The sequence below is a fragment of the Hypanus sabinus genome, chromosome 20 (genome assembly GCF_030144855.1).
Source record: "Hypanus sabinus isolate sHypSab1 chromosome 20, sHypSab1.hap1, whole genome shotgun sequence".
NCBI lineage: Eukaryota > Metazoa > Chordata > Chondrichthyes > Myliobatiformes > Dasyatidae > Hypanus > Hypanus sabinus.
The window spans coordinates 6796162-7084519 of NC_082725.1; the positions used below are offsets into that span (position 1 = coordinate 6796162).

The 288358-nt window shown below is 40.8% G+C and overlaps 3 protein-coding genes and 1 long non-coding RNA gene across 9 annotated transcripts; 2 read left to right on the forward strand and 2 right to left on the reverse strand.

The window, feature by feature from the left end:
• The first annotated feature begins 25970 nt into the window (after nt 1-25970).
• On the forward strand, nt 25971-99204 carry cmc1 (C-x(9)-C motif containing 1). The gene is made up of 4 exons (XM_059945019.1): nt 25971-26127; nt 53540-53632; nt 82829-82919; nt 98679-99204. Exons 1-4 carry the CDS (start codon nt 26109-26111, stop codon nt 98797-98799), a joined length of 324 nt encoding a protein of 107 aa, XP_059801002.1. The 5' UTR covers nt 25971-26108; the 3' UTR covers nt 98800-99204.
• LOC132378257 (uncharacterized) lies at nt 65026-93038 on the reverse strand. 2 transcript variants are annotated; one of them, XR_009506949.1, is made up of 3 exons: nt 83322-93038; nt 68557-68712; nt 65026-65465 (listed from the first exon to the last, which is right to left on the reverse strand). It is a non-coding gene; the product is annotated as an uncharacterized LOC132378257 (long non-coding RNA). The 2 variants fall into 2 exon arrangements; XR_009506950.1 differs by having other exon boundaries at nt 83309-93038.
• A 16613-nt stretch (nt 99205-115817) lies between the features above and the next one.
• azi2 (5-azacytidine induced 2) lies at nt 115818-199003 on the reverse strand. Of its 2 annotated transcripts, XM_059945018.1 has the most exons (9): nt 198863-198955; nt 191573-191629; nt 189572-189851; nt 186192-186317; nt 184573-184672; nt 182360-182508; nt 159893-159954; nt 137098-137222; nt 115818-119612 (listed from the first exon to the last, which is right to left on the reverse strand). In XM_059945018.1, the coding sequence occupies exons 3-9, from the start codon at nt 189797-189799 to the stop codon at nt 119221-119223; spliced, it is 1182 nt and encodes a 393-aa protein (XP_059801001.1). In that variant the 5' UTR covers nt 189800-189851; nt 191573-191629; nt 198863-198955; the 3' UTR covers nt 115818-119220. The 2 variants fall into 2 exon arrangements, with proteins under 2 accessions (XP_059801001.1, XP_059801000.1); XM_059945017.1 differs by lacking the exon at nt 191573-191629 and having other exon boundaries at nt 198863-199003.
• A 28675-nt stretch (nt 199004-227678) lies between these two features.
• Nucleotides 227679-285152, forward strand: LOC132378258 (zinc finger CW-type PWWP domain protein 2-like). Of its 4 annotated transcripts, none has more exons than XM_059945021.1 (9): nt 227679-227851; nt 239670-239993; nt 247673-247835; nt 254427-254541; nt 256710-256786; nt 257613-257674; nt 260183-260256; nt 269585-269718; nt 284879-285152. In XM_059945021.1, exons 2-9 carry the CDS (start codon nt 239710-239712, stop codon nt 285053-285055), a joined length of 1086 nt encoding a protein of 361 aa, XP_059801004.1. In that variant the 5' UTR covers nt 227679-227851; nt 239670-239709; the 3' UTR covers nt 285056-285152. The 4 variants fall into 4 exon arrangements, 3 of the variants coding, with proteins under 3 accessions (XP_059801004.1, XP_059801005.1, XP_059801006.1); XM_059945022.1 differs by lacking the exon at nt 284879-285152 and adding an exon at nt 270540-270868; XM_059945023.1 differs by lacking the exon at nt 227679-227851 and having other exon boundaries at nt 239852-240019.
• The last annotated feature ends 3206 nt before the right edge of the window (nt 285153-288358 follow it).

Consider the following 288358-nt stretch of genomic DNA (forward strand, 5'->3'; position numbering starts at 1 on the left):
TTTATTAGAGAGCCAAGTCAAAAACATAGAGGTAACATAGAACATAGAACAGTACAGCACTAGAACGGAATGGGCCCTTCGGCCCACAATGTTGTGCCACACCAAATACAGTTGTAATAGCACAATATACTGGAGGAACTCAGCAGGGCAGACCGCATCTATGGAAAAGAGTATCATCGATGTTTCGGCTGAGACCTTTCATCAGGCACCCTTCAATTAGTAACCAAATGGCCCACAAGATTAATCTCTTCTGGCTGCTCAATGTCTGTATCCTTCCAATCTCCTCACATCCATATACCAATCTAAACATCTCATAAAAGTCCATAATATATCTACCTCTACCAGTACCCTTGGCAGTGTATTTTAGGCATGCACAAATCTCTGTGTAAAAACAATTTGCCACTTACATCTCCTTTAAAATTACACCCTCTCGCCTTAAGCAGGTAATAGCTAACATCTAATGAGTGAATGAACGAACTGCACAGTTGTAAATTCCTGGAAAAAGAAACACAGCTAGCACCTCAAAGGCAATTAAGGATGGGTGGTAGAGCCCAGCTCACAAGAATTGATGAAATGATAAAAAGGAATCTGGTCTCCCACATTCCAGGGTTTTGAAGAAGACAGCTCTGACAATGGTGGTTGCATCAATGAGCATCTGGCAAAGGCCATGGCATCTTGGAATAGTTCTCACAGACAGGCAAGTAGCAAACACGGTCCCACCATTAAAGGAAGGAAAGAGAGAGAAATCCGGGAGATATAGTTCTGTTAGACTGACATCCGTATCAGGGATAATTCTGAAATCAATTACTAAGGAAGTTGAAAGACTCTCTTCAAGAAGTTTCAGTACATTTGAGAGGGTCAACTTAGATTTATGAAAGTGAAATAATTTTTGAAAAAATCTGTTGGAAGTTTTAAATGTTGCAACCAGCAGAATAGCTAAGTGTGAAACGATTAATGTGATGTATGTTGAAGTTCAAAAGGATCTTAATTAAGGTATAACACGAGAGATTAGACAAAATCAGAGCGCAGAGTTTTGGGGCAATATCTTGTCATGAGTCGAAGATTTGTTCTGGGACAACAAACAGATATGAATCAGGAAATAGAAGGTGAATGTTACAAAGAAATTCAATAATCATGAAAGGTCTTAATCTGCTAATTAAAAAGGGCATGTCCCAGATAGTGAGGGTTGTTAATGATAGATGGATGGGCAAAGTAAATGAACAGTAACAGTGCTTAAGATCAATTCATGGAGTGTACAGGAGAGTGATTACTGTGTCAATATGTTGAGGAACTGATGAGGGTACAGGCTATTTGGAATTCTAGAATTGTGTAATAAGGAAGGAATGATGTGGGAATGATATTTTTCTTCTTTAGGATATCTTGAGTCATAAAATAAGTCTGGTCAGGATATGGATTTGAAGAAATCTCCTCAGCCAGCATGTGATGATTCAATGAGATTCATAACCCAAGAGGAATTTTATTTAAAAATACAGCACGGAAACAGACCCATCCCTTCAATGAACCCACACCACCCAATTAATCCATACATTTCTGGAAAGTGGGAGGAAACCAGAGTATGTGGGGGAAACCAACATAGTCATGAGAAGAACATACAAACTCCTTGCAGACAGCAGTGGCAATGAACCCAGGTTGCTGCTGCTGTAACAGTGTTACTCTAACCGTTATATATTTAATCAGAGATTGATAATGTTATGAATTTAAAATTATGCAAATATTAAAACAGTCACTTTGAGAGTTGCCTACATTATGAAACTTGCAGTGAACATTTAAACTCAAAGGATTTGTGGCTCACTGTGAAGATTCTGAATCTACTTTAACTGCAGTGTGATTACATTAACAGCAACAAAAAAAACAGATTTAACCAGGTGTAGGCCATTTAGCCCTTCATGATGACCCTTCTTTTCAATAAGATCCTCGGTCTCAGTGACACTTTCTTGAGTGACACTTAGCTCAATTCCCTTGATTCCCAGAACATAGTTCTACACTTTGTGGCCACTTTATTAGATATCTTCTGTACCTAATAAAGTGGCCGATGTATGTTTTGTAACTTAAAAACATTAAACTAATTGAAAGGAAGACACAGAGTCTGAAAATACGGGTGTAGTTCAAGTTACTTTAAGCAAAGCGTCCACCTATCACATGGTAGAGCAATGACATTTGCAATTAATGTATTTTTCCATATTATTTAAATATTAAATACACTGAGTGTATGTCTATGGTCTTCTGCTGCTGTAAACCATCAACTTGTTTGATGTGTTGTACATTCATAGATACTCTTTTACACACTACCATTGTAACACCTGGTTATTTGAGTTACTGTCACCTTCCTGTCAGCTTAGAACAGTCTGTATATTCTCCTCTGAACTCTCTCATAAACAAAGCGTTTCTGTTTGCAGAACTGCCGATCACTGGATATTTCTTTCATTTATCATACCATTCTCAGTAAACTCTCGAGCAGGGGTTCCCAACCTGGGGTCCATGGACCCTTTGCTCAATGGTATTGGTCTATGGCATAAAAACAGTTGGGAATGCCTACTCTAGAGACTGTTGTGCATGAAAATCCGAGGAAATCAGCAGTTTTTGAGAAACTCAAACCACCTCATCTAGCACCAACAATTATTCCATATTCAAAGTCCCTTAGATCACATTTCTTCCCCATCCTGATGTCTGGTCTGAACAACTGAAGCTCTTGACCATGTCTGCATGCTTTGAGTTGCTGCCACATGATTGGCTGATTAGATACTTGCATTAATGAACAGGTGTACAGGTGCACCCAATAAAGTGGCCACTGAGTGTAAATTAACTTGTAATTAATGCTCAAGCTTTCCTCAAATTGGTGAAGAAATTACTGTATTAGCAAAATGTAAATAAATGTTTTCACTCCCTTTTCTTGCAGTAATCTCTGGAATTCTCTGGATTGTCCACTGTCTCACAGTAGCTACCATAGGAAATTGACAGAATGAAGCCTTAGGTGAGACATCCGGAGACCAGGCTCTGTTGAATGGGTATTAGCACAGTTGCATAAGTGGGGGAAAAAACTCTTCTATTCCCATTCTAACTTCTTCTCACCCTGTGTGAAAAGTGGTGGATGAAGAGCAGAGGACTGGAGGAAAGAGAGAGGTAAGAACTCCAGCAAAGAAGATAGAGAGTGGCAGAAATGTTGTGAACATAAGCTTTGGAAGGGCGGTGCCATATCTTCATCCCACTGGCAAACTGTGCCTTAGTGATCAAGGACAATGTATTCATGTAACACACACAAAATACTGGAGGAACTCACCAGGTCAGACAGCATCTATGCCAAACAGTATAGTCGATGTTTCAGGCCGAAACCCTTTGGCAGGACTGGAGAGAAAAAGCTGAGTAGTAGATTTTAAAGGTGCGGGGAGGGGAGAGAGAGTCACCAGGTGATAGGTGAAACGTGGAGCATGAAGGGATGAAGTAAAGTGCTGGGAAGTTGATTGGTGAGATGAGGTGAGAGAGGGAAAAGGGATGGGAAATGTAGAACTGGGGTGAGGTGGGGGGAAGTTTGACCGGAAGTATACTTTACTGGAAATTTGACTAATCAATGTTCATGCCATCAGGTTGGAGGCTACCCAAACGGAATGTAAGGACAATGTACATATTACTGTTCTACAGCCAAACAAAAGTCAAAGCTATACTTGCAAGCTCAGAATATTTACCTAATTGCCCAAAATACCGTATGTACAAAGATAAAATGTGGTGATGAATAATGAAGAATCAATAAGGGTGGTCTACGTGATTATTTGTAATTTTCAAGTCTGGTTAACATCACGCTCTCTAAATGGTTCTATAGATGGAAACTGCAATCCATGTGGTTCTTCTCTCTCCAGCTCACTCCCTTTCCTCCCCTCTATAATACAAGTGAAATGACATTGATTACTCAAGTGCTGTCCCCTATGAAGAAGTTTGGAGTCCATTACAAAAACAGCTCATTAGCTTTTCCTGGAATTTATTTTATTTTATTGGATACAGTGTGGAATAGACCATTCCAGCTCTTCAAGCCCGGCTGCCTAGCAATCCCTAAATTAATCCTAGCCTAATCACAGGTCAATTTACAATGACCAAGTAACCTACCAAATGGTATGCCTCTGGATTGTGGGAGAAAACTGGAGCACTTGGAGGAAACCCATGTGGTCATGGGGAGAATGTACAAAACTCCCCATTAAATTAAAGGATAAATATTTGGAAAAGCTGAGTAACTTCTTTCTTTTGAGCTGCAAAGTATTTCAAAGTATGTAAGCTTTGATTTTGTGTCTAAACACAGATCAACTGAAACATATGAAATTTGAATTTCTGTTAGCTTGTGGTAAATGCTAGTTAAAATTAATTGAGTGGAAAATGTAATTATTTTTTATAAAGGGATTCAGTCTTCATTCTGCTTTTTAATTTATTTGTATTTAATTAATTAGATGTTTGATAACTTAATGGATGGATTTACTTCAACCCATCAAAAGTTCTGGCCCTGTAGATGTGAATCATTGTGGAGCAACGCCTCTGAGACCCCACTTCCTGATGAGACAGCATGGAAGTGTGCTAAATCTGAAAACCTTCAGTAGATAATATGTTGAAACTAAATGCTTCTCTTCTGACTTTGTCAGCTTTGTGGGTTTTCTCACTTAGTTTCTGAGTTGTCAGTACAGACTGCACTCCAGAAAATCATTGATTCTAAAAGCATTATCCAGCAAGTTATTTAAGGCCAGAGAAATTGAAGAATTGTGTGAGTTTTATCCTCAAAAGTGTGAGGTGAAGCATTTCCACAGGACTTCCGATGTACAGAAGCCTTAAGTCCCAGAACTAATAGGTTCAGGAATAGTTATTACCCTATAATCATCTTTCTCTTGAACTGGCATGGATAAATTCAATCACCACTAATCTGAACTGAATCCACAACCTATAGACTCACTTTTGAGGACTCATTACAACTCTTGTTCTCATGTATTAAAGTTAAAAATACATTTATTATCAAAACATGTATACATTATGAAACCTTGAGATTCGTCTCCTTACAGGCTGCCACAAAACAATTGAAACCAAAGGAGCCCATTAAAAAAAGACCATCAAACACCCAAAGTACAGCAAAAAAGAAAACAAGTTATGCAAACAACAAAAGCAAGTCAGAAAATAGCATTCAGAATTTTTTATTTGGACAATTTTGCAGGTTTTCACATTTTGGATATGGACTTGGTCTGTAGACTTTTTTCAGTTTTATAGTTTTTATATTCTGTGTTTTTCTCCTGATCTTTCTCATTTTTGGGTGTGGGGAAGGGGGATTGTAGGGGGTCAATGTGTTCAGCTTTTGTGCAGGGAGGAGGGATTTGGGGGTTGATGATCGTGCTGCTATTCAGAGTTGTATATTTTGATAATAAATCAACCTTTGAATCTTTGGACCTTTTACACATTGTTTGTCAGTCTTTGTTTATGCATATTTTATGTAAATTCTATTGTATTTATTTTTTTCTCTTTAAATGCTTGGAAGAAAATGAATCTTAAGGTGGTATATGGTAATATATACATACTGTACTTTGAAATCAATTTACTTTGAAATTTGAACAAGGTGTCGGCCATTTAGCCCTTCATGATGACCCTTCTTTACAATAAGATCCTCAGTCTGAAATTTGAACTTTGAACTAGCATATAAACAATAAACTCACATTGAGTAATTGACCAGAGGAAGCACAGATGGACTTTGGTTCTGACAAAGGGCCTTTGACCTGCCACATTATTAACTTTTATTTTATTTAGCAATAGAATGCAGAGTAGGCCCTCCAGCCTTTTGAACCACAGTAGCTCAACAACCCCCAAAAAACCCAATTAACCCTAACTTAATCATGAAGCAATTTACAATGACCAACTAATCTACCCAGTACATCTTTAGACTGTGAGAGGAAACTGGAAAACGGAGAAAACACATCCATTCCACGGGAAGGACATACGGAGACACCTTACAGAATGGCATTGGAATTGAACTCCAAACACCGGAGTGTTCGGACTGTAGTAGCAGCACACTAATCACCACACTACCTTGGTACACATTAAGTGCTTTCTCTTTCCTCGGATGTAGTTTAACTTGCTGAATTCTTCCAATATTTCTCTGTTTTTGTTTCGTATACCAGCATCTGCAGTCCTATATATTTCCCAGATCTTTGTGTACTCGTCCAAGGGTTTCTGAAGGCAACAACAGAAGTAGATAAAGGGGATCAGAAGACAGATTCAGATTTAGGTTCATATTCAGATTTATTATATATTCAGTACATCAAATCATACAGTGAAATGCATCTTTTGCATTAACAATCAACACGCCCAAAGTTGTGCTGGGGACAGCCTGCAAGTGTCACCACCCATTCCAGTGCCAGCATAACATGCCCACAATGTTAAGTGGAACAATACAGAACACAACAAAGCAAAACATTATACGGGACCACCACACAGCCTCCAACCCCAGGGCAGGCTGTCTTCAGCCCCCAGTGGACTCAAACTCACAGACACTGGGCCTTCGACTTCCCCAGTGGACTCACATTTGGAATGAGATAATAACCTTCATCATCCAAGGCAAAAATATAGGAAGAATCATGTTATGATTCAAGTTCATAAAACATTCATTAAGTCACAGCTGGAGACCTGTGTGCACTTCTGGTCACCCCTGCAGAGGATAGAGAGGAGATTTTCTGGGATTTTGCTTAGTAGGAAATACTTCCATGACAAGGGGAGGCCTTGCACATTTTCCTTGGACTAGGAAAGTCTGGAGTGGGGGGACTGATCAAGGTATACAGAATGATGAGGGACATAGATAGCTATTAAGAAACTTACCCCTTTGCAGTGTTATAGGAGAGCTATAGGAAATCAGAGCATGGTTGAAACCAGAAACATGCTGCCCAGGGAGCGGTGGAGATGGATATTCCCACACTGTTTAAAATGTAATTCGAGAAGTTCTTCAAACACCATGGAATAGGAAGTCGTGAATGAGGACTAAACAATGAAATTAGTGTGGATAGATACTTAATAGCCAGCACAGATATTGTAGTGAACTACATCTACCTGTCTGGAAACGCTCCCCCCTGCTGACTGCTCCTGTGGCTCCTCCCACAGACCCCGGTATAAAGGCAATTGATGGCACAGCCCCGGCCTCAGTCTCCAGGATGTAGTGTGGTGGTCACTTGCTGCTTGTTCTTTCTTCCAGCCAATAAAAGCCTATATCTCGCTTCATGTCTCCAAGAGTTATTGATGATGCATCAGATATGGTGAGCCAAAATGTCTTTTGGAATTCATATTACTACAAGCTCCAAGTGACTCTGTCTCAATTTGCAGAGCTCCTTCTGTTGGCGGCATATCATAGATAGCAACGCCCCCTGTTGGTTTGTGCTGAACTGGTGCTGTTGTTCTGTCCTTGGGGTCTTTGTAATCTTCCCATCTTTCTTTTTATTTTTTCTTTTCAACATTGAGGAGGATCATAGAGATATCCATTTTGATTTCCATTCTTTAACTGGAAGTCAATGAGAGACAGATTTTGAATCAAAGCTGCCTTGCTGTTGAAGTAAGACTGGTGACTTCTTCATCATGGTCACTGTGCTCCTGACTGTACTGCTAGTGTAGCTGGTACAGATGTCTGTGGAAAGTGGAGTTCTTGGGTTTTTCTTGCATAACCTCTCTGGAGCTCACATGGATGCTGTTATGAGTTTCTCAAATTACATCAGGTAAGCATCTGAGTCCCTCAAAGACATTTGCGTACCCTTTCACAAGTGAAGTGTGGTCATCTTTGGTCTGTGAAGCCACTACAAAAATTCTTTTCACTAGGTTGAGCCTTTCTCATGCACTCAGGTCTAATATTTGTTGTACTCACTTTTTAACAATCAGTAGCAGTGCTTTTAGATGCTGTCCCTTGTGCTTGAAAGTCACCATACAGTCCCCTTTTACTGGAATGTTCTCTCCAGTATAGCCTGTCACTTTTAACTTCACTGGATAAATATTGCTCTTTACTTTGAGAGTCTTGAAGTCATCCATAGACAACAGATTCATCTGGGCTTCAGTGTCAAGCTTGAATGGAATTACTGTCTCATTCACAGTCACTAGTCAGTTTTACCAGCACCTGCAGTCTTCCTCCACTTCCTCAGCAACCATGTGTACCTTTCTTTTGGTAGGTCATGCTTTGCAACACTTTGCAAAATGATTCTTTTTCCCACAATTATTGCAGGACTTTCCATAAGCAGGACACATCTTTGGAATGTGCCTACCTCCACATTCGCTGTTTGGGCCTACTTCTGCTTTGCTTTGTGTTGCTTTGAGAAACGCCTTGTGCTCTGCCCCTCTGTTTTCACAGCATGCACTGTTTCTGCCCTTTGCAGCTCCGAAGCTTGAGATCGTGCGATCTCTGCCTGATCTGAGGAAAGACATTCTTGCCATGGAGGGAGTACAAAGAAGGTTCACCAGATTGATTCCTGGGATGGCAGGGCTTTCATATGAAGAAAGACTGGATCGACTAGGCTGATACTCGCTGGAATTTAGAAGATTGAGGGGGGATCTTATTGAAACGTATAAAATTCTAAAAGGATTGGACAGGCTAGATGCAGGAAGATTGTTTCCGATGTTGGGGAAGTCCAGAACGAGGGGTCACACTTTACTGATAAAGGGGAAGCCTTTTAGGACCGAGATGAGGAAAAACTTCTTCACATAGAGAGTGGTGAATCTGTGGAATTCTCTGCCACAGGAAACAGTTGAGGCCGGTTCATTGGCTATATTTAAGAGGAAGTTAGATATGGCCCTTGAAGCTAAAGGGATTAGGGGGGTATGGAGAGAAAGCAGGTACAGGGTACTGAGTTGGATGATCAGCCATGATCATACTGAATGGCGGTGCAGGCTTGAAGGGCCGAATGGCCTACTCCTGCACCTATTTTCTATGTTTCTATGCTGCAATACACACATTTACAGCCTTTTCCAGCATTAAATCTTTTCTGTGGAGTAATCTTTCTGTGAGCCCATTAGTTGAAGTTCTGTAAACTATTTTGTCTCTAACTAGTGAGTCTCTCAGATCTTCAAACTCACAGGATTTACTCAGTATGTGAAGCTCACCTAAGTACTGATCAAAGCTAACACTTTGTTTCTGGTCAAAGGAAAAGAACTCATGTCTTTCAAACGTGATGTTTTTCTTGGGACAATATACTCCTCAAGCCTTGTCATCAAAGTAATGTAAAGGCTGCTTCATCAATTTGAAAGCTGTTGTAGCTGTCCAAAGCAACTTCGTCAATTATCTGTAGAAAGATGGACACTTCCAGTTTTTCATCCTCCCCTCCAGCTCTACTTGCCGTTAAATGTGTATTGAATCATGCACGAAGTGTTCCTAGCTATCAGTTAGATTGTTGGTAAACTGCATAGGTGCAGCAGGATTTAGGTTATTCAGGACAAGCGTTTACCTGGATTTCTCTTGGTGAATCCAGAGAACTTCTGGATACAATGTGCTCTGTCACCTTGCAGGCTGACTCACTTGCTTCATCTTCTCTTTTCCCCATTGGACTAGCGCCTCTTCCTTAGTCACTCGTTATTCATTTACACTACGTGTTCAGACCTCACTCCAACCTCCAACACCATGTTATGTTCGTTCTTCACAAAAGACCAACTTAGTGTGGGTAAAACTAACACATTTTATTTACAGAAAGGCTTCAGCCCAACACGAGTGCATGCCACCATCTCACCAACATCACTGGGCAATGTGGGCCGTTTACCCCAGAACCGTAAGTGACATTGGTGAGCTGGTCGAACACACTCCTGTCGGGTTGAAGTAGTTTCCAGTAAATAAATATGTGCTAGCATTTTTACCCATGCTGTTTATCTTTATTAAGAACAAACATAACAGTAACTTGTAACTCCTCCAGAGCTGTCAGAGCTCTCTTGGTGGCCTCCCTCACTATTCCCCTTCCTGCATGGTCACTCAGTATTTGAGGATGACCTGCTCTAAGCAGATTCACAGATGAATCATATTCTTTCCATTTCTTGATAATTGACTTAACTGTAAGGGATATTCAGTGACTTGCAAATTTTCTTGCATCCATCTCCTGACTTGTGTTTCTCAATAACCTTTTTGTGGAGTTTCTGGGAGTGTTCTTTTCTCTTCATGGTGTCGCTTTTGGCAGCATACTGGCAGTTGGGCCTTCCAGATACAGGTGTATTTTTACTATAATCACTTCAAATGCCTTGACTGCACACAGTGATCTCTATTTAATTAATTATGTAACTTCTAAAACCAATTGGCTGCACCAGTGATGATTTGGTGTGTTATATTAAAGGAGGTAAATACTTAGGCAATTAACTATTTTGTGTTTTATATTTGTAATTAATTTAGATCACTTGTAGAGATCTGTTTTCACTTTGAAACGAACGAGTCTTTTTCTGTTGACCAGTGTTTAAAAAAGCCAGATTAAATCCACTGTAATTCAATGTTGTAAAACAATAAAACATGAAACCCTGGAGGAGAGGGGGGTGAATATTTTTATAGGCACTGTATATAGCCCAGGTCCCTGAGTGTCGAGGCCTCCAGATGGTGCAGCAGTCCTCAGTAAGTTACACCCATGTAACCAATTAACCTACTAACCCATACGTCTTTGGAATGTGGGAGGAAATCAGAGCACCCAGAGCAAACTAACAGAGAGAATGTACAAACTCCTCACAGACAGCAGTGAAAATTGAAATTGGGTCATTGGCTCTGTAATAGCATTATGACAACTGCTGCACTACCATGCTGTCCCATTCTCCTGCCTTCACACGAGCTCTTACCAATCAAGTACCTATCAACCTCTGTTTTAAATATACCCAGTGACTTGGCCTCCACAGCTGTCTGTGGCAACAGATTCACCACTCTATGGCTAATGAAATTCCTCCTCTAAACTGGTAATATGTTAATTAGTTTTGAAGGAGAAAAGCCTGAGGGAAAAATTTGGAGCTGAAGTTCCTAAGGCAGTCCTACTTTGAATTCAGTGGTGACAGGTAACTCTTGTGATGCTGCTGATGCCAGACTGTATAGGTCTCTGTTATTCCTTTGAGTTTATCTGATGTGTGAAGAGAGGAAACCTGCTCCTTGGGCAACAGCTTGCTCTCCAAATCTTACTGCCCTGGCTTGCATATGTGGGCAGCAAGGACACAAATCTATCGTTGACTTTGACCAATGGTAGCCTCAGTTTTGAAGCAACACACACAAAATGCTTCATCAGGGTCTTTGCCCGAAACGTCGACAGCACTTCTCCCTATAGATGCTGCCTGGCCTGCTGCCTTCCAGCAGCATTTTGTGCGTGTTGCTTGAATTTCCAGCATCTGCAGATTTCCTCCTGTTTGCCTGAGTTTTGAAGGATCACTTCAAGTAGTTTTGAGTCTAAATACTCTTCTACGCATTGCACCTTCTCAGTTACAGCAGTCAGCATGGGCTCCTGACAGACAACGCAGGAACACTGACCGTATGGGATGGCATGGACGGGTAAATGCCTCCTTCCTGAGTGACAGCATTGCAGGCTCTTGGAGTTGCTGTCACTTCTTCAAGGTAATGGTTCAGGAACTCAATAATTTGTTAGAGAATGGTTTACTCGATTATTGTGAGATTTGGAACCTTTTTAATCCCCAGCCATGATGCATCAGTCTGAATTCTTCTGAATCAGTCCAAGATTGCAGGAGGCAGAGGAGTAGCTACGTGATTGCTTCAAGTGGGTGGACTGGGCCGTGTTCAAGGACTCATCTGTTCGAGGATCTGAATGAGTATATCATGGTTGTCATGGACTTTATAAAAACAATTGTAGACAAGTGTGTCCCCCCAAAATCATTCAGAGTCTTCCCCAACCAGAAGCCCCAGATGAACCATGTGATCTGCAAACTGCTGAGGGTCAGATCATAGGCATTCAAGTCTGGTGACCAAAATAGTTACAAGAGGTCCAGGTACAATCTACAAAAAGACACATCACGGTGAAGTGACAATTCCGGACTGAACTTAAATTAATGAAGGATACCCAACAGCCATGGCAGGCGGATGCTCATCACGTCTTACAAACTGAAATCAAGCGACATAGGTGACAATAGGGCTTGGCTTCCACATGAGCTCAATGCCTTCTATGCTTGCTTTGACAGTCAAAGCATGAACGAACCATCACAAACTCCCACAGCCCCTGATGATCCTGTGATTTCAGTCTCTGAGGCTGACAGGAGAGCATCCCTCAGGAGGGTGAACCCATGGAAAGCATTCGGACCAGATGGGGTACCTGGCTGAGTACTAAAGACCTGTGCTGATCAACTGGCAGGAGTGTTCATTGAGATCTTTAACCTCCTGCTTCAGCAGTCTGAGGAACACACCTGCTTCAAACAGGCTTCAATTATACCGTTAACTAAGAATGTGGCAACCTGCCCAAATGACTATCGTCCAGTAACACTTATATCCACAGTGATGAATTGTTTTGAGAGGTTGGTGATGAAATATGTAAATTCCTGCCTGAGAAGCGACTTGGATCTACTCCAATTTGCCTACCAGCACAATACGTCCACAGAAGACGCCATCTCATTGGCTCTTCTTTCAACCTTAGAACATCTGGACAGCAAAGGTGCATACATCAGGATGCTCTTTATCAACTACAGCTCAGCATTCAATACTGTCATCCGCTCAAAACTAATCAATAAATTTTAAGACCTTGGCCTCAGCACCTCTGTGTGCAGTCGGATCCTCAATATTCTCACTTGCAAACTCCAGTTAATTCAGACTGGTAATAGTATCTGCTCCACAGTCTACACCAGTACAGGTGCACAACAGGCTGTGAGCTTAGCCCCCTACTCTACTCGCTTTACACTTATGACTGTGCCACTAAGCACAGCTCCAATGCCACATTTAAGTTAGCTTATGACACCTCTTTTGTAGGAGGAATCAAGAGATGTTACTGAATCATCATATAGGAAGGAGATTGGCAATCTGGTTGAGTGGTGCCACAAAAGCAACCTCTTACTCAACGTCAGCAAGACCAAGGAGCTGCATATCGACTTCAGGAGGAGGAAACTGGAGGTCCATGAGCAAGTTCTCATTGGAGGATAAGAGGTGGAGAGGGTTAGCAACTTTAAACTCTTCAATGCTATCATTTCACAGGACCTGTCCAGGGCACAGCATGTGATGCACCATCAATAACTCACTCTGAGACGTAAAGGCGAGATATCGGCTTTTATTGACTGGAAGAAGGAACAAGCAGTGAGTGACCACCATACTACATCCTGGAGACTGAGAGGCCGGGCTCAGGCCTTGATCGCCTTTATACAGGGGTCTGTGGGAGGAGCAGTCAGCAGGGGGCGTGTCCAGACAGGTATATGTAGTTCACCACAGCATGTAAGTATAATTGCGAAGCAAGCATGGCTGTGCCTCTGTTTCCTTAGGCATTTGCGAAGATTCGGCATGGTATCTAAAACTGTGGCAACCTTCTATAGATGTGTGTAGGAGAGTACATTGACTGGCTGCATCACAGCCTGGTGTGGAAATACCAATGCCATTGAACGGAAAATCCTACAGTGGATATAGCCCAGTCCATCACTGGTAAAGACCCCTCCCCATCACTGAGCACACCTACTGGGAGCATTGGCACAGGAAAGCACCACCCAGCATCAGTAATCCCTACCACCCAGTTCCTGCTCTCTCCTCGCTGCTGCCATCAGGAAGGTGATACAGGAGCCTTACCACCAGTTTCAGGAACAGTTATCACCCTTCAAACATCAGGCTTTAGAACCAGAAGGGAAACCTTCACTCAATTTCACTTGCCCCATCATTGACATGTTCCCACAACCTATGGACTCACTTTCAAGGACTCTTCATCTCATGTTCTTATAATTTATTGCTGATTTACTTATTAAAAGTAGTAGTAGTAGTAGCTGTATTTAATTTTTTTTCTGTTTGTACTTGCATAATTTGACGTACTTTGCACACTGGTTGTCTACCTGGTTGATGTGGTGTTTTATTGGTTCTATTATGGTTATTGGATTTATTGAGTATGCCTGCAAGAAAGTGAATTTCAGGTTTGTATGTGGTGACATATGCGTACTTGATAATAAAATTACTTTGATCTTTGAATTTCCATGAAAGCAGTCTCAGGTTTAAGACCCCACTGTTAAAAGACTACTGAATGGATCTCTCATATGATAAGATGGCCTCTTCACTTCAGAATATACCTCATGATCTTGCACTATACTTTCTCATGTTCTGCATTCTGTTGTTGTTTTATCTTAAACCACCTCAATGCACCATGTAATGACTTGATGTGTACAAACAATATGCAAGACAAGCTTTTCACTGTACCTGGGTACATGGGACATTTATAAACATTTTTAATTCCCCAGTCATTGCAACCTACAGATATTGTGTGACTTAGCTTGTGTTGCCATAGGACATAGGAGCATTAAATTTAAACCCTTGTCTGCACTGTGTATTTGAAATGACTGATAATTCTTGCTGAAGTGTGTCCATGAATTTGAATAATATTCACAGATTCAATTTGGCCAATTACTACCTTCTTGGGCAAAAACAAAGAGATAGTACAGGTTGTCAACACAGCTATGGAATAGCAATGCTCGCTGATGCTCTGACCATAAGACATACAGTAGCTGCAGAATTAAGCCATTCAGCCCATCTAGTCTGCTTTGCCATCTGTGGCAATGAATTGCTCAGATTCACCACTCTCTGGCTAAAGAAATTCCTCCTCTGCTCCCTTCTTAAAGGGATGTACTTGTATTCTGAAGCTGTGCCTTCTGTTCTTTGACTCGCCCACTACTGCAGTGGAATATTGGATATAATATGTATGGGACACAAATATTATGTCCAATACCTCTTCCTGTCCGACACATTTGTCATGAACTGTTGTCACTTTTCATTCCATCTGAATGGATTTTAGTAACGTGTTACAGAACTCCCAGCAGAAATCACTGATGACCCTCAATTTTGTGCCTGTCAGAATTCAACTTCATTCTGCAGTCATATGGTGGAGAGAGGTGTTACCGCTGGCCCTTGGCTGTACTTGTGACCATCTGGTTGCTGGATGGCAATTTTGAAGTGTTCCTTGCCACACAGACTGCGATTATCAGCACATTTGTCCCCAGTAGCAAACCTATCAAGCTTGAATTAGTCCATGTCTGTCAGCTACAGAGGATACCAGAAGAGAAGACTTTTTTTATATCATAGGTGCCAGGTAGCTTCTTCATCTTCTTTTAGGTTCACGAATAAACTGACTAGTTTTGGGTTTAGGTAAGCACTGCAGATTGTAGATCAATGCCCATGCCATTGTTAGCACTGTTAAATCTAAACTGACAGAGAGTCACAAGCATACTGCCTTAGGTAATAAGACCAAAAGACATTGAAGCAGAATTAGGCCATTCAGCCCAGCAAGTTTGCTTAACCATTCAATCACAGCTGAGTGTTTTTCCTCCTCAACTCCATTCTCTTGCCTTCATCCCATAACCTTTGATGCCCTAGTTGATCAAGAACCTATCAACCTTCATTTTAAACATACACAATGACTTGGCCTCCACAACAGTTTGTAGCAATTAATTCTACAGAGTCACCACCCTTTGGCTAAAGAAATTCATCCTCATCTGTTCTAAGGGGACGTCTCTCTGTTCTGAAGCTGTGCCCTCTGGTCTTAGACTTCCCCGTAACACGAAACATCCTCTCCATATCCATTCTATGTAGGTCTTTCAATATTCCATAGGATTCAACAGAATCCCCCCATTCTTCTAAACTCCAGAAAGGTTAGAATCCCCCCTCATTCTTCTAAACTCAGTCATCAAATGTTCTTCAAACATTAACCCTTCCATTCCTTGTGGAGATTTGTTCCGAGCAGTTGTGTAACAGAAGCCCCTCTGATCTGCAACTGCTTCCAGAGAAGTAGACTGAGGAAAATGTCAACTGCTGCTGGAAGGTCAACAAATTGGTGAATAATGCTCTTTGGTCTGTCTAAAACCTGTTGGTTACCAGTGCAACAAGATGTCCTTACACGAATGCTGCTGCCTGGCACATTTCTGGGTGCAGGTGTGTGTGCTACTTAGATACACTTAAGCTCAGTGTAACCTAGGGAAAAGCACAATCCAAAGCTCTACTATCATTGTTCACAGAGGGGTTGGGTTTTGTGTACCAGCTTCTCAAGCACTTGATTGTTGTTCAAAGAGACCACATGAGCAGTATCAGTCCTTTGTAAATACAATATATTGGATTACTGTCACAATGAAGGCATTGACTAGGTAATATAAAAGGAAGAAATATACCAAATGTATTTCTTGTATATATCTTAAATAAAGTTCATATATGTAAAATAAATTGCATACTAATATGTGTTGAAGCTCAGATTCATTGTGGTGAGTGAATTGGTAAGAATGGAGTTTCTGAGTCTACTTGCGTAGCTTGGGTTTGAGAGTCTAACTGCTGCACAGTAGGGTAACTGTTTGTGTAACATTATTGTAATGCCAGTGACCTAGGTTCAATTCACAGGAGAATTGGTGGTGAATCTGTGGAAATTATTGCTACAGGCAGCTGTGGAAGCCACGTCACTGGGTGTGTTTAAGGCAGTGGTTGGTAGGTTCTTGATTAGTCAGGGCATGAAAGGTTATTGGGAAAAGGCAGGAGAATGAGATTGAAAGGGAAATGGATAAGCCATGATGAAATGGCAGAACAGACTCAATGGCCTAGTTCTGCTCCTATGTCATATTCCACTGCTATCTGTAAGGTGCTTGTGTGTTCTCCCTGAGAATATGAGGGTTTCCTCTGAGTGCTCTGGTTTCCAACCATATTCCAAAGATGTATGGGTTAGGGTTAGTAAGTTGTGGGCATGGTATACTGGTGCCAGAAGCATGGCAACACTTGCAGGCTGCCCCCAACACATTCTCAGACTGTTTTGGTCTTTGATGTGCAAGATGTATTTCACTGTGTTTTGATGTTTCAATGTATGTGGGACAAATAATTATAATCTCTCTATTCTGAATGGAGGAGCCGGATGTCTTATCTACAGGTTCACTATGAATTATTTTTGTGCTAGTTCCCTCATTATGAGAGATGAGCCCTTACTTTTATGGAAAGTGAAGTTTGAGCTCAGGTTTAATTGTCATTCAACCATACACATGAATACTGGAAAATGAAAAAGCATTGAATCCAGATATTGAAGATTTGTCAAAATTGCTCAGGTGTGCACATCTCTAAATAATTTAGCCACATCAAAGTAAGGACTGAATATATTGGAATACCGAGCCTTTGCAAAAGGTTTGAATATTTTTAATGTAATGCCCTGGTTAAGATTTTTACTGCTATGCTGTGAGTAATTTCATTTTAGTAGTTTTCTGTAAAAGCAATGTGCCCTGCTGGTATAGCGTTTTGGTTTTGGCTAAAGATAAAGGGCTATGTTGTGTCAGCCAATTGGGATGGTGAGATCAGGAGAAAGTTCTAGAGAGAGTTGGGTGGAAAGAGATTTGTGATGGACACTGGTGGGGCTCTTGGTCTTTTGGCGGGAGATTCAGAAAAGATCAGGAGAGACACCCATAAGATTCAATCCACCGGGAAGCTGCAATGCAAGAATTGCTTCGTGACATGAAGAAGTCCAAGATGGGAAATTCTACCGGTGAGATGAACTCCAACGGTCATGTGCACATTTAGACCAGTCTAACTATAAAGGGCCCTTTTTTTTTCTTTCTTTTCTTTCTCTTAGCAACTGTTTGATAAAGCTGAAATTGGTAAATATACTGTCTTTATAATTTTACGGTGGTGTATGATGTCATTCCTCGGTGGCCGGTAATTCTGTATAGGCAGTACTTACACAGCACTCGCTCAAATCCAGGTCCCGTTAATTGGAACATCTCAACTTGGACTGTTTGGTTGAACCCCAAATCATACCGACTCTAGATGTATATTGTTATAAAAGTGGCCTCACCGCTGAGTTACAGGGCTGGTAGCTATCGAGCCAAGTTTGCATACGAGAGAGTTACATATATTATCTGCAAAGCTCCCCTCAGTCAAGTTACAATTTACAGTGGAATACTGATTGCCCAAGAAAGATCTCCAATCACGCCCTGCTCCTTCATTGTTATCAAGAGGATATGGCCACAATCATCATAAGGAAACGTTGAGATGCATTTGACACGTGATGAGAAGACAGGCCAGCTCCTTCATCAATACAGTACATGATTGGACTCCTGAAGGGTGGAGGAAATGGAAGAGACCAGCCCACTTGGCGCCATACCATAGAGGCAGAAATGAAGACCCTGAACCACAACTGGGGCACGATAGAGAAGATGTCCAAGGACGGACAGAGATGGAAGACCGTCATTGCTGTCCTAAACGTCAGCGGCATAACGGCTCGTAAGTAAGTAAGTCATGATTAAAAACTTGCCCTAATCCAATATCTTTAAAACATATATATAATTCAACTGTCAAGCTTGAAGCTTCTACGTTTCTGTGTTTTATTCCCTTTTCTGGCTTGCAGGTTAGCTGTTGCTGTGGCGTAGGTGCAAGGCATGCTCCGATGCAATGTCTTCCCTAGCAGACTGCAGAGACTTCCCACATATGGCTCTCTCGTCAAATAATCTCACTACTCCACATGCCAGAAGAATATTTAAATATATGTGAACATACCATCCTACAAATTACAACCAACTATTCAGTTGTCGAGTAAGCTCTTCTACCTAAGATCATGACTGATCTGACTGCAAGCTCAATTCCAATCCCGAATCACAACCACACAGTAACACAAATAAACACAACAAAACCAATAGCACAACCCTTATCAGTACCTCAGTATAGCAGCATTGTGCTACAATGAACTCTGTATTTTTTCTTCAAATCTGTTCTTCCCTGCATATTTTTGTATGATGTATATGTTATGTTTTTCTTGTGATTATTGTGCCTCTAATGCTGTATAATGCTGCTGGAGTTAAGTTTTTCATTGCACCTGCACATGTAATCAAAGGAAGCACAAGGGACAGTTGTTCAGCACGCCCAGAATTCAAGCCTGGAGTTTGGGGTCCCATCATCAGCTTGTCCGGAGGTCAATACTGAAGACCAAATCCCAAGGGTCGATCGGAAGGCTGGAAGTTGAAGCCGGATGGCCGAAGCCCAGAGACTGGAGGCTGGAGATTGAAGGCCTGACCTGGAGTTGGAGGACTATCTGTGTGTGTAGGTGAGTGGGAGGGAGGGGGCTTGTTTTACTGTTGTTCTGTTGCTTCTTGTGTTCTGTGTTGTTCTGCATAGCATGTGGGCATGCTATGCTGGCTCCAGAATGTATGGCGAACTTGTGGGCTGCCCTTGGCACATCCTTGGGTGTGATAGTTGTTAATGCAAACAATGCATTTGACTATACGTTTCTATGAACTTGATAAATAAATGAATCCGAATCTGACAATAAACCTGAGTTGGACTCTGATTCACATGAAGTCTTTCATTCCTTTGCTTGCCACATAAATATCTAACTCTGGTTGAAAATATTCAAGTACTCCAATGCCCTTTGAGGAAGTGGGCTCTATGACTCAGAGCCTTCTGACAAGAAAAAAACCCTAGTCTTAAATGAATAGCCCCTTATTTTTAAACATAACACTGAGTACAAGGTTCTTCAGTAGGCAAAAATACCCTCTGTAAAGGGAGTTTCTTCTTTTTTCTTTGTTACTGTTGGGAAAGGGTTTCTTTTTGTTAACTAGCAGGAATGCTAATTTACTGATACCGAGAATGGTATTCCTTTGTAAACCAAATGGGGATTAATGTTCTTTCTTCTGAGTCTGTAAGCTTTTGTTGACGGGCTTTTGGGCAGATCGGCCCGAGGGGGTCGAGAGAGAGGACGCAATGCTCTAAGCTGGGCGAGGATCGGACCCCAAAGGGGGTCCGAGGCCGGGAGATTCTCCGGGGGGGGGGGATGAAGCTAGATGTGCTTAGTTGACCACTCGGAGGGTCCTGAGCTGTTTGGAGAGTCCGAGGAGTTTGGAGGGTCCTGAGCTGCGAGTCGAGGAGTTCGGAGCGGATCGAATGGTGGCCAGAAGACTTCAGAAATTGAGTTCCAACGGCTGTGCACGAAGTGGTTTGGACTTTGATAAGTTTGGCACCTTTTCTTTAATTTTCTCTTCATATATACTGTATCGTTATTAATAACTTAGTTATAGTAACCTTTATAAATTGTACTCATTTAATCGCATATGGTGTACTGTCTGTTTTTGGGTGAGGCGGGGACATCACACAGCATCCACACCAGCTGATTACCCAGTTTGGCGGGGCCGAAGGCTGCTCCCCCTAGACGAAATGAGCTGAGCGAGCCTGAGGCGACCCAGGGGGTTACATTGTGGGGTCTCGTCCGGGATTGATTTCTGTGGAAGCTGTGTGATCACCCTCTTTAAATTGTGTCTGCGGCGAAGAGCTGGTGTGCCTTTGTGGGTGTGCGATTGCTGGTTATCGCTGCGTGTGTGTTGGGTGGGGTAGTTGCTGTTGTTAGCCTCGAGGTCGTTGTTCGAGTTCCAACTAGTGCTGACGAAATGGTGATGGGACCATGGGTTGTCCGTACTGTTTGGAGAGTGAAGAGTGACAGGTTGGGATGTTTCAGCAGTGGTGGGCGCCGCCCGGTTATTGGAATAATGTCCAGCCCTAAAGGGGCGGAAGCGTGGGCGGAGCGGACCTCTCAGTTGTTGGGTGAGTGGCAGTGCTTGGCTGAGGAAAAGCGACAGGGACGGGCTGGTGACTTTGTTAGAACTGTCGGGCGCAATTACCTCGAAGTGACCGCTGCCAGTTCTGGGAAAGTGTGGGAAAATGCGTGTGGTTTGACTGGAAGTCAAATGCCGCAGCTGGGGGGCTTATCATATCCGTGGCAGGAGATTGGTGGGAAGTTTTTAGGGTATCCCTTTTTGCCTAGGGGGGCAGATAAATTGCTTGTGGTGCAAAGGGAATCTGTCAAGGGGATCAGTTGTTCCGTTGATTCGAGAGGTGTCAGGAAACTTAGAGGAGGCCCAGTGGGGGAACGGCTTGGGGTCTCTGGGGGAGCACGTTCCCAGCAATGTACCAAGGAACTCCCGAAAGGAGCAGACTCTATTCCTGAAGGCTTAGAGGGGCCATGCGCACAGGTGTTGTTACGGATGGATGGAAGTCAAGTTAAAGCCATCCTCAGCACCGGGCGCCGGTTAAGTTGCTGTACAGTTTGTTTCATAACCGTTATTGGAAGCATTTACCCTTGGCGACATTGAGGACACTGGAGATTCGGGGTACCAGTGCCGGTGATTATCCAGACGACGGTTGTTGGTCAGTGAAAATGGAGTTCTTAGAGGCAAATGTGGAGGAGACTGAGGTTCATGAATCGTTAATGCTGATGTGTCCGGACACTGTTCAGACGGGCAGCGTTTCAGTTTTGGAGAGAACCAATATCCTGCTGGTGCGCATGGGGGCCTGCCCGGAGGAGGCGGGTGAGCGCTGTTTGGAGGCATTGTCGATGCACCCAGTTTCGAGCTGCTTGTGCGGACGTGTGCAGCAGCATTGGGCCGATACCGAATTCAAACAAGAGCCAGTGGTGGTACGGCCTGGGGGAAGTATCTGAGGGTGAGATCCTCTTAGTGGACGCTGCGAAATACCACGAGGGAGGGGAGTTGACTGCTGAAGACACCTCGGAGAGAGAGAGGTTGCGGCGACTGGCCCCTGAAGCCGTGGAAGACGTAGGCAGCGTGTGTGTGGATTGTATTGCGTTGAAGAGGCGCACTGTCAGTGACCAGAATATGGCCCTGAGGGCCAGAGAGGCGATGGCCTGTCTGAGTGGTGTGAAGTGGTTTAAGGTGCTGGATCTGAGGAGTGGATGTTGCCAGATCCCGATGAGTGGGGCCGACAAGGACAAGACGGCCGTTATAAATTCCCTAGGAGTCTTCGGGTCCGAAAAGATGCCACAGGGTATATATGGAGCCCTTGCAACCTTCCTGCGGGGCAGGTGGAAGACCATAGGGGATATGGAGGCGTTTGGAGTTTTGGTGTATGTGGATGATCTCTTGGTATTTGGATTTGCCTCAGGAGAATATGAAGTGAGGTCGTTGCAGGAGCAGCTGAGAACTACCGAGTTAAAGTGTTTTCTGGACAACGTGCCAGGGCTGGCGAAGGTCGCAGCTCGTGAGTGACTGTCTCTACGGAATCAAGTTTGAAATGAAGACAGAGAGACTGGAGAAAGCGATCTGGAACCAGTCGGAAGACTTACAAGTTGGAGAGAATGAAGAAAGTTGTCTGACTGAGGGTAATAGCAAACTGAGAACCCGGAGAGGGGAGTTTGCGGAGGTGAAGAAATTACAGACGAATCTCAGAAGAGAGAAGCGGAAGCTTGAAGGGAACCTGAAGATGACCATCGACAGTTCAAATGAAGTGCAAAACCTGAAAGTTGATCTGGAAGAAGTCATGAGGAAGAAAAAGCTGGAGAGAAGTGCAGTGAATACTGAACAGGAGGCTGAAGAGACTGCGGGAGCAGTGCAGGCCACGTGTTTCCGTTTGGAGAAGATCAAACAGCAGCTACCAATCACAGGAATGAGGAAGAATACAGATTCGATGGATGATGTGCTGGATGTGTGGTACATGCTGCCTTTTGCTGACTTTCCCTCGATTGAGGAAGAGACCTTTGGCCCTTCTCCCATTGAGTCAGGTGTAGTGGGGAGGGTTAGCTGTGTGCAGTGTGGGGCATGAGTGAGAGGTTGAGAGAGGAGTTGGTAGTGGGCCCAAGGTATCCCCAGTTGTGTCCGAGCCTGAAGGGTTTAGGTGAGGGGGTACGGAGGCCTCAGAAGGGTTAGGGAACTCCCAGATAGTTGGCCTAAGTAGCGCCTGAGGAACAGGGCGTGAGGGTTACTGTGTGGGGAGGAGATGTCACTGTTTGTGCTTGGATTACGGTGTGTTGGCAGGAAAGGTGGCGAGTTATTTAGTAGTCATGAGGACATGACTTATTTGGTGGAGGGAGAGTGTAAAGGGGGTTTCTTCTTTTTTCTTTGTTACTGTTGGGAAAGGGTTTCTTTTTGTTAACTAGCAGGAATGCTAATTTACTGATACCGAGAATGGTATTCCTTTGTAAACCAAATGGGGATTAATGTTCTTTCTTCTGAGTCTGTAAGCTTTTGTTGACTGGCTTTTGGGCAGATCGGCGCGAGGGGGTCGAGAGAGAGGACGCAATGCTCTAAGCTGGGCGAGGATCGGACCCCAAAGGGGAGTCCGAGGCCGGGAGATTCTCCGAGGGGGGGGGGGGGATGAAGCTAGATGTGCTTGGTTGACCACTCGGAGGGTCCTGAGCTGTTTGGAGAGTCCGAGGAGTTTGGAGGGTCCTGAGCTGCGAGTCGAGGAGTTCGGAGGGGATTGAATGGTGGCCAGAAGACTTCAGAAATTGAGCTCCGACGGCTGTGCACGAAGTGGTTTGGACTTTGATAAGTTTGACGCCTTTTCTTTAATTTTCTCTTCATATATACTGTATCGTTATTAATCACTTAGTTATAGTAACCTTTATAAATTGTACTCATTTAATCGCATATGGTGTACTGTCTGTTTTTGGGTGAGGCGGGGACATCACACAGCATCCACACCAGCTGATTACCCAGTTTGGTGGGGCCGAAGGCTGCTCCCCCTAGACGAAATGAGCTGAGCGAGCCTGAGGCGACCCAGGGGGTTACACCTCTTTACCACCAACCAGTTGAGAACCCTCAGGTTCCTATAAATTTTATTCTTTTGTTCTCCAGTGGATACAAGTCTAGCCTGACCAAAATTTTCTCTGTCTTGAAGACTCACTTTCAAGGACTCTTTGTAACTCATGTTCTCAGTATTTTTTTTTCATCTGCCGTCTGTCTTCTTTTGCACATTGGTTGCTTGTCAGCCTTTGCTTATGGATGGTTTGACACAGATTTTTTGGTATTGCTTTATTTTTCCTGTAAATGCCGAAAAGAAAATGAATTCCAAGGTAAGCCTATTCCTATATTGATAATAAATTGGACTTTGAACATTTAAGCTCCTGTTCTAGGATTGTGTGTATGCTCACAAATCATATCCCTAAGAATTCCCTCCAGTAACTTACCTATCACTAACTTGAGAATCACCGGTCTATAGTTTCCAGGATTATCCCTGGCTCTCTTCTTGAGTTATGGAACAACGCTAGCTACTTTCCAGTTCACTAGGATCTCACCTATGGCTAGCGAGGACACCAAGACATCAGTCAAGGCCCCAGCAATCTCAATCCCTACCTCTGAATAAACGGGGGTCTATCCAATCAGGCCCTGTAGACGTATCCACCTTAAAGCTCTTTGAGAGCCTCAACACCACCTTCTCTTTCACCTCAAAATGCCCTAGCATATTAATATCCCTATCCCCCCACAACCTTTTCCTTGATGTAGAGTACTCATGTAGGACATTGTGTAGATCCTCCACATCCAAGCCATACGTATTGTTTTGTTTTTGTAAAATTCTGTTATGTTTCCTTTTTTCCTGTAAGTCAAACACAGAACATTACAGCACAGTAAGGCCCTACAGCCCATAAAGTTGTGCCACTGAAAGGTTAGGGTTTATGAACATTTGGAAAACCATGGCCTAATTAGAGAGAGCCAACATGGCTTTGTGCCGGGCAAGTCTTATTTCACTAACTTGATTTAGTTTTTTGATGAGGTTATGGGGGTGACTGATGAAAGTGGAGTTGTGGATGTTGTCAATTTTAGTAAGGAATTTGGCAAAGTCCCTCATGGGAGGTTCATCCAGAAGATTAGTGAAATGGCCATTTAGATTCAGAACTGGCTTGCCCATAGAAGACAGGGGGCTGTTGTTGAAAGAACCTATTCTAGTTGGAGGTCTGTGACTAGTGATGTTCTGCAGGGATCTGTTACTGGTACCTCTGCTGTTTCTGATGTATATAAATAACCTCATGAAGTGTAGATGGGTGGGTTAGTAAGTTTGCAGATATTGCAGATTGGTGGTGTTGTGGATAGCATAGAAGATTTTCAAAGAATGCAACAGGATATAGATCAGTTGCAGATATGGGCAGAGAAAAGGCAGATGGAGTTTAACCTGGCCAAATATGAAGTGTTATACCTTGGTAAATAAAGTGCAAAGTCACATTGCAGAGGGATCTTGGGGTCCAAGTTCAGAGCTCCTTGAAAGTGACTACATAGGTTGACAGAGTAGTTAGGAAGACAAATGGCATGCCTGCCTGTATTAGTTGAGACATTTAATCAGTTTTATTGTCACTTATTTATATCATGCAAAGTTTGTTGTTTTGCAGCAACAGTAGTGCAGACATAAAATTACATTACAAAAGAAATAAATTGTGCAAAAAATGAGGTAGTGTTCAAGGTATTTCAAAGTAAATTAGTTACTTTGTTAACAAAGTACATACTGTACATGTCAAGGTATACTACCTGGCAATTCATTTTCTTGTGGGCATTCACAGTAAATGCAAAGAAACACAATAGAATCAATGAAAACCAACACACGTGACAGAGAACAAACTGCAAATACAAAAGAAAAAAAACCAAATTAATAATAATTATAGAAATAAATATCGAGAACATTAGATGGGAGTCCTTGAAAGCGATTCCACAGATTGTGGGAACAGATCAGCGATGGGGTGAGTTAAGTTCATGGAACATGAAAAGGCCGGACGGCAGAGGGGCACATGAAGAGAGACATTGCTACAAGCAAATGAATCTCAAGGTAGTATTTGTTACTATATATATGATGAGTACCTCCCTTGGCCACTACCTCACTTTTTTTAATGTATATTTTCTGGGTTTTTTTTTGCAGTATTTTAATCTATTCAATATACGTATATACTTACTGTAATTGGTTTATTTCTTCTTTCTATATTATCACGTATTGCATTGAACTGCTGCTGCTAAGTTAACAAAGTACACTGCCCATGCGGTGATAATAAATCTGGTTATGATTTGACATTAAATTTACTGTGACTTTGACACATAAGAAAGGACGAGTACTGATAAACAGGATTAGTAGAGGAGTTGCTCCGGCCGGAGAGGGGAAGCAGCGTCTGCCTGGGCGGGATCCCCACACCCGCCCCGGAAGTGGCGGCTCGTTACCAGGGTGAAAGGTCGCCGGCAGCCGACGCGTCTGCGGAGCTGCAATGGAGGTCGGCGGAAAAGGTAATTTGAAGGGCCTGGCACTGCAGCCGTGGGTGGATCAGGTCTCCTACTTCCTGTTATCACTGCTTTCACCGGCTTAGGGGAGGCGGTGACGTGGGCTGCCGGTGGTCTCACGTCGCCCATGTGGCCGTTTATCTTGCTGCTCCACTCCACTGCAACTGAAGGTTGGACCTTCAAAGCAGTCTCACAAAGTTTACTGCTGGGGGTCTGCACCCAACTTTGTTGTGAATGGTAGTAGGACACCAACACGGATCAAGAATTTAATTTTGATCAGAGCTGGTGTCACTTCTTTCTTCAGGAAGGGAGAGAGAAAAAAACAATTATAAGCCAGTTAGGCTGACATTAGTGGTCGGGAAGATGTTGAAGTCGATTGTTAAGGATGTGTTATGATGAAGGGTCTCTGCCTGAAACCTGGACAGTTTTCCACAGATTCTACCTGGCCTGCTGAGTTCACCCAGTATATTGTGTGTGTTGCTTGGATTTCCAGTATCTGTAGATTTTCCTCTTTTTTTTTGTTAAGGATGTGGTTTTGGGGTACTTGTGGGGTGGGCACATGAGAAAATAGGCCATAGTCAGCATGGTTTCTTTAAGGGCAAATTTTGCCTGACAAATTTGTTGGAATTGTTTGAGGAAGTTACAAGCAGGATAGACAAAGGAGAATCAGTGGGCCAAATAGCCTAATGATGCTCTTATATCCTATGGTCTTAGTTTACCTGGAGAAATCCTAAGGCCCCTGGTCTTACATAATTTGTAAGTTGTATCTTAAGATATCCAAAACACTTCTTTCACTCTACCACTACTGTGCAGAAGGAAAACCATTCACTGTGCCAAAGAATTCTGAACTTTTTGATCCTTTGCATGATGTTAGATCAGAATTGTACAAGATGTTGGATTTGGAGTATTATATGCAGTTCTTGTCACTTCCCTACAGGAGAAATATAAATAAGATTGAAGGAGTACAGAGAAATTTTACAAAGTTGTTGGCAAAGCTTGAGGACCAGGGATATAGGGAAAGAGTGAATAGGTTGGGACTTTATTTCCTAGAGTGCAGGAGAATGAGGTGAGATTTGATGGAGGGATACAAAATTATGGGGAGTGTAAATCAGGTAAGGTAAATCAAGTAGAGGTCATGGGTTAAAGGTGAAAGGTGAAGTGTTTAAAAGGAACAATGAGGGGTACTTGAAATATGATGTTGGAAAATGCATAGTCATGCACTTTGGTAGAAGAAGTAAATGTATGGACTATTTTCAAAACGGAGAGAAAATCCTGGAGTTTGAGACGTAGAGGGATTTGGGAGTCCTTGTGCAGAACACCCTGATGGTTAACTTGCAGGATGAGTCAGTGGTGAGGAAGGCAAATGTCATGTTAGCATTCATTTCAAGAGGTCTAGAGTACAAGAACAAGAATGCTGAGGCTTTATAAAGCACTGGTGAGGCCCCACCTTGAGTATTGTGAATAGTTTTAGGCCCCTCATAGAAAAGATATGCTGGCATTGGAGAAGGTCCTGAGGAAGTTCACACGAATGATTCCAGGAATGAAAGTTATCATACGTTTGATGTCTCTGGGTCTGTACTCACTGGATTTCAGGGGGGCGGAGGGAGAATCTCATTGAAACCTTTTGATTGTTGAAAAGCCTAGACAGAGTAGATGTGGAAAGGATGTTTCCCATGGTGTGAGCATCTCGGACAAGAGGGCACAGCCTCAGGATAGAGGGGCGTTCTTTCAAAACAGATGCACAGAAATTTCTATAGCCAAAGGGGGGTGAATTTGTGGCCACATGTAGCTGTGGCAGATAGGTTATTGGGTCTATTTAAGGCAAAGATGGATAGATTCTTGATTGGACACGGTATCAAAGGTTACAGGGAGAAGGCTGGTAACTGGGGTTGAGCAGATAACGAAAAAAGGATCAGCCATGATTGAATGGTGGAGCAGACTTGATGGGCCAGGTGGCCTAATTCTGCTTCTTTGTCTTTTGGCCTACTTCTTCACTCAGAGAGTGGTGAGAATATAGAATAAGATGCCAGAGAAATTTGGATAGGTACATGGAAGCAGTATGGAAGGCTATGGTGGGCGCATGTCAATGGGACTAGGCAGATTAATAGTTTGGCACATACTTGATGGGCCAAAGGGCCTATTTCTGTGCGCAGGACTGGTCAGCAACTATCAGCAGGCTGGATGGAGAGCGAGGTACCTCCAAAATGAGGTTGGATGTAGGGGATTCGCAGCCCGTTCCTTAGCCAGAGCTTTCAGCAATTTGGGGAGAGAGGAAGAGGAGAGCCATCCACAGTACCACCAATGTGGCAGAGAGGGCCTCAGGATGGCTGTGACTCATGGAGTCAGAAGTAGCTACAGACAGACATACTTTATTGATCCTGAGGGAAATTGGGTTTCGTTACAGCCACACCAACCAAGAATAGTGAAGAAATATAGCAATATAAAACCATAATTTTCGTGAACAGAAACACTGCGGATTCAGATCTCTGCCGCTGGGTCCTAATGTCTACCGCACTGAGACAGGTTGAATGAGGGACTTGAGCATCCGCGAATTTTGGTATCCGCGAGGGGTCCCACAACCAATCCCTCGTGGATAAGGAGGGCTGACTGTACATATATGTTACCAAGTACAACCCTGAGATTCATTTTCTTGTGGGCATACTCAATAATTCGATAATAGAATAATAACTATAATAGAATCAATGAAATACTGCATCAACTGGATGTTCAACCAGTGTGCAAAAGCATGTTGTATAATTAAATATATTTTTTGTCATTGGTGGTTGTATACTGGACACTGAACTGCAATTTGTTTTACTTGGGGCTGTTTCAAATATCTGTTTTTACACACATGCTTATAACCATTAAGAATGACATTATTGTGTTAGATTCCAGGAATCAAAGTTTTTTAATTATTTCATTTTATATCTCTGTTGTATAGATTAACACAGGTGAAAATTTCATGTGCTTCTGCAAACTACATTTAATGATTGTCACATTGCAGAGGAACAAAGATAAAAGAGATTCAACAGATTGATCAATAACAGGATTGAATAATGACCAAACTACTGTGTCAGATCAATTGTGAGAATGTGGCAAGTGCACATGAGGCCAATCACCATGTATTACAAGAAGATATTTTGAATTAAAAATGGCATACAGGTGATGCAGACACAGTATAGGGGGAAAACTGCAGAGAAATTGAGAATAAAGATGTTGGGAAAAGATACTTGTATGAACTAAGCAGTGAGAAAACTCAGATCAATAAAAAGAAAAATGAACAGCAGTTTTTCCATTCTGTTCTGAAAATGTAAATGATGCTGGGGAGGTTCCTTGGAATTAGTTTTTAATGTGTTAGTGCTTGCAGCTTGACTCAGGATAGGAATTCTAGACTATTGACTTTGTATTGGTGAAAGAATAGTGACAGATGTTCAAGTTGGAATACTCATACTGTCTTGTTCTCTGTATTTCATAAAATATTAAAGGAAGGAGGGTGCCTACTTAAAAACCCCTGTTTGTCAACCCTGTGCCACTCCCAACATTAAGGCAATCTCAAGCAAATGTTCATAACCCTTTGGCACGAGAGTTATAAACATCTTAGCCTGTGTTTTTTGATTTTGATTAACTGGACCTGTCCAGTGACTGCTGTGAAAGGGCAGCTGACGACAAGGGCAAGACCTTGTGACAGCGTGGGAAGACAGCTGACAGGAGGGAATCGACCCCAATGGGGCTGACATGGGCTAGCGACCCATGGTGGCAGTCCTCAACACTGTTTCAGCATGTTGGAGACAGCCATTAACAGCTATGAAAAAGGAAGATGCCCCTAGAGCCTGCAAGATATCTCAATGACTGATAACATGGCTACAGACTTCGGAACGGAATCTACTGTGAATAAAAAGAGTATTGCACAAGGGATCACCAAAACACCAACAGCAGTAGTGGGACACAGCGTCAGGTGTTCATGTGTGGGTGGGAGAAAGTAACATCAGAAAAGGGATTGAAGATCCATCAAGGGAGGAAAGGAAAGGGTGCTTGAGTGAGCAGCCTTGCATTGACCTGTACCTCTTGCAAAGTCAATCAACTAATTCAAGTGAAGCACAGTGGCCGGACACAAACCAAAGTTCACAGAGCATTAGCACTCCTGTCATTGAGGAGGTTAGCATAGAAATCCTAGCTTAGGGTCCCACCCAACCACCAACACCTCTAAGGAGAGAAAGATCAAAGGGCACAGACCACTTGAGAAGTAGCCCAAAGCTGCTGAAAAGAAACTTTGGGAAACCATCAACAAGTTTTGGAGCAATTAAATGGAAAAGAAATTGGATACAATGGGACACATCATCTATTGCCATGGGGAAGAGTATTTTGGAGTTAGCGCAAGGAAGAGTGAAAAGACATCATCACCACCAATAAAGTCCAGGAGGCAGCAGCAGATAGTGCGATTGGTTTGAGAAAGAAGACAGCTGAGGAAACAGTGGAAGAAAGCACCAGATAGTAAGGGGGAACACCTCAACCAAATTCAAGCAGACATTAAGAGCCAGCTGACACAGTTACGAAGAGCTGAGAACCTAAGGAAGCTGTGCAGAAAGAAAGGAAAAAAAAACAGTTCTATAGACTCTTTAAAATTCATTAAAGATCTTTCCACACTGGGGAAAAAAGTGAAACTGAAAATGTCAAAACAGGAACTGGAAGAGCACCTGGAAAAGATTCAAACTGACTTGAAAAGGCAAGAACATATGATAATTCGATCTGACATCCCGCCAATTTAGCCCCCCACCTACCACCTGGATTCTAACCCATCAAAATGAAGAGAAGTGGAGAAGGCAGTCTGACGGGCAAGAATGGCATCTGCTCCAGGCATTATGGAGTACCATCTAGGCTTTATAAGAACTCAAGGGACGTCTTGAGGTTTCTCTGGGGGCTCATGAGGGTGGTGTGGCAGAGGTGAATAATACCCAAAGCGTGGTGAAGGACTGGCGGTGTCCTGATTCCAAAAGATAAGGATGCAGAAAACATCAGTCTGTCTTAATCAATCTGCCTTCTAAACGTCAAAGGGAAAGTCTTCTTCACTGTAATAGCACAGAGGCTGGCCAGCTACCTGGAGAGAAACAAGTACATTGATGCATCTGTACAGAAAGCAGGAATTCCAGGGTTATTCAGGTGTTTGGAACATACAAGTATGAAATGGCACCAGATCCAAGCAGCTAGAAAGGACAAAAGAAATTTCTATGTGATCTTCCTGGATGTCGCCAATGCATTCAGCTCAATTCTCCATGCACTCCTCTGGGAAGCATTTGACTTCATCCAGATAGCAGAGCCCATCACAACACTGGTAAAGTTGTACTTTCATGACCTACAATTTTGCTTCACAACAGCAGATTTTACCTCAACAAGGCAGAGATTGGAAGTTCTTTATTATGTTACAAATGTGCCACAACTCTGAGGGGCCGAAGGGTACAAAGTCGCCCCCTCCTTTTTGAGAATCGCAAGATCGTTATTAATTCAGGTCTGGGAGCCAGGAAATGAGAGATAATCCACAAGGTTTGGAATGTGTCCTGGCCTCAGCGAAACAAAGCCACTGATAACGGCCATTGTCTTTTGGAGTCGGAATTGTGTATTGAGTACTGTACTACTCATTGAAACTCCTCAGGGGACAACCAGAGTGGGCTGGTTGAGGAATTGCATCATCCCAACCTGATTGACATCTGAAACCCCGTGAGTAAGGATAAAAGAGGGTCTGGGGAACAACCCCTTTAGACGCACCAGGAGAAATGCTGGAAATCCAGTGACAGCATTTTATAGCGAACGCCGGTGAGGGCTTGTGTGCGTCCTCCCTTGCCAGGGGGTGGGCTCATCATGGAAGAACGGCTTAGCTAAAGAAGAGGCCACAAGTGAATGGCCACACCAACGAGACTCCGACGGATCGAAATCATAAAAGGAATCGGCAAGTTTTTCTCCCAAAACTCACTCTCTCTCTCCAACCATTGAAAACCCAGCAGTCCCCAAAGGCTGCAGCCTGCATGAACTGAGTGACTTTTATATATTCATTGGACAATACATTATCCCCTAGACAACGATAGAGCTTATTTCTTATTGATTATTATTATACCCGCACTTTTAGATTTAGTATTGACGACATATATTATCTGTATATTTGCATTGACATTATTTTTGTGTATTTTTACTAATAAATACTGTTAAAAATAGTACCATCAGATTTCAACGGACCTCTCTATCTTTGCTGGTAAGTGACCCAGTTACAGGGTTCATAACAATTAGTGATGACTCAATTCCGATAGTGTCTGAAAAGCCTAGGTAGATGGTACAACACCAGCCTCACGGACAAAGAGCAAGTGCAGAAACTAAAGGAGCTCTTCACCAATGGCCTGGATAACATCAACAAGACCATGCTACCTGGAAAACTGAAGCTCTGCTGCTTACAGTTTGGACTCCTACCCCAGGTGATCTGGACACTCACTGTCTAAGAGGTTTCACTAGCAACTGTGAAGAAGTTCGAGCAAACCATCACCTTGTTCGTAAAGAAGTGGCTCAGTGTCCTGAGGTGTATCAGTAACATCAGTCTATGGTAAAGGAATCCTCAAACTACCTTTCACTGGCCTTACAGAGTAATTCAAGTGTTCTAAGGTGCCTCCACAGATGACACTCAAAGACTCTTGTGACAAGGCCGTCCGTAATGCTTTTTTTGAGACTTAGCAATGTTATCGAAGTGAGTATGGTCTTAGTACTTTTTGCGATTGTACCCATCCAGGCAAATGATCAAGATCCTTTCAGATGCTAACATAGGCATTGTAGTTCACAGATGGGTTGATGAATCAGATCTTCACCTTCTTCCTTAATGTTTGATACCAGATACCTTCAGTGCTACCACAATGCTAGATTGTGTTCATTCTCTCACACAGCCATAACCTGTATTCTTCACCTAATATCAAAATCAGAATCAGGTTTATTATCACTGGCATGTGATGTAAAATTTGTTAACGTAGCAGCAGCAGTTCAATGTAATACGTAATCTAGCAGAGAAAAGATAATAATAAATAAAATAAAAATAATAATAATAAATAAACAAGTAAATCGATTACAGTATATGTATATTGAAAAGATTTTTAAAAAACGTGCAAAAACAGAAGTACTGTATATTTTTTTTTAAAAGTGAGGTAGTGTCCAAAGATTCAATGTCCATTTAGGAATCGGATGGCAGAGGGGAAGAAGCTGTTCCTGAATCACTGAGTGTGCGCCTTCAGGCTTCTGTACCTCCTACCTGATGGTAGCAGTGTGAAAAGGGCATGACCTGGGTGTTGGAGATCCTTAATAATGGACACTGCCTTTCTGAGACTCCGTTCCTTGAAGATGTCCTGGATACTTTATAGGCTAGTACCCAAGATGGAGCTGACTAGATTTACAACCTTATGCAGCTTCTTTTGGTCTTGTGCAGTAGCCTCTCCATACCAGACAGTGATGCAGCTTGTCAGAATGCTCTCCGCGGTACAACTATAGAAGTGTTTGAGTGTATTTATTGACATGCCAAATCTCTTCAAACTCCTAATAAAGTATAACCGCTGTCTTGCCTACTTTATAACTGCATCGATATGTTAGGACCAGGTTAGGTCCTCAGAGATCTTGACACCAGGAACTTGAAACTGCTCACTCTCTTCACTTCTGATCCCTCTATGAAAGTTGGTATGTGTTCCTTCGTCTCACCCTCCCTGAAGTCCACAATCGGCTCTTTCGTCTTACTGACATTGAGTACCAGGTTATTGCTGTGGCACCACTCCACTAGTTGGCATATCTTGCTCTTGTATGCCCTCTCGTCACCATCTGAGATTCTACCAACAATGGTTGTATCATCAGCAAATTTATAGACGGTATTTGAGCTATGCCTAGCCACACAGTCTTGTGTATATAGAGAGTAGAGCAGTGGGCTAGGCACAAACCACTGAGGTGCACCAGTGTTGATACGTATATGTCATTATGTATATGTGACAAATAAAGCTAATCTTTAGATCTTGATTTAGTAAACCATGAACTTTGTGCTGGGTTTGAAGTTTTGATTTTGAATCAAGCAAACTCTAAACAGGGGTAGCTCAAGGTATTATAAATGTGACCATTCTTTGTTCATAAAGCATGGAAAAGTTAATTTAGTATGTTGCTTTGAATTGGTGGGCTGGACTGTGTTCAGGGAGTCATCTTTGCATCTGGATGAGTATACCATTGTTGTCACTGACTTCATGAAAATGTGTGGATGAGCGTGTGCCTACAAAAATTTACAGTACATCCCCAAAACAAAAGCCGTGGGCGAACCAGGAGGTTCATGGTCGGCTGAGGGCTGTGGCATTTAAGTCTGGCGATCCAAGCCTGTATAAGAAAACTAGGTCTGACTTGTGGAGGGCTATTTCAAGAACCCAGAAACAATTCCGGGAAAATAGAGGTGCACTGGATGCACGTCAACCCTGACAAGATTTGCAGGCCATTACTTCCTACAAAGTAAAACCCAACATCATGAATGACGGTGATGCTTCACTACCAGACAAGCTCAACACCTTTTACGCTCACTTTGAATGGGAGTGTAAAACCACAGCTATGAGGATCCCTGCAGCATCCAATGACCCTGTGCTCTCTGTCTTGGAAACCGAAGTCAGGCTGTCTTACAAGAGGGTGAAGCCTCTTTGGTAGCAGGGTCTGATGGAGTACCTGGTAAAGCTCTGAAACCCTGTGCCAACCAACTGGAGCGAGTATTCAAAGATATCTTCAGTCTCTGACTACTATAGTCAGAAGTTCCTATCAGCTTCAGAAGGGCAGCAATTATACCTGAGGAGCAGCCTCAATGACTTGTCCGGTAGCACTCTCATCTATGGTGATGAAATGCTTTGGACGTAGTTAGAATCAACACCTGTCTCAGGAAGGACATGGACCCACCTCAATTTGCCTATCGCCACAATAGGTCTACAGCAGACATGATCTGAATGGGTCTCCATGCAGTCTTGGATCACCCGAACAATACAAATACCTATAGCTCAGCAGTTAACACCATCGTTCCTACAGTCCTGATCGAAAAGCTACAGAATCTAGTCCTCTGTACCACCCTCTGCAACTGGATCCACTACTACTTAACTGGAAGACCATAATCTGTGCAGATTGGAAATAACATCTTCACCTCACTGACAATCAACACTGGTGCTCCACGGGGATGTGCGCTTAGCCTACTACTCTGTCTTTACATGTATGACTGCATGGCTATGCATAGCTCAAATACCATCTATAAATTTGCTGATACACCTGTTGTTAGTAGGATTTCAGGTGGTGACAAAAGGGTGTACAGGTGCAAGATATATCAGTTGAATGCTGTTGGAAGAACAACCTTGCACTCAGCATCAGCAAGACCAAAGAACTGATTGTGGACTTCAGAAAGGGTAAGACGAGAGAACACAAACCTAAGGGGATTAGAAGCGGAGAGAGTGAACAATTTCAAGTTCCTGAGTGTCAATATCTCTAAGGATCTAACTTGGATGATGCAACATATTGATGCCACCTAAACAAGGCAATACAGTGGCTATATTTCATTAGGAGTTTGAGAAGATTTGGTTTGTCAACTAAAGCACTTGAAAATGTCTACAAATGTACCATGAAGAGCATTTTGACTGGCTGCATCACTGTCTGATATTGGTGGTGGTGGGGGGGGGGGGGGGTCTGCTACAGCATAAGATCAATATAAGTTGCAGAAATGTGTAAAGTTAGTCAGCTCCATTATGGGTATTAGCCTCTTCAAGCAGTGGTGCTTTAGGAAGGCAGTGTTCATTATTAAGGATTCCCATCACCCAGGACATGCCCTCTTCACACTGTTACCTTCGGGAAAGAGGTATAGAAGCCTGAAGGCACACAGTTAGCAATTCAGGGACAGCTTCTTCCTCTCTGCCATCCAATTTCTAAATGGACATTGAACCATGAACACTAATGTAGCTCAGTTTCTTTCTCTATTTTTATTTATCATGTACTCCTGCCATAAAGTTAATAAATTTCATGACATATTCCTGTGATACTAAATCTGATACTAATTCTGTAAGGGTTTTCAGGTTTTGTAATAGCAAGTAGTAATAATCCATATATAATTACTGAAGTTGTTACAAAGCACCTTTCAACCTAGAGTTCAAATTCAGACCTTTTGATTGTTCAAATTTTGTTCTTGGCTTTAAGCCCTCATTATATTTCATTTTCTATCCTCATTCAATAATAGGCAGATAAAATATATTTTAATGGAGTTTGGAAAAGGCAACATGTCCTGTCATTTCCATTTCTATCCTTAGGCTTACAAATTATCCATATTCTATTGATAGTTTGCACCATTTAGGAACATTTGAAATGTTTAAAAACAAAGTATAAAGAACTTTTTAGTATCAACATGCTTGTCAGGTTTAACCAAGCACTGAATCCAAGTGCTAATGTTGAGAGCTTCAGCAAGGTCCAGTTTGATCTCTGGATTTCATGAGTCCATTGGTGAAGAATGTTGAAAGCTATGACACCAATTGTCAATGGGTAAACAGGGGTCTCCGCCCTCCCCCCCCCCGTCTTTCGAATGTTCGCTTTACGACACCTCGCTGTTACAAAAGACCTACATTGGTTACCTATTTTCACTAACAGATGGTGTTTTCACTGTTACGAAAAAAAGGCAGCGTGCATCCCGAGCAGCCAAGCTCCTCCCCCGAAACTGCATTCTAGCCGGCATTGCTTAAACATGTGCCTGTGAGCATCTGTGCTTAATGTCGATTTATTCTGTGCATCTGTTAACAAGATAAATTCTAAGGTATTGGAAAATTCTAAGGTATTGGTAAGCACGTAAGGGTATTACACATAGCGTAAAACTAGACATAATTAATCGTTTTGATTGTGTTGGAAGAAGTCAGGATATAGTGAATTTGGCTAAGGAGGCTGGGTTTGTGGAAGTTGACGAAGATGATGTTGAAGCGGTTTTGGCATCCCATGACCAAGAACTGACAGATGAAGAGCTGAGGAAGAGGAAAGGATAACAATTGAAACTGAACACAATAGCAAACAGCCTGAAAGTGAAGTAGTCCAGGAACTAAATGTGAAGCAATTGCATGAGATTTTCTCTGCGATTGACAACACTGCAATGATTTCAGAAAAGTATAACTTTAATTTTGAAAGGATACGTCGGTTTAGGGCATATTTGCAGGATGGTTTGAGTGCTTACAAAGAACTGTATGATAGAAAAATGAGTGAGGCCAATTTTCAAGCCTTCCACATCAGCCACAGCAGATGATGAACCTCGACCTTCGACATCGAGGCAGGTAGACTTAGAAGAAGGTGACCTGCCTGCCCTGATGGAAACAGCCGATGAAAGATGACACCCCAGTGTCCCACCACCCCAACCACCGACAACTCTGCCTAACATACCATCATCAGTGTGCTTGTTGTCTTCCGGATTCCAGTAAGCGAAACTACACTGTTTCTCCCGAGAGCGCTTGCGCCGAGTGTTTTTGCCGCGAGTGCTGCCGAGAGCGCTTGCGTGAGATTTTCGCTGCGGTGGACAGTGCTGCGATAATCGCAGAAAAGTATTCCTACTTTATATAGGCTGTGTATTTATCAGATCATTCCTGCTTTTACTATATATTACTATTAGGTTTTGTGTGTTATTTGGCATGACTTGGTAGGTTATTTTTTGGGTCTGCGAACGCTCACAAATTTTTCCCATATAAATAAATGGTAATTGCTTCTTCACTTTACGACATTCTGGCTTACGAACCATTTCATAGGAACGGTCTACCTTTGAATAGCGGAGTAAACCTGTATTTGGTTACTCTGTAGGACCACACGTGTATTGAAGGAGACAAGGAGCTTAATTATTACATTTCAATTAAGAATTGAAACTTCCTAGGTGTTATTGAGATCCATTCAACTTTTTATTATTTGCTGTTAGTAAATAAAATACAGAAATCTTATTGCACTTTAGAACCAGAGTCATGTTTGTTATTACTGACATGTCATGAAATCTGTTGTTTTGTAGCAGCAGTACGGTGCAAGACATAAAAATTACTATAAGTTACAATAAAAATAAATAGTGCAAAAAGAGGAATAGTGAGGTAGTATTCATGGACCATTCAGAAAATCTGATGGCAGCTGTTCCTGAAATATTGAATGTGCAAATTCAAGCTCCTATAACTCCCCCAGTCTTAAATATTTTCTTTTGAGACATTTAAAAAGAAGATAATAAATCTGAGGGATTTAAATGTGTTTTAGTTCATATGAGAAACATTCTTTAACTTCCCTTTGCTTTTAAGAGCAGGTTTACTATTGTTTTTAAAAACAAGTTTCCTCTGTTAGAAATTAGAGTTTCTAGTAAATGCTGAGAAATGGTTGAATAAATTATGAACATTTTGCATTTCTTCCTTTGCACTTTCTTTTCCAAGGAAGAGTGTTGCCGTGAAGATTCATAGAAAGCTAGTGTTTGATTAACTTAATGCAAGAGAAAGAATATTCTTCCTTCTGAAATCTGGTGTGCTGGGAAAGTGACAGTTTGATGCAAAGCCAGATAATTAAATGTCAAGAAAAGCCACAGGAAGCTGTCTATATTTAACAATATATTTTCTTGTGTGCAGGCTTACAAATGTGGTTAAATGACTTATTGTTGTGTTCCAAGTTTTTACTATGTTTGGTAGCATCTAGCACATTTGTGAGACACTCCCTTTATTTGATATGCTGGATGCTCTGACATTGATGGTTGCAATATTCGATTGACCATTGATCACTACTTCAGGATCATTAGATAATGTAGTGAGATTAAGATGTTCTTGTATGATACAGTATTTAACCTTTGTTGATTATTATATTTAAGGATTTAAGTGTTAAGTAGCATTACTGTATTTGAGGACTTAAATTTTGAGTAGCAAGGACTGACTTGTTTAATGTTAGCTGAGTGACTTGATACGAAGAATCAGAATGAAGTTCGTCATCACTGACATATAGAGTCATAGAACAATGCAGCATGTGTTGGGCCCTTCAGCCCACTGAGTCTGTGCTGACCATGATGCCCACATAGTTAGTCCCAATTTCCTGTGTTCAGCCCAAACTCTCCAAGTCCCACCCCTCCATGTACCTATCCAAGTGCATCTTAAATGATACTATTGTACCAGCATCAACTACCTCCTCTTGTAGCTTATTCCATATACTCACCATCCTCTGTGTGGAAAGTTGTCTCTCAGGTTCCTTTTAAATATTTCCCCTCTCATCCAAAATCTGTGGCCCTAGTTTTAGTCTCTCCTACCCCAGGAAAGAGACTGTACTACCCTCCTTATCTCTGCCTCTCATTTTAAACACTTCTATAAGGGTTCCAACACCCTCAACATGCTTTGAGTCAAAGTCAGTTTTAGAATCACATGTACTGTAAGCATAAATGCAATGAAAAACTTGCCTGAAGCAGCTTCTCAGGCACATAGCATCATATAAAGTTCATAGTAGATTTATTATTGATGTAGGTATATGATACCACATGTTTCTTGCAGGCATTCACAGTAGAACAAAGGAATACCATAGAATCAATGAAAAACTTCACAAACGGAAGTAAACAGTGTGCAAAAGATAAACTGTGCAAATAACAAAAATAAACAAACAAAAAAAAATATATATAAATAATATTGTGAGCATGAGTCGTAGAGTCCTTGAAAGAATCCATAGGTTGTGGAGAGTTCATTGTTGAGGCGAGTGAAGTTATCCACGCTGGTTCAGGAGCCTGATGGTTGTAGCCTGATAACTGCTCCGGAACCTGTTCATAGTGGGAAATAAGACTCCTGTACCTCCTTCCTGATTACAGCAGAGAGAAGAGAGTATGGCCTGGATGGAGGGGGCTCTTGATGATGGATGTTGCTTATGTCAGCTGTCCTTGTAGATGTCCTCAATGGCAGGGAGGGCTTTATCTCTAATGGATTGGGCTGGAGACATCACTTTTTGTAGGGTTTGCTGTTCTTGGGCTTTGGTATCTCCATACCAGGCCGTGATGCAACTGGTAACTCTCCACTTTCAAAGATGACATGCCAAATCTATGCAAACCTCTAAGAAAGTAGAGGTGCTGCCACTTGCATGCTGTTCCCAGGACAATGATGTGATAACACCAGGGAATTTAAAGTTACTGACCCTTGAGGGCTGGGCTCTTGGATCGCTGATTTCTTCCTCCTTAGGATACACAAGAAAAAAACCGCAAATTGCATAAAAATTAAAGTATTTACAAGAAAGAACAGAAGTAAGTGGTAGAAGGACCTCTGAAGTGTGTAGTTTATTAGATTTTCTTTGTTGAAGTGCAACTTTGAATGGGATCTTAACCCAACATTTTGACTGTGCTACCCATTATCCAAACCACTGTTAATTCCTTTTGTCTTGCAGAGTTGCTTGAGTTATCTGCTAACTTGCTCCAGGTTTGTGGGGTGGCATGGTAGTATAGTGGTTAGCACAATGCTTTACAATACCAGCAAAAGGGTGAACCCTGCTGCTGCCTGTAAGAGTTTGTACATTCTCCCCATGACTGCATGGGTTTCCTGCGGGTGTTCCAGTTTCCTTCCATAGTCCAAAGTCATACTGTTTGATTGTAAATTGTCCCATGATTAGGCTTAGGTTTAATTAGGGGTTGCTGGGCAGCACAGCTCAAAGGGCCAGAAGGACCTATTCTACGCTGAATCTCAATTAATCAATTAATTAATTAATTAATTCCAGCATCTGTAGTGTCTTGTGTCTCTGGCATTTTTTATCTTCTTTATGTTGCTCAAGAATAAATGTAGTTATTAGATCTTAAGCTTCCATTAAATTGCATTTGCCTTCCTTGGATCCAACAATGTTCTGCAGTCATGTTAAAAAGCAAACACAAGGAAATCTGCAGATGCTGGAAATTCAAGCAACACACACAAAATGCTGGTGGAACATCTTACTATCCTTCCTTTCAGTTAGTCTTGACGAAGGGTCTTGGCCCGAAACGCCGACATTCTCATATAGATGCTTCCTGGCCTGCTGCGTTCCACCAGCATTTTGTGTGTGTTTCTGCAGTCATGTTCTTCAGTTCAGAAACATGGACAAATAAAACAACCTCAGGGGTTGTTTTTTGGATCTTACAATTCAACAAATGGCCACTGCATTTGTCTCTGCAATACCAGTGATTACATTTGAAAAGGTATTTATTTAACTGCCTTCACAAGAATGTGACAAGCTCTATGTAAATATGAGTTTGTTATTTGCATTATCATTCATCAGAAGCTTTGTAATTCAGAATTTTGTGTGAGACGTGGTTTCACAGGAAAGCTCATTTTGTAATTTGCATTTAGTTCTACTCTAATGGGTACAGCTAGAATTTCCTTTGTTAATTGTGTAACACTTACTTTTGTTCCTTGGCCTAGTTGCCTTTTACTAGAAGAAATAGGAGCATGCTCTGGCACTCACTTACATTATGGCTGCAGTTCTTCTTTAGACATTCTTCCTTACATTTCTTCTTTAGACATTCTCAAGGGATTGAGGATGTCTTGCTTCCACTCAGTCCTGTAGGTTTGGAGTTGGCGGAAGTCTGCTATGTGAGAGCAGCAGACTGTGCCACAGTGAGTGATTGATATTGCAGGTGTTTGCAGTTTGGGATGTTCTGCACTCCTTCCACTGCTCTATGTGCGTAGTGACCTCCTGAGTGTTCTTTTTCTATTTTGAAGTTGTCATGGACCATCATTATTTTTTCAAAATAACGAAGAACCTACTTGTACACACAAGAAATTCTGCATATATTGGAAATCCAGAGCAACACACACGAAATGGCGAGGAATCAGAGATGGAAAAGAATAAACAGTTGGTATGTCATGCTGAGACCCTTCATCAGAATGTGTCTGGTGTTTTTATTTCTCTATACACCTGATAATCTCTTTCCTTGACAAATCTCTGAATAGAGCGCTTAAGTCAAGCATGTAGATAATATGATCCACCCATCAGAGTTGACTGAAGCTAACCTGTTGAGTGTTTCCATCATTTTAAGTTATTGCTTGAGTATTGAATGAGAAAAGGATGCTGAAATTATTTCTGTTGTGCATTTAATATTTCAGTAATATCTGAATATTGTAAATATATTGTTTGATTAAGCATTCTTTGTTGTTTATATAAAGCAAATGGAATAGCCAATGAGAAACAAGTACTAGTTTTGCTGAGTAATTTGATTTAAAGTTTGCTTAGAAATGTAACTGCTCCAACCAAACCAACTGAAATGAGCTTTGCTGATATTGTGAAAGTAATGCAAGAACGTTTAGAACTGAAATCATTGTTGATTTCAGATTGTTCTACAGAATCAAAAGGAAGGGGAGTTCATTTCAGCATAAGTGTCTTAAGTTGAAGGGATTGTCTGAGCATTGTCTGTTCAGTAAAGGGCTTAATGAGAGATCATTTAGTTTCTGGAATCTTACAAGAAAGCATTCAAAAATGGCTCCTAACCAAAGCACAAATTATATTTAAACGAGCAGCTAAAATAGCAGTAACAACAGAAACTGCAGATAAAGATGCAATTGAGTTGCAGTCAGGAATAAAAGTGAGTATGAACAAATGCAGTGTCTGAACAGAAACCTTCTTAGCTGAACAAATTATGTTAACATTGTGGCAGGGGCTCACATACACATGACCAATGCTAACTTAAAGGCAAAACTTGCAGAAAATGCAACTAAGTAGGACACATACAGGGAGCATGGTGGGCAGACAAAAATAAATGGACTGCATGGGGAACAGAATAAGATTAAACAGTCAGGTTACCTTTTCAAAAAGACCTCTACTCTGGATGCTGTTGATGAAAAACATGATAAAGATGAGACTCCATTTCCCCTGATCTTGTTGATTAAACAGTTGAGGAAGGTTGAAATCAACAAGGACGTGAGCAGGAGATAACTGGGTGTTTGGCATTGTCTGCTTGCAAGTGACCGGTGGTCTCTCTCTTGCTCTCGCTCACTGCTCCCAGAGGAAGGTGGCTGCATTTGATTGGTCCCTCTCTCCCAGAGGATGGTGCCAGAGTCGTGGGTCTTGAGCGAGGTTTAATCGATGCTGTTTGTGGACTGAACTCTGCAGTGCATGTTATGACGTGTTTCTAGTGTCTGCTTGCTCCTGTTTTATTGCTATTGTGTGCAATTTTGATCAGTCCAGACTGGCTCTGTGCCCTGCAGTCAATGAACAACTCAGAGCTAGATTGAACTGAATTGAGCTGAAAGTGAATATTCCTGGACCATTCTGTTGACTTGGTGGCTTGATGTTCTATATTCTGTGTTTTTCTCCCCCCCCCCTTTTATTTGACTGTTTGGATAATTTGTTCTTTTTTGCGCGTTTTGGGCTTGATATTTTTCTTTGAACACGTTCCATGTTTTTCTTTGTTTCATAGCTGTCTGTGGGAAGATGAATCTCAGGGCCGTATACTGCATACATACTTTGATAATAAATGTATTTTGAATCTTTGAACTTTGAGTGACATGGGACTGGGTAGCCTTGAGATTTACAAAGGGAAAACTAACAATAGAGAAGCTTACAAAGAAATTACAAAGAAACAACAAATTAATTAAACTGGAATTGGACATGGGTTGGTTGTTTCAGTCATTCCAGAAAATGAGTTTGAACAGCTTTTCGAAAATAGTGAACTGAAGCCTGCAGATATCCAACTAAGAATTTACACTGGAGAAGAGATAACTCCTATGGGTATGACATCTGTAACAGTGAAATACAGTAACCAGCAAGCTGCATTGGGCTTGTACTTGGTAAAACAGGAGAACCAGCATTGTGGGGATGTGAATGGCTGAGACAAGTGCAACTTGATTGGAGATCCATCCACAATTTGCATGCTACATCCCCTGTAATAGGGTCAATTGAAAGTGAATTCAGAGATGTACTAGATAATGCTACAACTGTCTCCATGGCATACATCATGAATCGTTGTCCAGCTGAGGGCAAACAAGTGTTGGTGCCAACCTCTCTGTCTCTGGTTCAAAACATATTGGACCAAGGAAGGACCATGCTGCTGAGAGGAACTGAAAGTGATGAAAGTAGTGGTCCGGTTACAACAGTTTTTGGAGGCAACATATTGAAGAAAGCTTCTAATATGTTTTTCATGGCAATTAGTTGCAAAATATGGCTTGGTTTTAAGCTGGACAAAAGATCAAGGAGCTTCAGGAAAGTTGCATTTGGTTTTTGTGAGTATAAAGAACCAGAATCTATGCTATGTACATTAAGATTATTGCATGAACTTCAAGTGAAAGACAAAGGGATGCTTGTAAAGGCAGATGCAAAGACCAAAGTCCAGCTGGAAAATTGAAGGCAAAATGAAAGGAGTCAATGGAGATACAAAAACAGAGTATTTATGAATGAGGAGACCAAGAGGAGAGATCAGATCGTGAAGGGAGCAAAAGAAGGATTAATAAGAGAATACTCCAGTGAACTAAATGCACCTTCCCAAGATCAAGGGAGAAGAAAAAAGTGAGAAAGAGGAGAATGCTGTAAGTTCTATGGAAATGGAAAATGGTAGACAAAACCTAATTTCTCATGAAATTAGCAAATTCAGAGATACAAGAAACAAAAAGAAGAAAAAGAAAGGTGAGAAATAGAAAGGCAAGAAGTTGAAAAGAAAAAAGATATATATATATATATAGAGAGAGAGAGAGAGAGAGAGAGAGAAAGGATGAGTGTGAAATAGAAAAAAAAGAGTGGGATAAAGAGAGAGAAAGAAATGGGGACTGGGGGAGGTGCAAGGATCAAACTAGATCCAGGGAGAAAAACATACAAAAGGAGAAGAAAGATGTCAGAACCACTTCCTGCAGGTTCAGAGTCAACTCCTATGACCACTACGGAGAATCTGAATCTAAGAAAGTTTTCAGTCACAAGTCTCACCTGTCAAGCAGAGTGACCTCCCTTAAGAAAAAGATGTGATCCCATAAGTAAGAAATCCTCCTTAGCAATTAAATCTTTAGGCCTGAATGGGACAATTTAAAATTTACTATGCTGTGGATGTCTTCATAGTTTTTTTATATAATTATATAATTAGGATGCATTCTATATTGGGTTACGTTTATAGATAAGTAGGTAGGAGTGTTGTGTATTTAATATTCCAGTAATATTTGAGTGATATTGTAAGTATATTGTTTACATTTTGTTATTTACATAATGCATTGTGGGTCTTCTGTAAAAGTACATAAATGGCACATCATCATGCCACCACATGATATATGTGTGGCTTGCTTACAGTAAAAACTAAGAATGACTAGAATTGTTTTTTTCCCCTTTCAAATAGCTTTATGTTTTAGAGATACAAAGCATAACAGTTTCCTTTTCCCTGCCAGTTGATTTGTAGGACTTTGCGAAGGCGATGTTCATGGTATTCCCTTAGTTTTTTGAGATTTTCAGTTGTAGATTGTCCGTGATTCCTTAGCATATGGCAGGGCAGGGATCATAGTAGCACAGAAGTCCATGAAACTTCTTTGAGGTCTTGTTCTTTGAATCCCCTTTCCCTCAGTAAATTGAAAACTGAATTGGTGCAGTGGAGTTGATAATGAATTTTTGCCTCTCGTATCTGCTGTCATTTGAAAGTGACTTCCAAGATAAGGAAAGGGATCACATCTTTTAGGTTCTCATGATGGATCTTGATCTTCGGGGACAATGTTGTGTAGCAGGGACAGATTGATAGAGGACTGCTGTATTCCAAATGTTTAGAATGCGACCACTCCTTTTGTACATTTTAGTGAAGCACTGAGCAGTGATTTAACACCTATCCAAGTGTTCACATACACAGGCATTGTCTGCATAGTGTAATTCAAAAGAATGAGATTGGGGTGTTGTTGGTTTTGAAGTGGACTAAATCAGGAATGAACAATGACATTCTTTGTGTAGACTAATTACATTCTAGCTGGAATCTTGTTGGAGATGAGATGTAATTATTACAGCATGCAAGGTCAAGAAGTGAGATGGAGTAATGACACAGCCCTATCTAGACTGGCATTGGGTCAGCAGAGAGCCCTTCATTTAGGGTCATAGCTTGTATAAAATCATGTAATAGTTCATAAATTTATGAAGGCAACTAAATTGAAGAAGTATTCTCCATTTTGGTTAACAAAATCAAAGGCTTTTGTGGGGTCAAGAAAGGCCATGAATGCTGCTGCTCTCTTGTGTTGTGTCATAGAACACAGAACAGTACAGCACAATACAAGTCCTTTAGCCCATTATGTTCTGCCGGCATTTAATTTTATTTTTTATTTTTATTCAGATACAGAGTGGAATAGGCCCTTCCAACCCTTCAAGCTATGCCACCCAGCAATCCCCCAATTCCCTAGGCTAATCACAGGACAATTTACAATGACCAATTAACCCACTGACCAGTATGTTTTTAGACTGTGCAAGAAAACTGGAGCACCTGGAAAAAACCTTGCATTCATAGGGAGAATGTACAAACTCCTTACAGGCAGCGCTGGGAATTGAACCCAGGTCGCCCGTACTGAAAAGCATTGTGCTAAATACTATGTTACTATGCTGCCTATCTTACTCCAAGATCAATCCTACCTTTCCCTTCCACATAGCCCTCCATTTTTTTAATAATCATCTGTGTACCTAATTAAGAGTCTCTTAAATGTCTCTGCCTCTACTATCACCCAGGGCCACTATACTCCATGCAGTAACCATTTTTTTTGTAAAATCCAACTGACACCCCCCTCATACTTTCCTCCGATTACCTTAAAAATATGATGAAAATCAGGTTCATACTAGCCTTTGATAGAAGGAGAACTTTCTTTATGAAGAAGGGAGTTATGAAGGATCCTTGCAAGGGCTTTCCCTGCACCAGATAGCAGAGAGACTGTTGGATCCTTATGTTTTTGGTCTGAGGTTCTTTGGAAGTCAAGGATGAGGCATAAAACTTGGAGGTTATGATTGTTTATTAAGCATTACAAGAATGAAGAAGATGTATGGGGAAAGAGCGAGAGAGAGAAAGAGTGACAGAGACGGGGGGAGTGGTGGGGAGACACGGTTGCAGAAGGGGTAGATGAAGAAACAGAGAAAGAACCAATGTGATCAGGTCCTCTTATACTAGATTGCAGATTGCTGATAACAGTAAATTTCATTCAAAGTAAATTTATTACCAAAGTACACATACGTCACCATATGCAACCCTGAGATTCGTTTTTTGTGGGCATACTCAATAAATCTATAAAACAATAACAATGACAGAATCAATGAAAGACTGCCCAACTAGAGCATTCATCGAACGTGCAGAAGACAACGTGCAAATTGTGCAAATACAAAAAGAAAGAAATAATAAATAAATAAACAATAAATATTGAGAAAATGAAAAGAATAATCCTTGAAAGTGAGTCTATTGGTTGTGGGAACATTTCAATGATTAGGCAAGTGAAGTTGAGTGAAGTTTCCCCTTTGGTTCAAGAGCCTGATGGTTGGAGGGTATTAACTGTTCCAGAACCTGGTGGTGTGAGTCCTGAGACTCCTGTATCTTTTTCCTGATGGCAGCAACAAGTCAAGAGCATAGCCTGGGTCGTGGCAGCACCTGGTGATAAATTCAAATTTCATTGCTTTAATTAACCAATAAGACAGCCCCTATTCAAGCGAAGCAATACCCACCACTGAAACCAGGTTGTTTCCAGAAAGATCCAGAAAAATTACACTCAACAATTACACATGTATGAGTTAAATTAGAAGGAAAATAACAATTATATATTCCAATCCAAGAGACCCCTCTGTAATTACCAGAGTTGGACTTCTCTCCTTTCTTGATGATGATGGCAAAATCTAGATCAGCCATGGTTGTGTTCAATAACTCAGTTGCCATGGCATTTTGCAGTAGAAAATTCATTCTGTTATTAAGGATTCCAGGTCAGTCATAATTTTAAATACCTTCAACAAATCTATTTCACTGTTAGTTGAATGTTACTTCCCATGCACATTTTACACAAAAGCTGAATATTTAGTTGGGCTGAGCATAGTCAGAATCTATTTTAACCAGATTACAGATCTTCAGAACAAAATGTGCAATAAATTCAGTACCAAGGGTGAAAATTTCATTAGAAGTGACGATTAAGTGTTGATAAATTTGAGTTCTATGAAATTTTCCATCAGGATTTGCAGTGCAAACTAATCCTAATATGGAAAAAAAGCACATACTTAAATAGATTTGTTCAATATAAATCAGTTGAAATACACCTTTTTTTTTCTTTCTGATGCTTCCCAGCTTCTCATGAAACTGAAGCATTTTCTGCTGTTTTTAAGAATTCAGTTTTTATTATTTTACTTTTGCCTTTTACTGAATTAATTTAAATCAGGTGTTCCCAACCTCGGGTCCATGGATTTAGATTAATGGTAAGAGTCTATGGCATAAAAACAGGTTGGGAACCCTTAATTTAAATGGTGAGTTTATGTTTCTTCATTGTTATCACTGAAGCCTCCAGTCTTAAAGTTCACTGAGGCCGATGTGCTAAATCACTCCTCTAAGTAAGATTGTGGCTGTGTCTGATTGACTTAGCTACTTTTATGTTTTAGGGTGTGTTCAGTTTCAGAACACTTAACTTGATCTCAAAGTGCTAAATGAAACAATTTAATGTTTGTGATCCTTCCTGGGCAGAGCTTTTTTTTTATAACTTTAGCAGTCTAAATTAAAAATACTGCTATCCTTGTTATGAGTATTAAAAATTCAACTGTGAACAGTATTGATGTAATCACAAATCTGGTCCTTCTGAAAACTTTCAGAGTAATTTTTGTCCATACAATTTCTGTTAATTTAAAGTTGAGCAATGTAAATGATACTCATTTTCATCGTGTAATGAACGGCTGTTTATTCTTATATCGCACTTTTTCGGTAGGACATTTTGTTTTTAATTCATTTTCTAGTTGTAGGCATTGTTCAGAAGGCCAGCCAATATTGTGGAGAACCTCTGTGTCTCTCTGATGAAAGTACTTCCATGATGCATTTAGGGGAGAAGTTCTAAGCTGTGGACCCAATGACTAGTAGACCAGTGCTATATAAGGATGTAAGGATTATGTGTGACTTAGAGGTGAAAATACTTACTGTCTGTTACAGCACTGGTGTCTAGGGTTCCAATAATCTCTGTGGCAGTGTTCAGGCTTTCCTTAATTGTGTAAGTAGCTTCCTCTCTTTTTTCACTATTGTCAGTCATGCAAATCGCAGGTGGAGTCTCAGGAATACCATCACACTCAAGTGTAGAAGGATTCTTTATCACTGTTTCCGTAACAGTTTTGTTTTACCATTTAGGGTTGTTAGCTCTGAGCTGAACCCCTGAACCTGGAGGACCTTTAACCTGTTCGTCATGGGTGACCCGACCAAGAGCCAAAGCACAAACCCCTGTCTCCAGCCAACATAGCTCTCCAGATCATTGAGGTATGCAAGCCTCCAAACCACAACAAAGTAGTGGTCCTCTTGGAGGGAGGTGAAGGTAATCCTTGTCACTGCTGCTCTTGGCCATCTTGGGGTGAAGATTGTACTTTTGGGAGGCATTGTCAAAATTGCCTTATTGAATAACCAACCACAGGGTATTTTATAGATGGTACACACTGCACCACAGTGAACCAATTGGGAAGGGAATCAGTGTTTCAAGTTGTTAAATGGATTGCTAATCAAGTGGACTTCTTTGCCCCTTGATGGCCTTGAGTTTCTCCATGTTGTTGCAGTTTTTTCATCCGGGTAAGGAGTCAGGCAGTGTGTCGCTCACCACAGTATATCCATAGTCATCGTCGTAGTCTGAGATTAATCTGCATATTATTTGTGCCTCTCTAGCCCATGCTTATATTATTTCAAATCTTATTGCTTGTAGCAATGGAAGGCTTCATTCTCTGAATAGTTGTGAATAGAATAAAACATTGTGCAGTTATGAACAAGGTATGTTTATTAGCTATTGATCTTTTGATGGAGGCATGGTAATTAACGAGGCAGATTAAGATGGTTGATCCTTTCACACTTCTCTGAGTCACTCCTGCACTGTTGTTCTGGAGCTGATTAACCTTCAGCTACTCCAAGCATCATCCTGGTGCTAAGTGTGACTCTAGCCATTGAATGCTTTTTATACTCATTGATGGCAGTTTTATCAAGGCCCTTTGATCGCACCTTCAGTGAAATGCTGTACTGATTAAAAGGAGGACTAACTCTTTGCCTCACATTTGGGCCAAGGTTATGTTTAAGTCTGGAGCTAAGTTGTTCTAATGAAATGCGTAGATAAGCAGGATTTTGTATTTGCATAGTTTGTTGTCTTTTACAAATTGTTTGTCCGCCCTGTTGAGTGTGGTCTTTCATAGATTCTGTTATGTTTCTTGGATTTTCTGAGTATGCCTGCAAGAAAACAAATTTCTTGATTGTATATGGCAACTTAGTAGGTACTTAGATAATAAATTTACTTTGAACTTTGAGGTTTAATTACGGTGCACATTAATAATTCCATTAACTGTATACCTTGACTTTCTTTGGCCATTTGCATTCCTTGTAGGTTGTTAAGTTTTTTGATTGAATGGTGGTGGGTTGGAAAAATTATTTAAGAAACTGTTGGCACAGTTAATGTTCAGATTAATTGAATGAACAATGTAAATATTAGGTTTATTTGTCATATGTACAATGAAATGCGTAGTTTCCATTAACAACCATCATAGTATGAGGATGTGCTGGGGGCTGTCTGCAGGTGCTGCCACGCCTCTAGCATGAACATAGCATGCCCACCACGCAGTAACCCCAACCTGTACATCATTGAAATGTGGGAGAAAACTGGAACACCCAAAGGTGGTGGGTGATTCATTTCCTAAGGACCCAAGTGACACTGACTTGGTGACACAGGACAAGATCGGACAGTGTCAGCATGGTTTCCTTAAGGAGAAATGTTGCCTGATGAACTTGTTGGAATTTGTTGAGGAGATTACAAATAGGATCGATAAAGGGGATGCAGTGAATGTTGTATATTTGGTTTTTCAGAGTCCTTTGATAAGGTACTGCACATGAGGCTACTTACCAAGTTAAGAGCCCATAGTATTACAGGAAAGTTAATGGCATGATTAGAAAATTAGCTGATTGGTAGGATGCGGCGAGCGGGAACAAAAGGATCCTTTTCTAGTTGGCTGCCAGTGACTAGAGGTGTTCCGCAGGGGTCGGTGTTGGAACCGCTTCTTTGTATGGTGTATATCAATGATTTAGATGATAGAATAGGTGGCTTTGTTACTAAGTTTGCAGTTGATATGAAAATTGGTGGAGGGGCGGATAGTTTTGAGGAAACAGGTAGGCTGCGGAAGGGCTGCATTAGGAGACTGGGCAAGAAAGTGGCAAATGAAATACAAAGTTGGAAAATGCGTAATCATGCTCTTTGGAAGTAGAAATAATTTTGCAGACTATTTTCTGAACAGGGAGAAAATCCAAAAATCAGACTTGGGAGTCCTTGTGTAGAACAGGTTGTATCTGTGGTGAGGAAGGCAAATGCAATGTTAGCATTCATCTTAAGACGTCTAGATTACAAGAGTGGGGGTATGATGCTGAGGATTTATAAGGCACCTGTGAGTCCTCACCTTGAGTATTCTGAACAGTTTTGGGCTCCTCATCTAAGAAAAGGTATGCTGGCATTAGAGAGCATTCAGAGGAGGTTCACAAGGATGAATTGAATTGACTTTATTACTTACATCCTTCATATACATGAGGAGTAAAGGTCTTTATGTTACGTCTCTGTCTAAATGTGCAATGTGCAATTTATAGTAATTTGTGAAAAATAGTATGTACCACAGGACAGTCAATATAATATAGGAATTGTATCAGCATGAATTAACTAGACTGTTGGCCTGGTGAAAGAAGCTGTCCCAGAACCTGTTCGTCCTGCAGTAGAGTTTCCCTGATGGTAGCAGCTGGAACAGTTTGTGGTTTGGGTGATTCGTATCCCCAATGGTCCTTTGGGCCCTTTTTGCACACTTGTCTTTGTAAATATCCTGAAAACAGCACAACACCACCAACAGTGGTAAGTTTACATCTACAGATATGCTGGGCTGTCTGCACCACTCCCTGCAGAGTCCTTCAATTGAGGGAAGTATAGTTCCCATACCAGGCAGTGAAGCAGCCAGTCAGGATGCCCTTTAGAAAGTTCTTGGGATTTGGGAGCTCATACCAAACTTCTTCAACTGTCTGAGGTGAAAGAGGTGGTGGTGTGCTGTTTTCACCACACACCTAGTATGTACAGACCACGTGAGATCCTTGGTGATGTGGATGCCGAGAAACTTAAAGTTGTTCACCCTCTCAACCCAGGTCCATTGATGTCAATAGGGGTTAGCCAGTCTCCATTCCTCCTGTAATCCACAACTAGCCGCTTTGTTTTTATGACATTGAGGGAGAGATTGTTTTCTTGACACCACTGTGCCAGGGAGATGACTTCTCCTCTGTAAACTGCCTCATTATGATTTGAGATTAGGCCAATCAATGTAGTATCATCTGCAAATTTATTTAGCAGATCGGAGCTGTGGGTGGTAATACAGTCATGGGTATACAGAGAGTAAAAGAGGGGGTGTAGTACATAGCCCTGAGGGGCACCTGTGTTGAAGGTCAGAGGGTCAGAAGTGAGGGAGCCCACTCTTACCACCTGCCGGCGATCTGACAGGAAGTCCAGGATCCAGTTGCACAAGGCTGAGGTCCCTGAGTTTCTTGTCAAGACTGCAGAGAATTATGCTGTTGAATACTAAACTGTAGTCCAAGAACAGCATTATCACATAAACATCCTTCTCCAGATGTGTCAGAACAGTGTGTAGAGCTGTGGCTATTCCAGGAATGAAAGGGGTATCAAACAAGGAATGTTTGATGGCTCTGGGTTTTTAACCTGCTGGAATTTAGAAGGATGAGGTGGGGGAATGTCATGGAAGCTTTTTGAATATTGAAAGACCAAAACAGAGTAGATGTGGAAAGGATGTTTCCCATGGTGGGGGAGTGGGCACATAAGAGGGCACAGCCTCAGGATCGAGGGACATCTATTTAAAATAGATGCAAAGAAATTTCTTTAGCCAAAGGATGGTCAAGTTATGGAATTTGTTACCACAGGCAGCTGTGGAGACCAGGTCGTTGGGTGTATTTAAGGCAGAGGTTGATGGGTTCTTGATTGGACACGGCATCAAAGGTTACAAGGATACAGGGAGAAAGCCGGGGAGTGGGGCTGAGAAGGGGATAAAAGGATCAGCCATGATTGAATGGCAGAGCAGACTCAATAGACCAATGGCCTAATTCTGTTCCTATGTCTTAAGGCCTTTGGGCACTAAATCAACATTACTAAATCAAAATTACTGAGTCACACAGTTGCTTAATCAGCAAATCTGATTGTTGGAGTAAAATCCCGGCATTCTTCTGCTGCCTACTTTCTGCACAGCAGCTGTTAATGTTTCCACTTTTATTTCTCAGAGACGCAATATTTGCGGCACGTGGAGAAGGATGTACTTATTCCTAAAATGGTGCGAGAGAAGTCCAAGGAACTTTGTTCAGATAAAGTGGAAGGTAACAATTTATTCTTTGAATTTATGAGTTTGAGTTGGATGTATGCAATGTATTCATACTGTAGTAGTTGTGAAAAAAGGTGTAATATATTACGGTTTAACAACACCACCTTCTTTAGCAGCAACATTTAAGAGTTGAATAAGCAAGTTTATATATAGATATTGTGAACCATACAGGTTAAATTGTTTCAGATTCTTCTGTGCTCGCTGGTATCAACCAGGCTGACAGATGGACATCCATACTTCAATTAGGCTAGTAAGCAATGAAAAGCAGTCAGGATTCCAATACCTGTAGTAATAACCTTTACTTAAATTTTACATGGAGTTAAAGAGATAGCTTTATTTGTTGTATTTACATTGAAACATATAATGAAATGCATCGTTTTGTATCAACAACCAATTCAGTCAGAGGATGTGTTGGGGCAGCCCACAAGTGTCACCATGCTTCTGGTGCTAACACAGCATGCCCACAACTTACTAATCCTTACTAACTTGTAGGTCTTTGGAATGTGGATGGAAACCAGAATACTCGGAGTAAACCCACTTGGTCATGAGGAAAATGTGTAAACTCCGTACAGACATCTGAGGGAGTCGAACTCCAATCAGTGATCACTAGCACTGTAATCTAACCGCTTTGCTACCATGCCATAACTATAATTCTATACTAATGAAAAAGCTTGGTGATCATTACAGTTATATGCAAAATAATACAGCATCTAACCATGAAACCATTTTTTTGGGTGATTATCAATTACAGAAAAGCTCACAGTACCCCTTAAGTGCAATTCCTTGACCTGGATGATAATGGGCATTACTGCAGAAAATGCAAATCATCAGAATGTCAATGCATTAACAAATTTAACAAATATCACATACATGCCAGTTATAATAAACCCAATTTTGATTCATTTTTAACATTTTCAGTGCTATCTTTCTGTGGGTGCAGAAGAGTTGCAGAGATGTTGGGTGGCTGCTGATTTTCTCCCACCTTCCATCATGAAACCTCTCATCCTAGAGTCTGGATGGTGTGGACATGGAGAGGATATTTCCTACAGTGTGGGACAGTCTCAGAATGCAAGGATGTCCCTTTACAACAGAGATGAGGAAGAATTGCTTTAGCCAGAGGGTGGTGAATCTGTGGAATTCACTGCCACAGGTGCCTATGGAGACCAAGTCATTGGGTATATTTAAAGCAGAGGTAGATAAGTTCTTGATTAGTAAGGGCATCAAAGCTTATGAGAAGGCAGGAGAGGGAATATAAATCAGCCATGCTAGAATGGTGGAGTAGACTTGATAAGCTGAATGGCCTAATTCTGCTCCCATGTCTTATGTTCTTTTGAGCTTTACAGTATTCTGGGTGGATATTACTTATAGGTAAGGTTATGTAATCCATGGTTTAATTTGCGCCTCTCCAATTACATCAAGCTCCTTAAAGAACCTAGTAGTAATAGCTTACCTTTGCTAAACACCCCCCTCCTTCTTTCATGCCTCACCCAAGCTGTCACATTGAGGCAGTAAAGTGCAAAGCTCTATTATAACAGTCTTCTTTCTCCTTCTTTTGTCCATTTCCTTTGGCTTTACTTTAAAATGTATATTCATTACTGAGCTTATTTTATGTTCCTATAAAACTTCTACCAAGTTTTATAGGAACTTCCCCCACCCAAGTCCAAGATAGAATAGTTCCGATGGGTCACAATGCACAAGTCCATGGATAACGGGGGAGAAAGTGAACCCAACAATGCCCCCTTACTAATGACCACCTTTGTATGTGGCTGCATCAGGCAGTGCGAGGAACCAAAGTGTGTGGGCAACAAGTGTCACTACAGGTTGATGCTCTACCTGGTGTTGCAGATGCTAAGAGGTGGTTTCCCGAGCAAATTGTCCAAATCATATGGCAGGATGTCACATTGCCAAAGTTCATCAAGACCTCATTTGGTTGGTAGTGAGAATGGTCCCATCTGGTCAGATCCTTCCCATATAGTCATACACAATGCATACTTCCCTTGGAACTAAAGTATTGTGGAGAAGTCACCCACCTCTTTGCAGACTGGATTTGTTACGAGGGTGTTAAGAAGGATGCAAAGCTCCTTGTCTTGGTTTGTCCCATAAAAGAGGATTCTCTGAACTACAGGCTGTTCCCAGGAACAGAGTGCTGCTGGAAGATCATCACCTCAGTGAAAGATACGCTTTGGTCTGACTGAAACCTGGTGTTCCAGTACAGTAAGTTTCTGTAAGGGAATGCTGCAGATTAACATATTCCAGACTGCAGGAGTATGTACCAAGGGATGCACTGAAGCTTGGGGAAGGCAATGCAAAGTATCTGTGAGGAAAGACCAGTATTGGATGCTTCTGCAACAGAACATGGAGTAGCTGCTTTGAGTGGGGAAACCCCTCAAACAGTGAAAGAGTGTATTGCCTCAAGTGGCCACTTGAGTGGCAATGCTACAATGATTTAAAACAAAACACTATTGAATGTATTGACTAAATGATACTAAGAATATAAGGAATTTTGTACTATTTTTTACTTTGTGTAATAAAGTTTCTTTTTTGAGTACAAGATTTCTCCAACCCAATTCCAGTTTTGAGATGCTTTCTTATCTCCATCCATTATTGCTTCTCACTCATTCCCTCTCCCTTTTTTTTTTGAACTATCATTCTCCACTCGCTCTCCCATCCAGCATTTCTCTTCCTCCTTCTCTACTTTTATTTTCCCACAAACTCCTTTTGTCTGATGTGTGATCTTCCAATGCACAGCAACCCCTAACTCTCATCTTTGCTCCCTTCTTTTTCTGGCTTGAGTGCCTCCATATCCACTTCATCTTCTATGCACCTAAAATAGACAATAGACGGTAGGTGCAGGAGTAGGCCATTTGGCCCTTCTAGCCAGCACTGCCATTCACTATGATCATGGCTGATCATACACAATCAGTACCCCATTCCTGCCCTCTCCCCATATCCCTTGGCCCCACTATCTATAAGAGCTCTATCTAACTCTCTCAAAAGCATCCAGAGACTTGGCCTCCACTGACTTCTGGGGCAGAGCATTTCACATATCCACCACTCTTTGGGTGAAAAAGTTTTTCCGCATCTCTGTTCTAAATGGCCTACCCCTTATTCTTAAACTGTGGCCTCTAGTTCTGGACTCACCCACCAGCAGGAACATGCTTCCTGCCTCCAGCGTGTCCAATCCCTTAATAATCTTATATGTTTCAATCAGATCCCCTCTCATCCTTCTAAATTCCAGTGTATACAAGCCCAGTCGCTCCAATCTTTCATATGACAGTCATATGTCATATGACAGTCCCGCCATTCCGGGAATTAATCTTGTGAACCTACGCTGCATTCCCTCAATAGCAAGAATGTCCTTCCTCAAATTTGGAGACCAAAACTGCACACAATACTCTAGGTGGGGTCTCACCAGGGCCCTGTACAGCTGCAAAAGGACCTCTTTACGACTGTACTCAATTCCTCTTGTTATAAAGGCCTGCATGCCATTTTCTTCACTGCCTGCTGTACCTGCATGCTTGCTTTCATTGACTGATGTACAAGAACACCTAGATCTCGTTGTACTTCCCCTTTTCCTAACTTGACTCCATTTAGATAGTAATCTGCCTTCCTGTTCCTGCCACTGAAGTGGATAACCTCACATTTATCCATATTAAACTGCATCTGCCATACATTCGCCCACTCACCTAGCCTGTCTTAGTCACCCTGCATTCTCATAACATCCTCCTGACATTTCATACTGTCACCCAGCTTTGTGTCATCAGCAAATTTGCTGATGTTACTTTTAATCCCTTCATCTAAATCATTAATGTGTATTGTAAACACCTGCGGTCCCAGCACTGAACCTTGCGGTACCCCACTAGTCACAGCCTGCCATTCCAAAATGGAGCAGTTAATCGCTACTCTTTGTTTCCTGTCAGCCAGCCAATTTTCAATCCATGTCAGTACTCTGCCCCCAATACCATGTGCCCTAATTTTGCCCACTAATCTCCTATGTGGGACTTTATCAAAGGCTTTCTGAAAGTTTATAGAAGTTTTATATTTGCTACTGCTGTCAAGCTGGACCCTTGGAAAATCCTGAAAATACTAGTTTTTCAATTATATTGTTAATGAAATCACAGTGAGTTTATTTGGGCTTCTATAAGGAAAGGTAGCTACAACGACTAATTCAAGGTGATGGTTCAGTAGACATTAGTTACCAAAGAACATTTAACCTGACCATTATTGATTTTGACTTGAAATAATGTGATAGCGTTAATTAGTTTCTTTGTAATCCAGACCATTGATGCTTAGTCCAAAATGGCTTGAGCTAATTAAGACACAAACGAGAAAATCTGCAGAAGCTGGAAATCCGAACAACACACACAAAATGCTGGAGGAACTCAGCAGCCCAGGCAGCATCGATGGACTGCTGAAGGGTTTTGGCCAGAAACATTGACAGTACTATTTTCCACCGATGCTGCCTAGCCTGCTGAGTTCCTCCAGTATTTTGTGTGGGTTGCCTGAACTAATTAAGATTTAGGATGGGGAACAAACCTAAGTAAAGTGTGAAGTGGATTAAACCCCTGATGGTAAAATACAAAATGATCAAATGCAAACCTTATCTAACTTTGTGTGTATCTTCATGAATACATGTTCACTCATTTTTGTTTCTATTTCAATAAAGTTTCTGCTATCTGAAGAAATTCATTCTGCCCATTATACCAATTTTTTGTTGAAGTCTAATTTTGCCTGTAAGATGTCTATATTTTTAGTGATAAAAATTTAAGTATAATATCCTTTAATACAATTATTCAATAAAGGCACCATCTAGCTTTTTGCTAAACAAAATTTGTAATCTTTAAATGGAGGCATAATTGTGAGTCAGAACATGTAACACTTCAGCACAGTACAGGCCTTTTGGCCCGTGACATGTAATCCACTCAAGGATTAGTCCAAACCTTCCCACCTACATGACCCTCTATTTTTATATCATTCATATGCCTATCTAAGATTTTTTTAAATACTCCAAATATATATGCTTCTACCACTAACCCTGACAGGGCTTTCGTTCCATGCACTCACCACTCTTTTTGTAAAGAATTAGCCTCGGACCTCTCCCCTGTACTTTCCTCTAATCACCTTAAAATTATGCCAGCTTGTATGAGCCATTTCTGCCCTGGGAATAAAAGTCTCATTATGCACTGGATCTATGCCTTTTATCATCTTGTACACCTCCATCATCATCTCTCATCCACCTTCACTCCAGAGAGAGTTGTTCTTGAGAGAAGGAAGGTAATCACACTGCCAATACCCTTCATAGGTACAGTATCTTTAAATTCTATGAAAGTTCTCTTCCTTACATAATTAGACCAAACTCTTTAGAACTTGTTGTGACTGACTTGGTTAGGAGTCTTAAGAATAGATTCTCCATTTGAACTTGTAGCTGTGGAAAGCGGAGAGTCTCCTTCAAACTCTTGGCATACTTTGTGTTTAGTATTCAGACTTTACAAAGTAAGTTTTACTCACAAAATCATTCATTAATTGCATTTTCTGGTCACTAGCAATTCTTAGGATACAGCAGTATTGCTACCAGGTGTCCTGGGAAAGTACAGTAGGTAGACCCATCATAAAGTAATAACATCCAAAAGTAGGTCTATCTTACTCAAAGAGTATTCTGAAATTAATTTCCCTTTTCTTTTCATTATTCCACTACTGTTAAGATATTGATCCTTGCATGTGACAGACATGTGAGTAACTAATGAAATAGTAAATATGCTATCATTCTGCTTCTGGATAAATGTGGCTATGAGTGGCAAGGGAATCTGCTGCATTCTCACTCTCTTTCACCTTCTAAAATACCAAGTTGGTCTAATTTCTTTAATGTACAGTGTGATAATGCATATTATGTGATGATTTTTAGAGCTTACACACTATATGATCACTATTTATTTGAACAAATCATGGCAGTTTTTAAGGTATAGCACTGTCTAGAATTAAAATTTGGGAAACTAAAAAATGCAAACAGCTGAAACATAGTTGCCCCCTAGGGGTGTACAGATGCCAAAGCATCCCTGAGTCGATGTGTAGCTGCAGACATATTTCAGATCATTGATAGCATTGTATTTGTTTATTTTAAACATATGTTCTTTTAAAACTAGCTGAAACCAAGCTTGGTTCAATGGTGCTAATTAATAGACCTGATATGATTATTTTCTGGTACCTATATTTATTGAGCTGTTATTCTGATAGGATCAAATAAATCGCCTTTACTCAGTAGCCACTTTGAGGTACAGGAATGTACCTAACAAAGTGGCCACTGAGTGTATATTTGTGGTCTTCTGCTGCTGTAGCCCATCCATTCAACTTTTGACTCGTGCGTTCAGAGATGCTCCTTGCAAACCACTGTTGTGTGGTTATTTGAGATACTGTCACCTTCCTGTCATTTTGAACCAGACTGACCATTCTCCACTGACCTTTCTCATTAACAAAGCATTTTTTCCTCACAGAACTGCCACTCAACTGGATGATTTTTTTTTTGTTTTTCACACCATTCTCTGTAAACTCTAGAGACTGTTGTGCATGAAAGTTTCAGGAAATCAGCAATTTCTGAGATTCTCAAATCACCCCTTCTGGCACCAACAATCATTCCACAGAGACAGTCACTTAAATCACATTTCTTCCCCATTCTGATGTTTGATCTGAACAACTAAACCTCTGACCATGTCTGCATGCATTTATGCATTGAGTTGCTGCCATATGATTAGCTGATTAGATATTTGCATTAACAAGCAGGTGTACCTAATAAAGTGGCCACGGAGTATATTATCTATTAAAGCACCATATCAAAAATCAACTTCAGCCAGGAAACCCAGTAATCTTTATCCAACACGTTGATTTGTGCTGGAATCGAAAAACTGCCTCGTACACTAAGTACAACTCTCTATTTTACATGTAGTTAACATCAAGAACTATGCTATCATTGATTTGAGATTGCTTTAATGCTTTGTAGAACAGGTTCACAAGAGCAAATAAAATATTGAAGGTTTGAATATTGGTAGTCACATTTTCCGAACTCACTCAACACTCCTGTCAGCATGTCCCAAATTTTACTACTCATCTCCAAATCTGTGATTTGCATTGGCCAATTGACCTACCAAACAGTTATTGGGATTGAGAGGAAACTAGAGCATGCAGGGAAAACCCATGTGTTCACGGTGAGTAAATTCAGAGTCTACTAGCACCACTGGAGGTTAGGACTGAACCTGGATGGCTGAAATTGTCTAGCAGCAACTTGCCATAGCACTGTGTTACTCAATGCAGAATATATTAATAGATAAACACGAGATTCTGCAGATGCTGGAAATCTAGAGTAACACACACAAAATGGTGCAGGAACTCAGCAGATCAGATGGCATCTGGAGTGGAATAAAGAGATTTCGGGCTGAAACCCTTTCCCAGTCCTACATAAAATGATGCAATGTTTGGGAAGGCATAAAAAATTGTTTTTTTTTTAAGTTCTAACTAAACGTAATAAATTCATTGTGGCAAACATGATTATAAATGCAATTCAAGCAGTTAAGAATTCAGAATGCTGCAATATTCTTTTGCAATCTTATGTGGTATAATCATTTGTTCTCAACCTTGAAGGTGTTACTTCTTCTCCCTTTTGTTACCAAACTCTAAACTATCCTTAAGCCCCTTCCAGTGGTAACCACATTAAATACTAGGGTTGGAACGACAGCTTCTCTGTCAGTGTAGATGAGAGTCTCTACTCGAAACGTCAACTGTTTATTCCTTCCCATAGATGCTGTCTGACCTGCTGAATCCCTCCAACATTTTGTGTCAGATAACAGTTTTACTTATTGGAAAAAATGTTGTATATTTGATTTCCCCCATTTGTTATTGTCCTTCAGCAGCTGAAAAAAATCATGGCTTCTCATCAAGGCTGATACTGTTTTTTTTTATCTTGATATTTTCATTTGGAGAAAGGAACGGTGTTCCAATAAGAAAAATCAATGCTTTTTCTGCTATTATACACAGAATTCTGATTAGGTATCACAATATTGCTTTATTTACATGAATTTTATTTCTCATAAGCACTGTGTTGAATTCATTATTAATTTTCTGCATTGGCTTATTGTATGATGAATATAATAACTTAATTCTGTTTTTGTGTTCAATCAAATTAATCTTTTCTTCTGGTCTTTCATTCTTTTTCAAATTAATCTTGAGTCTTGTAATAAGTAGCTTTATGCATGCTATGATAAGTTAGAATAGAAAACACTACTCAAGCCATACCAAACATGGAGATATTTTATTATTTTCTAATTTAAAAACAAGATAAGAAATATCCTTTTCTACTTGACTGGAGAGCTGATTTAGTTTGAATATCTTCTTCATCAGGTAAGAATTAATAGACTGAGGGTATTAGATATTCAGTGATGTTAAGTGAACCCTGATCAATCTAGAAGCTATGATTGTGGTGGCATTGAAAATGTCAAATAGTTTCTGCTGTGCAATATATAATAACCTTCCATATGTTACTACATTACCAGTAAGCAGTCATTCTTTTTCAGTAAATACAGTTAGTATTGTATTCATCATTAAAATATAATTTTTGTAGTTTTCTATTTTTATTTAGAAATGTTGCCCACACTACCCAGCAACCCACCTATTTAATCCTAGCCTAATCATATTACAATTTACAATCACCAATTAATCTACTAACCAATATGTCTTTGGGCTGTGGGAGGAAACCAGAGCACCTGGAGAAAACCCACATGGTCACAGAGAGAATGTACAGAATGTGTAAAGTAAAAACCATAGTGATTCAGAATATTGAATACTGTGGCGACCCACTTCCCAGCGCACTTGAACTGGCTCACAAAGTGGCGTGCGCCAGCATTGAGGCCGGTCCCAAAGAGGGTGCCAAGCCTTCTTCACCAGCAAGGGGAAAAGCCCGCGCGCGGGACGAGACTGTGAGTATGTGCCCCCTACGGCATTCCCGCCTGGGGAGGGCGGGAACAGGAAGGCTTTAAAGCGAGGCCGTGAAGTTTGAATAAACTCTCTTTGCAACTGCAGCTCATCGACTACGTGTCGTTATTTCAGCGCTGCGTGTTGCACACCACTACAATACAGTATTTATCTGGTTTAGCATTCAAATGTTTCCTTACTTGTAGTGACATTTGAATGCTTGCAAAGTGACAAATAAGCAAACCATGCATTCTTCCACTTAGTAATGTATTTGAAACTTTCCTTTCCTAAGTTTATTGTTCTAATTGAGTACAAGCAATAGCAGCAGAACAATAGTGTTATTGCTATATATAGTCTGAGTTTGGGAGTCACTTAATGAAGAATTGAACTCTGAACTCTGAACTCCGACTCCCCAAGCTGCACCATGCTAATTGCCTCTGTTACCGTGGCACCCAAATAACAACTTAATGTTATCTTCAACTTTTTTACCAATGTATCTTATATTTAAATAAGTATGAGTTCAACAACATCATTTGTTATGTTTGATCTTAAATATTTACAGTGGTAGTTACCAGATTGTTTCCTTTATAAATTATTTTTTACATTTTAAATGTTATCTTTGAAATATTATTTATTAATTTATTTATTTATTCAGTAAGTGACTCCCAAACTCAGAGTATATATAGTAATAGCATTATTGCTCTGCTGCTATTGTGTGTACCCAATTAGCACAGTAAACTTAGAAAAGGAAAGTTTCAAATACATCACTAAGTGGAAGAATGCATGAAGTTTGCTTATTTGTCACTTTGCATGCATTGAAATGTCACTACAAGTAAGGAAACATTTGAATGCTAAACCAGAAAAATACTGCATTCAATATTCCTGAATCACTATGTTTTTTACTTGATACAAAGTTTATCTTTTTCCTCTTGCATCATTAAAATTCTTGCATTGATTGAACAAAAAAAGATTTGGTAGTTTAAAATAGTGACAATTAAGACTTTATTTATGAATTTAAAACAAGAAAATCATAAGTTAAAACTCTGTGACCATATGATATTCCGACAAAATGGGCCCAGCTTCTTGTCTACTGATTATCATTTGTTAATGAGCTTGTTTTACGATGATTATTTGTGAATCATTATCTGATGGATTAAGCAACATAATAGAGAAGAAGTGAAATGAGTAATTAAAGCAGCATTGTGTTTATATGCTGCAGTGTGCATCCCTCTTCTTTTTTAGAATGCATTGATTATTATTTCCTTTCATAGCTTGGAGCTATTTCACCATGCTTAATGATTTAAGGCTTATTGGGAGACTAGCTTCCAAACGGTTTTGCTTATATACCAACAGACAGTGCCTTCTGGAGCTAAAGACAGAGGGTATTGTGTTCTGAGCCTTGTTTTTTGGAATCATACTTCCTCACCAATCAAATCTGGGGAGGTGGTCCATCTCCAATGAACAAGCAAAAGGGGCCTCCTGTCATGTGAAGGGTCTGCTAAAGGCAGGTTCATTAATGCAGGGCTTCACAACAACAATAAGCTGTTACTGATCAGAATGAGAATTAAAGTTCAAGAATAAACTATATTTTGGAAAAACAATTTTTGAATTAACTGTTAAAATGGATTTTAAAAGTTGTATACTTGTATAAAACATCACATGTCTAAGAAGAACAACGACTTTTTAAAAAATATGTTCTATTTGGGGCATCTTCTTTCTGACAAAACACCATTTATTGTGAATGCTTTAAACAGCAGGGCACAACAGAATAAAAAATGTAATCTGCCTGACTGATGGAGAAATACATCTTTCCATTTTCAGTAATAGAGCAGACATACTAATATATCCCAACTATGCTGTATACCTCCCTGTGTGAAGTTGGTAGCAGAGGCAGATTTTTTAAAAACTGCACCCAGAGTCTAGTCTTCATGATATAAGAGACATTTGACAATTGCCTAAGGGTGTTGGTCTACTAATTGAGGGTGTCAATGAATCATTGAAAAAAAACAAATACTTTGGCAATCTTAGGGTTTGTCATATTTGTCTGATTTGTAGCTGGCCCAAAGGAGAGGAGCGGTGGCTTGTCTCTTGTATGTTCTAATTATAACACTATGCATTTTTTAAAAAAAATCACCAATTTATTTGGCTCAGTTCCCTGTAATGATAAAACTTAATATAGGAAAGAGAAGAAATTATTCCTTGCATTTGTATCCACCTTTCTTAACCTCAGGGTGTCCTTGGCCACTTTGCTGCAGATGAAATATTTATTTAAGTATAAATATAAATATTTATAATGGACCAGTAAAAGTTTCAAAGGTTCATTTATTATCAAAGTATACAACTCTGAAATTCTTCTTCTCCAGATAGCCACGAAGCCAAGAGTAACAGGATGCAACATGATCATCAAACCCCCCCCCCCCCCCATCCCTCCTCCCTGCATAAAAAATGAACAAAACAGAACAGGCACATGGACCCCAAATTCCCCTCCCCTGCACACGAAAAGAAACGTGAAAGATCAAGTGAAAAACACAATTAAAAAACTATAAGACTGGAAAAAAAGCCCACAGTCCAAGTCCAGAAAAGCTGGGCAACATTCTCCCTCTCCATAGCAGAGCAATCTCACCAGCGATAAAATGGTAGGCTCCCCCTCTCCGGCAGCAGAGTGATCCTTCAGCGATTAAAAAGGCAGGCAGCCGATGCTTTAATCTCTCTCGTCGCTTTAATCGGTGAAATGGAGTCAAACATCAGCTTGCAGCCTTCTCACCACAAGGTTCCCACAAGCTGCCTCTACCTCTTGGAATTCCCTCAGAGACTGCAGAGCACTGAAACACACAAACCATCTCCGAACTGCAAATCACAGGCTCCCAACAGTTCTAGAATTGCATTCAAGACAAAAAACAAATTAAAAGACATAAAAGGAGTGAAATATATGGTTTCATGATCTATCCAAAAGATGTCAACTGAAGGAGTGTTGTATACAGGTGCCATCTTTACCAGAAATGTACATTTGGATAGTTTTAAGCCCATAATTTAAATAGTGTAATGTATTTCTATTATTGGACTATTTCACACGGTGTGATTTTAGGCCAATGAGACAGGAGGCTTAATTTTTCAATTTGCACTGAAATGTTGTTTTATAAAATATATGATTTAAAAAGTCCAAATATTATGTACTCAGTCTTTATGAAATTGTTTTTTTTGTGTAGAATTTAAATTACAATTGTAATTTGTCATTATATCAAGAATAGAACATTGAACATAGAACAATACAGCATAGTACAGGCCCTTCAGACTACAGTGTTGTGCCGACCCTTAAACCCTGCCTCCCATATAACCCTCCACCTTAAAGAATGAAATGCTTGAGGCTTTATAAGGCATTGGTCAGACCCCATTTGGAGTATTGTGAACAGTTTAGACCCCTCATCTAAAAAATGATGTGCTGGCATTAGAGGGGGTTCAGAGAAGGTTCATGAGAAAGGCCCAGATAGGGTGGATATGGAAAGATGTTTGCAGGAGTGGGGATGTCTAGGACAGAGGGCACAGCCTCCGAATAGAGGGATGTCCATTTAGAACAGAGACAAAGCAGAATTTCTTTAGTCTGCAAGTGATGAATGTGTGAAATACATTGTCACAGTTGGCTGTGGAGGCCAACAGACAGACAGACATACTTTATTGATCCTGAGGGAAATTGGGTTTCGTTACAGTCGCACCAACCAAGAATAGTGTAGAAATATAGCAATATAAAACCATAACTAATAAGTAAATTACGCCAAGTGGAAATCAGTCCGGAACCAGCCTATTGGCTCAGGGTGTCTGACACTCCGAGGGAGGAGTTGTAAAGTTCAATGGCCACAGGCAGGAATGACTTCCTATGACGCTCAGTGTTACATCTCGGTGGAATGAGTCTTTGGCTGAATGTACTCCTGTGCCTAACCAGTACATTATGGAGTGGATGGGAGCCATTGTCCAAGATGGCATGCAACTTGGACAGCATCCTCTTTTCAGACACCACTGTCAGAGAGTCTAGTTCCACCCCAACAACATTACTGGCCTTACGAATGAGTTTGTTGATTCTGTTGGTGTCTGCTACCCTCAGCCTGCTGCCCCAGCACACAACAGCAAACAAGATAGCACTGGCCACCACAGACTCATAGAACATCTTCAGCATCGTCCGGCAGATGTTAAAGGACCTCAGTCTCCTCAGGAAATAGAAACGGCTCTGACCCTTCTTGTAGACAGCCTCAGTCTTCTTTGACCTGTCCAGTTTATTGTCAGTTTGTATCCCCAGGTATTTGTAATCCTCCACCATGTCCACACTGACCCCTTGGATGGAAACAGGGGTCACTGGTGCCTTAGCCCCCCTCAGGTCCACCACCAGCTCCTTAGTCTTTTTCACATTAAGCTGCAGATGATTCTGCTCGCACCATGTGACAAAGTTTCCCACCGTAGCCCTGTACTCAGCCTCATCTCCTTGCTGATGCATCCAACTATGGCAGAGTCATCAGAAAAAAGTCATTGGATATACTTAAAGCAGAATTTACTGATGAGTTCCTGATTAGTAAAGGCATCAAAGGTTTAAGAAGGCAAGAGAATGAGGTAGTGAGGGATAATAAATCAGCTATGATGGAATGATTGTGCAGATTTGTTGGGCTGAATTGCTTAATTCTACTCCGATGTCTTATGGTCTTATTTTGTTCACCATACATTTGAAATATATTCATTTAAATGTTAAACACGAGATTCTACAGATGCTGTAAATCCAGAGCAACATACACACACATACACAATGCTGGAGGAACTCAGCACAATAGACAATAGGTGCAGAAGTAGACCATTCGGCCCTTTGAGCCTGCACCGCCATTTTGAGATCATGGCTGATCATCTACTATCAATACCTGGTTCCTGCCTTGTCCCCATATCCCTTGATTCCCCTATCCATAAGATACCTATCTAGCTCCTTCTTGAAAGCATCCAGAGAATTGGCCTCCACTGCCTTCCGAGGCAGTGCATTCCAGACCCCAACAACTCTCTGGGAGAAGAAGTTTTTCCTTAACTCTATCCTAAATGACCTACCCCTTATTCTCAAACCATGCCCCCTGGTACTGGACTCTCCCAGCATCTGGAACGTATTTCCTGCCTCTATCTTGTCCAATCCCTTAATAATCTTATATGTTTCAATCAGATCCCTTCTCAATCTCCTTAATTCCAGCGTGTACAAGCTCAGTCTCTCTTACCTCTCTGCGTAAGACAGGCTGGACATCCCAGGAATTAACCTAGTGAATCTACACTGCACTTCCTCTACAGCCAGGATGTCCTTCCTTAACCCCGGAGACCAAAACTGTACACAATACTCCAGGTGTTGTCTTGCCAGGGCTCTGTACAAATGCAAGAGGATTTCTCACTCTTGTACTCAATTCCCTTTGTAATAAAGGCCAACATTCCATTAGCCTTCTTCACTGCCTGCTGCACTTGCTCATTCACCTTCAGTGACTGATGAACAAGATCTCTTTGTATTTCTCCCTTACCTAACTCTACACTGTTCAGATAATAATCTGCCTTCCTGTTCTTACTCCCAAAGTGGATAACCTCACACTTATTCACATTAAACGTCATCTGCCAAGTATCTGCCCACTCACTCAGCCTATCCAAGTCACCCTGAATTCTCCTAACATCCCCATCACATGTCACACTGCCACCCAGCTTAGTATCGTCAGCAAACTTGCTGATGTTATTCTCAATGCCTTTATGTTAGGTCTTCTATCAGCCTCTGATATTTCAGAGAAAACAACCTTAGTTGTACCCATCTGTCCTTGTAGCTAATACTCTTTTAGCCAGGCATCATTGTGTGAACCTCTTCTGTACCCTCTTTAAAGTCTCACATTTTCCAAAGTCCAAAATTCCCCAAGTAGCATCAGTAATAGAATTATATTTGCAAGAAGAAGTTTGTGAACCCTTTGCAATTACCTAATTGTCTTCATTAGTTGCTCATAAAATGTGGTGTGATCTTCGTCTAAGTCACAATAATAGACAAACACAATCTGGGGTAATGCCTTCCACAAAAACTATTTGGAGTCAGGTGTGAGATGAGATTGGAGGTATGGGTTGTAGAAATGCCCTGCCCTATAAAAAAAGATACACAAAGTCAGGTTACTGACAGAGCCTGCTCTTCTCAAGGAAGATCTTTTCACATAGAACATAGAAATCTACAGTGCATTACAGGCCCTTCAGCCCACAATGTTGTACCAACCATGTAACCTACTCTAGAAACTGCCTCAAGTTTCCCTGCCACATAGCCCTCTATTTTTGTAAGCTCCATATATCTATTTAAGAGTCTCTTAAATGACCCTATTGTATCTGCCTCTACCACCATCGCTGGCAGTGCATTCCACCAGTCTCTGTGTGGAAAAACTTCCCTTTGACATCCCCGTTGTACCTACTTCCAAACACCTTAAAACTATCACCTTTCATGTTAGCTATTTCAGCCCTGGGAAAAAGCCTCTGGCTATTCCACGTTTATGTGCATCATGTCAAAACAATTTTCAGAGGACCCTAGAAGAAGAATTGTAGAGATGCATGAAGCTGGGAAGGCTACAAAAAATATTTCTAAAGACGTGTATTCATCCGTCCACCGTAAGGGAAACTTTTTACAAATGAAGGAGATTCAGTCCTGTTGTGACTCTCCCTGCAAAGATCACAAGAGCACAATATGCAATGCTGAAGGAGGTGAAAAGGAACCCAAGGATAAGAGCAAAGACCTGTAGAAATCTCTAGAACTTGCTAAAGTCTGTTCATGTGTCCACTGTAAGAAAGAATGGTGTTCATGGAAGGACCACTGCTCTCCAAACATAAACATTGCTGCACATCTCAAGTTTGCAAAAGACTACCTGGATATTCCACAACACTTCTGGGACAATGTTCTGTGGACAGTGGAGACATTTTGGCAGAATCTTTTTGACTCTATGTTTAGAGGACAAAGGGCACTGCACACCAACACCAAAACCACATCCCAGCTGTGAAGCATGGTGGAAGGAGCATCATAGTTTGGGGCTGTTTTGCTCCCTCAGGGCCTGGATGGCTTGTAATTATTGAGGGAACAACAAATTCTAATTGTATCAAATCATTTTACAGAGATTATCAGTGTAGCGGTCTGTCACCTCAAGCTTAATAGAAGTTGGATGATGCAACAAGGTAATGATCTAAAACAGAAGAGTAAATCAATGATAGAATGGTTTAAAGAGAAGAAAATTCATGTTTTGTAATGGTGAGGTTGGAGACCAGATCTCTTAACCCAATTGAGATGCTGCAGCATGACCTGAAGATGGCTGTTCATGTAATGAATCCCAGAAATATTGATGAACTGAAACAGTTTTGTATGGAGCAATTGTCTAATGTTCCTCCTCACCATCCTGTAAGTCTAATCAGCAGCTATAGGAAATGTTTGGTGGAGGTTATTGCTGTTCAAGGAGGTTCTACCAGTTATTAAACACAAGAGTTCACATACATTTTCCAGCCTGGACTGTGATTGATTAAACATGAAAAATGAATAAAGGCATGAAAATTACAATTGTTTGTGTGTTATTAGTTTAGGCAGATTGTATTTGTCTATTATTGTAACTTAGATGCAGATCAGACCATATTTTATGAGTAATTAATGCAGTAAACCAGGTCATTGCAAAGGATTCACAAACTTTTTCTTGCAACTGCACGTTCATAATTAATAAGCACTGTTTCTAAACCTCACTAGTCTCTTACCTTTTAGCCCAACTGTTGGAGTGGTTACTGGGATGTGGCTTTTGTTGCATGTGAACAGCTACTTGGAGCCACAGGTGAAAGCTGAGTGTCTGATGGGGTCCAAAGGTGAGGGAGCTACCCCAGAATAGAGTCAACAAACCCCTTCACCAGAGGTTCTACTCCTCCCTGGATATCCCAACTGTGGTACTTTATGGCCTTCTAAGAATAACTGTGTTTTGAGAAGTGTGAGAACTTGCAACACCTGACCATGGTAGAGAATGCTGAACCGAACTTCATTGTGGCATTGCTTAGGGACATTCAACAAAACTGTTGTTTGAACACTGCAGTTTAATTTCTCACACATAATGTGACTTTCACAAACAGCATCAAGGTAACAAAACACTGCTCAAATGCAAAGTACTGTAGCAGAGTAGTTTCTAGGCCACTTCCTGTACTATCTTTCAATATTTGTCTGTATGTCCAGCAAAAAAACATTAGACCATAAGATATAGGAACAGGATTAGGCAATTTAGCCCATTGAGACTGTTCTGCCATTCAATTATGACTGATTTTATTTTCAACCCCATTCTCAGAACCTGTCAATATTTGCTATGAACACACTCAATGACATAGCCTCTACAGCAGGGGTGTCAAACTCATTTTAGGTCACGGGCCGGATTGGGCAAAATGCAGCTTCATGTGGGCCGGATCCGTTGGGCGTGTGTGAACGCAGCTTTCATTGCCTCCGTTTTTTCAGCCTGTTCTCATGTGTCTCAGTCTCTGCTATAACTACAAAGTGTTTCACTTCACAAATTCCGTTTCTTATGAAGAAGACTGCTGAGCAAGCATTATTTTTATGATTGGTATTAACTTACAATAATAGGCTTCATATCACCGGGCCATTAATAATTAAATAGATCTATCTAAAATGATCTCGCTGGCCGGATATAATTGTACGCCGGGCCTTGAGTTTGACACCTATGCTCTACAACAATAAATTTGACAGATTCACTTGCCTCAAACTGAAGAAATTCAAAGTTCAAAGTGACAGTTCAGTGATGGGGTGATTGAAGTTATCCTCTCTAGTCCAAGAAGGGTAATAATTATTCTTGAACCTGGTGATGTGGGTCCTGAGGCTCCTGTACCACCTTCTTGATGGTAGCAGTGAGAAGAAAGCATGACCTGGGTGGTGAGGGTCCTTGATGACAGATGCTGTTTTCCTGTGACAGTGCTCTAGTGTAAATGTGCTCATTATGATGGACTGGGCTGTATTCACTACTACATATCCGTAGAAGTTATTCGAAGTTTTACATGTCATAATGAATTTTGTAAACTCCTAAGGAAGTAGAGGCACTGCTGGGCTTTCTTTGTAATTGCGCTTGTGTGTCAGACCCAGGACAGGTCCTCCAATATGATAACACTGAGGAACTTAAATGTGCTGACTCTCTCCACCTCTGATCCTCCATCAAGGACTGGCTCATGGACCTGCAGCTTCCTCCTTCTTGGTCTTGCTGACATTGAGTAACAAGTTGTTGTGGCACCACTCAGCCAGATTTTCATTCTCCTTCCTATATGCTATTTCGTCACCACCTTTGATTTAGTCAAAAACAGTGGAGTCATTGGCAGATTTAAATACGGCATTAGAACTGTGCTTAACCTTACAGTTATAAGTATAAAGTGAATAGAGCAGGGTGCTAAACACACAGCCTTGTCATGTATCCATGCACCATCTCATCTCAGTTTTTAGAGGGACGATTGTTGACCCTTCAAGCAACACAACTGCTTTGTCAATATCCAAAAATGTTTACAGTATTTAAAGATTACCTTACTTTGTCACATGTGCATCAAAACATTGAAACATACATCATTTGCATCAGTGACCAACATAGTCCAAGGATGTGCTGGGGGCAGGCTGCAAGTGCCCCCATGCTCCTGGCACCAACATAGCATGTTACTTACTAACTTTAGCTTGTACTGTATATCTTTGGAACCTGGGAGGAAACCTGAGCACCCAAAGGAAACCCACACAGTCATCGGGGAATGAGAGTCCTCTTTTCAGACAGCAGCGGAAATGATCCCAGGTTGTAGGCACTGCAATAGTGTTATGCTAACTTCTACACTACAATGCTGCCTTTAATTAACTTTTTTTAAGACCAAGTTGTTAAACTAGGTACAAATGAATTATGAGCATCAGTATATTACTGATATTATTCTGAGGCTATGTCTTTGGATCGTAGACTCTCCTACTCTTTACGTCCACTCTATCCAGGCCTTGCAGTATCTGGTAGATTTCAATGAGATCGACCCCACCCTCCCCATCCTTCTGAACTTCATCAAGTACAGGCCCAGAGATATCAAATGCTCTTTATAAGGCGAGGCTTCCATTCCAGGGGTCATCCTTGTATATCTGCTCTGGACTCTCCAGGTATAGCAGATTATTCCTTAGGTAGGAGCCCTAACATTGCTCACTGTTATCCAAGTGAGGTCTGACCAATGCCTTTTCAAGCTTCAGCTTCTTTGCTTTTATGCTCTAAACCTTTTACAATAAATGCCAACATTGCATGTGCCTTCTTTACTAATAACTCAACTGCAAGTTAACTTTAATGGAATCTTAAGTGAGAACTCTCAAATCCTTTTGCACATCTAATTTCTGAATTCTCTTCCCATTTAAAACAAAAACATTTTACACCTTTATTTTTACTACCAAGGTGCTTAACCTCGAAATTTCCTATGCTATATTCCACCAGTCAATTCATTGCTCAATCTTTCAAACTGTCCAAGTCATTGGGCAGACTTCCTTCCTCTATTACATTAGCTGTCCCTCCTTCTATCTTGGTATCCTCTGCAAACTTGGCTCCAATGGCATCAGTTCCTTCATCCAGATCATTGAAGAATGAGGTGAAAATCTGCAGCCATAACACTGACTCCTGTGGAACACCACTAGCCACAAGCAGCTATTCTGACAAGGACTCCTTTATCTCCATTCTCTGAATTCTGTCAGTCACCCAATCTCTACCTAATCTAGTACCTTGCCTTTAACTTGATGCCACAGGGGCTGTGGAGGCCAAGTCATTGGGTTTATTTAAAGGGTTCTTGATTAGTCAGGACATGGAAGGATATGGGGAGAAGACAGGAGATTGGAACTGAGTGGGAAAATGAATCAGTCATGATGAAATGGTGGAGCAGACTCAGTGGGCCAAATGGCTTAATTCTGCTCCTATATCTTACAAAGTACTTTGTGAGATGTGACCTGCATTAATAATTCAGTATAATTTTTTTTTGTTGCTTGTTGCAAGTCCTAACTCCTCCTCCTTTGGTTCCAAGTTTGACACTTATCCAGTTCTTCCAAATTTGTGCACCCACTCTTGGCTTGTTAAACTGAATTTTCACTAGAATATTCCTGTATGTTGTACATAATGCAAAAATACTGGCATGTATGAAAACTTGTTAGTTCATCTTGCTATGTTTAACCCTTTAAAATTTGTAAATCCCATGAGTGAAAACTGCAGCCATCAATGTGTAGTCTGCAAACTGAATACTTTACTCTTCTGTGGGTTGTGAAACCTCTCAACAAAACACAATCAAAGCTTGCCAGCCCTTTGATTTTATTATAATCATCCACAGTTTTTAATTACTCTCTTTATTAATTCCAAATATTCAACTATTTTTGATCTCTATTTACACAACCTATTTAATTTTTACATACCTTCCGGGCAAACCACTCCACAGAGGATGCAATCACAACAGCCCTCCATATTGCTCTGACTCACTCAGAGGAACCGAGCACTTATGTGAGGATGTTATTTGTGGACTACAGTTCTGCATTTAACACAGTCATCCCCCATAAACTGGTCAGCAAACTGAACACTCTTGACCTTGGTTCCTCCCTGTTCTCATGGGTCATGGACTTTCTCACAGACCGACCACAGCAAGTCAGAGTTGGTAAGCACACCTCCACCACCCTCATCTTAAAAATAGGCATCCCGCAGGGCTGTGTGCTGAGCCCTATGGTCTACACACTCTTCACACATGACTGCACCCCCATCTACACCTCCAACTCCATAATTAAATTTGCGGACGATACCACAGTGGTTGGCCTGATCTCGGACGAGGATGGATCAGCTTACAGGCTCGAGATGGATCATCTGACGGAGTGGTGTAAGCGCAACGACCTGGTCCTTAACACTTCTAAATCAAAAGAGACGATCATTGTCTTCGGGAGATCAAAAGACAGAGTACACACCTCCCTACATATACATGGAGAGGTAGTGTAAAGTGTGGAAAACCTAAAGTTCCTTGGAGTTATGTTGTCAAAGCAGCTGACATGGACCACCAACACCTCACTGCTTGTAAAAAAGTCATAACAAATACTGTTCTTCCTCAGAAAGCTGAAACAGGCCAAACTCCCACAAAAGCTGTTGCTTAACTTCTACAGAAGCACAATTGAAACCATCCTGACCAACAGCGCCACAGTGTGGTATGCTAGCTGCACAGCCGCTGAGCAACAAGACCTGCATCGCGAGGTGAAGGCGGCCCAGCGAATTGTCAGGATGAAGCTTCCAAGACTGGACACCATCTATTCCAGCAGACTCAGGAAGAAAGCATTTAGCATAACCAGAGACACCACACACCCCGGCCACTCCCTATTTGACCCACTGCCGCCCAGCAAAAGGTTCAGGACACTAAAAGCCAGAACAAATAGACTGAGGAACACCTTCTACCCCAGAGCTGTGGCCTCCATCACACCACTCTCACAGAACAATGACTGAAACTGTGAGCACACACATGCACACACAAGGACTCAAATACTTGCACTAACAGCACTTTGTGCACTACTGTGATATTCTGGTGCTGCTGCAACTTACTTTCTGCTGGTTATCTATTTAGTACTGTTTTTCTATTACTGTCTTGTTTTTATCTACCGCTTTGTTTGATTGCCTGAGAGGAAGCCAAACAGAGTTTCATTGTACCTATGTATAATGACAATAAAGATAATTCAATTCAATTAAATATATTTCTTATTGTAATTTATAGTATAATATTTGTGTATTGGACTGTACTGCTGCCACAAAACAGCAAGTTTCATGATGTACAGAATGTCAGTGATAATAAACCTGATTCTGATTCAAAAGTAGTTCAAGTCTGAATCAAATTTCAACTCACTTGTACAGTCCCTTTGAGCTGAGAAAGGTCTGCATAGAGTTGATGTGGAGAGGATGTTTCCAATAGTGAGAGTCTAGGATCAGAGGCCACTGCAGTCAGTGAATAATACTCGCTGGAGTTTAGAAGAATGAAGAGGGATCTCATTGAAACCTATTGAATGAGGCTTAGATGGAGTGAAGATGGAGAGGATAAAGCAGTGCTTGAAAGATTCGTGATTAGTCACACCGCCAAAGGTTACAGAGAGAAGGTAGGAGAACAGGGTTGAGAGCCTGGACTGACACCTTACTGCCCTTTTGTCTTGCTTATTATTTATTGTAATGCCTGCACTGTTTTGTGCACTTTATACAGTCCTGGGTAGGTCTTTAGTCTAGTGTAGTTTTTTATTCTGTGTTGTTTTTTTACGTAGTTCAGTCTAGTTTTTGTACTGTGTCATCTAGCACCATGGTCTTGAAAAAAGTCTCATTTTAACTATGTACTGTACCAGCAGTTATGGTCGAAATGACAATAAAAGTGACTTGACTTAAAGACTTGAAAGATGATAAATTAGTCATGATGGAATGGCAGAGCAGACCTGATGAATCGAATGGCATAATTCTACTCCTATGTCTTATGGTTTTATGTTCCCCGTGATAGGAAGTCTAGGACCAGAGGACACAGCCTCAGAATCCCTTCATAACAGAGATAATTAACTTCTTTAGTCAGAGGGTGGTGAATCAGTGAAATTCATATACACAGATGGCTGTGGAGAACAAGTCATTGGTATATTTAAAGTGGAGGTTGATATGCCCTTGATTAGTAAGAGCTTGAAATGTTACAGGGAGAAGGCAGGAGACTGAGATTGATAGGGAAAATAAATCAGCCATGATTGATGGCTTAATTCTGCTCCTATGTCTCATGGTCTAACTCTGTTTCCCTTACCACAGATGCAGCCTGACCTGCCAAATATTTCCAGCATTTATTGTTTAATTTTAAATTAGCTGATTTTCCTTTTTATTTTTCCATCTGGCAGTTTCAGTGTAAAACAATGTGAATAGGCTGTCTGTCATCTGGTTCAGGTTCAATTTGAATGTGGGTTGGAATTCTGTAGTAGATTGTGAAGGGAAGGAGGAAAGTAAATCAGGAATTTACATGGAGCAAGAGGGTTTGTTAAAATTCTTTATTAATCAGGTTTGACAGCAATTTGCTGAAATTTAAATTGGATTAGCATGCAGTGTGCGATCTTGGTAATTGGTCTGCAGTCTTGCTGCATCTTCCTGGCAAACAAATTATCAGATTACTGAGAAAAAACTAATTAAAACCTGGTTGTTAAATAAGTGACAAAACATTGATAATAGCTAATTTAAGGCTTAAGATCTACCACTGGCATATGTTAGATATTAAATAGGTCATAAAAAGTTTTGTCATGTAGTCTTTTTTGACGATGAAATTGAATCAGTTTGGTTAATCAACATTGGGTTCATGAGATTGCAGAACAAATATACAGAACATAAATTTCCTAAAGACTGACGACAGAGATGTTTAAAGTCATCTATTCCTGTTGAATCAGACCATTATTTTAATGAAAGTAATTTCAATTATTCATCAGTTCAGTTTTAAATTCTGAGGAAGTAACACAGGATGCATTTTCTTCTACCGAATCCAAAATAAGTAATTATAATTCAGTTACATAATTTCTGAATTTATGAGTTGTGAATGATAAGTTTTAAAGTCACTGTTATAAATTGATAATGCATTTTCCCAATAAAATGACCAAAAAGTATTTTTTGTATATTGTAAGAGAATCCTGCGCCATTCAGCCATTACTGTCTGGTTTGGTTCAGCATCTTCTCACAATATACAAAAACTTCAGCAAACTGTCAGATCAGCAGAAAAAGGTCATCGGCTGCAGCCTACCATCACTGCAGGACATGTACATGTCCAGGAGAAATCATTGAGGTCACTCCCTACCCAGCAAACTGCCTTTTCCAAAAGCTGTCTTCTGGAAAGCACTATAGGACTATTAAAACAAAAACTTCATGCCATCTTAAGAGTTTCTTTCCCCAAGCAGTTAATCATATCAACCACTTCTTTTTATAGCCTCTTCCCCATTATTAACCCAGTCAGTGCTCTGCGCTGTAAACACTTTAAACTACCTTTTATATTGATGTTTACATCGTAACTACATGCTGGTATTTATGTATTTATGCTCATTTCATTCCATAACTGTACCTTAACTTCTATCTTTATTTTTATTTTTTAAAATTTTGTCTAATTGTTGAATGTTTTTTTTGATGCATGTTGCACCGGCACATCACAACAAATTCCTAATACATGTAAATATATAGGGCAATAAAATTGATCCTTGATCCTTGAAATATCTAAATTGTAAAGTATCACATCAATTTATATGTGACAAGATTTGTGCATATCATAAAAATAAGTAATTTAGTACAATACAATACAATAATGGAATGGAGTTCTCAAAGTTTATCACTGTTTACGGCACGGTAGCATTGCGGTTAGTGCAGCTCTATTATGTCGTCAGAGACCTGAGTTCATTTCCACCTCTGTCTGTAAGGAGTCTATGGACTCTCCCTGTGACAGTATGGGTTACTGTTGGGTGCTCCAATTTCCTTCTACATTAATTGGTCATATGGGTGGAATTGGGTGGTGAAGGCTCGTTATCATGCTGCATCTCTAAATTTGAAAAATAGTAAATAAATTAGCCACAGACCTAGTTGAATTGTAACAAATCTGCAGTCAAGTTTAGTGTTGCCCTGATCAGCTGCTGAATACTATTGTGTTTTAACCCTTGTTAGTGTATCACTTGCATTTAAATTCTGTGTATTTTTAAAGTTAAAACATTTGTACTTAAAGCTGTGCTTTTATTTTACTTTCACTGTATTATTAAAAGTTGAAAGCTTATTTGCAGAGTTTTCTGAAGGATATTGAATTATTATTCCACTTGAATGTGCTGGTAAATCACTCATTGTTTACTAATGTCACTCATTAAAAATTGTCATCTCTGTACTCGAGATCACATGATTTCCAGTGACACTCTTATACATGATAAAACTCCGGAGTTTTTTTCTGCCTTGTGCTAAGTCAAATTTGTGACACGTTAAACATTTTCAAATTGTTAGTTAATGGCTATTACCATTGCATAATTCAAGCAAAATTTTGACAGTTTGTGGACATTGTAAATTTGAATTCATAAATTCAATTTTAGGAACCCATTGTATTCTATTTCAAAGTTATCGTCAGTGCTAAAAAAGTGTCATGGAAGGGAATATGTCTTTTCGATCACTTGCCCTTTCAAAATGCAGGGATATTTTGCTCTTCCTTTTGTGGTACAAAAAGGGCATTTAAAAATAATTTAAATGGTGTCAATAGATTTCCCCAAGCTTCAAAACATGCAAGCCTGGCAATCGAGATTGTTTTGGTTATTTTAAGAACTATAAAATTAGTATGGTAACCTATTTCATTGGGATGTTGCATTGTCACTCCATGAAATTTAGTACTAGTTCTTTTGTTAACTTTCAGTTGTAAAATGAAACCATAAGATCGATTGTTAACAGAAAAATTTTTACCAAGACAAATCTATTTCTGCAGTCTTTTAAATCATGTAAAAAAAAACATGCTGGAAATCTGAAACAAAAAAGAAAATGTCGAACACGCTCAGAAGGTCAAACATCATCTGTATGTAACGCCCTATGAAAGATTTTTACTGCTAATGTTGCAGGGTATTTCATGCAATCATTTTCTGTAGAAGCAGTGTCTTCTGCTGGTAGTGTTTGGGTTATCGTTAAGGATAAGGGATCCTTAGAAATGTTGTGTTATCCAAGCAGGAGGGTGGAACTAGGAGAAGGTTGTAGAGAACGCTGGAGAAGAGGTTTTCTGATGGACATTGAGGTGGGTCGAGGTCTTTTTCAGCGGGAGATGGAGAGGGAAGAAGCTCAAGAGAACTGGCCATGGGATTCCATCTGGTGGAAGGTGCGATCCGATGGAGCCCAAGAGGGGGAGTTCTGCCAGGGATTGGTAAATATGAGTTAGTGCCTGTGGACACATCTACCTGTCTGGACACGTCTCTCCCTGCTGACTGCTCCTGTGGCTCCTCCCACAGACCCCGGTATAAAGGCGATTGAGGCCTGAGCCCTGCCCTCAGTCTCCAGGATGTAGCATGGTGGTCAATTGCTGCTTGTTCTTTCTTCCAGTCAATAAAAGCCGATATCTCGTCTCACGTCTCAGAGAGTTATTGATGGTGCTCGAAATCCTGGGTGCATCGACAATGCCTCCAAACAGCGTTCACCTGCCTCCTCCGGGCAGGCTCCCAAGCGCACCAGCAGGATTTTGGTTGTCTCTAGAACAGAAACGCTGCCCGTCTCAACAGGGTCCGGACACATCAGCATTAACGATTCATGAACCTCAGTCTCCTCCACATTTGCCTCTAAGAACTCCATTTTCACTAACCAACAACCGTTGTCTGGATAATCACCGGCACTGGTACCCCGAATCTCCAGTGTCCTCAATGTTGTCAAGGGTAAATGCTTCCAATAACGTTTATGAAACAAACTGTACAGCAACTTAACCGGCGCCCCGGTGCCGAGGATGGCTTTAACTTGACTTCCATCCATCCGTAACAACACCTGTGCGCATGGCCCCTCTAAGCCTTCAGGAATAGGGTCTGTTCCTTTCGGGAGTTCCTTGGTACATTGCTGGGAACGTGCTCCCCCAGAGACCCCAAGCCGTTCCCCCACTGGGCCTCCTCTAAGTTTCCCGACATCTCTCGAATCAACGGAACAACTGATCCCCTTGACAGATCCCCTTGGCACCACAAGCAATTTATCTGCCCCCCCTAGGCAAAAAGGGATACCCTAAAAACTTCCCACCAATCTCCTGCCACGGATATGATAAGCCCCCCAGCTGCGGCATTTGACTTCCAGTCAAACCACACGCATTTTCCCACACTTTCCCAGAACTGGCAGCGGTCACTTCGAGGTAATTGCGCCCGACAGTTCTAACAAAGTCACCAGCCCGCCTACTCAAACTTTCAACCCGTCCCTGTCGCTTTTCCTCAGCCAAGCACTGCCACTCACCCAACAACTGAGAGGTCCGCTCCGCCTCACCCAACACACAAAGCAATCAGCAATCACACACCCACAAAGGCACACCAGCTCTTCGCCGCAGACACAATTTAAAGAAGGTGATCACACAGCTTCCACAGAAATCAATCCCGGACGAGCCCCCACAATGTAACCCCCTGGGTCGCCTCAGGCTCGCTCAGCTCGTTCTTGTCTAGGGGGAGCAGCCTTCAGCCCCGCCAAACTGGGTAATCAGCTGGTGTGGATGCTGTGTGATGTCCCCGCCTCACCCAAAAACAGACAGTACACCATATGCGATTAAATGAGTACAATTTATAAAGGTTACTATAACTAAGTGATTAATAACGATACAGTATATATGAAGAGAAAATTAAAGAAAAGGCGCCAAACTTATCAAAGTCCAAACCACTTCGTGCACAACCGTTGGAGCTCAATTTCTGAAGTCTTCTGGCCACCATTCGATCCCCTCCGAACTCCTCGACTCGCAGCTCAGGACCCTCCGAACTCCTCGGACTCTCCAAACAGCTCAGGACCCTCCGAGTGGTCAACCAAGCACATCTAGCTTCATCCCCCCCCCCCCATCCTCGGAGAATCTCCCGGCCTCGGACCCCCCTTTGGGGTCCGATCCTCGCCCAGCTTAGAGCATTGCGTCCTCTCTCTCGACCCCCTCGCGCCGATCTGCCCAAAAGCCCGTCAACAAAAGCTTACAGACTCAGAAGAAAGAACATTAATCCCCATTTGGTTTACAAAGGAATACCATTCTCGTTATCAGTAAATTAGCATTCCTGCTAGTTAACAAAAAAGAAGAAACCCTCTTTACACTACCCTCTTTACAACTAGATTTTCTATATGTTCTATTATATCGGGTGCTGCCTTATATTCCATAATATGCTTAATAATTATATTATTCCTCAGATTTTAACTATTTTTTTCTCCTCATCTTTTTCCTCCTGTGTGTGAGCACAGGACAATGTGGGTACAAGCTGAGTGCTCTGGATATGTTCCAGTTGCACTGCAGTGAAATGCATTTAGCCTGTGTTACAAGCAGTTAATAGTGTATTGCTGAGGTACGTTGGGTTGTGCGCCTGTATGTCTAGATTTTCTAATCTCATGACATTTGTTATTTGATAAGACAATATCTGTCTATGTTGGCTAAAGAATATAGCAGTTCTAGACGTAAGCCCAGTAGCGTAGCAGTTAATGCAATGCTTTACAGCCTCAGTTTTTAAAACATTGGGGATCAATTCCCACTGCTCTCTGTAAGGAGTTTGTATGTTCTCCCCATAACTGCATGGGTTTCCTTCAGGTACTCTGGTTTCCTCCACATTCCAAAGATGTATGGGTTTGGGTTAGTGATTTGTGGGCAAGCTATGTTGGTACTGGAAGCATGGCGACACTTTTGGGCTTTCCCCAGCACAATTCTTGCTGATTTGATATGACACATTTCACTGTGTTTCAATGTTTTGGATGTATCTGTGACAAATAAAGCCCTCGCCACCATTGAGCACATCTACATGAAATGCTGATGTAGGAAAGTAGCACCCATCATTAGAGATCCTGAACATCCAGGCCATGCTCTTTTCTCACTGCTGCCATCAGGTAGAAGGTATAAGAGCCTCAGGACTCTCACCCTCTCACCATCAGGTTCAAGAACAGTTACTACTGCACAACCATCAGGCTCCTGAACAAAACAGGATAGCTATACTCACTTGCCCATTCATTGAGATGTTCCCACAACCAATGATCTCACTTTAAGGATTCTTTTTCTCATTATCTCATGTTCTCATTATTTATTGCTAGTTATTTTTATTTGTATTTGCACAGTTTGTTGTCTTCTGTACTCTGGTTGATCTTTCATTGTTTTAGTTACTATTCTATAGATTTGCTGAGTATGCTGGCAGGAAAATGAATCTCAGGGTTGTATGTGGTGACGTATACGTACTCTGATAATAAAATTTACTCTGATCTGGTTTTAATCTTTTAATCTAAATCTTTAAGACAAGAAGTTTTATTAAGCAAATTTAATTATTTTTTTCAAACAGTTAAAGTAAATTCTTTAAATTTATTAAATATTGTAAGTGCTTAATTGCCTCCTGGTTTACTTTAGATGAAGACATTTTCCATGTGTTTTGTGTATGTGTTTGTGATGATTTTAAGAAATTCTACCACATTCATTATGAAGCACAGTCAAAATACTTAATTGGCTTTGTTTTGGTATTTATGAGAATCATGTACTTTTAATTTACACTGTCTCATTACAGATTTTACCCAATGCTGCCAGAAAAATGGGTTTTTAATGGTTGTAAAATGTCGAAAAGAAAATGCTGCACTAAAAGAATGTTTAACTGGCCAGTAAGTATTGTGATATATGATAAAAGTATTGACATTGAAATGTTTATCAAAGATTCAAAGTGCATTTACTTTCGAAGTATGTGTACCTTATACAACCTTGAGATTCGTCTTCCCCACAGACAGCCATGAAAAACCATGGATGCGTTCAAAGCAAAACATCAATCCTCCCTCCCCACATGCAAAAAAAATGCACAAACAGCAATTAAAAAAAAAGCACAGAATATAAAACACAAAATCGAAGTGGGAGTCGAGGCATATTCAGTTCAGTTCAGTGTTCATTATCTGCAGGCCACCCTGATACAAAACCACCCAAAATAGCAAAATAAAAAAAGAGCAACCAGAAACCAGAAGCACATCATAACGTGAACTACAGAGTCCAAACCACAAACCTCATCGATTTACCTTGCTCCAGCACCATCCTCTGAAAGCACCGAGGGAAAGAGAGATCATCGGAATGCAGAAACCTTCCTTGGGAGCAGCAACCGAGAGGAAGAGGGAGACCATCACATGCAGACACCTTCCTCTTGCAGCTGCAAGCAAGAGGCTGGTAGAGCAGCACTGAGCACCCGTTCGCCTTCCATTCACTCCTTGATGATTTCAGTCTTCCTCGGTGCTTTAAACGGCAAGAAATGGAGTCGATTATGGGTTCGCACTCTGTCTCTTCGCTTCTTGGCCTCAAGGTAGCATGCTTTGCTCGAAGCCTCATGGAACCAGATCACTCAATGACCCGAAAACATACCATCAGAGTGTAAATCTCAGGCATTGAACAGTAGGTCACAAGCTCCAATGGTAGTAGAACCACATTTGAAAGAAAATAAAGATATAAAATAAGTGATGTTTACTAGGTGTTTCATTGTAATAATCATCTTAATAAACATATCCTGTATTTCTCACTGTTGTCTCTCAGTATAGGTAGTTGGATTGTGAAGTTTATCTGATTTAATGTAATCTGTTAGAATTTCCTGCTTCCAATGTAAGAATAAGTGTGTAGCCTGCTAAAGTTCAACAATTTGGTGCCTGAGATAAAAAAGATTCAAGTTTTCCTAATTGTCTCATGCAGATTTTACTTAGCACATCACTGAGAAAGCCTTTAAGTCAAGGAGGCCTGCCCCTTTGGAAAATTATTAAGAGTGCTCAGTTGAAAGTGGACTAGCTTGCATCTGCTAGAGCAGGGGTCGGCAACGTTTACCACTGAAAGAGCCAATATGGACCCATTTCCCACAGAAAAGAAAACACTGGGAGCCACAAAATGAAATAACACTGCATACAACGGGTTTTTTTTGCCTTTATGCTATGTATAAACAAACTATAATGTGTTGCATTTATGAAATTGATGAACTCCTGCAGAGAAAACGAAATTACATTTCTGCATGCAACAAAAACATTTTGAACTCCGAGAAAAAGACGTTGGGTTGAAGGTTACTCCATAGTTAGCCTACCTTGGATCGAAGAATTAAAAGAATGCGCGCACTGGCGGGTGTCAGGCATTGGCAGTTGTGATGTATATTAATAGCGATAAAAAAACACGTTGTAGCGGTGTAGCGCTACACGCAGCGCTAAAATAAAGACTGCAGTCAAAGGTAGCTTTATTCGAGCTAAACAGCCTTGCTTTAAAGCCTCCCTCAACCCGTCCCCGTGGGCACGGATGTTCCAAAAGACACGTACTCACAAACCCCCGTAGGCTATCTCCCTTAGCCGGAACGGTGGCTAATTGTGAGCCGGTTCGGATGTGCCAGGAAACGGTGTCTCCACAAAGTTTTCAGATTGTACAAGATCACCATAATCTTCAAATTTCGAATTACATTTCAAAAGCTAACAAACCACGGGGAGCCGCATCACAGAGATCAAAGAGCCGCATGTGGCTCCGGAGCCGCAGGTTGCCGACCTCTGTGCTAGAGGAATCTAGCAGATCGAGTAGCATTTGATCAGATTATTAGTTTCAGAATTTCCACGGTCTCTTGTGTCACTCAAATTAGATCAACTTCCACATCTAAAAATGTTGCCTGTCCCAGCTTGTTGGTTTGTTTACACAAAAAATCCTGCAGATGTTGGAAATCTGCACACATAAAATACTTGATGAACTCAGCAGGTCAAGCGGCATCTGTGGGACTGGAATAAACATTTGAAGTTTTGGGACTGATACTCTTTATCAGGACTGGAAAGGAAGAGGGAGAAAACCAGAATAAGAAGTTGGTAGGGGGATGAGCACAAGTTAGCAGTGATAGGTGAGTCCATGTGAGAGGAAAGGAGGTTGTTGTTTACTTGTCTGGTTCCCACCAATATATTGCAGACTTTGCAATGAGATGATCTTAGTAGATCTAACTTACCCCACTATCTGGCTACAAAAGCTAGGTTAAGTGAAAATGGGATCCTTCAACACCACTACTGACCGTAGATTTGCAACTCATCACATAGCATTATGTGATGCTAATGTTAGTGCAAGTAAAATATTTCATACCTGTTTATACTAGACCACTGAGTATATGAGCTGCAACCTTATGTATATACTCTGGGATATGTGTGTGCAATCAGATATTTTAGGTGGAGATTTATTTACTTATTTACTTGCTTTATTTATTTAGAGATGTACCACGGAATAGGCACTGCTCAGCAGCCCCCATCAATCCCGACTTAATCCTAACATAATAATGGGACTGTTCACAATGACCAATTAACCTACCCAGTATGTCTTTGGATGGTGGGAGGACTCAGAGAAATCCCTTGCATTCCACAGTGAGGTCGTACAGAGACTCCTCACAAATGATGTCAGAAGTGAACTCTGAACTCTGATCCCCCAAGCTGTAGTACCACTGCACTAACCACTAATATCCATAGAACCTGATGTCCATAAATGTGAAGGAGGCAACAAGTTACTTAAGTTCTTCCTGAAGATTGGCCAAATTCCTGGATGCTCAGCTTTGATCTCCTGTTTCCAAATCTTCAAGATCAGTTTATTAAAAGGATTAGGTTATGACTGTTTGGAAGGACTTCCCTTTGTTGCTTGTACCTCAGAAAATGAGGGGATTTCCTCATTGTTCCTTGTGCGCGTAAGAACAGCCATGCTAAGAAATCTTTATGCATCAATGTATTCCCTTCATAATCATAAAGTAATCAAAATAAAACAAGCTTCATTAATTATACATTAAATAAATAGTATGCTAATCTCCAGTTCAAGATGGAGAAAAACGTTAATCCTTTCGATATGTCCCATGTTTACTTCAGCTTTGAAACTACTCTCCCTCAAAGATTAGCCTCCGCTTTGTTGCCACCTAACTGGAGAAACTTATTGCCATCTTCATGTTTCAATAGTAAGCCTCAGCTAATCAAATCAAAGTTAAATTTTAAAAATTCTTACCAAAAATACCATAAATTAGTTAGAAGTATTGTTGTGATTAAGAAGAGATAACAATAGAAGACAAGCACTTCAGATAGGAGAAATTATGAGATTTATTGTCCTGATGAAATTTCTCAGCCTGAAACACCAACTCTTTATTCCTCTCCATAGATGCTGCCTCCAGCATTTTCTAAGTGTTACTCTGGATTTCCGTATCTGCAGAATATCTTCTGTTTACAATAATGTTATTTGTTCTTTTCCTCTGAGCCTCCAACTGCATGAAGCAACAGAGGGAATTCCTACCAAATAGCCATAACCTCTCTCTTAGGTTTTACAAACCTAACTTTACTTTAAAAAACTCAATCTGTTTGTAAACAACACCAAACAATAAATTCTGTGAATGGAGAAAGTTATATTCTTGAGTTTGGAAAGGAGGGAGCAGGTGAAACAATGAAGGATCTGCCAAACCTTTGCAAGCACTATGTGACTTGTTAAGGGTTTCCAACTTTTTTCATTTTTATTTCAGATTTCCAGCATTGGCAACATTTTCCTTTTGGAGAATCATAGTTGGTGGCCCTCTGTATCCCCTCACATCTCTTTCAAACAAAATATTGGGTTTATGGAATACAAAAGTTGAAATGTAATAGTAAATCCAAACAAATTATTTTACAAGAATAGATTTGAGATTACAGAAGTCTTAGATCCCACATCACCAGATTCAGAAACAATTATTACCCCTATAACCCGGTTCCTGAATCAACGTAAATAACTTCACTCACTATAACTCTGAACTGATTCTACAACTTACAGACACACCTTCATGGACTCTTCACAACTCAAGTTCTCAAATTTTTTTCATTTGCACAATTTGTCTTTTGCACATTTAAACATTTATTTTGTTTATAGTTTTTCATAAATTCTATTGTATTTCTTTACTTTCCTATAAATGAGAAAATGAATCTCAAGGTAGTATATAGTAACATATATTTACTTTAATAATAAATTTGACTTTGACTTTGAATGTTTGGGCTGTGCCTTATAGGAATGGTGTGATGTGTTTGGAATATTGTGTCCAGTTACTGGGATAGGACCTGCGCCTTGAGTAAAGAGATAATAATCCCCACCAAAAATATGTGGACAGAATTAGAAGACACAGAATTATGGGTTTATTTCATGGAGCTGTTTAAAAGTTTCATGAGGCAACACAAATGGTAATAGTTGATTGGGACAAGATAGTGCATTTAAAATAAAAAGCACTATTTGGTACAACAGTTCTGCTAGAAGATCCTTTGCCTCTGTCTCACAGGTTCAGGCCTGACCTTAGGTTCTATCTATGTTGAGCTTGTGCACTCTTCCTGTGACCCCATAACTTTTGTCCAGGTGCTTCAACTTTCTCCCATGTTCTAATGGGCTGAACATTTGTTATAAACTTGGGGTACCAAGGTAGTGTAGCATTTAGCGCAATGCTATTTGAGCTTGGGGCATCAGAGTTCACAGTTCAATTCCGATGTCATCTGTAAGGAGTTTGTGCATTCCTCACTTTGAACACATGGGTTTTGCCTGGGTGTCTGGTTTCTTCTCAGTCCAAAGTCGTGCTGGTCACTGGTCTCTGTAAATTGTCTCGTGATTAGCTAGACTCAATAGGTGAATGGCTGGGTGATGTGGTTTATTGGGCCAGACTATAGATAGATAGAAAGATAGTCTGAATAGATGCTGAATGGTTGGCATGAACTCGTCTTATACGACATAAACATAACATCCCTTCTTCTGTACTCATTACATTGATTCATGGAGGCCAATGTGCCAGATGCTTTCTTTACGACCCTATCTACCTGTGACACCACTTTAAAAGAATTATGTTTCTGTATTCCCAGATCTCTGTTCTACCACACCCCTCAGTGCCCCTGCTGTTCACTGTGTAAAACCTACCCTAGTTGGTCCTACCAAAGTCCATCTGCCATTTTCCAACTGATCCAGATCCCTCTTGAAGCCATGAATGATATCCTTCCTTGCTGTCCATTGCACCCTTAATCTTGTTGTCATCCGCAAATTTGCTGATCCAGTTAACATATGATCTTCCAGGTCATTGACGTAGATGACAAATAACAAAGGATCCAGTACTGATCCCTGTGGCACACCACTAGTCACAGGCCTCCAGTCAGAGAGCCAACTCTCTACTACCATTCCCTGGCTTCTCCCACAAAGCCAATGTCTAATCCAATTTACTACCTCATGCTGAATGCTGAGTGACTGAACTTTCTTGACCTCTCTATATGTCCTATCTATCATTCCTTCAGCCTCCCAAATGATCCGGAGTTCGTCCAGTTTCAGCTCCAACTCCATTACGTAGTTTGTTAGAAGCTGCAGCTGGATGCACTTCTCACAGTTGTAGTCATCAGGGACACTGGAGGTCTCGCTGCCTTCCCGCATCCTGCAAGAGGAGCTTTCAACTATCCTGCCTGGCATCTCTACTGTCCTAGTTGTTCAGACTAACAGCAAAGTGGGTAGGGTGACCAAGGGTTTACAGGATACTTCACAGTCTAAGTACTTAACTCTGCAATAATCTTTCTCATGAATATTTTTTCTGTAACACCAAGATTTTTGACACCTTTTTCATGTTTCATTTTTGTGGTTGTCTCAGGATTACACAATTAATATCTAGCTTGCCTAATACCTTTTTTCTCTACATATTCAATTCTGCAGATTAAAGGTTAAAATAATAAGCATACTGGGTTGGTCAGAAATGTTACAAGATTTAAGGAATGCTACCACTTTCAATTATGTGAACTGTAACAGATGCTAGATAAGTTAACCAGGTGTGAGACGCAAAGTAAAAATGTATTAAATGTCTTATTGTCTGCAAATGGTCAAAAAATAAAAAAGTCTCATTTTGCATATAGACCATGGCAAATGAGCATTGCTAGTGTCAAACAGCAGCAGACTGCAATGCAGCTTTGAGAAGGGTGTGAAAGATTAAAAAAAATACTCTGATGATTGAATACTGGTGAATGTGCATGTTTTTTTGCCTTCATGTGATTTATATGACATTAAGCAAAATCTTTCAATAGAGTGGATGTGGAGAGGATGTCTCCTGTAGTGGGAGAGTCTAGGACCAGAGGACACACAGCCACATTGTCCACTTGAACAAAGATAAGGAGAAATTTCTTCAACCAGAGAATAGTGAATCTGTGGAATTAATTGGCACAGGGAGACCAAGTCATTAAGTCATTTAAAGCAGAGGTTGATAGGTTCTTCATTAGTCAGGGAGTCAAAGGTTACAAGGAGAAGACTGGAGAATGTGGTTGCGAGGGATAGTAAATGAACCATGATAGAATGGTGGAGCATACTCATTTGGCCAAATAGCCAAATTCTCCTTCATCTTATGATACAAACCTCTGATTTGAAAGTTTTTCCATGCTTTCCTTGAATCCTTTTTGGGTGAGTTTGCTCCCTTCTGTCCTCAATTCTTGGTTAGAGTTTTAAAAGTGAGAGATTGCATTGTTGGGATTAAAACACTTTTGCATTTTAATATCTCATATGAATCCCAATGATATATACACTTGGTGGCCATTTTATTAGGGACACCAGCTTGTTCATGCAAAAATGTCATCAGTCAATCATGTGGCAGCAACTCAATGCATAAAAACAAGCAGACATGGTCAAGAGTTTCAGATGAAGTTCAGACCAAACATCAGAATGGAGAAGAAATATGATCTAGGTGACTTTGACTGTGAAGTGATTGGTGCCAGATGGGGTGGTTTGAGTGTCTCAGAAACTGCTGATGTCCTGGGATTTTCATGCACCATTATCTCTAGAGTTTGCAGAAAATGGTGGAAAAAAACACAAAAAAAATCCAGTAAGTGGCAGTTCTGTGGGCAAAAACACCTTGTTAATGAGAGGTGTCTGAGGAGATTGGCCAGACTGGTTCAAGCTGACAAGAAGGCAACCAAAACTCAAATAACCACATGACACAACAGTGGTGTGCAGAAGAGCATCTCTGAAGTAGATCAGCTAGAGCAACAGAAGACCGCACCAGGTCCCACTCCTAGGGCCATGTCATTAGATACACTCCTGGACCTATTAAAGTTGCTACTGAGTGGAGAATAATCCTCCTCCTGTTTCACCCTACCGGACTGGGTCTTTAGAGGACCTTAACTTCTTCAGTTGTAATCACCAGCTAACATACTATGTGCCCTAGAACAATTTCCCTTCTTTCAAGTAGGAGTGGTGGATAATATTGTTGTTAAGTTAAGCCTATTCAATAACTCTATCATCTGGATGCAATTCAAATCCTGTTTTTGGGTTAATGAGGTTCTCTTAACCTTGCACTGTAAGTAAGTTGCATTTGACATTTGTCCCGGTAGACAGTTTTTAAAAATTTGCAGTTATTGTGGAAATTAAGGAAGTTTCTTCAAATGAATGTTGAGATTTATGTACACAGAGGTAGCTATTGAGATGGAGGACTGCTGGGAACCATTGTTCAGAGTTTGCAATTGTGTTTGCTATCATTACACTTTGAAACTCAGCATCATTTGAACAACCTCAGAACAGAAATACATATTTAAATACAGATAGGGTTGCTGGAAGTGATTCCTTCTGTTCAGAGTGTGCAGAGGAATGGCAGATGGAGTTTAACCTGAACAAATGGGAAGTGTTGCACCTTGGTAGGTCAAATGCAAAGAGAGCGTAGTACACTGTTAAGGGTAAGATCCTTAACAGGATGGTAATGAGCAGAGGGATCTTGGGTTCCAAGTTCAGAGCTCGCTGTATGTGGCTACAAAGGTTGATAGAGTGGCTAAGAAGGCATATGGCATGCTTGCCTTTATTAGTCAAGGCACAGAATTCAAAAGTCAGGAAGTTATGTGGCAGCTTTATAAAGCTTGAGTCAGGCCATATCTGTAATATTGCATACAGTTCTGCTCGCCCCATTATAGGAAGGATGTTGAGGCTCTGGAGAAGGTGCAGGTTTACCAGGATGCTGCATGGATGAGAGGGCATGTGCTATAATGCAAGGCTGGACAAACTTGGCGTGTGTTGCCTGGAGCAGCGGAGGCTGAGGAGAGATCTGATAAAACGTTATAAGATTATGAGAGGCGTAGAGTAGACAGTCAGTATCTTTTCCCAGGATTGAAGGGTCTAATACCAGAGGCCTGCATTTAAGGTGAGATGTGAGGGGCAAGTTTTTTTACACTGAGAGTGGTGGATGCCTAGAATGTGCTTCCTGGGGTGGTGGTAGAGGAAGATACATTAGAGACTTTAGAGATGCTTAGATAGGCACATGAATGTGAGGAAAATGGAAGGATATGGACATTGTGCAGGCAGATAGGATTAGTTTGGTTTGGCACTTGATGCTAATTTAATTGATTTGGCACATTGTGGGCTGAAGGGCCTGTCCTGTGCTGTACTCGTCTATGTTCCATAACAACATCAGAACTGAAATACATATTTAACACGGCTAAAGTTGCTGGAAGTGATTCCTTTTGTTCACAGAGTGTTTGTTTGCAACATTCTCCAGTTTTATTTTATGAAAATAGTGATCTAACAAGGGCCTCATGTAGTTAATGAAATATTCTTCTCTGAAAACTATCTTGAAAATGTAGTTTTATAACCATATAACAATTACAGCACGGAAACAGTCCTTCTAGTCCATGCCGAATGCTTACTCTCACCTAGTCCCACCGACCTGCACTCAGACCATAACCCTCCATTCCTTTCCTGTCCATATACCTATCCAATTTTTTTTAAATGACGAAATCGAACCTGCCTCTACCACTTCTACTGGAAGCTTGTTCCACACATCTACCACTCTCTGAATAAAGAAGTTCCCCCTCATGTTACCCCTAAACTTTTGCCCCCTAACTCTCAACTCATGTCCTCTTGTTTGAATCTCCCCTACTCTCAATGGAAAAAGCCTATCCACGTCAACTCTATCTATCCCCCTCATAATTTTAAATACCTCTATCAAGTCCCCCCTCAACCTAAGAATAAAGACCTAACTTGTTCAACCTTTCTCCATAACTTAGGTGCTGAAACCCAGGTAACATTCTAGTAAATCTTCTCTGTACTCTCTCTATTTTGTTAACATCTTTCCTATAATTCGGTGACCAGAACTGTACACAATACTCCAAATTTGGCCTTACCAATGCCTTGTACAATTTTAACATTACATCCCAACTCCTATACTCAATGCTTTTGATTTATAAAGGGCAGCGTACCAAAAGCTTTCTTCACCACCCTATCCACATGAGATTCCACCTTCAGGGAACTATGCACCATTATTCCTAGATCACTCTGTTCTTCTGCATTCTTAAGGGGGAGATCCAGTGGATGTAGTGTAGTGTACCTCGATTTTCAGAGGGCATTTGATAAGGTCCCACATAGGAGATTGGTGGGTAAAGTTAAAGCTCATGGCATTGGGGGGAAGACATTGACATGGATAGAAAACTGGTTGGCAGATAGAAAGCAAAGGGTAGCGGTGAATGGGAGTTTCTCGGAATGGCAGGTGGTGTCTAGTGGGGTGCCACAGGGCTCGGTATTGGGACCACAGCTGTTTATGATTTATGTCAACGATTTAGATGAAGGCATTGAGAATAACATCAGCAAGTTTGTTGATGATACTAAGCTGGGTAGCAGTGTGACATGTGATGAGGACGTTAGGAGAATTCAGGGTGACTTGGATAGGCTGGGTGAGTGGGCGGATACTTGGCAGATGACGTTTAATGTGAATAAGTGTGAGGTTATCCACTTTGGGAGTAAGAACAGGAAGGCAGATTATTATCTGAACGGTGTAGAGTTAGGTAAGGGAGAAATACAAAGAGATCTAGGAGTCCTTGTTCATCAGTCACTGAAGGTGAATGAACAAGTGCAGCAGGCAGTGAAGAAGGCTAATGGAATGTTGGCCTTTATTACAAAGGGAATTGAGTACAAGAGCAAGGAAATCCTCTTGCATTTGTACAGAGCCCTGGTGAGACCACATCTAGAGTATTGTGTACAGTTTTGGTCTCCAGGGTGAAGGAAGGACATCCTGGCTGTAGAGGAAGTGCAGCGTAGATTCACGAGGTTAATTCCTGGGATGTCTGGACTGTCTTACGCAGAGAGGTTAGAGAGACTGGGTTTGTAAACGCTGGAATTAAGGAGATTGAGAGGGGATCTGATTGAAACATATAGGATTATTAAGGGATTGGACAAGATAGAGGCAGGAAATATGTTCCAGATGCTGGGAGAGTCCAGTTCCAGAGGGCATGGTTTGAGGATAAGGGGTAGGTCATTTAGGACAGAGTTAAGGAAAAACTTCTCCCAGAGACTTGTTGGGGGTCTGGAATACACTGCCTCGGAAGGTAGTGGAGGCCAATTCTCTGGATGCTTTCAAGAAGGAGCTAGATAGGTATCTTATGGATAGGGGAATCAAGGGATATGGGGACAAGGCAGGAACCGGGTATTGATAGTAGATGATCAGCCATGATCTCAAAATGGCGGTGCAGGCTCGAAGGGCCGAATGGTCTACTTCTGCACCTATTGTCTATTCTTCAATGCCCTACCATTTACCATGTATATCTTATTTTGATTAGTCCTACCAAAATGTAGCACCTCACACTTATCAGCATTAAACTCCTGAAATCTTTCAGCCCACTCTTCTAACAGGCCTAAATCTCTGCAAGCTTTGAGAACCTACTTCATTATCCACAACGCCACCTATCTTAGTATCATCTGCATACTTACTAATCCAATATACCACCCCATCATCCAGATCATTAATGTATATGACAAACAACATTGGACCCAGTCATCGGCCTCCAACCTGACAAACAGTTATCCACCACTACTCTCTGGCATCTCCCATCCAGCCACTGTTGAATCCATTTTACTACTTCAATATTAATACCTAAAGATTGAACTTTCCTAACTAACCTACCGTGCGGAACCTTGTCAGAGGCCTTACTGAAGTCCATATAGACAACATCCACTGCTTTACCCTCGTCAACTTTCCTAGTAACCTCTTCAAAAAGTTCAATAAGATTTGTCAAACATGACCTTCCATGCACAAATCCATGTTAACTGTTTAACTGTTCCTAATCAGACCCTGTCTATCCAGATAATTATATACAGGTGTCCCCCATTTTTCGAATGTTCGCTTTACGACAACACGCTGTTACAGAAGACCTACGTTAGTACCTGTTTTCGCTAACCATAGAGGATTTTCGCTTTTACGAAAAAAGACGCCTGCTTTATAAGTGTGTTTACCCCGAGAAAGATTATAATGACCGTGAAACCTTGTGCAGGCAGTTATTTGCACATGCGTGTAAGTGCGTAGGCGTGTATGTGCACATGCGTGTACATGCTGATTTTTTTTCCTCCAAATTGATTTTGGCTCACTGTCTTCCTGATTTTGATAAGTGGAACTACACTGTTCATACAATATTTCTACTTTATATAGGGTGTATATTTATCATATCATATCATTCCTGCTTTTACTGTATGTTAGTGTTATTTCAGGTTTTATGTGTTATTTGGTTTGATTTGGTAGGTTATTATTTTGGGTCTGGGAATGCTCAAAAATTTTTCCCATATAAATTAATGGTAATTGCTTCTTTGTTTTACGACATTTCAGTTTACAAACAGTTTCATAGGAACGCTCTACCTTCGGATGGGAGTGGGGGAGCCTGTATACCATCTCTAAGAATACTTTCCATTAATTTACCCACCACTGACATCAAACTTACAGGCCTATAATTGCTAGGTTAACTTTTAGAACCCTTTTTAAACAATGGAACAACATGAGCAGTACGCCAATCCTCCAGCACCATCCCCGTTTCTAATGACATTTGAAATATTTCTATCAGAGCCCCTGCTATTTCTACACTAATTTCCCTCAAGGTCCTAGGGAATATCCTGTCAGGACCCGGATATGTATCCACTTTTATATTCCTTAAAAGTGCCAGGACTTCCTCTTCTTTAATCACCATAGTTTCCATAATTTCCCTACTTGTTTCCCTGACCTTACACAATTCAATATCCTTCTCCTTAGTGAATACCGAAGAAAAGAAATTGTTCCAAATCTCCCCCCATCTCTTTTGGCTCCACACATAGCTGTCCACTGATTCTCTAAGAGACCAATTTTATCCCTCACTATCCTTTTGCTATTAATATAACTGCAGAAACCCTTTGGATTTATTTCACCTTACTTGCCAAAGCAACCTCGTATCTTCTTTTAGCTTTTCTAATTTCTTTCTTAAGATTCTTTTTACATTCTTTATATTCCTCGAGCATCTCATTTACTCCATGCTGCCTATATTTATTGTAGATATCTCTCTTCTTCCAAACCAAGTTTCCAATATCCCTTGAAAACCATGGCTCCCTCAAACTTTTAACCTTTCCTTTCAACCTAACAGGAACATAAAGATTCTGTACCCTCAAAATTTCACCTTTAAATGATCTCCATTTCTCTTTTACATCCTTCCCATAAAACAAATTGTCCAAATCCACTCCTTCTAAATCCTTTTGCATCTCCTCAAAGTTAGCCTTGTCCAATCAAAAATCTCAACCCTGGGTCCAGTCCTATCCTTCTCCATAATTATATTGAAATTAATGGCATTGTGATCACTGGACCCGAAGTGCTCCCCAACACATACCTCCATTTTTTTGGATGATGTGTGAATTTTTAACAGTATACTCTTATTTAGCAAATTTTCTGGCCTTAATGAAGTGAAAATAAACAAGAGAATTGTAATATTTGCTAATTAATATTTTAAAACATGATTTTTAAAGTTTTTTAAATCAAATTTTCATGTTTTATTTCAAAATACTTTTGTTAAATTTTATTTCAGTTTCTATATCAGTTATATTTCAGTTATTCTTTCATGACATGCAAAATGTGTGAATATTTTTGTAACCGCTGCACTCTACTGTCAGTGTTCTCATTCTTGAACTTCACTCAGTGATTAGATAACCTTGTGTATAAATCATCCCTCTGGTCACCCTGAGTGTTCTCCCTCCACTCCACTCTCCTTACAGCTTCTCCCCTTTTCCTTCCCAACTGTGACAAAGGGTCACCAGCTTGGAGCATTTCCTCTGTCTCCCTTTCTATAGATGCAGCCTGACCTGTAGCATATGCACACCAAATTCTATTTCACATTTCTAGCATCTGCAGGCTTTCTTTAAATTTTCATTTGCTGATTTATTACATGTGCTGGCTTACATGATTGAAAATTTGGCCCTGTAAATAATAAACTGCTCAGTTTTCACAAGTTTTCCCTCTCTGTGAAAATAACACTTTAATCAGACTGTAAATAAAGGTCAAGGTTTGTTCTTATGCCTCAGCTGCTGCCTAGTTTTATCAAACATCTTAACATGTTCTCTCTGGGAGCACATTGAGCTGAGTGCTTTAAAGCGACCAGCAATATTAACTCGTTACTTACATGCAAATAATTTTCCTTACCAGTTTAATTTAGTGGTTGAAGCCAAGTTCCTTTTCAGTAACAGTAGGTAAAATTTGTGATATACTCAAATGTAGTTTGGGGAATAACATGTTCAGTTTATGCAGGTAGACATATAATAATGCTGCGGCTTTATAAGGCAGTGGTCAGACCCCAGTTGGAGTATGGTGAGCAGTTCTGGACCCTTATCTAAGAAAGGATGTGCTGGCTTTGGAGAGGTTCACAGGTATGAAAGGGTTAATGTATGAGGACCATTTGATGGCTCTGGGCCAGTATTCACTGGAGATTAGAAGAATGAGGGGGAATCTCATTGAAACCTATGAAATATTAAAAGGCCTAGGTAGAGTGGATATGGACAGAATGTTTCTTATAGCAGTGGAGTCTAGGACAAGTGGGTGTAGCCTCAGAACAGAGATGAGGAGGAATTTTCTTAACCAGAGGTTGGTGAATCTGTGGAGTTCATTGACACAGATGGCTGTGGAAGTCAACTCACTGGGTCTACTTAAAGCCGAGTTTGATAAGTTCTTGATTAGTAAGGGCAAATGGGGTGGAAAGGGATAATAAATCAGCCATGATGGAATAGCAGAGCAGTCTTGACAGGCCTATTGGCCTATAGAAATAGGCCAATGCATTTTGGAAAATCTATAACACAGTGTTCAGAAAATCTTCAAGTATTTTCAAAATATATCAGCGATAAGATGGTCGTTTAAAAGGTAATTTTAGAACATTGACCTACCCTTAATTTGAACAAATGCAATCCAAATTCATGTATCCGAATGAGATGCCTGCTGTCTGACCTGCTAAATTCCTCCAGCACTTTGTGTGGGTTGCTCAAGGTTTCCAGCATCTGCAGAATCTCGTGTCTATCAGAATCAGAATCAGGTTTATTATCGCAACACACATTGTTAAGCTTTTTTTTTGTGTGGCAGCAACACAATGCATTACATAAAATTTACTATGGGTTAAAAAATAGTAAATAGTGCAAAAGGCGAACGGTGATCAACTAAGTGGAAATTCATAAGCTCTATGGTAAGATTAATTACAAATCTGTGGATATGAATCAAGATATTTTTATTAGTCATTATTTCATGGTCTGGGCATCACTGCCAAGACCTGGATTTAATGTCCAGTGGTTGGTTGGCATTAATTAATATTTATACTGATATTAGAATAAAACTTCCACTTGAAATATAAGCATTAACTTCTAATTTTAAATCATTCCCAACTGTAGGACTACAGAACTTCACACAGTTTAATGCATGACAACTTTGAGGCATCTGATGCTCATAAATAAACAAATGAGATGTTAGCCTCAAGCGATTTTGGAATCAATATCTGCTTATGTAGGTTACACATATTATTACATCTAAGTATAGACCTGGAGAATAATGATATCATTAGTTTGCAGATACTTGTGTAAAACACACCTTGGCATTTACACTGGAGAGAATATTGTTCCTACTTGCTCTGATAGTATCTATTCCACCCACTTCTAGGTATGTCATGTTTGTGTATAGAGCCACCCTAAAACCTGTTCCTCAAGGACTTTGTGACTGCTTTATAATCTAATTATTAGCACATGCATGTGCACTTCTGAAAGAGAAGAATTATTTCTTAGGATATTGACCTTCAGATTGCAATAATTATGTCCTTCCAGTGGTCAGATTACTGTTCTCTTTCATTATGTACATGAATTTCCAAAACATCTTACTTTTTATCATTGTTAAATATTTTTAGTTTTAAGAATTTACTTGCTGTGTGCATCAAATATTCAATCCTAATGAAGAGTCCTGGCCAGAAACGTCAACTGTTCACTTATTTCCATAGATACTGTCTGACCTGCGGAGTTCCTCCAGCATTTGTGAGTGTTGCTCTGGATTTGCAGGATCTCCTGTGTTCACCAAATACATATATGTGTTTTGCTTCCCAATTACATTTTACTAGCATATTTATTTACACTAAAATGTTTTTTCTTGTTCTTTTCATCTTAAGTTATAATGATTCAACATTATATGAAGAATGTAAGCAACAATATCTGAAGGAAAGGGAAGAATTTCAAAGAACTGGCATTCCTTCTAAGAAAAGACAACAGAAAGTACCGAGTAGCATGTAGCTGAACATGGAGAATCAAGCACGTGCCACATCACAAGATCATCCACAAAATTCATTGATTATAATCTGGATTAATTTGTTATGCTTGATTTGCAGACTTTATTGTCAACTGGGACTTTGAGGTTTTTTAAAGTTCTGTTACAAAATTTTTCACAAACATTCTTTTTTCTCGCAATCAGAGTCCCCTGATAATAGAGTTGGAGAGTATTTCTTTCAGTTAAATGTATTAATCAGTGGATTCTATCTTAATTAATTTAATCAGCTGTAATTGCTTTGGAATTCTGAATTTGGATTTATCTGAAGACTATTGTTGGCTGTATATGCATTGTAAATTGATACTAAAGCAATTATGAGTACAGAAGAAAAACTTGAATAAAATGGCTTTCACTTTTGTGTTTTTCCAGAACAGTTTTGATATTCAAGTTCTGTTTAACTTTCAGTTTGTTATCATGTACCCAGGTTTCTGATGAGGTTCGAAGTTCCCCTAAATTAGTCATACATTGGTCATCAGAAACAGGAGAGCCAGCTTGTGAATATAGTTGTATAATACCATGTTCAAATCAGATCAATACGCAGCAGATCAGAGATTTTTACCAAGGTTTCCTCTGATTATGTGTAGAAGGCCTATACTGTTATTTATTTAGCCCTTCCAGTCCACCGAGCCATGCCACCCAACACTATAGTGTAATGTATTTATTTTATTGTTGTTTGTGTGAGAATAAATGGTCAATAATGTGCAGGAAAATCCAGGTCAAAGGAAGATTACTGTCATTCATTAGCACACAAGAGTAAAAAAGAGAACAAAACAATTGTTACTCTGGATGCTATGCTGCATAAAAAACACAATAAATGCAGAATCTCCTGCATTTATTCAAGGGAATTATTGGTGGGGCAGAGACACTGAAGGCAGAAGTGCTGTTGGGAACCATTTTAATCCAAATTAGGAGGCTCGTATCTGAACGGCTGCTTCTCCTTCCTGCCTCAACATGATGTTGCACACAAATCCTCCTTGATGAGCAATTGCACAAGATTGACCATGATACGATTTCCTCATCGAACATTGAACAGTGTATGTATGGGGATGCACCAAGTTGCAAGTCAATTCACTTTTATTGCTGATGAATCAACATTCAAGATTGTTTATTGTCACTCATCAGTACACAAGTGTAAAGGAGAACAAAATAATTGTTACTCCGTATCTGCTGCAACATGAAAAAACAGCACAAAGAACGCAATATACGTAAATGTATAAAATTAGCCTATATACATACATATACCAATTTTATGCACATAAAGTGACACCAGGTTAACGACTAACTGTACGTAAGGGGACTGACAGGAAATGATAAAGTAGCAGTGGTGAGATCGGTTACTGAGTGGAGATGTTGATCACCCCGACATCGTGGGGAAAGTTACAGTTTTTGGGTCTAGTGGTCCTGGCGTGGATGCTACGCAGCCTTCTCCCTGATTGGAGTGGGACGAACAGTCCATGAGCAGGATGGGTGGGATCCTTCATGGTATATATATATATGTTCTTGATGTTCTAACATTTCCTAAAGAAAGCATTATAATCAAATGAACTTACCTCAAACTAAAGCTGGCATGTCCGGTAAGTGTAAAAGTTACTCATCTGTCTACTGATCTGAAAATGCTTGGGGATGACATAGAAACCCAACATTAAACCTGCAATGTACGGCAGATGCATGGAGTGTTCAGTCTGTTCAGAGTGATAAATTTACACTTAAATAACACCTCCATGTGAAATCTAAGCTTTCACACTAACACTCGTGATAACATTTCCAAAAGTAATCACAGGTGAAATCTGATGTTTTTTTTTCAAAATGTAAATTTTATTTTAATAATTTAAGCTCTAGCTTGACTCAATGGCACAAGTATTCTAAAAATAGTGAATTATTTTGAATTATTTCCATTTCTTCTGGTCATTAATGCTGGCAATTTGATATTAATTGACATGCAGGCTTCTTAATTTTGCTTTCTCAAGTTATGCTTTTAACTTTAATATGTACAGCTATGTCACTGCATACTAAGTGTGAGAATGCAACAGTATGGCTTGCGCTGTCCTGGCAAATTGCACATTAAACCTGTAAAGAAAATCAGATCTGCAAAATAACCTTTTAACATACAGCAGCTATCTGTAATATCTACACTAGAGGTAAGTAATGGCATGATAAATGCTTTAGAGTTGCCCACTACTTTATTTACAGATTACAAACATGCAGAAATCTATATTTTTTAATTAGATCTTGGCAGAAAATGTTTCAATTCAGCCTGCTTGTTTTTGCCTACTGAGTCACTGCACCTCAGTAATTCATTTTATGCAAATCACAGAAACGTTCCTGAAAATGTGATGAGCAATCAAGGCAGCTTGATGTAAAATTTTGGGAAGCATTTCCTCTCGACATTTGTGTAGCAATGTTTGCACATTAGTTGTTCTGTTTGTCTTCGTGTGTAGTTTTTTACTGCATCACTTTTTCCCCCTCTTTGCACTACTTATTTATTTTTTTTATATATATTTCTTCAAAGTTCAAAGTAAATTTATTACCGAAATACATGTATGCCACCATATACAAGCCTGAGATTCATTTTCCTGCGGGCATACTCAATGATTGACCATTTCAATGATGGGGCAAGTGAAGTTATCCCCACTGGTTTAAGAGCCTGAAGGTTGAGGGGTAATAACTGTTCCTGAACGTGGTGGTGTTGGTCCTGAGACTCCTGTACCTTCTTCCTGACGGCAGCAGTGCGAAGAGAGCTTGACCTGGGTAGTGGAGGTCCCTGATGATGGATGCTGCTTTCCTGCAACAACGCTCCGTGTAGATGTGCTCAATGGGGGGGGGGGGGGTTTACTCATGATGGAATGGGCTGTATCCACTACATTTTGTAGGATTTTCCATTCAAGGGCATTGGTAGTTCCATACTAGACCATAATGCAGCCAGTCAATATACACATGTTTCGAAGTTCCTGTTGTCATTTATAGATTTTTAAAATTATATATTGCAATGTTTTCCCCACAAAACATCAAATTCAAAGACATATTCCAGTGATATTAAACTTGATTCTGATTAATTGATTCAATTGTTTCTTTGCATTTAATATGAATGCCTGCAAGAAAATGAATCTTAGGATAGTATAGAACATAGGAATAGACCTTTTGATCCACAATGTTATGCTGAACCAATTAAAATAGTAATCAAATAGCTATTTAATCTCCTCTGACTACCAATGTCCATATCTTTCCATTTTCTTCACATACATATGCTTATCCAAACGTCTTTTAAAAGTCCCTAATGTTTCTGCCTCTACCACCACTCCACACAATACATAAACACAAGGAATTCTACAGATGCTGGAAATCCAGAGTAACTCACACAAAACACTGGAGTTACTCACCAGGTAGGGCAGCATCTATGAAGAGGAATATACAGTCAACATTTCAGGCCGACACCCTTCTTCAGGAAGTTCCATGCACCCACTACTCTCTGTATAAAAAAACCCCTCACATATCCTTTGAAACTAACCCCTCTGACCTTAACTGCATCCTGGTCTCATCTATCACCTGCCAGCTTGTACTTCCCCCTCCCCCCCACCTTCTTATTCTGGCTTCTGCCCCCTTCCTTTCCAGTCCTGATGAAGGGTCTCGACCAGAAACATTGACTGTTTATTCCCCTGCATAGATGCTGCCTGACCTGCTGAGTTCCTCCAGCATTTTGTGCCACATTAATAAGATCTCAGTTTCTCATATGTAATGTGAGTTGCGGATGTTTATCTAATTGCTGATATAACTTTATTCCTTTAGCCTTTCTTCGAACTGACATAATTAGTTAAAAATCTTAATCAACTTCAAATAATTTTATGAACAGAAATACCAAGTGGAGTTTAGTTTTTTTGTGAGTTAGCCCATTACAGCCAGGATGGTTGGTATCGGTTATTATTGTCACATGCACCAAGATACAGTGAAAACATGCATACAGTTCACACAGATCAGATTGTTACACAGTTCACTGAGGTAGAACGAGGTAAAGCAGTAACAAAGTGCAGAATAAAGAGTAACAGTAATAGAGAAAGTGCAGGCAAGAACCAAACAAAATAGATTGCAAGGTCAAGATTCTGTCTCATTGTACAAGAGGTCTGCACAACAGTCTATTAACAGTGGGGTAGAAGCTGCCCCTGAGCCTGGGAGGGGGAAAAGAGAGAATGTCCTGGGTGCGTGGGGCCTTTGATTATGCCGACTGCTTTACTGAGGTAGCGAGAAGTGTAGACAGAGTCCGTGGAGGGGGAGGCTGTTTTCTGAGCTGTGCTACAAACCTCTGCAGCTTCTAGTGGTCATGTACAGAGCAGTTGTCACACCATGCTGCACTGCATCGAGACAGAATGCTTTCGATGGCATATCAATAAAACTTTTTAAGGGTTGACAGGGGCATGACAAATTTCTTTAGCATCTTGAGGAAGTTGAGTATTGGTGAGCTTTCCTGGCTGAGGCATCAACATGATCGTCAGGACAAAATAATGTTCATCCCCTTAATTAGGGAGAAAGTAACACACCAGAATTTCAGCACACAATCTTGTTAATTGAAGCCTGCCAGTCAGGGTGCTGTCTGTATTGAACATAAAGCTTCTGTTTCCTCACCTGCTCACTGACAATCACTGTCTAGAATTAAATGCAACCTACAGAAATTTAGCCAAATAACTGACATGCACCATGGATTACAATTTCATTAATGATTTGTAACATCTGGGAATAAGATTCAAAAACTGGAGGGAAAAATTACAGGCAAGTTCACATTAATAAAGTTACAAAAATCTGTTAATGTTCAGTATAGTTGTACCAGTCATCACCATCCTAAATTTTTTGCCCATAGCCCTGCCCTTTATTCCAGCCAATATCAGCTGTTTTCCTTCTTCTAGGCGTAGTAACACCAAGAATATTTGTAGTATTCTGACTGTCGTGGATCTAGTCATTGAAGAGAAGCAATCACCTATGAGGTTCATGCCAATATTGTGGTATTCAAGTCTCACTGATCTTTGGTTTACAATTCAGTGACCATACATTAATAAATTTCTTTGTCTTTCTTCACTTTCCTGTAAATATCTGCAAGAAGATGTATCTGAAGCCATTATATAGTGACATATATGCACTTTGATGATAAATTTTCTTTAACTTTGATCTCAAAGTTCAAAGTACATATATGTCACCATCTATCCTCAGATTAATTTCCTCACAGACATTTGCATTAGGACAAAGAAATACAATAGCATCAATGAAAAACTACACACAAAGACTGACAAGCAAGCAACACGCTAAAGAAGACAATCTGTACAAGTACAAAAAAATAAAGTGATTAATTAATACTGAGAACATGAGCTGTAGAGTTCTTTAAAGTTGTGTTCAGTGATCAATTCAGTGTTGTGGTGAGCAAAGTTACCAACACTGGTTCAGAAGCCTGATGGTTAACGGGTAACAACTTTTCCTGAAGCTGGTGGTGTGGGACCTAAGGCTCATGTACCGCCTTCCCAATGGTAGCAGTGAGAAGAGAGCATAGCCTAGATGGTGGGGTTCTTTGGTGATGGATGCTGCTTTCTTGTAGCAGTTCTCCTTGTGGATGTGCTCGGTGGCGGGGCGGGGGGGGGGGGGCTGTGTGCTTTTTCAGTGACATACTGGGTGCATCCATCACTTTCTCTAGGCTTTTCAGTTCTAGGGCACAAGCCATGGAAAACCTGAAATATTACATACTGAATTTCCAAACGGATGCTCTCTGCAGTCAGGAGAGACTTAATTTTACAATTAAACTTTTAAAACTGGTCTCACTCTTTGTGAACAGTTGAATTAAAATGGAAACAATTATTATTTGTTGCCATTGCTGTTTGTATGGAAAATCATCTTAGTCATTCCTCTAATATTTCAGAGAGGTTTTAACACTTCGTATTTATGATGAAAGCCCATTCTTTGAATATAATGATTGGTGAATAATACATGTAGTTTCAAAATGAAAGATAAATTGAGTCAGATTATGTGTCTTTTCATTGTGTGGGAGGGTTCTGTTTCACACAAATATTGTTCTTTAATAGAAATTATAAGTGAAATTGTAAGAAATAGAAGTTCTTGAAGGACTATAGATCAGACAGTTCCCCAATTTTCCCCTTTTCAGTCCCTGTAAAGCACCTTGAGTAGTTTGTTACATGTAACAAGCTGTTTCGGTGTAGGATGTTGATATGCAAAGATGAATAATACACAGACACAGTGGCCACTTTATTACGTATCTCTTGTATGTTCGTGGTGTTCTGCTGCTGTGGCCCATCAACTTCAGTTTGACATGCTGTGTATTCAGAAATGCTCTTCTGCACATCACTGTTGAAATGTGTGGCTATTTGAGTTATTGTCAGCTTGAACCAATCTGGCCATTCTCCTCTGACCGCTCTCACTAACAAGGCTTTTTAACATAGAACAGTACAGCACAATACAGGCCCTTCGGCCCACAATGTTGTGCCGACCCTTAAACCCTGCCTCCCATATAACCCCTCACCTTTAATTCCTCCATATACCTGTCTAGTAGTTCTCCCACAGAACTCCGGCTCACTAGATTTTTTTTAATTTTTGTTTTTCGCACCATTCTCTGCAAATTCTGGAGAACGTTGTGCGTAAACATCCCAGGAGATCAGCAGTTACTGAGATACTCAAACCACCCTGTCTGGCACCAACAATCATTCCACAGTCAAAGTCACTTAGATCACATTTCTTCCCCATTCTGATCTTTGAACTGAACCTCTTGACCATGTCTTTTATGCATCAAGTTGCTGCCACATGATTGGCTGATTAAATATTTGCATTAATGAGCAAGTGTACAGGTGTACCTAATAAAATGGCCACTGAATGTATACTACCATGGAAACCACAAGCTACCAAACTCCAGTTACTAATTGCTCATCATATGGATAATATGCCAAAATCAACCTAACAGGGCAACTAACATACTTCATGTAATCATGTGATCTGTAACAGTCCAAAGCAAAGCTTACCACACATCCTGATTAGAAAAGGGAATAAAGAAACAAAAAGAGACTGTAGTTACAAGATAAAAATCTCATCCAGTAGTTGAGAACACTATTTATGCAATCAAATCAGACAGGTGCCAGTAATCTGTTATCTGGCATTTTATAAGGAAATCTATGATTCTTTTGTTATTGGTTTTCTACAGTTTGTGAGGACATGTTCAGCATATTTCCTGTTTGGTATATTTGCTACTAGTAAATATACTAACAATCAAATAAACAGCAACATCCACATTGTGTATTAGTTACTGCGCTCTTTGGCACATGCTAAACACTGGCAGGATCATGGTGTAAAGTCACGAAAATTAAAAATATACAAAAAAAATCAGTAAGTTTTTTCTTATTGATCTCCCTCACCTTTCCTTTTCTTTTAGGCTCAGACCGGTACTGACATCCAACACACATTAATTCGTCAGTAAGACAGTTTTACTGCATGCTTCTCTATAGTTCAGATCAGTACCTAATTAAAGTCAAAGTAAGTTTATGATCAATGTACAAGTATTCATCACCCAACTTTAAATTCATGGGTGTTACTACTTCAGAGGATCTGTCCAGCACCTAAATGCAATTGCAAAGAAAGCACAGCAGCACCTCTACTTCCTTAGGAGTCTGTGGAGATTTGGCATGATATGTAAAACTTTTTAACAGACTTCAATAGATCTATAGTGGAGAGTGCGTTGACTGGCTGCATCACAGCCTGGTATGGAAACACCAATGCTTTTGAATGGAAAATCCTACATTTGGCCCAGTACATCATGGGTAATGCTCTCCCAAGCACTGAGCACATCTACATGAAATACTGTCACAGGGAAGCAGCATCCATCATCAGAGATCCTCCACCACCCAGGTCATGCTCTCTTCTCGCTGCCATCAGGTAGAAGAGTCACGAGCCTCAGGACTCCCACCACCACATTCAAGAACAGTTACTACCCCACAACCATCAAGCTCTTGAGTAAAAGGGGATAACTACACTCACTTGCGTCATTAATATGTTCCTACAACCAATGATCTCACATTAAGGACTCTTTATCTTATTGTGTCATGTTCTCGTTATTAATTGCTATTTGCACATAAATATATATTTGTATTTGCACAGTTTGTGGTCTTCTGCACTCTGGTTGATCTTTCACTGATCCTGTTATAGTTACTATCCTATAGCTTTGTTGGGTATGTCCAAAGGCCTTTCTTCCACGCAGGGTACTGCTGCTGCCCAGGGTGGGACCCAGCTGGGTTTGAACCCAGGACCACCTGCTTTGAAGTCCAGTGCTGATGCCACTACACCAGCCGGCCCAATGCTTCAGTAAAAATATGGAAAATATGAAGCTGTAAGTACTAAGCACATTGTACCTTTTCCATTAGCATGCTGTTCAGGAAAAACATACTTCGTGCCATGGTCATTGCTCACAGATAATGTGAGCTAAATATTGTCCACTGCCACTCTGGGAAGAAGTCCCCGGCAGCCCACTCTATCTATGCCTCTTATCATTTTATACATCTATAGTGCATGCCCTTGATGCCTGGAAGAGGGCTTGTGATTCTTCCAGTGTGATCTTCAACATGTGAGAGTTTTTCTACGTCTCAGTGCTTTAAGTACTAACAGTGGTGCAACTTTGCTGAAGACTTTGTGCTTCTCTGGCACAACTTTCTCTGAGTCGCCTTCTAATGAGAGGTGGGGTGGCGGGGCGCAGCATGGAAGTGTAGCAGGTTTTGCAACGCCATACAGCACCAGCAGACCAGGTTCAATTCTCACTGTTGTACGTAAGAAGTCAGTACTTGATGTGTGGGTTTCCTCTGGGTGCTCCAGTTTCCTCCCAGATGTATGTTTAGGGTTAGTGACCTGCAGGCATGCTATGTTGTTGCAAGTCAGGCAGCGTCTATGGAAAGAGTTGATACTTCGGGTCAAGACTCTTCATTGGGAATATTTAATTGTTTAATTAATATGTTTTATTATTAACTGTCATTAAAGTTAAAGTTAATACATTTTGCAAAAAGATCTAGCGTTTTCCTGGTGTATATGACAAATAAACTCTTCTCGGCCTTCCAGTCAATTATAACCACAGTTTCAATGGCAAAGTCTGCCTTCTTCATTAAAATGGCAGTTTGTTATCAAAATGTCAATTATAATTGATACCTGCACCTGGCTGGAAGCCCAAGAAGAGTTTATTCATTAATAAATGTGATTTGTTTTATTACTTATTGTTAATTATATAATTAATTTTAATAAATACATAAATTTAATAAAATGTAATAAATATTATTAAATGACTGATTTATTTAACATGTTTTCTTTCCAGTCAAGATAAGTTGGGATGCTTCTTTGGGAATCTTGCACCACACCCCCCTGCGACTTTGTTGACATCACTGATAGTTGCCATGGCCTTAAATCCTGGAATTCTGCGCCAAAACCTCTGCACACCTGTCTATTTAAGGTTCCTCCTTTGAAATACTTTTTAAAACTCACCTTTAATATGTCCCAATATCTAAACCATGAGCTGGTGTGAAATTTTGTTTGATAATGTTCGCACGAAGAAATTTGGAATATTTTACAATATTAATGGTTGTATGCTAATCCAAGCTTTGAAATAAAACTTAACCCCTTCCCCTGATTTGGATGGGTAGTCTTAACAACTGAACAAATGTTTCTTCCCCTCTGATCTTGCCCACATGGGAATTATTCACCCACATAATGAAAAAGTAGTCTGGCTCAATACATAGTAGGCAGCCGTCGATCCCAGGTGATCATGGGTTTGTGCCTCTGGTGGACTGTGCTCTCTCCAGAACGCAAGCCTGGGTGGGAAGATTTGAAGAACCGGCTGTTGCCCGTGCAGCGGGATCCCCCTCTCCATGTCACTGATGTAGTCCAAGGGAAGGGCAAGCGCCGATACAGTTTGGCACCAGTGTCATCGTGGAGGTTCCCAGAGTGAAGTTGGAAACAACATCAAACTGCCTTAGGGACCCCGGCTCCAGATTTCTTCCTTGGGATTTACTCCCAAAGCCTTTCCCATGAGGTTTAAAATCAAGAGTATTCCTTTTCCTATGCGGGCTGCCGTCCAAGGCTGATGAGCCCCACCTGGCTCAATACAATTGGGAAGTAATTGCTAATTATTCCTCAAAAGTTCAGCAAGATTCGAGCCATTTCTCAGTTCCGTTGTCTCCAGTGCAGTTTTCCCAGGACGCAGCTTTCCTTTCCAGGTCCTCCTTCTTCAAACAGAGGGTTTTCCTTCCTCCACCAATGACAGACAGACAGACGTACTTTATTGATCCTGAGGGAAATTGGGTTTCGTTACAGTCGCACCAACCAAGAATAGTGTAGAAATATAGCAATATAAAACCATAAATAATAAGTAAATTACGCCAAGTGGAAATCAGTCCGGAACCAGCCTATTGGCTCAGGGTGTCTGACACTCCAAGGGAGGAATTGTAAAATTTGATGGCCACAGGCAGGAATGACTTCCTATGACACTCAGTGTTGCATCTCGGTGGAATGAGTCTCTGGCTGAACGTACTCCTGTGCCTAACCAGTACATTATGCAGTGGATGGGAGTCATTGTCCAAGATGGCATGCAACTTGAACAGCATTCTCTTTTCAGACACCACCGTCAGAGAGTCCAGTTCCACCCCCACAACATCACTGCCCTCACCCACATCTCCTCCGTCTCTCAACCATCCGCGCTCACCACTTTTCCTGCCGCCTTAACAGTGACAGAGTTCCTTTTGTCCTTATCTACCACTCCATGAGCCTCTGCACCCACCACATCATCCTCCACAACTTCCATCATCTCCATAGGAATCCTACCACCAAGTATATCTTTACATAGAAAACCTGCAGCACAATACAGGCCCTTCAGCCCACAAAGCTGTGCCGATCACGTCCCTTAGAAAAATAGAAGGCTATGGGTAAGCCTAGATAGTTCTAAGCTCCATGTATCCATGCAGGAGTCTCGTAAAAGACCCTATTTCCACCTCCACCACTGCCGCCGGCAGCCCATTCCACGCACTCACCACTTTCTGCGTAAAAAAACTTACCCCTGACATCTCTGTACCTACTCCCCGGCACCTTAAAATTATGCACTCTTGTGCTAGCCATCTCTCTGCCTTCTTCAAGGATTGCTCCCTCCATGATTCCTTTGTTCATTCATCTCTCCTCATTAATTTTCCTCCCGGCACTTATCCCTGCAAGTGGCCAAAGTGCTGCACCTCCCCCCCAGGGTCCCAGACAGTCCTTCCAAGTGAGGCAACACTTCATCTATAAATCTGCTAGGGTCTCCTATTTTGGCCTCTTCTACGTTGGTGAGAGACCGTCATAAACCGGGGGACTGCTTTGTGGAGTACCCGTTTCATCCGTCAAAAGTGGAACCTTCCGGTGGCCAAACATTTTTACTTCTGACTTCTTTTCCTGTTCCAACATGTCAGTCCGTGGCTTCCTTTCCTGCCACAATGAGGCCACACTCAGGATGGAGGAGCAACACCTCATATTTCATCTGGGTAGCCTCCAACCTAATGGCATGAATATCGATTTCTCCTTCCAGTAAAAGCAAATATTCTCTCCCCTTTCTTCTTCTATTCTCCACTCTGGCCTCTTACCTCCTCTCTCCTATCACTTCCCCTTCAGTCCCCTCCTCCTTCCCTTTCTTCTATGGTCCACTTTCCTCTCCTATCAAATTCCTTCCTCTCCAGCCCATTCCCTGACCTGGCTTCACTTATCACCTTCTAGCTAGCCTCCTTCCCCTCTCCCCACCTTTTTATTCTGGCGCCTTCCCCTTCCACCTTCCTTTCTGGTCCTGAGGAAGGAACTTGGCCCAAGATGTCGACTGTTCATTCATTTCTATAGAAGCTGCCTGACCTGCTGAGTTCCTCCAGCATTTTGTGTGTGTTGCCTTGCACCTTATTGTCTATCTACACTGCACTTTCTTTGTAAATGCAACACTCTATCCTGCATTGTTATTGTGTTTCCCTTATACTTCAATGCCCTGTTGTAATGAATTGATCTGTATGAACAGTATTGAAGACAAGTTTCTTACTATAGTTCAGTAAAGCTACTTAAACTAACTTGATACCATTAATTTTTGCTGAAATTGCATCAAGAAATTAGCAGAAGTCTTGCTGAAGTGCTAATTCACAGTAACATTTGACTGATTTAAAATACTTCCTACTCCTTCTCGCCTAGCAGATCAGCTACTAGTTTTGTGCTGAAACGATAACTTCCTATTTGAGTGAGCATCAAATGTTGTTCATGTTGGCTGATAATATTTATATATTTCAGTGCTTACCCTTTCAGAACCATCTTTGTATATTTGGAACTAATGGTTTTCCCAGCAGGTGTTACTGGAGTCGGCTGTTACACTCCAGGCTCTGAGTGGTATGGATTCTCTCCAAGTACACACCACCAATCTGCTGTAGTCAAGCATAAACATAAGAGATTCTCCAAATGCTGGAAATCTCAAACAACACACACAGAATGCTGGAGGAACTCAGAAAGTCAGGCAGCATCTATGAGGTGGAATAAACAGATTAATATTTAAGATTAGCTTTAGTTGTCACATGTACATTGGAACATACTGTGAATTGTGTTGTTTGCATTTGACTTAAGATCTAAGTGTCAGTATTTTCCAGCACCAACATAGCATGCCCACAACTTATTAACTCAAACCAGTACGTCTTTTCGGATTTTGGGAGGAAACCGGAGCACCCAGAGAAAACCTCCACAGACACGGAGAGAATATATAAATTCCTTACAGACAATGGCAGGAATTGAACTCTGACCTTCTGTTCGCTTGCTCTGTAAAGTATTATAATTGCTATGCTACCATGCCAATATTTATTCTCCTCCATAGTTGATGTTTGTTCTTCACAGATACTGCCTGACTTGCTGAGTTCCTCCAGCATTTTATGTGTGCTTCTATAGAATCAGAATCAGGTTTATTATCACCGGCATGTGACATGAAATTTTTTAACTTAGCAGCAGCATTTCAATGCAATACATAATCTAGCAAAGAAAATAATAATAATAAATAAACAAGTAAATCAATTATATATATTGAAAGGATTTTAAAAATCATGCAAAAACGTAAATATTGTATATTAAAAAAAAGTGAGGTAGTGTCCAATGATTCAATGTCAGTAAGATTCAATGAATAGCAAAGATCAGATGGCAGAAGGGAATTGCCTAGTGTGTGCCTTCAGACTTCTGTACCTCCTACCTGATGGCAACAGTGAGAAAACAGCATGCCTTGGGTGTTGGAGGTCCTTAATAATGGATGCTGCCTTTCTGAGACATCGCTCCATAAAGATGTCCTGGGTACTTTGTAGGTTAGTACTCCAGATGGAGCTGACTAGATTTACAACCTTGTGCAGCTTCTTTCGGTCCTGTGCAGTAACCCCTCCATACCAAGCAGTGATGCAGCCTGTCAGAATGCTCTCCATGGTACAACTATAAAAGTTTTTGAGTGTATTTGCTGACATGCCAAATCTTTTCAAACTCCTAATGAATTATAGCTGCTGTCTTGTCTTCTTTATAACTACATCGATATGTTGGGACCAGGTTAGATCCTCAGAGATCTTGACATCCAGGAATTTAAAGCTGCTCACTCTCTCCACTTCTGATCCCTCTATGAGGATTGTTTTCCTTCGTCTTACCCTTTCTGAAGTCCACAATCAGCTCTTCGTCTTACTGATGTTGAGTGCCACGTTGTTGCTGCGGCACCACTGCACTACTTGGTATATCTTATCCAGTACGCCCTCTCTTCGCCACCTGAGATTCTACCAACAATGGTTATATCATCAGCAAATTTATAGATGGTATTTGAGCTCTGCCTAGCCACACAGTCATGTGTATAGAGAGTACAGCAGTGGGCTAAGCACACACCCCTGAGGTGCGCCAGGGTTGATTGTTAGCGAGGATATATTATCACCAATCCGCACAGATTGCGGTCTTCCAGGTAGGAAGTCAAGGATCCAATTGCAGAGGGAGGTACAGAGGCCCAGGTTCTGTAAATTCTGGGAATTATGGTGTTATATGCTGAGCTTTAGTCAATGAACAGCATCCTGACATAGGTGTTTGTGTTGTCCAGGTGGTCTAAAGCCATGTAAAGAGCGTCTGCCATTGACCTATTGTGGAGATAGGCAAAATGCAATTGGTCCAGGTCCTTGCTGAGGCAGAAGTTCAGACTAGTCATGGCCAACCTCTCAAAGCATTTCATCACTGTAGATGTGAGTCAAGATTTAATTCAAGCCTTCGCAATAGAAGTACAAGGATCTGGAAGGCCTTGTACAGTATGTCACTTCTGTGCAAGGTTCAGAATTCCTGTACGGTACCCAAATGATTGTAATAGAATGGATTTGCATGAGTTAACACGAACCAATGCCTTTCTTTCTCTGCTTGCTAACTCACTGCATAGTTAGCTGAAGAGCCAAGGATCCAAAAAGGGTGGGGTGGGGTGGGAAAGGGAACATTTGGGATTAAGGAAAGGAGCAGAAGATAGAAGCAACATTCATAATTTAAAAAAATGGAACTTGGACAAACTCTGAAGTCAGGATCTATGGGTTGGCTGGACAAACATGGCAGGACCTGAACACAATGGAAGCAATAGAAAAGAGATGTAAATGAACAAACTGAAGACAGATATGTAGAAGTGGCTTATTAGCCCCTCGCTAACATAAATGCTGAGAAATCCGGCTTCATATGTCTAGGGTGTATACAACTTTGGTCCTGTCAAATCCATGAGATTAAGATGTCTCACCCACCCGAACCCCAGTTAGTGTGATTTACCGCCTGTAATAGCCCATGGTATGAAATAACAGATCACACGCTGCATACAATTAGAAATTAGTATATTTATGAACGTTAGTGAAAGAGCTAGTAAAGAAAAGAAAGGAAAAACAAAAAGGGCCCATTATAATTAAACAGTCAAATATGCACAGGTTGGAGCTCAAGTCTTCCAAAAGCCATATTCACTGGTTCTGGGTAGACCTCTGTGTCTTGGCTCCATCGAAATGCGTTTTCCCACCGGATCAAATATTACGACCGGTTCTCTCCAGTGTCTTCTCTCTTCATCTCCCGCCGAATAAAGACAAAGCCCCACACTGGCATCAGTTACAAATGCCACTCCCCCAGCCTTCTCCTTATTCCACTCTCCTGATTGGATGACCCACATTCCTTACCTTTAACACAAACACTGCTCCCACAGAAAGACTATTAAATGAAAGAGCCTATAACATTAGCAGTAAAACCATTACCAGGGTTTTACATATACACAATGGTGGGAGGAAAGTATAAGACACTTCTGGGATCAGGACCACAGCATCAAGTGCTATGATTCTCCAGAACATGGGACAGTAGTACACAGTACAGGCCCTTCAGCCCACGATATTATGTCAACCTTTTAACTAATCTAATCTTCCCTCCCACATCACCCTTCAATTTTCTATCATACATGTGTCTACTCATCTGCCTCTACCCAACCACCACTCTGTGTAAAAAAGCTGCCTCTAACATCCCTGTTGTACTTTCTTCTAATCACTTTAGCCATTTCCACTAGAAAAGTCTTTCTCTATCCACTCAATCCATGCCTCTTAACATCTTGTAGACCTCTATCATGCCACTTCCCACCCTTTTTTACTCAACTTCTCCCTCACAAACCATGCCTTCTAATCCAGGCACCATCCTGGTAAATTACCTCTGCTCCTTCTCTAATCTTTCCTATAAAGGGGCGGGCAGAACAAAACCATGGTTTAAAGAATGGCACTGCACCAGGACTCCACCGCTAATCTTCCACTCAAGGGCTTAATCTATCTCTACAGGAACCTGAAGACACACTCAACATTATTGGACCAGCTTCTTACTCTCCACTATCAGATCTCTGACTGCCAGATGAACCAATCCATGAACACTACTTCACTTTTTGCATTATTTAGTTTATATCTACATAGTACTATGCAAAAGTCTTTGGCACATATAGTTAGTGTGCGCAGTACTGTAGTAATTTTATGTTTTGCACTGTACTGCTGTCACAAAAACATCTGGTTTCTTTCCTTTGTTAAGGACTGACATTTAGTGAACTTATTCTACATGCTTAGAACTATGGAGGCCACGAGCTACGTCTATGAAATTAAATAATTATTGGATGGCACAGTTTTTGGTCCTGATTTACCAAAAACATAACCTGTTCCATCTGAAATGGCACCCGAACATACATGTGGCAGAGTTTACGATCCAATTCAGGGCAGCTCCCCTAGTAAATGCAGAAAAAGGCCAGCAATATCATGAAGGATCCCACCCACCCAGCTCATGGACTGTTTGTAGAGTCAGAGAAAACTACAGCACAGAAACAGGCCCTTTGCCCCACCTTGTCTATGCCAAACCAATTAAACTGCCTACTCCCATCGACCTGCACTGGGATGATAGCCCTCCATACCCCTATTATCCATGTACCTACCCAATCTTCTCAAACATAGAAATCGATCTCACATGCACCACTTATGCTGGCAGCTCGTTCCACACTCTCACCAACCTCTGAGTGAATGTTTCTCCTCATGTTCTCCAAAGGCTTTTCACCTTTCATCCCTAACCCATGACCTTTAGTTGTAGCCCCACCCAACCACAGCAGAAAAAGCCTGCTTACATTTACCCCATTTACAGCCCTCATAATTTTGTATACCTCTATCAAATTTCATCTGTTCCAAGGAATAAAGTCCTTTTTCCTCCCCCCCCCAAAATTATCTGTGATTTCAATTGTAAGGGAAGGATGAAAACTGGAATTCATGAACATTAGGTCTCACAACTGGCTGGGAAAAGTTGAAAATTCTGGCCCATTTTATAATCATCAGTTTGAAAAGAGACAAATAAAAACCAATAAAAATTATCAAAACAATAGAAGGAAATTTTGCTGAAACTTCTCTGTGGAGAAACACTTGAAATAAGTTAATTTGAAAATAATGAGGGCCATCAAGTAAAGAGTTTAATCAGCAAAGTATATTTACAGGCCACACCAATGTCACATACACAAAAGACACAAGCCAGGAAAATGGGAGTCATTTTCCCTCATTAAATTATAAGGGTTTAAAATATTTGGTCAATATACATTTATTCAATCAATATACAATACATATATAATTATGTTCTACAATGCAAACATAAATAGCTAAGTGTTTTAATAGTGATCAGCAGGGATTATCCATACCACCTGGCATAAGGAAATATTTTCGATCATAACTAAAATTCAATTTTACTTCAGTGCCATATTATGCTTCCACTAATTACTCAGATTGTGCATAATGAGAGGTAAATAGCACTAAGCTGATGCAAATGATTGCAATAGAACACAATAAATGGGCAAAAAATGGTAATTACAAAATATGACAAGTCACTATTAAAATTCAAAAGCATTGAAATGGAGAACGTTACTATTAAAATGAGGAACAATTTTCAATGAGACTTTGCAGTTATATTTGAATTACTGGAAAGTGGAAATTTGGCCTGGTCGGAGACGTCTACAAATGTTTTCAGAGTTCTGATGACGCCCTTACATTTCTGAAGAGTCCATGAACATTATGCCACTATATTTCTCTCTTTGCACTACTTACTTTTTATATTTCTTATTGTAATTTATAGTCTTTTTGTGTATTGAACTGTACAGCTGTCATGAAACAAATTTCACAACATAGAGTACTGTGCAAATATATACACACACACACGACTAGGATGCCTAAGCCTAGGATGCACAATACTGTATTTGTCAATGTGAAACAGACAGTGAGTTTGTAAATCTGGTGGCAGCTAAGGCTGTTGGGTATGGTGAGGGAGGGATGTGGGACAGGTGGCAGAGGAGTGCCAGGGACATGGAGTGCCACAGCTGCAGACACATCCAGCCCTGAAACCCTAGGCAAGGTCATTTGATTCCAAACACTGGGTTTACTGATCATTACAGAATGTCTCTCTGGTACTTCCCTCTCTGCCCCCTTCCCATTGTCAGTCCACAATAGAGACCCATAGCAGAATCAGATTAATCATTACTCACGTGTCATGAAATTTTTATTTTTTCCTGGCAGCAGTACAGTGCAATATATCAAATTACTATAGTGCTGTGTTAAAGTCTTAGGCATCCTAGCTATACATAGGTGCTTAAGACTTTTACACAGTACTATATGTCAGTGGTAATAAACCAGATTTTAATTCTGATTCTTTCAGAATCCTTCTTCTTTAGCTCTTCACCCTTCTATCCATCCCACCCTCCCCCGCCACCACCTTCCCCTTCTCCTGATCTCACTATCCCCTTTCAGCTTGTACTCCTTCCCTCGCCGCCTTTTGTTTTTTTTTAAACATTTTGTTTTTTTTTAAAATGTCTTATTGCAGTTTTAAGATAGCGATGCTGCAATTCAATTGCACCTTTTATCAGGCTCTTCAATGCAAACAATAGAAAAATTACTAAGTGACCAAGCAAAAGGTTCAAGGTAGGGATGCACTGTGGCGTCGTGGTTAACACTAAGTTTTAGAGTACCAGATACTCGGGTTCAATTCCTACCGCTGCCTGTAAGGAGTTTCTACGTTCTCCGTGTGACCATGTGGTGCTCTGGTTTCTTCCCACAATCCAAAGATCTACCAGTTGGTAGGTTAAGTGGTCATTGTAATTTGTCCTGCAATTGGCTAGAATTAAATTGGAGGGATTTCTAGGTGGTATTGCTCAGTGGGCTGGAAGGGCCTATTCCATGCTGTAGCTCAATAAAAACATTTAAAAAGTTTTCAAAAGCTGACTGCGGGGAATCCATGTCCGTTTAAAGTGGAGATGGAACGTTTGTGATGGTGCTAATAATCCCTTTCATGCACTGCGAGTACAGAGAAGACTGTTGGAAAGGAGGGAGTATACCATCTCCCACACGACCAACTATAAATCCCAGCGAGCACCTCCTCTCCCTGCTTTACCCTCCCCCACAACCAATCACTTTGGCAAAACCTGCAGATCCAAAAGCAGGTTCTTCAATCACCTGAGAACCTGCAGAACAGCAATAGCAACTTTATGGTCAATGGGAGCAATTCATTCTCTTTCCTAGCAAAAGTCATAAGAGAGAAGGAATTATACAGGAAAAGCCAACAGGCTACACAACAATTTTCCATTGTTTACACACTCAATGTAAACACAAATTATACAGTTTTTAGAGAAATCTACAGTAGATGCTTGATCTTATTTTTAAAGCAACTATTTCCAATGTTTTGGACAAGTTTGGCACTGAGGTTAGGAGAGGCATCTTCTAGAAATCATATATACAAAAAAGCATGGAGGCACTTATAACCATATAACCATATAACAATCACAGCACGGAAACAGGCCATCTTGGCCCTCCTAGTCCGTGCCGAACCCTTAATCTCACCTAGTCCCACCTACCCGCACTCAGCCCATAACCCTCCACTCCTTTCCTGTCCATATACCTATCCAATTTTACCTTAAATGACACAACTGAACTGGCCTCTACTACTTCTACAGGAAGCTCATTCCACACAGCTATCACTCTTTGAGTAAAGAAATACCCCCTCGTGTTTCCCTTAAACATCTGCCCCCTAACTCTCAAATCATGTCCTCTAGTTTGAATCTCCCCTACTCTCAATGGAAACAGCCTGTTCACGTCAACTCTATCTATCCCTCTCAAAATTTTAAATACCTCGATCAAATCCCCCCTCAACCTTCTACGCTCCAATGAATAGAGACCTAACTTGTTCAACCTTTCTCTGTAACTTAATTGCTGAAACCCAGGTAACATCCTAGTAAATCATCTCTGCACTCTCTCTAATTTATTGATATCTTTCCTATAATTCGGTGACCAGAACTGCACACAATATTCCAAATTTGGCCTTACCAATGCCTTGTACAACTTTAGCATTACATCCTACTTCTAGAGAAATCAAAATTAAACTAATAAATTCAATGCAGGATGATCAACTAAAATATTTTTAGTCACAGAATAGTATTTATTTTCAATGAGAATGCATGTGTTTCATTTATATGTCTTCAAACACAGTTTAATAAATAAGAGGTGAGATTTGAGTTTATCTCATAATATATTTTTGAACTTTATTACTTAAGGCGAAGTTTGAGAATTTCAGTTACATTTTCCATATTCACAGACATGCCCAAGTGACGATTAAAGCTTCAGAATATAAACACTTATTTCAATTATATTTGTTTGATATACAGATGGTTTTCTTGCCGTATGTTTCTGAAGCAACATCCACACTTACTTCCTGAATTCAGATATAAATTAAAAGCTTTTATCACCAGCTAATCCAATCCCCTTTAAATCAGCTTTTTAAAAATACTTTACAAATATTTTACCATCTAGCTGAATGTTCACAATTTACACAGCTCAGCTCTGGAACAAAAATGGATCACAAATATTCACAACGGGAATTTTCACAGTTGAAGAGCCAGAATTATTTCCAGTTTTCCAGAAAGCAGCATCGCTTGGACTGTCCACTGGTCGGTTTGGAAATACCCATGAGTTATCATCAATTGTGCCCTTTCCACAAGAGACACTTTCTTCAAAGGCAGCGCTGCCGACAGGACTGGGTCGTGAATTTGCCCATGGTAAAAGGAACTCTTGGTCACAATAAGTTGCTGTATCTTGCTGGAAGCGATCAGTGGTAGTTAATTTGGAAATTTTCACACCAGCATCTGCTGATGAAGGACGTAGCACTTGATATTTTGCTCCCGAAGAACTGAGCTCCAGTTTTTCTCGTAACAAACCTTGGCTTTGAACTGAGTATGCAGAATACAAGGAAAAGATAACTTATAAAAAGCAATTTTCATGCAACATACAGAGTAACAGCACAGTACAGGCCCTTCAGCTTACCATGTTGTGTCGACCTTTTAACCTACTCCAAGATCAATCTAACCCTTCCCTCCTACATAGCTCTCAATTTTTCTGTCATCCATGTGCCTATCTCAGAGTCTCTTAAATGTCCCTAATGCATCTGTCTCTACCATCACCCCTGGCAGGGTGCTCCACACACTTACCACACTGTGTGAAAAATTCTACAGTTGAAGTCAGAAGTTTACATACACCTTAGCCGAATACTTTTAAACTCAGGTTTTCACAATTCCTGACATTTAATCCTAGAAAACATTCCCTGTCTTAGGTCAGTTAGGATCACTACTTTATTTTAAGAAAGTGAAATGTCAGAATAATAGTAAAGAGAATGATTTATTTCAGCTTTTATATCTTTCATCACATTCTCAGTGGGTCAGAAGTTTACATACACTTTGTTAGTATTTGGTAGCATTGCCTTTAAATTGTTTAACTTGGGTCAAACGTTTTGGGTAGCCTTCCACAAGCTTCTCACAGTAAGTTGCTGGAATTTTGTTCCAGTTCATAAAAAAGCCAGACTACAGCTTGCCAGTGCACATGGGGACAAAGATCTTACTTTTTGGAGAAACGTCCTTTGGTCTGATGAAGCGAAAATTGAACTGTTTGGCTATAATGTCCATCGTTACGTTTGGAGGAAAAAGGGTCAGGCTTGCAAGCCAAAGAACACCATCCCAACCATGAAGCATGGGGATAGCAGCAACATGTTGTGGGTGTGCTTTGCTGCAGGAGGGACTGGTGCACTTCACAAAATAGATGGCATCATTAGGAGGGAAAATTACATGGATATGTTGAAACAACTTCTCAAGACATCAGCCAAGAAGTTAAAGTTCAGTCGCAAATGGGTCTTCTAAATGGACAATGACCCCAAGCATACCTTCAAAGTTGTGGAAAAATTGCTTAAGGACAAAAAAGTCAAGGTTTGGAGTGACCATCACAAAGCCCTGCCTTCAATCCAATAGAAATGAAAGTTGAAATAAATCATTCTATCATTCTGACATTTCACATTCTTAAAATAGTGATCCTAACTGACCTAAGACAGGGAATGTTTTCTAGGATTAGATGCCAGGAATTGTGAAAAACTGAGTTTAAATGTATTTGGCTAAAGTGCATGTAAACTTCTGACTTCAACTGTACCTCTAACATCTCCACCATACTTTTCTTTAATCACCTTAAAAACAGTCATTAATAAAGCACAGTTTAACTTCTCTGTCGTAATAGGGATTTTTCTAATTAGTACTGAAAGTAACAAAATATTCTGAAATGAAACTTCTTTTGATATGGTGAAACATACCAGGACTGTGACAGGATTTAAAAGAATAAATTATGAAAAGCAGTTATTTTAATTGTCTTTTATGGCATTGGAGTTGTCTGATGAAGACAGGGGAGAGTCAGGCGGCAGAAGGAAAATCGTGTAACAACTATTCCTTTGCATTCTGTCAATTCTATCCAAAGGACAGAGAGAGTAACAGTATTCATGGGAACATAAGAGCCATTAAAATTATGTCATAGAACACTACATCACAGAAACAGACTCTCCAGCCCATCTGGCCTATGCTGAATTGCTCCTGCCCTTTCATCTTCCTATACTCCTCTAGGTGTATTCTGCAACTTCCCCTTTTGTTCCTCGTTCTTCTGCTCCTGGATGAAGGTCTTTGCAGCAAGATGCTCACAATGGTTTTCATATTTCTTGTATCCATAAGACCACAAGATATAGGAGCTGAATCAGGCAATTTGGCACACTGAGTCTGCTCTATCATTTTATCATGGCTCATCCATCTTCCCTCTCAGCCCCAATCTTCAGCCTTCACCCCATATCCCTTCATACCCAGACCAATCAAGAACCTATCAACCTTTGCCTTAAATATATATGACTTGGCCTCCGCAGCCACCTGTGGCAAGGAATTCCCCAGATTTACCCCTCTCTGGCCAAAGAAATTCCTCCTCGTCACAGTTCTAAAAGGACACCCCTCTATTCTGAGGCTGTCCTCTGGTCTAAGACCACCTTAGGAAACATCTCCCCTACATTCATTTTATTGAGGCCTTTCAACAGTCAATACGTTTCAATGAGACCACCCCTCATTCTTCTGAATTCTACTGAGTACAAGCCCAGAGCCATCAAACACACCATTCAATCCTGCTAGTGTTTTCCACAGTGAAAACAGATGCAAAATGTCCATCAAGTTCATCTGCCATTTCTTTGACCCCATTACTACCTCACCAGCATCATTTTCCAGTGGTGCAATATCAACTCTCACTTCCCTTTACAAAAATGAAAAAATTTTTTGGTATCCTGTTTTATATTATTGGCTAGTTTGCCCTCCTATTTCATTTTTTTCCTTCTTGTAGCTTTTTTAGTTGCCTTTTGCTGAATTTTAAAATCTTAAAATCATCCAACTTCCTACTCACTTCTGCTACCTTATATGCCCTTTCCTTGGTTTTTATGCAGTCCTTAGTTTCCTTTGTCAGCCACAGTTGCCTACCCCTGCCATTTGAGAACAACTTCTTCTATGGAACATATCTATCCTATGCCTTGTGAACTATTCACAGAAACCTCAGCCATCTCTGCTCTGCTGTTATTCCTGCTGGTATCCACCTCCAATCCACATGTACAAGCTCCTCTCACATGCCTCTGAAAATCCCTTATTCCATTACGATACTGATACACGTAACTCATGCTTACAATTTCTTCTTGTGGACGGAAGCAACTATTGCTTTACTTTGTACTATCTCAATGCACTGTTGTAATTAATCTGTATGAATGGTATGCAACTAAATTATGGCCGAAGTTTTAACTCAGCACCACTTTCCAGCAATAATCCTTGTATTCCATGATATCAAAAGTTCTAATGATCAACTCATTGAACACACACTCAGCTAAAGGGAATGCTGCCACACTGGTAATATGAAAATTTCATCCTCTTAAATGACTGAAGAGGAAACCCTCAGGGACTGCATGAATGATGACAATAAATTGAAAGAGCACAGAGAAAATTTACAAGGATGTTAGCAGGAATGGAGCACCCGAGTTAAAGGTTGACTTGGTTAGGACTTTATTCACTGGAGGGAGTAAAGGAAAATGAGGGGAGCTTTGATAAGAGACATAAAATTATGGGGGGTATAGACAGATCTAAAGCAAGCAGACTTTTTCCACTGAGATTGGTGAGACTGGGACTCGAGGTCATGGGTTAAGGGTGAAATATTTAAGGAGAAACAGAGGGAATTTCAGGTAGTGGGCATGTGAAAGTGGTGGATTCAGGTTAGATTGCAATATTTAAGAAAAGTTTGGATAAGTGTGGAGACCTGTGGGTTGGTGAGGCTAGCTGGAATAATAGTTGGGCATGGACTCAAAGGGCCTGTGTTGTAGTTCTATAATGGCTGAGCTTTACTGCATTGTTTTGGCATTGATTTCTCCTTTGATCTCTAATCCACTTCTCAATAATACTTGACTACTCTGAAATAAATCAAATAAAGCCAACACAAATTACAAATAACTAGACTGTACAATTGAAAGCGGTTTACGACTTTCCCCACTTTGTGACGGAGTGTGTAGAGACACTTGGGGGCTGCTCCCCCTGGAAAGCAAGACCCCACAGAGAATAGTAAAGACCGATGAGAGGATAACTGGGGTTTTCCTCCCCCCCTATTTGTGATGATTACTGGGAGTGTTGAAGACAAAAGGTTTGAAGCATTGTTGAGGATCCTTACTACCCATCCCACAACCTCTTTGACCCACTACCATCAGGAAGGAGGTGCAGCAGTATTAGGACTAGAACGGCTCGACTGGGTAACAGCCTCTTCCCTCGGGCAGTAAAACTAATGAACACCCTGCCAACACTGAAGTCTCAGCACTAGAACAGTGAGCTGTTTAATGTACTGTTTACCCGTGCTGTGTATCACAGACATTTTGAACTATATTTTATGAACTTACTTGTTATATTTTGTTTTATGTGCAGTGTGTGATATACAGTATATTTTGTAGATGTGCCGTGGTCACCAGAGGAACATTGAATTGAATTGACTTTATTTCCTATATCCTTCACATAAATGAGTAAAAATCTTTGTTACGTTTCTGTCTAAATGTGCAATCATTATAATTTATAATAAATAGAACAGTCAATGCAACATAGAAACACACTCAAAATCAGCCCGAGTTAATTAGTCTGATGGCTTGGTGGCAGAAGCTGTCCCAGAGCTTGTTGATCCTGGCTTTTATGCTGCAGTACCGTTTCCTGGATGGCAGTAACTAGAATAGGTTGTGGTTGGGCGTGACAATTAACTTTCGGGCCCTTTTCTCACACCTGTCTTTATAAATGTCCTGAATCATGGTAAGTTCACAACCACAAATGCGCTGGGCTGTCCACACCACTCTCTGCAGAATCCTGCGATTAAGGGATGTACAGTTTCCATACCAGGCAGTGATGCAGCCAGTCAGGATGCTCTCAATTGTGCCTCTGTAGAAAGTTCTTGGGATCTGGGGGCCCACACCAAACTTCATCAAACTTGTGAGGTCAAAGAGACACTGCTGTGCCTTTTTCACCACACAGCTGGTGTGTGCAGACCACATAAGATCTTCAGTGATGTGGATGCCAAGGAACTTAAAGCTGTTAACCCTCTCAACCCCAGATCCACTGATGTCACTAGGGGTTAGCCTGTTTCCATTCCTCCTGTAATCCACAACCAGCTCCTTTGTTTTTGTGACATTGAGGGAAATGTTGTTTTCTTGACACCACTGTGTCAGAGAGATGACTTCTTCCCTGTAGGCCACCTCGCTATTGTTTGAGATAAGGCCAATCAATGTAGTGTCATCAGCAAATTTAATTAGCAGATTGGAGCTGTGGGTGGCGATACAGTCATGGGTATACAGGGAGTAAAGGAGGGGACTTAGTTCACAGCCTGGCGGGGCTCCTGTGTTGAGAGTCAGAGGGCTGGAGGCGAGGGAGCTCACTCTTACCACCTGCCAGCCATCTGACAGGAAGTCCAGGATCCAGCAGCACGAGGCAGGGTCAAGGCCGAGTTCTCTAAGCTTCTTGTTGAGACTGGATGGAATTATGGTGTTGAATGTTGACTGTAGTCCAAGAACAGCATTCTCACATAAGCATTCTTCTTCTTCAGAGGGGTTAAGGACGGTATGTAGAGCAGTGACTATTATGTCGTCTGCCGATCAGTTGTGTCGGTAGGCGAGTTGTAGGAGATCCAGTGTGGGTGGTAGCATGCTGCAGATGTACTTCTTGACCAGTCTTTAAAAGCATGCTTAATATTGAGGTGAGTGCGACAAGACGCCAGTTGTTCAGACATGTTACCTTGGTCTTTTTTGGTATAGGAGGGCACTCTACACTGGGAGAGGGAGAGATTAAAAATGTCTGTAAACACACCTGCCAGTTGTGCTGCGCACATTCTGAGTACTTGCCCTGGGATGCCATCCAGTACCACAGCTTTATGACTGTCCACTCATTGGAAACATCTGTGTACCACAGCCTCAGAAATGACCAGGTTGTAGCAGTGGCTTTCTTTGGAGGCTTTGAGTTAGCAACATCAAACAGAGCACAAGTGTGATTGAGCTCAACTGGGAGAGAGGCTGCGATGTTGGCGGCTCCACTACATTTGGCTTTGAAGTCTGTTTCATTTGGTTGTATATATGATTAGTCAGATGACATTAAATTTGATTACATCATTAGGCTGTGTTGTTAACACAAACAACATATTTCACTGTATGCTTTAATGTACATGTGATAAATAAATTAATCTGAATCTACTGTTTGCAAAAGTTGTGTACCTTTCACAAATAGCAGTATAGCCTGGATAACTGAAAAATGGCACTCAGCAAAACACACACTAGGAGATTAAACTCCCAGCAATGTAGTGAAAGACCCACTGAGAAAGTTGGACTAGAGCGACACCTCATTCTGTCTGGGTAGCCTTCAACCTGATGGCATGAGCATCAATTTCTCCAACATCTGGTAACTTTATCTCCTTCCCCTTTTCCTCTTCTTCAATTCCCAATTCTGGCCTCTTACTACTTCTCTTCCTTACCTGCCTACCACTTCTGGCTACCTGGTGTCCCTCTCCTATCAGATTCCTTTCAGCCCTTTACCTTTTCCACCTATCACCTCAACCCACCTCGCCAGGCTTGTACTTTCTAGCTTGTAATCCTTCCCCTCCCCCTTCCATTCCAATCCTGATAAAGGGTCTCGTCCCAAAATATCAGCTGATTATTCACGTCCATAGATGCTGCCTGACCTGCTGAGCTCCTCCAGCATTCTGTGTGTGCTGCCAATGGACTGGTTACCTCTTTGTAGGGTTTTGGTGATCTAAGCGGTACCTGGATGGGAAGGATGTGCATGGCTATGGATTGATGGGACTGGGCAGAATAGCAGTCCGGCATGTACTAGGTGGGCTGAAGGGGCCTGTTTCTGTCCTGTAGTGCTCTATGATTCAATGACTATGTAGCCAGATTCAGCTGGGAGAAAAATCATTCCAGAATTTAGATCGGCATGTAAATATTGTGTAACTGGCAGTAGCTCAGACGATCTATCTGTCCATGGCCAATTCCTTTTGAAATAATTAATTTGCTAATAATTATCAAATAATTTGCTGCAGATGTAAAGCTAAGAGGTAAAGATAATATTTTGACCTTGCAGAGAGGCTTAATGCAGGAAGAAAACCACAAGATGTAATATTTTACTAATGTATTTTTTCTCTCCCACTGTTCACAATTTAATCATAAAGATCAGGCAAGTGTTGTGGCTCAGAAAGATGCTCTTTGGATTATGGCATCAGAGACAGTTCCTAGAAGCACAAACATACTCTTTTGACTTTCTTGGTTTTCTCCCCCAATGCATTCAAAAAACACTTTTTTTCAAGTGCATATCCAATTCACCACTGAACATTTTCATCATGTTTCCACCTGTCTTAAAGCAATGTTCCACATGAAAACAATTCTCTTCGTAAAATTGTTTTACCTCACACTTATTCTCTTTGACGAGAGTTTTAAAACCGCCTCTATTCTCGAATCATTATGAAATGAGAACAGTTACTTTTCTAAAACACTTGTAATCTTGTACACCACTATCAAATGCTGCCCCCCACAACTCTGTTTCTCCAAGAAAGACAACAACAATTTTTCAAGTCCAACTATAATCAGAATTAAGAATCAGGTCAATAATCACTGACATATGCCATGAAATTTGTTGTTTAGCAGCAGCAGTGCAATACACTACAAAATGTTCAGTATATACAAGTAGTGCAAAGAGAAATGAATAATACTGAGGTAGTTTTCAAGGGGTAGTGGACCATTCAGAAATCTGATAGCAGAGGGGAAGATGATATCTAAAGAGCTAGATTCCAACAGAATTGATGAGTTCTCAATAAGCAATGGAAAGTTCAGATGTATCAAGGTATTGTGAAAAACTTGTGTTGCCTACACTCTTGTCTTGTCCAAACTGCACCAACCGCCGCCACTGTGCTATAAATGTGCAGGGGCAGTGTGTGGTTTAGTGCCTTGCTCAAGGACACACACGCTGCCTCAGCTGAAGCTCGAACTAAGGACTTTCAGATCACTAGCCCAAAGCCTTAACCACTTGGCCACCCGCATACTGTTCATACCGATCAACTCATTACAGAGTACATTGAGGTAGCATAAGGTAAAAGAATAACAAAGCACAATAAAGTGCAACAGCTATCGAGAAAGTGCAGTGCAGGTAGACGATAATGTGCAAGATCACAATGAGGTGGATTTAAACTATTTTAATATGTAACACTTACCCAACAGGCTGGTATATGTCTAGGGGAAAAGGAGATCCAGCCACACACCAATCCCACCTCCCGTACACGCAGGTGCTGTGAGAATTGAGTTTATGCCTCGCGCCCGCCCACAGTATCAAACCCACAACAAATACCGTTATGAAATACACTTTAAAGAGTTTACTAAAATTGGAAGAGTATTAGACAATACAATATATATGCAAGGGAAAAAAAACAAAAAGGCGCCAACTTATCAAAGTTCAGTCAGTTTAGTGCACATAGTTGGAGCTCAAACATCGAACCATTCGACCCCTCGTCGCTTGCCTCCGACCTCCACGTCTTCGCACCTAGGACCACACCCGGTGGTCTTCCGAGCAGTGCAGCGCACGTCCACCTTCCTCGACGACTTCCTCCCGCTCTCCACGTCTTTGCACCTAGGACCACACCCGGTGGTCTTCCGAGCAGTGCAGCGCACGTCCACCTTTCTCGACATCTTCCTCCCGCTCTCCCCCAAAAGCCCATGAAAAACCGCTCTCCCAAGTTCCCAGCCTCACAAGACAAAATAACATTCCCCATTGGTTAACAAATGAATACAATTACCATATCAACAAGTATAAAGCAAAACAACTGCGAAAGAAACACTTATCAAAGAAGCATTCCTACTCTTAACAAACCAAAAAACCCATTTTGAGTAACATACACAGGACATTGTACAAATATATTAATAAATTTTAATATTTATGATAAAATGTATGTAAAGACAATGCTTGGTTAATGCAACCATAAACTGCAGTCTGCCTAAAGTTGAGAGCAGAAGAGATCAAACCTACAATGGAATACGCAGTACAAAACTAACCATTTGCTATCTTCAGTAAAATTACTGAGAAAACTGTCACTATTTTGAGCAAGTCATTTAGTCTTGACAATTTACTTACTACAACAAACAAATTGCAGGAATAGGAGTGTTTAAAGCAGTATTTTCCTTTTCAGTCAAGACAGGCACCAAACCACTGAATTCCAGAGGTCAAGTGAGACAAACGGTTAAGTGACAACAGGGCACACTGACCAAGTGTGGAAACAAGTTCATTCATTATGGATCGTGTCCCATGACGTGGGCGATCATGGTCTTTCCATGACCATAATTGTTCTTGGCAAAGTTTTCTACAGAAGTAGTTTACCAATGCCTTCTTCTGGACAGTGTCTTTACAAGACGGGTGACACCAGCCATTACCAATACTCTTCAGTGATTGCCTGGTGTCAGTGGTCACAAAACCCGGACTTGTAATGTGCACCCACTGCTCAGACAACCATCCACTACCACTCCCACGGCTTTACATGACCCTGATAGGGTGGGGGGGGGGGGCTAAGCAGGCTCCACACATTGCCCAAGGGTGACCTGCAGGCTAGTGGAGAGAAGGAGCAGCTTACACCTCCTTTGGTCAAGATGCATCTCCACCCCACCACCCAAGTGGATACAAGTAGCCCAAAACAAAAGAGATGGCTGTTGACTTCAGGAGGGCACGGAGTGACCACTCCCCGCTGAACATCGACGGCTCCTCGGTAAAGATCGTAAAGAGCACTAAATTTCTTGGTGTTCACCTGACAGAGAATCTCACCTGGCCCCTCAACACCAGCTCCATAGCAAAGAAAGCCCAGCAGCACCTCTACTTTTTGCGAAGGCTGAGGAAAGTCCATCTCCCACCCCCCATCCTCATCACATTCTACAGGGGTTGTATTGAGACCATCCTGAGCAACTGCATTACTGCCTGGTTCGGAAATTGCACCATCTCAGATCGCAAGACCCTGAAGCGGATAGTGAGGTCAGCTGAGAAGATCATCGGGGTCTCTCTTCCCGCCATCACGGACATTTACACTACACGCTGCATCCACAAAGGAAACAGCATTATGAAGGACCCCAAGCACCCCTCATACAATCTCTTCTCTCTTCTGCCGTCTGAGAAAAGGCTTCGAAGTATTCGGGCTCTTACGACCAGACTATATAACAGTTTCTTCCCCCAAGCTATCAGACTCCTCAATACCCGAAGCCTGGACTGACACCTTGCCCTACTGTCCTGTTTATTATTTATTATAATGTCTGCACTGTTTTTGTGCACTTTATGCAGTCCAGTGTAGGTCTGTAGTCTAGTGTAGCTTTCTCTGTTTTTTTTAAATTACGTAGTTCAGTCCAGTTTTTTGTACTGTCATGTAAACCATGGTCCTGAAAAAAGTTGTCTCATTTTTACTATGCGCTGTACCAGCAGTTATGGTCGAAATGACAATAAAAGTTGACTTGACTTGATAAAATTGATGTCAGTGAGCATCAAGCTGAAAGCAATCGAATGGTCAGAATCATACACTGCAGAAAGGAAGACATTGTCATTGCTGGAGGTTAATTAACTCAATCCAGGACATCACCATAGGCCCAACCACCTTCAGTTGCTGCTATGATTTTCCTTGAATCATAAGCTCAAAAATGGGAAGACTCAAAGATGAGGTCAAATTCCTCTTCATTTCTCCAAAATTGTATTAGTCAGTTCCTGTGCACAGCAAAACCTATTCAACATTCAGGCATGAGCACATACATGGCATGATTGATACTCGTTATTTAGATGGAATGCAAACTATGCTTCATACAGTGGGGGTATCTAAGATCAGAGAGCATAGTCTCAGAATGGAAGGATATCCATTGAGGACAGAGATGAGGAGGAACTTCTTTACCCAGAGGGTGGTGAATCAGTGGAATTCATTGATAATATACAGCTGTAGAGGCCAAGTCATTTTACTATATTAAAAGTGGAAGTTAGTAAGTTCTTGATTTGTAATGGTGTCAAAGGTTACTAGGAGAAGACAGGAGAATGTGGTTAAGAGGAAAAATGCAGTTAATATAGCACTGATAAGTGGCGACACTTTGCGTGCAACTCTGATGGGAATTAGCAAATATTCTGGTTTAGGACTACTACAGCTGAAATCCCCAGACACAGTCATTGGTACTTCAACAAGTAGTATCATTTTAAGATATTTTTTTTAAAAAACCTATCAAAACTCAAAATCAGTGAACCCCTTAAGAAAACATATCAATAGAAGCCGAGCTGGCCTGCAGGTACAATTGTAATGCAGAGGGTTAAGACCCCCACTGCCTATCATCCTTCTGGTGAATGTACAGACTCTTTGGAAAGTCTAATCACCCAGCCGTACTTCTACTCCCGGCATACAAGTAGAGACTAAAGACCTCATCACCAGAGGTGAGGACAAAGAAGCTGCAAGCAAGGGAGGCAGAGGAGCGCTTACAGGACAGCTTTGATTCAGTAGACTAGAGAATATTCAGTTGTCATCAACTTTATTGAGCCATGCATGGACAAGTGTGGGAACATACCAGACATACCCAAACCAAAACCCGTGGATGAACCAGGTGACTCGTAATCTGCTGAGGGCATCCAGAACAAGACCACCAGGTACAACACACAGAAGGGCTACTTAAGAGTGATAAAACAACTCTGACTGAAGTTAGACACAAAATCGGATGCACATCGGCTCTGGTAGGGTTCACAGGCCATTACTTCCTATAAAAAGAAACCTAACATCATGAATTGCTGTGATGCTTCATGCCATTGATACCAGATGAGCTCAACACCTTTTATGCAAGCTTTAAAAGGGAGAATCCCTGCAGCATCTGGTGACCCGGTGATATCTGTCTTGGAGGCCAACGTCATAACATCTTTCATGCAGGTGAACCCTCACAAGGCATCAGGTACTGATGGTGCACCTGGCAGGGCAATGAAAACCTGTGCCAGCCAACCAGTGGGAGTGTTCAAGAACTCCTTCAATCCCTCACTGATGCAGTCAGAGGTTCCCACCTGCTTCAAACGGTGACAAGCATACCAGTGCCCAAGAAGACCAGGGTGACTCGTCTCAATAACTATCACCCTGTGGCACTCACATTTAGTGTGAAGAAGTACTCAGAGAAGTTGGCCATGGCCAAAATCAACCCCTGCCTTAGCAAAGACCTAGACCCGCTGCAATTTGCCTATTGCCACAATAGGTCCACAGCAGGTGCAATCTCACTGGCTCTCCACTCAGCCTTGGATCACCTAGACAATAGCAACACCCACGTCAGGCTGCTGTTCATTGATTACAGCTCAGCGTTCCACACAATTATACCATCAGTTGTAATCAACAAGGTCCAAAACCTGGGCTTCTGTAGCTCGCTCAGCAACTGGATCCTTGTCTACCTCACCAGAAGACCAGTCAGTGCAGATAGCTAATAACATCTTCACCCTGCTGACGATCAACACTGGCACTCCTCAAGGATGCGTGCTTAGCCCACTGCTCTACTCTACTCTCTCTACACCCATGACTGTGTGGCTAGGCACAGTTTAAATGCCATCTATAGATTTGCTGATGGCATAACTATTGCTGGCAGAATTTCAGACAGTGACGAGGAAGCATATAGGAGTGAAACAGATCAGCTGGTTGAGTGGAGTCACAACAACCACATTGCACTCAATGTCAGTAAGACCAAATAATTGATTATGGACTTCAGCAAGGGGAAGTCAAGGGAACACTCAGCAGTCCTTATTCAGTGATCAGCAGTGGAAAGAGTGAGCAGTTTCAAATTCCTGGGTGTCAACATCTCTGAAGATCTACCCTGGGCCCAACATATTGATGCAATTACAAAGAAGACACAAGAGTGGTTACATTTCAGTAGGAGCTTGAGAACAGATTACCATCTGGTCTGGAGGGGCAGCTGCACAGGATTGGTAAGAGCTGCAGAAAATTGGAAACTCAGCCAGCTCCATCACGGGCATTAGCCTGCCCAGCATTCAAAAGGCAAAGACTCAAAAAGGCGACATCCATTATTAAGAACTTCCGTCACACAGGGCATGCCCTCTTCTCACTGCTACCATCAAGATGGTGATACAGGAGCTTGAAGACACACACCTCTTCCCCTCTGCCACCAGACTTTTGAACAATGAATCTATGAACACTTCCTCAATATTCCCCCCCCCCCATCTGCACTTATTATTTCATTTAATTTTTTTTAATATATACTGCTTATTGTAACTTATTTTAAAAAAATTATTATTATGTATTGCAATGTACTGCTGCCGCAAAACAACAAATCTCATGACATATGCCAGTGATCTAAAACCTAATTCGGATGCTGCTTATGATTCTAAATCAGCCCTGATGGAATGGTGGAACACACTCGACAGGCTGAAAGACCCAACTCTGCTCCTAAGCCCCTTCAACATATCCAACAACCGATACTTCACACTCGTTAGCATTAACATTAATGACTATTCCACTAGGAATATTCTTCATTTTACCACTGACCAGAATCATTCCTGTGGGCATGCGCTGTGACAACAAGAGCATATCATAGCTCCACTTCTTGATGTGAGGGACTAACTGTCTGATGATCAAAGCTTACTACAATGGCATCTCCTGAGATCACTACCATCAAAGGGACAAAGGCAGCAAGTTCTCCACAAAACACTGCATGATATCCTAATTTGGAATTTTATGCCATTCTTTCTCTGACACTTGTAAATACTTCCACAACATTGCCATGGGAGCAGCTTTACCAGAAGAACCACAACAGTTAAGGATAAGTCATAAATGCACAACATGATAGTGCAACTGCTACCGTAATGCTTTACAGCAGTGCAATTGGGTTTCAACTCCTGCTGCTGTCTATAAGTAGCTTGCTTATTCTCTCCATGACCACATGGACTTTTACCCAGGTGCTCCAATTTCCTCCCAATTTCCAAAGATGTTAGAGTTAGTAACTTGCGGGCATGCTACGTTGGCATGCAAATGAAGCTTGGTGACACTTGCGGACTGTCCCCAGCACATCTTGGGGCTGTGTTGGTGACGCATACAATGCATTTTACTGTATATTTCAATGTACATTTGCCAATAAAGCTTATCTTTAGATTTTTAATGTACACCTTTCCACTGGCATAAAGTTATAGAGTAGTACAGCGCAAAACCAGGCCCTTCAGCCCATCTAGTCTGTGTTGAACCATTCAAAACGCCTACTATTATTAACATGCTTCAGGACTGTAGCCTTCCATACCCCTACCATCTACATATCTATCCAAACTTTCCTAACATTGAAATCGTGCTTGCATTCACCAGGAGCTGGCAGCTTGTTCCTCTGAGTTAAGACGTTTTCTCTCATGTTCCCCTTAAATTTTTCACCTTTCACTTTTAACCCATGACCCATGGGTTGTTGTCCCCCACAACCCCAGTGGAGAAATCCTGCTTGCATTTACCCTATTTAAACATCTCATGATTTTGTATACCTCCATTAAATCTCCTCTCAATCTTCTACATTCTAAAGAACAAAGTGTTAACCTATTCAAACTCTCCTTACACCTCAGGTCCTCCAAAACCAGCAACATCCTTATAAATTTTCTCTGTACTCTTTCAAACTTATTTACATCTCTCCTGTAGGAACAATCCTGTACAAGTTACTGCAACTACTCAGCCCATTTTGAGAATCAAAACTTTACAATCTCTCATCTTTTCGCCTCAGAGTTAAGCTGATGGCTGACTAATCATAGACGAGATTGTACAGGATGTCCTATTTTGAGTTCACACCTTTCTGATTTTCAAAACATCCACTGCATTCAGGGCCTCTGCCTCCTCCATCTACTAGAGTAATGACGTTGCAAGTAACCAGCAATTTCACCTTCTCATAACAAGCAAATCACGTCACACCAACACACCTGCTGTGATCCATGGAACTATTACAACCATTTGTTATTTTGCCAGGAAAATATCTATACATTTGTTCTAAAATTATTATCTTATACAGATTCATTGGAATGATGCTGAATTTTAAAAGATTAAAACTGGAAATAAATTATACAAACTTATTTAGCTTGTATTTCTTTTAGTTACTTTCTTTTTTGACTAAGTTACAAGATGTACGTAGATATGATTTATTGCCCAAATCTAAAAATAAGACAGAGAACCACTGCAACTCACGTGATCCAAGTAGGGATTTCCATTAATCAGACCCAGTGATGTGCAGGAACAAGAAACATGTCTGAGTCAGAACTGTATGGAAAATTTGTGTTTACGTTTTTGTTTGCTACTGTTGTCCTTCTGGTTGTTACAGTCTGTTTGCTTGAAAGGTGCTCAAGAAATAACCCACTCTCTAAAGAAGTAGTAGGAGATTGAGCAATGATCACTCTCAGAGATGTTGAAATGATTAAGAACATAGAAAAGCACAGGACAGCAAGACTCTTTAACTCTAATATCAATCTAACCCTTCCCTCATACATAACCCTCCATTTTTCTTTTATTCACATGCCTATCTAAAAGACTCTTAAATGTCCCTAATGTATCTGCCTCTACCATCACCCCGGCAGTGTTTTCCCATGCGCCAACCATTCTCGGTGTAAAACATCTACCTCTGACATCTCCCTATACTTTCCTCCAAACACCTTAAGATTATGCCCTCTTGTATTAGCCATTTTTAACCTGGAGTGAAAAAAAGTCTCTGGCTGTCTACTCGATTTTTGCCTCATCACCTTGAGCACCTCAACAAGTCTCCTTTCATTCTTCTTCACTCCAAAGAGAAAAGCTCACTCGATCTTTCCTCATAAGACATACTCTCTCATCCAGACAGCATCCTGGTAAATCTCCTCTGCACACCCTCTAAAGTTTCCACATCCTTCCTATAATGTGGAAAGCAGAACTGAGGACAATAAGCCAGAGTTTTATAGTGCTGGAACATTAACTAGCGGTTTTTTGAACTCAATCCCCCAACTAATGAAGGCCAGCACACTTTAGGCGTTCTTAGCCACCCATTAGCCTGTGTGGTAACTTTGAGGGAACTATGGATATGGACCCCAAGATCCTTCTGTTCCTCCATACTGCTAAGAATCCAGCCATTAACTCTGTATTCTGTCTCAAGCTTGACCTTCAAAAGTGAATGACTTTACATTTTTTCCATATTCCTGTTTGCTTGGATCATGCTGAGGAAATAGCTCAATCCCTAAGCAAGGGTACACTGCCGTAGGAGCCTGAAGAGTAATCACTCACTAAGATATTTAAATAATTTCATTCAGATTCATTTATTTATCACATGTGATCAAACTTACAGTGAAATGCATCCTTTGTGTTAACAACCAACACAACCTAAGGATTTGCTGGAGTAACCTGTCAAGTATCACTACACATGCACTGACACACCATGTCTATAATGCTTAACAATGTATTTACTCATTTAAAACACAATGATGTGACTTAAGTGAGTAATAGAGAGAAATTACATTCTCCAGTAAGATAACTATTCTTGATATTGGAACCAGGTTACTTAGGAATGAAAACAGCACACAAAGCGCAGAGGAAATCTTTAACTCACTTTCTTGCAAAGCAGTGCATGTTCAGCCAATTATGAACTCAGAAATGAAGCTCCTTGGTGGTTCAGGGAACCAAGGAATATAAAGCAAGTGCAAGTAAGCTGGGACAAGACACCACCTAACTGAATGAAGCAGTCTTGAAAGGCTACACAATCATACATATAACATAGAACAGTACAGCACAGAAACAGCCCATTAAGCCAATTAAACTAGTAATCAAACAGGCAACTAAATTACCCCCTCTGCTGACACAATGTCCATTTCTTTCCATTTTCCTCATATTCATCTTCCTGTCCAAACGTCTTTTAAAAGTCTCTATGTATCTACCTCTACCACCACCAGCCCAGGCACCCACCAATCTGTGTAAAAAAAACTTCCCCTTCACATCTTTGAAACTACCCCCTCTCACCTTCAATGCATGCTCTGTTTCATGAAAACAGGAAAACAAAAAGCCCAGTCTTGAAATAATAAACTTTATCAACACTGAAATATTTGTCAGCTTAAAAAGTACTGCTCAAATATTTTACATACAGAATTATTTGACATGTTAGAAAGAAACTGAAAATATTGAATGAATTGTCCTTGGGAAGACAAAAAAAAATCAAACCTTGAAGTAAAATGTATTTACTCAAAAAGTTAAAATTTGATAAATGTATCCAGGGAAATACATTTTCTCAAATGTCACATGTACGCATACCAAAGGCAGAAAGGTTTCACTAAAGGTAAAACACAGATAGGCTCATATCACCATTTCTATTGTGGTAAAATACTGATTTCAGTAAAGTTGTTAGAATACATAATTACTCTCCAATATGGGGTAATTCATGGCTCTCCTTGGAGACATTTTTTAAAACAAAAAATCAAAATAATTAGTTCAAGTTGTAGATATTTTCCTCAGTAAGATGAGAGATTAAACATCAAGGATGCAACAACATGGTTTAGGTCACACCTCGGCTTTGTTTGCAAAGGTTAGTTCATCGTGTAGTGCGGTAACTACGGAGGAGAAGCAAAAAGGGGAACAGAGAGAAAAGTACAGAACATATTTGTTCTGCTTGAGCAACACCTTTATGTGTGAAGCTTATCAGCATAAGATAGCCAGACCTAAAATACATGAAGGGCAGACAGTAACTTACATATTTAGACTTATCAGTTTATCATGAGATGTTAACAAGATAATATTTGATAGCTGCTCTTTTATTGGCATCGATGGAGTCAGTGGTTAAAGGTAGACCATTTCCCCTCCACTCACACTACTTACCATTCTTTGTTGAGCCGTGTGTGGCTAACAGTTTTCGCAGAAGCTCAGCTTGCGTTTTTGTCACCAAGTGTAAGTTAGACATTTCTCTCTTCAGATCCTGGTATGGTTTCTGCAGACTAACTTCTCTAAAATTTAAAAAAAACATATTGTCTACATTATCACAAATGAAGCACAGAACAACCTCATATGTCTAAAACCAAATAGCTATTATGATCAGCATAGAGGAAACAAAAAGGCCAAGGGATAATGTTTGTAAAATATGAAGTACAACTTTAAATATGAAAGACTTTTGGAAAATAATTACAGCTTTTCAGAAATATGATCTATATAGGGTGGCAGAGTAGCGTAGCGGTTAGCACAGTGGCTTTATAGTGGCAGCTACAAGATTGGGGTTTGATTCCTGCTGTTGTTTGTAGGGAGTTTGTACGTCCTCCCTGTGACCACATGGGTTTCTTCTGGGTGCTCCAGTTTCCTCTCACATTTCAAGTATGTATGGTTAGGATTAGTGAGTTGTGGGCATGCTGTCCTGGTGCCAGAAGTACGGCTACACTTGCAGGCTGCCCAACACAATCCTCACTGATTTGATTTGATGCAAATGTCGTATTTCACAGTATGTTTTGATGCAATGTGACAAATAAGGCTAATCTTCATTCTCTTTATCCTAATAATTTGTTTTATATGACTGTCCCCACATTGCCAGTTTTCATCTTTATACACTTGAGTTTAAAAAACCTAAATACATTTTTCAGTCCTAATTGTCTCTTTTTGCTCAAGGCTGGAGAGCCTAATATTTAACAATGATGTGCAATGGCCATCCATTCTTTTTGAATACCAGGCAAATTTCAGTACTTTGGGAGCAATTGTGAAATGTGATTATATACATAGAGTACAGATAGAAAACGAAAAATTTTAAAAATTCTATCAGATTCCTCCTTCTTCAGTCTTTTACCTCTTCCACCTATTCACTCCTCATTTCAACCCCTCCCTACCCACCCACCTGATCTTACCTATTATCACCTTTCAGTCTGCACTCCTTCCCTTCCCCTTCTTCTTATTCTGGCCACTTCCCCCTTCCTTCCCAGTTCTGATTCCTGAAACATTGACTCTTTATTCCATTACTGACCCGCTCAATTCCTCCAGCATTTTATGCGTGTTACTCTGGATTTCCAGTATCTGCAGGATCTCTTGTGTTAATAACAAAAACAAGTTGTTTGCACAATCAAATCATGGAAGTAAATAGATACTGTACAACTCAGGTCTGTTTGGATTCCACTTCCAAAAGAATGAAGGATTCAGTAAAACTAGGCTTGCCAGTTTACAAAAATCTAAATGCTAAGTTACTCATTAAATACTTTTGCTAACTCATTCTCATTTTTTAGGTAGAGAAAACAAGTTTTCAGAGGAAAATGATTACAAGAATCAAAGAACAGAAAATGCAACTCCATGGAGCCTAAGTGATCATGACGGAAATGGTAATTACAAAATTTTTTTAAAAATCACACTCTCAACAAAAATCTTTCCACAAATTTAAAACAAAACTAAGCAATGAATTTCAGTTTCTTCTTCTGACTGCACCAACATTACTTACTGGAATGAGGCACCAGGTGATCAAGGTCTACAAACTAGTATTGGTACAGCAATAGTTACAGACACAGCAGTGACCAGAACCAGTAATTATTGCATGGGAAACTCTTAGAAAATTGATAGGCTATCAAATTTGTAAATTGATTTATTATTATCATTTGCACCAAGGTAGAGAGAAAAACCACACAGATTAATTCACTACATGAACCTCTATCTGAAGGCATAATAGATTTACTTCAACTCCTTCTCAAACCAAGTACTAGAGATGTAGATAGCGCCACTCTGCCTGGTGCAGTACCCAGTCATCAACAACCTCACCTTGCCCATCAAGACTGAACTGTTACCTGATAAACAGAGTCTTTAACAAAAAAAAAGAATCACATTGGGGCCTGTTGCACTTTTCCAATTGGGCTACTTGGCTATGGATCTTGTCTTTTAACTTCCTTAATTACAATTTTTTTTCCAACTGAGACTCAAATGTGCTATAATATTGGAACTACTTCATACCTCAGTGAATGAGTAAGAAATTTGGAAGGGATTCAAGAATCACTTTTGCAAGTTTAAAATCTCTAACAAAATTCAAGCAACAACACATGCTTGAACTAAGAACAGAAGACACTGGAAATATTGAGGTAGGTAGGAAGGCAGCATTCAAAGTCCAAGTAAATTTATTATCAAAGTACATATATGTTACCATATATAACCCTGAGATTCATTTTCTTGAGGGCATTTACATGAAAATAAAGAAATAGAATTATTATTATACATAAACAACCAAAGTGCAAAAGAAGACAAATTGTACAAAAAAGTAAATAATATTGAATTAAATTGACTTTACTTACAGCCTTCAAATACATGAGAAGTAAAAATCTTTGTTATGTCTCCATTCAAATGTACAATTATAGTAACTTACAATAAATATTATATACAACTGGACAGTCAATATAACATAGGAATACAGTAGTGCCAGCTGAATTAAGCAGTCTGTTGGCCTGGTGGAACAAGCTGTCCTGAAGCCTGTTGCTCCTGGCATTTTTTGCTGCAGTACCATTTCCCAGAACAGTAGCAGCTGGAACAGTTTATGGTTGGGGTGTCTCAGGTCTCCAATGATCCTCTGGACCCTTTTTACACACCTGTCTTTGTAAATGTCCTGAATAGTGGGAAGTTCACAACTACAGATGCGCTGGGCTGTCTGCACCACTCTCTGCAGAGTCCTGCAATTGAGGGAAGTACAGTTCCCACACCAGGCAGTGATGCAGCTGGTCAGGATGCTCTCAATCGTGTCCCTATAGAAAATTCTTAGAATTTGAGGGGCCATACCAAACTTATTCAACACGAGTCATAAACTCCTTAACAGCGAGTCTGTAAGTTGTGGAATCAATCAATTCAGAGTTGTGGTGAGTCAAGTTATCTATCCAGTTCAGGAGTCTAAGGTGATTGGGTAATAACAATTCCTGAAACTGATAGTATGGGACCAGGTTTTAAGGAAAAATTTCATGGAAAGAGAAACAAAGTTAATAAGTTACAATCAGAAACCTTTTGTCATCATTTTGCAAAACAAACCCAAGTTGTGCCTGAAACTATTTTGTGACATCCTTTATGTTCAGAAGAAGGGTCAAGACATGGTCCAACCCGACGCATTTCAAATCGTAGTCAGGGACTCAACCAGGCATGTTTGAAGAAAACCCTGCCCAATTACCATCAGCGTATAACTTATAGCAGAGCACCAGGCATCCCAACACACCAGACCACTGTTGTACTAAGATAAGAAATACCTACTGTTCCACGCCCAAGACAGCTTGGTTAATCAGATCACTTGGCTGTCCTTCTCCTACCTGCATACTGGCAGAGGCCAAAGAACAAAGCTCCAGGGATTAGGACATCAAAGAGGTGGTTGCAGGAAGCAGAGAAGTGGTTACAGGATTGTTCTGAGTCAGAGGACTGACCGTGTTCAAGGACTCATCTGTAATCTGAATGAATACACCACGATGGTCACGGACTTTATTAAAACAGTTGTAGACGAGTGTGTCCCCACAAAATCATTCAGTCTTCCCCAATCAGAAGTGCTGGATGAACTGAGAGATCTGCAATCTGCTGACAGCCAGATCAGAAGCATTCAAGTGTAGTCACAATGAAAGTTTAAAATCTGTGTGAGCTAATCTCATATGAATACTAAATGCTGGAAGTAAAATTAACCCTTTGCTCAGGGATTTCCAAAAGGTACATTAAGGTTTGTTCATGTTTTTACTCATGACCTCTGGTAAGTAAAACACAAGTAAAATTTATAGCAACTCTGCTCTGCAGATTGCTTTCACAATGCCAGTTGAAATCTTCTAAAATTAAGCAAAAATATACATGTGATGAAGACATTGTGTGTACACGCAAGTGACTCAGTGATAAATTTGTGTAGTGAAATCCTTTCACAGGACAAGGTTTCAGACCAGACATCATTTTGTCAGATTTACAGACAAAGCTTTCATGCTAGATATAGAGATAACTTACAGAAATACCACAGAATAATCATTATCTCCCACTGTTGATAGATCTAGCCTGGGTTATTCTGAGCATCAGTGGTCAGTGGCTGTAGATATGGATTTAGATTCATGATGAAAGATGCACTGTCCCAATCTTTAATACCATTGAGAGTGCCAGAAACTCCAAACCAGTGCTTAGATCTTCCACTTGATAGCAAGTGAGAAAGATCAGGAACATTTTAAAGACAAAAGAACCCGAGTTATAGGGAAGGGTTGACTAGGTTAGGATTTTATTCCTCAGAACATAGAATGAGGGGAGATTTGATAGAGGGATACAAAATTATGAGAGGTATAGATAGGTAATTGCAGGTAGGCTTTTCTACTGCAGTTGGGTGAGACGAGAATTAGAGGTCATGGGTTAAGGATGACAGGTAAAATGTTAAAGGGGAACATGGGGGGAACTTCTTCACACAGAGATTGAAGAGAGTGTGGAACAAGCTGCCAGCATAGGTGGTAGATGAAGGTTAAATTTCAACACTTAAAGAGAAATTTGGATAGGTTCACAGACGGGAAGGGTACGGAGGGCTGTAGTCCAGCAGCAGGTTGATGGGCATACACTAGATTCCAGTTAATTGGGCCATAGGTTAATCAGGGCAGCTGTTTATTTAGGACAACTTTTAAAGAACAAAAATTAATCGAAAAAAATAGCCAGGATTCTCTTTGATTATTTGGGATAATATGCTGACTAATTGGGGCACAGGACTGTTGCTGAACATTTTCTAACTAGCATCAGTCACGTACACATCTTGTGGCCATTGGGACACTATACTGTGCTTGGCGCGAAGCTTTTCAATTGCGTTAGTTGCACGTACCTGTGTTCAAAAAGCAGTGATTTTTTTGTCACAGAGCTCACGAGAAATAAGCAGCAAGATAATTCAGAACTGTTTAGCTCACTGCAGTTTGAAGCACTCGGTTTTGGAGATGCCAGCAATGGCCAGAAGAGAAAATGAAATGATCTTACTACTTCAACAAGTCAGGATCCATGAATAATTTGGAAGTATTGATAATGATCTTGAATGTTACCTTCTGTCCCCACCAGGAACACGGCTCTCAACTGTGGATCCAAGGAGCCGTTTGCATGTGACAGCAGCCACACCTTGGCACTAGCTTTGACTGGTGGGCTAAACCAGGCTAAGAAAGCCACTGGCCTCATGCCCCAGTGAGCATGGGGCATGGCAGTCCGAGCATGTGAAGTCAGATCTACAGTAGAATCTAATCGCTACGAAGGCAGTTCTGCAATGCTATATGGAGAGTGAAGGGCATGATGAGGCACAGAGAAGTCATGGTCATCCACTACAACCAAGGAAGTCCCCAGTTGTGATGTCTACTTGTCTCATTGGGCCTGGATTTCTGAGGCTGAAAGAGTGGAACTGCCCCAGCACAAAGCTTTTCCACTTTAAAAACTTGTTTCTTGTTCTCATCAGATATTGACAACCACCAGTAGTATTAATAGTGTTATAATTTATTCTGTATTTTATTTAAATACATATGTGTTACTTTGTTAAAACGTAGCTTGTCTTTTTATACCCTTTTAACTATTTCCATGAAACTTTGGCTAATTGGGGAAACCACTTAATTAGGCCAAAACATACTGATCTTCATGTGTCCCGTTACAGGAATACAGTGCATTCTAGTGGTCACCAACCTTCTTAACCCAAGATCCCCTACCTCGGTCTTAGTGAAAGGCAAGATCGACCCCAAATCGGTTAGTCACACGCATGTGCACTGGGCAGAAAAGACCGGAGGTAAAACCCTGCAACCCGGAAGCAGAAATAATGTACGTATAACAGGGGTCACCACCTTTTTTCGCACCGCGGACCGGTTTAATATTGACAATATTCTTGCGGACCGGCCAATTTGGGGGGTGGGGGGTGTTAAACACGACCTGAATACAGCGATACTCAAAGCAGATTCCTTATGTCCAGTCTATTCTGCAATTTAGTTTCCGTGGCTCTCAGCACTTAGCTTCTGTCCCGCACTGCTCATGTTTTTTCTGCTGAAAAATCTCAACATGTTTGTCTTTAAGTGCAGGGTGCTTGGACTCAAGGTGCCAAAGCAGTTTTGAGGGCTTCATTGCCTCATTGGACAGTCTCCAGGCCCGAACTCCAGCCTCCCGCCCACCACCAGATGCCTTGGCCAGGTGCAGCTGGTCGTAGGTGGGGTGAGAGGACAAGGTAAGGGCTGGAAGTCCCCGTGCCGGGGCCGCAGCGGTCACAGTCCGGAGAGAGCGACCGACCAAGCGAGGAGTGCGACAGGGTGCGCCCACCCCCCTTGTAGGATCTATCAGCCGACAAAAGCTTGGCTTGAGGGATTACTTTCAGTAGATTGCAGCGAGGTAGCCCTCAGCCCGAATTAGGTCGTCTGCGAATATTTTAGCTCCGGGTTCCCCATGAACATTCGGTGTGCTAAACAGGTTTAGAGGCGGCGCCCATCTGTCCGCGCTCTGGGCCAGTAGCAACAGCACTTCCCGCCGGCCGCATGAGACGGCTGGTTACCCAAGGCCAACCAGTGATCCCTGGCGTGAGGTATCACTGCGTTTAGGCGACCGTTGATCTCGCGTGCATTCAAGTTCAACAGTGGGCGTGACAGGGAATGAGGAAAGGTGCAGCTGACTCATATTGTTTCACATTGCCAAATCATATCGTTTGCTCGCAGCCCGGTGGTTGGGGATCACTGAAGTACACTGTGTAGTGTGTGGCGGGGGAGCTACACACATGCACACTGTGCAGAAAGAATGGAACTAAAACCACACAACCCAGAAACAATCTCTCAACAGTATTTGTGCATTTCTTTTTCTTTTTTTTCCCCAGGATCTACTGGGAAAGTCTCAAAGATCGACCAGTCAATCACAATCGACGGGTTGGCGACCACTACTGTATTCAGATTAATATTTCAGCACAGACTAGATTGGCTGCAGGGTCAATTTCAATGCTGTAGAGTTCTATGACTTTATGACATCAAGACCATTTCCACGAAGAAGGCAAACCTTCCTCCTGACAAGGTGCTTGTAGAGTCTACCTAACATAAGAGTTGAACATTTTTCTGGGCAAAATTGTACCTGTTTAATCTGCTGCGAAAGACACTCATTGCCATTTCCCTATATAGTAATATACAGGATTAACAAGACTTGAAACCAAGATTTAAATGTTGGTCTAGACACTGCATGCCATCAAAATGGTCATCCAATATGAGCTTCTGCCTCAACCAACACTGACAGAAGAGTTCTCCCTTTCATGGCAAGATGCCATTCTGACTGGAGTATTTACTCATATCTTTAACCTCTCAGTTTAGCAGTCTGAGGTACCCACCCTTGCCTCAAGCAGGCTTCACTTATACTGCTGCCTAAGAAGAATGTGGTGACCTGCTTCAATGATTATCATCCAGTAGCACTGACATCCACCATGAAGTGCTTTGAGAGACTGATGATGAAACCCATCAATTCCTGCCTAAGAAGTGACTTGGATCCAGTCCAATTTCCGAACTGTCACAACAGGTCCACAGTAGATGCTATTTCATTGGCTCTTCACTCAATTTTGGAACAGCGGAACAGCAAAGATGCATACATTAGGATGCTCTTTATTGACTACAGCTCAACATTCAATACTGTCATCCCCTCAAAACTAATCAATAAGCTTCAAGAAATTTAACCTCAATACCTCCTTGTGCAATTGGATGCTCAATTTCCTCACCTGCAGACCCTATTCAGTTTGGATTGGCAACAACATCTCCTCAATCTCTATTAGCACAGGTGTACTACAAGGTTGTGGTGCTTAGCTCACTGCACTACTTGCTTTATACTTACTACTAAGGCTAAGCAAAGCTCCAAAGCCACATTCAACTTTGCTATCCTAGGTTGAATCAAATGTGACGACGAATCAGCATATAGGAGGGAGATTAAAAATCTGTCTGAGTGGTGTCACAACAACCTCCTCTTACTCAACATCAGCAAGACCAAAGAGAAGACTACTGACTTCAGGAGGTGGAAACCAGAGGTCCATAAGCCAGTCCTCAATGTGGGATCAGAGGTGGAGACGGTCAGCAACTATTAATTCCTTTGTTTTATCATTTCAGAATCAGATTTATCATCACCGGCATGTCTCAAGAAATTTGTTAACTTAGCAGCAGCAGAACAAAGCAATACATGATCATATAGAAAGAAAATAAATAAATTACAGTAAGTACAGTGGTGCTAGAAAGTTTGTGAAACCCCATAGAATATTCTCTATTTCTGCATAAATGACCTAAAATGTGATCAGATTTTCACGTCTTAAAACTAAATAAAAAGAACCCTATTAAATAACACAAAAACACTATACTTGTTCATTTATTTATTGAGAAAAATGATCCAATATTACATGTTTTTGTTGGAAAATGTGAACCTTTGCTTTCAGTAAATGGTGTGACCACTTGTACAGGAATAACTTCATCCAAACATTTCTGGTAACTGTTGATCAGTCCTGCACATCAGCTCGGAGGAATTTTAGGCCATTCCTCCTTACAAAACTGCTTCAACTCTGGGATGTTGGTGGGCTTCCTTGCATGAACTGTTTGCTTCGGGTCCTTCCACAATATTTCTATAGGATTAAAGTCAGTACTTCGACTCAGTCATTTCAAAGCACAAATTTTCTTCTTTTTAAATCATTCTGTTGTGGATGTACTCTTGTCTTTTGGATCACTGTCTTATTGCATTATCCAACTTCGAAAAGCTTCAGGTGTCAGACTGCTACCCTGACATTCTGCAAAATATCTTGATACAATTTTGAATTCATTGTTCCCTCAATGATTGCAAGCTGTTCAGGCCCTAAGGCAGGAAAGCAGGCTCCTTCCACCATGCTTCACAGTTGGGATGAGGTTTTAGTGTTGGTGAGCAGTGCCCTTTGTCCTCCAATCATAGCAATGTGCATTTCAGCCAACAAGTTCAACTTTTGTCTCATTTGTTCACATGCAAACATTGAACCAGAAGCATTGTAGAACATCTAGGTGGTCTTCTGCAAACTTGAGATGTGCAGCAATATTTTTTTTGGAGATCAGTGGCTTCCTCCATGGTGTCCTTCCATAAACATCATTCTTGTCAGGTGTTTTTCTTATACTGGACATATGAACAGAGAATTTGCAAGTTCTAGAGATTTCTGCAAGTCTCTTGCTATTACCCTTGGGTTCTTTTTCAGCTCCTTCAGCATTGCACATTGTGCTCTTGGTGAGATCTTTGCAGGGTGTCCATTCCTAGGGAGAGTAGCAACAGTACTGAGTTTCCTAAGTTTGTAGGCAGTTTCTCTTACCATGGACAGATGAACACTCAGGTCCTTAGAAATGCTTTTGTAGCCTTTTCTGATTCATATATTTCTAAAATTCTTCTAAGGTCCTCTGAAAGTTGTTTTGATTGGGGCACAGTGCACATAAACAGATCTTTCTTGAAAAGAGCAGACTCTGTCAGTAATCTGGCTGCGTGTATCTTTTTGTAGGGCAGGGCATCTCTACAACCCACACCTTCAATCTCATCCCATTGATTGAAATACTGGACTCCAAATAGATTTCGTAGAAGGCTTTACCCCAGAGGTCCACATACTTTTTCCAACAAATACATGTAATATTAGACCATTTTTCTCGATGAATAAATGAACAAGTCTAATGCTTTTAGTGTTATTTATTTAATTGAGTTCTCTTTATCTAGTTTTAGGACTTGTGTGAAGATCTGATCAGATTTTAAGTTATACTTATTTAGAAATAAAGAACTTTCGGCAGGGTTCACAAACTTCCTAGCACCACTGTATGTGTATATATATATATATATTGAATCGATTAAAAATAGGACAAAAACAGAAATAGTATATTAAAAAAGTGAGGCACTAGAGAGGCTAGTACCCAAAATGAAATTGACTACTTTACAACTTTCTGTTGCATCTTCCAGTCCTGTGCAATAGCCCCCCCACCCAAAACCAGACAGTGATGTGGCCTGTCAGAATGCTCTCTGCAGTCTACCTACAAAAAGTAGTGACTACGGCCCAGTACATCACAGACAAAGCTCTCCCCACCATTGAGCACATCTACACAGAGTGCTATCGCAGGAAAGCAGCATCCACCACCAGTGACACCCCCACCACCTTGGACATGCTCTCTTCTCACTGCTGCCATCAGGAAGGTGGTACAGGAGCCTCAACTTACTACACCAATACACTTTTTACTGGCTTTCATCAGATTACTGCAAAACATTTTTTACTGGCTTTCCAAAGCAGTCTATTGATGAACATCAACCCATTTGGAAATTCACTGTTAGACTTCTAACTAAAACCAGGATGAGTAAGTATATCACTCCTGTCCACTCTGCATTGACTTCCTGTATCTTTTAAAAATTGATTTTAAAGTTCTCTTACTTGTTTTAAAAGCTCTCGGTGGTCTGGGACCGGAGTACATCGCAAAATCACTTTTGTTTTATCATCTTGCGCAAGCTCTCAGGTCTCCTAATTTTAAACAATCTCCCTCAAAAGATAACTGGCAGGTCTTTTTGGAACTATGCTCCTAAACCATGGAACTCAATAGCTCAAGAGATGCAGACTCAATTGACATTTAAATGCCAGTTCAAAACCTATTTATTTATCTTTGCTTTTAAGTAACAGTTTTCTGTCTTTCATTTTCACATTTGCACTTTATTCCATTATAAGGCATTTGGAAGAACATCGTTCGTATGAAAAGTGTTCCATAAAAAAGTTTCATTATTATTTAGGATGATATTAAGCTTTTGGAGACTTGCTGAAAATTCATTCAACACTGCTGATTTGTGTCTTGAACTTGATGACATAGTTTTGGAGTGTCAGGAGGCAAGTCACTCACCACATATGCCAAGCCTCTGACTAGTTCTTGTATTCACAGTTGGACCATTTGAGATTCTGGTCAATGATAACCATATAGGCTTTGGCTGGGATGCTCAGTAATGGTGATATATTTGGCCTTTGAACTGCAAAAAAGTAACTTTTTAACCATCTACATCAATTGTGAACACCAAGTAGGAAGTTCAAAATAGAACAAAATCAACTCTTTGTTCTGTGAATTTTTGGTGAAATTTGAGGAAGTTGTAAAGTCAACATTTTAACACTCAAGGTAGCATGGTAGCATTAGAACAGTTTTTTTTACAGCACCACTGATCATCATTTGGGGTTTTAATTCCACCGTTGTCTGTCTGTAAGGAGTGGGTTTCTTTCAGGTTCTCCAGTTTCCTCCCACACTCCAAAAGACCTATGGAGTAGGATTAGTGGATTTTGGGCATGCTATGTCTGTGACACATGCAAACTGCTGTCAGCACAGTGCTTGGACTTCGTTGGTCATTGACACAAATGGCACATTTCAAACTTTTGATGTACATGTGACAAATAAAGTTAATCTTTCTTTCGTGATATATAATCTACATAGAAATTATAGTACAGAAGCTATTTGAACTAATGCACACCACTGGTGTAGTAGTACCTTGCTAATTTTACTCAGTCCAATGACTTGCAGCTACGGAATTATGAATAGTTTATTCAAATCCCAGTTAAATGTTTTTAAAAATTGAAAAATAAATTATTGATATGTCCATATTAGCAAGATTTGTATGCGAAAAAGGATAACAATCAAAGAGATGACAAGCCTGGACTTAATTAAAATGTTTCAATATCTCAGAGTTAAGAGAAATACAATAGCAGAAGTAAAAACAGACAAGAAGCAGGAAGAGGAGAGGATGTTTCCTATAGTGCGTGAGTCTAGGACTAGTGTAGAAAGATGACCCTTTAGAACAGGGATGATGAGGAATTTCTTTAGCCAGAAGAATGGAATTTGTTGCCACAGATGACTGTGCAGGCCAAGTCATTGGTGTATATTTAAAGCAGAGATTGATAAGTCAAAGAGGGAGAGGCAGGAGAATGGAATTAAAAGGAATAATAAATCAGTCCTGACCGAATGGTGGAGCAGACTCGATGGGCCTAATGGCCTAATTCTGCTCCTATGTGCTATGGTCTATGATGCTAATTCCATCAGTGAGCAGACACTGAGCAATATTGTTGAAAATGTAACTGAGCTGAAACAAATAGTCGGTAACCTCTGGACCTTTACATAGTCTAAAGTCATGAAGAAGCAAATAGCGTTTTCTGAAGGAATATGTTACAATTTTATTTAATCTATCTTTACATCTTGCAACCATTGTTCCAGTAAATTGTAAAGTATTAAAATGAGGTGCTTTATTTATGCTTGAGCTCCTTCTACAGGAGGAACCTATAATTACTGATATTAATGAGTCACACTGAGAGAACATTCAAAATCTTGGTAAAGCCTCAAAGAACGTTATAGAAAAATCAAATACTTCTGAAATGTGCTCATTACTGAAACAAACAGTGCAGACAATTTGAAGACTACTTGTTCTCAGAATAGCAATGGAATAATAAATGGGTAATGTTTTGTAATATTATGTGGCATACAATAAAACACTAATAATAAATTAGTACCAGAATTGGATCTATTATCACATGTTGAGAAATTCATTGTCTTGCAGCAATGCAGTGCAATACATTAAAAATGCTATGTTACAATTAAAAATATTAGAAATTGCAAAAAGAGCCCAGTTCCTCTTCAAAATAGTGCTATGGGATCATTCACATCCTCATGTGAGAGCATAAGGACCTTATTTTAATATTCCCTTCAAAAGGAATAGCATGTAACTCATTAAAAGATTTGGTTCTTTACCACAAATTCGGAATTGACAAAGTGAAAAAGGTTTTGATAAATATGTTATTAAGAAGTTAGTCAAGATTCAATCAGAACTGGCTGATTTCCATCCTTTATAAATTTGTTTTTGGGATCTTCCATTTTCATTTATTACTTTTGAACACAGCGGATTGCTTGGACATGAGAGACAACCACATGGCCTTAAACCTGGAATCACATTCAGGTTAGACCAGACAAGCTAAGCCAAATTGAGCAGATTTCTTGCAGTGAATGACACCAATGAAAGTTGTTTTACAAAGAATCTCATCTTCAAAAATTTGCAGGTGAACTTTCAAAGTTCAAAGTAAACTTAGCATTAAAGTATATACATTTCCCTATATATTACCCTGAGATTCATTTTCAGGGGCTATTGAATGAATTTAAATTCCAGTATTGCCAAGGTAGGATTTGAACTCATGTTTCAGAGATACCAGCCCAATAGCTTAACTACTACACAACCATCATATCAATTGATAACAATATTAAATTCATCCATGCACTTGTGTTGACATTCAGTCTCTCCAGAAAGTTAGCAGGGAATATTCATATTGCAAAAACTTTAGACAATAAGACACAAGAGCAAAATTAAGCCATTCAGCACACTAAATCTGCTCCACCATTCAATCATGGCTGATATATTATCCTTCTCAACACCACTCCCCAGCCTCTCCTCATAACTTTTGATGCCCTTACTAATCAAAAACCTTTCAACCTCCGCTTTAAGTATACCCAATGACCTGGCCTCCACAGCCACCTGTAGCAACATATTTCTCAGATCCACCATCCTCTAGCTAAAGAAATTCTCCTCATATCTGTTCTGAAAGGACATTCTTCTATTCTGAGCCTGCTGGTCCTAGACTCTCTCACTGTAGGAAACATCCTCTCTACATCCACTCTATCTCGGCTTTTCAATACTTGGTAGATTTCAATGAGATTCTTCCCCCCACCCCTCCGCCAACTCATTCTTCTCAACTCCAGTGGGTACAGGCCCAGAGCAACTAAAAGCACATCATACATTAACCACTTCATTCCCAGGATTCTTGTAAACCTCTTCAGGACCCTCTCCAATGCCAGCACATCCTTCCTTAGCTATAGAGTCCAAAGCTGATCACAATACTCCAAATGTGGTTTGATACATGCCTTATAAAGCCTCAGCATTACTTCCTTGGTTTTATATTCTAGTTCTCTCAAAATGAACACTAACACTACATTTGCCTTCCTTGCTAATGACAATGATTTTGATTACTATGATTAATTTTATTTATTATTATCTCAAGATCAGAGAGTTGCTGACAAGGACTCATTACTCATCCTTGTCTGTCCTTGAGAGGATGATGATGAGCAAGATTCTTGAACTACTGCAGCCTTCTGAAGGTCCGCTCAGAGCATTCTAAGAGAATTCCAAGATTTAGACCCAGCGACAATAAAGGTCTAGGAATATATTTTCAAGTCAAGTTGAAATACAACTTACAAAGAGATCTGCAGATGGCAGTATTCCCCTTCACTTGCTGCCCTTGTCCTCCTCCGACATGGATGTCAACAGTTTAAGAGATGCTGTCAGAGTAATTGGACAAGGAATGGTAACTGGATGAGTTACTGTAGATAATGACTATTGAGGCTGTTTGACAGGGTATCAACCAAGCAGGGTACTTTGTCAAGGAGGATCATCTTGATGCGCCATATACATTTACATGTATTAGGAATTTGCTGAGGTGTTTTGGTGAAACATGCAAACAATGCATTTCGTAGAATGTTTTGATGTATACGCAACAAATAAAGATAATCTTTAATCAGCACAGACACGATGAACCCACACTGACTGTTTTTGATGCAGGAAGAATGCAAAGCTTAAACTGTATGTTCACTTACACAACGGCTACATTATAGCCCCTTGAACTGAACTCAATGGCAACATAGCTTGTCAGAAGACTAATGTATTGAGCAACTAAGACCAATTAAAGATTCACATTCATGGGTGTAAACATCACCAACAACCTGGTCTAACCACATAGAAGCTATGGCCAAAAAAGCATGCCTGCAGCCCTACTTCCTCACGATGCTAAGATAATTCAGCACACCCCTGCTGGTCCTCACCAAGTGCTATTGGCGCAGCAATGGAAAGCATTTGTTCAGGATGCTTCATGACCTGGTACAGCCACTGCTGTCTGTCTGTCACTGCAGAGAGTTGTGGACACAACTGAGCCCAACACATAAACCAGCCCCCCTTGGACTCAGTAATGGAGTCAACATAATCAAAGACCCCCCCCCCCCCCCCCCGCCCACCCACCCTGGACATTCTCACTTCTCCCCCTTCCATCAGGCAGAAGATACAAAAGCCTGAAAGCGTATACCACCAGGCTGAAGGACAGCTTCTATCCTACTGTAAAGATTATTGAACAGTCCCCTGGTATAAGATAGACTCTTGATCTCCATCTACATCATCATGGCCATTACACCTTGTTGTCCGCCTGTAATGCACTCTCAATGTAATTGTAACTCTTTATTGTGCTTTGTTATTGCTTTTCCCTTAATGTATTGATGTGATGAAATGATCTGTACAAATGGAATGCAAAATGTTTTTCACTGTATCTGCATATGATGCCAATAGTAAAGCAATTACCAATAACGTACTGTATTACTACCACAAAAATGCTCATTATTATGTCATTGACACCTCATGTACATATGCCTATGACAACAATAAACCTGAACTTGCTCAAAAAACAATGTGGACTATGATTTTTTCAGCAATGGAAGCCAGCAGACTGCAATATTGTGTAATTGCTTTGGCACAGGAGGTGGCAAAGGCTGGAGATCTGGTCTATCTACAAGTACCCAGGAAATCCTTATAACGATAAAAACTAGAGATTCTGCAGATGCTGGAAATCCAGAGGAATACACACACAAAATGCTGGAGGAACTCAACAGGTCATGCAGCGTCAAAGGCAAGGGTTCCCTACCTTCTTTGATGCAGTGTACCCCTAACAATACCTGAGCGGTCCGTGGACCCTAGGCTGGGAATTCCTGATCTAAGGAATAAGCAATTGTTTTTTCAGGTGGAGACCCTTTATACAGGATCGTAATTCTTGTAATAATGTTCCCAAAGGCAGCAGGAGAGTACAAATCTGATGTACATCATTAACACTCGGCTTCAAGGCCTCTTAGAAATTCAATGACTTCAATAACTTTGCAAAATCACCCTAAGTAAATCCAGCCTGAAATGCCTTATCCCACCATGGGATTATTGCACACACAGCCCCGCCATTCACTCCTCTATTGACTACCATTCTTAGGCTCACCGCACCCACACTTAGCAGCTTTGCAAGCCTCACACCCACATTTCACACACTCCAACGACAGACACATTTCCCCACACAGATTGCACATCACTGATACTCACCTCTATCTTAACAGATCAAGGTGGAACATAATCAGAGACAGCAATCAGTGAGGAATCCACAAGGCTGCATGTTTCGCTTGCATGGAGGAGACATTGCTCACCACAAGAGCAGCTACTGCTGATCTAATGGCCTCTAAGGAATCATTTTCTACTGTGAATGCCAGCAAGAGGGTGAATCTCAGGGTAGTATATTGTGACATACGCATACTCTGATAATAAATTTACTTTGAACAGATCTAAAACAATTGAAGCCAAAGCAAATTTTCACATCTGATCCTTCTTCTCACATCCCACCTCCTCCTCAACCACACACTCCCAATTTACAAAATGCAGATGGTGCAAGAAAACACCTCTTATTACTGTGTAATATTTCCCAACCCCCACGTCTCTCTCTCTCACCACCTTCGTGGTGTTCTCCTGCAAGGAACTGCAACCTGATCAAATGGTGGCAGAAGATCAGCAAGAGTGACGATGAAGAAATACACTCATACACGTTAACATTCACACCCACCAGTTCAGGCACCGGCTACATATGTAACTCAAAGGTCAACTTAACGATAGGCACTGTAAGCAGTGTGGCACAAAGTCTGAAACAAGAACTTCTTCACAGTTGCTTTTTCCCAGGGAAGGTGGTTACACGTGAATTCTGCTCCAGAGATCAGAGATTAAGTTTGAGGTGATGCAGATTATAGAAAACAGATGTATACATACAATGAATATTTGGCATACATCAAGCCTGTGAGAAACCTAAACCTACATCCCCCTCTAATGAATTCTTAGCCTCCCCCACCATTGGTTGTATCTACAGGAGAAGCCGCCTCAAGAAGGACACATGCACCAAAGATCGAGGATATGCCATTTTCATGCAGATAGTATCAGGCAGGAGCTACAGAAGCTTGAAGTCCAACAACACCAAGTTTGACATTAGATATAAGAGCAAAACTGGGCATTTGGCCCATCGAGTCAGGTCCGCCATTTCATCATGGCTGGTTTGTAATCCCTCTTCTCAAAAGTATTACTCCCCTTCAACCATTTGGTCCTTGAACTAGCCAGCACATTTCTAATCACTTCATCTATATGACCACTTTGCTCTACAACGACTTGTTCCTGTAATTCTATTCTTTCTTGAATAATATTGTACAATTTATGTTCTTCTTGTGAGTCACCCAAAGGAAACGCACACAGCCACAGGAAGAACATACTAACTTCTCAGTCAGTAGCAATTATCGAGCCCCCAACTGGTGATTGCTGGTACTATATAGGGTGTTATGCTAACTGCTATGCTACCGTATCTGGCATTTAATTACCAGTTTAGTTAGCTTCGTACAGCATTATGGGCTCAAGGGCCTGTTTTAGCTGAAAACTCTTTCAACAAACTGCAACATGAATGGCAGGCACACCTCTTCCTGTGCTTTAGGAAATTATATCAAATGTACAGAAAATAGGCAGATATTCCAGAACAGTACTGAGTGCTGCACCTTCAAAGATAGCATCCTTCAATATGAAGTCAAATTGAGACCCCGTCTGTGCAAGAGATTCAGATCGACATGAAAAGTCTCATGCCGTTATTCTAAACAATGCAGAGGGCTTGTGTTCGGGTAACATTACTTCCTTTATAAACACCATTGAAAAAGCAAATTAACTACTCATTCATCTGATTGCTTACTTGTCAGATCTCTCGATGTGCAAATGAGTACCTCATGTGCTGAAAAAGTCACTAAATAAATAAAACACAAGAGATTCTGCAGATGCTGGAAATCCAGAGTAACACACATAAATTGCTGGAGGAACTCAGCAGGTCAGGCAGCATCTATGAAGAGGGAAAAACAGTCAACATTCTGGGCCTAGACTGGAAAGAAACAGGGAAGTCAGAACTTTATCAATGATCAATTTTATTTTGTCATATATATTTGCATGTATTAGGAATTTGCTATGGTGTGTTGGTCAGGACACGACATGCAAAAAAACCAATATTCAACAATTACCAAGAATAAAGAATTATATAAAAACAAACTACAGATGTCAAGATTCAAGATTGCTTAATGTCTTTTCCAGTACAAGAGAGTAAAGAAGAATGAAATAAAAAGTACACAAAATACCAGCAAGTATTTACAATGTAGATAGCATAAAAAGTTTTAAAGTGTTTACAGTGCAATGACAGGGATAGAAGGGGGTGAGGGAGCTAACTAGAATGGTTGATTAGATAACTACCTAGGGGAAGAATGGAATGATTTTTGTTTTAATAGCCCGATAGCACGTTCAAGCAGGGAGCTTTTGGAAAATGCAGTTTGCTGGCTTGGTAGAGTATGCAGTGATTTTTCCTGCCTGGTTCTTTGTCCTAGACATGCACATGTCCTGTAGTGACGGCAGACTGCACCCAACACTTTTTTTTCTGCTGACCTGACTTTTTTTTAAATTCTAGTTAAGGGTAGCAGAGTAGTGTAGCAGTTAGTGCAATTGCATTACAGCATCAGTGATCACCGATGGGGGGTGGGGGCAGGGTTTGTATACTCTCCTGTGACCTTGAGATTTTTGTCCAGGTGCTCCAGTTTCGTACCACATTCCAAAGATGCGAGTGTAGGATGCTACATTGGCCCTGGAGATATGGTGACACTTGCGGGCTGCCACCAGCACACCTTTGGGCTCCGTTGGTTGTTGACACAAACAGCACACTGCACTGTACGTTTCATTGGACATGACAAATAAAGCTAAACTATCCTTTCTGCCTTCACAATGTCTCTATCCCTCCAATCCGTGCACATTCTTAAACACATTTATTATTCTGGTCTGTCCTCTAATCTAGGTAGTATCCTGCAAATCTTCTCCACATTAGGGAAAGAATCAAAGGTAATACTTCAGGTTAATAATTTATCCCCACCCCATGCACCTAAACCCATTTAAATTTTTCTAGCTAGATGGGCTGTTTTAACAGTAATTATCTGTCACAACAGTGCTTCAAAAGTTCTCTGATCCTTGCAAAAGCCTCTCTTTTGTGTAACTCTCACAACAGACCACTAATGAGCAACTTGCAAAGAACACAGAACATGGAACAGTACAGCCCTTCAGCCCATCATGTGTGTCATTTTAGCCTACTCTAAACCCCATCAAACCTTCCCTCTTACACAGCCCTTCAAGCTTTCATCTTCTATGTGCCTATCACAGAGTTTCTTAAATGCCCCTAATGAATCTGCTTCTACCACCACCCCTCGGCAGGGCTTTCCAATCTGTGCAGAGAAAACGTACCTCTAACATCCCCCTATACTTTCTCCAATCACATTACAATTATACCCCCTTGTATTTGCCATTTCCACCAAAGGAAAAAGTCTCTGGCTGTCTACTCGATCTATGCTTCTTATCCTATACACCTCCATTCTTGTCCCTGACTCTACACCCAAGTTTGAATAGAAAAGTATGCATAGCGCCTTTGACAGTAAAAACAGTGAGTTTTATTACAGACAGACATACTTTATTGATCCCGAGAGAAAATGGGTTTTGTTACAGCTGCGCCAACCAAGAATAGTGTAGAAATATAGCAATATAAAACCATAAATTATTAAATAACATTAAGTTAATCATGCCAAGTGGAAATAAGTCCAGGACCAGCCTATTGGCTCAGGGTGTCTGACACTCTGAGGGAGGAGTTGTAAAGTTTGATGGCCACAGGCAGGAATGACTTCCTATGATGCTCAGTGTTACAGCTCAGTGGAATGAGTCTCTGGCTGAATGTACTCCTATGCCTAACCAGTACATTATGGAGTGGATGGGAGTCATTGTCCAAGATGGCATGTGATTATGTGTATTTGTATTTTAAATTGCATGTATTAAATTTTAGTATTTATTATCTATTGTGAGTATTTTATATTGTGTTTAATTATCTGCAGTGTGGTGCCTCGTGGAAAATAAAGTGAATTGGAAAAACTCCAAATCACATCTCATCCTCAAATTCTACATTATCCATTATCTACATTATTCATTCAAGGCAAAATTAATGAAAGATATGAGTACTAGATTTCAAGAAGTTTAAAAAAAATTGTCAAGATGTTAAAAGAGGTAGCAAATTATATAAATTTGAGGCAAACATCAACAAATTAGCTGAGCCGAGGAAATATCCCCACAGCAAGACTTCGACTGGCCAGAAAAACTGGAGGTTTGTTGATGTGGGAAATGGAAAAGTGCAAACAGTACTGAAAAGAATGATTGAGGTTTGATCGTTAAGACCAGAGGGCACAGCCTCAGAATACAGGGACGCCCCTTTAGAAGAGAGATGAGGAGGAATTCACCACCAGAGGGTGATGAATCTATAGAATTCATTGCCATAGATGACAGTGGAGGACATGCCATTGGGTATATTTAAAGAGGAGGCTGTTAAGTTCTTGATTAGTCAGGGCATCAAACGTTATGGGGGTGGGGGAAGGAGAGGAGGTGGGAGATGAGGTTTAGAGGAATATAAATCAGCCATGATAGAATGGCAGAGCAGACACAATGAGCCAAATGGGCTGATTCTGCTCCTGAGACTTAAGGTCTATGGTTTTACAGTAGCTTCATACAGCATGCAAAATCTGACTCTGGAAAGCACACAACTGAAGCTGTCAACAACACACACAAAATGCTGGTGGAACACAGCAGGAGAACAGGCAAACAACTAAATATGTCAGGGATGGGGTAAGAAGGGGAGAAGGGGCATTAACAGAAGTTAGAGAAGTCAATGTTCATGCCATCAGGTTGGAGGCTACCCAGCCAGTATATAATGTGTTGTTCCTCCAACCTGAGTTTGGATTCATTTTGACAGTCGAGGAGGCCATGGACAGACATATCAGAATGGGAATGGGACGTGGAATTAAAACGTGTGGCCACTGGGAGATCCTGCTTTCTCTGGCAGACCGAGCGTAGGTGTTCAGCAAAACAGTCTCCCAGTCACCTGAAACTGTCACCTGAATCGGTCTGTTCCAATGTTAGAGCTCTTTCCTTCAATAAGCAATTTAGAACACAGTACAAAGAGCACAAGAACAAGTCCTTTGGCCCACAATGTTGTGCTAACCAAACAAAATTAGAAATCAAATAGCTAACTAATCTCTTCTGTCTCTACAATGCCCTTATCCATCCTTTTCCCTCACATTCATTTACCTATCTAAACATCTCTTAAAAGTCCCTAATGTATCTGCCTCTACCGCCATGCCAAGCAACACGAAAATGCTGGAGAAACTCAGCAGGCCAGGCTATGGAAAAAAGTACAGTTGACATTTCAGGCAAAGACCCTTCTTTTGCACAGACGCTGTCTGGCCTGCTGAGTTCCTCTAACATTCTGTGTGCATTGCTTGGATTTCCAGTATCTACAGATTCTCTTGTTTGTGATTTGAACACATTCTAGGCATTCACAATTCACTGCGTTTAAAAAAAAAGCTTGCCCCTCATACCTCCTTTGAAATTATCCCTCTCACCTTAGTCCCTGTCACTCTAGAGAAAATAACCCAAATTTGTCCAACATCTCATTACAACACATGCCCTCTAATACAGGCAGCATACTGGAAAACATCTTCTGCACCCTGTCCAAAGCCTCTACATTCTTCATATAAAGGGGTGCCCAGAATTGTATGCAATACTCCACTTGCAGCCTAACTAGTGCTTTATAAAGCTGCAGCATAACTTTCTGACTTTCAAACTCAACGCCTCCACTAATAAAGGAAAGTTGGAATACTATATGTGTTTTTAACTGCCCCATTAACCTGTGTAGCCACTTTCAGGGAGCTGTAAACTGATGGAAAAAGTTCTAAGGGGAAAACCTAATTTTTTAATGTCACTGCACACATCAAAACTGCAATTTTTAACAAGATTACTCAAATCTAAAGTACATTACAAAGCACAAATTAGATACAATTTCACAGAGAAAGTGAAAGCAAACAGAGTGGATATATTATTTGGTGCATTTTATGTGATGTCCTAATAACACTACTGCTGAAGCAGGTAGAGTTAATCAGTACAATAAAGGATATCACACCAAGTTGAGCATATTGTCACCTTCCACAAGACCTAGACTTTACCAGTTAATTAATTTCATAAACAGAACAATTAGCATTTCTTACCAGCCTCGGAGTAAGAGCCATCATCCACATAAAATCTGAATCTATGGTCACATTTTATTCCCAGCAGTGGGAGGTGTGGACTCTGCTGGATACTATTATATGCTCCCCTACCTTTGTCGCTTGCACATTCCCACACACTTTCAGCAACACAGATGCAAATATATGAGTTGACCTGCTTTCAGGTTCTGCCAATGCTTGCCAAGCATGAGGAAGTAAGTGTCGATGGGAACAAATGTACCTCAAGTTGTCTGCCCGTGGTTTGGGGGGGGGGGGGTGAATGGGAGAATTTGTCTGACTTGCTGGAGGTTCTAATAACTAGAGATGCTAACAGCCACGGCATGGATTAGACAATCTACCTGGAAACTGTCAAAGGCTCCAAATCTGGATCTACACAGGAAAATTCTTCACAGATTTTATCAGTACTTATGTCAACACACACACAAACACAAAAACATGCTTCAGCATACCTCACTGTTTCTTCATCGTTCAGACCCTCTCTTTTAAACCCGCATGCATCCAGGCTGAGGTCCTGCAATTATACACAAGGATTCATTGAATGAAATGACTTGCACTATCCTATACGGTCACAATAAAAAACAGCATATACACATTTTACTCATTGGACAAGACTGAAACATCACTAAGGTAACCTGATCCCAGCATTTCATATCTTTCAAACATACCATTACTTGAACGAAGGCTGAGATTACTTTCTCACAGGCCTTGTTAAGTTACCTTCTCATAAGATGACTGGAGGAAAGTATAGGAGGGATGTCAGGGGCAAGTTTTTATTAATATACGTACACAATGATGGGTGCGTGGAGCACGCTGTCAGAAATGATAGTGGTGACAGATACACAGTTAGCATTATATTGTGGGCCAAGGGTCTTTAATGTGCTGTACACTACCATGTTCTAAAGCACATCTCAATTGCAAGAAAATATTTCCCAAATCCTTAAATCCTTGCATTTAATCTACAGTACAATTTATGAAATAGTTAACAAATTATGTCTTGACATGAAGGAACTTTAAAAATAAGAAAATAACATTTTTGATCATTACTTCTACAGTACCAGAGGTGGTGAGAAATGCTAGCCATATACAAGAATCTGTCCACCTCCTAGGACACAAACTATCTTGAGAGACAAAGCCATTAGACCTCCTGATGAGGTAACAATGCACATCCAGCTGGTTTATTTTAAGCCAGTTGATTTTAATTCACGTCAGCTTGTTCTGGCTTGATCCCACTTCTTTTCCAGTCCTGTTGAAGGGTCACAGCCCAAAACACTGAATGTTTATTCCTTTCCATAGAAGCTGCCTAACTTCCCAAGTTCTTACAGATTTTTGTGTTTATTGCTCTTATTCACACTGATGTTCTGAAACTGCCATCGATCACGCATCTCATTCATCCATAAGGAAACACTTTGTTCTCACGTGCATGTAAGCAAGTTACAGCAGACCTGTTTGACAACTAGGACTACATCCAAGCTGGGTGTTTATTCTTAACACATTTGTACATACTATAAAGCACTCTTAAAGCATCTGTGATGCTGAGCATCCATGTAACTGTTGTGAAAATGGGTAAGATAAAGGCTGCAAAATACACTCAGTGGCCACTTTAGTAGATATAGATGCTCATTAAAAAATATCAGCCAATCATGTGGCAGTGACTCAATGCTTAAAAGTATGCATACACGGTCAAGAGCTTCAATTGTTGTTCAGACCAAATGTCAGGAGGGGAAGAAATGTGATCACAGTGACTTTGGCCATGGAATGATTGTTGGTGCCAGATGGGGTGGTTTGATTATCTTAGAAACTGCTGATCTCCTGGGATTTTCACACACAGTTTCCAGAGAATGGTGTAAAAAAGTGAGTGACAGTTCTGTGAGTGAAAATGCCTTGTTAATGAGAGAAGTCAGAGGAGATAGGTCAAGCTGATAGGAAGGCGACAATAACTGAAATAACCACACAATACAACAGTGGTGTGCAGGAAAGCATCTCTGAATGCACAACATATCCAACCTTGAAGCAGATGGACTACAGCAGAAGACCCCAAAAATATTCTCAGTGACAACTTTATTAGGTATTAATGATACCTAGTAAACTGGCCACTGATTGTTTTTTCAAAATATCTAAAGCTATCGTGTAGATAGTCAGAGGCTTTTGTCCAGGACTGAAATGGCTAGCATGAGAGGGCACAGTTTTAAAGTGCTTAGAAGTAGTTACAGAGGAGATGTTAGTGGCAAGTTTCTTTCTTTTTTTTTAAAAATGCAGAGAGTGGTGAATGCATGGAATGGGCTACTGGTGACAATGGTGGAGATGGATACAATAGAGTCTTTTAAGACACTCCTAGATAGGTACATGGAGCTTAGAAAAATAGAGGACTATAGGTAACCCTAGGTAATTTCTAAAGTAAGTACTTGTTTGGTACAGCATTGTAGGATGAAGGGCCTGTATGTGCTGTAGGCTTTCTATGTTTCTAAGTTCCAAATGTCCAGTGCATATTAAAGGATTTAAAATGAAAGTATGCTTCCTATTCACTGGGATTCACTTCCTCTACATCTGCCCCCCCCCCTTCCATTTCACGCACAGTCCATTCTCCTCTCCTACCAGATTACATCCTCTTCAGCCCTTTACATTTTCCACCTATCACTTTCCAGCTTCTCACTTCATCCACCTCCCCTCGCCCACCCACCTTTCCCCTCACCTGACGGCTTGTTCTCCTCCCACCCCCACCTTCTTATTCTGCTCTCTTCCCCCTTCTTTTCCAGTCCTGATGCTGGGTCTCTGCCTAAAACATTTGACTGTTTATTCCTTTCTATAGATGCTGCCTGATTTGCTGGGTTCCTCCAGCATTTTTGTGTGCTTTGCTCTGGATTTCCAAAAAAATCCACATAATCATTAATTTTAAGTCAAGTAATTCATAGAAAATGTTCAAGGATCTCAGCAGATCAGGCAGCATCTTTGGAAAGGAATAAACAGTTAACATTTTGGGCCAAGTCCCTTCATTAGGACTGTATGTGCTACACATGGATTTCCAGCATCTGCAGAATCTCTTGTGCTTATGACTAACTTTAAGTAGAATTGTGTTGAGCATTTAAAAAAAGCTGTCTGTGCTGTTTCATGGCTGAACCAGTGCCTTATTCACCTTTCTATGCATTCACCATATCTTTGCATACTTCGTATCCAAAAGTCTGTGGATACCTTGCAAGTAACAAGGTTGTCGATTCCAAAAATCTAACATTCTAAATACAGAAACAGAAAAAATACTGGTTAAATTAGTGAACTAGTACCAAAAGATCTAGACCACCAATTCAGTGACACAAGTAGCTGGGGAATTTAAATTCAAATTAAGACCATAAGACACTGGAGAAGAATTAAGCCATTCGGCCCAGATTGTGCTCTGTCAGACAACCATGGCTGAACCCTCTCTCCTGTATTCCACCTGTAACCTTTGATGCCCTCACTAACCAAGGACCTATTAACCACCACTTTAAATATACTCAATGATTTGGCTTCCACAGCTGTCCATGACAATGAATTCCACAGGTACACCATGCTCTGGCTGAAGAAATGCCTCCTTATTTCAGTTTGAAATGGATGTCCCTCTATTCTGAGCAATGCCCTCTGGTCCTAGACTCAACCACTACAGGAAACATCTGTTCCACATCCACTCTCTCTAGGTCTTTCAATATTCGTTAGGTTTCAATGAGATCCCACCTCATACTTCTGAACTCCAGCAAGTGTAGGCCCACAGCCATCAAATGCTCTTCAAATATTAATTCTTTCATTCCCACAATCAGTATAGTGAATCTCCTCTAATGCCAGCACATCTTTTCTTAGATAAGGAGCTCAAAACTGCTTACAATACTCCAAGTGCAGTCTGAGCATTTCCGTATAAAGCCTCAGCATTAAATCTTTGCTCTTATATTCCAGTTCTCACAAAATGAATGCTAACATTACATTTGACTTCCTTACCACCAACTCAACCTGCAAGTTGATCTACAGGGAATCCTACACAAGGACTCACAAATCCCTTTTCACCTCTGATTTTTCCTCCATTTTTTCCTCCATTTAGAAAAAGGTCTATGCTTTTATTCTTTCTACCCATTTCCCTACACTATACTCCATCTGCCAGTTCTCTGCTCATTCTCCCCATCTGTCTCAGCCCTTCTTCAGACTCCCTGCTTGATCAACACTACCTGCCTCTCCACCTATCTTTGTATCATCTGCAAACTTGGTCACACAGCCATCAAATCTGTCATCCAAGTCAATGACATATAATGTGAGAAAAGCAATTCCAATACAGGTTTCCCCTGCAATCCAAAGGTAGAGAGTTCCTATGAAACAGTTTGTAAACTGAAATGTTGTAAAGCAAGAAGCAGTCACTATTAATTTATATGGGAAAAATTTTGAGCGTTCCCAGACCCACAAAAACCCTACAAATCATACCAAATAACACATAAAACTGAAAATAACACTAACATATAGTAAAAGCAGGAATATGATAAACATACACCCCATATATAGTAGAAATACTGTAGGTATGGTGTAGTTTCACTTATCAATATTGGGAAGACAGCGAGCCAAAACCTATTTGGAGAGAGAAAAAAAAATCAAGACGTACATGCGTATGCACGTACACACATGCACAAACAACTGCCCGCACAAGGCTTCACGGTCATTGTAGTCTTTGTCAGGGTAAACACGTATATAGCGGGCGTCTTTTTTTCGTAAAAGCGAAAATCCTCTTTGGTTAACGAAAACAGGTACTAATGTAGGTATTTCGTAACAGCGAGTTGTCATAAAGCGAATGTTCAAAAAACGGGGGACATGTGTACTAAAACCCATAAAGCACCACTAGTCACTGGCAGGTAACTAGAATAGGCCCCTTTTATTCCAAATCTTTGCCTCGTGCCAGTCAGCCAATCCATGGCACAATCTTTCTTGTAATATCACGGGATCTTATTTTGTTAAGCAGCCTCAAGTGAAGCACCTAATCCAAAGGTCTTCTGAAAATCCAAGTACACAAAATTCACTGATTCACGTTTGCCTATCCTGCTTGTCATTTCCTCAAAGAATTCCTACAGATTTGTAAGGTAAAACTTCCCTTTATTCCTTTTTCCATATTGACTTGGGCCTATTTTATCATGTCTTCAAGTACCCAAACCCTCATGCTTAATCATGGATTCCAACATCTTCCTTCCCTTCTTGATAAGTGGAGTGACACTTGCAATTTTCCAGTGCTCCAAAACCATTCCAGAATCTAGTGATTCTTGAAAGATCATTGCCAATGCCTTCACAATCTCTTCAGCCACCTCTTTCAAAACCCAATGAGCATATGGCATAGCATTCTCCCAAAAATAAACAACTCATCATAAATACAATAGAATCTGGAGATGCTGGAATGCACAAATTGCTGGAGGATCTTAGCAAATCAATCAGCATCGATAGAAGAAAACAAACAGAAGACGTTTTGGGCTTCATCAGGGGCTATCTGTGGTAATTTTCCATTTAAAACAACTTGGAGGAATGGAAGAGTATACAGTAACTTCTGATATGTGGCACAAGGATATCATTAACACATTTGACAAAGATAGAAATGATTTAGTAAGTATGAATTCATTAGCAAGATTCTGGGAACTGACTTCTCACAGACACTTAAAATAAGTTACACTCCTCCCAAACACAGCACAACAAAAACAATTATTTATCTAATCAGCCACACTTCACCTACATTGCAGCCCACAAGTACAACCACAGGGTCATTTATCGTATGAAGCACCCACATATTTACTAACCTGCATCTCCTACTTTCACTACTTTCAGCACTTGAACTCTGCTTTAACAAACAAAGAGTTTTTATATCTACCTTCAAATCCTAAATTTTTTATTCTTTAAAATTACAGGTAACTACACTTTTCTTACTTGAGGGAATCAAAAAGTTAAGGCCGTAAAAAATCAGATAAGTAACTACATCTAACATGGCAGCCAATTATTTGTCATGATCCAATAGCAGTAATCATTGTACCTTTAAATAGAAACACATTATTTACAACAGGATATGTTTGAGGCAAATGCATATTTTGCTTCTATCTTCAGTCTATTTGATATAGTCTTAGGAACATATAGAGCTAGGGTACCCAAGACTTTTGCACAATACTTAAGTAATTTTATGTATTGCATGTACCGCTGCCACAAAAAAAAATCGTGAGTGATGATAAACCTGGTTCTGATATGGATCTCTATTGCCGACTGAGAGTGGGAAGGGGACAGGTTGGGGGAAAGGGGACGGGCAAGAGGAGGGAGTGGGAAGCACCAGAGACACATTCTGTATTGATCAATAAACTATTTGTTTAGAATTAAATTACCTTGACTGGTGTCTCAGGGCTGGGTGAGTCTGCACCTGTGCCACCAACCCCCTGCCCCAGGCACTCCTTATCTATATATATGTGTGTCTAAGATTTTTGCACAGTAATGTATTTTTTTTGTCAGCTTCTATAATTCATCACTGTCACTTAAATAAAAATCATACTAGGGCAGTATTCCACTCATATTCTCTGGGCTCTTGGATCATGATCGAAGATCGATCAGAAGTCTAGAAGTCGAGGCCCAATGGCCAGAGCCACAGGTCTGCGAGTCTGCTGGGGAATTCGTAGGCCCAATGCATGAATCATGAGTCAGCTGGGAGTGAAAGACAGTCTGTCCTGGAGTTAGAGGACTGTGGATGTGCCTGGGTGGGAGTGAAGAATGGGACTTGTTCTGCTGTTGTTGCTTTGTTGTATGGTATGTTCTGTGTTGTTCTGCCAAGCATTGTGGTTATGCCAGCTTGACACCGGAATGTGCACCCAGCACATGCTAGGGTGTGTTGGTAGTACAAACAGCACATTTCACTGTATTGTTTCAATGTAATGCATAAGTAAATCTGTATCTGATCAGACTTGTGTAGAACCCACCAACTTTGACATCATTAGGCAGTGAAATGGGTAGTTTGAGAAACACTGTGCTCCATTCACAGGTTACCCTAGGTTTCTGTGTGCTCTTGACACATGGGCTCAGGGCTCTCATTGCCTTTCTGAATGCTGCCTTTCCAGTATGGGTGATCACATCAGGGGACTGACAGGAGCTGGTGGGAATGTTGCATATTTGAGGAGGCTTGAATCTTCACCTCAGTCCAACTGATAACTTGCTGCTGTGACAGAGCTGTGTTTCAGGAATCTAGTATCAAGAGTGTCAACGACATGACCTACTCTGCAGAAATGCTCAGGAAGGACCGAGCATTGAGGGAGAAGGGCATGAGCAGACACAGTGGCTGGCAAGGTCATCTGTGCACATTTTCACACCAGCCGAGAAATGCACCCACGTATTTGTGAGCAGTGGTATCAGTGCAGCAGAGCCGAGTTTCCGGTTGTTGGTGTATCACTGCCTCTCCTCCTTACTTCCTTAGACCTAAGGGGCTTGGTGTGTATTAGTAAGGTGTCCCAGATTGGAAACCCCACAGTGACTCAATGAAAGAGCAGCTCAACAAAGATTTGACAGCAGAAGCCCAGAAAGACAAACAATGCTAAAATACTTTTTAAACAGAAAATGTGCACCAAGTGACATGTTGAAAGAGAAAACATGTTATTGGATTGCATGTACTAAGGTCAACGGAAGCAATAGGTATCAACATCCTGCACATTAACTGTGCAGGCTTTTATATAAAAAAATGTCAAATGTAATTGTCAACAGTTTCAGTGGTACAATAGACAAATGAAACACTCAATTAAAAATAAGGAAATAAATTAAACAATGGAAGAACAAGTACTTACACTGGGATTCTCAAGGGAGATTCTGAACAGGGTAAAATGTATGACTATAAACACAAAAGATTTTGCAGATGCTGGAAATCCAGAGCAACACACACAAAATACTGGAGGTGGTCAGGCAGCGCCTACGGAGAGCAATAAACAAATGATGTTTAGGGCGGAGACCCTTTCTCAGGAATCATCAGGTCTTGACGACGGGTCTTGGCCCGAAACATTAACTGATTTTCCTCTCCAAAGGTGCTGTGTGACCTACTGAGCTCCTCAAGCATTTTGTTTGTTAAAATGTATGGTTGTTTTTGGCTCACATGAAATATGAACCACTAAATAAGGTATGAGTACAATAATCAGCATTATTAACAGACTTAAGTTTTTGCTCTACTTCTGTTATTTTAGATAATAATCATGAATTTAACCTCTGATATTACTGCTTGCAAGAGACTCTGCTGCTGACAGACCTTTACTCTGATTCACTATCTGCTGCAAAATGCAGCAATGTAAATTTTCCTGACTGGACTTGCACACTCTTTAAAAACTCAATGCTTTTCTTTGATATTCTACTGTCTTTACTGTTTAACTGTACTGAAAACAAACCTACTCAGTAATTCCTTCAGCTTCTCAAATTTGGTCTCAGATTTAACAACACTGAAGGTATTTCTTCCAGACACGGCAATCTGGTTCAGTGAGATTATCCCAAGATGTGTTAGCATTCATTTACTGCTTACTGATATGTCCCAGAATGCTTTCTGATTAATGGAACATAATTCAAAAACTTTCCAGCCAAAAAAAGTCAAGATATTTATCAAATTTAAAGAATTGGCATTAATACCCCATTATTAGTATTACACAGATTTTCCGGTAGAGACCCAAAATTTAAGGAAGATTTAAAATGAACAATATAAAATATAAACTGGCTTCCAATATAAAACAAGTCAATCCATGATTTTCATGTATAAAGTGGTAGCAAACTTCAGTCCATCAGTATGGGGCAATACAATTTGTCTAACATTGTCCCAGAATTATAATCCCCCACACAAAACAGCCAATTCAAATATTTCATCGCAAAATAAGGGATGGTGATATTTAAATTATTTTTGCCATATTAATTTACACTCCAGATGGCGAGGACATCATGCATGAACACCTTTATTAACAGCAGAAATTACTCTAGAATTTCCAAGCTTTCCTGAGACCATGTGTGGGAGAATAAACTTATTAATCCTGCTTGTTATAGTCACTGAAATTGGGGATAGGTGATTAACCGGGTACATTAACTCTGTTTCTCTCTCCACAGATACTGCCCAACCTACTTCCAGGGGACAGATTCACTATAACCATCAGGCTCCTGAACCACTGTAGATAACTTCATTCACATCGATTCTACAACTCAGTATTAATTATGTATTTATTCTTATTATTTGCACAATTAGTCCTTTCTTGCATACCAGTTGCTTGTCAGTCTTTGTTATTTATACTTTTTCATGAATTGTATTGCATTTCCTTATTTTCCTGTGAATGAATGCCTGTTTGAAAATAAATCTCAAAATAGTGTATGGTGATATTTACAAACTTTGATAATGAATTACTTACTTCGAGCTTTCTTTTGCTTTAGGGGAACTGGCATTTGTTTAATAATGAATAGAATTCCAAGTGTTAGAAGATGACTATTACATTTTCATTGAGTTATACTTATTGTTGGTGTTCAAAACCGTTACAAAAAAGATCTTGAGTTGTAATCAACAGCTGATGATACAGACTTGGAACTTGAGTTGGTTTTAAATTTCATTTAAAGGATGAGATCACCATCTAGTGGAAAGATGTACAATAACAACATGTGTTCAACAGGTACCAGAAGTATACTAGTATTTCCCCGTTTTCCTTCTCCCCCTCCTCTTTTCCCATTCTGGCTCCCCTCTTACCCCTCCTCTTCTCACCTGCCTACCACATGCCCCTTGAGCCTTCTTCCATGGTCCAGTCTCCTATTAGATTCCTCCTTCAGCCCCTTACCTTTTCCACCCATTGTCTCCCAACATCTCACTTCACACCCACTCCATGCACCTGGCTTCACCTATCACCTCCTAGCGGATCCCAACCTTTATGCCATTAAGCAAGAGGTCCGTGGACCCCAGATTGGGAACCCCTGTTCCAGTTGTCCCCCTTCCCTACCTTCTTATTCTGGCTTCTTTCCCCTTCCTTTTCAATCCTCATGTAGGGTCTCAGCACAAAACGCTGAATGTTTATTCCTCTCCAAAGATTCTACCTGACCTGCTGAGTTCCTCCAGCATTTTGTGTGTGTTACTAGAAACAGCAATGGTTGCAAAGCTATGAGCATATTATGTCACAATTCTGCAATCCTGACGATTGTGGCAACTTCTGTTTCCTCCATGTTCAAATGTCGAAATTCAGACAACACAGATTAGCCAAAGCCAGCAGGCATGACCCATTCTAGAGTTCAATGAGAGTACAGAAACTCTCATTGGGTCAAGCAGCATCCGTGGAGGAAAAAGGTGCAAGTAGACACTTCGAGTCAAGACTTTGCATCGAGACTGAGAAGGAACGGGAAAGACTGCCAGCCTGTAACAGTGGGAGGTGGGGTTTGGTAGATTAGGGGTGGGTGCCAATAGGCAGATTCAACCAGGTTGGGGGGAGGGTAGTGGATTGAAGAAATGTACAAAAAATGAAGAAAATTGGAAGTTCTTTCTACTGAATGCTACAGTACAGTAGCAGTTAGCACAACAAAATTACAGCTCAGGGTGTTCCGGAGTTTGGAGTTCAATTCCATCGCCATCTATATGTTCTTCCCGTGAATTGCATGGAGTTCATCCTGGTGCTCTGGTTTTCAACCACAGTCCAAAGACATACTGGTGTGTAGGTTAATTGGTCATTATTGGTCCTGTTTAGACTAGTGTTGGGGTGCTGAGCAGACTAGGGTGGGTTGCTGAGCAGTGCAGCTCATTGTACCAGAAGGGCTTGTTCTGCACTGTATCTTTAAGTAAATATGGATGAATTAACAGAAGACATACAGACAAAAAAGCCCAGCATCTCTTGTGTTGTCCTGGGTGAATAGGTGACAAGTCAATGATCATACCATTGGACATTAAGCTACCAAACTGGTGTATGATGTTATTTTCCTAAGTTGTGTCTGACAAATTATACAGCAATGGAGAAGGCCAATGACAAACAGCAATTACCACAACACTTTACAGTGCACCAGCTCTAAGATCGGGATTCAATTCCTGGTGCTATTTCGAAGGAGAAGGCCTAGATAGAGTGGATGTGGAGAGAATATACTATAGTACGTGGGATCTAAGATCAGAGAGCACAGCCAGATAATAGAATGAAACCTTTTGAGAACAGAGATTAGGAGGAGTTTCTTTAGCCAGAGGATGGTATATCTGTGAACTTCATTGCTGCAGATGGCTGTAGTGGCCAGGTCATTGGGTATATTTAAAGCAGAGATTGATAGGTTCTTGATGTGTCAGGGTGTCAAAGGTTATGGGGATAAGGCAGGAGAATGAGGTTGAGAGAGAAAAAAAATCAACCAAGATGTAATGACAGAGCAGACTCGATGGGCCAAGTAACCAAATTCTGCTTCTATCTTTATGGTCATATCCATTACATCTACTGCTCCCAGTGTGGCCTCCACTACACTGGTCAGACCCAATGCAGATTGAGGGAGTGCTTCTTCAAGCACTGCATTCCACCCGCAACAAAAGGAAGGATTTCCCAGTGGCCACCAATTTCAAATAGACTTCTCATTCCAACATGTCCATCCATGGCCTCCTATACTGCTATGATGAGGTCACACTCAGGTTGGAGGAGCAACACCTCACCTGGGCAGCTTCCAATCTGTAGGCATCATCATCAATTGCTCTAAAATCTGGTCATTTTTCCCCTATCCCCTTCTCTTTTTCCCCCATTCTCAATTCTAGCTCCTCCCTTACCCCTCCTCTTCTTCTTACATGCCCACCACCTCCTTCCTTCCCCTTCTTCCATACTCCACTGTCCTCTTCTGATTCTTTCACCTTTTCCCCTTACTTCCTCCCCCACCCACCCTCCTCACTTTAATCCCCTTTTCATTTCAGCACCCACCCTTCTAAATCCAACCCCCTCACTTCAAAACTCCCTTTTCCACCCACCCTTCTCACTTCACCCCCCCCTTCAAACTCCCCCTTCTCACTTTAAAACTCCTTCCCACCCACCCACCTGGTCTCACCCATCTCTTACCAGCTTGTACTCCTTCCCCTCCCCTCTTCCTTTCCAGTCCTGAAGAAGCGTCTCAGCACTAAACGTCAACCGTTCATTCCTCTCCATATCTGCTGGTTGAACTGCTCAGTTATAGAAACATAGAAAGCTGACATCACAACACAGGCCCTTTGGCCCACAAAGCTGTGCCGAACATGTCCTTACTATAGAAAGGACCTATGGATACCCATACCCCTCAATTTTTCTAAGTTCCATGTACCTATCCAGGAGTCTCTTAAAAGACCTGCTCATATCTGTCTCCACCACCGTTGCCGGCAGCCCATTCCATGCACTCACTACTCTCTGCATAGAAAGACTTCCCCCCGACATCTCCTCTGTACCTACTTCCAAGCACTTCTATCAGGTCACCTCTTATCCTCTGTTGCTCTAAAGAGAAAAGGCTGAGTTCACTCAACCTATTCTCATAACGCATGCTCCCCAATCCAGGCAACATCCTTTGTAAGTCTCCTCTGTACCCTTTCTATGGTTTCCATATCCTTCCTGTAGTGAGGCAACCAGAACTGGGCACAGTACTCCAGGTGGGGTCGGACCAAGGTCCAATATAGCTGTAACATTACCTCTCAGCTCCTAAACTCAATCCCACGATTGATGAAGGCCAAGGCACCCATATGCCTTCTTAACCTTGGGAGTCCCCCTGCACAGCAGCTTTGAGTGTCCTATGGACTCAGACCCAAAGATCCCTCTGATCCTCCACACTGCCAGAGTCCTCTATATTCTGCCATCATATTTGACCTACCAAAATGAACCACCTCACACTTATCTGGGTTGAACTCCATCTGCCATTTCTCAGCCCAGTTTTGCATCCTATCAATGTCCCGCTGTAACCTGACAGCCCTCCCACACTACCCACAACACCCCAACCTTTGTGTCATCAGCAAATTTACTAATCCATACCTCCACTTCTTCAAGGGTCCCAGAACAGATCCGAGGCACATCACTGGTCACCGACCTCCATGCAAAATATGACCCATCTACAACCATCTTTGCCTTCTGTGGGCAAACCAATTCTGGATCCACAAAGCAATGTCTCCTTGGATCCCATGCCTCCTTACTTTCTCAATAAGCCTTGCATGGGATATCTTATCCTTGCTCAAATCCTCCACCCTCATCAAAGTGTTTAGTCACAATCTCAAAAAAGTTCAGTCAGGCTCATAAGGCACGACCTGCCTTTGACAAAGCCATGCTGACTATTCCTAATCATATTATGCCTCTCCAAATGTTCATAAATACTGTCTCTCAGGATCTTCTCCATCAACTTACCAACCACTGAAGTAAGACTCACTGGTCTATAATAATTTCCTGAGCAATCTCTACTCCCTTTCTTGAATAAGGGAACAACATCTGCAACCCTCCAATCCTCCGGAGGCTCAGCAATTTCCTCTCTCACCTCCCAAAGTAGCCTTGGGTACATCTCATGAGGAAATCTGCAGATGCTGGAAATTCAAACAACAACTCACACAAAATGCTGGTGGAACACAGCAGGCCAGGCAGCATCTATAGGGAGAAGCGCTGTCGACGTGTCAGGACGAAGGGTCTCGGCCCGAAATGTCGACAGCGCTTCTCCCTATAGATGCTGCCTGGCCTGCTGCGTTCCACCAGCATTTTGTGTGTGTTTTGTATGGGTACATCTCATCTGGTCCCGCTGACTTATCCAACTTGATGCTTTCCAAAACTCCAGCCCATCCTCTTCCTTAATATCTATATGCTCAAGCTTTTCAGTCTGCTCTAAGTGATCCTAACAATCGCCAAGATCCTTTTCCATAGTGAATACTAAAGCAAAGTATTCATTAAGTACCTTTGCTATCTCCTCCAGTTCCATACACACTTTTCTACTGTTACACTTGATTGGTCCTTTTCTCTCACATCTTATCCTCTTGCTCATCACATATTTACAGTATGCCTTCAGGTTTTCCTTAATTGTGTCTGCCAAGGCCTTCTCTTGGCCCCTTTTGGCTCTCCTAATTTCATTCTTAAGCTCCTTCCTGCTAGCCTTATAATCTTGAAGATCTCCATCATTACCTAGTTTTTTGAACCTTTTGTAAGCTTTTCTTTTCTTCTTGACTAAATTTACAACAGCCTTTGTACACCACAGTTCCTGTATGTACCCCATCATCCTTTCCTCATCTCATTGGAACATACCCATGCAGAACTCCACGTAAATATCCCCTGAACATTTGCCACACTTCTGCCGTACGTTTCACTGAGAACATCTGTTCCCAACTTATGCTTCCAAGTTCCTGCCTGATAACCTCATATTTCCCCTTACTCCAATTAAACACTTCCCTAACTTGTCTGTTCCCATCCCTCTCCATTGCTATGGTAAAGGAGATAAGAGTTGTAATCACTATCTCCGAACTGCTCTCCCACTGAGAGACCTGACACCTGACCAAGTTCATTTCCCGATACCAGATCAAGTACAGCCTCTCCTCTTGTAGGCTCATCTACATATTGTGTCAAGAAATCTTCCTGAACACCCCTAACAAACTCCATGCCATCTAAAACCCTGGCTCTTCCTGTTCCTAACTTCCACCCACTATCTCCGATCAGCAGTGCCACACCCTGACCTCTTTTGCCTTCCTCCCTGTCCTTTCTGAAACATCTAAAGCCTGGCACTCGAAGTAACCATTCCTGCCCCTGAGCCATCCAAGTCTCTGTAATGGCCACAACATCATAGCTCCAAGTACTGATCCACACTCCAAGCTCATCCTCTTTGTTCATAATACTCCTTGCATTAAAATAGACACATCTCAAACCATCGTTCTGAGCAAGACCCTTCTCTATCACCTGCCTCTCCTCCCTCTTGCACTGTCTGCAAGCTTTCTCTATTTGTGAGCCAACCTCTCTTTCCTCTGTCACTTCAGTTCAGTTCCCACCCCCCAGCAATTCTAGTTTAAACTCTTCCCAATAGCCTTAGCAAACCTCCCTGCCAGGATATTGGTCCCCCTCGGAGTCAACCGCAACCTGTCCTTATTATACAGGTCACACCTGCCCCATAAGAGGTCCCAATGATCCAGAAATCTGAATCCCTGCCCTCTGCTCCAATCCCTCAGCCACGCATTTATCCTCCACTTCATTCTATTCCTATACTCACTCTCGCGTGGCACAGGCAGTAATCCCGAGATTACTACCTTTGAGGTCCTGCTTCTCAACTTCCTTTCTAATTCCCTGTAGCCTGTTTGCAGGACCTCCTCCTTTGTCGTACCTATGTCCTTGGTAGCACTATGTATCACGACCTCTGGTTGTTCTCCTTCCCACTTCAGAATATCGTGGACGTGATCAAGAACAATCCAGACCCCGGCACCTGGGAGGTGAACTACCATCCATGCTTCTTTCCTGCGTCCACAGAATCACCTGTCTGACCCCCTCACTATAGAGGTCACTGCTGCCATTCTCTCCCTTTCCCTACCCTTCTGAGCTACAGGACCAAACTCTGTGCCAGAGACGCGGTCACTGTTGCTTCCCCTAGGTAGGCCATCCCCCCCAACAGTACTCAAACAGGAGTACTTACGGTTAAGGGGGACAGCCACAGGGGTACTCTAGTATCTGACTCTTGCTCTTCCCTCTCCTGACTGTTACCCACTTATCTGTCTCCCGAGGCCCCGGTGTGACTACTTGCCTATAGCTCCTATCTACCACCTCCTCACACTCCCTGACCAGACGAAGGTCATCAAGCTGCATTTCCAGTTCCCTAACCAAATCCCTAAGGAGCCACAGCTCAAAGCACCTGGCACAGACGTGGGAGGCTGGGAGTCTCCAGGGCTTCCCATATCTGACACCAAGCACAAAACATCTGCCTCACATACTTCCTATCTGTATTTAAGTTCTTCCACCATTTTGTGTGTGTTCCAGCATTTGCAGAATCTCATATTTAGGTTCTGCTGCCTTAACTCACTGGAGTTCCTCCAAGATTTTGTGTACTACTCAATAACATGCCAGATTTTTTTCCACTAGTCAGAAAATGAAGTAGTTCAAAATGAAACAGGAAGCTGAATTTAAACTAACCAACTCATTCCTCATACTTTCATTATTTGCAATGGTAGGTTGCAAAGCATAATCAAAAGACATACAATGGAAAAGCAATGGCTTTTCAAGGAACTCCAACAGTTTGCCTGCATAAAAATACATAGAAAGGAGACCCAACAATGGGTAACCAACATGAAGGATAGCTTCAGATCCAAAGAGGAATTATATAATATTGCTAGACAAAGAAAACAACTTTCAAGAACAGGAACAGTATAAACAGTTTTGACTTCTGAAAGGAAGCAAAAAAATTTAATTAAAAGAGCAAAAGTAAGATTGAAATTACAGTCAATTCCAGTAAATTGGCCATCAGTGAATTGGGATAGCCAGTTATTTGGGACAACTCTTAAATAACAAAAACTAAATCGAGAAAATAGCTGGGATTCTCTGTTTATTTGGAACACTATTCTGCTTAATTGGGTCAAGGGACCACTGCTGAACAGTTTCTAAATAGTGTCAGTCGCGTGCACTTGCGTGGCCGTTAGAAACTACTCCATGTTTACAGCAAACAGTTTTTAAAGAGCATCAGTTGTGTTTGAAAAAGCGATAATTTTCAGCAAGAAATAAGCAGTGAGACAATTGGGAACTGCTTCACTCAGCACAGTTTTAAGTATTCAAGCTTGGAGATGCTAGAGAAGGCCAAGAGTGAAAATGAAATTATTTCACTACTACAAGAAGTCAGGAATTTCTAAGCTATTGACAATCATCTTGATTGTTACAATAAAAATGAAGACTTGGAGGATGCAGTTGTCTAAAATATTGTATGAAAGTAGTCCATCATTTGCACAAGGTACCTGTGCTGATTTTGGTCATTTACAGTCAATCAAAAGAATATGGCAGACTAAACCTCCGTCAATAACTATTTAAAAAACAGTTTTATAGTACTGTAGAGGTATTGCTAGTGTTCTAATTTGTTCTGTATTTCATTCAAATACATAACTTGCTACTCAGCTAATAGCACTTTATCTTCATTTGCCTTTTAACTATTTCCATGAAATTTCAACTAATAGGGGCAGCTGCTTAATTGGGCCAAAAGATACTGGATCCGATCTGTTCCAACTAACTGGCATCCACTGTATAGGGAATATGAAAAAGAAAGGTTTATGAATCAATTGGAGTACTGTGCAGACACAACAGGAGGGTTCCTGTGCAAGTCCAACAAAGAGCTTGAAAAACAGCACCTTTTTCAACAGGAGTCATTGATTGAAGTACTGCGCAGATGCAGCTGGAGCATTCTCACAGAGATACAACAAAGAGCTTTTAAAAACACAATCTCTATAAAAGAGAGGTACTGGCAAGAGGAGAGGCCATTGTCAGAGTAGTTTTGAGTCAGAGTAGTAAAGCTTTGGCTCAGCAAGGCTTCAGCGAGAACAAGTGGAGGCTAGGTAAGTTCATTCCTTATTCAATGCTAGAGAGAAAAGAGGATATGTCTACAGAGCCAGTGTTCTGTTCTGGGTGTCAGATGTGGGATTTTCAGGAGACTCCTAGTCTCCTCAATGAAAAGGTGCATTGAGATGCAGCTCCTCAGAGACAGTGTTAAGGAACTAGAGCTGCAGCTTGATGAGCTTCAGCTTGTTAGAGAAAGTGAGGCAGTGATAAACAGGAGCTACAGGAAGTTTGTCACCCCTGTGACTACAGGAGACAGATAAATAAGAGATAGAGGAATAAGTTCTCAAATGGCAGGGATAGGCAACCATGGCTGAGAAAGGAAGTTAAGGACTGCATAGAAGCCAAGGAAAGGGCATATAATGTAGCAAGAGAGAGTAGGAAGTTGGAAGATTGCAAAGCTTTTAAAATCCAACAAAAGGCAACTAAAGAAGCTTTAAGGGAAAAGATGAATTATGTGGGCAGAATAGCCAATAATATAAAGCAGGATACTAAAAGTTTTTTTCCAGTTATATAAGGAGTAAAAGGGAGGTGATAATTGATATTGGACCACTGGAAAATGATGCTGGTGAGGTAGTAATGGGGGACAAAGAAATGGCAGATGAACTTAATAGGTACTTTGCTTGTCTTCATTGTGGAAGACACTCAGTGTGCGAGGAGTCCGTGAGTGTCAGGGAGCATAAGTGAATACCATTGGTATTACAAAGGAAAAGGTGCTAGGCAAACTCAAAGATCTTGAGGAGGATAAGTCACCTGGACCAGATGGACTACATCCCAGTCGAAAGGTGCTGAAGAGTTAACTGATGCATTGGTCATGATCTTTCAAGAATCACTTGATTCTGGCATGGTCCCGGAGGTCTGCAAGATTGTAATTGTCTCTTCACTCCTTAGAAGGGAAGAAGGCAAAAGAAAGGAAATTATAGGCCAGTTAGCCTAAACTCAGTGGTTGGGTAAGTGTTGGAATCTATTACCAAGGATGAGGTTTTGAGGTACTCGGAGACTAATGATAAAATAAGTCAAAGTCAGCATGGTTTCTGTAAAGGCAAATCTTGCTTGACAAATCTGTTAAGAGTTCTTCGAAGAAGTAACAAGCAGGGTGGATAAAGGAGAGGTAGTGGATGTCATTTACTTGAATTTTCAGAAGGCGATTGATAAGGTGCCACAAATGAGGCTGTTTAACAAGATAAAATCCTGTGGCATTACAGTTCTTGGTGACAGGCAGAACTATGAAATATATAGGCATAGATAGCAAAATGGCTGACAGGCAGGAAGCAATCAGTGGGAATAAAAGGGGTCTTTCTGTTTGGCTGCCAGTGACTAACGGTGTTCCACAGGTGTCAGTATTGGGATCCCTTACTTTGCACATTGTTTGTCAATGATTTGGATAATGAAATTGATGGTGTTGTGGCAAAGTTTGCGTATGATACGAAGACAGGTGGAGGGGTAGATAGTGTTGAGGAAGTAAAGCGATTGCAGCAGGACCTCGACAAATTGAAAGAATAGGCAAAGAAGTTGCAGATGGAGTACAGTGTTGGGAAATGTATGATAATGCTTTTTGGTAAAAGGAACAACAGTGCAGACCATTATCTAAATGGAGAGAAGATTCAAACATCAGGGATGCAAAGGGACTTAGGGGTCTTCGTGCAAGACTCCCACATGGTTAATTCACAGGCTGAGTCTGTGGTAAAGAAGGCAAATGCAACGTTGGCATTTATTTCAAGGGAAATAGAATATAAAAACAAGGAGATAATGCTGAAACTTTTATTAGACACTAGTCAGGCCGCACTTGAGTATTATCAATAGTTTTGGGCCCCATATCTCAGAAGGGCTGTGTTGTCATTAGGGAGAGCCCAGAGGAGATTCAAGAGGATGATACTGGGAATGAAGGTGTTAACATATGAGAAGCATTTGGCAGCTTTGGGCTTTACTCACTGGAATTTAGAAGAATGCGAGAGGATCTCATTGAAATCTACTGAAAGGTGAAAGGACTAGATAGGGTGAACGTGGAGAGGATGTTTCCTATGGTGCAGGTATCCAGAACTGGAGGGCACAGTCTCAAAATTGAGGGACGGCCCTTTAGAACAGAGATAAGGAGGACTTTTTTTTGCCAGACAGTAGTAAATCCGTGGAATGCTCTGCACCAACTGTGGTGGAGGCCAAGTCTTTGCATATATTTAAGGCGCAAGTTGATCTTTCCTGATCAGACAGGCCACCAAAGGATACGGGGAGATGGCAGGTGTATGGGGCTGAGTGGAATCCAGGATCAACCATGATGGAATGGTAGAGCAGGCTCGATGGGCTGAATGGCCTAATTCTAAGTAAGTGCATGAAGGAGAAATGGGAAATGGCAGAGCGGGTAACATAGACATGCTTATATGGGGTGGGTTGGCTGTGCAGCAGTTAGTGTAACGTTCTAAAGCATCAGCAACTCGAGGTTCACTTCCTGCCGCTGTCTGTAAGGAGTTTGTACATTCTCCTCATAAACACATTGGTTTCCTTGGGGCACTCTTATTTCCTCCCACATTCCATAGAAGTATGGGTTAGAGTTATTAAGTTGTAGGCACCAGAAGCATAGTGACACTTGTACACTGCACAGCACAATCCTTGGAGATTTGATTTGATGCAAAACGATGTATTTCACTGTATGTTTCAATGTTTCATTTTACATATGACAAATAAAAGTTAATCTCTTTAAATGACATAGACATTAGTATTGTTTTCACTGGACATGAGCCAAGTAATTTTCCAAGCATGTTAAGGAACAAATAAATGTAAGGAACTACAAGAAAGTAGCATTAATAAGATTATGGTGCAGGAGAAGTGAATTGCATTCAAAGCTGATAAGTGAACAGGGCCTGATAATTTACATCCCTTAAAGAGCCAAGGAAATTGTGGATGTGTTAGTTATTATTCACAAGAATTCTACACATTTATAGGTTGGAGGGTATTCAACATAATCCCAATTTTTAAAAAGGAGTCAGGGAGAAAACAGAAATCCAAAGACCAGTGTAAATGGTGTTTATAAAGCAGATGACAGAACATTTAGGAAACATGGCAAATGTTCTGCCCATGACCACAAGAAACTGAAGAAAGTTACAGACACAGCCTGGCGCATCATGGAAACCAGCCACCCCTCCACACACACAAGTCAACACTTCTCACTGCTTCGGTAAATCATCCACCACCCACACACCCCAAATGTTCTTCCTTTTCTCCTCTCCTATCTGGCAGACAGCACAAAAACATGTACCAACAGGCTCAAGGACAGCTTCTACCCCACAGTTACAGGACTATTGAATGATTCCCTAGTATGATGAGGTGCACTCTTGACCTTATATCCAACAGTACTTTGTTATTATCTGAACCCTGCCATCTGCCAGCACTGCACTTTCGCTGTACTGTAACAATTCATTTTGCATTCTTTTACGTTTACCTTTGTTCTGCCTTATTGCACTGTTATAATGAACTGATCCTTGTTAGACAGTATGCAAAATGAGTTTTCCCACTACCTCGGTAAACGTGACAATAATAAGTCAATTTACCAATAACAACATGAATGTCTGAAAGAAAAATAATATTTGACATACCTACCAGACGAATATTCCCCCCCATCAGTACGTCATCATGAGAAAGTTAAAGGACTACCATTGGATGTGCTATATTCAATTTGTTGTAAAATTCTTTAGAGACTCCTGGGCAAAATTAAACTGATGGTATGGGTAGAAATGCAATAACATGGACTGAAGATACTGAATGGGAATAAATGAAGTTTTTTTGGGGTAACATGCAGTAACCACTGATGTACCATGTGCCTGGACTCCAGTTCCTCAATGATTTGGATTACGCCAAATGTAATGCTTCAAAGCTTACTGACACCACTAAAGTAGGTAAGGTTATAAATGTAGGTAAGATGAACAGAGTTTGATAGAGCGCATAAAAACAGAGTATATCCAGTATAATAGAGATAAATGTGAATTTAAACACTTGCATGGGAAAACAAGCCATATTGTTAATAGAGCATTAGATTAGACAGTAAGGATGTCTAGAATGAAGGGCTACTGTCACAGTTTACAAGGCAAGAGGTGTGGAACTAATTTGAGAAGAAATTTCCTCATCACTGTGAATTCACTACCAAAGAGAAAAAGAAGCTAAATTGCCAAATACTTTTGAGGTGGATAAATTTCCAAACAAAATATCATATGTTGAGATATTGAATGGTGAAGAGGCTCAAGGGGGCAAATTAGTTACTTTACTTTTAATTTTGGGCTCTCCTAGTTCTGCTACAATGTTTCTTTATTGAGCAGTTTCTCTTAGATCTTCTTCTAGACCATAAGACCATAAAATACAAGAGCAGAAGTATGTAATGTGATTATATTAAATGCAGCAAATAAGGAGCAGGAATAAACGAGTTTATTCATGTTACATACTTTATTATCTGGCCTGTTGAGTCTACTCTGCCATTTCATCATGGCTGATCCATTCCCCTCTTAGCCCCAATCTCCTACCTTCTCCTCATATTCTTTCATGCCCTGACCAATCAATAATCTAACAACTTCTGCCTTAAATATACCTAAAGATTTGGACTTCACAGCCACTTGCGGCAAGGAATTTCATAGATTCAGCCCCCTCTGTCTAAAGAAATTATGACCATATAACAATTACAGCACGGAAACAGGCCATCTTGGCCCTTCTAGTCCATGCTGAACGCTTACTCTCACCTAATCCCACTGACCCACACTCAGCCCATAACCCTCCATTCCTTTCCTGTCCATATACCTGTCCAATTTTGCTTTAAATGACAATACCGAACCTGCCTCTACTACTTCTACTGGAAGCTCATTCCACACAGCTACCACTCTGAGTAAAGAAATTCCCCCTTATGTTACCCTTAAACTTTTGCCCCCCAAGTCTCAACTCATGTCCTCTTGTTTGAATCTCCCCTACTCTCAATGGAAAAAGCCTATCCATGTCAACTCTATCTAAACCCCTCATCTCTGTTCTAAAAGGGTGCCTCTCTATTTTGAAGTTGTGTCTTCTGGACTTAGACTCCCCCGCCATAGGAAACATCCTCTCCACACCCACTCTATCGAGTCCATTCAACATTCATTAGGTTTCAGTAAGATCCTAATCCTTACTTTTTAACCTTAATTTCCTGAATTAAATACAATCACGTTTCCCTGTCAGTCTGGCAAGTTTACTTGCTCTGCCCTTCCTCATAGGATTGCGCTTTTGCAACATCCTTATTTTCTACAGTTCTGAGGAAGAATCTTTACATTGCTCCTGTCTTGTATTACAATGCCGAGACACTGAAAGTTTTCTATACTTTCACAGTGCAATAAATGTTAGAAAAGATTTTTGTCTTTAAATTCATACTTTAAGGTACAGTACCTTTTAAAAACTAGATTTATGAAAAATAATTCAACAATTAAACATATAAAAAGCCATAAACCAATTTACCTTCAGCTTATAATTTTGTAGCTCTTCTCTTAGGAAAGTGCACTCTTGTTTAAGAATTTCCAGTTGTTGGTTCAAGGTATGCACTTTTATTTCATTACTTGATTTGTCTAACTCCCAGGAATTATGGGTTTTGTTCAGGTCATCCATCACTACAATACAATAAAAAATGCTATAAAATACTTAAACAAATACTACAGATTCTGCAAATATGAAATGTGAATGGAATATGACCATAAGAAATACTCAACAGATCTGCCAGCATCAGTAATGAAAGAAAGTTAACATTATGTTTTGATTGTATTTCACCAAGACAAGTGCTAAAGTTTACTGAGCTTCATTGCCTTTTCTTCAGTTGTTTACACACAACATATCCAATCCCTCTAAGTTTATTTTACCCTCCAAAGAGATTTAACTTCTGTATACATCATAGGGCAGCACAATAACGTATCTGTTATTGTAACTCTTTATGGCGTCAGCAATCAGGGTTCAATTCCTGTCCCTGGTTGTAAGTAGATTGTGTGTTCTCCTTGTGACCTCATGGGTTTCCTTCCACATTCCAACAATGTACAGTTTAGTGTCAATCCATGGCCTTCTCTTGTGCCATGATGAGGCCAGTTCAGAGTGGAGGACCAACACCTTATATTCTGTCTGGATAGCCTCCAGCCTGATGGTATGAATATCAAGATCTTCTTCCAGTAAACAAAAGTTCCGCTCCCCTATTCCCCACTCTCAACTTTTTACTGATCATCTGCCTATTATTTCCCATTGGTCTTCCTCCACCTTCCTATGGTCCACTTGCCCCTCTAATCAGATTTTTTTCTTCTCCAGCCCTTGATCTTTTCAACCTGGCTTCACCTTCCAGCTAAACCCTTTCCCCTATCTGCACCTCTTAATCAGGTATCTCACCCCTGAAGAAGGCTCTCGGCCCCAAGTGTGGACTGTTGCTTCATTTCCATCGACGCTGACTGACCTACTGTGTTCCTCCAGCATTTCAAGACCATATGACCATAAGACATTGGTGTGTTGCTCTGGCTTTCCAGCTTCTGCAGACTTTCTCAAGTTTACAGTTTAGTACATTTTAGGCATGCAAGTATGTTGCCAGAGGTACGGCAACATCTGTTGGCTGCCTCCAGCATACCCTCTGATGGTGTTGGTCACTGACACTAACACTTACTTTAAGTTTCAACACACATGACAAATAATGCTACTCTTCCAACACTTCATGTTAGAGTTTACTGAAAGCTTTCATTTCCTTAACAATACCATGAGAACTACTGTACTACTTCAGAGAAAAAAACATATAGAATTACACCAAGCTACATGAAGTGTACTGGGTTGAACTTGTATAGAACTTAGAGATCACCAGTGATTGAGGAAATGTACAGGCACCAAGCTTTGAAATAAAGTTGCAAGCTATTATTTTATATAAACACAAGAAAGTCAGCAGATACTGGAAATCCAAAGCAAGTCACACAAAATGCTGGAGGAACTCAACAGATCACGCAGCCTCAATGGAAATGAATATTGAGTTAACATTTCATTCTGAGACCCTTCTTCTGGACTGAGGAGGGGGAGGATGCCAAAATAAAAAGATTGGGGTAAGGGGAAAGAGACTAGCTGGAAGGTGATAGGTGAAGCCAGGTGCATGGGAAAGGTCACGGGTTGGAGAAGAAGGAATCTGATAAGAGAGGAGAGTGGACAATAGGAGAAAGGAGGAGGGAACCCAAGGTGAAGAAATAGGCAGGTGCCAAGAGGTAAAATGAATTTAGCAGTTTCTTTATGGGATATTGTATCCCAATGATGTAAGCTTGTAACCTCTTGACTGCATGTGCACTTGGATCCCTATTTTTAATTCCACAACTCTGGAATTCCACTACTAATACCCTATAGATGATCCTTCACAAACACCTGAGGTCAGATTTATTTATCATAGATACAGCCAAATATACAGTGAAATATAACATTTGCATCAACAACCAACACGATGAAAGATATGCTGGGGCAGTCCCCAGGATAGGACAAGTCACAGAGCTCAAAGATTAAATGTGGGATGTTCTAAAAGTCAGTTGACTCCAAGGAATGTACATTATCCATTGGAGAATGAAACATAAAAGCCGAATATTCATTATTTTCCCAGAACAGCAAGGTTACACTTCTCACAACAAGCACAGCAATGTTTTTAGGTTTTTTATACAATATCCTAGAAACTGTACCTTGACGGGTTTCAACTTCACTTCTTAGCTGAAGAATTTCTACTTCTTTAGCCTGTAGTGCTTCATTCAGAATTCGGACAGAATCCATCTGTTCCTTGACCTTTGTAAAGCAAAGGAAAGGCTTCAAAGATAACATCAAAATCAGCCTGAAAAACTTCAACATTATATCGAAAAACTGTGAAGACATTGCACTCAATCGATACACCTAGAGGAAATCTGTTCAAGAGGGAGATGTGCTACATGAGAACGAACTCCACTGTGTCACAAAGAAGTAGCAGCTGCAAAAGGAGAGACTGTACAACCAAAAGGCCCAACCACTAACCACAGCCACCACTTACTATTTCTCACAATGCAAAAGAATATGTAGATGCTGGATAAGCCTTTACAACCGCCTGAGAACCCACCAATAGAAAAGCATCATACTCAACTCAAGTGACTGCAGTACTAGAAAACAAAGGTGTTTTTTGTTAATGATGATGAGAACAACTGTCAGAATGTCTCTTCACTAGCTCATAAACCCCACAAAGGAAACCAAAAATTTTACAACCAAAGATGAATTTCAATATTTGGCCATCACATAGCTAGGTAATGTTGAAACAAACTTTCATCACCAATAGGAAGCTATGCAAAAGAATATAAAATGAACAGAAGATAACATACAAATTATATCAACTCAATTTTACAAAAATCTCCTCTTTTCATTTTCACAGGACACAATACCTTCACTTAACTCTTTTCAAGTCTCTGAAGAGCACTGGTCAGACACTGGAGAGTGTTGTAGAACAAGAGGGACATAGACATACATGGCATCACAGGTAGACAGAGGAGTGAAGAAGAATTCTGTCATTCTGGCCTTGATCAGTCAAGGCACTGGGTATAAAAGTTGGAATGTTATGCTGCAGGTGTAGATGATGTTGGTGAGGCTGTATTCAAAGTATTTTATTCAGTTTTGTCACCAAGTGATGGGAAAGATGCAGTTAAAAGTATGCAGAAAAAATTCATGAGGATGTTGTCAAGATTCAAGAGATTGAGTTATAGAAAGGTTGAGCAGGCTAGGACTACATTTATTGGTGCATAGGAGAATGAGGGGTGATCTTACAGATGCATATACAGTTGTGAGGGGTACAGATAGGGTGAATGCACAGAGTCATTTTCCCCAGAGATCAAGAAATAGAGAGTAGAGGTTTAAGATAAGAGGGGAGAGATTTAAAAGAGATTTGAGAGGCAGCTTTTTCCATCCAGAGAGTGGCCAGGATATGGAATGAGCTGGAAGTGGTTGACACAGGTACATTAACAATGTTTGAAAAGCACTTGAATGGGTACAAAGGTGGCAAGGACCAAACAATGGCAAATTGGATTATCTTAAATGGGCAACTTGTACAGCACGGACCAGTTGAGCTGAAGGGCCTATTTCTGTGTTGTACTCTGACAGTAAAAAGTCACAAACACAAAAATAAATTCTTAATTACCAGTTTCAATTATACAATACTTAAAATTAAATACAAAATACACATAACATTAATCAATTACCAGAACGATGTGCTTTTATATTTTATTTAAGCATGACTTTCAACTTCTTTTGGAAACAAGAATATCACAATAGCACATTAAGATACTACCATGCTCTCCAGTCTCTGTCTCATCTTGTCCCTTTCGATACAGACTTCCCGATAAGCCTGGTAAGCTTTATTCACTCCCTCTTGTTCAAAGGAACTTCTCTCATTGTCAAGAGAAGCATTAAGAAGCTGTAAATATGGAGCAAAAATACTTTTTTTTAAAAGCAGGTTCACATAAATCACCCATATATGAAGCCAAATCGACAATGTCTTGGACTCCTATTATGGAAAGTAACACCAAGCTAAAGAGATGCTCTTTCTGCCCTTAGAACAGAGTAAACAAAGACTGATAATAATTAGTATTGTATTCGAGTAAAGGATCATAGGATTACAAAATAAAGCAAATTTAATTTTTTAATACTTACAGTCACTGCATATTCCCTGGAAGGATCTTAATTTACACAATGCCATGTACTAGTACATTAAATGATACCAGATCAATATCTAATCATGAGTACACATTTACAGGTTAGAGTCCTAATCTGAGCAGAGCCAATTTTGGCAGAATGAGACAGGCTCCAGCAGAGGTTGATTGGATGAGCTTGTTTGAAGGGAAAGCAACAGTTGGCAACAGGAGGCTTTAAAGAGGGTCAAAAGTTCAGTTCCGGTAACCTCATTATAGTAAGGATGAAGAAGCTTTAAAGAATGTACGGAGAAGATTTATCTAGATTAGAGAGCACACTTTATGAGAATAGGCTATGCAAGCGAGGTTTTTTATTTTACCTTTTTGGAAGAGGATGAGAAGCAACTTCATAGAAATGTTCAAGATAGTAAGTGGATTAGATGGAGTGGAGAGCCAGAAATTTATTCTGAAATTAGCAGAAATGGCTAATATCAGGAGCTTAATTTTAAGGTAATTGAAGGAAAGTATGGGGTGGGTGGGGTCAGAGGTATTGTTTTAAAAAAAGAGTGGTGGCTGTGTGCAATGCCCTGTCAAGGGTGGTGATAGAGACAGGTACGTAAAGCATATTTTAAAAACTCTTAGATAAGATCATAAGATATGGGAGCAAAATTAGGCCGTTCAGCTCATTGAGTCTGCTCCGCCATCTCATCATGGCTGATCCCAAATCCCATTCAACCCCATACACCTGCCATCTTATCATATTCCTTGATGCCCCGACCAATCAGGAATCTATCAACCTCAGCTTGAAATATACCCATGGATTTGGCCTCCGTGGCAGACTGTGGCCGAGCATTCCACAGACTCACTACTCTCTGGCTAAAATATTCCTCCTTACTTTTGTTCTAAAAGGTCACCCCTCAATTTTGAGGCTACGCCATTTAGTTCTGGATACACCCACCAGAGGAAACATCCTCTCCACATGCACCTTTTTCTAGTTCTTTCAACGTTCAGTAGGTTTCAATGAGACCCCCGTGCATTCTTCTAAATTCCAGTGTGTACAGGCCCAAGGCTGCCAAACATTCCTCACATATTCACACTTTCATTCCTGGAATCATCCTTGTGAACCTGCTCTGGACTCACTCCAATGACAACACATCCTTTCTGAGAGATGGGGCCCAAAATTGTTCACAATATTCCTAGTGTGGCCTGACTGGTGTCTTCTAAAGCATCAGCATTATCTCCTTGCTTTTATATTCTGTTCCCCTTGAAATAAATTCCAACATTGCATTTGGCTTCTTTAGTACAGACTCAACTGTGAATTATCCTCTGGGAGCCTTGCAGGAGGACCAATGTCCCTCTGCACCTCTGATGCTTGAATTTTCTCCCCATTTAGATAATAGTCCACACTATTATTACTTTCACCAAAATGCATTATCATACAGATCAAATAATTATACAGTGCATTGTGGTAGAGCAAGGTAAAACGATAAAAACACAGAATAAAGTGTAACAGCTACCAAGAAAGTGCAATGCAGGTAAACAATAATGCCAAAGAGGGAAATGAGGAGGACAAAAGGCGGGTATCAGATAGCAAGCAGGGCTAAGCTTAATCCCAAGAGGTTCTGCAGTTGTATTAATAGTAAAAGGTTAACAAGAGAGAGACAAGGTTCTCTAAAGACCATCAGACCACTAACAAGTGAAGGTGCAGGAGACACCTAATGTCCATTGCCCCTTGGTGTTTAATAAAGAAAATATCTTGGATGTCAAAAAAAAAAGGGTAAAAAGCAGTGAGGTCTTGGATTGTATGCTTAATCAACAAAGGAGGTATTTGTAGCATTAAGGTGGGAAAATCTGGTAAACCAGACTTCAATTGCAGGGAAATTACTGGAGGGAATTCTGAGGAACACGATCTACCATCATTTGGAAAGACAAAGCATGGTTTTGTATGGAGGTGGTCATGTCTGATTAACTCTTTGAGGTTTTTTTTTGAAGATGTAATGAAGGTAGGGTAGTGGATGTTGTCTATGTGGTCTATTTTTTCCCCACAAAGGCCTTAGTCAATGTCCTGCATGAAGGGTTGATCCAGAAGGTTAGGTCACATGGGATTCACAACAGGAAATACATTTTCAAGATCCCTTTTTCATTGCTGCTTCTAAATGTTCTCGCCCATTTCATCTGCAGCAGTTCAAGATGGCAGCTAGGCTTTGTATGTTGCCTGGATTAAAAGGTACATGCCATAACAAGAGGTGGGAGAGGTTGTTTTCTCTGGAGCAGCAGAGGCCGAGGGGAGATCTGATAGGGTAGACAGAAAATATCTTTTTCCCTGGGTTGAAACAGAGGGTATACATTTAAGATGAGGGGGGGTAATTTCAAAGGAGATGTGAGGGGCTTTTATTTAAAAAAAAAGACTGGCAGGCTCCTGGAATGCGCTGGCTGGGGTGGTGGTAGAGGCAGATACATTAGGAACTTTTATGAGACATTTAGATAGGCACATAATGTGAGGAGAACGGAAGGATACTGATATTGTATAGGCAGAAAGTATTAGTTTAGCTGGGCATTTGATTACAAATTTAACTGGTTCAGCACAACATCGTAGGCCTGTGTTGTACTGCTCTATCTTTTGGCTCACCACTGTACCTCTTTACTGTCCTCCAAACTGGAAATGCGTTTGTTTAGTTGATTACAAGAGGATAAGAAATATACAGTCCAAGATAAAACCAAATTGAATTTGAGAAAGTAATAATAGGGAATTAATTTTTCAGTGTCAAAGTATCATTAATCTACATTTTGCTGAAAGATCTGAAATAGAGTAGACAATTGGGGTTGAGAGAAGGTGGGGGGCAGAAGCAACAGAGTATAAAGTGAATTTAAACAAACAATGGGGTGAAGATGAGAATTACAATAATTTCAGGGGAGACCAAGCAAGTGGAAAATGAAACGGGAAGAGAGAGGCACTGGAGCCAAATTGCCAAATATTAATCTGCAATGACATTAGCTAACTCTAATCTTAAACTTCACAGTTCAACACAAAATAATTTACCCTTTCTTCCAGCATCCGAGTTTTTTTCTTCAAGAAAGAATTTTCAGTCTCCGTTTGCTTTAATCGTTTTTTGATATCTTCGTAGGCCGTGACAAGTGCAAAGTGGGAACCAACAGATTCATCGCCTGAAGAACCTGCAATAGGACTATACCTGAAAGGTGTTGCTTCAGGACTTGCTTCTTCATGATTCAAAATAGAAATATCATCTTCTGCCCCGAATGTTTCCATGTTCACAGCTTCAGAGTCTCACCAATGAACACTCTCTTCCAAGCGTTGCATACTATTGATGAATCAAAATAAAAAAATAAATGTAAATTTGTTGAAGGTCATATTCCTCAAGAAAACAGCTTTGCATGTGGTTCAAGACATATCCAAAAGTAAGCAAAGCAAAATCAAACTCTCCGGTCACTTGGCAACATACACAAAATGCTGGAGGAACTCAGCAAGTTAGGCAAAATCCATGGAAAGCAATAAACAGTCGATGTTTCAGGCCAAGACCCTTCATCAGGTTATTTATGCTGTAATCATTTTTGGATTATGTCCCTCTGCCCAATAATCTGATGCAGAACATGCTCTCTATTACAGAAAGGATTTGTTTATTTTGAATATACAGTGGCACAGTGGCATGCAAACGTTTGGCACCCCTGGTCAAAATTCCTGTTACTGTGAATAGAAGATGAACTGATCTCCAAAAGTCATAAAGTTAAAAATGAAACATTCTTTTCAACTTTTTAAGCAAGATTACTGTATTATTTTTGTTTTGTACAATTTTAGACTGATAAAAAGGACAGCAGCACCATGCAAAAGTTTGGGCACCTCAAGAGATTTGAGCTCTCAGATAACTTTTACCAAGGTCTCAGACCTTAATTAGCTGGTTAGGGCTATGGCTTGTTCACAATCATCATTAGGAAAGGGCAGGTGATGCAAATTTCAAAGCTTTATAAATACCCTGACTACTCAAACCTTACCCCAACAATCAGCAGCCATGGGTCCTCCAAGCAGTTGACGAGCACTCTGAAAATTAAAATAAATGATGCCCACAAAGCAGGAGAAGGCTATAAGAAGATAGCAAAGCGTTATCAGGTAGCCATTTCCTCAATTCATAATGTAATTAAGAAATGGCAGTTAACAGGAATGGTGGAGGTCAAGTTGAGATCTGGAAGACCACGAAAACTTTCCAAGAGAACTGCTCGTAGGACTGCTAGAAAGGCAAATCAAAACCCCCATTTGACTGCAAAAGACCTTCAGGAAGATTTAGCAGACTCTGGAATGGTGGTGTACTGTTCTACTGTGCAGCGACACCTGCACAAATATGACCCTCATGGAAGAGTCATCAGAAGAAAACCTTGCTGGCATCCTCACCACAAAATTCAGCATCAGAAGTTTGCAAAGGAACATCTAAACAAGCCTGATGCATTTTCGAAACGAGTCCTGTGGACTGATGAAGTTAAAATGGAACTTTTTGGCCACAATGAGTAAAGCTATGTTTGGAGAAAAAAGGGTGCAGAATTGCATGAAAAAAAAACACCTCTCCAACTGTTAAGCATGGGGGTGGATCGATCATGCTTTGGGCTTGTGTTGCAGCCAGTGGCACGGGGAACATTTCAATGGTAGAGGGAAAAATGAATTCAATTAAATACCAGCAAATTCAGGAAGCAACATCACACTCTATGTAAAAAGGCTGAAGATGAAAAGAGAATGGCTTCTACAACAGGATAATGATCCTAAACACACCTCAAAATCCACAATGGACTACCTCAAGAGGCGCAAGCTGAAGGTTTTGCCATGGCCCTCACAGTCCCCCGACCTAAACATAATCGAAAATCTGTGGGTAGACCTCAGAAGAGAACTGCATGCAAGACATTCCAAGAATCTCACAGAACTAGAAGCCTTTTGCAAGGAAAAATAGGTGAAAATCCCCCAACAAGAATTGAAAGACTCTTGGCTGGCTACAAGAAGTGTTTACAAGCCAAAGGGGGTGTTACTAAGTACAGTACTGACCATGCAAGATGCCCAAACTTTTGCTTCGGGCCCTTTTCCTTTTTTGTTATTTTGAAACTGTAAAAGATGGAAATAAAAAAAGTAATATTGCTTAAAATATTAAAGAAATGTGTCATCTTTAACTTTATGCCTTTTGTAAATCAGGTCATCTTTTACTCGCCTAGCTATTCACAGTAACAGAAATTTTGACCAGGGTGCCCAAACTTCTGCATGCCACTGTACATCCACTTTAGAGTACAGTATACATTTCACCAGCTTTCAATTTCATGGAGCACCACTTGAACAGCACCACACAGCAAAGATACAGTACTTGGATACAAGCAGAGAAGCCCAGCCCTTTAAATGTTAGCTCTATTTGTTATATTTACATTGAAACATCAAAACATTTGTGAAATGTGTCATTTATATCAACTACCAACACAGTCCAAGAATGTGCTGGAGGAAGCCTGCAAGTGTCACCACACTTCCAGCACCAACATAGCATGCCTACAACTCAACAATCCTAACCTGTACAGTTTTGGAATGTGAGAGGAAACCAGTGGACCCAGAGAAAGCCCATGGGGTCACAGGAAGAATGGACAAACTCCTTGTAGACAGTGGCAGAACTGAACCCTGATCACTGGCACTGTAAAGCTTTAAGCTAATTGTCACACAGCCATGTGGCCCCCATTAGCTTCTGGCCCCTAACAGAAACTGAATTTTTACAATCCCATCTTCATACTTCCTTCCCATTCACATTCAGCTCCAAGCACCACCAAATGTGAATGGGAGGAGCTAAAGATGGCGGCGGATGTTTCTGCGAACCTGGGCGACTTATTCCAGTTCGTCTGAGGAACAGTTTAATTTCTCCTCTCCTCAAGTCTCTTTGTCCTTTATCAAGGTGGCTGGGGTCCTGTCAGTCCGAGATCTACAGCTGCACTCCAACTATGGGTTCAACTCTTAGAACTCGCCAAGCAGCCTGGCATTTCGCTATCCCCAGGTGCAGCCTGGAAGATGTGCACCATCGGACGCAGTCCTGCAGACAACCCGATTATTCAGTGATGTCGCCGAGTGAAGCATCGTGGGAGACTGAAACATCAAAACAGCAGGCAGGCAATGTGCTCTGTTTTCAGAAGGCCCCTACACTCGAGCAATCTCTCTCTTTCCTCACAGTGAGTGAGAGTCTTGCTGGTCCTAGAGTCAGGGAAACTCAAATAAGCGACGCCACAGACTGCAACAACGAAACAGCAAACCGCTGGACTCCCCTCCTGTCCGATACAGGAGCGGTATTTCTCTCTCCTTGGCTAGTGAGAGAGAGCGCCTTTCTGAGATGTCAAAGTGTTGGGATGGACAGTAGTTTTTGATAGTCCCTAGGCGGGTAGTGAAGGATTAATGCTTTTGCTGCAGCAAGTGGGGGGGGGGGGGGGTTGATGCTCTTGCTGGTGCATGGGAGGGGGAGGGTGGCTTTAGGGTTCTAATGTTCTGTCATTCATTCTTTGGGGTTGTTCTTCTGTTTTGTGAATGTTTGGGAAGAGTAAGGATTTTAGGTTGTATACATTCTCTGGTACTGAACTGAACCACTGAACTGGAGACAATAATCGACCAAATGAACGAGTCACTAAGACAACCTGACACCGACCTTTGGTTTCCACAGTGGCTCTTTGCTGTTAATCGATCCTGCTAACCTCCATCTCCTTTGTTTCCCTCCACACTCAACTCAAACAACTTGCCTACACATGTCCAAAGCATACCAAGTGTCTGCTGAGTTGTAGCAGTCTCAAGGGAACATGCATGCACTGTTCCACTCAAAAGTACATGCTTGATTCTTTTTGCTGCCCAATAATGAATTGATGGGCAGCGAGTTCTCTCTGGGATACAGAGAACTGGCAAAGAGGGATTGTGTAATATAGATCCATAATTCCTTGTAAGTGACATCACAAGTAGATAGGGTCGTAAAGTAAGCTTTTGGCACACAGGCCTTCATAAATCAAAGCAATGATTACAAGAGTTGGATGTTACGTTGAAGTTGTACAAGACATTGGTGAGACCTAATTTGGAGTATTGTGTGCAGTTCTGGTCACCGACCTACAGGAAAGATTGAAACAGTGCAGACAAAATTTACAAGCATGTTGCCAGGACTTGAAGACCTGAGTTATCAGGAAAGGTTGTATAGGTTAGGAATTTATTCCCTAGAGCCTAAGAGAATGAGGGGAGATTTGACAGAGATACATAAAATGATGAAGGATACAGATAGGGTAAATACAAGCAGGCTTTTTCCACTGAGGATGGGTAAGACTTGAACTTGAGGACATGGTTAAGGATGAAAGGTTAAGAGGAACACGAGGGCAAACTTCTTCACTCGGGGGTGGTGAGGGTGTGGCATTTCCAGCAGAAGTGGCAGATTTCAACATTTAAGAGATATTTGGATAGGTACATGGATGGGAGGTGTATAGAGGGCTAATGTCCCGGTGCAGGTTGATGGGACTAGGCCAGGGGTCAGCAACCTTTACCACTGAAAGAGCCACTTGGACCCGTTTCCCACAGAAAAGAAAACACTGGGAGCCGCAAAACCCATTTGACATTTACAATGAAATAGCACTGCATACTACGTTTTTTTTTGCCTTTATGCTATGTATAAACAAACTATAATGTGTTGCATTTATGAAATTGATGAACTCCTGCAGAGAAAACGAAATTACATTTCTGCATGCAACAAAAACATTTTGAACTCCGAAAAAAAGATGTTGGGTTGAAGGTTACTTTTAAGTAAAATACTCAATGTCTATTTGAGTCCTTCTTGTATTTATGAAAAACGCCGAATTTAAATTTGCCGCCAGCAGCAAACCAAAAATAACATCAGCCAGCTGTCAACCTGAAAAATAAAAGGACTATTTCACTGAACAATGAAAACATATGAATATACGTAAAATAATAGGCAATTAAAATATTTATCATACTTGGTCAGGTTGACTCACACCTGACAATGCAGTCATATTCAGCAGGAATGGATCGATGCTTAGGGGAGTGACCGGGAAGGATAATGTGTTTTTTTCCTCTCTGAACTCACAGAAGCGTTTCCCAAACGATGTTTGCATTGCGCTGATTGCAGAATGTAAATACTCCGAATTTATCATGTCGTGACCTTGTTTGAACTCTCTCAAATTGGGGAAGTGAGACAATGTGCCTTTCTGTAAATCTCTGGCAAGCACTGTCAACTTGCGCTCGAATGCCAAAACATCCTCCAACATGTTTAGGGCTGTACGTCCTTTCCCCTGAAGAGCTGTGTTCAGCGTGTTCAGGTGTGCTGTCATGTCTACCATGAAGTGTAGCTTTTCCAGCCACTCTGGCTGTTCCAGCTCAGGAAAGATGAGCCCTTTGCTGCCCAGAAAAGTTTTCACTTCTTCCAGACACGCGACAAAGCGTTTCAGCACCTCCCCTCTGGACAGCCAGCGATAAAAACACGTTGTAGCGGTGTGCTACACGCAGTCAGTAAACTGCAGTCAAAAATAGCTTTATTGGAACTAAACAGCCTTGCTTTTAAGCCTCCCTCAACCCGCCCCCCCATGGGCGCGGATGCTGCAAAAGACACGTACTCACAAACCCCCTTAGGCTATCTCCCTTAGCCTGAACGCTGGCTAATTGTGAGCCGGTTCGGATGTGCCAGGAAATGGGTCGCCACAACGTCTTATTTAGATTGTACAAGATCACCATAATTTTCAAATTTAGAATTACATTTCAAAAACTAACAAACTAACATAAAATACATTTTAATTAAATACTGACCAATTATTTCCCAAAGCAACAGGGAGCCACAGCACAGACGTAAAAGAGCCGCATGTGGTTCTGGAGCTGCGGGTTGCCGACCCCCGGACTAGGCAGAATAATAATTCAACATGGACTGGGTGGGCCAAAGAGCCTTATTCTGTGCTGCAGTTCTATGACTCTACGACCAACACCTGGTGTAGATCAACCATGATCATCAAGGATCAACTGGATTTGCCATAGACATTGACATATATTAGGAACTTGTTGTGGAGTTAGTCAGGGCATGACATGCAACAAACAAATAACAACATGCAACAATTATAAAAGATAAAGAATTAAATATATAAAGTTAGAGGTGAAGGTATGGATATGGAATACAATGTGCATGAAAACATCAATGATAGAATGCATCTTACTGAATAGCAGAAGTTTGAAGGCCCAATTGGGAAAATCCTTTTTGTTGTTAAGAAATACAGATTCACTTCCATAACATTATGAGAAAAACAAAACATTACTAAAAAACAAAGTTTCAACTGCTCTTATTTTGCTGTCAACATCCTTTTAAAAGTAATTTTCTCTTTAATCTTCTTCCTAGTACCAGCCTTATAAGTTCTTCAGTGCATCTTCTTTACCACCTACTCTGGTATCCAGAGGAATGAATTTACAGCACGTGGTGAATACAGCTCAGTCCATACCAGGCAAAACCCACTCCACTGCTGAAAACATTGACATCAAGTACTGCCACAAGAAGGCAGTATCCATCATCAAAGACCCCACCAGGCCATGCTGTCACCTCACTCCTACAATCAGACAGGGCATATAGAAGCCTTGGGGCCCACACCACAAGTTCAAGAACAGTTATTACCTTACAACCTCCTTTTTTTCAGTTAGTCCTGACGAAGGGTCTCGGCCCGAAACTCGACAGTGCTTCTCCCTATAGGTGCTACCTGGCCTGCTGTGTCCCACCAGCATTTTGTGCGTGTTATTACCTTACAACCGACAGGCTTCTGATCTGGTGTGGATAACTTCATTTAACTATACATAAACAAAGTCTGACAAATGACACCGTGCAAAAGTCAAACCATACAAATAAAAAGAAATAGTGAACTGTACAGATGACCACAGACTCACTTTACAACTCACGTTCTCTGAATTATTTTTATTTGCGTAGTTTACCTTATTTTGCACATTGGTTGTTTGTCAGTCCATCTATATTTAATGTTTCATAATATTCTATTGTACAATACTATGTAAAGGTCTTTTATATCTGGATATAGATAAAACTAGTGTGCCTAAGACTTCTGCGCAGTACTGTTAAGAAGTAATGCTCTGTACTGCTACCCCCCCAAAAAAAACAAATTTCATGACATACATCAAACCTGATTCTGAGATGGGTCACTACTGCAGACTGAGAGTGGAAAGCACCAGTGTCTTTCTGTAATGATCAATAAACCAATTGCTTGCAATCAAATGACCTTGCCTGGTATCAGGGCTGGGTATGTCTGCATCCCCTCCCCTGGGCCCTAATTCTCCTCCTCTGCCACCTGTCCCACACCCCACCCAAGGTGCTCCACTCTCGCCATTTCCAACATCCTTTGCTCCCACCAGATTGACAAACTTGCTCTCCACTCCACATTGGCAAATACAGTACTGTGCAAAAGTTTTAGGCACCAGCTATGTATTAAATATTAAATATTGGCTTTGTCACTGCTGAATTCTTTTAGCATTCCAAATGATAAAACCCTTGTTTTCTGTTACTCGGTAATAATCCATCTCTCTTGCTCCCAACTATAGTACTGTTGAAAGTATCCTGACTGGTTGCACTATGGTCTGGTACACCAGCTTGAATGCACAGGAACACAAGATGTAGAGAGTAATGGACTCAGTCCATTCCATCACGGGCTCATCCCTCGCCACCACTGAAGGCAAAAATGCCCACCATCTGGGCTGTATTATTTATCACAACTGCCACTGGGCAAGAGGTACACCTTAAGACCCACACCACCGGGTTCGAGAACAGCTACTTCTTTCCAGCCATGTGGTTCTTGAACCAATCATCAAAACCTTAATCAGTAAAGCTTAGAAAAGTTAACTTCTCTGATCATGTAGCACCAAAATAGATTTCTTTTGTTCTAATTGTGTTCTCTCTTGCAAAAACTACACAATTTATATTGATCACTTTCTTGAAAATATTTATATGATGCTATGTACCTGCGATCCATTTTCTTACAGGCATTTACAGTAGAACAAAGAAATACAAAAGAATGACAAACTACACATAAACAAAGACTGACAAACAACTGAAGTGCAAAAGACAAACTGAAAGTAAAAATAGTAATAAACAAACATAAATTATACTGGAAATCCAGAGCAACACACACAAAATACTGGAGGAACTGAGCAGGTCAGGCAGCATCCAGGGAATTGAATAAACAGTCAACATTTCAGGCCAAAGTTAGTAACAACTGTCACTAAATCAATATGCTAGAAATATGTCAAACTAAATATACTTTAAAAATTTACAGCCCCCATAAACTGTACCCATTTCTATACAGAATTACATCTCTCCATTTAAGACAATGCAATGCGCAAAACTAATCTTGCAATTGTGCAACTCATCCAAACATAATTTTCCTCTCAGTGTCGAGCTAATTCTGATCTGTTCCTTCCCCACCATCCCTCAGACAATCATTCAAAGAATGAAACAATGAACTTGGCAAGACTGCTTTTCTTCCCAGATCGAAACAAACTGAGCAGTAACTCGAAGGCAATCAACTTTTGGGTGTGTCTACTTACAGCAGCAAATTTGGTAGTTCTGAAGGGTCAAAGTCAGTGAACTCCAGAACAACTTATAAAACATCATATTTGGAAGAAGCTTCCTTGTGATACATGAATATCATACATTAAAAATAGTAGAGCTTCCCAGACAAGATACTCCGTTATTAAAAAAAAATGAAAATTGCTTTCAAAAATGATTAGAATAGTTCTGACAAAATTCACTTCATACAAGTCAGTAATAAAAAACATGATTCTGATATAAAAGTATTCCCTCTAGTGAACATAAAGATAATCATAATCGTCAGAAGACTTGAAATGTTTTCACTTTTTCTCTACACATGCGCCGCCTGGCTTGACTATTGGTATCACTTTCTGTTACAAAGCCAGAAATGGTAGTTCAAGATAATCCCATACAGATCTACACGGGGACTCAAAAATTACTTAAACTCAAGGAAGATAAGTTACTGACAAAATGCAAGGTCTGCACGTGTCAACTCTACCAAAGGAACTAGCATAAGTGAAGTGGGCTGAACGGCCTACTTCAAAGCCAATTTTATGCGTCTTAATCTGGGCTGCCGGAGGAGGATACAAAATTAACGAGTAGTTTACGACTTGGGACGTTTTCCACCAGGTTACCCGATCAGGTGCATCTCCCGAGACTCCGAGAGCCACCTCCCCCTCCCATCCTATCCCCGGGAACAGATCCCGGGACAACCAGCTCAAAACCCCAACAGGCCTGGGTTCCGTGCCGAGCTCCCGCTCACTTACCGGGAGACCCGCGCCGAGCCGACGGCAGGGGCTCTCAGGACCGACCACCCTCCATTTGCTGACCGGCCTCCGATCACCTTTCCCCCCCCGCCGCTATCACCACACCCCCTGGTCACGTCAACGCGGTGGTTTGGGCCGGCGTCATGTGACCTTGTACCAACGACGTCACGCTGTGACGTCATGACGCTCCGGAGCGAGCTTTGCCCCATCCGAAACAGGTACCCAGGATCATCACTGACACGTCTGATGTGCAATTTGTGTTTTGTAGCAGCAATAGAATACCAAGGTATAAAATGACTATAAATTACAAAATAAGTAAATAGTGCAAATAAAAGAAACCAGAATCAGGTTTATTATTGTGAAATAATTGTTAAATATTGTCTGTTGTGAAATTTGTTTTGCAGCAGCACAGTGCAAAGACATAAAAAGTGCAATAAATGCAATAAATTACAAAATAAATACTGTGAGAAGAAGGAATAGTGTTCTCGGACTGTTCAGAAATCTGCTGGTGGAGGAGAAATTGTTTACTTATTTGTAGCTGTTTGTAGTACCGAGAGAAGTGTAGTCATAGTGTCATAGAGCAAAACAGCCTGGGCTGCACTGTTATTCTGCCCAGTCTCATTGACTCACACTAGACCATATCTCTACATACCCCTCCCATCCATGTACTTATCCAAACTTTTCTTAAATGTTGCAATCGAATCTGCTTCCACCACTTCCACGGGTAGGTCGTTCCACACTCTAACTCTCTCTGAGTTAAGTCCACCCCCTTAAATATTTCACCTTTCATCCTTAACCTTTAGTTCTAGTCTCACCGAACCTCAGTAGGAAATGCCAGCTTGCATATACCCTATCTATACGCCTAATAATCTTGTACACCTCTATCAAATCTCCTCCCATTCTCCCGTGCTCCAGGGAATAAGGTCCGAACGGATTCAACCTTTAACTCAGGTGCTCAGGTCCCGGCAATAACCTTGTAAACAGTAAAGTGTGTTGGCCTGTGAAGGAATTTATTGATTTCCTCACCAAGTAAAACAGCGGAATATTGGGAATTGAAACTGAAACCATGTCATAATTACCAGGGTCTGGCTGTGAATTTGCCAAAAAGCATCTGCTTTACTGAGCCTAAAATCCTCCCTGTTATGCATCATTGTGAAGCATCTTCTACACAGCAATAAAAGAACACTTGCTTCAGCTGCGGTAAAATGCCTCTCTAGCAAAGGAGGTGTAAGGTGCTCCTTCTGTCCACTAGACTGCAGGTCACCCTTAGATAAGGTGTAGCACCTGCTTACCGCCCACCCCCAATCAGGGTAACCTGAAACCATGGGAGCAGGTGGTGGATGGTCCAACAAGCAGCTGGTGGCTGGTGCATATCACAAGTTCTAGTTATGCCAGCACTAACCCCAGGCAGACAATCTCCAAAGTGTATTGATAATGGCTGGGGTCACCCATCTTACAAAGACACTGTCCGGAAGAAGGCAATGGCAAACCACTTCTGTAGAAAAACAAGCCAAGAACAATCACGAAAAGACCCTGATTACCCACATCATATTTCACTGCACATAGCAAACAAACCAACAGTAAAATAAACTGAACTTGTGTCCTCATATCTCAATTCCGTTCTATCCCCCTTGGTTCAGTCCCTTCCCACCTACACCTGCGACACTTCTCATGCTCTCACTCTCTTCAGTAACTTTCAATTCCTTGGCCCTGACTGCCTCATCTTACCTTGGATGCCCAGTCCCTATACATTTCTATCCCCCCATCAAGATGGCCTCAAAGCTCTTCGCTCCTTTCTCGACAAACTGATCCCCTTCCTCTGCTACCCTCCTCTGTCTGGCAGAACTGGTCCTCACCCTGAACAATTTTTCCTTTGGCTCCTCCCACTTTCTTCAAACTCGAGGGGCCACATGGGCTCCAGCTCTGTCGGAGTGTCAACAGCCCTGAGGACCTAACTATGTCCCAATGTGTCAATGTATCTATAAAAAAGTCAAGACAGCGTTCTTTTAGTTCTTCTCACCTGCCTATTACTTCCCCCTGAGCCCCCTCCTCCTTCCCTTTCTCCTGTGGTCCACTATCCTCTCCTATCACATTCTTTCTTCTCCAGCCCTTTATCTTCCTCACCCACCTGCCTTCACCTATCATCTTCTAGCTAACCTGTTTCTCCCCCCCCCACCACCTTTTTATTCTAGCATCTTCTCCCTTTCTTCCCAGTCCTGAAGAACGCTGCCTGCCCGAAATGGCAACTGTTTATTAATTTCCATAGATGCTGTCTGATCTGCTGAGTTCCTCCAATATTTTGTGTGTGTTGCTTTGGATTCCTAGCTTCTGTAGACTTGTTTCTGTTTAAAACTGAATACAGAGCTATCTTGTGAGATTACCCTGGCATCCTTAATCAAATGTAAATTCATCATGTTTGATACTGGCAGATGGCACTTTATTCACTATCAAAATAATCTGTTGAGTCAAGACAGACCTGTCAACACCAGGATTAGGCCATTTGCTGCAATGTTTGGCGTATTGTCTGCTCCAACCACAAGTCCACAGTTGTTACAAACACAAGTCTACACCTCACTTCCTTACATGGAAAAAGAAACTGCTCCTATTAATTTTTGAAAACCTTTTCCCAGACATCCCACCCTGCATTTCAGGTTCCTCTTTTTTTTAGAACACTCTACCATGGTGAGCTCTCTTGCGCTCTCTCTCTCTCTCTCTCTCTCAAAAAAAAATCGATTTCCGGGATATTGTATATAATTTGCAGGTGTCAGGGAGCCGTCATCATTAAGCGGGAGACTCCCAGAACTTCCAGGAGAGGTGGGATGTCTGTTTTCCTGAATAGCTTCTTAAGTAGGAAGCAAACTGGTCTCAAAAACTGGCTGAAAAAAAATGGTCTTAAAGTCATCAAAAATAATAACTGTAACACACATAAAATGCTGGAGGAACTCAGCAGGTCAGGCAGCATCGAGGGATAGGAATAAACAGTCAACATTTTGGGCCGAGACTCTTTCTTTCTTTCTCAATCTTCATTAGGACCAGAACACCAACTGCTTATTTCTTTCCATAGATGCTGACTGACCTGCTGAGTTCCTTCAGCATTTTGCATCTGTTATTTTGGATTTCCAGCATCTGTAAAATCTCTTGCATTTATCAAAAAACGTAAGACTCATCTGTTGTCACCTTACTTGCAGATTCCTATCGTGAGTCAGAAGAAGCAGACAGAAAACTATACAGAAATATCAGGCATCTCTGACAAATCTGGCAAAGTAGAGAGCCCAATGAAAAATTATTGAGATAATTTTACTTCTGCCACTCTCTGGGTGCTCCAAGAAAAGGACATTGGCTGACAGTCAGTCAGGTCCATGAAAGATTTTAGATCCAGAGATACAGCATGGTGACAGCACCTTGCAGCCCAATGAGCCTGCAATTACATCTATGTGACTGATTAACCTACAAATCATACGTCTTTGGAATGTGGGATGAAACCAGAACACCCAGCGGAAGCCCACAAGGTCATGGGGTGAACGTGCAAACTCCTTGCAGAGAGCAATGGGAAGTCACTGGTACTCTAATAGCTTTACTCTGACCTCTACCCTACCATACCCCCAAGAAGCCTTGGCTTTTGGGGAAAGAGACTCTTTTCATGGCTATTGCTAAGTACATCAGATAACTGACTAAGAAAAAAACATCAGGTTCCTTTACAGGGATAAATAAAGCTGTGGCTTTTTAAAATTATGTTCTAATCTTCAAGAAGGGTTTCGTGTTGGTGCACAACTGTAAACAGATTATAAAACAAATGGCTGCATCACTGTCTGATATGGGGGGGGGGGAGTTTACTGCAAAGGACCAAAATAAGCTGCAGAAAGTGATATACCTAGCCATCTTCATCTTGGGCATGAGCCTCCCCAGTGTCCAATATATCTTCAAGGGGCAATGCCTCCAAAAGGTGGCATCCATAATTAAGGACCCTTCTCATTGCTACCATCAGGGAGGAGGTACAGGAGCCTGAAGACACACACTGAATGATTCAGGAATTGTTGCTTCCCCTCCGCCATCAGATTTCCAAATAAACAATGAACCCATGAATACTACCTCACTAATTTTTTTTCCCTTTTTGCACTGCTTATTAAATTTAACAATTTTAATATATATACTTAATGTAATTTACTGTTTTTTAAATTATTAAGTATTGCATTGTACTGCCACCACTTAGTAACACATTTCATGACATAGCTCAGTGATATTAAACTTGATTCTGATCACCGTTAACAATTGTAAACAACTTTAAACAAATCACTGTAATCAGAACATTAACTTTCCATCCAATGTAAATTCAAAATCTGGGTTCTTCCTGTTTTAATTTTGCATGACCATAGAAGGAAAGTCAATTGCATTTTGCACCTCTTATCTATGAGTTCTGCAGATTGCTCATGAGATTCTACAGAAGGAAAGAAATTGTTCCAGTTTTGTGCGATCTGCAGAATCACATTTAGATTCAGATTTATCTATCACATGTACATCAAAACATGCTGTGAAAAGCAAGCCCTCTACCCCCCTTCCACGCACCCATGCACATACGAAGTGCTCTAACCCCAGGACAGTCTTTGGCCTGTGGACTCATGGATTCATAAACAGTCGGCCATCAAATTCCCTAGCAGATTCATGGAGATTCAGACTTGATCCTCTGACATTTGAGCCTTGACCTCTGGACTTCTGACCAACCTTCGGGCTTTGATCTGGACTCCCGATCAACCTCTGAGCTTAGATCTACAATATTGACCCCAGGACACACCAATGGCAATGAATACATATTGCGTCCTACATTGAAAATATTCCCAGTTTTGGGAAGTGGATATCTAGTTATTTTTAAGTGAATAGATCTTGAAATCAGGTTCCCAAATTGCTAAATACTTTTAAATCATGTATAAGCTGGCTGGTGATAGGTGAAACTAGGTGAGGGGAAAATAGATGGGTGGGGGAGGGGGGTTGAAGTAAGAAGCTGAAAATGTGGAAAAGGTAAAGGGCTGAAGAAGAAGGAATTTAATAGGAAAGGAGAGTGGACCATGGGAGAAAGGGAAGGAGAGGTAAAAGAAGGAGATGATGGGCAGGTGAGGAGAAAAGAAGAGGTAAGAGAGGAACCAGAATGGTGAATGGAGAAAGAGAGAAGGGAGAGGGGATAGAAGCTACCAGAAGTTGGAGAAATCAATGTTCGTGCCATCAGGTTGGAGACTCCACAAACGGAATGTGAAGTGTTTCTCCACCAACCAGAGAGTGGCAACAGCATGACTATGGAGGAGGCCATGAATCAACATGTTGGAATGGGAATGGGAAGTTGAATTGAAATGAGTGGCCACCAGGCTTCCTCTACAGTCACTTCATTCCCCTCCGTCACTCATGCACCTTCCTCCTCTCCTGATCTTACCTGTCAGCCGCCAATGTGTACCCATCTTCTTTTCTGGCTTCTGCCCCCTTCCTTTCCAGTCTTGGAGGATCTCGGCCCCAAGCGTTGACCATTTACATATTTCCATATATGCTGTACTCCTGCAGCATGTTGTGTGTGTTACGCAATAAAATATGAAATACATTTTCAGCCGCTAACAATGTTTCACCCAGAATAGCTGTGTTCCACTGCATGCCTGTAGTATGCTGATGACAGACAATTTTCTCTGGTCAGCTTATTGCTGTAATTATTCAGAGTTTCCTGGACACTTAAGGCTTTTGCAGAGAACCAGCTTAATAAGGAGACATGAAAAATCACATTTTAGGCAAAAAGTAAAGTTACATATGGGGAAGTGATGGGGGAGGTGGGGAGTTGGTGGATGAAAATTCTTATGACAGCTGGAAATATTCAAAAGGGACTAAAACTAGTCTGCAGCATTTGCCAGAGTACAGTACAGGAAGAGATGGTGGTGAAATGGAAGGAAGCAATGGTTGGAGACAGGGAAATCTCATTGAAACCTATCAAATATTGAAAGGCCAAGATAGAGCCAATGTGGAGAGAATGCTTCCAATAGTGGGGGAGTCTAGGACTAGCAGGCACAGCCCAAAGTACAAGGATGTTTGTTTAGAACAGAGATGCGAATGAATATCTTGAGCCAGAGAGTGGTGAATCTGTGGAATTCATTACTACAGACGGCTGTGGAGGCCAAGTCATTGGGAGTACCGTAAATTCCGGACTATAAGCCACTACTTTTTTCCCACGCTTTGAACACTGCGGCAACACTGCGGCCTATACTACGGTACGGCTAATGCATGTTTTTTTTTCATGCCGCCAAAAACATTTTGCTTTGTAACAGTAGACCAATAAAATTGATGAGTAGTTCACAGAGGTCCAATGAAATTGTACGATAAATCAAGCGCACTTTCACAATTAAATTATTGTAAATCAGTCATTTGTACTCACCCTCATCAACATGGAAAACACTCAAAGAAAAGCATATGATGCAGCTTTTAAGTTAAAGGCGATCAATCTGGCAGTTGAAGAAGGAAATCGAGCTGCTGCACATAATCTTGGCATAATTGAATCGATGGTGAGACGGTGGAGACGCCAGCGTGAAGAACTGAGTCAATGCAAAAAGACGACAAAAGCTTTCAGAGGTAATCATAGCAGATGGCCCGAACTTGAAAACCTTCTTGAAGACTGGGTTAACACACAGAGAGCAGGCGGCCGCGGTGTTTCCACCGTGCAGATCAGACTGAAGGCTAAAGCAACTGCCACCAAAATGAAAATCGAAGATTTTAGAGGTGGGCTATCGTGGTGTTTTAGATTTATGAGACGAAAAGGCCTGTCCGTCAGGGTACGCACGACTCTGTGTCAGCAGCTCCCTCCCGACCACGAGGAAAAACTTGCTAACTTCCGCACATTCACTCAAACAAAGATAGCGGAGAATTCCATCGGGCCAGATGATATCATAAATATGGATGAAGTATCTTTGACGTTTGACCTGCCTCTCACTCGGACTGTTAATAAAAAAGGTGACTCGTCCATCACACTGAAAGCAAGTGGCCATGGGAGAACGCATTTTACTTGTGTTCTGAGCTGCACAGCATCTGGACTAAAGCTTCCACCGATGGTGATTTTTAAGCGGCTGACAATGCCAAAGGAAAAATTCCCAAAAGAAATCATGGTGAAAGTCAATAAGAAAGGTTGGATGATGGAGAGTCTAATGAAGGATTGGCTGAGAGAGTGCTACGCCAAGCGACCAGGGGGATTTTTTCACAGAAGAAAACGGCGCTGCGCGTTGAGTGGGAGGCTTGGATGACGAGCGGCGAGAAATCCTTTACCAAAACAGGACGCATGCGAAGAGCATCTTTAACTCAAGTCTGCCAGTGGATCCTAAATGCGTGGATCCATGTCACAACATCCACCATCACCAACGGGTTTCGAAAGGCTGGACTGCTGCGTGATGAAGAGGACCGCATGCGCTCAAGTGAGAGCGACAACGAAGAGACTGAAGTGAGTGACGAGATCCTGAGGTTGTTCAATTCGGACACTGAAGAAGAGGACTTTGATGGTTTTAGTGCGCAGGAGGAAGATGAAGAAGGCGATCAATAACTTTTCCTGGTAGGCTGCAGTATATATATATTTTTTTACCAGTTGTTAGGAGATATTGGAATGTTGTTCGTGCACTGTTCAGTAAAAAAGTATACGCAACGTAATTTGTGTGTTACCGATACGTATGTATATTTAAAAGTAGCTGTGTTACAGGCACTGTTCGATAAAAAGCATTTGCAATATGTATTTGTTTATGTTACCATACGGATTTAATTAAAAGTTAAAAAATCCTCACGTATAATATCTTTCTGTGTAAATATCTCATATTACAACGTGGGACACCTGCGGCTTAAAATCTGGTGCGGCCTGTACAAGTACAAAATTGATTTTCTTTCTAAAATTAGGGCGTGCGGCTTTTAATCAGGTGCGCTCTGTAGTCCGGAATCTACGGTATTTAAAATGGAGGTTGATTGGTTCTTGATCAGTCAGGGTGACAAAGATTACAGGGAGAAAGCAGGTGAATAGGGTTCAGAGGGAAAATAAATCAGACATGACTCAATGGCCTAATTCTGTTCCTATCTATTATACGATCTGCTCATGTAAATCCGAGTGGGTTTGAAAAAATATTGTAAATATATTTGTTGAGTTTATAGGTATTGGGATTGAGAGGGAGCTGAAAGGAAAGGGCAGTGGTCAATTAATTTTTAATGGCCACCATGTTTCCTTCCAAAACAAAGTGAAAGGTGAGAACAAACTGAACAAAACAGATACTGTCCAGCGTGTAGCAATAGATGGTCAATTAGTACAGAAAGTGGTGGCACAGCCCAGTCCATCGCAAGCAAAGCCCTCCTCAGCATTCAGCACATTTACAAGGAGCGATGCCCCAAGAAAGCAGTATCCATCATCAAGACCTCCACTTTCCATAAGATCATAAGACAATGGAGCATATGGCCCATTGAGTCTGCTCTGCCTTTGAATCATGGCTGATCTTTTGCTCCCCTCCTTAACCCCATTCTCTGGCCTTCTCCCCATAACCTTCAATGCCATGTCCAATCAATGTCCTATCAAACTCTGCCTTAAATACACACAACAGCTTGGCCTCCAAAGCTGCCTTCGGTTACAAATTCCACAAATTCACCTCTATTTGGCTAAAGAAATTTCTCCGCATCTTTGTTTTAAATGGATGCCCCTCTATCCTGTGGCTGTGCCCTCTTATCCTATACTCCCCCACCATGAGAAACATCCTTTCCATATCTACTCTGTGTAGGCCTTTCAACATCTGAAAGGTTTCAATGAGATCCCCTTTCATCCTTCTAAATTCCAGTATAGGCCCAGAGCCAACAAACAATCGTCATATGATAACCCTTTTATTCCTGGAATCCTCCTTGTGAACCTCCTGTGAACCCTCTTCAATGCCAGCAACCTTTGCTTAGAAAAGGAGCCAAAACTGCTCACAATACTCAAGGTGAGGCCTCACCAGTGCCTTATAAAGCCTCGGCATCACATCCCTGCTCTTGTATTCTAGACCTCTTGAAATGAGTGCTGACATTACATTTTCCTTCTTCACCAATGACTCAACCTGCAAGTTAACCTTTAGGTGTTCTGCACAAGGACTCCCAAGTCTCTTTGCACCTCAGATTTTTGGATTTTCTCCCTTTTAGAAAATAGGCTGCACATTTGTTTCTACAACCGAAGTGCATGACCATGCATTTTGCAACACTGAACTTCAGTTGCTACTTTCTTGCCCATTCTCCTAATCTGTCTTGTCCTTCTGCAGCCTATCTGTTTCTTCAACACTACCTGCCCCTCCACCAATCTTTGTATCATCTGCAAACTTGACAACAAAGCCAAGTTGACAAATGATCCAAGAACCTGAAACCCTACCTCCTGCATCAGCTTCTCAGCCACACATTTATCTGCCAAATCATCCTGTTCCTACCCTCACTGGTGTGTGCACGGGCAGCAATCCAGAAATTACTGCACTGGAGGTTGTGCTTCTCAGCTTTCTGCCTAGTTCTCTAAATTCTCTTTTAGGACTTCTTTGTTTCTCCATCCTATGTCATTGGTACCAATCTGTAACAATACATCTGACTGCTCTCCCTCCCCCTTCAAAATGCTGAGGACGTGATCCGAGACATTCCTGAACCTGGCACCTGGGAGGCAAAATACCATCCAGGTGTCCTGTTCACATCCACAGAATCTTCTGTCTGTTCCTCTGACTACTGAGTCCCCATCACTACCATTTGCCTCTCCTCCCTCTTTCCCTTCTGCACCATGGACCCAGTAACCCTGTCTCCATGACATTCCTCTGGAACATCATCCCCCACAGCAGTATCCAAAATGGTATACCTGTTATTGAGGGGGAATGTCCACAGGGGTGCTCTGTGTTAACTGCCTATTCACATTTCCATTTCTCCTGGCAATCACCCAGGACTCGCCTCCTGCAACTTAGGGGTGACTACTTCCCTGTAACTCTGATCAATTATCTCCTCACTCTCCCATACAAGCCAAAGGTCATCCAGCTGCTGCTCCAGATCCCTCACACAGTCTTCAAGGAGGTGTAGCTGGATGTAGTTCGTTGGGAGACTCTGGATCTCCCAGGGCTTCAATATCCGGCACGAAGAACACACTGTAGCCATTTACTATGCTTGGTACAGTAAGAGGAAAGAAGAAGGGAACCTTAACAGAAACCTACCCAGCGCCAACCCTTCTTTCAAGCCAAAGCCTCCCTTGAGCCAAAGCCTGACACGCCTACTCACATCACTTGCCTATTCCCAACAAAGACCGCCCTGCTTATCCCTTCTGTAATTTTAAACACGTGTCGCTGCCTATGAGAAGGGGACAAAGTGAGAAGCTGGAAGGTCACCTCACCTATCTCTTTATGGACCAATTAATAACAGTGAAAAAATGTTCTAAAATGGCTAATTATTATTTTCTGTGTTGGGAGTAAATGGATATGATTTTCAGGATTTATGAACAATTTTTCAGCAAAGGATTAGATGTGTAAAAATGTGCATTCATACATTTTTAAAAAGAAGCATAGAATATATGATTAAAATGACAGTTTGGATATTCATCAGAAAGTCTACAAATAAAAAGCAATTTATTAGCCTGTCTTTGCAAAAGATAAACATAGAACATGTATTACACTGGGAGTTCCCTAGCCCCTGAAGCTTAATAAGTTTTCTCTAACATAGATTGCCTCTTGAGAATAAGAATTGAAAGAGATAATTTACGATGCAAGATTTGAGATTGTATATTGTCAACCATCAGTTTTTATTGACATTGCTCATTCTTCTGCTGTTTGTGCAACATGTTCTTTTGTTTGCACGTTAGGTGTTTGATGTTTTCTTTGAATGTGATCCATGGCTTTCTTTGTTTCGTAGCTGTCTATGGGAAGATGAATCTCTGGGCTGCATACTGCATATACTTTGATAATAAATGTACTTTGACTTTGAGTTTGTCAAGTGTAAAGGAGAACAACATGGTTGTTATTCCAGAGCTGATGCAAGCATAAAAAAAGATAATAAGCATAAAGAACACAATTACAACATGATAAATATAAATACAACAAGATTAGCTTATATGCATTTGAGCCATGCCTCAGAAAGGTGGCGTCCATCATTAAGGACCCAGGTCATGCCTTGTTCTCATTGTTATCATCAGGAAGGAGGTACAGAAGCCTGAAGGGACATACTCAGTGACCCAGGAACAGCTTCCTCCCTTCTGCTATTCAATCTCTGAATGGAAATTGAACCCTTGAACACTACCAGAAAGCCATGAGCCAGTGCTCAGTTGAGGATCAAGTGCAGAGGGTCAACAACTTTAAATTCCTTTGTGTTTTTATCTCAGAGGTCCTGTCCTGGGTCCTGCACTTAAGTGCAATTATGAAAAAAAGCATGGCAATGCCTCTTCTTCCTTAGGGGTTTGCGAAGATTTGGTATGATGTGTGAAATGTTGACAAACTTCTATAGATGTGTCATGGAGAGTACATTGACTGGCTGTATCACAGCCTGTAATGGAAACACCAATGCCTTGAACAGAAAATCCTACAAAAAGTGGTGGATACAGCCCAGTCCATCACAGGTAAAGCCTCAGCACCATTGAGCACATCCACATGAAACCCTGTTGCAGAAAAGCAGCATCCATCATCCAGGACTCCAACTGCCCACAACATGCTCTCTTCTCGCTGCTGCCATCAGGAAGAAGGAGCCTTGGGACTCACACCACTGGGTTCAAGAACAGTTATTACCCCTCAACCATCAGGCTCCTGAACCAAAAGGGATAACTTCACTTCATCGTCGAAATGTTCCCACAACCTATGGACTCACGTTCAAGGACTCTTCATCTCACGTTATCGATACTTATTGCTTATTTGTTTATTATTATTATTTCTTTCTTTTTGTATTTGCACAGTTTTATGTCTTTTGCAAACTGGCTAAATGCCCAAGTTGGTGTGGTCGTTTATTGATTCTATTATGGTTATTATTCTATGGATTTATTATGTATGCCCACAAGAAAATTAAACTCAGAACTGTATGTGGTGACTTAGAAAAGTACAGCACAGAAATAGGCCCTTTGACCCATCTAGTCTATGAAAAAACCATTTAAAATGCCTACTCCCATTGCCTGTATCTGGACCATAGCCCTCCATACCCCTACCATCCATGTATCTATACAAACTATCCAAAGGAGCTTTGATATAAGATGGATATAGATAGATACTGAGAATATGAGTTGTAGATTCCTTGAAAGGGAGTCCATAGTTTGTGGAATCAGTTCAGATTTCAGATGAGTGTTAGCTGAGGATATTGGTGGCTGAATGATAATAACTGTTGTTGAACCTGGTGGTATGGGACCTAAGGCTCCTATATCTGTTCCTAATCTGTAAGCCTATCTGGATGAGATGATCAGAAATAGCTAATAAAATTGCATGAAATTTTCAACCCAGGTAGTAAATGATCAGAGTGAATTTCTTGTGAGAGGCCTTAAATAGTTGGTATTTCCCCAAGACTACACCCCTAGTAGTTCAATCACAAACAAGAGAATATCTGCAGATGCTGGAAATCCTGGAGAAACTTTGCAGGCCAGTCTGTTACTTATAAAAATGCCACCCCTTCCCCCCAATTCCTCTGTCTCTGCTGCATCTGCTCTCAGGATGAGGCTTTTCATTCCAGAACAAAGGAGATGTCCTCCATCTTCAAAGAAAGGATTTTCCCTTCCTCCACCATCATCGCCGCCCTCAACCACATCTCTTCCATTTCACGCACTTTTGCTCTCACCCGATCCTCCCGCCACCCTACTAGGGATAGGGTTCCTCATCCTCACCTACCACCCCACCAGCTTCTCAGCCACACATTAATCTGCCAAATCATCCTGTTACTACCCTCACTGGCACATGGCACATGTAGCAATCCAAAAATTACTAACCTGGAGGTCCTGCCTCTCAGATCTGGACAACGAGATGCCATGAGATCTCAGAAGAAACCTGTTATGTGACTTAATGTCAGTAACTATTATTTAAATAAGTTCTTGAATGTGATTAGACATACAGGGTTATGGCTGGTTTCTATGAACTAACTAAAATATAAATTTACAATGTAAGTCTGTTTATTTGTTTGTATGGTGTTGTTTTCTAGATCAGCATGGCAGGCTGCTAATGTTTTAATAAAAACCATGTGGACATCTATTGGAACATGTTTACACCACTTCTAACTTTATTACTTATTTATTTATAGGAATACTCTGTGGAATAGTCCCTTCCAGCCCTTTGATCCATGCTGCCCCACAATCCCTGGTTTACCTGTAGCCTAATCACAAGACAATTTACAATGCCCTATTAACCTACCAACCGGCAGATAAGTACATAAGAACTTAAGAAATTGGAGCAGGTGTAGGCCATCTAGCCCATCGAGCCTGCCCCACCATTTAATAAGATCATGGCTGATCTGTCCATAAACTCAACTCCACCAACCTGCCTTTTCCCCATCTCCCTTAATTCCCTTACTATGTAAAAACCTTTCTAACTGTTTCTTAAATATACTTAGTGAAGAAGACTCAACTGCTTCCCCGGGCAGAGAATTCCACAGATTCACCTCTCTCTGGGAAAAACAGTTTCTCCTCATCTCCATGCTAAGTCTTCTCCCCTGAATCTTGAGGCAATGTCCCCTAGTTCTGGTCTCACCTACCAATGGAATCAACTTTCCTACTATCTTATCTATCCCTTTCAAAATTTTGTATGCTCCTATAAGATCCCCTCTCATTCTTCTGAACTCCAGTGAGTATAATCCCAGGCGATTCAATCTCTTCTCATAGGTTAACCCCTTCATCCTCGGAATCAACCTGGTGAACCTCCTCTGCACCGCCTTCAAAGCCAATATATCCTTCCTCACGTATGGAGACCAGAACTGTACACAGTACTCCAGGTGCAGCCTCACCAGTACCCTGTATAGTTGCAGCATGACCTCCCTGCTCTTGAATTCAATCCCTCTAGCAATGAAGGCCAATATTCTGTTTGTGTTCTTAATAACCTGTTGTACCTGCAAGCCAATTTTCTGTGATTCATGCACAAGCACTCCCAAGTCCCTCTGCACAACAGCATGCTGCAATCTTTCATCATTTAAATAATAACCTGCTCTTCTATTATTTCTTCCAAAGTGGGTGATCCTGCATTTATCAAAGTTGAATTCCATCTGCCAGACCTTGGCCCACTCACTTGACCTATCTATATTCCTCTGCAGACTCTCCACATCCTCTGTACAATTTGCTTTTCCACTCAGGTTCGCCTTTAGACTGTGGGGGAAAACTGGAGAACACGGAGCAAACTCACGTGGTTACAGAGAGAACTTACAAACTTCTTAAAGGCAGCAGTGGGACTGAACCCAGGTCGTTGGTACCGTAAAACATTGTGCTAACCACCCTGCTACCATGCCACCCTGAAGGTCAACAAAAGGGTGACAGTTCTGATCAGTGGATAGTTTGACACCTGGAGACACGGTGCACCACTTAAAAGTGATGGTCAAAAGATAAGGTTGAAGAAGTGGTGGAATAAGACCATAAGACATAGGAGCAGAATTAGGTCACTTGGTCTGTTGAGTCTGCTCTGCCATTCTATAGTGATTGATTTATTATACCCCTGAGGACCATTCTCCTGCCTTCTCTCCCATAACTTTTGATGCCCTTACTAATCAAAATATCAGTCATTTTTCAGCAGAGTAGGAGGCTGTTCAGCCCTTCAGGTCCATTCTGCTTCTGTGTGGAAACAATCTGTCTACTCCCATTGCCCTGCAAATGGATTTAAGTGCATTCAGACACGCAGATAAAATGGCCAAAATGTTGCATCTCTGACGTTGTAGATTGGCTGGTTTAGTGGTGTCACAACAACAACCTTGCACTCACCATCAGTAAGACCAAGAAATTGATTGTGGACTTCATGAAGGGGAAGTCAGAAGAAGACACGCCAGTCCCCATTGAAAGGCTTCACTGGGGGTGGGGAAGTCAGTGGTGGAAAGGGTGAGCAGCTTAAAATTCCTGCTTGTCAACATCTCAGAGAATCTAACTTGGGTCCAACATTTGATGTAATTACAAATAAGGTACACCAACAGCTACTTCATTTGGTTCATTTGGACTTGATACGTATCCAACCAAAGACTCTAGCAAATTTCTACAGATGTACTATGACTGGTTGCATCAATATCTGGAAAGGAAAGGCCACTGCCCAGGATCAGAAAAGTTGTAGACTCAGCCAGATCCATCATGGGCACTAGCCTCCCCACCATAAAGTACATCTTCAAAAGGTAGTACCTCAGGGAAGCTGCATCCATCATGAAGGATCCTCACTCTCCTGCCCTCTTCTCATTTCTAACATCAGAGAGGAGGTAGAGGAGGCTGAAGATGCAAACTCAACATTTTAAGAACAGCTTCTTCCCCTCCACTGTCTGATTTCTAAATGGCCCTTGAACCCACAAACTCCGTATTTTGCTCTCTTTTTGCATGATTTATTTATTCATATTTTTATATTTCTTAACGTAACCTATAACAAATTTATTTATTTATTATACTGTACTGCTGCCACTGAACAATAAATTTCATGACATATGTCTCTGATAATAAATTCTAATTCTGATTGTAGCTGTAATATGCTTTTCATATTCCATTATAACTATCAGTCAAAATATCTGGTGAAATCCACAATATTGCTTAAACCTCCAACTTGTGCATTCAGAGGAAAAATAATAAGAATTTGGAAGAGCTGGCATTTTCAGATATGATACATTCATAAAAATTCACAAAGGAAGAGGTTATATCTAAACAGAGAAAAAATAATTATAAATGTTTAAAGATACAAAACAGCTCAAATTGCATGTCAGTTTTTTTTTGAAATAACAGACACTATGTGGTTGCAAATAATTCCACTGTGGATTGTCCCAAGCTTGGGTGTGAAAAGAGGAGGGTTGGGTCTGGAGCTAGCAATCCTATCCCATGAAGACTCAGGGTTACAGAAACACCAACAGAAGTTCCAAAGACTTCATCCCTAGGAGAGGAAGGATTTTCAATGGACTACACCTGGAGACATCTTGAAAGACTGGCCCAGGACAGAGGAATCTGGTGAGCTGCTGATGCCTCTGTTGGGAATGGTGAGAGTGGCACAGGTAGAAGAGAAGAAGTGTGGGGCCAGGGGTGGGGGGTTGGCACAGGTGAGGACACATTTTCCCTGAGATACCAGGAAAGGTAATTTGATTCTAAGCAATTTGGTTACTGATTATTAAAGAATGTCTCTCTGGTGATTCCAGCTCCCTCACCTCTTCCTTTCCCTTTTCCCATCACTCCCCTCTCCCTGCCCCCTTCCCACTCTCAGTCCAGAAAACATATCAGAATCAGGTTTATCATTACTCACATATGTCATGAAATTTGTTTTTTTTCTGCAATGCTATTGCAGTGCAGTGCAATACATAAACTCACTATGGTACTGTGCAAAAGTCTTAGGCTTCCTATATAGGGGCCTAGGACTTCTGCAGGGTACTATCAGCATGTGTTGCAAATGGTAAATAATTCTCTTCTGAATGAACTATTTCTCAATCAGAATGGCTGAGTTTATTGACATTACAGTGAGGTGGAATCAATGTTACAAGCCATTGCTTGTGGATGATCTTTTACTACTTTTACAAGTCAGATTGAAATGCTGCATTACTGCGTGGTACAGAAACTGCACTGTGGCTGACAGGAAGGCTCCACGAATGGTGGTTGAAACTACCCAGTGCAATACCAGCACAGCTTGCCTGCCATCAAGGATGTATATGTTAAAAGGTGTCTGAAAAAGGCCAGAGCTATCATAAAAGATCCCTCCCACCCTGTTTGTCCCACTCCTATTAGGGAGGAGGCAATGTACAGGAGCAACCATGCCAAGACCACCAGACTCAAAAAGTTATTTTCCACAAGCAGTAAGGCTGGTCAACACCTCCACTCTCTAACCCACCCCTCAACACCCCTCCCACCACCACTACCATCAGTCACCTAATGTACAGGCACTTCTGTTCCTTGCATCACTTTAGGCACATGGTTATTTGAGTGGTGGATCTGTGGAATTCAATGCCACAGACAGCTATGGAGGCCAAGTCATTTGGGTACATTTAAAGGGAAAGATGACAGGTTTTTAATTAGGAAGCGTGTCAAAGGTTACGGGAGAAGACAGGAGAAAAGGGGTTCAGAGGGATAATAAATCAGCCTTGATGGTAATTCCATCTCAATGGGCCAAATGGTGTAATTCTGCTCCTATGTTTAGTGATTTTACGGTCACATAATCAGTCTATGTATATAAGCTAATCTTAGGTATTTAATTACATAATCTTATAAGGCCAGTAGCCTTACACGCTGGCGAGACAGGGTCATGCCTGTCCTAGCATGTGAAGTCAGCTCTGTCCGACTGACTGTGCAGATGAGATTCAAATTGTGATGGCTAGGAAGGTGGTATTACATTGCTCAGTGGAGAGTGATGGGCCTGACAAGGCACAGAAGACATCACTAACCACGGAAGACCATGGTTTGTGATGCTTGTTCGTACCACTGGAGCCAGACTTCTGAGGTCGAGAGAGTGCAGCTGCCCCAGTGAAATGGCTTTTCCACTTTAAAAACTCTCCTACACACGTTTCCTGTCATCATTGGACATGATAGACAATTTATATGCATTGTGTTTTTTTGTAGTATCTTCTTTATGCTCATTGTATTTTTTATGCTGCATTGCATCTGGAGTAAAAATCATTTCATTCTCCTTTACAGTTGTGCACTGAAGTATGACAATAAACCATTTTGAATCTTGAAAATGTTAACATTTTATTTGTCAATCTTATCAAAATGTTTTTCCTATCCAATTTCTAAAGGGACTGTAATCACCCAATTATTCAGCATTTAATAAGGAATCTCAAGTATAGATGTTCTGGTGGCATGATTTTGACACATAAAATAAATTGGTTTGTATCAGCATTAGGGTAACACTGATGAGGGTATCTAGATTATTAAATATTTCCAGTCTTATTCCAATTCCATTACAAAGTTGGTTTATTTAGCAATTAAGAAGATTGCTAACATTTTTGGTATTTAACATGGCTGATAAATTCTCCACAGTAAAAGAAAATACACAGATGAGTTGCACAACATAAACCTAGGCAGAAATTGTAGGTACTGCCGTACACTGTAAATTACTGAAGTAATAGTTGTCTTCCATTAGTGGCATGGTTATGCCTGAAGCATAGATTTAATGTCAAATGGCATTAAGATAACAGTATAAGCAATTTGTGATTTGAGAGCCAAACATTTTTAGTTTAATATATATTGCTATCAGACACTGTGTTTGAGAGTAAATTGTAGAGAATATTAAAACAATCTGTCTGATGTGTCAACAGGGAAAACACTAATGAGCTGCTTTGTCACAGTGACTGAGTGGAGCTACAAAAAACAGATCGATCAATGTTATGTGGTGTGGAACCTTGTTTATTTGGAGTCACAAATTCATGATGGTTGGAGGACACTTTTTTAACAAACACAACTGAAAATATATTAACATGTAAACATTGTATTTTTATTAAATAGAGTTTATTTTCAAATGCAGTTTGTAAATTTATGAGGCAAGAAAGAATGCTATCAAAATTTTTCAATGAATTTGCTGCTCTTTTTGGTGGGATTTCAGGAGGTTGGGAGGAAAAGCAGAGATCAGAATCAAGTTTATTATCATTGACATGTTATGAAGTTTGTTGTTTTGTGGTGGCAATATAGCACAATACATAAAAATACGGCAAGTTACAATATGAAATGTATAAAATATAAATAGTGAAAAAAAGAGTAAAATTGTGAGGTAGTGTTTGTAGGTTCAGTACAGACTGACAACTGTAATTGATTTATTTGTTTATTTATTATTATTGTTATTTTTATTTTTTTTCTCTCTGCTAGATTATGTATTGCATTGAACTGCAACAAATTTCACATCACATGCCGGTTATAATAAACCTGATTCTGATTCTGAGGTTTATGTTTCAAAAATCTGCTCACAGCCATAATGGCAAAGTTCTACATAGGTAGCCTGGATATATGATGAAAATCACTGAATGCATAGAACACAGAACGTCATAGCACTGTACAGGCCCTCCAGTCCACAATGTTGTGCCGACCATTTAACCTACTCTAAGATCCTCAGTCCCAGCAACACCCTTGTAAATTTCCTCTGTACTTTTTCATTCTTATTGATTCTTTCCTATAGGTAGGTGATCAGAACTACACAGAATATTCCAAATTAGCCCTCACCAATGCCTTATACAACTTCAACATAACATCCAATATGCCAAAAACTCTCTTTATGGCCCTATCTACCTGTGACGCCTCTTTCAAGGAATTATGAATCTGTACTCCAGGGTCCCTCTGTTCTATTGCACTCATCAGTGCCTTACCATTTTCTGTGACTTACTGACCCAGGCAGAAGATGAATGTTGATTATTTCTTTTGGAACACCGAGCCAAAGATAGGTAATTTGGGCCCATTGTAAATAAACTTTAAAATATAAATTATTATCAGCTTTAGTCCATTAATATCCACGAAGTCTTGAACTGGTTATTGAGAGAATTAGTTTTCTCCCATATATAAAAAAAACAAATACAAAGAAGTTGTTCAATTGTTACTGTGGCTTGGAAGGTATTGCCACAAAAACTGACCAATTGATGCATTTTCCATGGTATCCATAGAGGTACTAAAAGTTTTTGCAATTCACCGATTTCTCTAGCAAGGCATAACATTTTCAATAACTTTTGTAGTAAAAACAATTGATCATAAAGTAAATAGCATATCAGATTACTGATTTTATGTTAATTGTAGTTGTAAGGGTGCATTAATATATCCATAAAGAAGCAGGGCTTACAATAACTTGCTGGTTCCATACCTGCTTTCAGTTTCATAAAGTACTTGCAGTACAAACTGACATCTGTATGATCATTAGAACAAGTTCTGGGGCATTAAGCTCTTGCTAGCCCTATTTTGACAGCAAACCTTGATTTTATGTTTAAATGAGAAATTTGGGAAATCATGAATTGGAATTGTTTGGAGCAAGACTTCAGAACTGGGATGCCAAAACCGAGATATTTTCCATTGTAGGTGTGAATGAGAGAATTACTATCAGGTTTATTATCACTGACATCCCTTCTGTACCTAATAAAGTAGCCACTGAGTGTACGTTCATGGTTTTCTGCTGCTGTAGCCCAACCACTTCAAGGTTTGATGTGTTGTGCATTCAGATATGCTCTTCTACACATCATTGTTATTACATGTGGTTAATTTGAATTACTGTCACTTTCCTGTCATCTTGAACCAGTCACAGAATTGCTACTGATGTGATGATTTGCGTTTGTTGCGCCATTCTCTGCAAACTCAAGACTGTTGTGCATGAAAACCTCAGGAGATCAGCTGTTTCTGAGATATACAAACAACCCCATCTGGCAGCAGCAATCATTCCATAGTCAAAGTCACTCAGATCACATTTCTTCCTCATTCTAATGTTTGGTCTGAATAACAACTGAACCTCTTGACCATGTCTGCGTGCTTTTATGCATTGAGTTGCTGCAATGTGAATGGTTGATTAGATACTTACATTAACAAGCAAGTATACAGGTGTACCTAACAAAATAGCCACTGAATATACGTCATATTTGTTGTTGTGTGGCAGCAGTATAGTGCGTTACTATTAATAAGTAAGTCGTGCAAAAGAGGAACAAAGAAGTTCTGTTCATGAATCATCCAGAAATCTGATGGTGGAGGGAAAGAAGTTGCTCCTATGACATTGATTTATAGCATATTCAGGCTCCTGTCCTTCCTTCCTGATGGTAGTAATGAAAATACAGCATGCCTGGCTGTCCTTCATAATGGATGTCACCTCCCTGAGGGACCACTTTTTCAAGATTTCCTTGATGGTGAGGGGGGACGTGCCTGTGATGGAGCTGGCTGAGTCTACAGCTCTCTGCAGCTTCTTGCCATCCTGTGCATTGGATCCTCCAGGTGGTGGTTCAATGAGTTAACTGAAAAAACACACTGCATAACAACAGGTGGATGTCTAGAAAAGCACCGGTGAATTATGAAATGTTCTGGTGTCTGCATAGGGGCCATTGTGAAGGCATTAGCAACTTAGGCTCATTTTGAATCAAGTATATAGTGACCATGTAATTGGAAGACAGATGAGCAAGAATGGGTAATTCCACTTTTATCCAGGTCTTTTGATTAGAAAGCTGTATGTGTCAACTGTTTATTCCCCTCCATAAATGCTGCCTGACCTGCTGAGTTTCTCCAGCACATTGTGTGTTGCAGAAATGTTCAATATGCTATATCTACATTTGATGTTCTGAGCTTTCTCTAACTCACTAGTATGTGGAACCTGAGTGGCTGCTTAATGAAGGTAATAAGCACCACTTGTACTGTATCTCCACTTTTAAACTTTGCTCATCATTCTTCAAATAGAATCTATTAGTTGTCAAATGCCTTTATAACAAAGGTGATATTACAGATGGCAAATCAAATTAACAATCATGAAAAATAATGTGGAACAAAGTAATGAAGATTAAACTCCTCAGTTCCATAATCCAGGCAAAGAACTATATTCAAAAGGAGAAATGATTATTGATGTTGTGATACAAGACTGTAGTCAAATTAAATATGAACATATCACTAACAATGTGAGATGATGCAACTTACACTTATAGATGAACTAGATAAGTAATTGCAACAAAAATTAAATAGCTCATATCTTAAACAAGGTTTATAAAATCAATTAAACAACACATTTTGTGTACTGCAGTTCTCGAGGAGACATTGGACTTCATAGAGGAAGAAAGAGTTTTAAAAAATGAGCAGGGGTGGTCGGCACAATTTTGTATGTCACAGTTCCCGAGGGGACATTGGATTGCATAGCGGGTAGTTTAGAAGAAGTAAATTGTGACAATCGGCACATTTTACACACCACAGTTCCCAAAAAGACATTAAACTGTGTAGAGGAAGAGAGTTTAAAAGGAACGAGTGGGCACAGTTAGCGCTATTTTGCACATCACAGTTCCCAAGGAGACATTGGGTTGTGCATACTTAGCAAGGTCCAATAAAACAAAGTAAGGTTTAAGCAGCACAGCCAATGTTTGAGAGGGCCAGTATTAAGAAGTTGAGGCTTTGACTCATCAAGGCTTCAGTCAGGAGAAGCATTGGCTATAGGTAGATTTTCTTTCTTATTGCACAGTTGGAACAGTGGAGATGCCAGTCAAGATAGTCAAATGTGGGAAGGCAGGCAGACCTTCACTGTCTCTGATAACTACACATGCAGAAAGTGCATCCAGCTGCAGTTTCTAACAGACCATCTTAAGGAGTTGGAGTTTGCAGGTTCTCCCTGTGACATCATGGATTTCCTCTGGGTTCTTAGGTTTCCTCCCACATCCCAAAGATGAAAGTGCTGGTAGATAATTGGCCCAGTCCATCACAGGCAAAGCCCTGCCCCAACAGTAACCAAACTTACAAGGAGCACTGCCATAAGAAAGCAATATCCACTATCAAGGACCCCAAAAATCACTACTCGCTACTACCATTGGGCAGAAGGTACAGGAGCCTTGGGTCACACACCACCAGGTTCAAGACCAGTTATAATCCTTCAAACATCAGGGTCCTGAACCAGTGTAGATAACACACGTCAATGCTAAGCTGACTCTACTTTTCTGTTCCTGGGCATTGGTGTTTCCATACCAGGCTGTGATACAACCAGTCAGGATACGCTCCACTGTGCACCTATAGAAGTTTGTCAAAGTTTTAGATGACATACCAAACTTATGCAAACTTCTAAGAAAGTAGAGGTGCTGCTATGCCTTCTATGTAAAAGCACTTACTGGCTATTCCCAGTGACAGGAATGTGTGGTAATGACCCAAGTGCAGCGGGAGAGACACTGAAATGGATGAACGCTTCACTGACTTTTATTAAGAATTGTGCAGAATTAAAGGAAAAAAAAGAATCAGAAATGCTCAGCCAAAAGGGCTGCTAACTAAAACTCGCAAACTGAAAGCTAACGCCAAGTCAGTAGCCTAGCACTAAATAAATAATTCCTTTGCAGCATCAAACTAAGTATAGTCTTAGTTCCTGGAAAAAGGACAAAAGTAAGTAGGCAGCATTGGCATTGTTGTGCTTTTTTGTCAAGATTCGACAGGACTGAAACAAGAAAGAGTTAGGCATCACCATAATTAAACACTGATCGGCCGGAATGTGCATATTCATGAGCTTGAATGAGAGATGTCTAGTCTTGTATTGAGCTGGAACCCAAGTGCTTTCCCCCAGACTATACCCCTCCCAATCCACGAGATACTGAATCCTGCCCCATATCCAGCGAGATGCCAGGAGGCATAGCACATAATAGACTAGGAACTCATCCACCAAGCAAGTGGGGAGGAAGTCACTGGCTTAAGCTGGGAAACATAGAACACTGGGTGAATCTTTATTGATGATGGCAGGCACAATCTATGTGATTTTGTTGACAGTCTTCTCCACTACAAATAGTACTACATAGTGTATGTCCAACTTGTGGCATTCAACTTTCAAAGGAAGCTTTCTAGACACCGGCTAGACTCTCACTCCTAGCTGCAGAGGTCTTAACTGTTGGTAGACCCGATCAGCCTGCTTGGCATATTGTTTCTGAGAATGCAGTAGGGAAGCCCAAGTCCTGGACGTGTTCCTGGTGAGAGCAGGAATAGATAAGAATGCTGTCCAAATACACAAAAACAAGCTGATTCAACATGTCCCAGAGCACATTGTTGGCCAGGGCAGTGGTGTTAGCAAGACCATACAGGTACTCCTAGTGGCCAGTGGAGAATGCTGTCTTCTACTCATCCCCTTCTTAGATACAAACCTGCTTGTAGGCATTGTGCAGATTCACCTTGGAAAATATGATTGTTCCTTGAAGATGTTCAAATGCAGAGGCAAGAAAATGAAGGGGGTAGTGCCTCTCCATTGCATGTTGTTGAGGTGCAAAAATCAATGCAAGGTTAGAGTCTGCCATCCTCTTTGCTCACAAAAAAGAAGCCCACTCCTGCTGGCAAGGTTGATGGACTGATCAATCCTAAGGCCAATGCCTCCTTGATGTACTCTTCCGTGGCCATAGTTTCAGGAGACGAGGGAAAAGATCCAGCCCCAGGGAGGACTAGTACTGGGTAAGAGGTCAATGTCGCAATCTATGGCCGGTGATGAGGCAGAAAAAGGCCTTCTTCTTACTGAAGACCTCAAGAAGGTCAACATATTCAGCAGAATACCAGACAGGTCCACACTAGCAGTTGACACAGGAGGGGAAATGCTGACAGGGGCTTGAGCTTGACCCAGCTCATAGACAGGCTTGCTAGTCTCCACTCTAGGAGCGCCTTTAGGGACCAATCAACCCATGGGTTATGTGGAGACAGCCTAAGAAAGCCAAGCACCAGTGACACAAGGGAATCAACAATCCGGAAGGAGGGCTATTCCCTACGGTTATCTTCTGGGCTATTCCCTACGGTTACTTTCTGGGCTATTCCCTACGGTTATCTTCTGGGCTATTCCCTACGGTTACTTTCTGGGCTATTCCCTACGGTTATCTTTTCGCACAAGTTGAAGGGCGTTCTGAGGAAAGGCAAATTTTGCCAGTAGCCTGAGGCTGCGCATCCAGAGTCTTGACAGCGATATTTTCTCTCAATTGCTGAGTTGGAACTTTCCATCTTTGAGCCAGAGGCATATCCATGAGGGTTCTGGATGCTCCGAAGTCAATGAATGCCTAAAGCTTATGGATCTAAGAAACCCCCTCCCTCCCACGACAAGGAAGCTGTGAGCATTACACATTCAGGGGAAGATGACTGCAGAATTGACCTGTTGCAATTACCTCTCCTGCTGACTGGTATCCTCTTTTACAGGAATGCTTGGGATACGATGCCCAGAAGTGTCCTTGATTGTCATGATATAGGCAGGAATCAGTTCTCCTGCACTGATCTCATGCCTCTTGAAATGTGCCCCATTTGCACAGACTCCTCTGTGGACTGTGTACTGGGTAAAGTGGAAGGGGGTGAAAACAGATGGTGATCTAAGGAGTAGGAAGCTCAGGGCAATCTTCTGTGCCACTTAGTTGCCCGGTTGTCAATTTAAATGGCCAGATTAATCAAGTCATCCAAGCTGTCCTGATCATCATGCACTGAGATCTCATGTTGAACCCCTGTGCTCAGCCCACAACGGAAGACAGTAACGAGGGATTTCTCAATCCACTCCAGCTCAGCCGCAAGCATGCAATACTTTACTGCACAGTCCCTCACTGTACCTTTCCCCTGGGGCTGGTCCAGGAGTCCGTGGGTAGCCTCCTGTGAGTTCTGGGAGATCAAAATCTCTCCTGAACTTTACGACAAATTGCTGGAATGACTCGACTGCTGAGGAACCTTGTTCCCATAGAGCATTGAACAGGTTGAGTGGGGGTCTGCCTAAGAGATTCAGCATGTAAGCCAGTTTATGTGCATCATCACTGAACTGACCTGGCTGGGCTTGGAAAGTCAGTTCACACTGGGTAATAAAGTCCGTTGGGGTCACCAGAATATTTGCCTGGTGGAGGAACCCTCAGTTCAGTTCTGGTCATGGGAATCAGGCATTAGTGGCTGAACCTGATGAGACTTTTAAAAAGGAGAATGTGGGAATTGCTGGGAGTGGGACTGACCTGGCTGAAGGCTACTGAACTACGACAGCAAGAATGGGAGTGGTTGCCACCTGATTCTGGCTGTCGGTAGTAAGCTGCTGAACCGTGGTCATGAGAGCAGTAATCACTGCCTCCTGATTCTGGCTGTCTGTGGTGAGTTGCTGAACTGTTGCTACGAATGCCGACACTGGTTCTTTCTGCCTGGACTGGGCTTGTCGTTCTGAAAGTAGTTGTCGCACTGCGCGAGACAGTTCTGCCAACCCAGACTCTACTGATTTTAGCTTTTCCTCCTCAAACTTTGGTTTGGGCTGAGCTTGTCATTCTGCGAGCTGCTATCGCACTGTGAGACACCTCTGTCAACGCAGCCTCCATTGACTTCTCTGCTATCTGATCAATGAATTTCAAGGGCCTTGTTCAGCTTTACTCTTTCTGTTGAGTCCACTTTTGTGATCGAGCTTTCCTGATAGGAATGTGTGGTATTACTCCAAATGTAGAGGGACTAACACTGAAGTGGATGAACAGTTCACTGACTTTTACTAAGAATTATGCACAATTAAAGATAAAGCAATGAACACTAAGCCAACAGGGCTATTAACTAAAACTCCCAAACTGAAAGTGCGACACTGTTGCTCAGAAGCAGTAGCTGAACACTAAATAAAAGCCACTCCATTACCTGCAAGGGTGTGCAGACTCTGCAGCAGAGTCCGTGTTTTTGACAGATAGATCCTCTGAAATGATGACGGCAAGAATTTAAAGTTATCGATCCTCTCCATCTCTGATCCCCTGGTGAAGATTGGCTCATAGGCCTCTGGTTCCTCCTCCTGTAGTCAATAACAGCTCTTTGATTTTGCTAACATTGAGCGAGAGGTTGTTGTTGTGGCACCATTCAACCAGATTCTTAATCTTTCTCCTATATGCTGATCCGTCACCACCTTTAATTTGACCAACAATGGTGATATTGTCCGCAAACTTGAATATGACAATGGAGCTGTGTTTAGCCTCATAGGTAGAATCAGAATTATTATCACTGGCATGTGACGTGAAATTTGTTAACTTAGCAGCAGCAGTTCAATCCAACACAAATCTAGCAGAGAAAAAAAAATAAAAAAAATAATCTATTATGTATATTGAATGGTTTTATGAAATGTGCAAAAACAGAAATACTGCATGTTAAAAAAAGTGAGGTAGTGTCCAAAGATTCAATGTCCATTTAGGGATCCGATGGCAGAGGAGAAGAAGCTGTTCCTGAATCGCTGAGTGTGTGCCTTCAGGCTTCTGTACCTCCTACCTGATGTTAACAGTGAGAAAAAGGCATGCCCTGGGAGTATAAAGCAAGTAGATCAGGGATAAACACACAGCCTTGTGGTGCACTTGCACTCCAGGAGATCATGGCGATATTGTTGCCAATCCAAACTGACTGGGGTCTGCAAGTGAGGAAATCAAGGATCCAATTGCACAAGGAGATATCAAGGCCTAGGTCTTGGAGCTTAGTTTTGATGGGATGATAGTTTTGAATACTATCTTTGTAATCAACGAAGAGCATCCTGATACCTGCATCTTCAGTCCCAGTTGAGTGATTCAAGTTTGGTCTGGAATTGCCAATTCGCATGTGAGGTGGCTTTCCGAAGATTGTTCTTCGCCATACCTGAATGGCACTGATCTAACCCTCAGCAGATTGTGGATTTCTTGGTTCATCCAAGACTTCTGGTTGGGAAAGACTGAATGATTTTGTGGGGATGCACTCATTCATGAGTTTCTTTATAAGGTCCGTGACAAACATGGCAATATTTATTCAATCATCTGATGAATCTTTGAACATGGCACAGTCCACTGACACGAAGCACTCCTGTAGCCACTTCTTTGCCTCCTGTGATCATCCCTTTTACATCCCTACCTCTGTTGCCTTGGTTTTTAGCCTTTGCTTGTATGCAGAAAGGAGGACAGCCAGGTGATATTTCCCAAAATGGGGTCTAGGGATGGAATGGTAGGCATATCTTATGTTAATATCAAAGTATCAAATGCATTGGGACTCCTGGTGCTCCAAGTGATATGTTGATAATTGGATAGCTATTACTTCAGACTAGCTTGATTGAAGTCCCGTCAATGATGAAGCAGATACATATGCAGTAAATTTTAAATTCTTAGCACTTAGTTCTCGGATATTCTTCCAACCGTGGCGCTGCCGGGATTCCTCGCGCTCGGACCGCGGCGGGTGCCGGGAGCCCTCGCGCTCGGACCGCGGCGGGTGCCGGGAGCCCTCGCGCTCGGACCGCGGCGGGTGCCGGGAGCCCTCGCGCTCGGACCGCGGCGGGTGCCGGGAGCCCTCGCGCTCGGACCGCGGCGGGTGCCGGGAGCCCCCGCGCTGAAACCGCGGCGGGTGCCGGGATTCCCCGCGCTCGGACCGCGGCGGGTGCCGGGAGCCCTCGCGCTCGGACCGCGGCGGGTGCCGGGAGCCCTCGCGCTCGGACCGCGGCGGGTGCCGGGAGCCCCCGCGCTGAAACTGCGGCGGGTGCCGGGATTCCTCGCGCTCGGACCGCGGCGGGTGCCGGGAGCCCCCGCGCTGAAACTGCGGCGGGTGCCGGGATTCCTCGCGCTCGGACCGCGGCGGGTGCCGGGAGCCCCCGCGCTGAAACTGCGGCGGGTGCCGGGATTCCTCGCGCTCGGACCGCGGCGGGTGCCGGGAGCCCTCGCGCTGAAACTGCGGCGGGTGCCGGGAGCCCTCGCGCTGAAACTGCGGCGGGTGCCGGGAGCCCCCGCGCTGAAACTGCGGCGGGTGCCGGGATTCCTCGCGCTCGGACCGCGGCGGGTGCCGGGAGCCCCCGCGCTGAAACTGCGGCGGGTGCCGGGATTCCTCGCGCTCGGACCGCGGCGGGTGCCGGGAGCCCCCGCGCTGAAACTGCGGCGGGTGCCGGGAGCCCCCGCGCTGAAACTGCGGCGGGTGCCGGGATTCCTCGCGCTCGGACCGCGGCGGGTGCCGGGAGCCCTCGCGCTGAAACTGCGGCGGGTGCCGGGAGCCCCCGCGCTGAAACTGCGGCGGGTGCCGGGAGCCCCCGCGCTGAAACTGCGGCGGGTGCCGGGATTCCTCGCGCTCGGACCGCGGCGGGTGCCGGGAGCCCTCGCGCTGAAACCGCGGCGGGTGCCGGGAGCCCTCGTGCTCCGATTGAGGCAGGAACGGGGCGGGGTGGTGTCCGAGATCTCGCGCGACGTTAAACCAACGGACTGACTCCATCGGTGGGAGGAGGTTGAGGGAAAGGGAAGCCGCTTCAACCACATCCCAGGCCCGGGAGCAGCCTGGCGCTCGGGAAGGTAGGGGCACGGCACCTTCCCAGGGTCACACCTTTCACATGTCCCTCCCCACCGATCTCCAACCTGGCTGTTATCCCTACAAGCATAATTGCTACACCTGTCTCTACTCCTCCTCTCTTACCACCATTCAGGGCCCCAAACAGTCCTGCCAGATGAGGCAACACTTGTGGGTCTGTTGGGGTCATCTATTGCATCCGGTCCTCCCGGTGCGGCCTCCTGTACATCGGCGAGACCCGACGCAGATTGGGGGACCGCTTGGTCGATCATCTCCGCTGCGTCCACCACAACAGACTGGATCTCCCGGTTGCCACCCACTTCAACTCTGCGTCGCGTTCCCATTCGGATATGTCCACACATTGCTTCCTCTACTGCCATGATAAGGCCAAACTCAGGTTGGAGGAGCAACACTTCATATACCGTCTGGGTAGTCTCCAGCCCCTTGGGATGAACATTGAATTCTCCAACTTCTAGTAATTCCCTCCCTCGCCCTTCCTCCATCCCACTTTCACTCTGCTTCCTCTTCGAGCTGCACCTCTCTCATGATTCTGCCTTCTACTACCCACAGTGCTTTCCCTTTACATTCCTTCTTCCCCTATCCCCTCCCTGCTTCCCCTCCCTCACCCCTTGATCTTTCCTCTGATTGGTTTTCAACTCTCCCCCCATCTTCTTTATAGGGCCCCTGCCCCCTCCCTGTTCAGTCCTGATGAAGGGTCTCGGCCCAAAACATTGACTGCTCGTTTCCACAGTTGCTGCCCGACCTGCAGAGTTCCTCCAGCTTGTTGTACGTGTTACCTTCCCAGGGGAGAGGCAAGGCCTCCTGCCACCCGGCAGCTGGGAGGGTTCTTCAACCTGCAGACAGTGGCAAACCCCTCCCACAGCGCTGAAACCTGCTGCTCCTAGCCAAGGCCAAGATTCTCACACTTGTCAATCAGAATCGGGTATACATTATCAATGACATACACCGTGAAGTTGCTTGTTTTGTTGCAGCAGTACATAGAACATTGATCTTTAGTGTAGGCCTTTCTTCCCACAATGTTGTTCTGACCTTTTAATATACTCTAAATTCAAACTCACTTCCCTCTACATAGCCCTTAATTTTTTTCTGTCATCGATGTGCCTATCAAAGAGTCTCATAAATAACCATAATGTACCACCACTCCTGGCAGAGCATTCCACTCACCCACCACTTTGATTAAAAACCCTTCTGACACCCTGGCCCCCCACCTCTATATTTTCCTCCAGTCACCTTAAAATTTTCCCCAATCATATTTGCCATTTCCACCCTGGGGAAAAAAGTCTCTGGCTAGTTGTTCAATCTATGTCTCATATCATCTTCTATACTTGTAGAAACATAGAAAATAGGTGCAGGAGTAGGCCATTTGGCCCTTTGAGCCTGCACCACCATTCAGTATGATCATGGCTGATCATCCAACTCAGAACCCTGTACCTGCTTTCTCTCCATACCCCCTGATCCCTTTAGCCACAAGGGCCATATCTAACTCCCTCTTAAATATAACCAATGAACCGGCCTCAACTGTTTCCTGTGGCAGAGAATTCCACAGATTCACCACTCTCTGTGTGAAGAAGTTTTTCCTCATCTCGGTCCTAAAAGGCTTCCCCTTTATCCTTAAACTGTGACCCCTCGTTCTGGACTTCCCCAACATCAGAAACAATCCTCCTGCATCTAGCCTGTCCAATCCCTTTAGAATTTTATACGTTTCAATAAGATCCCCCCTAAATTCCAGTGAGTATAAGCCTAGTCGATCCAGTCCTTCTTCATATGAAAGTCCTGCCATCCCAGGAATCAATCTGGTGAACCTTCCCCTTCAGATTAGGGGACCAAAACTGCATACAATATTCTAGGTGCGGTCTCACCAAGGCCTTGTACAACTGCAGTAGAACCTCCCTGCCCCTGTACTCAAATCCTTTTGCTATGAATGCCAACATACCATTTGCCTTTTTCACCGTCTGCTGTACCTGCATGCCCACCCTCAATGACTGGTGTACAATGACACCCAGGTCTCTTTGCACTTCCCCTTTTCCTAATCGGCCACCATTCAGATAATAATGTGTTTTACTGTTCTTGCAACCAAAGTGGATAACCTCACATTTATCCACATTAAATTGCATCTGCCATGAATTTGCCCACTCACCTAACCTATCCAAGTCACCCTGCATCCTCTTAGCATCCTCCTCACAGCTAACACCGCCGCCCAGCTTGGTGTCATCCGCAAACTTGGAGATGCTGCATTTAATTCCCTCGTCTAAATCATTAATATATATTGTAAACAACTAGGGTCCCAGCACCAAGCCTTGCAGTACCCCTCTAGTCACTGCCTGCCATTCTGAAAAGATCCCGTTTACTCCCACTCTTTGCTTCCTGTCTGCCAACCAATTCTCTATCCACATCAATACCATATCCCCAATACCATGTGCTTTAAGTTTGCACACTAATCTCCTGTGTGGGACCTTGTAAAAAGCCTTTTGAAAATCTAATTATACCACGTCCACTGGCTCTCCCCTATCCACTCTATTAGTTACATCTTCAAAAAATTCTGTAAGATTCGTCAGACATGATTTTCCTTTCACAAATCCATGCTGACTTTGTCCGATGATTTCACCTCTTTCCAAATGTGCTGTTATCACATCTTTGATAACCGACTCTAGCATTTTCCCCACCACCGATGTCAGACTAACCGGTCTATAATTCCCCGGTTTTTCTCTCCCTCCTTTTTTAAAAAGGGGTTACATTAGCCACCCTCCAATCCTTAGGAACTAATCCAGAACCTAAGGAGTTTTGAAAAATTACCACTAATGCATCCACTATTTCTTGGGCTACTTCCTTAAGCACTCTGGGATGCAGACCATCTGGCCCTGGGGATTTATTTGCTTTTAATCCCTTCAATTTACCTAACATCACTTCCCTACTAACATGTATTTCCCTCAGTTCCTCCATCTCACTGGACCCTCGCATTAGGTATCAAGACTCTCCATACCAGGCAGTGATGCAACCTGTCAGGATGCTCTCCACTGTACATTTGTGATTTGTTGTCATTTCTTGTGTTTTTGGCGTTTGATGTTTTCTTTGAACGGGTTTCAGGGTGTTTCCTTGTTCGGTGGCTATCTGCGGGAAGATGAATCTCAGGGTTTTAAACTGCATCAGGCACAAAATGCTGGTGTAACACAGCAGGCCAGGCAGCATCTATAGGGAGAAGCGCTGTCGACATTTCGGGCCAAGACCCTTCATCAGGACTAACTGAAAGGAAAGATACTAAGAGATTTGAAAGTAGTGGGGGGAAGGGGAAATGCGAAAATAATAGGAGAAGACCGGAGGGGGTGGGATGAAGCTAAGAGCTGGAAAGGTGTTTGGCGAAAGTGATACAGATTTGGAGAAGGGAAAGGATCTTGGGACGGGAGGCCTCGGGAGAAAGAAAGGGGGAGGGGGGAACACCAGAGGGAGATGGAGAACAGGCAGAGTGATGGGCAGAGAGAGAGAGAGAGAGAAAAAAAAACAAACAACTAAATATGTCAGGGATAGGGTAAGAAGGGGAGGAGGGCCATTAGCAGAAGTAAGAGAAGTCAATGTTCATGCCATCAGGTTGGAGGCTACCTAGCCGGTATATAAGGTGTTGTTCCTCCAACCTGAGTGTGGCTTCATCTTGACAGTAGAGGAGGCCATGGATAGACATATCAGAATGGGAATGGGACGTAGAATTAAAATATGTGGCCACTGGGAGATCCTGCTTTCTCTGGCAGACCGAGCGTAGGTGTTCAGCGAAATGGTCTCCCAGTCTGTGTTGGGTCTCACCAATATATAAAAGGCCACACCGGGATCACCGGATGCAGTATACCACACCAGCCAACTCACAGGTGAATCTGGGTGTTATGGGCCAGGTTGTTGTCGGCACACCACGCGGCCAGGTGCTGGACCTCGTCCCTGTCGGCCATCTCATCATCCCCTCTGATCAGGCCAACCACTGTGGTGTCATCTGTGAATTTGATTATGCAGTTAGAACCGTGTACAGGAACACATGAAATATAGACACTAGTGTGCCTAATTATAAGTTACAAAATAAATAATTCTAAAGAAGAGTGGTGAGGTAGTGTTCATGGGTTTATGGTCCATTCATAAATATGATGGCAGAGTGAAAGAAGCAGTTGCTAAAACATTGAGCATGAGTCTTCAGGCTCTTGTACCTCGTTTCTGTTGGTAATAATAAGAAGACATATCCCAGATGCTGAGTGTCATTAAAGATGGATGTTGCCTTCCTAAGTCACCATCTCTTGAAGATGTCCTTGATGGTGAGGAGGGTTGTGTCCTTGATGGAAGTGTCTTTGTCTACAACTCTCTGCAGCTTCTTGTGATCCTATGAATTGGAACCTCCATAACAGGCCGTGTTGCAACCAGTCAGAATGCTCTTCATAATACACCTATAGAAATTTGCTAGAGTCATGCCAAATCTGTTGGCAGAGGGGAAAAAGCTGTTCCTGAAATGTTGAGTGTGGGTCGTCGGGCCCTGTACTTCCTTCCCAATGGTAGCAATGAGAAGGGATCATGCCCCAGATGGTGAGGTTGTTGCACTTGAACACCTTGTTCCCATAAGAAGTGTGAATGGGGGGGGGGTGGAATATCAAAAGTTCTGCCAACTGTTCTGTGTTCACACCTGTGCAAACATTAGCATTTTGCTCTATTGCCACTGTAACATGTACAGTGTAGAATACAAAAGTTGGGATGTAATGTTGCAACTTCACAAAATACCAGTTAGACTGTACTCGGAGTATTGTATGCATTTCAGGTCACTACATCATAGGAAGGAAAGAGTAGAAAGGTTGGGCTTATATTCTTTGTAGCCTATGAGATTTGAAGGATGACCTGATGGAGGCATATAAAATTATAAGAGACATATATAGGGTAGATAATCGGAATCTTTTCCCATGGTAGGGGTATCAAAAGCAAGAGGGCACATGTGTAAGGTGAAAGGAAGGAGTTTTTAAAGAGGAAAAAGGATCTCATATTTTCCTGGTATATATCGCAAATAAACTCTTTTCAGGCTTCCAGCCGGATACAGGTATCAATTATAACCGATGTTTCGATGCCAAACTGTGCATCTTCTCAGGGATGATGCCTGGGCATGTCTAGTCTGGTGGTATTTATATCCCCCGTCATCCATCCCTCCTGATTGGTTAGTCCTCATCCAATCGGGTTTCTGCTGTGCCACCTTGTTTACAATCAAATTCCAGCACTTAAAATGAGGCCCTTGTCTTTGTTAAAATTCTTTTCTTATAGTTTTACTTCAATGGCTTTCTTCTATCTGTCGCCCTAACTGCGAAGGATGGATCTGGCCCCACTCCCACACAACGCCCCAATCAGCTGGTCATTGCCGCCAAACCCGGCCTTCATAGAAAAGTTCTTCCAGGTCAACGCCTTTGACCACAAGGCTATTAGACAGTGGTCGGCACGTAATGACCTGCAGGCGCTGCAGGAGAAGGACAGGATGGACTCAGTGGGGTGGTTCCTTGAGCAGACTGTCCAGTACATCTGGCAAAATGCCTCATCGCCAGACCTCACAAACAGGCACTAAGACCTCGCCTGGCTGGCGGTGAGAGGGGCCCTCCCTGTCAGATCCTTCCTGTATGCCTGGAACGTCGTCTCCACACCCTGCTGCCCACGGGAGGACTGCAATGAGGCAGAGTCAGTGACTCAACTCCTTGCACACTGTGGGTTCATGAAAAAGGTGGGAGGAGAATGGAAGGGGTGATGTCAAGATTCATGCCCAGCAGCTGCGTAACTGAGGACTTTCTGATTTACGGGCTGTTCCCGGGGACGCACACGGAGACAAATATCCGGTTCTGCTGGTAGATCATCAACTCGGTGAAGGACGCTCTTTGGTCAGCCCGAAACTTGGTGGTCTACCAGCACATGGAGATGTCCGTGGCTGAGTGCTGAGGCTGGCACATTCTCGCCTGCAGGAATACATGCTGAGGGATGCACCCAAGCTTGGTGCAGCCTCCGCAAAGACCCATTGGGGAAGGATCACAGTTTAAGGTTCATCAGTTTAAGGGTGTGGGGAGGAGAATACCCCTCATCAGCAGTGTGCATAGATGAGTCAACATGGCACCCCAGGAGTGGCTGGAAATGTATAGACAGTAAAGGAACTTCAGTAAAGGAATGAAAGTCAATACCTGGATGTTTATCATTAATTATTTTATTGTAAATAGGTCTTTAATCCTTGTCTAAAGTTTGAGGGTCAATGAATGTTTTATTGTAAACATCTTTAATTTGAATAGGAACAGAGAGTCAACGCATAATTTATTGAAAAATAACTTTATTGTGTAGGGACTCAGATTTAACAATGTTTTTTCTATGTAAATAACTATTTTGTAAAATTTCTGAATAAAGTATTTTTGGAAAAAATCAGTTTTGTGGTGTTGAAGTCAATCCTATAGCCATTGCAAATTCAATGTTATGCTACCACTGATTTCTCCAGGTAACCCATTTGGATTATACCTTCTGTGCTCCTTGATGTGGGTTTCCATCGTGTATCCTGTCTGCCAATATACACTGCTCCACATTCACAGGCTGTCTGTGATTTGAGCTTCCTTATGTGTTTGTGGACAGTATTAATCTGGTATTACTTCAGGCTCCTGGTGATCCTTCCAGAATCCATGAAAATATAGGGGAGACAGGCAGTAGTGACAGGTTACTCCTCAGTAGGTTTCCTGGTTTTTTCCGTCGGCCTTTTTAAGGGCCCGATTGATTTCCTTCATCTTGTAGCTATTCCGTAGGAATGTCATGCATAATCTTATTTTTTCATGGAGATTCTCTGGGTCCGAAATAGTTTTTCTTGGTTAATCAAAGTAGAAAGAACTGTTCTACATTCAGCTTACTTACGTTCTTGTAAGGAAGTTCAAATCACACTTATGCGGATTAGAGGTGACCTGGGACTCAGGACAGGGGTGTTTATGGGATTCCCTGTGAATGCAGAGCAGCGTATATCGACATGGTGGAAACTCACATCAAGGAGCACAAGAGGTGTAGCCACTTGGGCTACCCAGAGAAATCAGCTGTAGCAGATTATTGCATTCCCAATGGCCATTGACTTCAATGGCACAAGACTACTGTACTGAGCCAATGGCTTTTAGGACTGCCTGGTGAAGAAAGCCATTGAAATAAAACTAGAGAAAAAGAAGTTTAACAAAGACGGAGGTCTTACTCTAAGTAAGAACTGGAATTCAATTGTAAACAAGGTGGGACAGCGGAAACCTGATTGGATGAGGACTAACAGATCAGGAGGGACAAACGATGAGGGTATAAATACTATTGGGCCAGACATGCCTGGGTATCAACCCTGATGAAGATGGCAGAATTTGTCATCGAAATGTCAGTTGAAGACAATACCTGTATCCAGCTAGAAGCCTGAGAAGAGTTTATTAGTTTTAAAGAGGATTTGAGGGGAGATATTTTCATAGAGAGATTGAAGTCTGGAACTTGCTGCCAGAGAAGATGGTTGAATCAAATGCATTTCATATCAACACACATGGAATTCAGCAGGTCAGGTAGCATCTATAGAGGGGAATAAATAGTCCCCTCAGCTGGAAACGTTGATGATTTACTCTGCTCCATAGATGCTGGTTTTCCATCATCTGCAGAATCTCTTGTGTTTACATTTCATATCAAGCATACTCAGAATAATAAATTCACAGGTCAGACTTTTCAGAGTGTAGGCTTTATTTACAGTCTGCTAGAAAACTGACCATATTGGTGAATAGATTAAGATATCCAATACAGCAGTCTCAATATAATCCAGCAATTTTCTCTAACACAGATTAATTGGTTTTTTGAAGAAGTACCTCAAAACAGAGTTTTGGCAGGAACTTGCATGAGTAATGAAAATACTTCTCCAAGCAAAGCTTCATCAGAAACAATCAATCACTTTCTGAAATTATGGTTTCGGTTAGAATGCACACAGACTGAGATAGCCATTTCTGCAGTTCCTGTGGTCATTCTACGATCATAATGGTTCAGCATGAATAGAGATAGAACACAGAACAGTACAGCCTCTCTAATCCAGGCAGCATCCTGATACACCTTTTTTGCACCCTCTCCAAAGCTTCAACATCCTTCCTGTAATGAGGTGACCAGAACTGAATGTAATAATGAGACATGTAATCCACATTGATTTTCTATTGTGTTTCATTAGTGTTTGAATGTTCTATTTCTCTCCCTGTCAACTGTAAATCCGAGCTACACTGTTAATCCCTTATGCCTATTTATCCCTAAGAAGAACCGGCTCACATATACACATTTTTAGTCAGGTTATTTCCCTTGCTGTAGCTTTCATAATCCAAATTTCCACATTGTCCTAATTTAATCCAAGCCTTGTAGGTCTGCATTGGATTCCAGTAAATTACACTTAAATGCTAACATTTTCTTTTCATTTTCAACTCCTTGTCCTCATGTATCACAGTCTGAAAAATTGTTTCCAGTTCTACAGGTGATGAGATATCACCAGTTGTTCAATTTGCCTTCATGAAAATTATTAATTAAATTATTTTACTTCTGGTGACCGTGCCTTTAGCTGCCAAGGACCCTCTTGTAAATTCTTTTGCCTCCACTTCTTTTTCTCCATTAAGCTGCTACTCAATACCTACCTTGTGAGAAAGCATTTGGTCATTTGCCTAAAATCTTTGAGTAATACATTTTCAAATTTGATTTGATAACCTGAGAAGCAACCTGAGTGAGGAGACCAAATGTAAGTTTGGTTTTGATGCAAAGTTAGGTGGAAATCTGAGTAACAGTGATGATGCAAAGATGTTTCAAAGGGATAGACTTTAAAGGGCAACAAGATACAGATGAAGCATAATGTGGAAGAATGAATTCTATTTCAATAGAAAAAAATCCCGTATTTTTAAATGATGAGTGATTGAGAAATGCTTTCATTCAAAGGACATTGATATCCTTGTACATAAGTCACTGCAAGGTAACTTACAAGTGCAGCAAGTAAATATGAAGGAAAAATGGTTTGTTACCCTTTTGAAGAATGAGTTGAGTACAGAAGTGGATTCATAGGATTTCTGTGATATCACACTTGGAGTTTTGTACAATTGTAATCTTCTTACCAAGCAAATAATATACTTTCTGTTAGAGGGGAGTGTGGCAAAGACTGACCAGCTAGGAGATCAGAGGTTGTGGCAATTAAGTTGGAAAATGGATCAGCAACAATATTGAAAAGTGGCTTGTAGTGCTAAATAGGCTGCTTCTTTTGTTTCATATCTTCACAGACTCTGGAGTTGGTGTTTTTTTTTGATTGATTACAATGCCTTTGAGCTTTGAGATGTTAAGACAATCCTCCGTCACGCTTACTCCTAGTACCTAAGAATACTTTGGGCAATGGCTGAAATGCAGTCTCCAGTTCCTATTTCAGCTTTTCTACATCTTCTACTTAATCATTTTATCTTAATTTTGTTTTGAAACTGTTGGAGCCTGTGACTTACAGTCTGTAGATTGATCAAGTGAGCTAGTGCTCTGCTGTCCCTGAGAATACCCCAAGAGAGAAATGCAAGCACAAACTGTCATGAAGAGAAGTTCAGGATGATCAACTACATTTCTTGCTAATTAAGGCATTGAGGTAGATTGAAACATTGAGGCAAATGCAGGGGAGAGTGAGCAGTTCTCAGAGGCTACTGGTTTCAATAGCTTTCCTCGGAGAGTCCGCTGGTTCAACTTGCTGTCCTCAGAGAAGCTGCTGGTTTGTGTCACTGCCCTTGGGTCCCAATGCTCTCGGAGATGTTATCGAAATACTGAGATTTATGGATTGGACTGTAATTCAAACTAATGGTAGTTTATATTGGCCTCTTTTAGTTATATGTTTATTTCACTTGCTCATCTATTTTTTCTTGTTACAAATCGGCAGGCTGGGGTTTTAGGTGATCTTTTAGTTTTTGTGCGAGGGAGAGGTTGGGGGTGTTTGGGGTTTGTGAGATTTTGTTCTTTTTCTTTTTGTGCAGGGGGAGGAAGATGGATGTCTTTCAGCTACTTATATGGCTTTCTGTATGTGGTGAACTATGTATACCTGTCTGGACACGCCCCTCTGCTGACTGCTCCTGTGGCTCCTCCCACAGGTCCCTATATAAACGCGATTGGAGGCACTGCTCCCCCCTCAGTCTCCAAGATGCTGTGCTCTGTTCTGCTGCTAATAAAAGCCAATGGTTCGCCTCCCGTCTCCGAGAGTTATTGATGGTGCATCACTGTAATATGGTTAACTTGGAGAAGAGACTCATTTCAGATTTGTATTCTGCACACAGAGTTTGATAATAAAATGAACCTTTGAACATTTTAACTGTTAAAATTTTTATTGACTGTTCAGTTTTCACAAGTCAATAAGAACATAAATAGGAGCAGGAGTCGTCCATCTTGCCCCACTGACCTTGCTCCAGTATTCATGAAGATCATGGCTGATCTGGCTGTGGACTCAACCCCACCTATCCGCCTTTTCTCCATAATTTGTAGTTCAGCTGCTATACCAAACTCTATCTAACTGCGTCTTAAATACATTGAATGAGCTAGCCTCTTTGGCATCCTTGGCAGAGAGAATTACACAGATTCACTTCTGTCTGGCAAAAGCAGTTTCTCCTCATCTCCATCCTAAGTCTACTCCCCTGAATCTTGAGTCTATGTCCCCTAGTTCTAGTTTCAACTACCAGTGAAAACAACTTTCCTGACACTGTCTTATCTTTCAGTTTCATACTCAGCCTTACAATAATGCCATATTTTTTGATGTTGAGATTGTAAGGGTGTAGTTATATTTTATATTGATACAGAAAATATTTTTGTTTTCTGCTGATAACTAGGGTTGCATTCCAGATATTGGTCAGTGGTTATTCTTTATTTGAAATGGGTTACAGTAAAAGCTTATGATTCACTCCTTGCAAATGCCACCCTAATTAACATCTAAACGATTGAACAAATGTTTGTCATGATATGCTGCTAGTAGGCTGGGCAAGTACTTTAGCCCCACATGGCCAGCTGAAAGGGGAACTTAATGACTACAATGCACATACTTAATAAAGCTGAATTGGTATTATTGACTGCCTAATTGGATTAAATTCACCATCCCCAGTTAATGATCTGAATTGATGTTTCGACATCTATAGCTTAAGCAGTTCGTATATGTTGACACATTTCACACAGTAGTTTTCAGTTGTGATTTTACATTTCTGAAGTGTGCTGTTATGTATTTTGCATATGTTGCATTGGTAGGTAAAGTAAAACTACACTTATGAATACCATTTTGTTTATGGTCTATTTTTCACTGCTCAGCTGCAAGAATATTCATTTATTAGTCTTTTTTTCTAAATTAGCATGTCTGGTTAGAAAGTCACTGAGATCAGGCTTTATCTGGAGTATTCCAGATACACTCAGACATGACAATAATAATAAAAATAGACATGGTACATCAACCTGGAAGTTGGGATTAATAAACTGCATACTGTATAAGTTATTGGTATTTTGTTTAGAATGGAAATATATTATTTGTAGATATTTGCACAATACGTTCTATATCAATAATACTCCCTTTATATTCTGCTTTTGATTTATTCATAACTTTTAATTTTGATGCAATATATTTGCATAAATTTTTCCTCAATCTTTGATCAAGCTTTACATCTGTTTGGTGAATAAACAAGGTGGATTACTCCAGTAAAGGAATTTGCCCAAAAAGACATCAAAAAATACTGTAGTTTTTTTCTAGATAAATCATCCTCTAAATAAATTGCAGGAGATATTTACTATTTTCTTTTCATTTTTAATTTTAAGATTTTCCGGAGCTTGGAATGATAAACAGTAAATCAAAATAATGGATCCTTTTGATAAAGGATTGTATGCAGACAAGGTGTGGATTCAGTGTGAATATGAAGATTGCTTGAAATGGAGGCTTTTGACAAAGGAAGATGCTGCATGTGTGGATTTAAGTTTGCCCTGGTACTGTGACATGAATAGTGATTCTAGCTTTAATTGCTGTTCTGTGCTTGAAGAGAGTTTCCCCAAGAAATCTGTATTCCACCAATGTGGATTGAAACTTGTCTACTCACAACTTCCTGTGGGAAGTCTGGTTTTAACAAAAATGCCTGGATGGCCCAGGTGAGACACTCCTCTGGAGTCAGGAGGTATTTTTCAAATTGCATACTTTTACTCACAATTATACAGTGCTTCATGGTATATGAATAGTATTGAATGTTTCCTTTTAAAAGTCTGTCAACAATGTCAAAGCAGCGAATCCTGAAGCTGACTATATGGTTATTTCACAAGTTATTTCATGGAAAATGGTTTGGGAAAGTTATGTGAAATTTGTAAAATAGCATTTATCGAATTGTTGCTTTATTAACATTGGGAGTAGATTTTAAAGTTCTGATATATAAAAACAATATTTCTACAAAAGCTGTAGGTACAATTTACAGATTTGTTGATAAGATGTGAGTTGTTAAGTTCTATGTAGATTTATAAATGACTTAAAATGACATTGAGTTATAAATTCAGCTTGAGCCTTGTCAAGTGATGCATTGGCACCAATGATGGTGTAAATAAATTTAAAGTTTAGTTTATGGGTGGATTGAGTTGTTCACCGATCTTCAGAATCAGAATCAGGTTTAGTATCGCTGGCATATGTTGTGAAATTTATTAACTTTGCGGCAGCAGTACAATGCAATACACAATAATATAGGAATAACATTGTGAATTACACTAAGTACAAGTATGTATATTAAATAGTTAAAATAAGTAAAAAAGTAAAGAGTTAGTGTTAATGATTTAAATGTCTATTGAGAAATCAGATAGCAGAGGGAAAGAAGCTGTTCTTGAGACAACATGAGGAAATCTGCGGATGTTGGAAATTCAAACAACACACACAAAATGCTGGTGGAACACGGCAGGCCAGGCAGCATCTATAAGGAGAAGCACTGTCGACGTTTCTGGCCGAGACCCTTTGTCAGGACTAACTGAAAGGAAAGATAGTAAGAGATTTGAAAGTAGTGGGGGGAGGGGGACATGCGAAATGATAGGAGAAGACCGGAGGGTGTGGGATGAAGCTAAGAGCTGGAAAGGTGATTGGTGAAAGGGATACAGAGCTGGAGAAGGGAAAGGATCATGGGATGGGAGGCCTCTGGAGAAAGAAAGGGTGGGGGGGAGCACCAGAGGGAGATGGAGACCAGGCAGAGTGATGGGCTGAGAGAGAGAGAGAAAAAAAAACAAACAACTAAATATTGTCAGGGATGGGGTAAGAAGGGGAGGAGGGGCATTAACGGAAGTTAGAGAAGTCAATGTTCATGCCATCAGGTTGGAGGCTAACCAGCCGGTATATAAGATGTTCCTCCAACCTGAGTGTGGCTTCATCTTGACAGTAGAGGAGGCCATGGATAGACATATCAGAATGGGAATGGGATGTGGAATTAAAATGTGTGGCCACTGGGAGATACTGCTTTCTCTGGCGGACTGAACGTAAGTGTTCAGCGAAATGGTCCCCCAGTCTGCGTTGGGTCTTACCAGTATATAAAAGGCCACACTGGGAGCACCGGACGCAGTATACCACACCAGCCGATTCACAGGTGAAGTGTCGCCTCACCTGGAAGGACTGTCTGGGGCCCGACACAGACTGGGAGACCGTTCTGCTGAACACCTATGCTGGGTCCACCAGAGAAAGCAGGATCTCCCAGTGGCCACACATTTTAATGTCGACAGTGCTTCTTCTTATAGATGCTGCCTGGCCTGCTGTATTCCACCAGCAATTTGTGTGTGTTGTTCTTGAAACGCTGAGTATGTGACTTCAGGCTTCTGTACCTCCTTCCTAATGGTTAACAGTGAGAAGAGAACATGTCCTGGGTGGTGCAGCTCCTTAATAATTGGATGCCACCTTTTTAAGGTATCACTCCTAGAAGCTGTCTTCGAAAATACCAAAGATGAAACTGGCTAATTTTATCACTCACTACAGCTTACTTCAATCCTGTGCAGTAACCCTCCCACATCAGACGGTGATGCTGCCGGTCATAACGCTCTTCATGATACATATGTAGAAACTTTTAAGTGTTTTAGGTGATATTTCAAATCTCCTCAAACTCCAAATGAAATATACCATCTGTCTTGCTTTCTTTTTAGTTGCATTGATATGTTGGGACCAGGTTAAGAGATGTTAACACCCAGGACCTTAAAACTGCTCACTCTCTCTGCTTCTGCTCCCTCTATAAGGATTGGTGTGTGTTCCCTCGTCTTACTCTTTCTGAAGTCCACATTCAGCTCCTTGGTCTTACTGATGTTGAGTGTGAAGTTGTTGTTGGACAACACTTAACTAGCTGGTGTGTCTCACTCCTGTAGGCCCTCTCATCACCATCTGAGATTCTGCCAACAATTGTATCATCAGCAAATTTATAGATGATATTTGAGCATTTAAGTAATTTGGAAAACAACTCAACCCAACCATCAATCAGCCAAGCTACTCATTTTGTGAATTATTTATAGTTTAGTTAAATGGATATGAGGTTTAGACAAGTGATGTATTTTGGAAAGATAAGGCCATGGAGAAATTTGTAAAGAGGAGAATTTTAAAATTGAGGCACTTGTTAATGTGGAGCCAAATGTTGATATACAGCAGAGATAGTGGCAGAATCAAATTTTGTTACAAGAGTGGAAATAGGTGTTCATAAGTGTTGTCACAGACATGTGAACCAGAAGTTATCTTGAACATTGACAGCAAAGTTGAAAAGAGGCTGGTTCCAATTCTCTTGTTTGCTGGGGATAGAAGGGAGTATGACAGAGTAGCTGGCCAGGCTTGTCTACTGGATCAAAGACAATGGCTTTTTCATTATTTAATTGGAGGATATTTCTAAATTTCCAGCACTTGAGGGCAGGCAAGCTGTATGACTATTTCAAAAGAGTGCAAGAACAGCAGGGGTGATAATAGATCTTTACAACAAAGCAGGTCGTATTAGATTTAGTAATGACTAATTAACACTATTCATTTAACAAATAGTTCACGAATATTTATTTAATCTATGATTGAATTGAACTTCATATTTGAAAGGAGAAAATGTGACAGTTACTTAGATTAGATAAGACTAACATAATCAGACTGGACAAATTTACAATGGATAAAATGACAAGAGTTCAGTGAGGGAGAGGCAAAAGAGGTCCTCATGTACATTAAAATTAGCTTACCCCATAAAGGAGCTGTTCAGAGTCGCAAAAGGCATGATTATACTTTTTAAAGACTGGCACTGGATTGTTGTGGGCAGTTTTGATGTAGGATCTTCAACCTGAAAAGTTAACTTTTTTTCCATAGGTGCTACATGATGTACAAGTGTTTATGATATCTGTCATCTGTTGTTCTTTTATTTGCAAAGTAAATTTAGTTTGGAGTTGAAGCTTGCTGCATTTGAATTTCTCAGCTATTTTGTTAGGAAAGAAAAGTTGGTTAAAATTATGTGTAATATATTTTAAGGATTTTTAGACTATTTTCTTGACATATTTAGCAGATTTTTTCCCATTGCAAGCAATTCATAATTAATGTGGTTACCCACAAGAAAATGAATTTCTGGGTTGTATATGTGACATATTTTTTGATAATAAATTTACTTTGAACTTATGTAAGATCAAGCTTACTTCACAGGTTGGTTAGAGTAAGGATGGCAACAGGTGTGTATGCAAATTAGGTTTTAAATGAACAGTTTAAAGGTCCAAATTTTACCTCAATTTAAAAAATAAATTTGAGGAAAAAATGAGTTATAGACAATAGACAGTAGGTGCAGGAGTAGGCCATTCGCCCCTTATAGCCAGCACAGCTATTCACTGTGATCATGGCTGATCATACACAATCAGTACCCCGTTCCTGCCCTCCCCCCATATCCCTTGACCCCGCTATCTATAAGAGCTCAATCATTCTGCTATTTCATTTACTGAACAAGTTAATTTCTTAAATGGTGCGAGGATAAGACAGAATGAGGCAAAGCAGGTTCAGTGTTGCCTACTCTTAGATGAAATTTTAGGTCTCCTGATAAGAAACAAAATCTATTTTGAATTAAATATATATTCAGATGAATATGCTTGCAAAATTGAACTTTATTCATTATTCTTATTGGCTACATAGCATCAGAAAAAATGGACTTAGTTTGTAGTGATCATGCAATATTCAAATATTTTCTTGTAAAGATTTGGACTCGAGTAATTTGCATCCTTTTCCAAAATATTATTGTTTCAATTTGGCACATCAAACTGAAAATAGTTGGAGCAAGACATTGTTACAAGGCAGGAACCATTTGAAAAGAACAATTCTTAAAATTGGGAGTGAATCATAATTTGAAGTAGCAAATGACGAAGAGAGAGACATCGTTGCAAGGCAGGAGCCATTTGAAAAGAACAAGTCTTGTTGGGAGTGAGTCCATAAGACATAGGAGCAGAATAGGCCAATTGGCCCATTGAGTCTGCTCTGCCATTCCCTCACCGCTAATTTATTATTTCTCTCAAACCCATTCTCCTGTCTGCTTTCCATAACCTTTGATGCCCTGTTTAATCTGAAACTGATCAACCTCTGCCTTCAATATACCCAAAGAACTGGACTGCACAGCTGTGTGTCACAATGAATTCCTCTGATTCACAACCCTCTGGCTTAAGAAACTTTACCTCATCTCTGTTCTAAATGGATGTTCCTCAATTCTGAGGTTGTGCCCTCTGGTCCTAGATTCCTCCACTATAGAAAACATTCTCTTCACATCCACTCTATCTATGTCTTAAAATATTTGATAGGTTTCATTGAAATCCCTTCTCAATGAGTTTCCCCAATCTTCCTGTCCTTCTGCAGATACACTGCTTCCTTAACACTACCTGCCCCACCACCTGTCTTTATATCATTTGCCAACTTGACAGCAAAGTTATCAATTCCATCATCCAAATAATTGACATATAACTTGAGAAGAAACGGTCTCAACACCAACCCTTGCAGCACACCACTAGTCACTGGCATTCAGAAAAAGCCCACTTTATTCCCACTCTTTTGCCTCCTGCCAGTCAACCAATCTTCTAGTACCTTTCCTGTAATACCATGGACTCTTATCTTATGAAACAACCTCATGTGCAGCACCTTGTCAAAGGACTTCTGAAAACAAAGTAAGCAAATTCCACTGATTCTCCATTGTCTATCCTGCCTGTTATTTCTTCAAAGAATTCAAACAGATTTGTCAGGCAAGATTTCCCCTTTAGAAAACCATGCTGACTTTGGCCTATTTTGTCATGTGCCTCCAAGAACCCTGAAACCTCATCCTTAATAATAGACTCCTACATCTTCTCAACTACTGATGTCAGGCTAACTGGCCTATAATTTCCTTTCTTCTGCCTACCTCCATTCTTATAGAGTAAAATGATATTAGTAACTTTTCAGTCTACAAGCAGGAATTTTGCAGGAGAATGGGATTGAGAAGAATAATAAACTAACCATGATGGAATGGCAGAGCAGATTCAATAGGCCATATGCATTAATTCTGATCCTATGTCTTATGGTCTTGTGTTTACAAAATGAGGAATAATGTTCTTCTAAAGAGGAGAAAGACCTCATTACAGCATGATATGCAGGCTGGGGTAATGAAAGCAGTAGGATAGTGTGAGATTCTCCTTTTCAGATGATGCCCTGTTTATACATGGAGGAAAAAAATGTCATGAAAAAAGAGATGAACAGTGTAATAGTAAGTAGCTTAACTTTACTTGGGCATTTAAAATGTTTATTAAGTAAATGTAAAGATTGTCAGAGGAACAAATGTTGCCTCCCAGGTGCCAGGGTCAGGGATGTTTCGGATCATGTCCACAACATTTTGGAGGGGGAGAGGGTGCAGAGAAAGCATGCAGTCAGTCTGTCAGGAAGGGCAGGCAGATGATAGGACAAATTTGCAGTCAGCAGGGATGTATCAGTGCATTACGGATGCAGAATCAAAAAGGGTAGTAAGTATGGTAGTCAAACTATTATATCTTAATGCACAGAGTAGAAGAAATAAAGTGGATGATCTTGTTACACATACAGATCGTTAGGTACAATATTGTTGCCATCACTGAATCATGGCAAAATGGTTCTGGAGGACTGGAAAATTGCAAATGTCGCTCCACTCTTTAAGAAAGGTGGGAGGCAGAAGAAAGGAAATTATAGACCATTTAGGAATAATTCAATGGTTGGGAGAATGTTGGAGTCAGTTGTTAAAGATGAAGTTATGGAGTATTTGGTGAAACAGGACAAGATAGGAGAAAGTCAGCACAGTTTCCTTAAGGGAAAATCTTGCCTGACTAACCTTTTCAAATTATTTGAGGAGATTACAAGTAGGATGGGTAAAGGGGATGTTGTGGATGTTGTATATTTGGATGTTCAGAAGGCCTTTGACAAGGTGCCACACATGAGGCTGCTTACCAAGTTAAGAGCACATGGTATTACAGGAAAGTTACTAGCATGGTTAGAGCATTGGCTGATTGGTGGGAGGCAGCAAGTGGGAATAAAAGGATCCTTTTCTGGTTGGCTGCCAGTGACTAGTGGTGTTCCTCAGGAGTCAGTGTTGAGGCTGCTTCTTTTTATGCTGTATGACAATGATTTAGATGATAGAATAGATGGATTTGTTGCCAAGCTTGCAGATGATACAAAGGTTGATGAAAGGGCAGGTGGTGTTGAGGAAACAGGAAGGCTGCAGAAGTATTTAGACAGATTAGGAGAATGGGCAAGAAAGTGGCAAATGAAATACAATGTTGGAAAATGCATGGTCATGCTCTTTGGTAGAATAAATAATTGTTCAGATTATTTTCTAAAAGAGGAGAAAATCCAAAAATTTGAGATGCAAAGGGACTTGGGAGTCCTTGTGCAGAACACTCTAAAGGTTCACTTGCAGGCTGAGCCAGTGGTGAGGAATGCAACTGCAACGTTAGCATTCGTTTCAAGAGGTCTAGAATACAAGAGCAGGGATGTGATGCTGAAGCTTTATAAGGCACTGGTGAGGCCTCACTTTGAGAATTGTGAAGAGTTTTGGCCTCCTCATCTAAGAAAGGATGTGCTGGCATTGGAGAGGATTTAGCAGAGGTTCACAAAGATAATTCCAGGAATGAAAGGGTTATCATATGAGAAAAGTTTGATGGCTCTGGGCCTGTATTTGCTGGAATTTAAAAGGACAAGAGGGGATCCCACTGAAACTTTTCAAATGTCGATTGACCTAGACAGAGCAGATGTGGAAAGGATTTTTTTCCTATGGTGGGGGATTGTAGGACAAGAAGGCACAGCTTCAGGATAGAGGGGCATTCATTTAAAACAGAGACGAGGAGAAATTTCTTTAGCCATAGGCTGGTGAATTTGTGGAATTTATTACTACAGGCAGCTGTGGAGGCCAGGTTTTTGAGTGTATTTAAGGCAGAGCTTGATAGGTTCTTGACTGACCACAGCATCAAAGTTTACGTGGTGAAGGCCGGGGTGTGGGGGCTGAAGAAGGGATAAAAGGATCAGCCATGATTGAATGGTGGAGTTGACTCAATGGGCCATATGGCCTAATTCTACTTCTATGTGTTATGGTCTTATTTGTATTGTTATTATTTACCACCAAGACGAGTTATATTGGATTTTTATGATTAACAGGAATTTATGCCTCAATGAGTGTTTTTATTTACATGATTATAAACTTATGTTATTGACCATTAAACCATTATTGAATGTATTTCTATGAATATAGTTGGTCTTCAGACTTTTTTCCCCTAAACCACAGCACTGTTTAGTTCTACTTGTGTAATTTCATGTTGTTAAATAATTAACTTTACTTCATCAGATGGCCTTCCATCCTCTGTCCCGATGGTTTGACTGGAGAATATGTAATATATGACAAAGATGGTTATGTGGAACAATATCATACAGAATTCTTGGGGAAGCCACATACCAGGTCTTGGATTTCAGTGGGTCAAGTTGAGCCTTATTACACAAGAGGCAAATTGGTAAGCAGATGTCTGAATTAAATTTAAATTGTAGAAGCCTCAAAGATTTACTTTGTTTGGACAGTTGTCTTACCAAATTTCAATATCAGTTATATTGTGTACTAATTTTGGCATCCACGACTTACACAGATTAAAATTTTGGAGTTAGCATCTTTCAAAGTTGTATTGTTCAAATTGAATAGAGTGGTTGTTGGAAATCCAAAACAAAACAAAAAATGTTGGACGTACTCAAGATTCCAAGCAGCATCTTTGGAACTCTAGCTAAGTGTTTACTTCTTTACTTCTGCTCTGTTACTTTATATCAAACATCAGAAGAGATTTCAGAGATGCCATTTTAAAAATATGTAAAGTTTATACAATAACTCACCATTTTATTGGAATTAATTTTGAAATTAAAAAATATATTTTAATGTCAAGTTACAATTTTTATTTTCATTTGCTATTTTGTATAAAGATTCAAGGCACATTGAGTTATTTATTCATCCATTTATTTATTTACTGATTGATTGATTGAGATACAACGTGGAATAGGCCTGGCCCTTTGAGCCGTACTGCCTGCAACCCCCAGTTTCACCCTAGCCTAATCACGGACAATTCACAATAACCAATTAACCTGCTAACTGGTATGCCTTTGGAACATGGGAGGAAACCAGAGCATCTGGAGGAAACCCATGCACTCCACAGGGAGGATATATAAACTCCTTATAACCATATAAACCATATAACAATCACAGCACGGAAACAGGCCATCTTGGCCCTCCTAGTCCGTGCCGAACCCTTAATCTCACCTAGTCCCACCTACCCACACTCAGCCCATAACCTTCCACTCCTTTCCTGTCCATATACCTATCCAATTTTACCTTAAATGACACGACTGAACTGGCCTCTACTACTTCTACAGGAAGCTCATTCCACACAGCTATCACTCTTTGAGTAAAGAAATACCCCCTCGTGTTTCCCTTAAACTTCTGCCCCCTAACTCAAATCATGTCCTCTAGTTTGAATCTCCCCTACTCTCAATGGAAACAGCCTGTTCATGTCAACTCTATCTATCCCTCTCAAAATTTTAAATACCTCGATCAAATCCCCCCTCAACCTTCTACGCTCCAATGAATAGAGACCTAACTTGTTCAACCTTTCTCTGTAACTTAATTGCTGAAACCCAGGTAACATCCTAGTAAATCATCTCTGCACTCTCTCTAATTTATTGATATCTTTCCTATAATTCGGTGACCAGAACTGCACACAATATTCCAAATTTGGCCTTACCAATGCCTTGTACAACTTCAGCATTACATCCCAACTTCTGTACTCAATGCTTTGATTTATAAAGGCCAGCGTTCCAAAAGCCCTCTTCACCACCCTATCTACATGAGACTCCACTTTCAGGGAACTATGCACAGTTATTCCTAGATCTCTCTTTTCCTCTGCATTCCTCAATGCCCTACCATTTACTCTGTATGTTCTATTTGGATTATTCCTGCCAAAATGTAGAACCTCACACTTCTCAGCATTAAACTCCATCTGCCAACGTTCAGCCCATTCTTCTAACCAGCATAAATCTCCCTGCAAGCTTTGAAAATCCACCTCATTATCCACAACACCTCCTACCTTAGTATCATCAGCATACTTACTAATCCAATTTACCACCCCATCATCCAGATCATTTATGTATATTACAAACAACATTGGGCCCAAAACAGATCCCTGAGGCACCCCGCTAGTCACCGGCCTCCATCCCGATAAACAATTATCCACCACTACTCTCTGGCATCTCCCATCTAGCCACTGTTGAATCCATTTTATTACTCCAGCATTAATACCTAATGACTGAACCTTCTTAACTAACCTTCCATGTGGAACTTTGTCAAAGGCTTTGCTGAAGTCCATATAGACTACATCCACTGCCTTACCCTCGTCAACATTCCTCGTAACTTCTTCAAAAAATTCAATAAGGTTTGTCAAACATGACCTTCCACGCACAAATCCATGCTGGCTACTTCTAATCAGATCCCGTCTATCCAGATAATTGTAAATACTATCTCTAAGAATACTTTCCATTAATTTACCCACCACTGATGTCAAACTGACAGGTCTATAATTGCTAGGCTTCCTTCTAGAACCCTTTTTAAACAATGGAACCACATGAGCAATACGCCAATCCTCCAGCACAATCCCCGTTTCTAATGACATATTAAAGATCTCCGTCAGAGCTCCTGCTATTTCTACACAAACTTCCCTCAAGGTCCTGGGGAATATCCTGTCAGGACCCGGAGATTTATCCACTTTTAAATTTCTTAAAAGCGCCAGTACCTCCACCTCTTTAATTGTCATAGGTTCCATAACTTCCTTACTTGTTTCCCACACCTTAGACAATTCAATATCCTTCTCCTTAGTGAATACAGAAGAGAAGAAATCATTCAAAATCTCTCCTATCTCCTTCGGTTCCACACATAGCTGACAACTCTGATTCTCTAAGGGGCCAATTTTATCCCTCACTATCCTCTTGCTTTTAATATAACTGTAGAAACCTTTTGGATTTACTTTTACCTTATTTGCCAAACCAACCTCATATCTTCTTTTAGCTTTTCTAATCTCTTTCTTAAGATTCCTTTTACATTCTTTATATTCCTCGAGCAATTCCTTTACTCCATGCTGCCTATATCTATTGTAGACATCCCTCTTTTTCTGAACCAAATTTCTAATATCCCTTGAAAACCATGGTGCTCTCAAACCTTTAACCTTTCCTTTCAACCTAACAGGAACATAAAGATTCTGTACCCTCATAATTTCACCCTTAAATGACCTCCATTTCTCTATTACATCCTTCCCATAAAACAACTTGACCCAATCCACTCTCTCTAAATCCCTTCACATCCCCTCAAAGTTAGCCTTTCTCCAATCAAAAATCTCAACTCTAGGTCCAGTCCTGTCCTTCTCCATAATTATATTGAAGCTAATGCTATTGTGATCACTGGACCCGAAGTGCTCCCCAACACATACATCTGTCAGCTGACCTATCGCATACCCTAACAGGAGATCCAACACTGCCCCATCTCTAGTCGGTACTTCTATGTATTGTTGCAAAAAACTATCCTGCACACATTTCACAAACTCTAAACCATCCAGCCCTTTTACAGAATGAGCTTCCCAGTCTACGTGTGGAAAATTAAAATCTCCCACAATCACCACCTTGTGTTTACTACAAATATCTGCTATCTCCTTACACATTTGCTCTTCCAACTCACGCGCCCCATTAGGTGGCCTATAATACACTCCTATCAGTGTTACTGCACCTTTCCCATTCTTCAATTCCACCCAAATGGCCTCCCTAGAGGAGCTCTCTAATCTATCCTTCCAAAGCACCGCCATAAGATTTTCTCGGACAAGCAATGCAACACCTCCTCCTCTGGCCCCTCCTACTCTATCACACCTGAAGCAACTAAACCCAGGAATATTTAGTTGCCAAACACACCCTTCCTGCAACCATGTTTCACTAATAGCTACAACATCATAATTCCAGGTATCAATCCACGCTTTAAGCTCATCCACCTTTCTTACAATGCTCCTAGCATTAAAATAGATACATTTAAGATACTCTCCATCTCCTCCTCTCTTTCCATCCCTAACAATGCATTCAAATTTATTATCCTTTTCTTTCTTCTCCCCTACGTCTTCAGGCTGAGCGCATCCCTTCTCCATCACCTGCCGTTCCTCCCTCACACACTGTCTATTTACTTGCTCCACTGGTGAACTAACCTCCTCTCCCATAGTCTCCTCAAATAGTCTCCTGCCCCCCCCATCTTACTAGTTTAAAGTCCGCCCTGTAGCCCTAGCAAACCTCCCCGCTAGGATATTGGTCCCCCCATGATTCAAGTGTAACCCGTCCTTCTTGAACAGGTCACTCCTGCCCCAGAAGAGGTCCCAATGATCCAGAAACTTGAATCCCTGCCCCCTGCTCCGATCCACAGCCACGCATTCATCCACCACCTAATTCTATTCCTACTCTCACTGTTGCGTGGCACAGGCAGTAATCCCGAGATTACTACCCTTGCGGTCCTTCTTCTTAACTGCCTTCCTAACTCCCTATACTCTCGTTTCAGGACCTCTTCCCCTTTCCTTCCTATGTCATTGGTACCTACATGTACCACGACCTCTGGCTCTTCACCCTCCCACTTCAGGATATCTTGGACGCGATCAGAAATGTCCCGAACCCTGGCACCAGGGAGGCAAATTACCATCCGGGACTCCCGGTCACCTCCACAGAAACGCCTGTCTGAGCCCCTAACTATTGAGTCCCCTATTACTATGGACCTCTTTCTTCTAACCCTACCCTTCTGAGCTACAGGGCCGTCCTCTGTGCCGGAGGCTCGGCCACTGTCACTCCCACCAGGTAGGCTGTCCCCCCCAACAGTACTCAAACATGAGTACTTATTGTCAAGGGGTACAGCCACTGGGGTACTCTCTAGTACCTGCCTCTTCCCCTTCCTGACTGTAACCCACCTATCTGCCTCCCGTGGTCCCGGAGTGACCACCTGCCTGTAACTCCTCTCTATCACCTCCTCACTCTCCCTGACCAGGCGAAGGTCATCGAGCTGCAGCTCCAGTTCCCTAACTCGGTCCCTCAGGAGCTGCAGTTCGGTGCATCTGGCACAGATGTGGACGTCCGGGAGGCTCGGAGACTCCAGGATCTCCCACATCCGACACCAAGAACAACAAGCTGCTCTCACACTCTTACCTCCCAAATAACTGAAAATACAAGAACTAAAAGATAAGCCTACTGTGCCCTCTTCCGCCTAAGCACTCTGAGCCCAAGCCCTACACTCTGTGGCCGGCTCACTCCCAAGCCCTACACTCTGTGCCCGGCTCACTCCCAAGCCCTACACTCTGCGCCCGGCTCACTCCCAAGCCCTACACTCTGCGCCCGGCTCACTCCGCTGCCCGCAAACGAAGCTGCCCGCTTCTTAAGGCGGCATTCTTTATATATCTTCCCTCCTTCCCGGGCCTCCTTCACGCGCCTGCGCAGTCCCGCCTCTCAGAACTCCGATCTGAGAAGCAATTGGGCAATTTGAAAATGGCCGCCGCCGCACTTCCTCTCAAGCCTCGCTGTCCTCTTCCAAAAGAGAACTACCTCACTCAGTATCTCCTTTATATATCTTCCCTCCTTCCCGGGCCTCCTTCACGCGCCTGCGCAGTCCCGCCTCTCAGAACTCCGATCTGAGAAGCAATTGGACAATTTGAAAATGGCCGCCGCCGCACTTCCTCTCAAGCCTCGCTGTCCTCTTCCAAAAGAGAACAGACAGATGATGTTGGAATTAAACTCCCACGCCCCAAGTTGTAATAACATTGCACTAACCACTACGCTATGTTGCATTCGGTAAATACCAATTGGATAGAAGAGAAAAATGTTAAATCTTTAGTAATACATAGTTAACAGCAATATTAGTCTAGACAAACAAATCTTTCTGTGTTCTTCTGTATGAATATGAAAATGCCACATCAAAAAGGGAAAGTCAGTAAGGAAACGGGTATCCCTGGTGCCTGGGAATGTCGACGTGCACTTATTGCCAACCAAAGAATTGTATTACTCTTGATGATCCATTGTTCATATTCCTTATGCACCTTTGAAAGGAAAGGTGCGAAGAATATTTTCCAAAACAGTTTAATGATTATAAAAAAGGAACAATCCCTCATACTCCTGATCAAATGTTAGGAAATTTATCAGCTTTATATATGGAGACCTGTGGGACCCGTAGGAAGATGCTATTGCAGTAGTCACCTGTTGGATGATTTGTGCCCATATCCTCATACTCCCATGTGTTTGCATGTCAGGTGCACAGAAGGCATAGAAAGACCATCATGTACTTCATGGTCCACACAAGTCCTCAAATTTCTTCCACAAAATTTGATCTAGAACCAGGAATCACTGTCTTAAATTCAGGGCTGTCCATTCAAGATTGCAATAAAAGAAATTTCTGCATGTAGCATATGATAAATATTTGGAATTCTCTATGCCAAAGGGTTGTGGAGTTGTTGCTGGAATACTCAAAGTAGGGATCAATACTTTTTTAGATATTAAGAGAATGAAATATATCCATATGATTGCTTGAAGAGGCACAAGAGGCAGGATAAACTGCTTGCACTTCTAGCCTTTATGACCATATGTTTAAACATAGTCCACAGACAAAATTTATACAATAAAATATATTGGATCTTTTTGTTTTGGTTCCCCTGCCTATCATGTTATTGTACTCCCACTAAAATTTACTTTATCAATTCTCTTTTAAGTTTCTTTTTCCTTTTTGGAAAACATTTGCATTTTTTCTCATTTTTTGGAGACGTTATTCAGGACTTAACTTGGCAATAATCAGTTCTAATAATGATATCTCTTTTATATCTTAACTGTTGCTTTTGAAACCGTTGTTCAACAGTCTTTCACCATAACCATCTTGCTTGTATTTAGATGAGTCTAGCAGTTATTTTCTGAATCTTTGTGAAGCACCTGTGACTTCTTTGTTAAAAGAAAATCCAGAATCTTGTCAAAATTGTTGCAAGAAAACTTCTATTATTATACATTCTTTATATCTGCAGGCAGAACACTTCAAAAGATCCACACAGTGGTATAAAAGTGCATTGGAGGAAGCAAGAAAGTTGTTAGAACTTACGACTCAAGAAAGACTAAAAATGTGCAAGCTAAGCAATGATGGTATATTGCAAATTTATTAATGATTAACATTAAGAATCTGGTACAGGCTAAATTATTTAGTATTGTCCAGCGAAGCTTTCATGTATCATAGTCCTGGGAGGTAACTGATAATGATGCCCTTAGACTTCTTTTTGACATCTTGTCCTGTCGTGACAACAGTGCCACATTAACCTCCTCTGCTCCACTGAGAAAAGACCTAGCTTCTCCAGTCTCTCCTCATTACCAAATTGCTTGAACTCCTGAAATCTCGCAAGAGCTATCACATCCTTCTTAAAACTTTATGACCAGAACTACATATAATACTCCAGTAGAGATCTAAGTTTTATAGTTGTAGCAAAACCTTTCTACTAATTGTATTTAATGCCTTGACTATTGAAAGGCAGTATCCTATATTCCTTACTAACCATGTAATCTACTTGTAATGCTGCTTTCAATGATATATGGACTTGTACGCTAAGGTTTCTGCATTCCTCGGTAGTCTCTAATATATTACCAATATATGCCTGAGCCTCGTTAGTGATTCCAAAATACAACACCTCACATTTGTATGCAAGATTCCATATGACTTGGAATTTTCCTTCCTAATCTGCACACATGGAAGAACCGTCTGAATTTTATAGATCAGTAATTAGAATTGGGATGATCTGAACTCTGGGATGGAGATGGCAAAGTTTGAACAGTTTGCTACTCCTTGTGTAAATTGACTTTATTTCAGCATGGAGCTGGATCTGAGGTGTAGGATTGAGATAAGGGTTAGTGCAATGAAAGCCAAGATTGTCCCTGGTCAACACAAGGATTGGGTCTGTGATAGACTAAACGCTTGCAATTTATTGTGTCAAAGGCGTTCTTCAGTGCTGTCGAGACTACCTACAGTACAGACACCCAAAGATCTGAAACTCAGAAAAGGAAGAGACATTATGAAGTACAAGAGCCAGCCATGACTTTTTGAAGATCTCCATAGCTCTGTCTTTAACATATGCTGTATGTCCTTGATTCTATCTTACCTATGCAGTTTAATCTCAGTGCTATGGCAGAAGTCTGATGTGCAGGCCTCATCTTGCTCGTCATAACCCTATCTTCTTCAGAGATTCAAGGAGGGCATGCCAGAGAATCATGACCAAATGGTAATACCACAGAACACCCTTAAGGTTAACTTGCAGGTTGAGGTGAGGAAAGCAAATGCAATGTTAGCATTCGTTTCAAGAGATCTAGAATATAAGAGCAGGGATGTGATGCTGAGGCTTTATAAGGCACTGGTGAAACCTCACTCTGAGTATTGTGAACAGTTTTGGGCTCCTCATCTAAGAAAAGATATGCTGGCATTGGAGAGGATTTGGAGGAAGTTCACAAAGATGAGTCCGGGAATGAAAGGTTAATATATGAGAAATGTTTGATGGCTCTGGACCTGTACCAGCTGGAATTTAGAAGTATGAGAGGGGATCTCATTGAAACTTTTCGGATGTTGATAGGCCTAGACAGTGTAGTTGTAAGGACTTTTTCCCATGATGGGGTATTCTAGGACATGAGGGCACAGCCTCAGAATAGAGGGGCATTCATTTAAAACAGAGATGAGGAGAAGTTTCTTTAGCCATAGAGTGGTGAATTTGTGGAATTTATTACCACTGGAAACAGGTTTTCTTGTCATTTGCTACAGGGAAAATCATAGCAAGGATCCTATTTATCCACTGATTCTCAGTGACATGTTGCAATGAGAATTCTAAGTACTAATTAAGAGGTGCAACAATATTTGTACTATATTATAGGTACAAGAGCCTTGGGTCCCACACCACCAGTTTCAGGAACAGTTATTACCTTACAACCATAAGGCTCCTGAACTGGCATGGATAACTTTACTCACCACAACTCATGTTCTCATTGTTATTTTTTTATAATATATACATATATAGCAAATTTGTCTCCTTTTGCATATTTGTCAGTCTATATTTATGTATAGTTTTTAAATAAATTCTGCTATATTTTATTTTCCTGTAAATGCCTGCAAGAAAATGAATCGCAAGACTGTGTATGGTGAGATTTATGTACTTTGATAATATTTACTTTTACTTTGAACATTACTTTGACTAGCCTATCTTGCATAAGATTAGGAACAGTCAACATATATTTCCATTGTATTAATAATGTGCATTGTGTGCTATTTTTCTTTCTAGTGTTGAAGAAATCAGACAGTAGAAAGAGTGGAGAAATTGTGCGAAATAAATCAATTGCAGGGGAAAAAGAGAAAATGGTGAGCTCTTAGATAGATACATGGATGATAGAAAAATGGAAGGCTATGGAAGAAGGAAGGGTTAGATTGATCTTGAAGTAAGTTAAAAATCAGCACAACATTGTGGGATGAAGGGCCTGCACTGTGCTATAAGGTTCTATCTTCCTTTTTCAAAGTTCCCTTAGTTGCTTGGAACTTCACATTAGTATAAATCTCTTATAATTTTACAAATAAATGTTTAAAGAATCAATGTTACAGTGAAACCTCTATACACATTGTATTTGTGTGAAAAATTAATTTGAAGTTAAATAATGGCTTAAATTTTATGAATGATGGCAAAAGGATTGTGCTGGTTATTCAAATCTCTTATACTTGCCTGGATGATTTCTGTATATTTTTACACTGAAAGTCACTGTGGTTAGTACTTCTGGCACAGCACTGCCTCAACAGACGTTTGATTAGGGCTTTCAATTAATTTCTGGTTATATGTGTGATTAATGCATATTCATATATTTAAAAACGTTTAGACTATGTTATTGGGGCTCAATCTACTATTTTCATCTGAAGCCTGGATAGGATTCTCAATTTATGCAGGACTCTGTTCAGGGAGCAACACTACTACAAAATGATTGTTCTATCATGCCTATCAATGAAATTGTATTGGCAGTTCAACATTAAAGTGTGGGTGGAAGATGTCAGGCTAAATCTGGAATGGTACAATAGAAACAGGAAATTAATCCCATAAAATATCCCGTTTTCATATGTGCGGTCCTAAATAAAACCAAAATTTCTAACTCAGAATTACCATAAATTGAAAGTGCTGATTAATTTTTAATGGAAAAATTAGGTGAAAGACCACCAGAAGTCTAAAAGATGGATAAGACAATCTGCACCAAGAAAACATAAGAGGTAAGTTGAAGCACATGAAATTGGATTCATTTTGATTATATAATAATAATAAATGTAAAGGGTTAGAAATTGTTTACATTCAAAGTAGGTGTGCAACATGAGGAAACATGGCACCCATCCTTGCTCTTGTGAGTACAAGAATCATATGTTGCTGGGACCCCATAGTACTAATAAGCCCCTGCTTATTACTCAGCTTAATATGTATGTGCTTATTTGGGCTAGGTGGATGAGAAAATTGAGCAGTATTTGTGCCTTCTGCAGAGAGCAGAACCTGTTAAAAGAATCAGGAGGCTGAGAAATTTGATCCCACCACATTACATCTAGAATGGCATAATTAAAAGGAGCTGCAGCATTTGGATCTAGGTGAAAAGGGGCAAAGAGAATTGTGACATTGCATTACCTTACATATTTTGAATAAATTTCATATAGCAGGTACTTGAAGTATTTCTCAATCTTCTCAAGCCATTTATAGTTAACATTCTGAAAGTGTGAATGGTTTTACAGCCTTCTGAGGCTGGATTTTATTCTCTTGATAAGTTAAGAATGATCATTTTAAGCAGTATGTGGGAATCCTGGAAGATAGTAAAATGCATCTATCAGAGTCCTTATAATCCACTCCTTTCACATTTCTCGTCACTTGAGGTTTCGTTAGGAATTAGCAATGGAAATGGGATAATAACCCAAAACTTAAAGGTTCCCTTTTAACAATCATGTATTTTAGAATCGGGAATTGTATATTTTAGACATATGACTCCAAATGTTCAAGTGCTTATTTTAATTATGTCATCCTAAATGTGATTGGGTGGGATCAGGTTCCTCAACCTTCTCTTCTGATTCATCTAAAAACCCCTGTATTCTTGTTTCTTGTATGGGCCCAAGGCTGATGCCTGTGTTATGTTGTGCATGACAAAGTACACCATGACCACTTGGATACTCTGGGAGTTTGTATATAGGCTTTGTTCAATAATTTTTAACAAGTTGAAAGATTGCCCTGTCATATACCAGCTTGTCATTTGTCATTTGTGGTGTTGCTCCTGGCTTCATTTGGTGTTCTTTTTTGTAATCGTCAATCTCGTTTTCTGGTTATCTTGTATCAGAGGAGCTTCCCTGCAGTTCTGCTCTAAAGTAAGAAGAGATAAGGGTTAGAGAATTATTCAGAATGACAATGTCATGACAATTACCGAGGGAGCTTGTACACATTTGCATAAGTTTCTTTCTGTGGTGGACTCAGTTTCATATTGATGACATGAAAACTGTAGCAGTTGCTGTACACTCTTCAATGATTTGGGTCTGCCTTAATTGGCAGATGGATATATTCAGTAATATCCACACCTATTGGAAGCTGGCCGTCAGCTAAAATCCAAGCATCTGTTCATTCTGATCAGGTGTATTGCGAGGAAAGTGGTTGTGGCAGCAAGCCAATGTGAGAACCATAATCGGCAGGTTCTCACTAGAGGTTCGAAGAATGATGGATGATTTATCTGAAACATACAGAACCGTTATGGGGTTTGATAGGGTAGTTGCAGAAATGATGCTTCCCCTGGCTGGGTATCAAGAATGAAGTTTGTAAATAAGGACAACACAAGTGAATGTGCAGATGCTGGAAATAAATTTTAAAAAAACACGAAATGCTGACAGAACTCAGCAGGCCAGACAGCATCTATGGGAGGAGGTAGTGACGACGTTTCGGGCCGAAACCCTTCATCAGGAGTAAAGTAACGTGGGATGGTCGAGGGGGGATAAGAAGTGGGGGGAGGGATAAAGTAGAGAGCTGGGAAGTGATAGGCTGGAGGGAAATGGGCTAGGGGGAAGGTGGAGAATTATGGGAAATAAAAGAGAAAGAAAGGTAGGGCTGGGGGGAGAGATTAGAGTGAGGGGGGAAAAGAGAGAGAAAGAGAACCAGACTAAAATAATAGATAGGGATGGGGGTAAGGGTGGGGGGCAGGGCTATCAACGGAGGTCAGTGAGTTGGATGTTCATGCCAGCAGGAAGGAGGCTACCACATTCTCCCTATGTGTGGTTAGTGCAGCAAAGTAGCACAGGTAAAATATCATCCATAATTTAATTAAATAACAGAAAAGGCACAAGGTGCTCAATGACCTACATCTATATTTGTTTCTTATATGCTTGCTTTCCAATGTCTTCCACATATGTAGTCAATCCATTGAAGTGTTTACTCCGATTAGGTAACTTAGACATCGTGGACCTAAAACATTACAAAAAGGCAACTTGTTAAAATCCAGAAGGAACACCAGTGAATTTGAGTTCCTTCAGCATTTTTTGTGTGTTGCTTTGGATGTCCAACATTTAGAGATTTTTTTGTGTTTGTTATAAGCTTTCAAGTATTATAATTGGTAATTATTCATTAATTATTGATGGCAATAGATTGATGACTGAAATTTGTTAACTACTATAAAAGGGCATTTCATATTATTTTTAACATATTTTAGATTTATACTTTATAACACACCAGATTTTCATGGATATGGTGCTACTTGTTATTTTCAGGAAAATTCAAAGGACTACACAGGAATCTTCATTAACAATTGGACAAAATGATATATTGGCAAATGAAACCAATAGTATGTATCATTTTTGAGTATTAGCAAATGAAAACTAAAGATTAAGTGAAATTTATGAGGGTTTATTATTAGGTCTTTGGATTTTCATCTCTAGCCTCTCTTTTGGACACAAGGCTCTGATTTTATATTTAATATCTAAATATTATTAAAGAGGAACCAGAGGATCAGAAAATCCTTCTCAAAATGTGACAAATCACATTATGAAAATGAGGATAGGGTAAAGAGAATTAATGAATAAACCCAGGTAAAGCATCAGGTCAACAGGCCATCCAGGCCATGCTCTGTTCTCGCAGCTGCCATCAGGAAGGAGGTACAGGAGCTTCAGGTCCTATACCACTAGTTTCAGGAGCAGTGATTATCCCTTATCCAATAGGCTCTTGAACAGGAGAGGATAATGTCTCTCAACTAGAGGATCAGAGGGATCTTGGGGTCCAAGTCCAGAGGACACTCAAAGCAGCTGCACAGGTTGACTCTGTGGTTAAGAAGGCATACGGTGTATTGGCCTTCATCAATCGTGGATTTGAATTTAGGAACTGAGAGGTAATGTTGCAGCGATATAGGACCCTGGTCAGACCCCACTAGGAGTACTGTGCTCAGTTCTGGTCGCATTGATCGTGTGGATAGTCAGAGGCTTTTTCCCAGGGCTGAAATGGCTGCCACAAGAGGGCACAGGTTTAAGGTGCTTGGGAGTAGGTACAGAGGAGATGTCAGGTGTAAGTTTTTATGCAGAGGGTGGTGAGTGCATGGAATGGGCTGCCGGCAATGATGGTGGAGGCAGATACAAGATCACAAGACAATGGAGCAGAAGTAGGCCATCAGCCCATCGAGTCTGTTCTGCCACTCCACCATGAGCTAAACTATTCTCCTGTCTAGTTCCAATTTCCAGCTTTTTTCCCATATCCCTTGATACTCTGACTAATTAGATACCTGTCAATCTCCTCCTTAAAAACCCTCAATGATTGGGCCTCCACCGCTGTATGTGGCAACAAATTCCATAAATCCACGACCCTCTGGCTAAAAAATTTCTCCTCATCTCTGTTTTAAATGGGTACCCTCTAATTCTAAGACTGTGACCTCTTGTCCTGGACTCGCCCACCAAGGGAAACAGCCTTTCCACATCTACTCTGTCCAACCCTTTCAACATTCGAAATGTTTCTATGAGATCCCCTCTCATTCTTCTATACTCTAATGAATACAATCCAAGAGCCGACAAACACTCCTCATATGTTAGTCCCTGCATTCCAGGAATCATCCTCGTGAATCTTCTCTGAACTTTCTCCAACATCAGCACATCCTTTCTAAGATAGGGGGGCCCAAAACCGCACACAGTATTACAAATGAGGTCTCACCAGTGCCCCATCGAGCCTCATCAACATGTCCTTACTCTTATACACTATTCCTTGATATTCTTATATGATAGGGTCTTTTAAGAGACTTTTGGATAGGTACATGGAGCTTAGAAAAATAGAGGGCTGTGGGTAACCCTAGTAATTTCTAAGGTAGGGACTTGTCCGGCACATCTTTGTGGGCCGAAGGGCCTGTATTGTGCTGTATTTTCTATGCTCTATCTTCAGCTTCACTCACCCCATCACTGAACTGTTCCCACAGCCTATGGAACCTCTTTCAAGGACTCTTCATCTCATGTTCTCAATATTTATTGCTTGTATATTCATTATTATTATTTTGGGTGATTTTTTTATTTGCACAGTTTGTTTTTTGTACATTGGTTGTTCATCATATTTTGTGCAATTTTTCATTAATTCTAAAGTATTTCTTTGTATTTATTCTGAATGCTCACAGGAAAATGAATCTCAGGGCTGTATATGGTGACATATACAGTATGTACTTTGAAAATAAATATACTTTGAACTTCAAAGTAAGCAGGTCAGAGTGTGGGAGTTTGATTAGAAAACTAACCAAAGTTTACTCCTCGATTTCATGCCTGCAATAAAAATAGGTAGCTCACTTTTCATTCCATACAAGGCAAAATGAATAGAACCCGTAAACCTTTGCATTGGAACAGTAAGGATTGATCTTTCACTATGAGATGTTTCCATTACTCAACTCTCAGTCTTCTAGAAAATCTTACCCTAGAAACCCTTCCCCTTCGCAAAATAGTGCAATGCTGTTGAAAACAAGGCTTAATATGTGGTAGAGCAATATTATACAAAACTACAGACCTTGGCATATGGTAAGAAATCTGCCTATATTCCTGGACCTTTTCACACAAAACATGCCTTCTGCAGGCTTTATTTTCAAATGGATTGATTGGCTTTTCTGAATCACCTTTCCATTTTCTGTTGTTACAGCTTTCACATTTAGACTAGCAACACTCTGTTAAGTAGAAGAGTATTCCTGGTTTTGTGCATCCTCTTAAACATTGGTTCCTAAGTCTGCAGCTGTGAAGCCAGCTTGAAATTATGTATGAGATCTATAGTGTGTGCTGAAAGTGACACAATACAGCCTTAACCAGGACAGCCTGATGATGGTGTTCTAGAAATCCCACAATAGTGTATTGTGAACATTATTAGAATTTAAAAATACCATTAGGATGACACACAATGCTGGTTTAATGACATTAAAAAATAGGAAATTACCTTCTGGTTCCTCTTCACTTCATAGTTAGTTTTTTCAGAACTTGTGATATTATATTTGATAATGTTTTCCTAATAGATAAATGAAATAGTTATATCTAGTGCATTTAATTCCTTAAAAATTTAGTGCATGTAACTTGTGTTTTTGTCTCATTTTATTCAATTTCATATTCATACCAACATAAGCACATAGCCCTCAAGCCTCATTGCCATTTGATGAGATCATGACTGATCTATTAATAGCTCTACTCTATATTCTCATGCATTTGCATTCACCATTCACCTTTCATCCCAGTATATAATCTATCCCTACATATTAGGTCACCTCTCATCCTCCGTCGCTCCAAGGAGAAAAGGCCGAGTTGACTCAACCTGTTTTCATTAGGCATGCTCCCCAATCCAGGCAACATCCTTGTAAATCTCTTCTGATTAAAACTAATCCTGAGTTTTACCCAAGAGGAAATAACCTTGCCAGATCGACCCTGTCAAGACCCTTCAAGATTTAATAAAGTCCTCATTTCTGAACTCCAGCAGATACAGCCCTAAACTATCCAACCTTTCTTCAATAAACAAGGTGAATGTGTGCAATTCCTCTAGCAATAAACAAAAACATTCTACTAGCTTTTCTAATTATTTGTCTTATCCCTTCGTGAATCTTGTATCTGGATCTCTCTGCATCCCAGAGAAGTGACTTTCAACAATCTTTCAACAGTTAGAAACAAGTGACTCCTGCAATACCACCATTTAGGTAACAGAAATTTGCCTTTACAGAATTTGTAAATCAGTCTACTACCCGGTTTGCTGTCATGGAATTTATGTGACAAGTAAAATTAATAAATGCAAAATTAATTTTTTTCTCCAATGAACATTTTCTTGGCATATGTGCATAAAAAATAAAATTGCAATATGGATTGTATTCTACAAACAGAGACACTATATTCAAAGATATTTTCAATCTCTCACTGCTACAGTTGGTAGTTCCCAGCTGCTTCAAAACATAGAAATCTACAGCACATTACAGGCCCTTCGGCCCACAATGTTGTGCTGACCGTGTAACCTACTCTAGAAATTGCCTAGAATTTCCTTCACGCATCGCCCTCTGTTTTTCTAAGCTCCATGTACCTATCTAAGAGGCTCTTAAAAGACCCTATTGTATCCATTTCCACCATCACCTCCAGCAAAGCATTCTGTGCACCCAACTCTCTCTGTGTGGAAAAACTAACCCCTGACATCCCCTTGATACCTATTTCCAAGCACCTTAAACTATGCCACCTCATGTTAGCCATTTCAGCCCTGAGAAGAAGCCTCTGGCTATCCACACAATCAATGCCCCTCATCATCTTATGCACCTCTATCAGGTCACCTCTCATTCTCTGTCGCTCCAAGGAGAAAAGGCCAAGTTCACTCAACCTATTCTCATAAGGTATTCTCCCCAATCCAGGCAACATCCTTGTAAATCTCCTCTGCACTCTCTCTATAGTATCCACATCTGCCTGTAGTGAGGTGACCAGAACTGAACACAGTACTCCAAATAGGGTCTGACTAAGGTCTTATACAGCTGTAACATTACCTCACAGCTCTTGAACTCAATCCCATGATTGATGAATGCCAACACACCATGCACCTTTTGAACAACACTGTCGACCTGTGCAGCAGCTTTGAGTGTCCAATGGACACAGACTCCAAGATCTCTCAGGTTCTCCATACTGCCAAGGGTCTTACCATTAATATTACATTCTGTCTTCAAATTTGCCCTACCAAAATGAACCACTTCACACTCATCTGGGTTGAAGAACACCTGCCAATTCACAGCCCAGTTCTGTATCCTATCGATGTCCCACTGTAACCTCTGATAACCCTCCAGACTATCCACAACACCCCCAACATTTGTGTCATCAGCAAACTTACTGACCCACCCTTCTACTTCTTCATCCAGGTCATTTATAAAAATGATATAGAGGAGTGGTCCTAGAACAGATCCCTGTGGAACACCACTGGTCACCAACCTCCATGCAGAATACAAACAATCTACAACCACCCTTTGCCTTCTTTGGGGAGGACAATTCTGGATTATTGAATCCCTTACCTCCTTACTTTCTGCATGGGGAACCTTATCAAATGCCGTACTGAAATCCATATACACTACATCCACTGCTCTACCTTCATCAATGTGTTTTGTTACATCCTCTAAGAATTCAATCAGGCTCGTAAGGCACAACCTGCCCTTGAGCAAGTCATGCTAACTATCCCTAATCAGATTATGTCTCTGTAAATACCCATAAATCTTGCCTCTCAGGATCTTCTCCAACAACTTGAGCACCCACTGAAGTCAGACTCACTGGACTGTCTGTACTCCCTTTCTTGAAAAAGGGAACAACATTTGCAAACCTCCAACCCTCCAGTACTTCTCCTGTCCTTATTGAGGATTCAAAGATCATCGCAAGAGGCTCAGCAGTCTCTCCCTCACTTCCCACAGTAGCCTGGAGTATATCTCATCTGGTCTCGGTGACTTATTTAACTTAATGCTTTTCAAAAGCTCCAGCACGTCCTCTTTTTTAGTGTCTATATGGTCTAGTTTTTCAGTCCATTGTAAGTCATCCCCACAATTGCCAAGGTCTTTTCCCCTGGTGAATACTGAAGCAAAGTATTCATTAAGTACCTCAAAAGGACAGCAATTATACCAGTGCCCAAGAAGAGTAGTGAGAGCTGCCTTAAAGCCTATCATCCAGTAGAACTCACGTCTACGGTGATGAAATGCTTTGAGAGGTTGGTCATGGTGACAATTAACTCCTGAATCAGCAAGGACCTGGACCCACTTTAATTTACCTATTACCACAATAGGTCTATGGTAGATGTAATCACAATGACTCTTCATGCAGCCTTAGATCATCTGGACAATACAAACATCTGTCCGATGCTATTCATTGACTATAGCTCAGCAGTTAACACCACCGTCCTAGAGTCCTTATTGAAAAGCTATAGAGCCTGGGCTTCTGTATTTCCCTCTGTAACTGGATCCTTGACTTTCTAACCGGAAGAACACAGTTTGTGCAGATTAGTAATAACATCTCCTCTTTGCTGATGATGAACACTGGTGCACCTCAGGGAAGTGTGCTTAGCCCACTGCTCTACTGGCTGGGCTTAGCTCAAGGGTCATCTATAGATTTGCTGATGATACAACCACTGTTGGCAGAATCTCAGATGGAGACGAGAGGACATATAGGAACGAGATATTCCAGCTGGTTTAGTGGTGTCACAGCATTAATCTTGCACTCACTGTCAGTAAGACCAAAGAACTGATTGTGATTGTAAGACGAGGGAATACAAACCAATCCTCATAGAGGGATAAGAATATCTCTGAGGATCTAACCTGGTTCCAATATATTGGTGCAGCTATTAAGAAGGCAAGACAGTGGCTATATTTTATTAGGAGTTTGAGGAAATTTGGTTTGTCAGCTGAAGCACTCGAAAACTTCTACAGATGTACCAAGGAGTACATTCTGACAGGCAGAATAACAGTCTGGTATGGAGTGACGGGGGGGGGGGGGGGGGTGGTTGCTCCTGCACAGGACAGAAAGAAGCTACAGAAAGTTGTAAAATTAGTCAGCTCCATCATCAGCACTATCCTCTGTAATATTCAAGACATCTTCAAGGAATGATGTGTCAGAAAGGCAGTGTCTATTATTAAGGACCCCCATCACCAGGACATGCTCTCTTCTCATTGCTACTGTCAGGAAGGGGGTACAGAAGCCTGAAGGCATACACTCAGTGATTCAGGAACAGCTTCCTCCTCTGCCATCTGATTTCTAAATGGACATTGAACCCATGAATACTACCTCATTTTTAATTAATTATTTTTGCACTAATTTTAATTGAACTCTTTACATATATATACTTACTGTAATTGATTTTTTTAATTTATCATGTATTGCATTGTACTGCTGCTGATAAGTTAACAAATTCCATGACGTCTGCCAGTGATATTAAACCTGATTCTGATTTTGATTCCTCTTCCCTAATAATATGGTGATTACTTATAAGGTGTGCTTGCTTGCTTTATTTTTCTTACCAAAATGAACTATTTTACATTTTTCCACATAATACTCCATTTGCCAGATCCTTGTTCAACTTATTTAACATAACTTTATACCTTTGTGGCCTCCTGACTGCTTACTTTCTGACATCATATTTCCCTAGCCAATTTTGTAACCTTGGTGCCCTTATACAAATCATTGATGTGAATTTTGAGAAGTTTACAATTTGTTTTACAGTAGCTTATCAGTCATAACCAATCATTTATGCCTTTTTTACTGCCAGTCAATCTTCACTCCAGAACAATATATTACCTCTGGAAATACGGTGATTCATCTTTATCCACAGCATGTTGCTTCTTCAAAGAAATGTTGATTTCTCATAGGAAATTAACACTGAGCCCCATAGAATGTGTTGTCAGCAAAAGTCTCTTACCATTAAAATTTTATGGTATGAAAGGAGGTTGCTTGGCTCCTTACACCACCCAAAAATTGAATCCAAACCCTCTTTTTGGGGAAATTATGGAATTCTGTGACAATAGATTACTTCTGTGGATTACATCTGCTCATGCTTGTTCATCAATAGACTACTATTATGTATTCCATTGTCTTGTTTCCTTTTCCCCAAACATGCTACCTCATGCTTCTCTCAGTGGATTATATTTCATTGCCCACTGAACCAGTTTATTATTTCTTCCTGTACCTCAGGCTTATTATCTCTTCATTGTTAATCACAAAGCTAGTTATATCATGAACAAACCTTTTATTCATGCTCTGGAATATAAGTCTAAATTGGTTACATGTACAGAAACAACAAGGATATTAGAATTGAGCCCTGTGGAAAAACATTACAAGTAACCTACTGGTCATATAGGCAACTGCCACTGAATCAATTTTGAATCCAACTTGCCACTTATTCATGGATCTCCTGGGGTTATCTATTCTAATCAATCTGGTCTTGTTAATTTGTGGTCTTGTTAGAGGCTAGTTTAATTTTGAAATCGTCCTTATCTAAAAAAAAGCTATTAGTCATACATCATTTTCCTTTATATGATAGCAATGTTTTAAAAGCAATTAGGCAGACATGTGAACATAGGGAAAATGGAGGGATATAGACCATGTACACGCAGATGGAATTAGTATAAGTTGGTATCAGCCACGTGAGCCCAGACAAGCTAAACTGAAGAGTCAGTTTCTGTGTTATACTTTTCTTTTTTTCTATGAAGTATACACCAAATTACTTCATTAAAGTATAATATCTGAAAATGAAAGAATGCATGTCACATCAAACTTAATGTGCCATTGTCAGATTCTCCATTTCCATCAATATGTTGTCCTCTTAAGACTTATGCATACTGTCCTAATTAAGGAGAACTACCTCTGGAGGTTTTAGCTCAGCACACAGCCAGTTATAGTTACAGAAACACAAGAAATTCTGCATATGCAGGAAATCCAGAGTAACACACACAAAATTCTGGAGAAACTCAGCAGGTCAGGCAGCAACTATGAAAAGCAATAATCAGTCAAATTTTTGGGCTAAAACCTTTCATCAAGACCGGCTGAATTCTTCCAGCGTTTTTGTGTGTTACTACAGAGTTACAGAAACTATTGTCAGGTTATCTTCAGCTGAACAGTAAAATAGAGTTAGGACAACCACTTGCCATCAAGATCACTACTTCCTTAAGTCTTTCTGTTTAGCATAATGATCCAGCTGATACCTCAACCAACATACTTTTCCCACATGCATTACAACAAAGATTGATATCAGTCAATATTGTCAAGATCTTAATTTCCTTTTCCACAGAATAATAAAGGCAACAAGCAGACAAAGTCACCACACAAAGTTAAAGTTGTAAGGGTCAATGATGGCAACTATCACAGGGATAGCAGTGCAGTGCCATTCCTTTGCTAACAGAATTTGGTACTATCACCAACATGATTATGCATTGTGAAATGTCTGAATCTACCTCCTGATGCCTCACTGCTTGCAAACACTGTGGTAAATTAGAGAATAAGACAGTGAGATAATTCTGACTGGCTTCTATGTTTAAATGTCAGTTCATAAGACATTACAAAATACATTGAAGATTTTGTGAGCGTGAGAACACTGGGCATAGCGGTGACATGCTTTATCAACTTAGGAAACTCTCTCTGCAATTCTTATAGAGACTTATTTCTAGTTTGGCAGTTATAAACCAGGAGACAGGTATTCTATAACAATATCTTCATTTCCTGCCGTTACGTTGACTTGTTTTCTTTTTGTTGGGACTTCTTCCTTTCATATAATTTAGGAAAATGCGTATGGTCTTCTATAAGGATTGAACAATATTTATCAAGATATATTGCATTGTTTGTTCCAGGGTTGTGCTAAATGTGAGAAAGAGCTTTCTATATGTAGTTCATTAAATTCAAGTCCTATGCGTGAGCCTAATATTTGTCTGCAAATACTAATTAATTTCTGTTTTGTCTCTGATGTGGAGGTGATGGCCTGGCAAAATTTATTATAATGTTTTACAATAAAATATAATTATTCATGGAATTAAATATTTTTAAAATGAAATGCAGTTAAAAATATGAAAACAATTCTTATTTTTATCCATACTCTTGAATCATCCTCATATGTGCATTTTAATCAAATAAATTAGTACAAGCATATAGATATACTATTGTCATATAAGATTAAATCAAAATCTTTTTCTTCAGATATTTTACAGGCAGAAAATTTATTGCAGGATTTGGAACAAATGCTGAAGCAAATTAATGATTCTGACAAACTTGCTCATTCATTTATGCTAGAAAAACCAGATAGAGGCAAAAAACAAGGCCAGAAAAATAAGGTAGGTTCACAGTATACATTACAAAACAATAAAACATCCTTGGACAGATATTTGAGTTTATTTACACTGGACAACAAGGATTTTGCTTCCTGAATACTTTTGGCTATATCTTATGGACTTTAGACTGCTATCATGAAAATCACCTTGAATTTTCCCTATCACACTCCATTTTTTAAAAAAAATCACCTTTATTTGTGATTTCAATTCATAATTCAAGTTAAATAAAATGTTGCCCATAATGTAAGCTGAAAAGTTTTCTAACTTATCCAGGCATGCCTGGGCATTCTTACGTAGGGTGGATGCTGCACAGCAGGACAGGTTTTAGAAAGGCTATAAAAGCAACTCACACACGCCATTCTATGCATTGCATTTATATCGGTTTGTGCTCATGTTGATGCATGTGCTCTACATGCATAGCATATTGTATGTACTCATTATAATAAAGTAATTGTATTTTCAGGAGTATTTGTGATAGCACAATGTCTCACCAAGTTGCAACAGCCGCAATACTTTCTATTATATTTGTGACAAGTATACACTTAAACCTCAAAAGGCGAAGCATGACTCCTCTTATTAAGAAAGCCTATTAGCTCTACTTTGGTTGTAAAATTGGCAACCAAAACAAAGCCTGGGCTCCTTATATTTGTTGCACTACATGCACTGTTGATCTTAGTGCGTGGCTCAGAGGTACTCGGAAGTTGTTCCGATGATATGGCGAGAGCAGAAGGATCATGTGACAGACTGCTATTTCTGTCTGACCAATGTGTCTGGTTTCTCTGCTAAAAACAAGAAATTTATTGAATACCCTATTCTCCCTTCAGCCATGAGACCTGTGCCACATGACAATAGTCTTCCAGTACCAAGACATGGAGTCTAGAGGAGGCAGATGAAGAGGCCATAATGCATGAGTCAGGAATGGAAAGCAACATAGTTACTGATGCGTTGAATGAGCCTCATCTGATAACTCAATCTGAGTTTAATGACCTGGTCAGAGACTTGGGTTTGTCAAAGGCAAAAGCAGAATTATCGGGTTCAAGGCTGCAAGGATGGAATCTGGGGTCACCGGGCACAAACATTTATCTGAAGGATTTCAATATTTGAGTCAGATGTTTCCCAGAATTACTGATGTCAAAATTTAGGAAGGAATTTTTGTTGGTCCACAAATCAAACAATTCATCAATGACAGGCAACTTGAAGAACTTCTAATGGGACTGGAGAAAATTGCCTGGAAGACATTCAAATATGTTGTTGAAAATTTCCCAAGAAACCCACTGGCTGTCGATGGAGTAGCAGCATTTTTATAGTTGCTCCTACTCTACTTAATTTACTGTTTCCAACTTGTTTTGAAAACTTACTTTTAAACGCAATATTGTTTTACGATGGGGGTGCCAAAGCTACTGAAAAAGAAGAGGACCCTCCTATAACTTTGGACTCTATGGAGACACTTTGGAAGCAAAAAAATGAACTTTCAGAAGAGTTCCAGCAGAAATTCCGGCAACTCAGCACTGAATTTAAACAAATGGATGTAAAATAGGATTCTATTCAAAAAACTTAAAGCGAACATGATCAACGGATAAAAGAGAATGAAGACACTTTGACAATGTTGGTTGCAAAGATCGATTACCTGGAAAAGATTTGTGATAAATAGTCAAATGTTAATGAAAAATTAAGACAGAAGGTTATCGACTTAGAAAATAGAAGCAGAAGAAATAATTTATGTATTCTGGGTTTTAAAGAGTTAATGGAAGGCAATCAGTCTTCAGAACTTTTTGCAAACCTTTTGGCTAATTTATTTCTGAATATTTTAAAATCTTCATTTAAAATAGACTGAGATTGCTAGTACCAAGACCTCCTCCAGGAGAACGACCCCATTCAGTGATAATTTGTCTTCATGACTTTCAAACAAAGGAACTTTTAATTTGTGAATCTTGTCGGAAAGGTATGATTGATTATGAAGGCCAGAAGATCAGAATAGTGGAGGATTTTTCACCTGAAGTGTTGAATGAAAGTTTCAAGTTTAAAAAGGTTATGTCGGAATTGTATAATAAAGTTTTTCAACCCTCTCTTCGCTACCCGGCTTGTGTTAAAATCATTTTGAAAAATGGCTCTCAGAAATGGTTCCGTTCGACTCAAGAGGTGCAGGATTTTTAAATTTACATCTCAGTTTATCTGTTCAAAATTTCCTACATAAATCTATGTTGCGTCTGCCTGATGGATCCTTTTTTTCAGAATCAGCAGTCTAACTGTTCATTACTTTCTTTTATGAACAATTCTTTTTTTACTTTTGGTATACTTTTGTGTCTAATTTTTTTTGTACTTTTATTTCTTTGCTTAGAAAATTAAGGATTTAACATCAGTAAGTTTTCATTGAGTTAATACTTTCCAAGTTAATATGTTCTGAGCTCTCCGAGTTTTTAATATTTTATACTATATTTTTTCATAAGGTTTTTTAAAAATAAATTTAATTTTGCTCTGCTTTTTGTTGTGTCTTGTTGGAATGCAGTTAGCCTTGAAAATTTTTTGGAGCTCAGCCAGTAGATTGTTTTGGAAGGGTGATGTTGGTAGGTTTAGCTGTTGACTGCCCTTTGGTTGACTTTCTCTCTTTGCATGGGGGGTTGGGGGTGGGTTTCTTCTTTTGTATCAGCTGATTGGTTTTCTTAGTTTCATTTGTTGCTTGGTTACTTTATCTTAAAGCTCATTGTTTGGAATTAATATACATCCCAGCAGTTTTTATTCTAATCTCTCTTTTAAGTAATATTTAAAATGGACCATACTATTAATTTACTTAGTTTTAATGTGAAAGGATTAAACTATCCTGTGAAATGTAATAAGATACTTAATTATATTAAGAAATTGAATGTCCCAATTATTTTTTAACAAGAAACAAGTTGGTAAATACAATAATTTACATTTTTTCAGCTGTTGGAAGGGCGTATTGTTTCATTCCTCCTTTCAGGCTAAGGCCAGAGGAGTTTCGATTCTTATAGACAATTCATTTTCTTTCATTCAACATAATGCAGTGTCTGATGCTAATGGGTGTTTTGTTATAGTGTCAGGGAAATTAGATAATAAATTAATGGTTTTTGCTAATTTGTATGCCCCAAATATAGATGATCCAGGTTTTTAGCTGCTGTTTGGACCCTGTTTTAGATCGCTCATCTTTTAAACGATTGACTTTTAGTAGATCAGCCTCCTCTATCCAATCTTTTCTAATGAAATGTGATATTGTTGTTATTTGGCGCTTTTTGCATCCAACAGATAAAGAGTACTCATTTTTTTCTCATGTTCATCATATATATTCCAGGATTTATTATTTTTTTGTTGATAGTCAAACAAAAAATAGTCAAACAATCGAATCATTGGTTAAATCCTGTTAATCTAAAGAAATTGCTGTTTCACATCATGCTTCTGTGCTTTTATCTTTAAATCTTCTGTGTATCTCCCAAGTAAACAGATTCTGGCATTTTAATCCAACTCTGTTATCTGATAAGGATTTAAAAAAAATTCTGGAGAGACAAATTACTCTTTTTATTGAAGAGAATATGCTAAAAGAGACTTATAGTCTTATTTTATGGGATGCTTTAAGGCTTATATTAGAGGACAAATTATTTCTTTTACTGCACGTGTTCAGAGAAAAGCTAATAAGGAGAGAATTGAATTAGCCGATCAGTTGAAACAATTAGACCAAAAATATGCTTTGGCTCCAGATCCTGTTTTATATAAACGACACGTTGAAATTAAAACTAAATATCATCTGCTTTTAACTTATCCCATTGAAACTCAACTTTTAAAACATAAAAGTCAGTTTTATGTTCATGGAGATAAAATGGGTAAACTATTGGCTAACCAATTAAAGACCTTTATAGTTAAATGCCAAATTAAAGAAATTTGTAAAGCTACGATGATAAAACAGCTGATCATTTAGAAATAAACAATACTTTTAGAGAATTCTATTCTAAACTTTATAGTTCTGATCCTCCTAAAGGTAATACTGTAATGAATAATTTCTTATATCGATTAAACATTTCTTCACTTTCTGATGATAATCGAAAATTGCTGGATCAACCCATTTCTTATGAGGAAATTGCCAAGGTTGTTCACTCTTTGCACTCGGGGAAGGCTTCGGGTCATGGCGGATTTTCTGGAGCGCTTTATAAGGCTTTTTCCTCTTTGCTTATAACCCATATATTCAGTCCTTTCAGACTTTTAAATTAGGTAGGTTGCCACAATCTTTTTATGAAGCCTCTATTTCACTTATTCTTAAAAAGAATAAGGATCCAACTAAATGTTCTTCTTATAGACCAATTTTCTTACTTAATATTGATACTAAAATTTTATCTAAACCTTTGGCTTGTAGGATTGAAAATATTTTGCCATCTATTATTTCTGACATTCAGACTGGATTTATCAAAAATCAATACTCCCACTTTAATATTTGTCATTTATTGAATGTTATTTAATCTCCTTTCAAAGAGATATCTGAATGTGTGATATCCTTAGATGCTGAGAAAGCCTTTGTTCGGGTTGAATGGAATTATTTATTTAAAACTTTAGAAAAATTTAACTTTGAGCCTGATTTTATTCAATGGATTAAATTACTTCACCTATCTCCCTCCGCTTCTTACTAACTCTCAGAATTCTAAACCATTTAAACTTCATCGTGGAGCTAGACAAGTTTGTCCTTTGAGTCCTTTGCTTTTTGATGTGGTCTTAGAACCTTTAGCTGTTGCTTTCCGGGAATCTAATGATATCACTAATATTTTAAGGAGGGGTATTACCCACAAAGTTTTGCTTTATGCTGATGACCTTTTGCTCTACATTTTTAATATTGAGTCTTCTTTACCTTCCGTGCTTTCTTTACTCTCCTGCTTAGTCAGTTTTCAGGATATAAACTTAACTTTCATAAGTGTGAACTTTTTCCTTTGAATAATTTGGTATTAGTTAATACTAGCCTTCCTTTAAAAACTGTAAGAAATTGATTTACTTATTTTGGCGTAACCAATTACTATGAATGATAAATTGCACTTTAAAGAAAAATTTTTTACATTTCTGATTTATGTTAAGAAGGCACTATCAAATTGGTCACCCCTCTCTTTATCGATGATTGGCCAAACTAATTCTATTAAAATGAATATTTTGCCTAACTTTTTATATTTATTTCAGGCCATACCTGTTTTCATTCCTAAATCCATTTTTGATTCTCTGGATTCTATTATATCTTCTTATATATGGAAAAATAAAATTTCTGGATTAAATAAAGTTCATTTTCAGAAAGCTAAAAAGAATGGAGGTTTAGCCTTACCTAATTTTAGGTTTTATTACTGGGAAGTCAATATACGGAATCTTATGTTTTGGCTATATTATATTAATCGAGAGGACTGTCCAGTTTGGGTTTCTTTAGAAGCTAATTCTGTTAATAAATTTTCTATGATTTCTCTTCTCGGATCCTCAATTACTTTATCTTTAAGTAATTTAACTGACAATTTTTTAGTTAAACACTCTTTGAGGATTTGGGTGCAACTTAGAAAATATTTTGGTTTATTGAGTTTTTCACTTTCAAGTCCCATTTTTTCTAACTATTTTTTAAAACCTTCTATGACTGATGTAGTTTTTAAAGAGTGGAATGGATTGGGTATTAAATGTTTTCAGGATTTGTTTGTTAGATATAGTCTCTCTTCATTTGAACAATTGTCAGCTAAGTATAGCTTACCTAAAACCCACTTTTTTTGATATTTACAAATTAGAGACTTTTTGCGTTCTCAAGTACATACACTTCCTAAAAGTCCAGATAAGAATTTACTTGATTCAATTTTTAATTTGAAACCCTTGCATAATGGATCGCTATCTAATATTTATGGTATGTAGTTGGGAATGAGAAATATTCCTTTAGTCAAAATTAAAAATCTCTGGGAACAAGACTTACAGATTCCAATTTCTGAGGAAACCTGCAATGAAATTTTTAAATTGATTAATACCTCATCGTTATGTGCCTGTCATTCCCTTCTACAATTTAAAGCGATTTATAGGGCCTACATGACTAAAGATAAGCTGTCTCATTTTTATTCTGATATACAGTCAGACCTCCCTATCCGCAAATTCCACATGCGCGAATTCAACCAACCGCAAATCGTGAAAACCCGGAAGTGCTCTTCCAGCACTTGTTGTTCGAGCATGTACAAGCTTTTTTTTCTTGTCATTATTCCCTAAACAATGCAGTATAACAACCATTTTACATAGTATTTACATTGTATTAGGTATTATAAGTAATCTAGAGATGATTTAAAGTATACGGGAGGATGTGCGTGGGTTATCGTGCATCAGGATCGAAAAATATCAGAAGTTCTCTTACTAAGTAAGTCAGAACAGGTACGTCCGGTATTATTTAGTGTCAGTCAAACGTTTGTCTTATATATAGTATATATTTTACTTTTCTATGCATATAAAACACTTAAGAACGTATGTTTCAGCACCGGGCTTTGGAACGGAAGTTCTCGGGACTTGGGACAGATCACTCCCTAGTGAGCTCTCCACCATGCCGGGTTGATGTGGAGGATCAAAAACTCAAAGCCCCAAAACCCAATAATTAAACCACTGCATTACTTAGTAACAATTGTAGCTTTCATCAGGGCAGAGCCTTTCTCACTTTATCCTTTAAAATTGTTCCGATCGTTGACCAACGTAGCCTAACACTTTTCAAATGACTGATGGCGTTTCATCTCTTTCCGATCACTTTATTATTTCCACTTTATTTTCAATGGTGATCATGATTATTTTCTTGAACAGAGCTCTGGTGCCAGGTCCTAATGTCCACTGCACTGAGACAGGTTAACTAAGGTCTGGGGTTCTGCTGGGTCCTAAGGTCCACTGGATTGAGACAGGTTGAATAAGGGACTTGAGCATCCGCAAATTTTGGTATCAGCGAGGGGTCCCGGAACCAATCCCCCGTGGATAAGGAGGTCCGACTGTATCTCCCAATTGTGATAGATGTAACAATGGAGAAGCTTCACTAATTCATATGCTTTGGACTTGTCCGAGTCTTGAAAAATATTGGAAGGAAGTATTCCAAACTTTTTAGGTGCTTTTTTGAAGTAAATTTTAAACCAACTCCTTTGACTGCCTTATTTTGGTATTGTTTGAGGAAATTATATTATTTTGGAGACACATGACTTGCATATTTTGGCCTTTATTTCTCTTATAGCCAGGAGGGCATTGTTGCTGAAGGGTGCCACTCCGCCTACTCATAGGTTGAATGATGTGATGTCATGCATAAATTTAGAGAAGATTCACTGTTCAATTTCTGACCTAGATAGGATTTTTTAACATTGTGGGGAACTTTTTTGAATTATTTCCAAAATCTTTGATTTGCTATTAAGTACAGATGTTGGCTAATAATATTTTTCACTATATGTTAAGGATTTTTTCCTTTTCTTTTTTTTTAACCAAACAGCTGTTTTTTTTTCTGGTAGTGGGTTTAGATTTTTTTTGTATAATAAAAACATCTTTTTTCAATATTATGTTTAAATTTAATTTATATGGGTATGGGGTAATGAGACTACATTTGTGATTCCAATATATTGTAACCGATATATATTATATATCCTACTGTGTATTCTTTTATGTAACCATATAATCATATAACAATTACAGGCTGTCACAGCCCTTCTAGTCAGTGCCGAACGCTTACTCTCACCTAGTCCCACCGACCTGCACTCAGCCCATAACTTTCCTCAATTCCACCCAAATAGCCTCCCTAGACAATCCTCTAATCTATCCTGCCAGAGCACTGCTGTAATATTTTTTCTGACAAGCAATGCAACACCTCCCCATCTTGTCCCTCTGATTCTGTCACAACTGAAGCAACGAAATCCAGGAATATTTATTAGCCAATCACACCCCTCCTGCAACCACGTTTCATTAATAGTTACAACATCATACTTCCATGTATCAATCCATGCTCTGAGCTCATCCACCTTTCTTACAATGCTCCTAGCATTAAGATAAATGCATTTAAGAAACTCTTCACCTCTTACTCTCTGTTTATCCCTAACGGTGCAAACAACTTTTTTATCTTCTTTTTCTTCCTTCTCCCACACATCTGTTCCTACACTCTGGTTCCCCTCCCCCCTTGTATCTAGTTTAAATCAACTGGAGCCTCTCTAGCAAACCTACAAGAATATTTGTCCCCTTCCAGTTCAGATGTAAACCGTCCCACCGGAACAGGTCCCACCTTCCCTGGAAAACTGCCCAATTATCTATAAATCTGAAGCCCTCCCTCCTGCACCATGTCTTCAGCCACGTGTTGATCTTACTATTTCTAAACCCACCTGCACGTGGCACTGGTAGCAATCCTGAGATTGCCATCCTGGAGGTCCTGTCCTTTAACTTGGCACCTAGCTCCCTAATCTCACCTTTCAGGACCTCCTCACTCTTCCTTCCCACGTCATTGGTGCCTACATGGACCATGACATCCGGCTGCTCACCCTCCCTCTTGAGAATACTGAGAAATTGATCCGAGATATCGTGGACCCTGACACCAGGGAGGCAACAGACCATCCGGAATTCTTGATCTCTTCCACAGAACCTCTTATCTGTCCCTCTAACTATCTAATTCCCTATCACTACTGCTCTCCTCTTTTCCCTCCTTCTCTTCTGAGCTGAGGGTCCAGTCTTGGTGCCAGAGACGCAACCACTGCAACTTGTCCCTGGTAGGTCACCCCCATCAACAGTATCCAAAATGATATTATTGGTGGGAATGGCCACAGGGGTGCTCTGCTCATTCTGTCTTTTCCCCTTCCCTCTCCTGACAGTCACCCAACTACCTGTCTCCTGACTCTTAGGGGTGACTATCTCCCTGTAACTGCTGTCTATTTCTGCCTCTGCCTCCCGATTGATCCGAAGTTCATCCAGCTCCAGCTCCAGTTCCCTAACATGGTTTGTCAGGAGCTGCAGCTGGATGCACCTTTTGCAGGTATAGTCATCAGGGACAATTGTGCTTGCCCTGACTTCCCACATACTGCAAATGGAGCACTCGACTGCCCTAACTGCTGCCTTCATTACCTACTCCTAAGTTAATTAGATCAATTAAAGGAGCTTATCCAGCCTTATCTGAATGGGAGCAAGCTCATCCTCAGCCTCTGCTCGCCTAAGCCTCTTGAGCCAAAGCCTTCCTACTCTGTCTCCCACTACTCCATCGCCTGCTCCGTTAATCTGCTCACTTTTTAAATTCTCCCGCTGCCTCACGGGCCACAGCAGTCGTGCCCTGTTCAAACTGCCGGAGCAATGAAGAAATCAATAAAAATATTGAAAAAGAAAAGATTTCCTTGACAACTACAGATCACCAGACTATGTGCAGCTAGTTGACAATATGTTTTAAGCATACAAAGCCATGAAGTGTAGCATGTGTGCAAATCATGGCACTGTCAGTGACAAACATGGTGAAAGGTTTCACCAGGACATTGCGATCTTGGAGAAATGGTATCAGGACAACCGGAATCCATCAATTCTGGCTGATTATTGTTGGCACTTTAATTGAGAAGCCTCAGGATGAGTACAAATGAAAATTACTTGAACTACTACAGAGCATCAGCACTGTTATGCAATTAAATGCATTACAATCAATAAAAGTTAATTTCTGGTTTTTCCAAATTTGGATGCCATGGAAGTAGGCTGACATTATATTTGTGTTCAGCTTCAAGAGGTCTATCATAGCCACATATCATTTCTGGTGGAGCAACACTTTCAAAAAAAGATTTGCTCTCCAGTGTTATTAGGGATAAACAGAAGCAAGTACATTAGATGAATTTATTCATCTCTTGCCTTGCTGTTCCATCATTGAAACACAGTCTCAGAAGTCAAGTATTATAGGTAGCTTATCCAATGATAACTATTCAGTATAAACAACTTATGACTCATTACTCTCTTATAACTTTATTTATCTAAGATTTATCTAAGATTTGTTATTGTTTACTGGATGTCTCTTTATTTGATTAGTTAGACATTCTCAAAGTAATCATTGCACCTTGCATAAAAAATGTGGGTTATTCGACTGGATATCCAGATAAACTGCTTTTGAGTTTCTGCTTTATAAATGTTTGTTTGATTAAAATCTCATTCATACTGAATATATTAGTTATCATTTGAACTGGAATATGAGAACAATTGCAAATTGTAACAAATCAATTTTTATATTATAAACTTCTGTCTTGAAGAATAAGATTTAAGAACCAATCCTTTAGACAACGAGCTTTTACTTAATCCTCAGAGTAATATATCTGCAAGTACATTGCAGCTATTTAATCCTTTTCTTAAACAGAAGAAAACTTCTTAAATTAAGAAAATCTATATAATATTAATGTTTAAAAATGGCAATAATTATGAGTGCAGCACGTAGTACAAGTAAAAGGCATTTTTGCTCTGTGATGGCATCTTAAATCAATCATTTATTTATAGCTGGGAATAAAATACGATGCGATTTGCATTCTCAATAAGTTATAATTAGTTTTATTATTGTTTAAATAAATTGAAAACCTCTGAATATAGTTTCTGGTGGGTGTATTCAATTTAGAATTAGTACACACACACAATGTTGGAGGAACTCAGCAGATCAGGCAGCATCTAAGGTGATGAATAAAGAATTGATGTTTCAGGCCTTATCAGGACTGGAAAGGAAAGGGGAAGATGCCAGAATAAGAAGATACAAACTGGAAGGTGATAAGTGAAACCTAATGAGGGGGAAGGTGGGTGGGGTGCAGTGAGATACTGGGAGGTGATAGGTGGGGAAGGTAAGGAGCTAAAGAAGAACTCTGATAGGAAAGGAGAGCAGACCATAGGAGAAATACCATCTATAAATTTGCTGATGATACAACCATTGTTGGTAGAATCTCAGGTGGTGATGAGAGGGTGTACAGGAGTGAGATATGCCAACCAGTGGAATGGTGCTGCACCAACAACCTGGCACTCAACGTCAGTAAGATGAAAGAGCTGATTGTGGACTTTAGAAAGGGTAAGACAAAGGAACGTGTACCAGTCCTCATAGAGGGATCAGAAGTGGAGATAGTGAGCAGCTTCAAGTTCCTGGGTATCAAGATCCCTGAGGATCTAACCTGGTCGCAACATATTGATGTAATTATAAAGAAGGCAAGACGTCGGCTATACTTCATTAGGAGTTTGAAGAGATTTTGCATGTCAACAAATACACTCAAAAACATCTATAGTTGTACCATGGAGAGCATTCTGACAGGCTGCATCACTGTCTGGTATGGAGGGGCTACTGCAGAGGACTGAAAGAAGTTGCAGAATGTTGTAAATCTAGTCAGCACCATCTTGGGCACTAGCCTACAAAGTACCCAGGACATCTTTAGGGAGCGGTGTCTCAGAAAGGCAGCATCCATTATTAAGGACCTCCAGCACCCAGGGCATGCCCTTTTCTCACTGTTACCATCAGGTAGGAGGTACAGAAGCCTGAAGGCACACACTCAGCAATTCAGGAACAGTTTCTTTCCCTCTGTCATCTGATTCCTAAATGGACATTGAATCTTTGGACACTACCTACCTCAACCTTTTTTAATATACAGTAGTTCTGTTTTTACACATTTCAAAATCTATTCAATACACGTAATTGATTTACTTGTTTATTTATTATTATGTTTTATTTTATTTATTATTTTTTCCTCTCTGTTAGATTATGTATTGCATTGAACTGCTGCTGCTAAGTTCAAATTTCACGTCACATGTTGGTGAAAATAAACCTGATTCTGATTCTGATTCTGAATGGAGAAGGAGCACCAGAGGGAGGTGATAGGCAGAAATCTGGGGAATCGGAATGAGGAATTTCAAAGTTCAAAGTAATTTTTTTTTATCAAAGTACACCTGTGTCACCATACACAACTAAGAGATCCATTTTCTTTTGGGCATTCATAATAAATATAAGAAACACAATAGAAGCAATGAAAGACCAACAGGACAGACAAAACACCAAAGTCCAAAAGACAACATACTGCAAATACAAAAAAAAAGGAAAACAAATGTCCTTGAAAGCCAGTCTATAGGGATATGGGAACAGTTTGAGTGAAATTAATGTATAAGGAGAGAATGGGGAGGGGGAAGAGGCAGAAATTGGAGAAATCAATGTTCATGCAGTCAGCTTGGAAGCTACCCAAATGGAATATGAGGTGTTCTTCTCCAACCTGAGAGTAGTCCCATTGTGGCAGTGGAGGAGGCCATGAACCAACTTGTCAGAATGTTCACTGGGAAATCCTTCTGTTTTTCAGCATCTGTAGAATCTGTTGTGTGTAGAATTAGTATAGCTTGAATATGTAACAAAGTAAGTTAATGTTTCATATGGTGTTATTTATTTGAATTATTTTGTTGGAAGATATTGCAGTACTCTCATCACATTCCAGATCACAGAACATTAATCCTCAGTTTCTGTTTTGTGCTGCAGTTAAGAGGAGGATGCTTTCTTATTAAAATCCTAAGCATGAATATAAAAAGTAATGATAATGATTTTGTTGCAGTGGCAGCAGTTTTATTACTAAACGGTGAAGGAGGTTATTACTAAAACAGCACATTGAATTCCATTTCAATACTGCTAGTGGTTTCCAAGACATTAAACCAAATTCCAATGTCCAATATCAAAATCTTCTGCTACTTGTAACAATAACCTTTCCTAAAAAGATATATATTTGGAATTATTAACAGAAATTAACAATAGTTTCAGAGCCTCTCAGTTGAAGGGATCTCATTACAGCCATAACAGGATGATGCTGCCTTCCCCTAATTTTCAATGACATTCCCATTGTTGAAGGACCTACCATTGATATTCTGGGGGTTTCCATAGACCACAAATGTAAGCAGACTAATCATTTAAATACAGCTGATCTTCTGGAGTTGGTCCAAGGCTGACTATCCTGCAGTGAGTGAATCATTTCATAATTGGCCAAGGAAGAAGTCAAAAATGTGAATGCATATGCTCCACTTGCCTGAGTTAAAGTGATGCCTGGAATAAAAGACAGAGTATTGTAACCAAAACTAAAACCAGAAAAGGCTCCACATTTTCTGGTTACATAGAATCTGTGGAGGCAGAAACAGAGTTAAACTTTCAGCATGATGACTGTTTTGCCGATAAGTCAGTGTAATTTAAACTGATGATTTGTATTTACATGAAAAAGTGAGAACTGAGGAGGATACAAAAATCTACAAATTCATAGAAATAGAACTTTACAGCTCAGTACAGGCCCTTCAGCCCATGACGTTCTGCCAAACTTTTAACCTACTCTAAGATCACTCTAACCGCTTCTTCAATTTTTCTATTACCCATGTGTCTATTTAAGAGTTTCTTAAAGCCCCTTATTCAGTGGTCCCCAACCTCTGGGCCGCAGACCGATACGGAGCCACAAAGCATGCAGGGGTGCAGTGGTAGCCAGAGCACACCCAGCACATCGGCTTTTTTCTTAAAGATGTGCTGGGTGTGTTCCGGCTACGGCTGCACCCCTGCATACTTAGTGGCCCGGAGGTTGGGAACCACTGCCCTTAAGTATCTGCCTGTACCACCACCCTTGACAGAGTGTTCCACACACCCACCACTCTCTGTAAAATCATATAGGCTAGTTAAGCAGAATGATCAGTATGTAGAAGATGGCATATTATGTGGCAAAGCAAGAGGAAGAACAAAAACAACAAAATAATTTTTCATTCTTGAAAAGCTAATAAATATTTGAATACAGTGAGATCCTGGTATGTTAATTTAGAAGACTGAAAATGGAATTGTGCAAAAAAAATGGTGTGTTAACATATTTACATTATGAAGAAGGAGAATGGTATAATAAGTCTGTAGGTCATAGGAGCAGAATCAGGGCACTTGGCTCATCAGGCCTGCTCTACCATTACATCATGGCTGATATATTATCACTCTCAATCCCATTCTCCTGCTTTCTCCTAGTATCCTTTGAGACCTTTACGAATCAAGAAACCATCAACATCCACTTTAAATGTATTCAATGATTTGGTCAATACAGCCATCTGTGGCAATGAATTCCAGATTCCCCGCCCTCGAGCTAAAGAAATTTATCCTCATCTCTGTTCTAAATGGATGTCCCTCTATTCTGAGGCTCTGTCCTCTGGTCCTAGATTCACCCACTATAGGAAACATTCACTCAACATTCAACAGGTTTCAATCAGATCCCCTCATTCTTCTAAACTCCAGTGAGTATTAGTCTAGAGCTATCAAACACTCCTCATATGATAACCTTTTCATTCCTGGAATCATTCTCATGAATCTCTTCTGGACCTTCTCCAATGCCAGAACGTCTTTTCAAAGATAAGGGGCCCAGAAATGCCGACAATACTCCAAGTACAGTCTGATAAATGCATTATAAAGCCTCAACATCATATCCTTGCTCTTATATTCTAGTCCTCTTGAAATTAATGTTAGCATTGCATTTGCCTTTCACCCCACTGACTCAACCTGTAAGTTAACCCTTAGGGAATCCTACGTAAGGACTTCCAAGTCGCTTTGCACCTCTGATTTTTGGACTTTCTCATTGTTGAGAAAATAGTAAGAGATTTAGCATACACAAGTAAGAAAGTGCTGCTGTGTATGTAGGAGTCTGGGGAAACATCATTTGGAGAACTGTGTACCTAAAGAAGGATACATTTGCCTTGGAAGCAGTATAGTATAGATATGCTAAATTGATTTCCCAATGAAAAATTAAGTAGAATGGAATGAACACATTGAGGTATCTAAAATTCTGAGAGAGGCAAAACCTAAGGAGCCATTTCCTCTAGCTGGACAAAATAAAAACTGGCACCATGATCACAGTATAGGGAACTGGATATTTAGAGTTCAGTTGAGGAGAAATTTCCAATTTAGAAATTTGTAATTCCATGGAATTCTTTACCTCAGATACCATGGATGCTCAGTCAGTAGGTATTTTCAACCCTATTGTAAGTAGATTTTTGCACATAAAGACATTTAGCGATATGAGAATCTGGTGGGAAAATGAATTGGAAACACAACTATGATCTTGTTAATTGTTGAGCAGGTTTGAGGGACTCTGAAGCCTGCGCTTGTCGTATCATCACAAATGAATGTAATTCAGTCCTTTTATTGATTTTAGCATTTAAGTAACATTCTGTTTGATCAATTGAGTTTTTTTTTCAGTTATCCAATTGGAGTGTGGCAGCTTCTGAAGAGACAGAACTGCAGGATTTCACTGGGGCTGAAGATTGCACTGTCATAGATGGAATAGAATTCAGGACTGGGAAGTGCATTGAAGAGATCTCAAACCAGCTGGAAGAAATTGATGTAATCATGGCTGAGGTGGAAGATTATCTTTAATCTAACTTTTTATGTTTTCCTCTTTGCTAAAGAGCTAAGTTTATTTAATTTAACTTAATGCTTACCCTTGCCATTTTGTGAGTTTTGTAGCACATAAACCTGGTTATGAATTCATTGACTACAATTTTAAAAATAGTTAAAGTAGTTAGTGGTTTGATTGCTTTGTTTCTTGAAATAAAATTTATCTTTTATACCCTTCCTTCTCTGTGTCAACATGAGATCCTTCATGCACTCCCAAGGATATCCTCTACCTTTGCTATACTATTCCAAATTATACTAAAGCTTTGTTGTTACGTAATAGCGCACAACTATAAATCTTGTTAAAATATTTATTTTGACCATGTTTGCACCAATTTCTTTTATTTTGTCAGTTCTTTAGTTTTGAATGCTGTTTGCTTACTCGTGGCACAATTGGTTTGCTCATGCTATTGGGGAGGGTTTAAACTGAAGTGAAGAGGCAGAGGATGGGGCCATTGGCACACAAGTAGAGATAGCTTGTAGGGAGTTTGTGAAGAAGCATAAGCAGATGATAGAGCAAAGATGCACTCAGCCATATGGTTGGAGATGTGTCTATTTTAATGCAAAGAGTATAATAAACAAGGTGGATGAGCTTAAGAGCATGGATCAATACGTGGAACTATGACATTGTGGCCATTACAGATTCTTGGATGTCCCAGAGGCAGGAATGGCTGCTGAATGTGCCAGGCTTTAGATGTTTCAAAAAGGATGGGGGGGGGGGGCGGCAAAAGATGTGGGGGAGTGGCATTACCAATCAGTGATAGTATCACGGCTGCAGAAAAGTAGTAAGTCATGGAGGGATTGTCTACTGAGTCATTGTAGGTGGAAGTCAGAAACAGGAAAGGGGCAATAACTCTACTGGGTGTTTTTTTATAGACCCCCCAATAGTAACAGAGATATTGAGGAGCAGATAGGGAGGCAGATTCATGAATGGTGCAATAATAATAGGTTTGTTGTGATGGGTGATTTTATCTTTCCTAATATAGACTGGCATCTCCTTAGGGCAAGGGGTTTAGATGGGGTGGAGTTTGTTAGGTGTGTTCAGGAAGTTTTCCTGATGCAATATGTAGATAAACCAACTAGAGGAGAGGCTGTAGTTGATCTGGTATTGGGAAATGAACCTGGTCAGGTGTCAGATCTCTCAGTGGCAGAACATTTTGGAGGTAGGGATCATAACTCTATCTGCTTTACCATAGTGCTGGAGAGTGATCGGAGCAAACAATTTGGGAAAACATTTAATTGGGGTAGGGGAAAAATATGATACTATTAAGAATGTGGGGGGATAAATTGGAAGCATATGTTCTCAGGGAAATGAACAGCAGAAATGTGGCAAATGTTCAGGGAACATTTGCATGACATTCTGCATTGGTATGTTCCATTGAGGCAGGGAAAGGATGGTAGGATAAAAGAACCATAATGTACAAAGGATGTAGAAAATCTAGTTAAGAAGAAAAGAAAAGCTTACGAAAGGTTCAAGAAACTAGGTACTGTTAGAGCTCTACAAAATTGGAAGGGTCCGCGGAAGGAGCTCAAGAATGAAATTAGGAGAGCGAGAAGGGGCCATGAGAAGACCTTGATGAGCAGGATTAAGGAAAACCCCAAGGCATTCTACAAGTATGTGAAGAGCAAGAAGATGAGCCATGTGAGAATAGGACCTATCAGGAGTCAAAGTGGAAACGTACAGCGGAGGTAGCAGAGGTACTTAATGAATACTTTGCTTCAGTATTCACCAGTGAAAAGGACCTTGGCAATTGTGGGGATGATTTACAGCAGACTGAAACACTTGAGCATATAGACATTAAGAAAGAGCATGTGCTCGAGCTTTTGAAAGGTATTAAGTTAGGTAAGTCACTGGGACCAGACAAGATATACCCCAGGCTACTGTGGGAAGTGGTGGAGGAGACTGCAGAGCCTCTGGCAATGATCTTTGACTCATCAACGGGGCAGGAGAAGTACCAGAGGACTGGAACATTGCAAATGTTGTTCCCTTGTTCAAGAAAGGGAGTAGAGGAAACCAGGAAATTAGGGTTAGAGTTAGGTTAGACCAGTGAGTCTTACTTTAGTGGTGGGCAAGTTGTTGGAAAAGATCCTGAGAGGTAGGATTTATGGGCATTTGGAGAGACATAATCTAGTTAAGGATAGTCAGTGTGGCTTTGTCAAGGGCAGGTCGTGCCTTAAGAGCCGAATCAAATTCTTTGAGGATGCAATAAAACACATTGATGAAGTTAGAGCAGTGGATGTGGTGTGTATAAATTTCAGTAAGGCAGTTGATAAGGTTCCCCATGCAAGGCTCATTCAGGAAGTAAGGGGGACTGGAATCCATGGAGACCTTGTTTTGTGGACCTCAAATTGGCTTGCCCCCCGAAGACAAAGGGTGGTTATAGATAGTTTGTATTCTGTATGGAGGATGGTGACCAGTGGTGTTCCGCAGAGATCTGTTCTCGGACCCCTCCTTTTTGTGATTTTTAATAAATGACTTGGATAAGGAAGTAGAAAGGTGGGTTAGTAAGTTCGCTGTTGACACAAAAGTTGGGGGTGTTGTGGATAGTCTGGAGGGTTGTGAGAAGTTACAGTGAGACATTGATAGGATGCAGAACTGGGCTGTGAAGTGGCATATGGAGTTCAACAGAGAAAAAGTGTGAAGTGCTTAATTTCAGGAGGTCAAATTTGAAGACAGAATAGAATATTGATGGTAAGACTCTTGGCAGTGTGAAGGATAAGTGAGATCTTGGGGTCCATGTCCAAAGGACACTCAAAGCTACTGCACAGGTTGACAGTATTGTTAAGAAGGGTTATGGTATGATGGCCTTCATCAATCATGGGATTGAGTTCAAGAGCCGTGAGGTAATGTTAAAGCTACATAAGACATTAGTTAAACCCTACTTGGAGTACTGTGTTCAGTTCTGGTCACCTCATTACTGGAAGAATGTGGATGCTATGGAGACAGTGCAGAGGAGATTTAGAAAGATGTTGCCTGGATTGGAGAGCATGCCTGATGAGAATAGGTTGAGTGAACTTCACCATTTTTCCTTGGAGCGATGGAGGATGAGAGGTGACTTCATAGAGGAGTATTTGATGATGAGAGGCTTTGATCGTGTGGATAGTCAGAGGCTTTTTTTCCCAAGACTGAAATGACTAACAGAAGGGGAGATAGTTTTAAAGTGCTTGGAAGTAGGTACAAGGTGAATGTCAGAGGTAACTTTTTCACACAGAGGGTGGTGAGTGTGTGGAATGCACTGCCAGTGACGGTGCTAGAGGCGGATACAATAGAGTCTTTTAAGAGAC

Coding starts and splice junctions, on each gene's coding strand:
- cmc1 (XM_059945019.1), top strand. Junction 53,633..82,828: donor TTGTTCAGATAAAGTGGAAG/GTAACAATTTAT, acceptor GTCTCATTACAG/ATTTTACCCAATGCTGCCAG. Junction 82,920..98,678: donor AAAGAATGTTTAACTGGCCA/GTAAGTATTGTG, acceptor TTTCATCTTAAG/TTATAATGATTCAACATTAT.
- azi2 (XM_059945017.1), bottom strand. CDS start 189,799: ATGGAAACATTCGGGGCAGAAGATGATATTTCTATTTTGAATCATGAA. Junction 182,509..184,572: donor TGAAGTTGAAACCCGTCAAG/GTACAGTTTCTA, acceptor ATTGTATTGTAG/TGATGGATGACCTGAACAAA. Junction 159,955..182,359: donor TACAAAATTATAAGCTGAAG/GTAAATTGGTTT, acceptor GTATAATTGCAG/GACCTCAGCCTGGATGCATG.
- LOC132378258 (XM_059945021.1), top strand. CDS start 239,710: ATGGATCCTTTTGATAAAGGATTGTATGCAGACAAGGTGTGGATTCAG. Junction 254,542..256,709: donor GTGCAAGCTAAGCAATGATG/GTATATTGCAAA, acceptor TTTTCTTTCTAG/TGTTGAAGAAATCAGACAGT. Junction 257,675..260,182: donor GCACCAAGAAAACATAAGAG/GTAAGTTGAAGC, acceptor TGTTATTTTCAG/GAAAATTCAAAGGACTACAC.